This window comes from Taurulus bubalis, assembly GCF_910589615.1.
Source record: "Taurulus bubalis genome assembly, chromosome: 17".
Lineage (NCBI taxonomy): Eukaryota > Metazoa > Chordata > Actinopteri > Perciformes > Cottidae > Taurulus > Taurulus bubalis.
This window is the reverse complement of record NC_136605.1, coordinates 16,423,781-16,643,780: the sequence shown is the minus strand read 5'-3', so window position 1 is coordinate 16,643,780 and position 220,000 is coordinate 16,423,781. Positions and strand designations below refer to the sequence as shown.

The following is a 220,000-nucleotide window of genomic DNA, read 5'->3' as shown; positions in this document are numbered from 1 at the left end:
GGCAGTGGCACGAGACGCGGAACCCCGAGTTTCCCTTAATGCTCACCGGCTGGTTTGATGGGCGGGGGGTTATGAAATGTACCTTGTTCTTTTATCTTGTTCTTTTTCTTTATAATTCTACTTGACGTTTTGTCAATATTGTCATTGTTACATTCATGCCAATACAACACATTGAATTGACTGAGATACACAGCAACAACAATGATACAAGCTTTAATAATTTACTCTGATTCCATCTTTTCAGTCTAATAAGACAGAGACTGAGTGATTATCCAGGCACATAAAGTGACTTACAGAAAAATGATTAGGCAACTTACATTTAGCATCTTTCCACTTGCCTTGGTTGCCGTCTAATAAACTGTCCCTGTGAGATTTTAGATCAGATTCTTGGGAAATATATCTACATAAATATACTTTTATTGCTCAAATATGCTGAGGCTGCCGAGGCTGCATTCGAGGATGTACTCCTTAATACGTGCAACACAGTCCTTTGCTTGCTGTATTAATAGTTTATGATGACAAGTCTTGACAGCAGTTTGGTAGATACCTGTCGCTCACGGTTCAGAGAGCTGGACGAGTAGAAGTGAACAAAAGCTCCCTTACAGTATGAGTCACAAACGCATGTATTCCTCCATCTGTACCTCTCCAGTGCGGTGGAGCAGGGCACACAGATGCTGGAGATGGACTGTCACCTAACCCGTGATGGACATGTGGTGGTGTCACATGATGAGAATCTGCTGAGGCAGACCGGCCACGACCTCACCATCTCCTCTCTCAGCCTCCAGGTGAGAGGCTGGATCCCACGGAGCTGTTGTTAGGACAAAGGTCACAAGGTCAAGCTGAGGCCGAAGCTCCTGCTGAGGCCAAACACAGCAAGTGGCAGGGGGACTAGGTTCTCATACTGAAATTATTAGCATTTACATGTCAAATAAATTAAAGTTAGCACTGTGCAAAACAGCTGCATGCAAAGCCAAAGATTCACTTTAAACTCCCCTACGATGCCTTGGAGCCACGTCTCAAACAGCATGCATGATTTCTAAAAAGTAACTGCACTGGAACTGCATCTTTAACTACCTTCGTTAATGCTTCTGTGAGCCGCAGGCCCCTGAACTGATGTCATAAACACAACTCTGCCGCGTGTTTCACCAGAATAAAACACACAAAAACCTGCTCCAGACCGCCTTTAAACCAAGTCGACAACAATGAGGAGCGCAAAAGTTTGTGTGTTCTGAAGAGACATTCAGGCCCTGTCTCCACGTATACAGATATTAGCTAGTTAGATATAGAAAGGTCAAAACAAAATATCTGTAAATGTGTAGATATATTAACATGTAAGTCCCTCTGGAACTCAGAGTAAATGTACCTTCAGGTGAATCTTTGACTTTGCATACATCTATATATTGCATGCTGCAACTCCTCTACATTACACCAAGAACAGCTCAAGACGGATGAACCTTTTGTTCATGGTAATCACAATCAATGTCACAACAGCGTAACTTTATAATACAACTTTCTCTTTCCATCTGCTTCTCAACTCTTTTAGGATTTGCCTCTGTACAAAGAGAGACTAGGGGTGACCTTTTATGAAGGTGAGTTCCTCCTCACATTCTCTTCTTATTCTCAATAATTAACGGAAATACATTTAGTGAAGAATTAGGGCAGTAGTGTGTGTGTGTGTGTGTAAGTGTTGACCTTAGCTGTCACACGTCCCTCCTCCAGGTCGCTATAGCAGCGGCGCCGACAGAAAGTTTGCTCTGCTGGAGGACGTGTTCAGGAAGTTCCCTGAGATGCCTGTCAGCGTTGAGATCAAAGAGAACAACAGCGAGCTGATAGAAAAGGTGCAGTAAACCGGAAAAAAAGGAGCCGTTTCAGCACTTTCCCAACGATGTAAAAGAATCTCCATAATATGAAACCATGCTTTTGTGACACTCAGCAACTTGTCAGTCTAATATCAAGATACTCCCCGATGGTGAGATTTGAATAGCAGCCAATGTTTGTCTTTTAACGACCAAAGTTTCTGCATTTTAGACTCACACACGTAAAAGTGGTCTCTTAAAGTCAACACATCCTGCTTGTGAGCACATCAACATGTAAGCTGACACACCTTCATATCTCACTATTCCCTAATTCTCTTGTCTGTGCGTAGGTGTCTGACTTGGTTCGACGCTACAACAGAGAGGATATCACCGTCTGGGCCTCTGTGAAAACCAGGATCATGAAGGAATGCCGCAGTATGGTACATAGACCACCAGGGGGAGACAAAGTTACTTGTGCAGCATCAATTCACAGTCAACATCTGTTTTTTTAGAATATTGTGATTGCTCATGTTAAAGAGAGAACTGTGTTTGCATCAGTGTCAGCACCCCGCCTGTCTCTCTGCTTCTCGGTAGAACGGCTCCATGCCGTACAGCTTCTCAGATAGCCGAGGTGTGCTGCTCCTGCTTCTCTTCTACAGCGGCCTGCTGCCCTTCATGCCGCTGGGAGAGAGTTTACTGCAGTTCTACCTGCCGCGCATCATCAACAGGTGTGGCTCCATGCGTGGGTTATCATACAGCAAACTTCTCCCTTTGTTAGTTACTACTTTATTTATCCTTCTTCTCCAATAAGATGTTTGATGAGAGATTAATGTGTCCCGGTATGAATGCGTCTGTTGTTTCTCTCTCTGTCTGTGTGTGTGTGTGTGTGTGTGTGCTGAAGGACGTTCATTCCTGAGAAGCACATCCTGAGGAACAAGCTGGTCATCTCTTTGTTAGAAAAGTAAGTTTCCTGAGACTTTGTTTGTTTGTAGAACTCTATGATGGTCGTCACCAACCACGTCAGAGAAAAAAAAACTTAAAGCCCCACTGAGAAAATCCTCCACAGAAGGGGTGATGCTTTTATGCAGAATCACATGTTGGAGTAAAATAATGTTTATATCACAGCCAGTTCTGGAGAATGTTTTACTGCTATTGTTGTAAATATATATATATATATATATGTATTTATCTCATATATTGCTGTCATTCCAGAGTAACAATGAGGAAGAGTCTGTTTAACCACCTCGCAGCTCGGGGAATTCAGGTATGAAACTACATACGTATAAGCGGAGTTGAGTATGTTTAGGTGCATCAGGACTGAAGAGAAGACAAGAACCAAAAACAAGTTTAGATATTATATTTTATTTAGCTGATGCTTTTATCCAAAGCGACTTACAATGAGTGCATTCAACCATGAGTACAAACTCAGAACAACAAGAATCAAGAAAGTACAATTTCTGTAGTTAAACTACAAAGTGCTATAAGTAAATGACATTTAAGTGCTACTAGCTGCTACTTTCTTTATTCAAGGTGTAGTCGAAAAAGATGCTACAAGCCGATTGGCAGAAGCTGAGGAGATAATAATGGGAAACACAATAGGTAACTGAGGTTACCTGAGTCTTCCATGAAGTGTTGTTTAATGAACATCACAGGTCAGTAGTTCAGGACTAACAGCCCCTCTGGGTGCATCATCTCTGTCCTGATGTGACTCATCTCTGCTGGGATGAGGTCACGCCCATCGTCCGGTCATGAGAGGTCACTGACTAGTTTGAGCATGAAAACAATTGAAGTCACATGTCACAGTCTTGTCAGCCGCTGGAGAGCCTCAACGCATTTGAACGCTCCCGAGTGATTTTGAGGTGGCGACTAAGAAAAGTGTGTCACCACGACAACCGCTTACAAATAGCAGAGAACCACACCAGGAGAACGTGGGCTTGTGTGAATGTTATAAATGAGAAACAAAGGGAGCTGGAGATACTGTGTTCTGTAAAACCCTGTGAGCCAATCATCTGTGATAGTGATAGTAACAAAGGACCCTAAAAGATGTGTTAGTATAAGTACTTTGTATACTTCTAACACTAAAGAAGATCACAATGCTGCTGCCACCTCGGCATTTATGTCAGTTATTTGTCTGCAGCGTGAACCAGTGATGCTCCGAGGTCTCACTTTAAGCTGATGTCTGCTTTATTTTGTCTGTCACAGCTGAGACAACTGCTACCCGTCAGATTCAGGGCAGTAGGGTCTTTGTTTTATTGATTTTCAAGTCACGTACTGTGGCTCAAAACTGCAGGACGGATGACAGAGAACTGAACTCCATCTGATTTTAACTTTCACCCTTGTTGTTTTGTTGAAAACAGCTTTACTCCTTATGTATTTGAGAAGCTGGTAAAAACATTTTTTATTCGTTTAGCTGTTAGGCCTGCATGCCCCTGAACAGATCATTATGATTGACGCATTTATCTTTACCTGCAGGTGCATTTGTTTGTGTGCAACAAAGACGACGACATAAAGGCTGCATTTGACGTCGGGGCCACAGGGGTGATGAGCGACTACCCGACTCTTCTGTCCCGCTACCTCTGCAGAGACCGAAGTCAGGATTGAACCCAAACACGCCCTCACATCGCAACAACAAACAATTACTCAGCAGCTTTCTGATGAGGATTGTGTAAAGAAAAGACTGTGACAGAGAAGTAAATACAAGAAGTGCGAGAATCATTTCCTCCACCGTGACAACACCATTCAGCTCTTCAGCAGATACAATGATCTGCTATCGGGTTGCTTCTCTACGGCCTCACACCCTCAGTGTGTCAAACACGGCCCAGAGTCCACTGTGACTTTTATTACTGCACATGGGAGACAAACTAGACAGACAATTAGACAATCTTTAGGTTTATGATAGTTTATGTTTTGTATGTGTGTCTGTGCATGTGTGAAAGTGTGTTGTGTATTCATGTATGTGTAAGAGTGACTAGACGAATGTGCATGTGGAGGGGAGATTGAGGAATAAATAGATAAACATTTGTAAAAATAGATTTTTTTTATTTTTAAAGGAAAAGGGGGGACAAACATATACTGTATGTATATGTGCACATGCACACATATGATATGAGAAGAAGAAGAAATTCATAATGTAAACTTGGGTTAGGGGAGGGCCCCCTCTTCCACATCCAAATTTCTCTAATGTAGCAAATAGATATTTAAAATGTAACTTATCAAAAGCTTTTTCTGCATCAAGGAACACCATGGTGGTTTCTTTAATACATTTAGCAGTTAGCTATTTTGGAAAGAATCCCCTTTTCTAGTCTGTGACTGAGAGGTTTATGATTTGTATCTCTGTGTTCCTGAATGAAATGATACAGTAGCTGGCTGCTAGAGTCGGGTTTTTGTAGGGTTTTAAAAGGAGTGGGATTGTGGTGGCATTCATTTTGTTTGTTGGGAGTCCAGAGTTTTGTTTTATTTAAGTCAATCAGTGTGTTGCTGAAGTGAATATTTAACCAGCTGCACTATGTTATTTGACATCCCATCTGAAGTGAAAACGTGAAAACGTGACTTTGTTTAGATTGTGTTGGATGTTATTTTCTGGCATTTTTTGATTGGTTTGAGTAAGTGGTGGACTTTAGAAAGACAATAGTTTTCACTTGAATTCATGCTTTTACATCCTTTTTGTGGTATTAAGATGAAAAGAACACAAACATGCTGGAAATGAAAGCAAAGAAAATGTATACTTATTGGTTCTACAAATATATCCATATAGTTGAGTAGAGTGTCATCAATGTAGTGTTTAATACAGCCACTCCTCTACTGTACAGGCACACATAAACACAGGATTTATACGTGCAGTTAGCTTCACCTGTGTCCTTGTTTTCCCAGGCTATGGTCAAAGTCCAGCCACACCGCTGTGAGAATAAACAACCAGTCTAGTGGGGAAACAAAGGCTGCATTTTTCTGACCTGCTTGGCTGTGCTTTGCAGTGTGACAAGTGAGTTAATGGATTATTAGTGGATCAGTGCGGACTAAAGTCTTTAATACAGTAGATGCAAAGAGCAACAGTTTAAATAAGCGACCTAGAAGAGAAATAATGCTCTCGTGAACACAAAACCAGGTCTGCAGCTACGGTTTAAGATACATGTTGGAACTAAGTACCTTTAAAAAAAATTGTGTTTTAGGCAAATAAATCAAACCTTGCAGGGAAGGCTTTTCAACAGAGCTGACTTTGATTTATTTTATTAACTTTGATCAATTAATTAATCAGTCAATTGTGAGAAAAATTAATCTGCAACAATTGTGATAATCAATAAATCATTAAAAGTATTCCTACAAATAAAATTGCACACTATAAATATGAATATGCATTATTTGTCTTCATTTTTTTTGTCCTAAGATTGATGGTGCTGTGCTGAGGGAACGTGTACCTTCTTGCAGCTGGCCTGCATACAACATATAGGCTCCACATTTACACGTGGCCTCGAGACATGAAATAAATCCAGAGACCCCAACAAACAGATCCTCTCCTGTCGATAGCAATCTAAAGATTTCCTGAATCCTATCACACAACCGCAAACAATGGTTCCGCGCGTTGTGTAAGTTTGACCCACTCTGAAGGACTTTTATCCCAAACCCACCAGCAGGATGCGATAACCCACTAATAGCATAACAACAATCACACTGATAGCCATAAAGGGCTCATGTGAAGTCCCATCTGATTGGTTGACCCACATTATAGACGTCACCGGCCGCCTCCCATTGGTCGACGGGGATTTGTTTTGCACTCTTCAGACTTCCTCCTCCTCTGCGCGTTTTCATGAACAAACCACATTTTCTTTGCTTCCTCCCGCCGCACTGTCCTCCTGTCAGCTTTGTCGGACTCCGGCTCCTGTTTTTAACCCGCGGAGGAACTCTAAAAAGCGGCTACACATTCAAAGGAGAGACACGCGGGGAAAAAACGGGGCTCCGCTGAAACAACCACCGGGGCTGCCCGTGTTGTCTTTGTCCCGAGCCGTCAAGCGCGTGGCCGAGCCGTTGGACCGAGCCGACCAGCACACGACCTGCTTTTAAATAGATGATTGTCAGCTGTCGGTCATATCGGTCCGCCGTGTAGAGCGCGAGGAGCTTTCTTCAGGTGAGTCGACGGACACCCCGAGGATTTCCTGCATTGCGCATCTGAGCTGCTGTAATGCGCGAGCGAGCCAGCCAGCTAGCTCGCGCGCAAGCTAGGTGGCCCGATTTGTATTGTTATGTGTGTGTGTTGTGTTGTGTGTTGTGTGTGTTGTGTGTGTTGTGTGTGTGTGTTGTGTGTGTGTGTGTTGTGTGTTGTGTGTTGTGTGTGTGTGTGTTGTGTGTGTGTTGTGTGTGTGTGTGTGTGTGTGTGTGTGTGTGTGTGTGTGTGTGTCAGATGGCCGAGCAGCAGCAGTGCATACATGGCGCACAGCACGCGCTGCAGGGGCTTACGTTTAGGCTTAAGCTGCCTGGTTGCATCTCATGAAGCGAGGATTGTCTGCAGACTTTTGTCAACCAGGAAGCAGGCTGCCTCACCTGTGTCTTCCTCAGGTATCTCCTCTCGGTTGGTTCTGTTAGAAGCTGCATGCTTTGTCCAGTGCTGGTCAGTCTCAACATAAGAAGACGTGCAGCATTATTTATTAGCGCGATTGAGGTATTTTCATACAACGTTACACCTACTATTGTTTTTTTTGCACCTTCTTGCATAACTGGTATATTTTTACTAACTGGCTTCAGCTTTGTTGTCCTTATTTTGAGCTGCGTTTCTACTGCATAATTACACTCAATCATACAGCTGATTCTGATTCAAATAGATTGATATGTCTGCTGCTGTTATTATTATTATTATTATTATTATTATTATTGTTATTATAATAATAGATAAAATGTGCAGATGATTAATAGAAATAATCAGGGACTCATAATGTTATGTAACATTATGAGATAAGAGTAAAGTTATGAGGGCTTGTCAAAATAATACTTTTGACGGTCCTTGCGTCCTAAATTGTCATCCTTTTTTGTTTCCTTTTGGGGGTTTTAGTCAATTAACTTGGCCAAAGTGTTAAAGTCAGTAGGTGCCTGAGCCCAGAGTTTTTTCTTATAATGTCTTTTATTAATTCACATGATCGTATGACAAATACAAAAAGCCGGCAAAGTATTTGTAAAGCTGCAACCAGCAAATCAAATTGATTGTCAAACTGAATGTAGTCTGATCAGTTCCAGCATCACAATTTATTTACAGGTCAGGTTATGTTGGGTGAAAGTCTTGCAGCGTTGTATTGCCATTATCATGTGTTTAAAATCTGAGGTAAAACCTGTCTGTGTCGAACATATTTCACTTCCTCACTGAAAGCTGTAAATGTAATCAGAGTGAGGATCTTTAATTTGCATGTACAGTCAAACCAGTTGTTCTTGGAGACGCTAACTCCCATCTTGCTTCCTTCTTCCTCAGACATGGTGAAGCTGACGAAGGCCAAGACGTTCCAGGCCTACCTGGACTCGTGCCACCGTCGCTACAGCTGTGTGCACTGTCGCGCCCATCTGGCAAACCATGACGATCTCATCTCCAAGGTCGGTATGCCGCCTCTCTTTTGTTGTAAATAATCATGTCAGGTGGCACGTAACGCCGCCCTGTGACTCTCACATAGTTTAGAAAGCGGGAAAACTGGAAAAACTGGACTGACTTAATGCAAAGAGAAATCTCTCAAACTTAGTAAACATTTGGGAAATTAATAAAAAACATCTTATATTGTGTTGTGTTTGATCCACAGTGGATACATGAAGCGTTTTTCTCCTCTTATTGTGTTGTCATCCATGTCTCTTAGTCTTTCCAAGGCAGTCAAGGCCGGGCCTACCTCTTCAACTCTGTGTGAGTACTTTGTTTTTAATAGTACTACATGTTGGCACAATGAATGTTAAGAAGTAGCTACGGCTGTTCATATTTTAGGTTTCCAATTGGATTTTTATTTCCATAATCAATGTGTAGCGGAGTAAAAAGTGACTTCAGTTTTAAAATGTACTTTCTTTTATATTATTCCTTTCTATTTACGACTTGATCAAATCTTTTTCAGTTCAGTGTTGGTATTAGATCAAGTCCTTTTGTGAGTCATAGAAACAAATCAGTTAGTGAAAGTGTGATCTTCTTTGTTTTCCCAGTGTATCTTTTCAATAGTCAAGTTGTCCATGAATACAAAGTCCCATTATCAGACATGTTTCCACACACTACATTGCCAACAGATAATTTGATTTTTCTCTCGAGTGAACCTTGAAGTTCACTTTAGTTGCGCTACTTCTGGGCTAGTGGGTCAGAAGTACACAGGCTCTTAAAGGTTTGAATCAAACAGATGCTGATCATCTGTTTTAGTGAAGCTCTGTTTAAAATGGTTTCATGGAAAGGCATCTGCCCGGTGACTGTTTTATGAACCAGTCTTTTTTTTTTTTTTTTTTACCCTTCAAAAAAGCAATTTAGGTCAGGTTAGTAAATGTTAACGAGAGTAGTTTAATTACTGGGAAGCCTTCTGTGACTCAGAGAGGAGCTGTTGTTTGACAACCCTGCGTTTGGTTTCAGAGTGAACGTTGGCTGTGGTCCTGCGGAGGAGAGGCTGCTGCTCACAGGACTTCACGCGGTCGCCGACATCTACTGTGAAAACTGTCACACCACGCTGGGCTGGAAATATGTAAGTGCATCCATGTGGATAAAGTGCAGGCTTCATGCCACCGATGCCCAATGTAGGTTTTGATTTACAGTTAAGCGTCAGATTCAACCTGCTGACGGCTCCCCAGTAACATTAGCAGATCCGTATCCTGCTTTACTTGTATTCCCTCGGGGGGGGATTTGCCACGTGTTTGTGGTGTTTACTTTTATGAGTCAAAACAAACAAAAGGTTTGCAGTGGTTCTACTATATGTGTGTTCCTCATGGTATCTGTGTAGCCGCTGTAACCTGGATGTGTAAACACATCAGTGGTGACATGTGTAGAGCCAGACGCTACTATGTATCCTTTTAAAACACTTTTTTGTATTTGTATTACTTCCATGAGGAAATAGGTTATTAATACGTGAAGCACACATGTACACACATTAATGTCACTCTTTTTTTCATTTTGTAATATGTTACAATGTTTTGTAAGAAAAATATCTTGATTTAGTTGGCCGTAGCTATAGATTCAAGTGATCACTTAGCCTAAAATAAATCAACATATTAATCAATTCAAATGCTTCTCTGGAGGAAAAAACTAAAGTATTATAGTTAAAAGACGTAAAAGACACATTTAGAGTGTCTGCATGTCCTTCAATGAGGCTAGTACTGGATGGTACATGCGCATGGTAAAAGTCTGGTTTGAGCTACTTTAATCTTCTTTTTGATAACACTTATGCACCTCCCTTCTGCAGGAACAAGCCTTTGAGCTGAGTCAGAAGTACAAGGAGGGGAAGTTTATCATCGAGCTTTCCCACATGATAAAGGACAACGGCTGGGATTGAGAGGGACATGTTCATCTTTCTTCATGACTTTTTTTCAAAGGTTGCCTCCCCCTCGACTTAAAAGGGTTCCAGTGTAGCTTCCTCATCCCGCGTACGAGCCATCGCTGTGTCACACTTTCACTTCGTGCGGCTTCGCAAAGAATAGCATGTGATGCCTTATCTTTTTCTGCTCTTCATGTTTTTCCAGCGACCACAACAACAGATTCGCTGATCTTGCTATCCAGATTGCTAGTTGTGCTGGGACATGGACTGAATGAGTGCAGGGTTTGTGTGTGAAAGACTGGGAGACATAGTCACACAGGCAGGAGTGCGTGTTGGATTTTAAAGCGTGTGTTTGAGTGATGAGCGCTAAACAGTCTCGCTGTGTGGGGACGAGGCCACCGCAAGTCAAATAATCGGACCTTCTTGCATATCAGATGCCGGTATTTGGGGTTTCCTTTTGAGTTTACGGTGAACATTTAGATATATCTGGCCCAAACGGAGTAAAGTCTATAGGCCTGTTTAACCCGGAGATCACTTTTGAGTGATGATGGGGTGTGGAAATGCTTAAAGCAGTGGGAGGTTTTTTTTATTTTTTATCCGTGACATTCATGTTTTTTATGGTAAGATCTGAAACGCTTGTTCATATTTTGCTAAAGGCAATCAGAATGTTGAATTAGTGATGTTAAAGCCCACAAAGGTCTCCTGCAGGAATTCTTAAATCTGGTATGAGTGTCTTCTGCTTGTAGGTATACATTTTAGTGTGGGTGTGTGTGTCTGAGTTTGTGTATCTGTGTGCGCGTGTTGAGATGTCTCTAGCTGGATGGTGTTGAGAAGCATAACCCTGGGGTTCACATCTAGAGTTTCCTACATGTGTAGCCTAACACGGCGCTGCCCCTACGGATCCATTTACTCAATCGTGTTAGAGCAAAGTGTGATTAGGATTATGTAGCATATTTATGGTGTTTTTTCTTTTTTATTATGTCTGCTTCTATCATTAAAAGTGTATTATTTTAACCTAATCTTTCATTAAAATACAGTGTGTCTGTAACCTGCTGTCGGTTTTCTTTTACTTGGGATATTTTATTATACATTATATAATCTTGCCTCTGATTCCAACCCATGCATACTTTAATTACTAGGATAATAAAAGTAATAGACACTAAAACAACATGCACGCCCGATCTCCAACACTTGAGAACCCTTCATCTTTCTGTCTGCATCATTTTAATGTGCTTTTTTTTTTTTTAGCATTGGCGGATGCATGTGTCTTAATGGTCTTGGAACAAACTGTCTGGAAGGTCACAATTTCAGTTTGTAATTTATTATGAAAACATGTTAAACATGTATGGAGCTCACATTTACAGGGAGGAGGAAATCCAACAGGATGCCAGCAAGTAAATCAGCCAACAGATGGCGATGTGGATACTGTTAGAATAATGGTATGTGGTTGTAAATTATACCTCCATGTGCAAATACTATACATCACTGTTAGATACCCTGATGGTTCCATTCGGCTACTTTACAACACTAAGGGTATGTTTCCAAAAGGCGTTTCTCTTTTCAAAAGCTCCAAAAAGTAAAAGTGAAGTATAGTTATGTTTCACAACATCTAGCATTGAGTGTGCTTAAAACACATATTGCAACACACAGTTGTTTGTAACGTTAAAATAATTCAACTTGTTTCAGGTTTTTAAAACGGGCAGCAAAGCAAACAAAAGTAATTCTGTACACGATGCCAACAAAGTCAATGCATATTTTCCTCTTCCTGTACGAAAGTGATTGTTGAACTTGGAGCAGGACCAGGTCACATGATTGATCGCTGACCACAGCTAAGAATGTCTCTTTATGGCATGCAGTGGAGAGGCTACTGACAGTCATGTGTGTGTGCAGCACATTTTGTCTGCTCTGCTTTCACTTTGTATTCCTGTAAGTACATAATCAAGACACAGTTGAACTAGAGGCAACAAATGTTATACAGGTAGCACTGAGGGATGTTTATATTTTGTTTTTCTCTAATCCTCAATAGTATGTAACAGTGCGGCAGACACTGCATGGTACATGTCAACCAAGTAGTGACGGTGTTTTTGACCCCAGTATACAGAATGTAAATGTCAGAGTACTGTTCTGTTTTGGGGCTTTGGATTTACAGCACTACAGCAACCAGATTACACATAATTTATAAAATCCCTTTGAAGGAGTTGGAGCTGAAGTTTCATTAAAACCCAGCATATACTATATACAAATACTGCAATATATTAGATTTTTGCCAGAACTGCCAAAAGAAATATTTTCTTATTGGTCCTCAAAGTCAATTTAAATGCCCACATAGCATGTATTAATTCATCATAACTCTTATATGAGGGATATGAACTACAGTGTATGAATTAGTTTTTAAATTAGTCCTACATTCATGTATTATGTTTGGTTGAGCAGGTGAGGATGTAGTGCCTTGCTCCACATGTCAACAGGAGGCTGTGGTGACGATCAGACATCAGGTGCCGGACAGCACGCTAATTAAATTATTTATTTATGCAGAGCCAATTTCAAAAGGAAAACACATTTCCGTATTCTGGAGGATAAGTGATGTCACATTATGTAATGTTTGATCTCTTGATTATCCCCCTGGTGTTTTAAAATCCCTGTGTTGTTTCTATTTGTTTAGATTTGATCTGCTGTTTTTTAGTCTGGGTTGTTTTTTTTCTGTTCTGTTTGTATCCACTGTTTTATTTCTGTGGAAAGCACTTTGTAACCGTGGTACGAAAAGTGCTCTATAAATAAAGTTAATTATATTCTTATTATTATTATGGAAAGCCAACTGTACATGCTTACTTTCAAAGCGATGGATTATGTGAAGCCAAGACAATGATCATGGCATGTTTGTCTTGTACAAAAAACATCCTTCAAACCAAAACTAGTCTTCGGATATAAAACTATATAGATAACAAACTTTAATAGCCATCAAGACTCTGAGGGATGCTCTGAGAGCAAAGCACATTTTAGGAAAACTAAACCGTGTAAAAATAGTAAAATAGGATGTTATTACAATTTTTATCTTTACAGAAAATCTGCCCAAAAGAACAATGTCCTGATGTGAATTATGCGGCGACATGTTCTTATCGCTGACTTTATAATTTACAGTGTCACCTTGACAAAGGCAGGTCCAGGATGTGTCTCCAGGTCACTCAATGACAGTCTTTTGTTGTTTGTTTCTTAGAGAAAGTCTAATGTTGATTTTAAATGACCTCTCCTTGTCAGGTTATGCCATGGGGAAAAAAATAGGCCTATACAACATACTGCTGTATAGGAGGGTGGCTATACTGGATATTATGTACACTGTATACTGTGTCTCTATATTAGTATTATTTATTTGTTGTTACATTTATAAATTATAGAGCAAACACAGTGTTTATGGTTGAATTTACTATCTACGCGAAACCTACAATTAATACGCCAGCATGTAGTAAACTAGCGTTGCAACTGCAGTCAGTACACTTGCAGCAGAACATACCATATTATAGCCTACACACTGTACAAACTACTCATATCATATACTATAGTATTATACACTGGTGTGCTTGTAAGAAAAATGCTAAAAATTACAATCACATGAGAATTACTTGTACAATATACTTTACGGTGTGTTAAACAACACGGGTTAGTAATCTCGACCCTGTTTATTGTCAAGCACCCCCGCGTCCACGCAAATGGATCGTTCCGAGTCGGTTGATCATGTGACTTTTTCCGGATCGCCATTTTCCTCTTCTACACCGGTGCTCTTGCTGACAGCTACGTTGTCGCTCCCCTCTCATCATTTTAACCTATCCAGAGCTGACGGTGGGACAAACTAGGGGAAACCTAAAAAGAAGAAGAAGATAGTCTGCCTTGTAGCTGTGTCGCCCCAAGAATAGTGCGAGAATGTCTTCTGAGGAGAGCCCCGAGTACGCGCCTTTCTTCGCTGTGATGGGAGCCTCTGCGGCCATGGTCTTCAGCGGTAACTACACCAGCTCCTTCATCCGACATCTCGATATAACGGCGAACTAGCTCAGCCAGATGTTCAATTGTCGGTCCATCTGTCTGTCTGTCTGCGGGGACACGGTGTTGGGGTGTTAGCTGAGTTGGTCACGGCTCACACACACACACACACACACGCACACACACACACACACACACACACACACACACACACACACACACACACACACACCTGCTAGGGATGCGAGGCGGGGGAAGGTTTCCACCTCACGCCGTCGCTAGCTGCCTCCTCTACCAGCCTGGTTATATCATATCAGGCTGTGATGCTGCCTTTCTTGGTGACGCAGACTCTCTCTGAGGTGGCAGCTGCACCGACCAGGCCGTCTTTAATCTGTTATAATTGACTTCTTTTACAGCACGGGGAAGTCTAGATCCTCGTGAATTATATGATGAATACGATTCTCGTTGGGGATTAGTACCAAGCATGTCACTCGCTGGTTTAATGTTGAGTGTTACAGGAGGGCCAGCATCTGGGCCTAAACATCACTGAGGGGAAATCCATCCATCCATTCACTAGAGGCGGGGTGCACCAAGGTTGTCCACGAGGAAATAACGTAATATACAGAAGTATTTTGGTGGGGATTTACAGTCAATCGCGGGATGTCAATTCCTGCAGACAGCTGTCTTTATGAGGTGGAAATCATTCAATTATTTTATTATGACATCAGGTGACACTTTGAGGAGTTTGACCATTGAATGGCAGTTGTCTCATATTTTGTATTTTTATAGTATTGTAACTCTAGAGATGCACATATACAGCTTTTATAAATATCAATATCATTAAAATACATAAACCCACTGTATGTACCAATCCAATACCATAGCTCTCTTCCATAAATTAAATCTGTAAATCACATTGCATGAAACTTAATTATTAAGTTAATTAATTTTGATTAAGGTAACATTAGGCCAGCGATTGGCCACTGAGATGGTAGTCTGTCATGCCTGAATGAATCTAAAACGCTACATTTTATAATGACATTGACCAAGAAACTGTGTTTAATGTGGATTGCTCACATGTGTTTGTAGTTCAATCCAAATTATTATATATTTTTTAAGTAGGTGTTGACTGAGGTGAAAATGGAAAACAGTTATATTTGTATAGCACATTCCTGCCTGAGGGCTCTGCTTTAAATAATACCCGTAACACATCGCGGCACACAGACACCTTGACAGCAGCGTTATTTGCACTTTAGAGCTTTGAATCAAAACTATATTATATCCTTCAGTGTGCTGCTAAAGTTTCACAACATTTTGATGGTTCACAAATAGGGTAAGTCCAGGATTTCTCAAGGTGACACTCGAGGCCGCTCAATCATGCACAGAATAGGCGACATCTGTGTAATGCTGAAGACCTTCTGGACATGTGATGTCCATCCTTATCAATGATCTATTGGATGCACCATGAGGCAGTACACAAGTGGCCCATGATGCATTTCAAATGAGAGGGATCAGAAGTTATGCTGTACTTTTATGCAAATAAAAACAGCAGAAAATATAAGTGGATAAGAAAACCACTATCAAATCTTCTCTGGATAATATAAAGAAAAGAGTCGTTTGGTACAGAGATATTAAAACTGATTGGTTGGTTATTCACACAATAGTGAGTCGATATGCACATAGCGCTCGAAAGTGTCAACACACCCACAGCAAGTGAGAAGTAGAGGGATTTATTTATTTATTTGCTCCTGCTGGTCTTTATGATAAGCAGGTAACGTCATTTCTTTTTTACGAGTTTTTTCTGCTTATCATCAAACCCATGTATGATTATGATGATAACAGTAATTGGCCTCCACAGAGTGAAGTTCTCCAGGTGACAAAGAATAGCACTGAAACTGGGCCTTTCCTTTTCAATTTTTCTTTGTGCTGCCTGTCGTGCTGGTCAACTATCCGTAGAGAAGGATTGCTGTGTCGAGTAATTGTAGTAGATGAACCTCTACGTGGGACAAAACTCCACACGGGATGTGGGTTCAATTGCAAGAAAAGTGGTTAACTGGCTGACAAACAGCTGGCTGCGTGAGTTCAATCAAAAACTGAACAAAGTCTATTTGTTTGCACAATTAAAATAAAAGCTCATGGGAGGCAGTGAGCCAAGGGACTTCTACAAAGTTCTTTTAATACAAAATTATTAAATTGCGTATAATTGTAAACATCATAGAGCAAGATGACAAAAATAAAAGCAGATAACAGAAACATAAAAAAGAGAACTTGGAATCAAAAACAAAAGACAATATAAAGAAAAGATGAAAAGGCTTGGCTACTGTATTGTTTTAGACTGAACAGGTATTCTGAACAAACTCACAACGGGTGACCAGTAATGTGCAGTGTGACTACAAGTATGTGAGAAGCGGATATCAGGGAGACGTGAGGTGACAGCAGAGCAGAAGGGGAAACTTTATAAAGTAGTCAAGTATTGAAGTGGGTGAGGTTTATGGGTAAGCAAGAGTACAGACTAAAACCATTGATCACTTTGCAGAGATGGTTTGTGAGGAAACTTAAAAAAATAGTTGCACTAGTATGATTTGCAAGTGCTCCTCTTTTTTAATATTAATTGCATATATCACTTTAGTTTTTCAGTTATAGATAACTGGGTGGGAGAAAACTGGCAGTCGAGTATCTTCTGCTGTTTAATTTGGTCTGTTTCCTGCATGTCGGACCTGAAATCGATTCATTATTCTCCCGCAGCCCCATTGTTTTTGACAGAAGTCGTTTGTAAGTGAAGAATCAACACTGAGTGAACAGTTGAGTTAACAGGAAGTCTCTCCTCTCTCGCGCAGCATTAGGAGCAGCGTATGGCACGGCGAAGAGCGGCACAGGCATCGCCGCCATGTCCGTGATGCGGCCGGAGCTCATCATGAAGTCCATCATCCCCGTGGTCATGGCTGGTATCATCGCCATCTACGGGCTGGTGGTGGCTGTGCTGATAGCAAACAACATCTCCGAGAGAGTCACCCTTTACAAGTAAGATGAACCTCTGATGCAGTCGTCGATTAGAACTGTTTGTCTTTACATTAATAGTGTGTGTTGTTGCTGCTCGTTGCACATAGTTTGTTTGTTTTTGAGTTGAAGCACATACACATACATGCAAATCTCCTTAACTTACAAACACGATAGAACAAATAATAATTGAAGTCAAGTAACCCAAATAGATTCATGAGTCAAGTAGTCCTAAAGATATTTTGAACCACTACTAATTTCAACCACCTGACAAAGACTGTTTTATCTGTTTTGTTAAATGTTTGATTTCTTTCTTCACGGTACATTTGTTATTTCAATTCATTTTGTGTAGCCTAAAATCAGAAATGTCTAATCACAAGCCTCAGTCCCGGGACATTTACCTGCTGGGCAGGTAGTGAACAGCGAACTGGTCAGAACTTGTTTTACTGAATCTGTTTTATGTACAAAAGTGTAGACGTGACGCAAAAACACTCTGTGATCATGAAGCCCAATGTTTCTCTACATTTCTATGGTTTTATCATTTAAGTTTATGAACTACATTGCAGACTGAAGTCTGTCGGTGACAAACAGAGTAACGTCTGACTCACGCATGGTGACTGAAACGTCTGTAACTGTGCTGCATTTTCATATACTATGATAATCTGGTCATGGGTCACATTTTAGAGGATTATGGTGTTTATTGCAACTTCAGCTGCTGCCTTAAGGCGCAAAGAAGAAAAGCTTTTGTTAATGCTGAATATCGAGCCGATTCCTTAATCTAAACTATTTATTTATTTTCTTGCATTATTATGTTTCAGATGGTATTAACTTGTGCAATTTGTTTCTTTCCAACAGGAGTTTCCTGCATCTCGGTGCTGGTCTGAGCGTGGGCCTGAGCGGTCTGGCGGCCGGGTTCGCCATCGGCATCGTGGGCGACGCCGGCGTGCGAGGCACCGCCCAGCAGCCTCGGCTTTTCGTGGGCATGATCCTGATCCTGATCTTCGCCGAGGTGCTGGGGCTTTACGGCCTCATCGTGGCTCTCATCCTATCTACAAAATAAATGTCCGCATCAAACACCATCTCATTCATTCCACAACGAAGCAGCAAGAACAACTAGGAGATTTCCACCTACTTCCATTACACCCCGTGGGTCTGACAGGATGGGATGGCAACAGAAACACGCCAGCGGCCCACTTGACCGCTGTGTCCTCAGTAGATGTGATCGATCCATATTGTTTAAAGCCATCCAGTTGTCAGGTCTTGTGAGTACTGAACGGGCATGAAGATGTATTGGTTGTTGTGGGATGATGTGTGGACAGTCTGCTTGATTTGTTGTCTGATCTTAACCTGTACAGTGAACCAGAGTCCCTCCACCTCCTGTAAATGTAGTAACCAGTCTGTGCTGTGAGTGTGAGTATTAACGTTTAACCCGCTGTTGATTTTTGTTTTCTGTTGGTGATTTTGATTGTCATTCTCCGCTTGGAGACGGCTGAAGAATCATGCGCACCAGTAATTTATTTTTCCATGTTCTTTTTGGGGACCGTTTTTGAATCTCAGTGGTGAGGAGCTGTCAATACATATTATTTTTTTCACTATTTATGGAAAGTTATGAAGACTTTGACTTAATGAAACTGTCTAAATGGAATACTGTTTATTGAAAACCCTATATACATAAAATATATAAATTATCTGTGTATAGTTAGATTCATTGCACTGTGGGTAATTGTTCTAAGTGCTTGGAATTCCTCTGGATGTAGTGATTTATTAATGGAGGATGTCCACATGTTGACGTGTGTGTGTGTGTGTGTGTGTGTGTGTGTGTGTGTGTGTGCGTGCGTGCGCGTGTGAATGACCTGAGTGCATAATGTGTGTGCAAGTCTTTATGTTTAAAATGACATTCTCCAACACTAGTATCGTTTACCTGTAGTGCTGCCGTCTTGATTTTTTTGTTTGTTTCGTTTAAGGTGACAGCTCACTGTTCAGCCATGCCTGTCAGATTTCCAAATAAAACTCAACCTCCTCCAGAACATCGTTGTCGAGCCCTTTCTTCTGGTGTTCATTGAATGACTAAACTTGCAGCGTCAATGTCTTTTAGGCTTTTCAGTCTCAAGCATCTGTCAGCATTTCATCAAAAAAAAGGAAATCGGGTAATTCATTAAATTGATAGATGGCTAAATGAAAAGTGAGAGGCAATGAAGCTTATTTCAATTCATCCTGAACTGGACTTGAATGTCTCATTAATATTTAGAATGAAAGCAGCTGTTGATATGCTACGGACATCTTTATCTTCAGTTTATTCTCTCATGCTGCAGTGTTCAAAATCTGAAATAAAAAAAGGCATAATTAATTGTGGTGTTTGTACTTTTTTTCGTTCCAAGCTGCGTACAACAAAAGAGGTGTGTATGTATATAATGTGACAAACTAATTTCCCCTTGGGGATGAATACAGTATACATCTATCTATATATGTGGATACACATAGAACAAATATATATATGTATATGTGTATTATATAATAATATATAATTACATATTTATATTATACATAGTACATATACCACAAACAATAATGATGCAGGCTTTAACTCATGGTTAAAACCTCATATTAGCTTAACAAACTTTTTAATACATTTTTGCACAAAACAAGGAATGTGGATTTTGTCCATCACTCGCATATAAGGCGCTTCGGGATCTTTTAACGACGAGTCTGAACAGGAGGAATTATTACAGCAAGCAACTGATGGTTGTTTTTAAGCAGAATTGGAAAAAATGTTACCCTATTTTTTCAGACTTTTTTTGTATGGTTTGTGGTATTGCTACTTACTGAAATGTATAATTCTGAATACTTCTTCCTCTACTTAATACATATAAAACTCAGCAGTCTTCACAATACTTCTACTACTGGTACATTGTTTTCCTGATGATAAAAACTAAATAATAATACAGAACTTCGACTGATATTGGAGTATTTTTTATCATGTTGTGCTTTTACTTTTTAGTTAAATAACATGTAAATGTCTCCTCCTCCGCTGAATAACTAAACACCCCCTAGTTCCTCTAACAACGCTGAAAACTTCCTGTGGAGGAGGCAGCGGGCTCCTGCAGAGAGCCTGTTATTGTTTATGGTCGGACTGATGTAAAGTAGGTCATGGAAGAAGGAAGCTCCGCGAGCCGCCGTCGCGTGTTAACAATCAAAGAATAAGAGGCTTCGAGGAGCATCGTCTCCGTGGTGTTTTTCCGGGGTTTCCCGTGGACGCCGGTTGGTGTACAAGGCAGGTAACCTAACGTTAACGGGTTTCTCTCGCGCGCATAGCAGCGCGCAGCTAACGAAAGTTAACTAGCTGGTTTAAGCTAGGTGTGAATCTGCATCACCAGCCGAGTTATTGCGCCCTTTTTGCAATACGTGGCTAATAAACCACGTAGTAACCCGACATCTACCGGTGTACTCAGCTCTCTCTCTGCATATATATATATATATATAGCTATAGTTATACACAACCAGCTGTCTGGGTTGAGACGCCTCTGACCTTGTTACATCCTGCTAACATTTTGACGCATCCGCGGTTCAAGGGGCGGAATTTTGTGTAACTAGCTACCGTTAGCTGCTACCGTTAGCCGGGCTAGATGGCCAACGAGAGCTAGTGAGGAAAACAACGTCGATACTTGTTTAGCTGATGATCAATACTCTGGTCAAGTCACAAGACTAGTAGCTACCAACTAACGCTAGTTGGCGTTAAATCAAGTAGTTATGATGATATGTGTGTAGGTTAACCGTTAACCTGTCACACTAACTAACTAATTGGGTTAGCAACGCTCACTGGTTTTCATTTGATACCATATAAACAAGGTTTGTATTTTAACGTTAGCACGTGTTAGTGTCAGCAAAGATGAAGATAAACGACTATGAGTCTTGACATGCAATGCACAAAGCTACAAGCAGCAATTAAAAAAGATATCCAAGTTAATTGCCCGAGAGACTTCCGTGTCTATGCCTCTCAAGATTATAATGTGTTGTCCAATTTATTTTTTCAGCATCTGGACGGATGCTCTTCCTCCAGCATCTGGACTGAACCCTCTTCTCCTTCTCACTGTTGCTGCCATGTCCAGGCGCAGCAGGAACAGTTGTGCATGGAGATATGTTTGGGGGGGGATACGAAGGGATGCCGATGCCCGGGCACTTGAAGAATGGAGCCATGACCGCCTAGAGGTAAGCGTACAAGGGCTGCTGTTTCCCCCATTGGCCCTAATATTCTGAACAGATATGAAGCATCAGTAGACACTGGAGTTTTTGTTTGTGTCACATGATGACACTTGTTTCCCCCCAGGCAGGAGATAGGATGTGTCATCACCATGAGCGGACAACCCAAATGCACGTCAGCTGTCAGACTTAAAGCCTCAAATTTGGCCATTGTAAACATTGGAGATGAGGTTTCAATTATGCAAATCACTATTACATTTTAGAGATATAGATAAAAGGTACATTTTCCAATGCAGTGCCCGATGTTGACTTTGTAGCAGCCCAACATCAAAACCAGTTCTGTGTTGTTACATTAGCAATGCTGCTGGCATTTTAATTTATCCTCTCTCTACATTGTTTCTCCCCAGTACAGTGATTCGGACTCTGAGGCAGACTTATCTGCAGTGATGGTCCCTCCGGTCCCCAGTGCCGTGCCTGTCACCGGAGAGTCCTACTGTGGCTGCGACTCCCAGGCTGAGACCAACTATAACCCTCGTCTGCGAGGTTTTCACCAAGTTAAAGACTGCCACTGTGGCGAGGATGACCAAGGTACAGGACAGCTCCTGCATATCAATGGCCCGCTTTATAATTTAAAGGTTCATGAGCTGATGTCACTTGAGTTACACCATTTAAGCCAATCGTGCTATTTTTTATCAAGCTCTAAGTTCCGCTCACATATGTTTTTCTACAAATAAAATGTGACGTGTATTGATTGACACAGAGTCAAAAGCCAATTTAAGTTAAATTTCTTGTTGCTTTGGCCATGAATGACTGAAGGAGTTCTGATGTTTCAGAGTTTGACTGGGTTTGGGACGGCAACAGCCGATCGGCAGCTACATTACTGAGCTGCGACAATCAAAAAGTGAATTTCCACTCTGAATACAGCTGTGGCACAGCAGCAATCCGTGGCTCCAAAGAGATGGCTGAAGGGCAGCATTTCTGGGAGATCAAGATGACGTCTCCAGTGTATGGAACAGACATGGTAAACCTCTACGCCTCATCTCCTAACGCTGACCTGCTGGTCGTATGTCACGCTTCCGAAAGAGATCCAAGCGTAGAGCAACTATTTGTCTCTGAATTGTTCTTTATATCCGTGCAGATGGTCGGCATCGGTACTTTTGATGTCAATCTAGACAAATACAGACACACGTTTTGCAGCCTGTTGGGAAAAGATTCAGACAGCTGGGGTCTTTCTTACACGGGTAAGGTTGACATGCTATGATGTCGCAGTAACTTTTCACAATGGTAAGTGTATAGGTTTAACCTCACTGGTTGTCTTCCTTTTGTCAGGCTTGTTGCATAATAAAGGAGACAAGATGAACTTCTCCTCCCGGTTTGGACAGGGATCCATCATCGGGATCCATCTGGACACGTGGCACGGCACACTCACTTTCTTCAAAAATCGCAAGTGTATAGGTTAGTATCAACATAAACACATACATATATTCTGTGTGTGTGTGCGTATATACACAGCCAGTTCTGGAGAATGTTTTACTGCTATTGTTGTGTGTATATATATATATATATATATATATATATATATATATATATATATATATATATATATATATATATGTGTGTATATATATATATATATATATATATATATATATATATATATATATATTGTAGATATATTCTTTTTATTTGTAGGCGATAAATACTGATTCATACTTGCAGTTGAAAACTTGTCACTGCTCTGTTGTGGCCAAAATTTACTTTTCGAATTACCTCAAACCTGGTTTAGCATTTCTGGACTTCAATTTCTTCTTACATATTGGCTGACATAAACCAATACTGATAAATCTGCAACAAGCAAATGACCTTCATACGTAAACATGACCATCAACAAGCTTTTTATCGGTGACACCGGGTCCAATTCTGGCAAAATCAGACGAAATCATGCAGGTTCACCAGAAACTTCTTCGCCTCGCTGCTCCTCTGTCCCCACCGGGAGCGAAAACCAACACCATGCGGCTTAGAGCCCAGGCCGTATTTTTATCCCATATGAAAGAAACGCACCTGTGTACACATCTGTTTCGTGGATATTCTCGGCTAACATTAATACATGTGGCCCACAGTGGTATTCTAACAAGATATTACACATTTTTGTCACCGTTCTTGATGTAGGTGTTGCTGCCACAGAGCTACAAAACAAGAAGTTTTATCCGATGGCGTGCTCCACAGCAGCGAAAAGCAGCATGAAGGTGATCCGGTCCTGCTCGGCGCCCACCTCCCTGCTGTACCTTTGCTGTGCTCGCCTCCGCCAGCTGCTGCCGGACTGTATGGACACCCTGGACGTGTTGCCGCTGCCGCCAGGCCTCCGCCAGTTGCTCCACAACAAACTGGGCTGGGTGCTCAGTCTCAATAGTGGCACCACAGAGGAAACCCCAGATGGGCCTGAGCGTCCCTCTTGCTCGCCTACCCCTCCACTGGCTGGACCGTCCTCCTCTAAGAGCGACTCAGAGGGTTGCACTTCTGACCCTGAAGCCTGTCAGAGGAAGAGATGCCGCTGGACGTGACTGCCCAGCTCGACTCCTACCTCCCCTCAAACACTGGCAGATGTTAATGTCCTACAGCATCTGACCTAGTGGTTCTTACCTGCCTCAAGCTTTCCTCCACATCAATATTATCCAGTGGCGAAGAAATAACCAGGATTGGAGTGGTACGTAAGTGGAAAACTGTGACGCAGTGTTTCTGCCTACATGCTTTACTGTGATCTTCTCTCATGCCGTTCAGATATCTTCGTGCTCATCAAACATTCAGTATCCGAACCAGCTTCAGTAATAAGTAGAATCGGTGGGGTGTTCTGTTGGCTACCATAATTTGTTGCCATTCATGTAGATGGCGATAGTGAACTGATGCAAGAACGGACTGTGCACTGAAGTCAAGTATGGCCAAATTATAATGGTCATTGTGGTATATTTGCAAAAAGGGGGTTTAAAAAATGAGACTGTATATTTTAGGGATGCACTGATGCTGATATTGGATCGATATTGACTCAAATAGTTGATATAGTGACGAAGGGGACAATCTATTCAATTATTTTCTATGTTTCTATTATTATTATTATTATAATTATTATTATTATTATTCTATGACTATACGTTATGGAATTGTAATTCCTGTTCAAGTTTTGACCAAGTTGTTGCTGCATTTAAAAGGTTTTACTCATGAATTGTAATTCCTGATAACTTTGAAGATTTTCTTTGTACGAGTGTACGAGTTATTTCAATTTTGTACACCAATTCAGTGTGTGTATATATAATTTATTTGTTACTTTTGTTTTAAAAAGTTGGTAAAGCAATTTTTCCTCACATAAAATAAAGATCCCAGTCACTTCCACACACTAAGGCATACACCTTATTAGTTAATTGAACACACATCTGTACTCTGCATCTACTGTTGTCCTGGTACCGGTATCTGTATTGGGACTGAAACATTGGTGCATCCCTTTTATATATTTGGTGTTTTCAACCTGTATGCAAATAATGTTTATTGTTCTCAACCTCAATGCTAACGATGCATTATCAAAGTAATACGTTTCATGTTTTACTAGCGTCTACAATTTTCTGTTGGGTTGCCAAAGTGAGACACCGCATCTCGTGAGTGAAACGGACAGGAAGTGACCCCAGAGGTCTGAGAATATTCTGTATTTCTCACCCAGAGGTTACAGCTCTAAGGCAAAAGCTTTTTAAACAAAGATGTTTCAACAGATGAAAAACTTGTTCCATCTTGCTTGTTCAACCTGAATGTACTTTCCATCTTTTACTTCTCCAAAAAAAGAAAATATTCCGGCCATCATCTCCAAACAACTAAATACACCTATGGTTCTTGTTTCTGGAGAAACATGAGGGTGAAACATTCGTGACACTTCTGGCAACATCCATCCGTCAGTAACGTTTGAAAGTCTGTTGAAATCGTTTGCCACTTGTTTGTAGAAACGATGGGTTTTCTAAAAGATGTGAGCAGTATATCCTTGTTAATCACTGTCGCTCTTTTAAACCGAATCATGAGACTAGTATGCCACTCAGAAGAGACTGCCGCACACGTAAAGCAACTTTTCATCACTGTTATACCTTATTGTTTTTTAGAAGTTAAAAAAAAAGTTGAGACTGAGTGGTTTGTGTGTTGTTTTTTTTAATTTTTTTTTTTTTTTTACTGATCTGTTACAGCAAGTGTGTTTTGGTTTTCCCAAGGCCTTGTCCCACCACTTCCTGTACCGACTCCTCTTTACTAATTATTCATACTATATTCTAAATACTTTTAATGAAACACTCAGCCTTTGTTGGTCTGAAAGCTGTCTCTAAAAAGTTCCTTGATTTATACAAATTAGATTCCAAACAGTAGAAAATTAGTTTCAATACGGTTATAGAAACTTCTCAGACTGCTCCCGGAGAAGAATAACGATTCCTATTTATTAATAATAAATGACAGGAGGGGAGCTTTCGGGTCAGGTATGTAAATAACTCTTATTTTGGTTCCTTTTTGAATTTTCAAACTATAAAAATAGAAGTATAAAGATAGTGTTTGGCCTCGGTGTTGAAGCTATACAGTCTGCCAACTGCTGCCTCAGTCACCTGTCTTCGGTCATGTTCGCTCCTCAAGGGTCCTGGTTCAAGTAGACGTGCGCAAAGATTTACGCTCCTATGCAATACAAGCATCTTATGTGATAAGGGTTTTCAGAAGGAATGTGTGTTATAAGCTGTTCAAATGGAACCGCTGACGCAACAACAGTGGTGAAGGTAGCAGAGGACCATGATCGTTAGTCCTGAGTCGTGTGACATGACGCACTTAATTCTGTCCAGTTGTGTAACGATTGATCAGAATATTCTCTGTAGATTTAGTATTGTAAGAGATTAGTTGTAGTCCATCAGATGTATTTGTGTCTTATTTCACAGCATTTGTCTTCATGTTGATGCATCCAAGCACTTTTTCTTACTGTTGCATTGTAAATAGAAAAATTCTAAGTGTTTCTTCTATACCGTGTCATATTAATAATACTGTATGTACTCGCCTTTTTCTGTATAACTTATCAGCATGATTTTCAGCTGAAAATAAATGAATGCTAAATATGCACAAATGACTGGATGTGTTTATTAATTAGTAAGAAAACTGGAACTGAGGAAATTTCAAGATGTCACTTTTTTTTAACATCAACTCAAATACTTTTTTTTAATCTTTTCATTTTACATAAAGTATCAAGTAACCCTTGCCTGATATATCACTGGAGTGTGTGGATTAAAAGGTCTGAACTGGGGCAAAAGTAACAACTGTTATGGAATTTGACCATTTTGCTTTATTAATAAAACATTTCCTGAGGGAAATAAATAACAGAATTTCAGATAACTTCTATCGTGGTCAAAATAAAACAAAATGAGGAATTGGTTCAGTTTCAGATTGACATGGACATGAAACCCACGGCAGTTAAAAACAGCTTGGACACCACAAAAATCCCACCTGTAGTCCATACATATTTAACACAATATTGTAATGGCTATTTAGAATTTGTGCAGAAACTCTTTATTAATATCCTTTCTTGTCTTTTAAATGTGCACTTGTTATTATTCCATCATTCCTGAATTAATTATGAATGTGCTAAATGAGGTATTCTGCTTGATTTGACGAATGCGGAACCAAAATGATCAGCGACAGTTTTCAGGGAACCTTTCGCTGGCGGACCAAACAAACGGAAGTTGTGTCTCGCTTGCGGAGGTCAAGTTGAGCTGGTCCTTCTCGTCGGGGGCGTTCAGGTACTTCTAATTTCTGATATCTGAGTTTAATTCTTATCGATAGTTCGGCAATCGTTAAGTTACAATTCCCAGTCGCTGTGAGTGGAGGAAACCATTTAATGTGTTTTTATTTTACCATCTCTTCCGCTCGCTAACGGACCCAGGTTAACCTGGTAAACGTTACATCAGGGCTGTAATGTGTTCATTCTCTCCACATTGACCGCTTGACATGAATTAGTTTCTCTGAAATAACTTGAATATCTTGCAGGATAAACGTTGGCCGGCGTTTCTCCGTGAGCATTGTGGAGTAACGTAGAGCTGCTACACATCAGCCTTCAGTCATGGTGAAGAAAAGGCGACTTCGTCTCATAGCAGACATGGCTCGGAAAATCCGGGCGTACCGGGAGCTGAAGTCCCGGCCGCGGGAGTCCCAGAAATACGCCCTGGACTACGAGACGATGAGGCGGCCTCTCACGGGGAAGATGCTGCCTGTGCTGGCCTGGCCGGACGTCCGCAGGGAGAGCCGCCTCTTCTCCCTGCTGGCGGGCATGAGGATGTTCGGAGTGGGCCGCCTCTTCACCCGCAAGTCCTGGCTGGAGGAACACGCAGAGCCCTGCTACTGGCAGATCACCAAGGTCAAGGTGGACTACACGTCTGAGGTGAGAGCGGCTCACATCCGTGCACTGCCACTGAGTTTCAGGTCTGAACGTTGTCATCCCGAGTGTAGAATTGAGTGAAAATGCACTTTTGTAACCAAATTACACCTGATTCCTGTGTTTTCCAGAACATGGATCATGGCAAAGCATGGGGCATCCTCACCCTCAAAGGTAAGATTGTACCCTGTTTATTTGATTTTAATTAAACCGTAACTACCTTTGAGGACACTGATGTGATGTCCTTTTTAAAGGGTTTCAGCAGCCTTTTGGGGAGTTACACCCAAACAAACGGTGTGCATTATTTTGTTGCATTTTGTGCTTGTCAGGAAAACCGGAGGATGAGGTCAAGGAGCTGGACAAGGTAATGTACCACGACTGGCGTCTGGTTCCCAAACACATGGAGCAGCAGATGAAGGACTTTGAGCCGCTCCCTGAGCCGCCTGTGCGCTACGTGCCCTTCCCTCCCCTGCTCCGCGCCATGATGCTGGCCCGGCACAAGAAGGCCTTCGGCAGCATAATGGCCGAGGAACCGGTCTTGCCTTTAAGGAGGGATGTGCTGCTCAACAAAGACTATTTCCGCAAGCAGGAGCAAGAGACGCAGAGGACGGAGGGGACACCGGTGTGATACTTGTCGTTCTGAAGATGAGAATCTTGGACGTTTGGACCAAATCAGTGTTGATGGAAGTTGTATTTCTTCTGTCCAAGCACGCTGGAATCCGTCACCTCCATGTCCCGATAAATCCTGGACTCAAATGACTTCTCTGCTATTTTCATCTGAAACTGGCCTCTCCGAGTGTGATATGTATCTGTGCAATGTGGTAAATATTAAATTTAAGATAAAATACCGCTGCTATCAGTGTTTTTATTATTTTTATCATAGAGTACTTCACTAAGGTGATTACAGCCTTATAGCTCTGAGTATGCATATTACACATGATGACTGGGGTTATGATAATTTTGACACCTTGAAATCACTTTTTTTGTACCATCAGAGCAGTAGCAGAAGACTCAAGTTTCTGATTTAATAGCGTTGTCTTCCAAGTCGTAATTCCAACTGGGAAACTCGGGGAGCTCTGATACATCGGCAAGGGCCCTAAATATGGAGGTGCCAAATACTTTCGCTTAATGTTTTTAAAGCTACATTTAAAGGATATGGTGACTGTACAGCTTCTTTTTTTTTTTTTTTAATCCTCACAACCATCTTGATGACATCTTCTCACTCCTACTAGATTTGTGGGACATGTTTTGAAAGGAAAAAATACTAAAAGTTAAAGGATTTATTATGGTTGTCACATCATTTCCATTACAACTCCACCCACATCCAACCTGAGCAGAAAACTAATCTAGAATAACTGAATACACCTGTGTGATTAGGCGTGTCTTTTTAATCTGATGAGATTTGCTTATAAAGTAGTTTTATGGCTTTTCTCCCATAAAGTGGAAACTCACAAACAATCTGCAAAATAACTGTTTTACCTAAATTACATTAAATCAACATTTTAACTTGTCTCTCTGTCTAGTAAGAAAGTAAACAATGTGACATTACTTAATTCTGCCTCATTTCTAACTTTTTGTTCAACCGGCGGAAATGGACTTCCACAGATTTTCTCTCGCGAGCCTCGGGATGCCACGTGCCCGCGCATTGGAAACATTCCGAAGCGTGCGTGCGTACGTCTTCATCCCTCCTTCCTTTTTTCCCTGAGTGACGTTCCTCCGTCAACCCGCGACAACAATGATCTGCCTGTTCTTGTCCCTGTTTTCTCACTTCTTTCAGTCAGGTTGGTGCTGAATCTCCGTTTATTCTCCGCGTATCTTTCATTATACATTTTTGAGTTTGACCTTCACACCGACTTCATGCTCCCGGTTTCCTCTGATCGGTTCAACAGACAGAAGGAGGACTCGTTAACCGGTGAACCGACGCTGTCGTTAACAGACGCAGTGTAACGTGAGAGTCGCTCGGCTTTGAAGTGTTATTACTAACTGAGTGGGTAGAACTACATTGGCTCGTGTACTAATATACAAAGTACTCATAGCGGAGTAATCCACGTGTACGTTGATTCATCGTCCTATTAATAGCTTCCGTAATGCGCTGCTACGGGTGCCGGTGGGGTTCACGTGGAGCTGTTGTCAACGTTCTTGTGTCTGAAGTTAAACAAGCGAGGAAGGCGAGGGTACTACTAGTAAAGACCTGAAAGTCATATTTGTGAATCTAATAATCACTCCTAAAAACTAACAAATAACATTTCTGGAGATGCATGTATCTTTTGTTAAGTTATATGTATCCACAGGGCGGAGATTCTGTCTGCAAGCAAAATAATTGTTTGTATAGCACAGACTGATTAGATACTAATAAACGGCCTTGGCAAAAGTAAACACAGCTAATGTCTGAGTTGGCATCGATCATTCAGGATTGACAGTGTTTTTCTTCCCCGCCATCTCCTGAATGGATGATGCTGCTTCTCTCCAGTCTGTACCAAGACGCATGCAAGCTGCCCGAGGTCGTTAAACACTTGTTGATTTGACCTTCGTCTTTGTCCTCTGTTATTTCTGATCCCAGGCTGGACCGGTGTGAATGAGCGCACCTTTGTTGCCGTGAAACCAGATGGCGTGCAGCGGAGGCTGGTGGGAGAAATCATGCGTCGCTTTGAGAAGAGAAGGTTCAAACTCGTGGGCCTCAAACTTGTGCAGGTATTTGGGATGTCTGCCTTTTTTCTCTTCTCTTCATCTTCATCCATGGTCCATACACATGGACCATGGATCATGGTAAATATAATAAATTAATGTTTGTATTTTAAGTTAATGTGTGTCTGTCTTGTGTGTCATCAGGCATCTGAGGATCTCCTGAGGGAACACTACTGGGACCTGAGGAGCAAACCTTTCTTCAGGGTACTGATGAGCTACATGAGCTCTGGACCAATCGTAGTGATGGTGAGATTCTCCCTCATACTGTACATGTGTCCACAGGGTACTGAAGGCTTTCAAAAATTCAGAATGCATTTGATTTAACTAATAACACACATAATAAGCTCATTTCGGATGAGAAGTAGTTTTCAATGCTCGTCTCTTTACATTAATGTGATATTTGTGATTTTGTTTCCTGCATGCTGTAGTCCTGTGGGTTTCTGTGTTTGTTCAGGTGTGGGAGGGTTTGGACGTAGTCAAGACAGCACGTAAGATGTTGGGAGAGACCAACCCTGCTGACTCGCTGCCTGGAACCATCCGAGGGGATTTCTGTGTGGAAGTGGGCAGGTGAGATCACCTGTTGGTTCAGTCCTCCTCCTCTGAGGGGAAATGTGATGCCTTATGTACGAGAGGCAGCAGTTGTGGGGAAAAAACAATATATAGTCGGTATAGTATGTCGGAAAAAATCATAGTATTATGTCAAACAAAGTTATAGTATTTTATAAAATATTAAAAAAAAAATAGTCATGAGAAAATTCAAAGTGTAGCATGTCATTAAAATATTTTAGCATAGTAGCTCATAGAAAATATACTACTAGTAGTTATTACAGAATTCAAATCCCTAATTTAAAATAAATAATAATAATCTGAATTTGGTCCGGATGTTCTCAACATGTTGGTGTTCTGGTTCCGTGTTGCAGGAACGTGATCCACGGCAGCGACTCCGTGGAGAGCGCCCAGAAGGAGATCTCTCTGTGGTTTGGGCAGAACGAGCTTCACTGCTGGGAGGATACCAGCAGCTGCTGGATCTACAACTGACGCTCTGCATGAGCTGCGGCTCCTCCGTCCTGTGTTTGTCTATACTGGTGTCATTACAAGATGGAGCACATCATACCTAAGATGCATTTTTTTTTGGCTTTAGTATCATGTAGCCACACGTGAGAAGAGACGTAATTGCAATTGTATTTTTTTTTATCTGAACTACATTTCCGAGGTGAAATGTCTCTCCAAAGCAAACATGCACTAAGTGAGCTATAACTTCAACAGTGTGCTTCTGTTACAGTTTTCATTGTAGTCTTTGTTTTAGTACAGAACCTCGTGTTTACAGCTTTTTTTTTTAGCAATAAGTTTGGAATGTAGAGCAATAAAAGCTTGTAATTCATGGAGCGATAACACATCAGGGAATGGCTAGTAAATGGCTGCATTTAAATCAACCATGAAGGTTCATTTCTACAGGAAGCTTTATCTATAAATATTCAGGTCATGTGCTGTGCAAAGTATTTTAAGTTACATAACAGTCAAACTGTTTACCAGCGTTTTGCACATAAATGTTTTTTGTCTCGCACTACTTTAGTGAAAAAGTACTCCAAAATATACATGTTTGCTCCTGTAGTAGTACTGAGAACCCAACAACATGGTAGCGATGATCAGCAATCGACTAACACCATTATTGCCTTTCTACACGCGTTTCAGTTCCCTGTACTTTGAATTAAGATTCTGTAAGTACGGATCATGTCACATAATACTTGAATGTAGACGTTTTAAAATAAGATGCTCAAATTAAAGAGAAACTGCGCTAAATTAAGGAAAGAAAATGTATTTTGTTCTATAAAAATGTCTCCAGTCGCTGCTTTTGTCACATTTGTGCTTTTCTAAAATCCCATGATGCAGTTTGAATTGTCAAAAACAAGAAATCTGGTTAAGAAATCCTTTTTTATTAATATATCGAGTCAGTGTGTTTGTTTTGTAAAGTAAGACACAAACACATCAGCTGTACGTTTTTTCAGCACACAAATATGTTTAATATTTAATCCACACAGAGATCAATGCATGAATTTCCATACTGAACAAAGAGGATGGGCTTCAGTGTGTCTGGACTTTTACAATAATCCCTGTACACAGAACGACAACACATCACTGTTCACCTGCTTTACAACGAACCGTCTGATCAACAGCCAGTCAGATGAGAGAAATGAGTCTGCGACTGAACCCGTGACGCGTTAAGCTTCCAATGGTTTTCAATTGTTCACATGACTCGAGCGTGACTCTTTGATCCACATCAGCCACCAGATATTTTCTGTCATTACATCCTCATGAGGATTTTTGTTTTCATCAGGGTAGAAAATCATTAATCGAGCCTCGTAAAGCCCACACTTCTGTTTTGACCTAAATTTAGACGTTCCATTTATTCCACGTTGGGAAAATGTGATCCAAAGTCGTTCGCTATACACTACAATCCTAAATCCCATAACAAGACTTCTGTGAATCGTCTCCTCGGATTTGTTTTCCCTCTCACACACTGTCAAAGACTGTCGATCCGTCAACACCTCTTCCGTTAAATCCATTTAAACAAACAACGGCATGTAATCATGGAGTTGCTGATTAGCGTTATAGAAAAATCTGATTTCTGGTGGAAATGCAAGTCAGTGTTTTCATTCACATTTATGTACCCGTGTTCTTGATTTTTTTTCTTCTTATTGGTACAATTGATGCATTTTGGGGCTCTGGGCTTTGCGATAAGATGAGGAGGAGGCTTCACAGGTGACAAACTAAGTGGAGGAAGTAGAGGAGTAACTCTGGGGCAGATGCAGGACAGTTGAGGTAAATATAGGAAGAGATACAGTGTGCTTACAGGGTGAATATAAGATCGATACAGAGGAGGGAGGTAGTTATGAGGCTGGGTTACAAGGCTCATGAAGATAGTTACAATGCCCTGGGTGGGACAGAAACGGGATGGCAGGCAGGTTACTAGATCAGAGGAGGTACTTACAAGGCCTTAAAGTTACACGGTGACGGGGCGGGAGGGGATATCATAGTTACAAGGGACCATACGTGGCTTGGAGGGTCGTTTTACAGCCAAGAAGGAACTTTTACATGACCAGGGATAATTACAAGGGTCGGGTGGCTGGAAGCTTTTGGGGGCAGGAGGAGATGAGTGGGTGTTAAAGCAGATCCGGGTGTCACTCAGGTATGTAAGACACCTGCCAGACGATTATGTGGCTTCGCTCCGCTTTACACAAAGCAGGTTTGATCTGCGAAGAAGTTCCACTACTGTCTGCTTCCTCCGTCTCATCGTCCTCTCCATCTCCTGAGGAAGACGGTAAACAGAACATGTAACACTGAACTTTATTTTGCTGATATGTTAACATATATGTTGCCTTTTTAGTTCCTTATTTCTGTATTTCCAGAACCAACATTACAACATACAGGTTTGCATCTGTTTAAAACATCAGGGAATAATCAAAGCTCAATACAAATTCAAAGAATTATTTGAAATCATTTTCAAGTTCTTAAAATAGTTAAAGCCATGGAGACTTACATTACAAACAGTTGAAAGGAAAACTCAATAATAACAGCGATAATAATATTGATAATACAGTGGAGAAACATCATTTGAGTGCTTTTCTTCTCATCATTCAGCTGCACTACACGGCTATAAATAATGTATACATGTGTGTATATGGCATCGGGGTTTGCTCACCTATACGGAAGTCGATGTATCCCTCTCCTCCACTCAGCACCAACACGTTGTGAACACTCTGGGCCTCCGCCTCTGGGGGCGCTGCTGAGCCCTGCCCCTCCGATGGACTATCCAGCACGCTGCCGTTTAGTGTGGCCAGAACGTTGCCTGTCACACGGAAGAAAAATGTCAAGTTGTGGTTTACATCCATTTTGTCGTCATTTAAACCTAATAGACATTTGTGTGAAAATCTCATAGACATTTTTTTTTGTCATAAAAATGTCATTGTATAGTGCATCATACAAACATAATTAAATGACATAGTATAGGATGTCAAAAAAGTAATTAAAAAAATCATAAAATATCACAGTATAACATGTCCGTAAAAGTATGTCGATAAAGTCATCGTATAGTATGTAAAAAAACAATACAAAATAGTCTCTGCATAGTATTTTGAAAAGATTATTAAAAAAAAAACAGCATAACAGTTGTCAAAACAGATCATAGTACCTAGTTTCAAAAGTCATAAAAAGGAAACGTATAATATTAGTTTAAATAGTAATAAAGATATATAAATGACCATATAAATATAAAATATATAAATGTCACAAAAATGTCATAGTATACTGTGTTACACAATAATTCATGTGAAAAAAAGTTATAAAATGTAAAGAAAAAAATGTAATACAGTGGTTCTCAAATGGGGGTACATGAGATAAAAAAAAACTGTATCCATTCAAAAACCCATTAATAATTTGTATTTAATAAATATTCAATAAAATATGAGAGTAAGTTCATAAACTGTGTATTACATCTTTTCTTTAACCAAACATGCTTTGCGCTGGTTAGGATTTTTAGGTTACCTCACTGAAAAAAGGGTGAGAACCACAAAAAACAATTCATGGTCAAATGTTAAAAAATCCTTAAAAAGTCAAATAGTATTTGTGCTTACCGGGGACAGAGACAAAGAACTTGACAGCATCTCGGTGTCCATGGAAACACAGCTGTGCTTGAGCCATGGAGCAGTACGGGATGAAGCTGCCGGTGCTCTTCTCAGAGCCGTCGTCACCGTACACATGGATCACTCCCCCGGACGACGTGGGAGACACTTTGTTGGCTGAGGGGTGAAGGACACCGGAGTTAAAAAAACAACCAACCAGGAGGTTTTAATAGCAAATCATATGTGGTAGCATGGCAAAGATTAAAAAAAAATAATAAAACACCCACAAAATCCAAATATTTCCACAGAACTGAAAATGAGAAATGATTTTAGAATACATAAAAAAAGAGAAAGGATTTTAGACACTTAAAGCACATCTTTTGCATGCAATGGATCTGGTCCACACAAACATCTTTTAGGCATTGATGCAGTAAAGCACAATGAATAATAACATGCAAAGCCACCAATGAGTAAAAGCCCTGCTCTTATAGACTTTTCTAGTGCAAAGACAAAGAATTGCACAAATTATATTTTTGGTGACTTTTAGCTCAACGCTCACAGCTCAAAAAGGACTAATTGAGGGCCTGATATTCAATGGCGTTCACATTTAAGTACGCTTTACGAAACAGGAAGCTTCACTCTGCAGACTCTGTTGCAGGGGACATGACGGTTCGACCGGGAAAGAAAAAGGTAGATCACAACAGCAGGAGGAAGCGAGCGCTCCCACTTACCCCTCAAACCAAGGAGCTGTCCTCGGTGAAGGACCACCGCTACAGGAGGCGGAGGAAAGGGGGAGGAGGAGAAAGAGGACAGTAACATTTATGACCAAGGCTGTCTGTGAAATAGGGGAAACTACTGAGCGGCGGCAGGAAAACAGAAGGTGGAAAGAAAGACGAGGCAGTTCAGGGGGCGATGAGGGAGCACGCTAAAGAAGAACACAGATAAACACAGTTTGTGGGGGAAATTACCCCGTTTAACTCCCAATTACACAATATGACAACATGTGAGCTGCTGTTAGTTTCTGCAGTGTCTGAAGGTCATGACATTAGATGAATTTCAGATCTGAAAATAAAAAATTAAAAGTAAAGTCATGTCCTATTTGTATGGAATTCAGGAATGTTCTCTACATGTCATGGTTTAGAGGTTTTAATCAAAAATGTTAAGTGACCACATGATGGGGCTGCTGGATTCAGATCAACACCAAAAACTCCAAATTATCTTGAGATAAGCAACATCCAGACAGACAAATCTGACCACAAAATATCCTCCAAACAAATATTGTCTCAAGGAGATTTTAAGACCACTGAAAACTGAAGGTTTTTGAGACTTGGACTGCTCATCACTCCCCAGGAAACTTTTTCAAATGTGGATTAAAATGCTGTGGTTGTAGCAGTCAGAAAAAAAGAGGCTTCCCTTCTTCTACCACTAGACCGGCTCTTTGTATTTAAAACAAAGCTCACGACACACGTTTGGTTGCGAGTCACTTGGTGTGAGACGTTTAAATGTAACTCACTCTCTGTCAGTGGGATGGAGATGATCACGCCATTTCCAGTTCCTACCCAGAGACGATTTCCACCAATCAGAAGTGCTGTAATTCGCACAAAAGAGAAGCCCAGCTTGCCAGTGCCTGTGAATTACAACCAGAGTGAATGGAGAACACCAGCATCCTCCACATTAAACAGTAAACTCAGTCAAAGTTGTCCACGGATTCTCCCCAAAGAGTTCGTAGTCTCACCCAGCATCTTGCTGACGTACGGCTCAATGTCCACATCCTGGAGATGCTGGTGTGTGTGAGCATGGTAGAGACGCAGGGTCGAGTCCAGCCTGATGGACACCCAAACACCGTCACCGATCCACGCTAGCTGCCGCACCTGACTCTCCCTGCGAGGGTGGGCGTCGAAGGACTTCTACGGAGCCGTGAAAGAATGATGTGTCGAGTAGATTATGTTATTGTTGGCCTCGTTTTTCAGCAGGAGGACGTGACCGTGGATCCTCAACTCACCTCGATCTGCATGCTCTTGGGCTGGATCACGTGGATCTTGTTCTTGTAGCCGCACCAAACCTTATCATGCACGACAGCCATGCAGCGGATTGAGTGGTGAGGCCGACCGAGGTCCATGAGGTGGTAGTTGGACAAATCCCACTGGCCATCTGTTGACAAGACCACACAAATGAAGATATAATTATCTATTATTAACTAGCAGTTACTAGTTGCATTCATGTCAACACAAAACTATTTCACATCAGTGCTGATCAATGAAGCAGCTATAAAAGATTTTCAGCCTAAATTGTGCTTTTTTTTAGTTCCAGGAACCAACTAGAAGTTTAGTGTTCATTCTGCTTAAACAAATATTTAAAAACCAAATACCCTCCGATCTATGGAATATGGCGAGGGTCCCGTCAGCGAGGGCGACCAGCACACGACCTTTCACGTGTCTGCAATTAGAGAGGAGTCTGCTGCAGTTACAGAAGTTCACACGGACCAAAGTACACAACATTTAGCTGTAATTACTGAGTTTAACTGTCACCACCACTTACACCAGACTGAGCACAGAGTCTTTGAGTTTGATGGAGTGGAGGCACTTCTTCCAGTTTCCAACTGCTGAGTGGACATAGAGCCTTGAGGGAGAACAGAGGCAAGATACTCCAGAGCAAAACCAAACTGCATATAGAGTTCAAAAGAAGCATGTCATGATATTTATGTGCTACTCGGATGGAAAATACAAGAATAATCTTCCTATCCAGAGTGTGACTACTTTCTTCTTGCAAAAGTAAACGTAAAATATAAAGTTACAGGAAAGGAAATGGCTGTAAGATGTGATTTTTGTGTGTCTTCAGCAGAAGTTGCGAGTAGATTTGAATGAGTGACTTACCAGCCGTTCTGGGCCCCGAGCCACATAGTGGGGGCCACACTGGTGTAGTTCTTGGTCTCCTCACTTCCGTCCTCCGACTCTTGAGGCAGAGAAGTTTCCTCTTTGGACTGACCTGCGCTCCTGTGTGGACAGACGACACACACAAAGAAGCGCATATAACGTGTCCGTACGTTTAATGATGCCATTCCTGATGGTTTTTAAACAGACGGACTCTGGCCTCCTACCTGTCGGAGGCGTCCGATAGCCGGGGCTGGGGGTCGGTGAAGACGTGCTCGGTACATGGCCCTGGAGGTCCAGATCTCAGCTCCGCGTGGTTGGCCGTGGACTCGGGGACCTCGGTGGCCTCCATGGCCTCCTCAGCCGACTGGGCAGGGTGGATCTTTCCATTCATGGGCGGAGCAGTGGGAGCTGAAGCACACACACCAGCATTAAGATAAATAGACAATCTGGTTTACTTGACATCTTTCTATACTGGTAATAATTGAGGATGAGCTCACCTTGTCCTTTGTCCATTATGGGCGTGTCGGTGCGTGAGGAGCAGTTGCTCCGGGCAACGCTGCAGTTGGTGGCACAGCCCACGAGAGTGATGCCGGCCAACATGCCCTCCACGCTGCCGGCGTCGTCGCCTCCCACTCCCACTCCTCCGTCACCGGGATCCAACACGATCTCTCCTGCTGGATAGTCGCTCTCGCTGGCAGCTGGATACAAACACACACACACACACACATTTTTCTGAATTAATTTGAAAAATCTATACAACTGGATGCAACTGTTGATTTACAACAACAAAAATGTGTCGACTGATACAAAGTAACTTGTGGCCCTCTTGAAGTGTGTGGCAGTGTGTGTGTGTATGTGTGTATCTGACAGACCCTGTCCTCCGCCTGTATTAGTTTAGTTTCTTCTCATTGTCCTGTGTTCAGGACCTTTCTGGTGTCAACCTTTGTGCAGTGGGTGTGTAGCCTCCAACATGCTTAAGCACACATCCAAGGGCAAGCTTAGGACGGACACAGCCAACTTTGAACAGTAAGCGACACTTCTACATAATATGCCTTAAAGCATTGGCAAATAGGAGATGGACATTTGCTTTTTTTAAAAACATTTCCCACCCTTCGACATACCAGGTGTATACAAACGTCAGTATGAGGGGTTAACTACAACTTCTCCTCTCACCTGGAACACTGGAGATGCAGAGCACGTGGGCGTTGCAGACGTTGAACTGGTCGACCAGTGAGCCCGGCTGGTTGGCATCGATGATGACCACCTTGCTGGCAGAGTGTGTGCTGGTGAGGATCCACACCCGACTGTTCATGGTGTCCGTCTCCTGGAGCTCCTTCGACTGGGCGGACAGAGGAGGACGAGAGGAGACGACAGGGTTTTGACACAATGACTGACGACTAACTGAAAAAGGACAGACGTGGTTCACGACTGTGTCCTAAACTTTGTTTTTCATACGATTGATGATGATAGTAATAAATGTCCTAAAATGGGTTTCAACCTTCCTCTTCTCTGGGGAGCTGTGGTTGCTCTTCTTGCCAACTCCGTTCTCGTCAGCATGCAGCGGGTCGCAGCCGCCCGACGGGGCTTTGGCTGGTACCAACTCCTGGCTGCTGGCCCTCCATCCTGTCAGGTCCACCCCAGCTGCACACCACAACTACAAGCACACACACATGCATGAATGCATGCATAATGCAAATATTTAGTTGAAGTGCCACCTGAACACTTGAGTGACTTAAATGCTACAGTACCCTTTTTTAAATGATGTTGTTGTCATATTGGTTCAGGAACAAGGACCATGCTTTGTTCCTCCAGGTGGGACATTAAGCCCCCACCACAGTATCATTACCTGAGTTTCTTGCCACAGTTGCACATTGGACCACGATTGGCTTACAGACTCGTTGTGATATCACAAATCATGCTTGCAGTTACACGTGTTAAACTGAGATTTAACATGAGCAAACTTTCCCTGATGGATATTAAAACCTTCTAGCATCAAACTGCACATAAGTCATTCTGCATAACTGAACTAACAATTAAAAAAACTCATTTTTGAGCAGAGTTACGGTGGTTCACAACCCCTGAACGCCTCACCTTCCTGTTCGGGTCCTTCTCTACCAGAGGACGGCAGTACACCGGCACCGGGACATTCTTCATGCGGTTGTCCTCTTTCTCGACAGTGATCTAAAAGCAGCAGGTGATAATCATAGGAGTGAATTATCTTCTTCCAAAAAGAAACAACCTCTTGAAATGTTACAGGCCACAAGAACATTCAGAGTTTGTGTATGCACTTTATACATGCAGTTTTTTACTGGAAATAACTGATGGGATGTCATGTTGTCGCCAGAAATAAGAAAAATACACAAAAAATGTTTCAAGAAATACAGGTAGCCAGTTAATTTGAGAGATAAGAGAAGGGAAGCCATGCTGGTCTAACTTGCCTGTGGTCTCTTCAGCGGGCTGTCCTGAGCGCTGTCCGTCGGACCCACCGTCGGTGGGAGACTAGGGTTAGCGCCACCGGCCTGCCAACACATGTGTAGCCCATTAGCCTTACAGCTGCCCATATGCACCTCCATGCCATTAAATCATGTTTAGGCTTGAAAGTGGAGAAGACTGATGTTTTCTATTATTCATACAGGTGTTGATTTAATTTAAAATAATATCTATAAATCCCATGAAAAGACCAAAACCAACATGAATAGATCATATTTCCTTTATGGACTCAAACAAGGGTCAACGAGTTTGAGCTTTGGATGTAAATCACACTTTATCAGTTATATATTTTTATTGAAATGTTTTTGTGTGACCTAACTGTTTCAAACAAACAAAGAAATATATAAAACAGCCAAATGTTCGTGTGTGTTTTTGTTGTGTATTAGGAGTTTCAGAGAAGTCGCTGACCATGTAGGACGAGGCTCTGTATGTGTGTGTGTGTGTGTGTGTGTGTGTGTGTAGGTGTGTGTGTACCTGTTTGAAGCGAGACGGCACACTCCAGCCACAGGCCTGCATGATGCCGTCGTCGCGGCGCATGTGCTCACGGACCTGCCGGTACTGTTCACGTCGCTGCTCACGACGAGCCAACAGTGCCGAGTCACTGAGGAGAGACGCAACACTGTTACTGGCCAGTCTGGAAGCAATGGGAGGACGGGGAAGAGAAGAGAGAGAAGAAAAAAGCGAAGCGTTAGCAGCCTGGCCAGCCAGCAGCGATGAAAAGATGAAGAGGAGAGAAAGAAAATAAAGCAACAGCAGTTGTTATCCGCACACATTCAACTAAGCTTTATTCTAGCTGAAGCAAATAAATTAGTTTTATCACACAAAAGTGAAAGTGACTCTTAGATTTTTTTTTTTTAAAGTTTAGAATTTGTGTCTGTATGCAAGTGTTATATTTGTGTGTCAATGTTCTGGCTTTACACTTAAAACAATTAAGTATAAAACAATTTCAATCTCTAATCATCTCTAATAACATTTGTGCTATAGCCATAAAAGGCTTTTACCCAAGATTCGCATAAGAGAATATTGAGAATATTCCCTTAAATAATGCATGAAGAGATTTGTCTGAATGGGATGCAAAGGCATTCACAACCAATCCAAGATGAGAACAATGTGTGCATTTAAAACACACGTCTCATCTCTGTGTAATCCTGGCGAACGAGCTGGAGGCCCTCTACTCTCCAAGCTGCTACAAAGCGAGCAAGCGACCAGGCGTTCAGACCAAAGCAGAGGGAGAGGGAGATAAGGACGGAGGTTTAGTGCGGCGTGACGGTGGGTTTAGAGACGGCATGTAGCCGGCTGCTGCTCACTCTTCGGGGAAGAACTCCAGCGTGCGGTTGGAGGTGGAGATCTGGCACATGGTGTGGCTGCGTCGCTGAGAGAAACCAGCGGGTGAGGGCGACTTGTAGTGGATGTTGACGCTGTAGTACGGCCGCTTGGTGGGCGGCGGGCTGGACGATGTGCTGAAGAGACGCGCAAAGCTGGTGGATGGAGGGAGAAAAAGAGCTTTTATATTTGATGTTTCACCGGTTCATTCATTCAGGGCATCAGTAAACTTGTACTTTAGTAAAAACATTTATTAAAAAGCAGAATCTCACAATTGCCAGATGGTTGACTTCTTTTTCTCTGAGATTTGAGGACTCTCCCTGGATGCCCTGAGAGGAGAGAGAGGTATGAGTCAAAAAGGAAAATAAATGGAAGTGAAACCAGAACAGGCACAAATGTTGAGTCTAAAACCAGCAAACGCTCCCGACCCGTCCCGCGGTCGTCCAAGTTTTCTTTCGTCTACCTGATCATCTCCGTCCACCGTACGGCCTCCTGCAGCTCCATCAGCCTCTCTTTGTACTGGTTCCTCTCCATCAGCACACGGGCCATCTCCACTCGGGTGAACCGCCGCCGCTGCGTCATTGTCATGTCGCCGTCCTGCATGGGTGATGAAAACTGGCCACACAAAAGCCATTTAATAATTCATACGCAAGGTCTGAAAACACAGATTCACTGGCAGAGGCGAGCAGTATTCTGACAGAAGTTATGTCATGTGTTAATGTATTAAAATACTTTATACACATCAACCAAACAAGAAAAAATATGTAGTTACAAATTTTTCCACAGTGTGAAGTTATCATTATAATAGTTGTGATGAAGTAAATTACACTGATATCTCCATGAACACCGATTCAATGTGTAGGATGAGTAATGCAGAAAAGGACGTTATTTTTACTCACATCATCACCGGCTTCATCCTTGGAGTCCCGGGACGCACCGAGAGCTTCTGCTCTTAACCTGCAGCCCAAACGCAAAAACAGTGTTACACAAACTATATTTCCCTTTTCTGGCTTTTGAACTTGTGATCATGCAGGAATGAGTTGATGCCACAAGTCCACTGAGAGTCCCTGAGGGACCCAAGTCTAAAGTATGTGGGTAGAAGAGATTTCTGTGGAAAGAAATAGCTCAACGACAAAAAAATATATCAGGAAACAAGCAAAGCAGAGTATTTGAACTCCGTGGGAAGTCTCACACAGTTTGATCCTCTTTACTTTCCATCCATCCAAAATTTACTACCAAGCATTTCCTCTCCGACTTAAACTGTCGAGCTTCGTCTGCGTATCTAATAAGATTTATTGGGTGTAAAAATGTAGTTCAGCCTCTGGAACTGAGTCCAGGAGAGTTTTAACAACTTCCAACTTGGCACTTTATGGCAGTAGTAGTTGGTTCCACATCAGTTATCTATCTGCTGGTAAAAAGGCCTCCTATTCCAATGTGAGCAGCTTCATCCATAAACACAAATAAACTGCCACACTGACATATTTATTTACCATGAAACCTTTTGCTCAGATGTCGTAGACAGACTGGTTTTAGAAGAGTTTAAGAAGCACATTTGAACTGCAGGCAAACATGTCCGATAAAAGTTACACAGCTAAAGGACTCTGGTTCTTGTTCTTCACCAGTGACAGTCTATGATGTTACGTTTCCTCAGTATCTGTTGTTTAAACTGTTATGTTGAGGGATACAACTTGTTGTCCTCTAACTGCTGCACTAATTGCTTAACCTGTTCATTGTTGTCTTTAGAATCTCCAAATGTTTGGTTCTCATTACATAAATTAAAAAAGGAGCATTTTGTTTTCTGCCTGAACTCATCAAGTTATTAAAAAAGTCATTCTCACCTCTTGAGTTCTTCCTCCAGCTCCTTGATTCTGGCGTCCACCTTGTTCTTGGACTGCCTCAGAGCCTCCAGCTCCTCCCTCAGCACCTCCTGATCCCCCGACAGCTCGTCCACTTTGGCAATAAGGTCATTTTTCACAATGTTGAGAGCATTTCTGTCGAGCAAAGTGCCGAGAGAGCCGGAGGTAAGACATCGAAACCAGCTTGAGGAAACTATAAGTTGGGCTTTCGTGTTTACGAGCAAACTGTCTGAATCCAGAAGAGATTATTAAACATCATGATCCAACCAGAGGAATTTCACTCATTGTAGTATATTTTTAGAGCACAAACAAATCTTTCAGTATGTATGAAACACATTTGAAAAGATAAAAGGCAGAAGTTGTACACGGATAAACACAGACTTGCATCATCTTACTTGGTCTCTAGGAGCTGTTTGTTCTCCGTCAGCAGGTTCTCCACCTCCTTGCCCATCCCTGAAACAGTCACATTCACATCTCTGTTAATCTTTACACACAATAGAAAACATGCATGAGTTAATAAATCCATTCATCGATAAGCAAAATGCATTTCCCAAAGTTTTTTCATGGCAACACTGCCTTTCAGACCAGCCAAGGTAAGCGTCTGCTGAGGAGCAAATAAAACCTCCACAAAAACCAAAGGTTTAATAAATCAATGATATTAAAATGAATGGACAGATTATTGATTAAGCACTCATGTTAACAGGGAAGCCAAATCAGGTTGAAAAAGTAAGGGTTGCTTTAAAATATTGCTCATGATACTTAAGTTATTTTTTGAAATGTTAGTTGACTCTCAGACAGAGACGGTCCTGGAGCATCTTTGGCTAAGATTTAACTTTTAGTAGTTTACCTCCTCGTAACAACACTTAGTACATACAGTACAAGCACAACACGTCTGCCCCTCAAAATAAATCATGTCATTTGATCAAAGCTTTACCCAGTTCCATGAGTGCACACATATTCAGGGTTGATCCCGTAACCATGAGGGGTCTTAATGTCATGCTCAACCAGACTTTGATATTAAATCTCTATTATTTTTTATCATTGCCAGACAATAATTGAAAAGTGTACGTGCAAGCAGCAAGCACTGTGCAACAGAAGCCAAGCACACAAACGTTAAGCAGAGATTTCCACTCAGAACAATTTGGACATGAAGACAAACAAAAGAAAGCCAGAGTGTCGTCTCTAGTTGAAGACGTATTCACCACACAACCTACTTATTTTCTTCTGACTTTCACTATTGTTTGCATCTTCTCTATAAGATCTTTCTCCAGCAGTGTTCCTTGACAAATATCTAAACATTAGGTATGTGTGATGCACAGGGATACAACATGTAAATATAAAGCCACACAAAAAAAATGGACACAAAGAAGGAACCAGAAGGACGTGTAAGCTGGAGGCCAGGGAATGACATAACAAGCAAATGTGACCATGAGCCTTACCGAAGAAATCATCACGGACTGGAGGCAAAAGAAGGAGAAGAAGAAGACGAAGAAGAAGAAGAAGAAGAAGAAGGGAGGGGAGAAAGGTCAGAGAGGTGAAGAGGAGAGGCCACAGATCAGAGCGGGAAAGAGAAGGACAGGAATGGAAGGGAGAAGATGCTGATAAGCATTTATTATCTGGACTTAAGAGCAGCATGGCTAAAGAACACAAAAGCTGCTATTTGGTCCTCAAATTAAGAAAAAGAGAAGACTTCTGTGATCCAACAGTTGAGTTTATAAAATATCATCAGATTTGTTTTAAAGTCCCAGTGAAACAGCCTTCTTAAGAGCACGTTGCCTCTGAAGTGATGCATTTCCTATTTGAACATGAAGCTGGGTGGATGGCTTTAAACCAATGGGATGGACTGGAGGTCTGGCATTGTAAAAAATACTATTGACTGAAAGCTTAAGGAATGCAGACTGATGTAGCTAATGGCAATCACTAAAGTACTAAAATACTTTCACTGTGACTTTAAAGGAACAAGAAAAAAGACTTTACTGCATGTGTATGGATATTAGGCATCTACTACATCATCAACATCTCCAATTAAGAGACCAAGCAATGACTAAATAACATATGTATATAGCAGCATAATAACAATAACAATGAGCCTAGTTTAATTTTGTATACACTGGTTAATACCTGCTCTTGATGTGGAATTTAGAAAGTAGACAGGAGCCAACAGAGTGAAAGAAAAATATACCAACCAATGCATGTTCAGATACACACCTGAGAACTCCCCTATGGGTGTCACCAGCAGAAGCACATAAAAAGGGAAAAAAGAAACGGGTGAGAAGTTATCAGATTGACAAGAAGACGGATCAAAGCTCCCGTTCTATTTCTGCTGGATAAAAATCATCAGGGACAATAAAGCAAGACCTAAAACAACCCAGAGATTAAGAGGAAACAAAATGCACCAAATGTGATCTAAAACAGACTTACTACGATAAATAATAAGCAAAAACATTAAGAGCAATGAAATCTGGAAAAATATAAAAAAAAATTAAACTTAAAAAATAGGAATTGTTTAATCAGCATTTAAAATGCCTTTACCCCAAAAATAGAGTAAAACAAGAAAGAAACAAAGTAGAAGGACAGAAATAATAAGAGTAACACTGCATGAATGGGCAGCTAGGGTTTGGCGTGCAGCCAAAGAGGAACTGTATGTTTTTTCATGACGTGACGCAGGGATGAGCTGCTGGCACGGCGCCATGCAAGGTAAAAGGTCGAGTCATTCACATTCACACAGCGTCACATGGAGCTCCTGCCCTGACGCAACGCAAAGCCAGAGCCAATGCTGTCCGGTGTAACGCGCACATGCATCCGCCTTTACATCCCGGCCTTTGGATCTACACTGACTCTTACATCGCTCAGTAATATCACATGTTGGCATGATAGCAGACAGGAGAAGTCTCAAGCTTCACTTTCACCAGTTCAAGGTGAACAACTACCAGGAGGAGGTGAAGGAGGCCTTTGAGGAGAAACTCTTACCACTGACCGAGAGGGAAGGATATCACAAAGCTGCAACCGCCACGCTTTAAGATAATAATTTAAACGGATAAAACTAACAAACGTTACAGCCGTCAAAGTCCTGTTCATACCTAGCAGCTCGGCGCCTGCGTCTACATCCCCAATGATGTCCGACTTGGCGTCTTTGATCTCGTGGTAGAGAGAGTCAGTGTTGATGCCGAAGGCCTCGTTCACAATGCCCTGGGAGGGGCTGGAACACACAATAGATTTCATTAGACCAACGCTGTGACGGGACCAACACATCTCACTTGTCCTCCCTTAAGTCCTCAGACAAGTAAACAGCACTCAAAGCATAAATGTACAAACACAGCTGGGTAAAAAACAAACAAAAAAAAACACCAATGAGGAACCAGCAGTATGAATTATAATGTAAACCCATTTCTATTAATTTTAATCAAAATATGATGTTCACTGTGTTGAATTCAACCAAGCAGGTCTTTGCACACCGAGGGTCAATGAGAGGAGTTGTACCTGTTCCCTCCTCCGTACACACGGGGGTCCACACACATGTCCAGCTCAGGCGTGGAGTCGATGATCTCCTGAAACTCTGACCACTCATCGCTGCTTCCCATACCTGGAAAAACATGCAGGAAACACAACATAACTTTAAAACTTCAACACGTCAGAGGACCGTAAACATTTCGATGATATTTTTTGCAGCACGCTGATATTGGGGAGGGAACAATAGTTTTAGTCTGAAGACATATTTGGGGACACGCTCTTACCGATGCTGACGTTCCTGGTTTCCTGGGAAACCTGCACCTCCATGTTCCGGCTGAGCCGCTTGGCACTTTTCCTGCGGTTCCCAGTCCGCATCGCGTCAAACTCGGATTGCGGCAGGAAGCCCTCGTTGATGGGGGTGACGGTGGCGGAGGGGACGGAGGAGGTGGGTGTGTTGGACTTGCTTCCAGTGCTGCTGGGTGTGGCCGCCACCGAGTCGGACTCTGATCCGTCCTCCTGGGTGGTTTGAGGAACAGCATCAATGAGAATTATATAGTGATGGCAGCCACATTCTACCTCCATTTTGCTGATACCACTTAGTCAATTATGACTTTCATGTCAGCAGCTCTATGGTTTATGGTACAATTCCATTCAGGGTTCATGTCATCATGAATGACACAATGGATTTAAAGGACATACTATTCACCCGTATGTTCTCATAGCTTAACACTAGAAACACTCTGCTATTTTTTTCCTCTACCTCGGCTGTTTCTCTCACAAATAAAGCAAGTTTAAAAAAAAAAAAAAAAAAGGGACATTTGCACATAATTAACTCAATGCGCGGGAGTAAACTAAAACATGATTACACAAACTAATATGGACCCTGCTAGCTAGCGTCAACATAAAAGCCGAACAAATCAGACTTTTTATCCAAGTGATGTGAATTAATTGTTTCCTCAAAAGTGACATGAGCAGGCGTGGGAAGGGAGGTGGTCCGTGTGGGCGTGGCTAGCGGGACGGGCAGCAGTAAGGCCGGCCCATCCCCTTTCCACTCCCGAGTGGGTGTAGTGGTCGTGGAGGAGGACAGGGCCGCTGTCTGTCCCACCTGATAGGCAGAGCAGAAGGTAGACCGGCCGAGATCGCTGACCTGCCAGTTGTCTTTCCCGGGCATCTTCCTAGCCCCCCCGACACCCCCACGTACCATGCCCTCGCCGCTGGGGTACAGGCTCAATGAAGGCGGGCGCTCCGCTTTGCTGCTGGCACAGGAGACACAGAAAGGAGTGGTTTTCTTTCATTATCATAAAATGGTCAACATGAAAAATTACAAGAACTGCAGAAGATAATACCTATTTCTCTTTTGCTTAATATCAATGCATTTCTATTGAATTGCTGAAGACTGAGATAAAACAAGCAGAGCAGGCAGACAGGCAGACAGACAGGCAACTCATGAGGGAGGAAGAGGAGAAAACTGTTGATTGTTGCTTTACATGACCTCTGAACCTTTTCATTATTTGTTATCACGCATAACTAATTAAGCAAAAGGAATATTCCTTGAGGCGAGGCAAAGATATGAGGAGGGATCAACAAATCTTAAGTCACATTTCAAGTGTAAAGCAGGCCGGTTTATACGGCGGAGCTGAGGGAAGAGATGTGAGGGCACTTGTGGGACCTTGTTGGATTTACCTTTTCCTCCATGTGTGGCGTTGACTGTGCACACAGCAGCAACAGAGAGCAAGACAGCAAGACAGACAGACAGACAGACAGACCGTGATTAGAGAAAGACAGGTGACCGGAACATGCCATGGCACATGAACACACACGCACGCACACACACACACACTTTCACCTTTATAAGTTTACTTTTTACAATTACATTTTTAAAGATCAGTCTTATTCTAATTAAAATTCCAGATAATCATCAATTTGTCTTTTAAGTCTAATCAGTGTTAATGCGCCCATCATGCGTTATAAACAATGCGTTTCTGCAACAGAAGCTGCACCAGATGTCCAACCTCTCGTCTTACTTTGTGCTTAATTAATATTTCGGACTCATCGGTCGGCCAATTGTTGAAAATAGAATGCAGGCAATAAAACTCCAAACTATATTTCTTTCTAATTATTTCCCCACAAGGCTCATAATTTCCTCTCTTCTCTATCAAAAGGTGAAAAGTAGCAGCCGTTCATCACGGCTCCTGACAAACAAATGCCAGCATCAACACGCAATGAGGGTGTTGAAACAAAACATGAAACATCAGCAACAAGACGATGGGTGAAAGTTATAATTCAACTCCACACAAAGATGTACGAACAACCTTTTTACTCCAACACACACACGCGCACACACACACACACACACACACACACACACACACACACACACACACACACACACATTAAATCCACTCACGTTCGTCCACAGCCAGGGGTTTCTGATTGGCTGTTACTCCCTGCCTGCTGCATTTTGGACCGCTCTATGTGTTCGACGTACGTCTGGATCATCTGTGAAGCAAGAAACAGAAATATGTGAGAAAAATGTTTATGATGAGGATGCATGAGAAATACCCTTGGACTAGTGAGTAAAGGAGGTGCATGTAAAAGGAGTATAATTATTAAATTACAAGATATAATGAACTAAATGTTAAATAACTTATATTAAATATATTGTGATCTAAAAGGACAATCAGATTAGTTTAAAGTTTATTAGCATTTCTTTGAGCATTATCACAGTTTAATATTCATAAAGACAATACTCATTTAAAATAGTTAATTATTTAGCTGCTACAATATGATGTTAATACTCAGGAGACCACACAATCTAAAATAGACTAGAGTTACGAATAGAATCAGATAGTTTGACTTTTACATAATGCTATTAATTTATCACAAATCCCTTCAGTCTTATTTTATTGCGCATACTTTGTTTTCATTAATAAATGTCTGCACTTACAAGTGATTTCTTAGCTGAAACCAAATGGCTGAATCTATGATAAAACATTTAAAATCTAAAACAATAAGGTTCTGAAGAAAAATAGTTGGTTTGCTCCTGAACAACAATAAGTTGCCTTCTAAATAGCAGGATCATTTGAGGATGATAATACTAACAGTATTCAGGATACTATTAGTTGACAGATGCAGATGCTCTTACCTCAGTGTGGCGCTGGTGCAGAGCGTTGTACTCTTTCTTCATGTCCGATTCTCGCTCCTCCAACCGAGTGACTAGGAGACACAGAACAGTTTAATAGCAGGAAAACACCAGGAGGGACTCTGCACAAGCCTAAAGTCTTTCTTAGCCATTTTGGTCTGAACTCCAGACAGAAAAAAACCACAAGAACAAAAAGTTACATATAGTTTAAGAAAAAAAAAGAGCCAATCAAATATGTACGCCAGTATTCATTAGGTATTCTAAATGAACAAAAGCCTCATAATCTAAAAATAAAAAGTCCTCCAAAAGTGTTTCTACTTCCCTATTTTAGCTTTTGTGTTAAGTTTTCTTTCATTTGAGTATCTGAAGAAAACAGCTTGAAGAGCTGCAGAGCTACGAAGTGAAATTCATCAAATAATGTTTAAGAATTAAGTCAATGTCCAGGTAACGGGACAAGACCTGAAGCACCAGTCTCAACACCAATCCTTCGTGTTTGAGCCTTTTCTTGATCATAGTCACGGCCGGACGTCAATATCATGGAGGATTCTGTCCACTCACTCTGGTCAGAATAGTTCTTCGTCTTGAGCTCCTGCTGTTTCCCCTGCAGCTCCAGAAACTCCACCTGCACCTGGAGGTCCTTCTTCTCAGCTTCCAACGCATCCTCAAATTCAATGAATTTCTGATGGCAGACATAGGAACAAAATGTAGGCATAATATTACACAAACTGCACTTACAGAGAGTTGTAATTATTGTACACTGATCGGATTAGATTACTATGCTTGTGGTTGATACACAGCGTCGTCCTGTAATTGTGAATTTGCTTCACAGCAGCAATCACCTTTCAAAGAGATTCAGAGAAACTAACAGCGCAGTCTGCACGAGTCAAAGACTAAGTGTGAGAAACACGATATATTTAACTCCTTTGTCTCTTACAGAAAGGTTGGAGTTTGTCAACAGCTTCATAAAATACCTCAGTAGGTCATATAGTGTACACATTAACTCAGTAACTATGGAACAGGCAAACACAAAGGCTTCTACTTCCCTTTCACGTTGCCTGTTTTTTTATTTTTTATATAAAGCTCTTCACAATGACGTCCTTTTTTCAGTGCAGCAAGTCCACAAAGTCTTAATACTGTAATCCTCTGACTGCAGTGAGGCTATGGGACCAAGACTATGCTGCAGACATCCGGCGCACAAAACGGCTTCAATGCGATGACCTTCAGTTTGATACAACTGAGAATGCAATCGAGGACAGTGGAGAACACACTGTGCATAATATGATCTCTCCGTGATCATCGTGTGCAGAGTGGGTTGAGCAGGAAAATGAACCAAACCGACTGTCTGCAGCTGAACGCAAGATGTTGCAGATGTGCTACTCTTCCTGTTGTCTCGTTTAAAGAGACACGTTTCTTTAGCACATCAACTCACTGACAAAAAAAATAACTCAACAAAAAGTGAATTTGCATATCATTATTGTCAACTACAAACCTAATTAAACAGCCTTCATACTGTTTTGTTTTTGGAGCTTTTCTACCAATATAATAACTAAAAACCAAGTGTATACATCAAATAAAGATGCTGACTATACAAACTATTGTATTTTCCATCATAATATGTCATATTTATATCTGGAGGGCCAGCATTGTGTTTTCTAGAACTTCAATTGTAGTGCTTCACACACAAAGAGCATCTCTTCTTTAAGGCGATAAAAGCCGGGATGTTTTCTGCTCATATTGGGTGTGTTTGTGTCATGGCCGAACTGAAACGGCCTCAGACTAGTGAACATTATGCTGTAAAGTCATTCTACCTTCAGAGCCGCAGACCACAGCTTCTCAACACAACATCCACTTGGACTGGGAACACGTCCTACAGTGAGGAGTTATTATTTGCTATTAAAAAGCAGCGTTATGGAGGTACAGCAGACAGTATGTAGTGGTTTGGTGACTAGACTTTTGCAAAATGACATTTGATATATGCAAACAGTAATTACACAGGTAGAACATTGTGTAATTCTGTCCAGTATGAATAACTCATAGCTGACTGAGTGAAGCTGAAGTCCTTCCCTGATCAACCGTAGCTAAGTGCGCTCGACTGCAATGTGGTCACACGTCCAACGAGCTACACTGTGAATGTCTGTTTGTTTGTTATCACATACAATCTTGAAGAAAAGTTCTCAGGTTAAGAGGGTGGTTTTAGAAAAATGCATCTGTGACCCTGTCGGATCTGCAGGACAAGAAGCCAGCTGTCCTGTTTGGATTGAAGCCGACAAGTCACACAAAATCAGTTTTACGTTCACAACCAACTAAAGCAAATCCCATCAGGAGAGAAGGTGATAAGGGTCAGAGACGATCAATCTGTTACTTTCACCGCACTTTGAGAAGTGTTTGTGACTCACAAAGGGATGGGTCCCTGTGGCAGGCGGACGCAGAACAACACAGGAAACAACTAAGATGCTACAAAATGGCTGAGTCTGTGAACCTCGCTTTAGTAAGTGTAGCGCTGGATCTGCTGGTGGAGGCTGCATGAGCAGACAGAGCTGTGGCTTTGTTTACCATTAGCTTGAGCCTAATAACCCTGTAATCTGAGCCGCTTTTTGATCGTTGCTCCCGGTGTCTTGCGAGAGTATGTGTTATTATTTATCCTCAGGCTCTGAGATTCTCTCTCAAACGGCCTTTTCTTTGTATTAGCCGTTTCCTACACTACAGCTTTCTAAACCTCAGTCTATTTCTCCATCGCCGCTTTTGCTGTTCGGTTTCTGCTCCTCATAAACACAAATCCGGTTACAGTGCCAGGCTCCCTCAGCGCACTATTGATTTCCTCTGATTCCCCACCCTTCGCTGGTCGTCCCATCCCCCATTTTACCCCTCTGATAGTCAGACAAAACTGTCTCTGTTTATTTGTCCCATTCAAATGTGTCACTTTTTTTTTTAGATGAAAATGTCAATCGATTTCTCTCACTGGATGCGAACACAACCGTAGAGTCCTAAATGCCCATAAAAGAAGACTATATTATATTAACGTCTGAATTGGTACCCAGGCAGCGTCAACCTGTGCGTCAATGTGCCACTAAACTCACGACAGCCATCCCTGGACACAGAAAATCAACATTATATATCTAATTGATACTGGAAGGCTGGTCAATGAGATAAATGGGGAACATTACTCAAATTGTGGATGTGTGAGCCGCATATGAAGTTTTAAATCTATCTCTTCTGAAAAGAAGCAGGATCCAACAATTGAAAGACAAAGTCTGCTTTTAAAGCTGTGTATTGAGCGACATGAAGTCTCGTCTTATTTATAAAAAAAATAACGGACCTTCTGGCTGCTTAATGCACTTTTGATTTATATATCTGAGGGTTATACAGTCGTCATATATTTACTTTCAGTTTTGGTATCATTGTTATGAAAAATACTAAAGCAATGCTCTTACCTGCAGTACCTTTTGGTTTTAAAGTACTACTTACAAGGCAACCACTATTTTACTATAAACATACTGGATTATTCTTTTCCGTCATGACATTGAAATAAGCTTAACAATGCTAACACTGAAAATGTAATTAGAACCAGCAAGTCCTCCCTCAATTAACAGCTTAAAGTGAAAACAAGCCAGATAAGCGACTCTGGGAGGAAACGCAGAGGGAGAGCAGATGATGAAACAGACTAAACGCTGAGCTAAGCGGATACGAGCCGGGCTGACAGTGATATGCTGAGGCCTCTTTGGATGGGAGAAGGATTAAAGTTGCTTTACGATGCCTGCTGGTCCCACGGCTGCTGTTACACTGGTCGGGGAAGAAGAAGAAAAAAAGATTTGCTGGAGGTGGAGCTTGGTCGGTAATGTAATAGCTGCATATTGATGTCCACTTTTCTTGTTTGTGTTCCTGTTCTGCTTTCACATGTGAAACGCCCACTAAGACTCAGGCTCACACACTTCATCCGCCAAAGCTGTGTGCTGTCCCTTTATCTCCGTATGAACACTATCATGTCCTTACTTTCTGCTGGCTTCAGTATTTGCATTTCAGACTTCAACTGTGCTGTGTGGAAGCTCCGGTATCATAAAGAGCCCTAAAAATGTTACTAATTTATCAAATGTATCGTAAAAACAGACGTTAGTATAGTACATGTCGATCTTGTTAGCAGCTTTGATGTTTGCAGTGGTGGAAACACTGCTAGTAGTTGTTGTTGTAATAATGATGGTGAGAAGTTGTGACAGTAAAACCTGTAATTGTAAAAACTGAAGTAGGTCCAAAACATATTTAGTGGTGTCAGCAGACCTGGTATTATTATGAGCAGTGAGTAAATATGCCGTTGGAGGAGTGAGTAAACATGCTGTTATATAAATGTGTTTCTATGACAGTTTAGACTCCACACTAACTATTACAAGTATAATTTATAATATGTAACCTTTGAGTACTGTTGACTTGCATTTACTACACGTTTACTCTACTCTTACTCTTTACTCTTATGTTAACTGGTATCCCTGCAATATTCCTGGAAAACATTCAGATTAAAAGGGTATTTTCTGAATAATTTCCATTTTGCAGGACTTTATTTTCTTTACTGCGTTTCATTCAGTTCACCTATGTCTTTTAATAGGCCTACGTTTTTCTGACACCTCATTTGTTATTCTGATTTGGTAGAAGACAGCGGTGCATCGAGACTAAAAATAAGCTCATGTCACAGGCCTCAACATGAGTCACGTGTCTGGTGAACCCTCTCGGTTCGGACTGGACACCGTGACTGTGGAACCAGCAGCGTGAAGATGAATCCGATGATGCGGGTGTGGAGGCCCATCAGAGCCGGGTGGTGGTGACTCACCTCCTCCGCCTGCTTGCGGAGCGCCTTCTCCCGCTCGTACTGGGTGATGAGCTGCTCGTTGTCCTCCTTCAGCAGCTCCAGCTCCACCTCGTGCTCCTGGTTCTCCGTCAGCACCGCGTCCAGGTTCTCCAGGACGTTCACCACGAGCGGCATCAGCTCCTTCACCACCTCCTCGTCGTAGCTGCGGATCAGCCGCTCGAACTCCCGGTAGATGCTGTTGGCCAGGCCCGACACCCGCTCCGACATCACGGACCCGGAGCCGTAGTCGTCCTGGTAGACCACCTCGTCTATCTGCAGCTCCATCATCTTGGCGGCTTGGACCCGGCTCCTGTTTTTCCAGATGAGGAGGCTGCGCTCACACTGTTTTTTTCAGGCCTGTAAGGCGAGACTGTCACTATAGTCTGGATCCGCTCAGCGCATAAAAAAGAGGCACATTCAATCACAGTCTTTGACCAAATAAATAAAACAATTAGCCTACGCCATGACGCCGCAGCAACAGATTGACTGAACGACAACTGGCTGTTGCTGTGCGTAACGGCGCATAACCTTGAAAGTGCTGGCTGTAATATTGTGATGTAAAGAGGGCCCCCCCCCCCCCTCCTCCTCCACCAGCCCGGGTGTATCGCCTCCAGACGCGGCCCAGCTACTGCTCTCCCCCCGCAGAGAGCATGTGATCCGGGGAGCGGTGGGCGCGGAGCGGGGCAGCCGGTGGTTCGGCCCTCGTTGAGCGCATGCCGAGGAGCGAAATGCCTTCGTCAATGATACTGCACCTGCTTCTCAGCAGCCGCAGCCATGGATCCCGGCCATTGCTGGCAGGGGAAATAAATAAATAAATAGTTAAATAAATAATCTAACGCTCCCGATCCCCGCAGACGCCCGATGCGCCACTATAGCGTTTCCTCCATGTTGGATCCCCTTCCAGCGGGCGGCCGACGCTGCTGGCCAGGCTCGGGCGTTGATGGTGATGTCTCCCTATGGGAGAGGCTCTCGCTGCTGTTCGGATGGAGGAGCCAGCTGACCGACTCTGGCTGACGTCACACCGTCTGCATTGAAGCAGCGGCCTCACTGCGTCAAGTCGGGCAGACTACACCGGAAGTCCGCTTCACGATTTCAAAATAAAGCTACACAAGAAAACGATTTAAATTATGATCCTGTTGGATTGTTTTATTCAAGAAAAATAAATAACCCAAATGTTTACATTGTGTTCATCTCAGATTCGATTTGTATTCTACACAATTAAAAGACATGGGCATTTGCCAGGAGGTTCAAACAAAACAGGACTATTTGTTGCATTATTGAAAATGTAGGATTCAGTGTGTCTGGTGGTTTCTAAAAAAAAAAAGAGGGATATTTCAGCCATTGCTGCTTCAATTTTGACCGTCTCTTTTGTGTTCGAACTGAATTGAAATGCAATGCTTAACTGCTATAGTACTCCTTTAATACAAACAGGTCATAGTTATATATATATATATATATATATATATATATATATATATATATATATATATATAAACATTGTTGTCTTAGTGAGGTCATTCATGAAATCTCTTTTTCTCTATATTAAATTTGGTTCACATGTTACATCTTTGCCAATGGTTTTATTTTGGAAGTTGAAACCGGAAGTTATAACTATCTTTTTAGCCCACTTGACTGAAGTTTGCAGTAGTACAGTACCTGGTGCTATACTTTAATAATAGTGACAATGCACTCTCCAATAAATTAAATTAAATTGTTCTCAGTCCAGACCGACAAAAGCAATTATTCACAATTAGACCATATAAACTGATAGATTTTAAAGTAAAAAAATATTTGTAAGTTTGTGGACCATTTTAATAGATATTATCCTATACTATAGTCAGTTGAGATACTAATTCACACCTGACAGAATAAAAGAACCTCAAGTTAAATAATTTTGTTTAACTGACCATTGTCTGAACACTCGCAACAAAAATGCATTTAAATGATAGCTTCCTCATTGAAAATGAATGCATGAAGAGATACACTTAGTTAGGCTCAATAGACAATATGTGGAAGGATTCGGCTTTCCTCGTTGAGACTTTTATCAGCATCTTGCTGCAAATGCACAACAGAGTTACAAAATAGTTATACAAAACTTTGCACTTATTAAATTATTGCAAATATAGAGTGTTTTTCCCTGTGACGAATTAATAATATCATCAATAAGTAAGAATGTATGCTCAACACGACTGCCTGAATATAAGAGGGACGGTCAGGAGTTGAGAGCAAACATCTGTCTTGAACTTTCTTTGAGGCAGACAAGTGAAGCTTGGACTATTGTTTGCTGTGAAGAAGATTAACAATGGAGACAAAAAACGGTCAATGAAGCGTAAAAAACTGTAGCTGAAGGACCCACAGCTCCGAAGCCAAAGCTTATCTTAACTACCTCCATATTGAACAACTATTTCAACCAGAACAAAATATGAAACCAGTAAATACTGAGCAATACTTACATTAACTTTTTTAGGGGAGAAGGCAATATTAATGTACGATATGCAATAGTCAGACAAACAGAGGCTCCAGTTGTTCATATTTCATTCAGTAGGTGGCAGTGAAATACTGACTATTTTCACACTCTGTTTTCTTCAGAAGATGGGGGGGTCCTCTGAAACCAACATGTGGTTTGAGGTTTAGGCCAACTATTGCACCAAAAGTGGACAAAGCAGAACCTGGTTTAACTCATGAAACAAATAAGCTTCCAGTTTCCTTAGCATGTACAATATCAAAAACTATAAGCCTGGTTACTTTTAAGCTCTTTCTTATTTGCTTCTTGACTAAACAACCTTTTTAAATAGTTTTCTTCCAATCCATTATTAACAAGGTGAAACGTTACAATAAGCACAACGAATATAGTATCGAGAAGATAGTTTTAACCAAGATAAGTACAAGTGGCTTCATACTGATCTTCGACAGAATCTGCAGAAGGTTGACTGATGCTCGACGTGATTTGGCGCAAAAGAATAAGTATTTAGATTATTTCACAGCAGCTCCCCTGCCTTCAACCTGTATGCAGGTCTGTCTAATCACAGATTTAACCAACAACACCTACGTTAGCGCAGTGTGGATCACTTGTCCCATGTTGTTGTTGCCCGACATGCGTCGCATGCCATTCTGTGCCATCATTAAGTCAACAGAGACGTAGGTTGTTTATCCGTCTTGCTCTCATTTCAAAGTAATCCTGGATGAGGAAGTTATGCAAATTTCTGGTTTTAAATCGTACTTTCTTCATTATTGCCCATGTATTGTCAGTTGAACACGCTTACAGAGAAGCTGCACGTGAAAGAGGCTTTGGGTATTCAAGATGATGTCAGTGGTCCAAACAATCAGCCAGAACTGATTCATAACCAATGCCTTCACTCTTCCACACAACTGTAAGCACAATAGGATCCAAGCATGAAATTTCAATTTCAGGCACGACATCATGAACACGTATACAGCCCTTTGTTCTGCCTGCTGTGTCTGGCCTTCATTGTTAGGAAATGGATCCTTAAGTATATACACATTTTCTTTTAAGCTATAAAACATGCATCTATTCTTAAATGAAAAATAAAGGAGACCTGGTATTGTGGCCTGCCAGGTATCATACAAATAGGACTCCTGTCCATCTTAGTATCAGTCTTGCATGCATTAGTTTGGCTGCTCTTTTAGACGGTCGCTACAAAGAAGAAAATTAAAAAGACAAAAGCAGATTCCAATGTGTAGTTGGAAAGCTAAAACTATGTTCCTCCTGGGCATAAAGAGACCATTTTGTTTGAGAACAAGTGGCTTGCACAGAGTGCTGCCAAAGGGCAAATCTGGACAAAAGCATCAGGGAGTCAAGAATTCACTATAAATGAGCAGAAGACAAGACTTATTTTGGACCCAGACAAACATTTAACAAGGTTATTTAAATTCATTTTTAAATGAAAGTCAACCTAAATATATTTAACCCCTCATAATTAGGTATTATTAATCAAAAATAGGGAAAAGTGTTCGAATTTGCCATGTTTTCAGAAAGTAAACAAAATAAACAACCTTTAAATGCAAAACAGTTTTATTGCAATACACAGGATTTTCTTCTGCTGCGCTCATTGCCTGCCAGGCACATCAACACACGGGTGAGAGGAGGGGGGGCAGGCCGGCACCAGAATACCATTAATGTGCGTCATGAATTGGGTGAAAAGGTTTTTAAATCAATGAGCCCACCTGGACTCAGGTAGACCACGCGATTGTCCAGAGTTCACTTGTCTTCAGCCGTTTTAATTTAAAACATAAACAGAGGCCTACCCCAAGCATAAAAGGCATGTTCTCAGATAAAGCAAGCAACGAAGGGAAGGCAGAAAAGTACCTGCGTAATACATCCGCATACAATCAAAATGGAATTTTCTTTAAGCAAGCAGAAACATTTAGGAGTAAACAATTGCATTCATCTTTGTTTCATTAAATTTTTGGCATTTATTCTTGAACAGAGATTGTGCTTCAGCAGCAGATTATTAAGGTAGACAAAAGTTGAAATGAAGGGATGATTAATGAGAAGTCAAGATGAAAAGATGCTGAGCTGATATAAGGCTTAATTTATAGGGTCATTAGTTGTAGTCCAACACATACATTATTTTGCTAAACTGCAGAAATAAAAGGTTTTATGTAGCAATCCAATAAAGATCCAGCAACGCATGATAAAAAAAAAAAAAGTGGCACTAGTGGAACTCCCTGAAACCAATTTACATAGGCGATGTATTCACCCCCTGCGGATTGAATGGCTACATATTAAGGCTTCAAAGAAGAGCCTTCAAAGTTGAGCAAATGCCTGTCTTGAATTTGTAAGCTCTGATTTTCTTACATCAAATAATTTAAATCTAACACCATTTAAAGCTGATCATTGTACAAGCACGCCAACATTCCCAAGAAGCAAAAATGTTTCCAAAAATGACAAACGGTGTCACAGAAACAGCGAAAAAACTGATTGTACAGTGTCACAGCAAAAGTGATTAGGTAATAGCTAGCCTGTTGATTGATGGGTGATTGCAGGTTTCATTGAAGAAGAATATGAAGAATTACACAAAGAGCTGGAAGCAAGAAATAGGCCGGAAAGTGCGAGAAGTTGAGGACAACATATGCGAGTAGGAATCTGGTGAGAAGAACAAAACTACCTGCTCTGTGTTTAAATGTACAGGTGAAATAACCGTGGTGGAATGAGAGAAGATTGACAGGGGAGCAGACAAAGAGAGCGTGAACACAAACAGGGAGGAGATGTGCGTTTAGCGGATCAGTAGAATACCACACTAGACTTTCCTCCAGGGGGGTTGAGGACCCTGTTGTGAGAGCGAGGCTTGGGTCCCAGATGAGGCTCGTGGTTCTTCCCCTCAGTCAGATCCGTCCCCTCAGGAGGTGAGGACGAGGAAGAGGAAGAAGGGGGCTCAGGCACAACAGGGGCTGGGACAGCAGCAGGCTCTTCCTTGGCTGACATGGGCGCTGGGGAGGCCACCTCCTTCACCTCAGGTTGGCTGACCTTGGCTTCTGGTGCTGGGAAGAGAAAACAAAAACATAACCGAAAAGTATTCACACCCATTTCCAACTGGAATGTGTGTGCAAATTATAAACTGTCTTTTTTAAATGTATTTAAAAAGGAAGGGGTGAGATAGATAGGATAGCTAGATAGATATTTAAAAAAAAGACAGTTTATAATTTGCACACACATGCTTATTCAAGACAGCTTTGTTGTTATATTTGTAAGGATAACGAATGGGTGCAAAATAAAGAGACCTAAATTAATTCTAACCCCTGTGATCTCCATAACAATACCCTTTAACCCTTTCAAAAGTGCAGTGAGTAGGATGACTAAACATTAAAACTAATCTCCCAAAAAGAGAAGACATTTTCCATGATGTAATTTACCAGGTGATGATTTGGATTCAGGTCCCACATTTAGATTGTCCTGAAAAAGAAAAATAGATAGAGATCAGTATTCTCACTGTAATCACCTCATGGACTAAAAACAGGATAAAACCGTAGAATAAAACTAATGTAGCTTTGGAAAACAGTGCAACTTCAAATTAAAGTAGTTGTTGTGTCTTTCTTGAAAAGAAGATTATAAATCTCAACATTACTTTTAGCTGGTTAAATAAACAGCTTCAACATGTTACAGAAAACTGCTTGGAATGCATTTGGGTCACTGCTGAGATTGTTGCAATAGACTCAGCAGTCTAACAATACTCTGGTTGCACAAACACTATTGATCCATAGGGAGGACTGATGGTTACACCAGTGTACGTGACAGTCTACGTTCAAGTCTTACAGGATAAAATGAGTATCAAATATTTGATAAGAGGTAACAAGCAGACTTTTGGACCTCAACTGCACAAGGGGTTGGACCATTTCAAATGAAAAGTAATAAAATACATAAAGCAATACAAAAAAAAAATATATATATAAATGTATAAAATGTAGGGGCATGGCCTACCTTTGGCTTATTTGGGTGGCTTCGGCTTTCGCTTTGTTCAGGCGCAGCACCGAATATGTTGCTGCTTGGTCCACCAGGAGGGTTGCGTCTCTGTTGCAGAGCTGGAGGTTCAGGATCCCCAAATATGCCACTACTCTTCCCACCTACATAAAGTATCACCAATATGTGTGATATGTTTTGCAGCAGTGACGGCATCATAATTGCACACTCCTCTTTATAACATTACATTTTGATTGGTTAGTAACTGCCCAGCATATTTGGTGATCTTGCAGCTGTAGGACAGTGTGGCAGAATGTACTATAGTTATACTTAGATTAGGAAATATGTTGACATCTGAATTGAGCTTATTCAAGACCAGTCACCCTTCACCATCATAGCACATGTGCATAAGAAAATGGTGTGATATACTTTACACATACTCCAGTGGGATGTTAACGCCACAGGGAAAAATAAATAGATAAGCCAGTCAGGGTGACTCCCCTGACAGCCTTATCTGCTTATTTTTCCCGGTAGCAGTCCTTGTCTGAAAACTCAGACCATTTTTTGAAAGCAGTCTGACCTGATAACATTCTTGACTGTAACAGCTACTCCACAGAATATGGAGGGGGATTTGTTTCAGGCACAGAGAACAATTAAAGTGTGTATAGTGGAATTATCTTATCATAGTAACACGTTTCACACTCTGGACATTGGGTACGACTGGCCAACTGCTGCACATCCATTAACCCTGGTATGTTGGTCTGACCTGGAGGATTGGAGCGCTTGGGTACACACTGAGACTCCTCTGGTGGAGCAAATAGTTTAGAGGCAATCTTATTGGGTCTTCTCGATGCTGCAGAGTCGTCTTCATAGCCACCAAACAAGTTACTGGAGCCACCTCCAGGAGGCTGCAACACCCTGCAGGGGATAAAGTACAGTACCACTTTAATAGATCCCATCCAATGTATTACATCCCAGTCTCATTTAATCAATTAGCCTGCGCAAGTGTGACCTGACAAAGACAGACTTCAATTAGAAATGGAGGATTTACCATTATACTGGTTTACTTAACATGTAAAGAGGATGTGGATCACTGCCAAATGTAAAGAGTCATGGAGGTTCATGTTTATTGAGAGAACCATGAAGTTACTTTTGTGCTCTGACACATAAAGACGACAAGTAGAAACATGGTTATACGATAACGTAACGTTGTATTCAGGGGAATGGCGCCTTACGTCAGAAAACTCCGGCTTATTAAAAGCACACAACTTACGTGAACACGACTCTACTTATCAGCACTAGAAGGAAACTTGAACGCCGTTGTTGGCGAGTACAAAGAAGAGCAGTCTTTCAGAGGTGGCTTTCACACTTCCGCAGGCGCAGTAGACAACGCCTGGTCGGCTAGCTTAAAAGCTAAATCTTGACTGTTGAAGTTTGCTAATGCGAGACAACTCAAACCCATAGGCTCATCTCACGTATCACGTCGCTCATTGCTAAAGCTTAGGAGGTAGCATGGAGATAGCAGACCAACTACAATAAGACATTTGAAATAAGACATTTTTGGCCATTTCTTACGGAGATAACCAAGCTACAAGACCATATTATTTACCTGGAGCTTGGTTTTGACCCGTTATTCAACCCTTGAAACATGTTCGTTGAAGTCATAATGGCTTTTGTTTTTGAGCCCACAAGTTTCCGAAGACAACTTCGTCAGTTTGCCAACTGGACGACAAGCAAGTACCGCCGTCTGCGCGTGCTCAAACCTCCTGGTGAAGAATGTCAGTCCTCCCAACGGTGACACGGGGGAATTTAACTGGTTACCGCCCCAATCTGCCGAGTGGTGCGGTGCGCTCGTTTCGGGTCACCCGGTGCCACGCTGGGAAAGATTGATCACGGAATACATTGGGTAGAAGTCGTTCGAGACAAATAAGCTATTTGATTACACTATTAATAAAGCCGTTGCATTTGTATTGTTGCATCTGTTATACATATTGTATATAAAAACAAAGGAAACTCCACGCCGCTGGTCTTTCACAGAGACCATGCACTTGTATTGATATATGACGCTTGTTTTGGGACACCGGTGCGCCTGGTCAGTACAATGGCATTTGAAACTGAGTGTGATATATTTACCAACATGACGTGAGATGCAACTGAACTAAAAGCCATTTGTAGCATATTTAGTTTGCTTAGTAGACGGTCCTGCTGTATATCAGTGTTCGTTGAAAGCCCTAAATATCAGATTCTGATTCCGTTTAGCCGGGTCGTTTTAGGCGTACGCAAGGATAGAAATCAAGTGCATCCTCTGTGTTTCGCCTGTTGATTTGATCGTCAAAATGCCACTCACTTTCTGGGCGGAACTTATTTTTAAAGCGCCAAAAATCTCCATTGCGGTTATCAAATGTTGTTAAAACAATGCTTTATTACGAGCAAACATGTAAGATGATTGAGGGGTCAAACAGGCGTTTAATTAAAAATAAACGTATTGGGGAATTTACACGGCATGACAGGAAGAGAATGGCAATTGGTCCATCGGCATGGTTTCTCTCACTAACAATTGGCGAAGCTGTCTGTCAATCAAATTATAACCGTCGTCCTCGTGTTTTTCTGACCAATCATAGGATTTGTTTTCGAGTCGTAATGGGCGTGTCTAAACGCGTGCTCATTCGAACCGCAGGAACTGTCATCGGTAACAAGCAACAAGCTGGACGGATGCCGTCAGCTAACAATGCTAGTCCGTGTCTCGATTATTAATACCACCAACAGGCTTCCACCTCAGGTAATTCCTAAACTTTGATTCGTGTTATCCATCTAACAAACCGTTTGAGCCTCTGTGTATAATAACCGGGACGTTACAAGCCGTTTTCGCCACGTTATGGCTTATTTGACTGCATCAGCGTTAGCTACCCAACAGTAGCAGCGATGCTAGGCGCCACGTTCTGTATGGAGACGACAATTACATGTATTTAATACCCCTTATTACAGCAAAGTTAACGACAGCTGTTGGTGTAAATAACGTATATAGTGTTAGCTATCACCAAGTTACACTCATAGAGTATTGTCAACCTTCTCGTGTAAAGCATAGACAGTGGTTGGACTATGAAATTGTAAAGGCAACATTATACTCTGTGAAATAAGTGTGATGCTATGAGATGAGGCCCTAAACTGAAGCTACATCAAAACTATATTTTGTGATGGCGTGTTTTTAAAATGTTTGTATTGGATATGTATTCATGTATCAACATTACAATAACTTCCAGTTGAAAGATTCCCGACGAGTGAAAGTAAACATGAACAAACTTTACTAGTAGTTCAGTGTTCTCACTGCTGTCAGATGAGTTGTACATTGAGGCTGATGGAATCTGAGATTTTGCATTCAGATGACTAAAAACAAGAATTTTAAAACTGTGTGGGAATGTAGAAAGGGGGACGTCCCTTGTCATTTTCATACTCCAACTACTCATGTTCAATTGGTATTTCTTTGTGTAGCTCTATCTTGCTGTCATCCTTCTATGCTGTCACACACTCTCGGTTATTCAGAAATATATGGATTAGTAGATGATAATCGAGAAACACACAATTCTGTCATGTTTACCCATTATAGACACATTATAAACATAATACAGCAGGTCTCGATGTGCACAGGGCACATACAGTCTAGTCAGACACATGATTAGTATTTGTATGAGGCGATAGTAATGCCAGCAAATAGAGCATGCTCACAAAGCCTTGTAATTGCAGGATGTATATGAAATACATTGTTTTGCAGACATCATTTCTGCATGCGATGGTGACGTAGTGGCAAACAAAGTCCACTTGCGCACAGGTTATTACAACTATCTATGCTTCTCAATTCAGATGAGCTCCACTGAGATATGCCGCAGTAAAGTCTTCCTCAATGCATGCAGTAAATATGTCTGATTTGTGAGTGTTTTATAGTTTTATTTCTTGTTGCAAATAAGCATTGAGTAATGTTGCTGATAGAAAACAGTTGAACTGCGCAGAGAGTTCAGCTCAGTCGAAGCAGAAGCAAGGAGAGGGCAGAAAGCGGAGAGATCGGTCTCGGTTTTATTATGCTCAATTTGAACAGTATTTGCCAATCTAACCGGTCGGACTCATGGTGAAAAGAAAGAAGACGTCGCCTACTAGCGAAGAGCACGAAAATGGGTAAAGATGTGTTTAAAATAAACACTTTATTTAGAGGTCGAATGCACCGACGGGGTTCGTTGTCGTTTCTGCAGGGCGCTAAACTGAAAAGCGCTCGCATTTGAATTTAGTTGAAATTCAACCGACAATATTGTCCTTTTGAGTCGAAAGACACTCGGTAAAACACCGCCGCCAATTCCTAAACTATTTTGGTTGTTGAATATAATTCATCTGAAGACGTTTAATGCATATATTTGGTGTTGTTTTGTCGGGACTGGAGAGGGGATTTGAAACAAACAGCGGCGGCCATGTTGAGAGACAGTGAACGTCGTCTTTAGAAGTTAATTTCACACACCGCTTTGCTCCCAATGTGACATTTTTTCCCCTTAATGTGTGTTGGCAGCATGACACTGGGCTCCAGGGAGGGGATCGGTATCGATGGGAGGAGGAATCCGTCCAGAAAGCCCGAAGGTTGCGACGAGGAGGAGAGCGGAGAGCAGGCGAGCGAGGAGCGCAGTACAAAGGGAGACGACGGAGTGGAAATTCTTAATCCATCAACTACGGATCTCAGCCCCGGTTCAGCTCCGGTTCTGCCCGCCTCTCCGCCGAACCGGACCGGACTTGGCTCGACCCAGCATTCCCAGACCTCCGCGGAGCCCGCCCCTCCGTGTCACGACCAGCATCATTTTCTCCGATCAAGCGTCCGACCTCCGAGCAAACGCATCCGGAAGGATTCGATCGGCTCGACCATCAATGGACACGCAGGGGCGAAATCGAAAGGTACTGGATGTTACCAAGCTCAGGGAGAAGTGGTGTTAGCAGCTCGGGGAGAAGTGTGCATAGGTGGGGTGTCTTCCCTCAGTTGTCACGGTGTTTACACTTTGTTTATCAGTGATGGCTAAACTGATGCTGGCTTTGTTGTGTACTCCCTCTGGGCCACTGGCTGGGTAGTTATTCTGGGTATAATTTTTTTTTTGGCCGCTCCAAACCAAGTTGCAAAACCACCCTGTGAACACTTTCTGTGTAAAATAAAAGTCTCACAGATCAGAAGTTAAATTTGCAATTAAGTTTCAGTTACTGTTTCTTGGAAACTTGTCTTCACAGATTTAAAACACTGTTTTGACTGTCGTGAGTGTGGAAAAAAATTAATCAGGGTAAATGCTTCAGTGTTTCTGCATGGGAATGAGAGCAGGTCATGAGAGCAGCATTGTTATAAACAGTTGCTTGCACTTTTATTTTATTTTTTAAATATTTTCAGCAAATAAAAAAATAGAGCAGACTGAGCTTATTGCCGTCAACAATTTAACTGATTCACTGATCCGACCAGTAGGTAATTTAGCAAATAATTCCTTACCGGAGGATTTTGTTTTTCACGTACGGAGTGTGTGAGGAATTATTACTGACTTGTTTCAGTTTGTATAATTATTGTGCTCTGTTATGAAAGTATATCAGTTTTTCCTCTCTCCTGAAAATTGTCATTCTAAATGAGTTGGACTCTGATCAGACTGAACATTTACTGTGTATTGATGAGTTGGTCTGCTCTGACAAGTATGACTAGTGGATTTCTGTTATTGTTGTTAGAAAGAGACTGTGATTGTTTCATCAAATATATATTTAGATTGCCCCGGTGCCAACCAGTTGACCAAGGGAGCCCTACTTATTTTTGATATGATGCTATATCTATTTTCAGAGAGACGCATCTAGGTTAGTGCCTATGACCCACAGAGATTTGTATTTGTAAATGAACACCCATTTTGGCTGAAAATCTACAGCAACTGCCTCTGTTTTTGTGTTAATGTCTCTGGCATTGTGCTCGGTTCTGTGGTAAACACAGCCATCGGGGCCCATCAGGAGTTGGTTTTGGACCTGTGTACTGTGGACCTGACCGTAGGGACTGATTGTTTTTCCTGCCTCCTTGCCAGAGCTGAACCACAGAAGAATAAGCTCTGCAGGTTGTGCAGTGTAGTTGCAGTGGGTGGCTTTGTGCACATGCATTTGAACATTTCCCAAAAAAACGGACACAAACTACTATTTATTCTTTCCATGCTATACAAAACAACCCATACGGTGAAAACATTTGTTTCAATTCTTAAATTTTTTTACTCTGATATTGAAGTTGTATTTTCTCTCTGAATGTTTCATGACTGATGGCTTTCTGTGTCACTCAGGGGCAGAGAATGGCTCTTCCTCCCAGGGGACAGTGGGACAGTCAGGGCCGGTGGCCGGCTCCACAGGTGGAGTGTCAAAGGCCTCCAAGGGCCAGGGGTCTGCTGAGAAGGAGGAGCAAGCTGGAAACCAGAAGAGGGCCCGTCGGCAGTGGGAGTCTTGGAGCACAGAGGACAAAAACAGCTTTTTTGAGGGCCTCTACGAGGTAAAGGGAAGACAATTGATTGTCTTAAGTCAAAAGGTGGCACTTTCTTATGTGGCATAACTTTAACTTTAAGTGTTTTGATTTATTTTTGACACTTCACTCTCCAGCATGGGAAGGACTTTGAGGCTATCCAGAACAACATTGCAATGAAGTACAAGAAAAGGGGCAAGCCAGCCAACATGGTGAAGAACAAGGAGCAGGTTCGCCACTTCTACTATCGGACCTGGCACAAGATCTCCAAACACATTGACTTTGCCAACGGTGAGCTGCCCTTTTATCTTTGTCACCCAAAAACAGGTGGGACCTGACTGAGACTCAGTGAAAGTTCGAGGGTCAAATTATTTATTTCTAAGAGTTGGAACTCCACGTAACTGTTGTTTTACAATAATAACGTACAGCTTGTACCATCTCATCTTGTCTCACTTTTCCTGTTATGTCTATTACAAAAAAAGTACTAGTTAAATATATTCATTCCTGGACCATGTTTTTTTTTCAACAATTCCTACACTGATATTGAAATAGCATTTCATTAGGTAGGGAGACTTTGTCCCAAAACATGTGTTAAAAAACCTCCAGATCAGCTTGAGCCCCTCTCCTCTTCAAAAAGCCCTCACTGTCATTGCAGTGTTATCTCTATGTCGCATGCACATCCTCCTGAATCCCTGTTTACAGCACCGTTGTGACTTGTGCCACTTTTTTCTTCTTAGTGTACTCCAGAGTGCTGAAGAAATCCTCCCAAGAACTGTACGGCCTCATCTGCTATGCCGAGCTCCGCAAAAAAGTTGGCGGCTGTAAGTGAAGGCTGTACATGTGTTTGAATGCATGACTTTTTGAAATAGGTTTGTGTGTGTGAGTGTTGTTCTGCTGTTGGTTTGGGACACAAGGGATGTGATGAAACACTGCCCCCTCCCAGTCATGGGGGACAGCTGCTCCTGAGGGGCGATGTCGTAAACAGCTCTGTGTTTTGTCTTTGACAGTAATGGATGACAAGAACGTGTCAAAGCTGAATGAACTAATCCAACAAGGGTAAGTCTGTAGTGAAATGGAGAGAGAAAAATGCATTGCCTACTCACACGGTTTCAGTTTTAATGTTAAATAACACAGGCTGTGTGAACATGTGACAACAGTACTTGTACAGTTGTTACGCTTCTTCTGGGATGTGTATGTGATCCCAAAAAGTTGTGCGTAACATTAACGCTTTGCTGCTGTTCTGTCTGTTTGACCAGGGCCACCACTGTGCGCTCCAAAGGGAGGAACCTGCGAATCAAAGCACCCATGTGCCGAGCACTGAAGAAACTTTGTGACCCAGATGGTGAGCATGTGATTCAGACACAAAGTACATACATACAAAGTAAACAAACATCATGGCTGAAAATACTAACCATGCGATGGTGAGGCACAGGGTTTGTGGGGGCGAGGTTTTGGCAATAACAATGGCAGCGTGTGGGCTATTGGTGTTTCCATGGAAACACTGTGGGAGCAAAGTGAGGAGGATGAGGAGGAGGAGGGAGATGATGGAGACGACCGGTCTGACTGACTGGCATCTATCTGCCCCTCTGTTCAAAAACAGCCACTCACTTAAGTTGAAGAACACATTTGCTTTAACAAAGGATGGAAAATTATCTTTCTTGTAATTGATGACACATCTTGTGTTGTATTTTTAGTGCTTTAACAGCGACGGTGCTCGTCCTGGTTTGTCTTCTGGTTTTTGGTTGTCTGCTAATGTTGCGCTGTCGGCTGTATTGTACTGTTCATGTCGTACTTTAGTGGCTCTTTAGGTTCAGTAATTAGTTGTAATTTCTGCTCCGTGTTATAACATCATACTATCACACGCCGGCTCTTGCTCTTTAAAAACACTTAAACTTTTTCTCCTGTGAGATCGTTGTCAGTGTTACTCGTTCCATCTCATTGTGTCTTTGTGTCCTTTCAGGAGTGAGTGACGAGGAGGACCAGAAGCCAGTGCGTCTCCCCCTGAAGGTGGCAGTGGAGCTTCAACCTCGCAGTAACCACTCCTGGACCCGCGTTCAGAGTCTGGCCCACAACCCTCGCCTCAGGTCAGGACAACCATGTTAACTAACGTCTGAGAGCAGTCTATTACCAACAAACACAATCACAACGATTTCTTAATAATTGGCTTTGAGGCAGAACTTTGAATTAATCTTTAGCCCCGGATTGGGAATCTGTTTTCAGCAATATCATGACCGTAAAAACACTTTCTTGTTTGCTTTTGTTCCGTCATTGTTTTCCGGATACAGCTCAATACGCCTTTTGACAAATCAATGCCAGTTTTTAGATGTTGCCGTCAGCATGACTGCATCATCAAGCAGTTTTAAAAATTATGCATGTTTGCAACCGAAGCACCAGAAAACTATGACATAAGAATGATTACAAATAAATGTTGGGTTTGCTTTGGAAAATGGTCAACGTAAATCAGAAGTATTTATTTTGTAAATTTCCCAGATGAATGGCTAAAGTGAATCTATATTCTCTTATGTGTATTCATTCAGTGTGGTGCTTTATGTGTTTGGAGCTTAAAAACTAAATCGCCCAGCCCAGTGCTGTTCGGCACCATGTTACCACAGCAGCCTGTAAATCATCAACACTGATCTCTTTCTGTGTCTTTTCCAACCCAGGATGGTAGTGGAGCTCCACAGGAAAGTCTCCAGCCTGATTGATTATCTGAAACAGAAGTGGGCATACCAGGACCAGCGGATTGTATCCTTTAAAACGTCATATGATTTTTAGAGCAGTATTGATTGCATTGCAGTTTAGAAAAAGGGTTGCCGAGTGCGCAGGTCTGTGATGAAAGGTTGTCATGTGACAGTAGAGCCGAGAGCTTGAGATCATTTTCTTCTCCCACCCTTAACTGGTCAAATGGATTGTGTTTAAGACGATGAAACAAAATAAAATTAGGTTTCTCTCTATTTTATACACGAGTTTCTACGTTACAGTATATGTTTTTTAAAATTTTCTTTGGTATGTGATTTGGAGCAGTGGTATTCCACGTCAGCAGTAAACATTTATGAACTGTAAACATGTCTATTTCTGTCATTTCTGTCTGAGTCCTTGACACTTGATGCTTCAGCTTAAGAGTCTCATGGAGAGGGAGGCTCTGGAGGTCGGCCCATCCAGCACAGCCTCTCCCAGCCTCTCCCAGCAGGACGATCTGTTCCTTTACCCCGCTGAGAGCAGCACTTTGACCACACTGCCTGGTGTGGCGCGTGTCGTTCACTCCAAGGCCTCCTGCACTGTACACTGGCTAGAAAGTGGCAAGAACCGGCCTAATGCCAAGGAGTTGCCCGCTGCTCAGATCCTGGGTATTCACACGGCTCCACCACTTCGGACTGGCCCTAAATTTGGACGGGGAGGCGCCGCTGCTGCTGGTGCTCCAGTGACTGCATTGTGCGATAGTCGACGAACTGAGCCCCTTAACCCTGAGCCTTCACAAGACTGCTCTACAAAGGTAGAGGAGAAGAGACCTCAGTCTGTTTCTGTCCCCGCTTCCTCTCAGCAGACTGTGGCTCTGCGGGAAGAGGGACCTGGGATAGGACCCTTTGAAGGGGGGAAGATCTGTACTGGTGTGAAGGCCAGTAGTGGTTTAGCAGTGAGCAAAAGCCTCGAGAAGTTGTGTAGTGTTACTGAAAGCTCCTCGGAGCTGTGCAACGAGGAGCAGAGCCCCAGCACCTCTTCCCCAGAGGCCAACCAGACTCCCCCGGCCAAACCTCCAGTCTCAGAGGAGGGAATGTCGCAGGGCTCTGCACCGGCAGCTAAAGAACGGGCTGTCGAGCAGATCAGAGGGGAGGGCTGGAGCGCGCGTGACGCCGAGAACGTCACCTTGGCTGAGCTCTACCTGATGTTTGGGAAGCCTGGCAAGCTGCAGCTGGAGTACGAGTGGCAGCCCATTGCGGTTCCTTTCAGCAACCAAGAAAACGGACAAGCCCAGCTCAAGCCCATCAGGACACAACACGTTTTGCGCTGCCTGCTCAAGCTGGTTGCTACTGAAGTCAATCCTAAACCTTTGGTAGGGATTCACTGTTACTTTTTACTTTATTATTGCTGGTTGCCAGATATCAATTTTATCCTGTATGAAAAAAAAAATTGGAATGTCATGATTATTTGTGAATACTTTAAACGCTAGTGAAAACATCACTTAGAAATGTACACGGAGATCATGATGCGTCTATAATGCATCTTCTCCTCCAGGCTCCAGAGCTGTGCTCCACTGCTCCATCCCCACACAAGACCCATCAAGAGGAGCAGAGCCAGGCCCTTACGCCTCCAGGGAAGGGTCCCGTAGCAGGTGTTCGCAGCCCCAGCTGTGGCCGGCAGCAGGTCTCTGTCCGAGGGGCCCGGTTACACCTGCCAACTGCTGGAGTCTCAGGTATTCAAAGCATTAAAAGCGCCTTCAACTTTGTTGAGGAATCCTGAATCATATATCCCACATATCCGCTTTTGGTTCTTGACCCATGTAAGACTGCTGCTGTTATGGGTAATGTGTGTTTGTGCTGATGTTGCTGTAGTTGTTTTTAGTTTGACGATGAGAAGTAATTACATAGTGCAACTCATTCCTGCTTCATAGGTGATTTGATTGAACAATAATTGTATGTACTGTATTTTCCATTTTTTGTATTGTTAGGAAACCACAGTAAATATAAACTCCAGTTTCTCTTGTGTGTGTGTGTGTGTGTTTGGAAATTAACGCACCACTGGATGCCATTCAATGGTTTTATGAATTGTCTTAAATAATTGGCATGCCAGGTGACATCTCTTCCTTGTTCCTCCTCTCTTAAGGTGGACGCAATCTCCCCCGCTCTCTGCTCGGGTCGTCGGCGAGCAGCGACGCAGAAAGCGGTGTGTTTGCGGTGCCGACCACACTGCCCCCCAACAGCTCGCGGCACAACAGAATGTTTTCCCCCAACAAGGAAGCAGAGCTCGCCCTCAAACAGCAGCTCGACTCCATCAGTGTAAGACTGGGCAGTGCATTATTTTTACACCAATTGTACAACTAAAATTGTATATTGTCCACTCGCGCAAATGTTAACATGCACTGTATTTTTGGTTTTCTTTTACAGATGCAGTCGGATCTTTTCCTTTCGAGACAGAGAAAACCTCGAAGCAGACAACTCCGGAAACCACTTGTCGTTCAGGTGAGAGAAGAACAGAACGGTGTTTCACTCGATCTATTCTGTTGTATAGCAAAGATCACCGACACGTCTCTAACTTGTAGTGTTGGGGAATCGGTTGAATATTTGTGTTTCTTTGTGCATTTAATTCAGTGGCTTCTGTCTCATCCACAGCGAACACTTCTACCACGAACGACAGGAGACACTCCTCAGCATGTCTGCTCCTTCTCCATCCTCTCCAACTCCTCTGCCACAGGTACTCTTCAGGCATCCTGATCCTGCAGTACAATTTGTTTAAATGATTGTGCTTTCCCCTGTAGTGTAGCATAACACTGTCATACCTGTGCTCTTGACAGTAGGTCCTTAAAAAGGCCTCGTCCAACATGCTCTTGTACATAACTAAATGCCATTTCTCGTTTTCAACAGCCATTCCGCTAATCTCCCGCTCTCTCACTTCCTGTTTCTTCCCTCAGGAACTGGATCTTTCCGGCCAATCCACACTCGCCTGGCTCCTTCCTCCCGCCCCCTCCTGTCCAAAGCTTCCCCTGCAGCGTCCAGCTCTGCAGCAGCCAGCCAGCTCTCCAGTATGTTCTGTTTTCATTGTTTCATCTATTTTTGTTTTTTTCTGTTTCAAACTAAGGTCTAGATGTAGAACAATTTATATTGCACTGTAGAAGTACGAGTATTAGTTCAAACTCTTCTTGTACTCTTATGTCATCACCTCTTCACTTATTCAATGTGCTCAACAACAGGAAGACTACTAAAAAATGAATCCACACAGGGAGTTGCACATTGTTTGAAAATTCAAAGTAACCCTTCACATTGAGAGTCAGTTGGATTATTTGCAGTTTGTATTGTTCTGCCATCTCATACAGTCCTACTTAAGGGCTTCATACACACACCCAACAATATTCTCAAGATATAGTTTTTCCTTTTAGATTAAAGATTAAGTTATTTTTGTGTGCGACACTGTGAATTCACTGGATTTTTATACAAAATTGAGTTCCAGTTTCAAATGATACGAAAATGATTTAGTTCTTAACTCCCACATGATCTCTGACTGTCAATATGGTTTGAACAAATACTCTTTTGTGCTGGAGTAAAAAAAGACAAAAGGAACATTCTTCCAGCTCCTCACCATTCTCTCATGCTTTCCCTTTTCATATTCTCATTGTTGCTGCGTTTAATTGCTGAGGTTACTTTTTTTTTGGTCCATCCCCACATGCTCACTTACTATTGATACTAATCAGGTATAGTGCCGATGTGACAAATCCCTTGTGTTTCTAAACTGTTAATACTCTTTCAGGTGCCATTGACCTGGCTGCTAAGTCTGCAGGTATCATCCCTGGCAGTCCCTGTCGGGAGCTGAACTCTCCCGCTGTTGATAGCGGCACCCTGCTCCACACCACACCCATTGTTGATGCAGAACCAGACGCTCAACTCCTCCAGCACAATGTCCCAGAGGTCAGCAGCACACACTCGCATACACAAACTGAGACAAACTGGGAGCTCTGTCTCACTTAACTACTTCATAACTACTTGTCTGTGAGGGGGAAGTAGGACTCCATTGACAAAGGCCAGAGAAAAGGAAAGAGAAAAAGAGAATAGTAGCCCTATTTACAAGTAGAGGTACAAGAATATGATGATGGCTGACTGCAGCAGTTATTAGTGTAAGAAACGATAAGATACTGATGTTGAGTCGGGACCCACAATAGGTAAAAGTCATGTTTTTGTTGTCATTCTATCAAAGCCTGGCCAGCTGTGTAGAAAACACATGCATGTTGCTCTGAAAACTCATCTCTTGAGGAAATCTAATTGTTGAAAATCTAACAAAGCAGCCCCTAAATAAGTGTTGTTATTTTCTTCCTCTTTTTACAGAATGGTCACCATCCACCGTCTTCTGGAGTGACCGGTGGTAGAGACTCAATCCTCTCTCCACCCAGCGTGGCCTCGCTCCTGGACATCTCTCTCCCCGGCCCTCCTGAAGAGGCTCTAAACCCCGGAGAACCTCAGACACACATCAGTGACTCCATCATCGAGCTCGCCATTAACTCTGCCCACTATGGTGCGTCCATGATTTTATCCTGTATGCTAATAATAACATGGGGAAACTAATGTGTGGAATGTTTATTCCTTCAAAAAACTGACAAATTGCAGTTGGATATAAGCATTAAATTAAGAATATACTGGAGCACCACCGTCTCTTTATTGAGATGGAAAGTGACAACCGGTAAGAAAGGTTTGCAATCCACACCAACAGGGTGTTTTTTCTCCTGAGAGGATGTGTTGCATGTAAGACAGTTTGAATTATGTTGACATGCAACCAACTATCCCAGTTCTGAGACGTCGGGCATATTGAACTGTGTGTGTGTGATCTCATGGCTGTTTGCCTGTTCTGCTGCAGGCGAGGAAGCCGCTCTCTCTCCAGCCAAGCTGAGCAACAACGACGGCTCCAAACTGTTGGCCTCGTCTCCCTCAGTCAGCCCGTCCCGAGGCTGGATCCCGTCGCCCAGCCACGACCCCCAGTGGTACCCCAGCGACTCGTCTGACTCCACACTGGGATGCCTCCTCTGTGAGTCTTTTTCTCTCCTAAATAATTAACCACAAGCACATGCTATTACAGATCTTCTTTGTAGCTCGACTGAAAACTACTATGTGTTTCCTAAACAAATATTAGATCCTATAAATCAAAGACAAAGCCTGAGACAGACAAACAGACTGCAGGTCAATGAAAACTCTTAACATCAACTTATTAATATGTGACTAGTCTTTGTTCATCATTAAAAATTGAAATGCTGAACACACAGCGGGTCTACTTCTGCCTGAGTTACCGTTTAAAAATCACAGCTTTGCTAAATTGACTGTAAAACAATACATACTAGCTGTAATGTCACAAAGGAACTAATAAAGTAACACATTTTAATCTTAGTAAACCTTCACAAAGAACACTTTGCCTTCAAACTTTCATTCTCTTGTTAAAGCACAATAACACGGACACACCTGTGGACTTCCTCTTGCAGCGATGTCCCGTAAAGAGGACTTTGTTTCCACTCTTTGTGTTTTCTGTCCCTTTTATTCACGGTCTGTCTCTTTCCCTTCCAGCCAGCATGGTCTCTCCTGATAAGGGCAAGCGGACCACCCTAACCTCCTCTGGCCCCTCCAGCGGCACAGCTTTGCTTGGTCCCAGTCTCCTGGACTGCAACTCCCATGATTCCTTTCAGTCCCGTGGCCTTCCTGATGTGGCAGAGGTGCATTCTTGTTATCGATTTATTTTTATTTTTATTTTTCAGTCTAATAATTAGCTTCCTTGTAAATAGTTCAACCTTTTTGGGAAATGGACGAATTCACTTTCTTGTTGAGCGCTAGATGAGAAGATTGACATCACTGTCATATATTAAGCTACAGCCAGCTTAGGAAAGCCTGGCTCAACTATGAATTTATTCCCCATTGTTTTAATCTATTTTCTTTTGTCTTTGCTGCTGCTCAGGCTGTTGTCAGTACTGTTATACATTGAACGCTCTCTGCTTGTGCCCGCAGATGGACTCTCAGCTTGCTTGTATGATGAGTGAGAGCAGCGTGGACTACATTGCTCGCTTCAATGACCTGGCTCAGGAGCTGGCTGTGACCGAGGCACCACCCTGAGGTCGAGAGGACCTGGCTGCAGCGACCCACAGCCATCTGGAGGACATGAGTTTGCTCTGTCGAGGCTTTCTCCACGCTGTCCCTTCTACTTTGGAGAAAAGACGCCCCTACCCCTACCCCTACCCTGTTTGTAAAAGTGCAATAATAACCGTGAACCGTCAAAGCGAGTTCAAAACTTGTTGGTTTCACTGGACTGTTCTTTAAGTTGAAACGCCCTTTAAAAAAACGAACACTTTACAAAATCAAACGCGTTTACAAAACACAACCTCATGTACAGGAAAAAACTATGCCATATTTGAACAAAAATATTTTGACTGATCTTTTATGTCTCTTCCTGCTCTTTGTGTTTGTCTGTCTTCTCTCAGATTAACCCCACAAAATGTGTAAATCTGCCACAATGTGCAGTTCAGATCCCAACTGGTGGTGCTGACGGGTGAATGTGGTGACATACTAGTTTATATTCCGTTGTTGTGGCCTCAGTTGGAAAAGTAGAGTACAACACAGCAGGGCAGGTAAAGTAAAAACTACTGCCCTCCTTTCCACAGGCTTTTGATCAATTTTAGGTTTTATTGGTTGCATTTTATGAACACAGCATACCATGCGTGTTCGGAATCAGGTTTCTCATTTCTTACAAATGTAACATGCAAAATGGCAGCTTTTGTTGGTTTGATTTTACTACTTCTCTTGAAGTTTCTGCTGAAATCACATTGGAGTTAAATCTCCGGTCGCTTCATGCGGATTATCACTTCTAAAGTATGTTGAGATGACAATAGCGATGCAATGCTCTTCAGGTTGGTTTGTTGTTGCGTAAACAGGTCAACATTCAATTTTGGCATTTTAAATAATTGTATTTCACTCAACTACTTTGACAAATGGCATTGATCCTTTACTTTATCTCTCTTGCTGGTATCAAGAAGCAAGTCGAGCTGATTTCAGTCGACTGAACAGAGACGCCCGTAACCCAGAATGTTACCAACTACATATTATTTTTTTATTGACGGACTAAAATAAAAAATGTCAGTAGTCTTACACTCCCTTTCAAATACACAAGAGTGAGCAGTCACAAGTATGAAATTATATGAAACACTAAAGCCATAGTTTAAGCTTTTTTTAAGTAGTTTTTGTAACCTGATTGGTTGTGTTCAAAACATTAATAAAAAAACATTAAGACTTGTAGTTAGCTTACGCTAATAAAACACTCCATGCAGGGAGCTTGGAGGTCAATGGATGCTTTAAAGTGCTTTCCCCGTGTAGATTTGATGCAATGTGCTGTTGTTCACAGCAAACACACCTACCATGTAAAGTACATACTTATGGCATCCAGATTATTTCTGAATTTCAATTAACCAGCATCATCAATATGCAGTATTGTGAACGTTTTGTCTCGACAACATGTTTAACTTCATCTCTGAGTGTAAATTGTAGGAGAGCTCTTGTTATCATTCCACAGATGGGATTTAAAACGTTTGTCTCCAAGCACCTTGAGGGCTTTGACTCTACAATGGAAAAGCTCTTGTGATGTTTATTCATTTGTGAAAAGGCTTCATCTTCACACACTAGATACAATGAAGATGACTCTTAATAAGGAATAAACAGCAGGTTCGTATTTGAATCTGGTATGTTTTTAATTTTTGTTGAAGGATTTATTTGTACAAATGTCAATTAACTTCACTGCGCTTTTTGTAACATAACGTAAATTGTTATTTGGATTATTTATTGTTAACATTTCAGAATTATTTTTTGTCTAACTTAATATTAAGAAAGAATGAAAAACCTGTTTAAAGTTTTCAGTTTGTAAAATGTGTTTTTATTCTGTGTATAAAGATAGTTATAAAAAAACCTGATTGTTTGTTTTATTCAGTGTGTACTCGGTGTGTACTTTGTGGTCAAACCAGTTAAAATGCAAACCTTTAAATAGTTTTTTACCAACAGTTTGTTTGTCAGCTTTTCCAGAAAGAGTGGTTTCTCTGCTGAAAACATTCTCACTCATCAAAACAAATCAGTTCATTTAATTAACAAGAATAACTGAACAGAAATATATATATACGACCATTTCACAGTTGTAAATGTAAACCTTTCAATTGTGTCCCAGTTTATTTCCTGCTGCAGAGTATGACAATAACATCAGCTGACGGGACGTAAATACAGACCCAAGCTGTTGCCTAGCGACACAATCCCTCTTAAACTGTATAGGTCTGTTGTGATGTTCCTCATCTGGGCTGAAATAAAGTAATAAAACATTGGTTGAAAACCCCTCGGCCCAAACAGGAAATCAAACGGACACGAACAAACACTTCTTCCTGCAGGATTTCCTTCCTCCACGTGTATTAAAAGCACTTTATTTTGAGAATCATTGACAGTGGATGCTCTGTATGTCGTACAGTACATGTGACCCAGAAACAACATGCCAGCTGCTGGACCACAAATCCAAGAAAGACATGAGATCGTCTTTTGTTTTCCATCTGCAACTACTGTGGAAAAGTCCTCTGCCAAAACAGAAAACAATACTTTGATCAAGTCCCGCACTTTGGTGGATTAAGTTGTTCTCGTATACTTGTTTCTGCTGTTCAGTGTGATGGTAACGAATTACATCTCATCTGTTCTCGCTTTCCGTCTTCAAAATGTGATACTGGAGGCAGAAAACAGCTGAAGACCTGGAGTATATACCCCAGACCTGAGAGAAGTACAAACTAAACATCAATATTGCTGCAAAAAGGTAACACATTGAGCATTTTATTTGTTCACTGTGTTAGGAGTCAATTTAAAAATCAGCATCACATGCTGACATCTTTACAGTTTTGTCAATAAGAGACATTCCACTTTTAAACTGACTGAGAACAAAGCAACGATCTGTCTGGTTAACAGGTGTTAAAACAGTAAAAGACACTCGCCAAAGCTCCTGTCACAACATACAGGTTTATGGTCTGTAAGCTTCCATCTAGTCACACCTCTCGCTCATTCGGCCTCCGTGCGAAGACGTCTCTTTCATGTTTTGGTACGTGTGCCTCTAATGTGCGCCGTGAGCCTCGAGGTCCTCGCCGGCTGCAGCTTCACTCGTCTTTCGGCTTCCGCTCCTTGCGAGCGCGAGAGGACATGAGTTTGAAGAAGAGTGCGGGCCACATCGTCCGGAGGTAGATGGCCAGATTGGGCTGAGGTCCGGCCAAAACAACGTCTTTGCTCTTCTGACGGACGGCCTTCAGAACAGCCTGAGCCACGTCTCTGGGGTCCCGACCCGCTGCTGTGGTTTTATCCAAAACTGAAAACAGTGTTGCACAAAGAAGAAAGATGGATCAATGATACAGAGGAGTCAGTAGGTCAACGATTACACATACTGATTCTATGGCTGGGAATGCGTCCCTTCTCGTTTGTTCTAATTCAATTATTTTTAGCCTATTTATGTCTCTTGCTGGTGTAAACACAGTCACACACTCCACAGCCTCACCTCCATACTTGGAGCCGTCTCCTGTGACAGCATTGACCGACAGGCTGGTTCGGATGTACCCAGGGCTGATCACGGTCACTGGAATCCCGTAGTGCTCGATCTCGGCCCGTAAGCAGTCAAAGTAGGCCTGGGTGGCGTGCTTTGAGGCGGCATCTGACCAAAAGGTGTGAAACAAAAAGACCAGAGTCCTGCTTCATTTCCAATCAACCACACAGATTGAAACAAACTTTCTCGGTAGTCGTTTGCTTTAAATAAACGAGTGAAGACGACTTACAGGCGGATCTGTAAGGAATGGCTATTTTGCCCTGGACACTGCTAATGACAACGATGTGACCACTGCGTTGATGAACCATGGAGGGCAGGAGAGCTGTGAGGGGAGGGAAGAGAAAACGACTGACTAATGTAAAATATTGTGCTTGTGAAATCTGAAACTTTCCATGAAAATATAGCTCTGTAATGTTCACACTGCAACTACTTTGCTTCCTTATTTTAATTCAGGATCCTTTAAAGAACATATCCATGGTTTGGCTTTCTCCCCAGAAGCACCGCCCACTAACCTTGAGTAAGAGCAATGGTCCCAAAGTAATTTGTTTCCATCACATCCCGCTGAACTGAAAGGTGGGTATCCAGTATGTTGCCGCGGTAACTGATTCCAGCATTATTGATGAGGACGTCCACTCGTCCGTAACATTTCAGGATCTCCTCTGCAGCTCCGTCCACTGTGCCGCTGTCCGACAAGTCGAAGGTGACGGTGCTGGGAGTGTAAGTCTGGTGGTTATAAAAACATGTTATTCTTGTATTTAAAAGAGGTCTCGCTGTAAAAAAAACAATTGCCCTTCAGCGGCAAAAATAAAGTTCAATGTTGACCGTAAGTTTATGTCAGGGCTACTTTTCTTTGTGTGAACACACCTGTGGTCCCGAGCCTGTTGAACTTGCTGTGAGCTCCTGGACCACCTGCTGCAGGCGGGCTGCATCTCGTCCACACAGCACCAGCCGGGCGCCTGCAGCGTGAAAGACCCGAGCACACTCTGCAAAACATAAAAACACACCTCTTGTTCATAGTGAATATCAAACCAGACCAGCAAGTTAGCACGTGTGACATTGTGTGTACATTGTGTCACTACTACCGAAGGGAAATCAACTGCTGTATACCGATGCTACTCAGTTTGGAGAAAGCATCTACATGTAATCAGAATCAGAATCAGCTTTATTGGCCATGTGTGTTTATACACACATGGAATTTGACTCCGGTTTCACGTAGTTCTTCGTACTTATATACATACACAATATAAATATAAAAAAGACATTTAAGACAACAGAGACAAAAAAGACAACAGTAGTCAGAGTAGTGCAAGTAGTGCAGAAGGAGGTGTCTGAGGAGCTGAAGAAATGAAGAAATGGAGGCCGACCTTTCCCGAGTCCAGAGCTGGCCCCTGTGATGACCACCACCGCGTCCTGCAGAGCAGCTCCTGGTCTGAGGCGGAGAAGCATTCGATAAAGCAACAAGATCCCCGCACTTACTAACACCAGCTGAAGCACTCCACCTCCTCCCATGACGCGCTCCATGCCTGACAGTCACCCAGCCTGCCAAGATCAAAAAGATTTAACGAGGAAGAGTTTTTTATCAACTGAAACTGTTATTTGCAATAGTAAAACATTTCAATCACTTGCTCTTTCACGGAGAAGTCGTTAAAACAGCACATTTTCACCCAATACGTCTCTCAGATGACAAACAGCTATTGGCTATTAAAATGTCAAGTTTTGGAAGAGATTTTATGAGCTGAACTTCAGACTAAGTAAGACATTTGAAGACATGACTCCGGGAACTTGTCAGAATTGTTTATAGGCTGAAGGATTTATTGTTTAAAAGATAATGTATAACATATTTGATAGGTCTTTACTTCATAAACAAATACCATATCTGGTAATAAAAAGAATAAAAACACAAAAAATGACTATAAACCAGACACATTGTGACCTTGATGTGTGTGTTCTGTAAGCTCTCCATGCAGAGTGTGAAGGTTTTAATGTGAAGTGCTTTTAGCTAAACCACTTCCACAAACAACCAGCATGGCAACAGACCAACTACCACCAAAATAATGAGAGCGCACGCGCACACACACACACACACACACACACACACACACACACACACACACACACACACACACACACACACACATTAAAAGGTACATTAAGTAAGCAATTATAATACTCTGCCTATCCTCAATACATAACACTAGCAATAATTCTCACTCAGAAAGATACATTTGTCGTAACACACTAACTTAAAAAACACTAACAACAGGGAGCAACACATACATCAAGAAGTTCTAATGACTTTTCACATAAATCAGTATTTCATTACAGAAGTACTAAAATATATGTAACGAGAATTAATCAGAAATGCAGTCATTTGAAACAATGCCCTTTTCTTGATATCCTTGCATTTAGTAAATTGTGCAAAAATAAAGATTTTAAACTAAAAACTAAAATTCAACAAGGTCAATATGGCCCTCATCTCATCAGAGACAACTGCTCATGGTCCTCCTTTCCTCTCCTCTCCTCTTGAATATGTACTTTATTAATCCCCAAGGGGAAATGTGGTGCCACTTTACTTCCCTCACCTCATTCCCTTGCAATCAGCTGCTTTTATTTTATTGTAAATATTCCTCTAAGATCTTTTTATATAGTTCAATACAGTTACTGCAGAAATCGTTGTTCTGAACGAATTTATAAGTTTTAAAAACGGTGTTGCAAAAACAGTGTCTTGCAGGTTGTGGAGGATGAAGCCGAAAATAGTTCATGGTAAATGAATGCATTTTGTGTGAAAGCATAAACTTCTGTTTCACTGACTGTGTGAAGAGTTTTCAATAATGCATGTTAGCAAATCCAAAGAAACTGTAAACCACAGTATCCCCTGATTATAACGTCTGATCTTAATCTGCATATCTATTATTACTAACAATGGCGATAATGTTAATTAGCAGGTTAACTTAGATGCTGGTGTAGAAGTGAAAACAGTCCGTGCACAAGGAGGATTAGCATTAAGTGCACAAGTCGAGAGCCAAGTCGTGTGGAACTCATAAACAAATACCCGGGCCTGCTAATGCTAACGTTAGCTCGCTCCTACACTGTAATACAACACTCACTTAAACACCAGAGTTCATGAATATGTAGAGCTCACCGTGTTATTGTTCTGCTGTACAACACAGCGGCGTGCTCGTGCTCGTCGGGGTACGAGCACTTCCGGGCTCGTCTGACAGGGACCCCACGTGACGATCCGACGAGAGGAGTTTCTTGAAAGGCTACCGGCTGTGTACCCCGCAATGGATTGTGGGAGCTGAAGTTCGGTAAGGCAGTAAGCTGACCAACGACCCATACGCGGACTGAGCCAGAACATGGCAATATCTATTTATCAGTCAAATATTCTTTGCTTAGTTGGACGTTTCAGGAGAAATTAAGGAGCCAAATAAACCTAGAGATTTTGATTTTTTTTTAAAAACTATTTGAGAATATCTGCGCTGTTTTAAGATTTACCGAGATCATAGGGCCCTGAATTACTTGTTTGCAATCCATCACCGCAAACAATCTAATTTGGATTTCTGAGTTTGATAAACTCTCAGATCATTCATGTGTGCAGTTGATCAGGATAAACTCCAAACTATTCTTGGGCATCCTAAAAGGTAATAGAGAATCAAAGTCTGGGTAACTGGTAAGTGGCTAGGCATTATGCCAGCAGACCCAGTGCTACAATAAAAGGTATGACAAAACACCAGTCCAGCACTGTCAGCTGACCGATAATGAGCCTGCTCTGGACACAAATCAGCCGACTAATGAGTTTCTCCTGCCACCCTCTGAGCTCTACTCATCCCATAAAAGTGTATGCATGGTTAGAGAAAACACAATTGTAAAAAGGGGCATACTCTGTGCAACTAAACATTTTTTTTCAGTTGTAAATTGTGCAAAAAGTAGCAATGATTATCAATGTGAAAAGAAAAGCTGGGAAAGTTTGCAAAGTGAATCTTCTCTGTTGTCCAAAGTGTTGCTTTCATGCATTCTGACAATGTATTAAGAAACTAAGTTTCACCTATGTGAGCACCATTTACTGAGATGACTAGCATCTTGTTTTCAGCCACTGTCCATCTAAACAAGTGGAATGTGTTTTGACAGTGATAGACTGCTACTGACCATTGGCATAATGTGTGATTACAGTACTTACGGAAACACCAGAAGCAAGTTTACAATTTATTTGATACATTGTTTGATAGACCTTTAAGGGATTTACACAAAATTCTTAGGAAACTTTCCATGAACACGTTTAAATTTGCTAAAATCCTGCTGGCAAAGTAGAACAATCCTCATTCAGCTTATAGTGAACATTTATTTATAGGAGATGTATTTTTAAATCAGTGACCCCGACAAGGTCACCGTTACTCTTGATATTCAACTATTTCACATCTGAATTCCACTTTATTAAATCGTTACACGTCTCCTTTATATCACAAGTCATCCTCCACGTCTATACTTTCACCTCCTCCCGTGACTCCAAATTTTAAAACTGCTGATCTAGACAGCAACGCATAACAAGCACCATTGAATAAACATATACAAGAAAGTATGAATTTATAATTTGATGTGGGTTGATATCTGTAATGTCAAATAGTGTTTATATTTTAATTTTAACTATGAGGGTTTGGCTTGATGTCAATGTAATATACATTATTAGAAGCATGTGTAAAACGTGACTTTTCAAAAGTAAGTATTTTTGTAGTGTTTCAAAAAAACATTGCGCCACAGCATAGTCACATACGATCTTTCTTACACTCTTTTAAACAAGAATATCTACATGAACAACAAGACACAATCTCAAATAAGTCGCAACTATTTGCTCGTTTCTGAACATAATGTAGAATTTAATGGAAAAAGTAAAATAAAATACAGAAAAGTTAGTTTGAAATATCCTAATGTTTAATGAAAGGGTGATTTACTGATCAGCAAGAAAGGGGGTACAGTAAAATTACGAGGGGAAGGGGACAGAGCTCGATACTCAACACGATGTCGGTCCGTTTCAACTGCAGTACAATTCAATCCAGAGGAACTGCGGTCGTACCCTTGTGCACTTGCTTGCGTGTCAAGGATGCAGGGGAGGAGGCGCAAGGGTACTACGGATATAAGTGTGCTGTTGTCACATAGACGTAAAGAAAATGTAAAGGAAAAACAATTCCGTCTAGTTTTAACTATATCCCTCTGACCAAAGTTCAAAATGGAAGCACCCAACGCATGTGTAGAGCTAAGTGCTGGGCATGATCGTTGACTTCCACTTTTCTTACATCTGGGGGTGGATAGGTTCTGTTTTTTTGTTTGTTTTTTCCTTTTTTCTGTTGGTTCTTAAACCCTCTTCAGAGTGCACTCATACAGCATAGAGTTCGTAGATCTTCTTGGCGCAATATGCCAGGGCGGCCAGTGCTATCGTATTATGCAGTCTCTTTCTGTGGACATCATCTCTGCGTACCAACACAACGGGCGTCGAGGAGGTAAGTGTATGCAGGGGCAGCCGCGAGAGTTTTTGGCTGTCGTACTCCACTTGGTACTTGCAGCAGGGGTCAAATTGCCATGAAATCCCGTAGAGGGCAGCACAGGCCACACTGAAGGCGCCAGCGGGCAACGCCACATAACGCGAGTACTCAACGGGCAGAGAGAGGGGCGTCAGGAGGCAAGCGGTACCTGACAACACGGCCGTCTTGTGCAGGCAGTTGCCCACGGCAATCCAGCGGGCCGTTTCATCTCCGATGCGTGTTGGCTCAATGACAATGTATTTATACTGGGCCTCCAGTGCCTGCTCCAACTCATACTCAAACTGGTCCTGCACATTCTCCCCATTGTAGATCTCGTGCACAATATAGCAGTCTGTCGCGGCCATCACTCCCCTGTTCAGAAACAGACACACAGCAAGGAACAGTGAGAGAAAGCACAATATGTAAAATAACAAGACTTGATACGTCAAAGACTGGTTTGCCCTCATTTTTACACCAACCTGCCCCTTTTTTCAAGGACCTGTGAATATCTTTTGCCTACAATAGCTTAGACAAAGATTGCCAGATGGCCATTTTACCCTATATTTTTCTCAATTGAAAGTCTATACAGTTGACCATATCAGAACCTGTATGTGCATACAATTACCATAATAACTAGCATGCAATCTGTAAATTGCATATATAAATGACACATTTGGTTCAAGTAAAATAAGATGATCTATCTTCTATTATCTTCTGGTATCTTCTATTTGAAAAGTATGATTTAAGACTAGGATTAAATGTTAATTTGTTGCCATCAATTAGGACTAAAATGGTGCATACACTAACTACATAATTATAAAATTACAAACAATCTCAATAACATTTAGTTAAATGGGTAGATTCTAGATGACGTTGATGGTCTATGAACTCAAGTATAGCAAGTGTGCAGTTTTACATTAGCTCATTTGTATGCATGAACAATTCCTACATTATATTTAACTCAACATTTGGATATTAATTATTGCAAATGTGTACACTTAGGTTGCAGAAATATTTTTGGCTCCATATCGTTTCCCATCAATTCATAAAATGTCCAAATCACAAAATGGGCATTACAAGTTTTCCGATTACTGTCAATAACTTGTCTGATCAACAACAGCTAAAAGCCTCCAAAGTGTGAAATATTAAATTGCAATTAAAACGCAGGAATAGCGAATCTGTAACCAACAACCTTTTTCATATGGACAAATTAAGTAGCTACGTGCGTTGATTAGCTTCCATCTTGTTGATTCATCGAATAACATTGTCTGCAAGCTAATATTTTCCGGGTTATTTAAAAATGAAAAAACACACGTATATATATATATATATATATATATATATATATATATATATATATATATATATATATATATATATCAGTGTCAACCCTCCAAGGCCTTCCAGTACAAGTTGACAAGATGGCAAACAGCCCTCACGACTAACCTCACGTGAGATAAGGTTAGACACAGAGCTTAAAAGGAGCATTGGACACAAGTGGAAACCATCCTGGGGTCACAGTGAAAGGGACATAAGTCAGTTAGATAACATTCATAACCAACGCGCTGGCTGGTAAAAAGTTGGAGGACTGGCCAGCTAAGTTAAGAACCGTTTTACTTTCAAAACAGGTCGAGCAGCACAGCGGACAACACTTGGTTCAGACAGAAACGTGTCGCACGTGAGCCATGGCGTATTACAACAGCGCTCGCGCACACGGGAGGTTAAACACAACTTTCCCCACGGTTCGTCTGCGAGTGTGAAATAACCCAAACATCCAATGAGCTGCTAGTTTGTTTCCTCGCTAACGTCAGCTAGCTGTAAAACGGTAGCCCGCTAATGTTAGCTAACCCTGGGATAAAAATCCGACCTCTCGCGTTGCCATTTTACTTTAAGTCCCAACCGACATGTATGTTCTGGATCTGGTAAATGTTGACATCGACTAAACGGTGCATCACATAAAACATTTTCGTTTAATATCTAAGATGTGGAGTAACTGACCTCTCCCTGCTTACTGGGACACCGCGCCTCCTTCCCAGCGACGCCATGTTGGAGATACAACCGTGATTGCAATTGACGTATGAGAGCGCGCAGCCTTATGGGTAATGTAGTGTGTCGACGCGGTCGACGCGTCACTTCCACTCGAACGGGGACTACTATTCCCGAGAAGCTTAAAACAAGAGTACCTTTACGTATTTTATAATAGCACATAGAAGTTTGAGAGGTCAGACCATATTCTAAATTAATCTATTGCAAATTAACGGAGGTATGTTTGTTTGAAATATAATTTAGCAAGTAAATATAATAACATTGAACACCAAATACATACAGGATTGTATTTAGATATTTAAACTGTTGTGCAAATAGATTACATGCATGGGTATGACATAAGGTATACAGCATGCAATATAGTGTCCCAACCATTAAGTTTTGTGTTTGTAGATTTCTGAGCTCACCCATATTGTGCCCACCTGTGCTTGTCTGTGCGTCACCGTGGCGAGTGGCGAGTGTGGGCTCCCTGTCCATGTGCTGTAACCTGAAACGTTTTTGATGTTACAACTAATGTGTACGTTCAGGAATGCGGGATCAGCTGAACACAAGTGCTTACTTACCCTGTGAAAACCGCTATAAGACCATGGGCACGCATGACAAATCGATACAAATCCAATCAAGCACATTGGCGATGCCATCTAAAACTGTGATTGTTTTTTTAATATAATGTAAACTTTAAACCATACATCCTCGGCCTGCCATGGTCCCCCAGACTGTGTTACTATCAATAATCATTTCAGCTGATGTGACGTAAGGTTAATTGGAGACCAAGAACATGCTTATTTGTTGGTAAATTATTCATCAGTTAATGTGTTAATTAGGCTATACATTCTTTGTTTATATTGCGCCTTCATACGTTATATTAAAGTATTGAAAACTGACAAATGTTGAAGGTGTGTGTGGCAACTTGGTCAGATTCTTAGGTTTGTTTACTTATTCTTGGATGAGACAGGTCCAGATTTAGATTATTGAACGTGTATTAGAGTACATTTAATTCAGGCAAAGCTTTTTAATTCAACCTGGTAAATTAATTTGATCAAATAAAAAGAAAAGGATCAAGTTATGTTTATATTCCTCAAATTTAGATATCAGTAGGCACTGATATCAACATACAGCCCTAGTTAATTAGGTGTTTGTTAGCCCAAAACAGTCAAATATTCAATCAAAACACACTGGAATCTGCTCTAAACTACCACCGGGCAGGTTTTTCATTATCGAACATAACCCCCTCTGTGGTTCCAAATTTACAGAAAAACTCCAGAGGACATGACCTCAGGGTCCTCATGGCTACGGCCCTGGTTGCAGACCAACATTGCTTCAAGGTCTCATCGTCCTTCAAGTGGACTTTGTACATACATTGTAGTTTAAAGGCTACCCATGTTAGGGGGGCTCCACCCTGCACCATTAACATAACACAATGTGGCAAAGAGTTTAAGTAACTCTTAATACCGTCACTAGGTGGCGGCAAAATCAAGTTTACAAAACTCTTTTCTTTAGCTTGGGGTTATTTGTTGCAGGATGTTAACAAAAATACATTTAAGTTACCACACTATACATACATAGTTTAATGTACATACAAAGGTTTATGTACTTACATATCTCTCTAAATTACCGCACTACTTATACTACTATACTACACTACAATACTATATATTGTACAGTGCCTAATCTTCTCTTTGAAGCTGACTATGTGCATCTGTCCCTGTTTTGTTAATACAAACTTTGACATTGATAATGTGATGAGTATTGTTTTATTTATTCATAGACAACAAAATGAAAAAAAAGTCAAAAGCACAAAACATGACAAGAATTGGTACACAAATATAAACATAAACACACAAATGAAATAATGAATTGGATATCTGGGTCTATCAATAGGTTGTGTCACCTAAAGGAATGTTTTACATAAGGGAACGTGGTTTCCTGCAATTAACTCTAGGTGATTAAAGGAGATCAAGAGAGTCGGCAATGCATGTTGTGTGTCCGGCCAGTGTTGAGCAACCTGAGGTTTATTTCGCCTCAACACTGAAGATTGTCAACAGCAAAAGCTCTTGAAGAGCCAAGAAAGGGAAACCGCTGGGTTTTGCTTTATAAGTAAAACATTTCTTCCATGAGGACCTTCATCATTTTCACATCAGCTGGTGAAAGTAGCCATGTGGGTACAAGAACCAAACAACAAAAAACAGATCAAATGACAAGAAAAAAACAAGCGTATAATATCCGACCATCTAGTGTCATTTTACTGAGAAACGGCACGAAGGGCAACGGACACCATACAATGTAAATGCCCTGAATATAACTGCTGTTTTTTAAAAGCTGTTTTTGAGCAGAGATATGAATCCATATCCACACTGAAGCGCTGTACCACACAGTGACGAGCTTCAGACCCAATTTACAAGTCTGTAATATTTAACATGCACAATGGACGAAAATGATGAGCTTTGTCTTCAAAGTTGGACATCCTCAGTTGTTGTGTTCTTTGGTTTACAAATCCCTGCATCTTTTAACTGATCAATGTACGACTCCAATAAAGAACAGTACAGTTCTGTTACCTGCAAGAGTGGGAGTGGAAAGAGTAACAGTGGAACCAAATTGAGATTTTGGGAAAATAAATTCTAAATAAAGATTATATTTTATTTATTTATTTAACTCCAGTACCAATCAAATGAATGCCTATACCTCTCTGCGATCTCTTAGGAAAAAACTATTTTTTTGAGTAAGATGATGCTTCAAAGATTTGTTTAGCATTCACAACTCATCAACTTAGCATTTCCACCTGAAGAAAACTATTTCTAAGAAAAGAGGCAAAAGCAAATAGAACATAATAAAAACCAAAGAATATCAGAAGAGGGTCAGAATATAAAATGAATCACCGTTTGAGCATCAGAAAGGCCGCCATCCCCATCATGGACAAAGACACCTAGGTCAGTCATCTAGTACTGCTGCTCACATCCAATGAATCCAAAGGAGGACAGGATATAATATCATAAGATTGGACTCACATCGGTCCCCATTACAGGCCTGACCTTTGCTCCCGATCAGTGATGAGTACGCATCCTGAACGTTTCCATCTGAGGTTAGTTTATTTGCTTATGTTGTTACGAGTGGTGACCAGCTGATTCACTTCCTGTTTCTGGCGTAATCCTGTGTTGCCGACCCGTAGACCCAACATTCAGCACACGGACGTCTGTACCGTGAGATCAGTCGTCTCTGGAGTCACTCAATGTCATGTTGAACAAAGCCCGCAGGGTCCTTTGTTGTATGTCAGCCTGTAACTCCAAAGCATGATGTCACACAGTATATATCCCCCGGGAGTCTCTTTCTCCTTCTCCTCTCTGCCGGTGCCATGTATGGTCATTGATAAATATGTTCAAAGTACTGAGGCTGAGGATTCTCTTTGACGTATTTCTGAATGTACCAGCAGGTCAAGTGAGCTTTCAGATCCTCTTCCACGACAAAATCCATGGCTGCCTGTCATCATAGAAGCACAAAGTCACATCTTAACAGTTCTGACAGACATTTTTACATGGAGACTGTGGTCATTGATTTTAATATTAGAATATTTGTTGTTCAATTAAACTACATGAGTTGTGCTTGAGTAAGCTTCCCAGATATAATTGGTAAAATTACTAGCAACGTCGTTATATTAAAATAATCTTTTGCTTTTCATTATTAAGTAAATTGGCACAAAAGCCATTTGATAATTTGTAATTATGGTTAGCATATTACAAATTGGGCCTTTAAGAAAATACCAGACGTAAAAACTCCCTCTTGTCGCTTAAAATAATAGTAAATGAAAATAACACCGTTGATGAGTTTTACCTTGGCCAGGTGCTTTGCTATTCCTCTACCTCTGTAAGCATCTGGAACTTCAGTGTGTTGCAAATCCACTGTCTTCTTCCCAACGTATTCATACAGAAGAACTGCACGATCATGAGATCCTGAGGGCAGACAGAGGTCATAGTTCTCGGTTGTGTTTGTCTCCACCCAACCCCAAGAAACAACCCCACATCTGGATACTGATAATACATAAAAATGCAATTGTCAATGTTTAAGGGCACAACTGTTATAGCAGATTTATAAATATCGCTCACAGTGACAATCACTGATGACCCCCCACAACACACACACAAACTCCTACCTCATGCATGCAACACAATCTTATGCCAGATAAACTTTAACATGTCGGCATTTAAATCAGAGTGTAAGATCACCGACTGATCAAGTTTTTCAGTTTATCATCAACTTAAAAAACCCAAAGCTAAGAACAGAGGGAACTTAGTTATATGTAATAACATATTCTTAAATAAATGATTGCAGCGGTTGAAATGTTACCTCATTTACTATTAAATGTGAATACTTTCTTATTGCCATTTTCCCGAAACATACAATAACATTTTATATTGATTTCCACCTCTAAAAGCAGCCATTGGCTTCTGTACTTTGCTAATATAGGTAACAAATCAAATTTCCTTTTTGTGTTTTCACGTACAATGTTTTCTTGCTGCTTGACTGCTGAAACTCAATTTCTTACTCTATTTTTGCACGGAATGATCACTGTAATTCACACTAAATGATGTCTGCTGAAATGTTAAACAAATTTTGAGTTTGCACTATTCTAACTAACTATTCCATTAAGAAGTGTAGCACTTCATCCAGCATAGAAGTGTGCAATGGCAGTAGGACGAGAAACAATTAGCCCTGTTGTCTGTAGTTACTTGGGTTTGAAATACAAGTTTGAAAATAAGGCCCACTACCCATATATGGATCTGATTAATAGCATAAACTATGTTTTATAAAAGGAATGCATAAGGTGTTTTAGGCATCACTGATTCAGGTTGGGGAGAGGAACTAAATTATTATTCGAGAACTCCTTAAGGAAGGATTGATATTCAGGGATGTCTGCTGTGAGTGGATGCTGTTCAAGGTTTCATATTTGCTTTCAGCAATGGAAGGAAAAACATATATTGCCGAAAAACAAGCTGAAGGTTCAAGTGAAGAAAGTCAGCAGCTTTGACCGAGAAGCACTGTCGTCCTCTCGGCCCTGACACGAACTAACATCTGAATAAAGACGTGACATCCCGACTGTGCGAGAAGAATGACGCCTCTGTGTCTGAAATGGCAGCTGGAGTTGTCAAAAAGGACACGACGACGATGTTGGCAGCAAGAAAAGCACAACCTCTGAGCTAGCATTAGCCAGCTAGCACGCCAATGTGTACATGTTGAACTTACCGTTTAGTCTTATAACAAACTGCCGACGCTTTTTATCGTGTTCCACTTGTATCTGAGAGTTGTTTGCGTCGAAGATAGTCGCCTGCGCCGCCTGTGCCATAGTATTTAGTAGTACAACAAACGATGGCTGCTATGCTACTCTGCAGCTTTGCTAACCAGAAATGGCTTCATGAAATGATGAACGGTCGAAGCAAAACACCTCGTCCAACGGAATCAGCTGTGGGGTCACGTGACCGAGAGCCAATCACACGCCGGCGATGTCAGAGAGGAGACAACGGCGCAGACGGATGCAAAATTACGTCTGTCATACATCATTTTAAGCAACGGACGTTTTTCTGCACGCTATACAGAAATGTTAGAGTTGAAACCATTTGACAGCAAATGTTTCACATGCAGGATTCAAGTCACCTCGGAAAATTAATTAATTCGTCCGAAGGTGAGTTTACGGGTTGAGATTTGGCAAAGAAACTTATTAATTATTTCATATTAACACATGGTCAGGATATAATTAAATCAGAGCTCTTGAAAATACCCACTTTACTGTTGCTGAAATCTGGCATTGCCTTTAAGATTACTAGAGCTGGAAGCAGCGTTCCACCTTTTCCTATGGTCCTACTCAAATAACATATTAAATGTAGTGGAGACCAGCCATGAACACATTTCTTTAAACACTTTCTACAAGTTGCTTTCATGCTAGTCAAGCTTGTAAAGATAAACAAAAGATGTATATACTGTGCCCTCCAGAATTATTGCCACCCTTAGCAAATATGAGCAAAACAGGCTGTGAAAAAAATTCTTTGCTGTTTATCCTCTTGGTCTTTCAGTCAAAAATATTGACACAAATCGTACCTTTTCATTGAAGTATACATTTTGAAAGAAACATTTGTTTTTGACAATAAATCAACATTTTTCTCCAAAACATGTGTACCACAATTATTGGCACCCCGAGAAAATATCATGATTAAAATCTAACTTAATCTGGAAATTTATATTTCCAGTCATATTTTAAATTTTTTAAGTTCACCTGTTTGATTAGGAACTCTTAAGTGGTCAACCATGACTTCCTGTTTCACTGGGGTATAAATATGAGGTGACACGGGCCAAATTCCCTTTGTCATTCATCACTATGGGAAAGACCTGAGAACACAGTGATGATCTGCAAAGAAAAGTTGTTGAGCTGCACAAATCAGAAAATGGATATAAGAAAATCTCTTAACAGTTGAAAATACCCATTTCCACTGTCAAGGCAATAATTAAGAAGTTTAAAGCGACAAGAGACGTTAAGAATCAGCCTGGAAGAGGACGTGTGTGTACAATGACCCCACGCACCAGGAGGAGGATGGTTCGACTGGCAAAAGAATCTCTACGGATCACAGCTTAGTTGAGTCTTGGGGTCAGAAAGTCTCCAAAACTACAATCAGACGCCACCTACATCACTACAAGTTGTTTGGGAGGGTTGCCAGAAAGAAGCCTCTGCTGTCAATCAACAACAAACTAAAGCGCCTACAGTTTGCCAAATGTTACTGGGACTTTCAATGGGACCGGATTATATGGTCAGATGAGACCAAAATAGAGCTTTTTGGCAACAAACATCAAAGGTGGGTTTGGCGTAGACAGAAAGAGCCATACAGAAAAGTACCTCATACCCACTGTGAAGTATGGGGGCGGGTCTTTGATGTTGTGGGGCTGTTTTTCTTCCAAAGGCCCTGGACATCTTGTTAGGATACATGGTATGATGGACTCCATCAAATACCAGCAGATATTAAATGAAAACCTAACCGCATGTGCCTTCAAAATGTTTTGCTTCAGAGACTCTTTTGTTCCCACATGTGAGTGAAGCCTTGCACCAGCGCTATAGCCTACATTTGATCATCTCATTTCTAGCTTGCTCCCGATTGGAGTAATTCACTTTACATGTTGTAAATGTTACATTTTTTTCTATATTTGTTTCTATAGTGTATTTAAATTGTACTGCTCTACACTTTTTGTTGCCTTGACCAGTGACACATAATTAAATTAGTTCAGTCACATTTGCTGATAATTGATTTCTTTGAGTATAAAAAGTGCTTTTGCTTAGACTAGAGTGTATTTCATAGTTTTTGATAGTTCAGGTCAGGTCGCAGCTCACAGATCCACAGTGACAGCTGTTTCGCTGTCTGTCATCAGCAGAGCAAATGCACAATAAGCAGCCAAATCCTTCTCAGGTGGATTTACGAGAGTTCATGTGTTTCGTTACTGTTATAGATTGTACTCGTATAAGTAAATGACTGTGTCGTGATATAAACTTGATAGACATTCGCAGTACTTCTCGGTGTTGTGGGCAGGTATGTCAAGATCACTAACATCACAGTGACGTAATCCTGTTAATCTGTTGGTTTAATCCTCCAAAACTCTAATGGAGTTTGTCAACTCTGTATGGGATTATGTCTGTCTCCTGTTTCTTTGGGACACTCGAGACCTGTTTGTGAGTTGTTCTCTCTGGGTTTGGCCAGAGTGAGAGGGAGCGCACTTCTTTTGCAGATGGATAACAGTGTCAGACAAAATTTCTCACGTTTATTTGAATAGTCTCATTTATTGTTTTTTCATTCTATTGCTGAAAATGATGTCCAAGGCGCCCAGGTAAGTCAGCATTATCTACAGAATGTCCTATATTACTGTTTGGGTATCATTGCTTTAATGCTATTTTTGGTTTGAGCTGACCATAAACTCTTAATAGAAAAAAATGCAGATTTTGAATGAGATATTGAATACATGAGAAACGTCATAATGAGAAGGAACAGTGAGCATGTTCAATTAATTCTTTGTGGATATACATTTGTACTATTTACCTGGCGCACAGAAATGATCAATAATTTGAATTTAGCACTTCATCTGAATTAGGATGAAACTCATCTATAAGATTTTCATTGACTTACAAGTAAACATAATACATAAAGTAAAATGATCAGCACAGCAAAGATACCATTGAATATAGCCAAATCAAATGTAATAATAACACACTAAAAGATTGCTTTCTGAAAGTGGATGGCGACAGAATAATTTACGCTTAACTGTCCTAATTTTATAACAGGTGGCCTGAGAGCCTGATAAACTCTAAGACCAACACACCTGCACAGAAGACGAGGGGGAAGGTAAGTGCCACACTGTAATAGATGCTTATTGCCTGACCCAAGTGTTTGATTGTCTCACATTTATCAATTCAGCATTTATTCCTCCATAGATATAAAGTGTCATGAGGATGAGGAAACATCTGACCTTTAAAATATGACTTACATTCATTCTTCATTCATTCTTCTAGAAAAAAAAAGTATGTCCCCTGCATACCATGACTGTTGCTCAGCTATGTTGAAAACATATAGAGCCTATTCTATCAATAAACAAGATTTAAGACACTCAAGGGGGGACAATACAGATCACAATCCTATCTGACCCAAATTATGATGTTCAAAATAGTTTTAAATCGTGAAATCTTGTTTTCATTTACTGGATCATTGGGTCCTTTAAAAATGCCTTTAAGGGTCTGAATTATGCTCATGAACTAATCAAACACAGTACCACAACAAATACATTAAGAAACAGAGACGATTATTTGAGATGTGTTTAATTTTGTGGGAACCAGAGTCTGCTGGATTTGTTTTGCTGTTTCTTTTAGTGATTACTTAAAAATAACTCCCTTTTATAATTAGTTTTGAAGCTCACTTGCAAATATCTTTGCTTATGAAGCACAGCATCTCACTATAACAACGACCCCATTCTCCAGAAGTATCTAATACCAACTGTGTATATAAAGGTGTGCTAAAATGATTGAACTATATTAACCATGTTCATTTAACATGGACATACTCTCCTCAGAGTGTGTGTGTGGTTTTGCTAGATGTGCAGGGATTAGGTTTTATTTATGAAGCTATATATTGCCGAAGATCAAGTCATTGCTTTTACAAGCCGCTAAGTCAGGACTCTTGGAGCCTCCTCTCATTGATTTCTCTGTCTTGAGGTTCGGCCACAGATTGATGGCCTCCCTCTGCAGTTGGGGAGGCTGCATCTCTAAAGACTGGAAGAAACCGCCTGTCTGAATGCTCAAGTGTGATTAAGTTCAAGTGTGTGTTTGGGTGTGTGTGTCCATGATCACAGTGTCGGTCAGATGGCACTTAAGCAAATTAAGAGCTCTTTCGGAGATTAAAAGGTTCTCAGTGTGGTGATTGGATTGTCTGTGTCAAAGAGTCCATGTTGGGATGGGGCTGAGCAGGAGGTGCAATGTTTGACATTTCAATATTATCGTCCTCAAACCTGAAAACCATACAGAATTTAAAACCTAAAATCCTGTCTTCATGTGACTTATTTTCTCAGACAACCGCTGTTCTTTCTCTCTCTTTTTTTTCACTCCAAAAGGAACCGGCAGCATTACAGGTCCCTGCACCTAGTAGAGGTAAGCACGCTGGCAGCCAGACCGTTAAACCCAGCGTTAGTTGTGGAAGGAGCAACAGCCTCAGCAGCAGAGGCAGTGATTCGACTGCTAGCGGCAGTAAGGCCGGTGGCAGTTGGAAAAGAGGCAGCCTCGGGCACCAAGGCCACCAGGGGACCAGAACAGCATCTCGGGCAGCCAGACCAGCTCTGCGCCTCTGCAGCAGCCGCAGCTTTTCGTCCCTCCACACCTCGTCTCTCACTGCCGCTTCGTTCATGAGAAGCAGCCGCTCTCTCAACAGACTCGACCAAAGACCCACTGCAGACGGTAATTTCATGTTTCCATGTTTAGTTTATGTTTGTTTATTTACAGTTCTTATGGATATTTACAGACTATGTATCCCAATTAAATATATTACAGTCAATACTCTTAATGTGGTCATTTTTATAACTATTTATGTATGTATTTTCTTAAGTTGCTCCAAATAAGTTCAATTAAAAAAAGAAGCTCTACAAACAGAAAATAATGCTAAATGTTAGAAAATAAGTTTGATTTTTTTTTTCATATCCAGCTTTTGTGTCTTTACTGCTGTCTCTGAAACAGATTCAGAACATACACATCCAAGTTCAGAAGTAAAAAAACAAACCGCAGAAAAGAAAGAACTGAATTCTGGTCAGCTGTCTTCCTCTCAGGAGCAAATCAGGTTTGTTGTTTATCTTTCTTTTTGTTTAGAGGCTGCATTTTTTTTCTTTTATAGTTGCTTTGTAAAATGCAGTTATTGTGCTTTAATTCAAAAATAAATATCATAATTTTTTCCATTTATGCTCTGATCATTAAAGGGACAACAAAGACCAGTGTCATGATGATGAAGCGGAGAAGATGAAAACAAGCAGTCCCTGTGAGCCACCAGAGTCTTCCTCCTCTTTGGTTTCCACCACTTCAAGACATCATCATTGCAACAAAGTAAAGAAACAGGTACTTTTACTTAATGTGTATTTAAAATTTTAAAGTATTTAAAAAATACACAATAAAAGCTGTTGTCTATACCAGCACATTACATTAACATATAAATTGTTCTATATCTTCTTGTTTAGTCTATCAAAGCAGATTCACGTGGCAAGGATGACGCTGCAGTAATCTTAATAATTACATTTGTGTAAAACACTCTCTCAGCTGTTGCCATAGTTTCAATAAGAAACATGACATGACAGGACAGAGTGTGACCAGCATGAGTATGATCTCTATATGATTGTCCAGTCTTGTGTCTTGCTGGTTACAGAAGTCATGTTACATCTTGGGCCTTGTGCCGATCACTGTTCATTAAATATATAGTAGATAGTATAGATAGATAGTATTACATATGATAGTCTTTCTTCTGTGCATGCAAATGTGTTTCTGCATGCATTTCAGCCATCGCAGTTGAGAATGAGGCTACGTTGTTTGTGTATTGGCAATGTTTCTTACTCTTTTCATACTGTGTCTATTTGCATATTTTGTCATGCCACCAATAATTACAAATTCATAAAATGATATACGATTTTCGTCCAAACATATGAATCAGAGAAAGTATGTTTGGTATTGTATTGCAGGAACAAGATAATAATTTAAAAAAAGCCAGACATTTTAGTAGTCATGTTAAGTCATGTGACATTAACTCACTTTAGGCAGAGAAATGTATTTGTAATCCATGACTTTAAAAAAAGAGTCCGCTGCTGGTATGCCCTCTTGTGCCAGGAGTTGAAATGTTCTGCTCCTGAAGTCTCCGCCCGTCACTCCCCCGTTACCGCCGGCTCAAATCCTTTGAGTTCAGGGATGTTGAGGCCTCTGCTGTTGTGAGTCTGGTCATGATGTGCTCTCACAGAAGTTTGAGATTTGTTTACGTTCTATCAAAAAGGAAGTTTCTTGGTAGTAAAAGTGTAAAACCACACATTTAAATAAAAAATGATGACGCTCATCAATAAAGTGATACATTTAATTTGTTTATTAAACTCAACATCGACCGTGGTCATGATATGCAATATTTATAATAGTGCATTGGATGCTTTTCTTTTTCTTTCAAAGCCTGACGTACTCAACTTTAAGAAAGAATGGATGATGCGACAGGGCGCATCTAGACAGGTGCATTTGTCAATTCAATGTCGCTTCAAATTCGAGTAACAGTGACATGAAAACTGGTCTGACAGACTAACGTTCTTGTGCACTGTTTTGTTCTAGTGGCAGCAACACTGGTTTGTGCTGACCGACCAAAACCTGAGGTTCTACAAAGATTCAGTAGCTGAGGAGGTGCGACGCTATTTTGCTTTGTTAGATAAAAAAAATATAAAGATGTACCTTTGCTGTTGAAGAAGAAGAAAATCCTGACCCAGACATTGACTGTGAGTCTGAACAGAGGTTTACGTTACAGATATTTGCCCTGTAAGCTCTCTTGTTCCCTGATTGTTCATTTCAGGCAGCTGATGTGGTCGGTGAGATAAACTTGTCCACATGTTTTGACATCAAAGACTACCCAGCTCAGAAGAACTGTGGTTTTCAAATGAGTTCAATAGCTGCTCTAACTTACAGTCAAATAAATGAGTAATGCATATAGCTCAATGAGTCTGATGACATATATATATCATCACAATTGCCCTAATTTCCAAATAGGCATGAAGGCAGAAGATGTCGTATTTAAAAACAGTTCTATAGATTTCTTTCACTTATGATTTCACTGAAATCATTTCAGTGTACCCAAATAGTGATGGCTCAAAACATATTTACAGTAATAAAATTATTCATCTGCTACACAGGCAGATAAGCCGAGTAGCACGAGGTAGTGTCCAACCAATCAGAATCTTCAAACATGCTTTTGGTTGAAGCTGCTAGTTGGTGCTGAAACAGAATGGACCAGCAGCTCATTTGTGACTTATTTTAGCTTTGGTCTCAGTCTGCAGAGAGGCGGTTTGGTGAGACATTTTCTTTTGATGCAAATGTGGCCCGAGTATAGGACCTTAGTGGATGCAAATTATACACGCTCTGCTGCTTTGCACTTGTACCAACATGTTTATGTTGTTAAACTTATGGCCATATTAAATATCTGGAATAGGAATCCACATACACAAATCCCCATTGTCGTCTCCATCGTAACCTCTCTAAGTCATGTGGCTCTTTCGTGGGCTATTCTGTGTGTGAGGGGCGGTGTCCTCTTTTGTGTAGTCCCAGTTCACCCCCTTTATCTTGTGAAGTCTTTATTTATCTTCATTTATGCAATCATAGCTGGATTGTACTTGATTCTGTTTCTGCCTCTTATTGGTTCTTTTCTGGTGTTACTGGAGATGTAATATGTTCATCTGCAATTCTCTACATGCCAGTTACTTCAGTGAATAACTATATTGTTGATGTTTTGTTGGGAAAAGTTTAAGAAATACCTGGCGCAGCACAAAAAATAAGTGCAACCAATGCAATTCTCAAGACAGAAATTCTTGACAACTGTAGTTTTACAGGATGTGATATACAAGTGTTGATTGTCATTGTAATTACCTGATACAAGCTGCAAATATTCCAGCTTTCTTGATTTACTGGGTTGTATTGTGCTGTTTTCTTTTATACCAGTAACAGTCCATCTACACATCTACTACTGACTAGTCTATACATATCTAATTATATGTATAGACACATTTTCATCACTAACCATGAAACATATTAAATTAAGAAAATTCCTGTGAGGGTAAATCAAGGTAATTCAAACATTTGAGATAAACTGACATGATATGAGCAATTTACACATTAATACATTAATATTTCCACAGACCAGAGATGGAGTCAACACACTCTGTGCGATGACCTCTGGAATGAGACGCAACTGGGTCCAGACAGTGTTGAAGAACGTGAGGCCCAGTCTTACACCTGACTTCACAAGGTAAACCAAGTTTTTACAAGTGCTGCATAGTTGGTGTCAGATTTGTAAATAACATTGTATTGTAATCTGCCCTCAAGACTGATTCAATTGAGAGTTTACATCGTAAAGAACCTTTACTTGTTCCAGGCCATATTGTGGCTATTATTTAGCGGATTTAACATTCATAGTCCTACATTTGTTTCTTTGTCATTCCTTTACAGCTCCATTTCACAGGATCTAGACTCGCAGTCAGATGAGGATCTGGAGAAAGCTGAACACCCAAACAGCTTTTTGCAAGAGCACAAAACCAGTGACTGTGCAGAGGAAACACATCAGCAGCAGAAAGAAGATGAACTGCAGTCAGAGACCGAGCAGCGTTCTGCTGATGGAAGCTCCACATCGTCCACAATCGCCTCTCCTGCCCCGTTTCCCATCAGTCTTCCTCGGCAGGTGGAGGATGAGGGTGCTTCCTGTCTTCACTGTTCACTTATTGATGGAACCACACTGACTGGTGAGTCATTGAACAAACTGAAACAAACTGCCATCTCAGTGGTTTTTTAGTAATTCATTTTTTCATATAAAGAAACATTATAAAATTGGATGTAGATACTCAGTGCATGAGACCTTTAGTTCTGATATACTGCTTCCTAAAATAGTAAAATAATTGTATTTGTGAATTTAAACTGCAGCTCATTTCAAGAATCCAAATGAATGGTGCTTCTATGTCAGTGGTTTGCAATCATGGAACAAAAATATGCTCCACAGGGGAACAGACATATGATACATGTCTACATATTGTTACATTTCATATCACATTGGACTTAATTGATTCTGTGTGTAACCTTATGTGCTCCAGGTGTGACGGATGCATCATCGTGTCTTGATGGAGCTGGTGACAGCTCTACTTCCACTGCAATGCTGACAGATGTTGAGTGTTTTGATGAACATTCAGATACGCTGAGTAAAACTGAGCAGAGTTGGCAGCAAGTTAAAACCACACCCCGCAGCGACGAGCCACAGGTATCAATACACTTCTCCCGGGAGGGCACAAAAGATAACGCTCAACTTCCCTTTGAGCAGCAAACTGGGCAACTTGTCAAAGAGGTGAGATTATGTTTGAGAGTGTGTGTATGTAATTAAAACAATGAATTAAAACATGTTCATCTGAATGCATTAACAAATGAATACCTGTTTGTTTCATAACAATTTCTCTACAGCTGGAACAAACACAGAAGGAATTGTCTCGATTGCAGCAGTTAAACAGGAATCTGCAGGATAAGCTACAACAAGAGAGAGCGACGCAATCAAGAGAAAGGGTTCCTCCACAGGTATAGCGCAGAAGACACTCAAACATATACAATATGAGCATGCAAAGCACAGTTCGTCCCAATTAAAGTTTACTTTTGTCCTGTAGAATGATCTTCCTTCAAACTCTAACTCGGAACAAGCATGGGCTTTACAACAACTGCAGAAGATAAACCATGACCTTTGCTTTGAGCTGGAGGCTAAAACTAAGAGCCAGGAGAAAGCCAGGGAAGTCGAACTACGGCAAAGGGTAGATCTCTTAGCTCAACAAGCACAATTACTTGTCACGGGTGATGCCACAACACTTGCACAAGCCCATCTGGAGCAAGATCGCCTGCATTTTCATGAGAAGCAGAAGGAGTTGGAGCATTGCGTGGCCTCCCTGAAGTCCCAGCTGAGTTCCAGCGAGGAAAAGAGGAAGGAGGCTGAGGCGTGCTTCACACAGCTGCAGCAGGAGTTGCAGCATTACCACAGTCTCCAGCAGGAGGCTGATCACTTGCACAAACATCTTCAAGAGGTGACAACTGAACTTCATGCCAATCAGGAAGCGCAGGCTCAAAAAGAGGTTCGCCTGCAGAAGCACCTCACGCTCCTTCAAGAAAGTCAGGACAGAGAACGGAGGAGCTTGGCCTCTAGCCTGGCACAGTCAGAGCAACAGTCACATGACCTCCAGGAGAGGCTGAACAGAGCTGAACAGCAGGTGGAGGGCCTGAACAAGACGCCGACATGGACCAGGGACATCGAGGAGGCTCAACAACAGCTTCAAGAGGAGCTAGCCTGTACAATATCTGCTGTGCAGAAACTTCAAGAAGAAAGAGAGCAGCTCGATCATCGCTGTCAAGAGCTGCAGAACCAGTTATGTGAGGCAGATGGGGAGATGAGCAGGCTGCAAAGCCGCTTGCAAACAGAAGAGACGCACTACTACAATCTTGAGCACTCATACGAGAGAGTTAGCGAGGACCTGCAGCTGGCCTTGGGGAAGGTGCAGCAAAAGGAGTCTGAAACACAGGACATACGAGAAGGCTACGAGAGGCTGCTGGATAGGAAGGAGCAAGAGCTGAGTGAAGTTTTGCTGAAGATGGAAGTCTTAGGTAATAGCCTGGAGGAGACAGAAGTGAAGCTGAATGACGTATTGAAAGGTTGCACCTGTCAGCAGAAGGATGAATCCTCAGAGCCTTCTCAGCTAAATGAGAGACAGACAACTGATCTTGTCACTGAAAGTGACAGCAGGCCAACGGAAATAAACAATGTCCAGTTGTATAACAGCTCAAATGCAGGTCACCTTGCAGGAGATGACCCAGAAAGGTTTATGTCTGTGATCCAGATTCTTGAAAGCAAGCTTTATGTAACAGAAGAGAAGCTAAGGGATATCATGCAAAGACTGCAGGAGCAACACGGTGACATCAGATGCCAGGACCCTCACCTTTGCTCCCAGCTCACTCGCAGCCGAGCCAGCGCTCAGCACCTCAGTCTGCTTCTTCACAGTCAGGCCAAGCAGAGCCAGCGCTTTGCCCAGGAGACAGAAAACCACTGCAGGATGCTGGTTGGTAGGTTTCACTTCGCACTGAACATCATACAAGCCTGCAGAGAGAGGCTCCAGGCCACTCCGATTCATATTACAGACTTTGAGAAGCAATTAGCCACGGTAGCCGCCTGCCTTCAGCAAGGAGAGAAAGAGGCAGAGAAACAGCAGCATGAATCATACAACGCCAGCAAAGGAGAGGACAAGATCCTCAATGGTGAGCCAGCTGGAGCTGAGAGCAACATTAGTGCGTTGCCGTCGGAGGACGACGTGGAAAGTATTGGGAAGTGTTTAATGAGGGAACTATTTGTAGTAGAAAAAATGGTGTCTGTCCTTCAGAGTCAACGTGGCATTGGGCAACAATCCTTCACACCAAGAGAGGATGAGGGGGATTTGGCACACAAGTACAAAAGCATAATCTCACAAAGAATGGCTTTAAAAACAGTAAAAATTACCCATTCTGGGAGAGCAGAGTGTGACAACAGTGGATCTTTAGAGAGGGCCATCGGTGGAGTCTGTACTGAAGCGGAGCTCATTTACGCTGCCTTAAAATGTCAGCTGCAACATGAGAGCGTGACTCAAGTAAATAATCAAGAAGTGGAGCTTCAAAAGAAGAGTCTGGCAGATATCAATCCCCCAGAGTTGGGGTCTTATGAGGAGGAGCAAGTGCAGGGAGAGGATAAAGATTCAGAAGGAGCTGCTAAAGTTGAAAAGGAGGAATCTGATGTCCAAAAGGTAGCGGCAGAGACAAAACAAGAGTTGTTGGAAAGACTTATAGCCCGGCTGCAGAGAAGAGCTAAATTCTTACACCAACTCTGCCAGGAGGTTTCTGATGACAATGCAGGAGAGTGCAGTGTGGATGATAATTGGGAAAATGCTTCAGCAGCTGACCTAAATTGGATGCAGGAGCAGGCAAAGTTGATTTATCTGTCAGACAGGCTGCACTTGGATTTAGAGCGGCAGCAAAGTGTGGTGTTACACGACAAACTGCAAGCTTTGTGCGAAGAGCAGGATATCACGTTAAAGGATAAGCAGGATGTTTTTAATCACACCGTGTGTCAGCTTCAGGAGAACAACAGTGTATTAAGAGGGGAACTAGAGTGTGCAGAGCAAAAGATAATATCTGTTGAGACCGGGAACCAGAGACTCCTGGAAGATATACGGAAGGTCAACGATTATCATGAGGAACGGATGACAACAATGGAAAGTAAGTTTCATGAAAAGATAAGGGAACTGCAACAGATCCATGAAGAGGAGATGAAACACTTGCATGGTTTTTATACCAAGTCTTACAAAGAGAAACAGACCAAAATATGCACAGAAAGTACCTCCTCCCTACTAGACCAGACTGTGATGGAGAGAAACCTGATGCTGGCAGATGGTGCAGGAGCCATGAGAGAGGCTTATCACAAAGATCTTGGAAAACTGGAGGTAACAAAGACCTTATTTATTTATTAAATACTCTGCCTCTTTAGTAAATGTAAGCAGTACATAATGACTGATTTTCAATAGGCATCCTGTGATCAAGATGTTGCTGCGATGGAGGAAAGGCACCGGCAGCTGATAAGTGATCTGCAGCAGCAGCATCGGACGGAGGTGGCGACACTTCTGAAGGAGAGAGACAAGCTGCTGCAGGAAGAGACGGCTGCCACGATGGCAGGTAAACGTCTTCCAGCAAGAAGTCAGACACAAAATACAGCACGATAGGCCTTTAAGCCAATACAAACTGAATTTCACTCTTTTTATTTATTTGAATGTGATGGGGATTTTTTTAAATGTGTTAACATTGACTGATGATTGCTAAATAACCTTGAATAAAGGAAATCCCTGTAATAGTGTGGTAACAGGCTGTTTGAACTGCATTAATTAAATGAATGTGAAAAAATACCTTGTACAATTTTATCTCAAATGTTTGAGTTACTTTACAAGACGCCTTTGTCTATTAAAATTTAGTTGATGTTTACCAGAAATTAATTTTAAAATGATAACAATCATGCAAGTTTTCATATCTTTCTCCAGCCATTGTAGCGATGAGGAGAGCTCATAAACAGGAGCTGGAGAAAAGCCGACAGTCTCAGCACATGAAGGAGAGCGCTGACATCACTCAGCTGCACATTGCATACGAGTGAGTGACGACTGATTCCTTCATTTTTGTCTGTTTTTATCTACCACTTAAGTGTACGGAATATTAATAATGAATGAATAAATAAAAACACTTTAATAGCTAGCAGTTAAAATACCTTTACCCCAGGTGGAGTTTCACAAAAACATATTAACAAATGCGAAAATATGCACTCATACTCATACTTTTTATGTTTAAATTGCCATTAATTTTACTTAGACTGGTAGGAGTTATATTGAATCCACGTACAAGTTATTAGGACATGTACCTGGTACATAACGCTTTATTGGCAAGAGATTCACAAGATCCAACAATTTGGGAAATAAACGTACAGTTTTTCCATCATCTCCATGTTCCCTTTTTTCCCAGTTGTGCTTCTTGTCGTCTCACCATTTCTGTTTGGGAGCTTTTTTCCCCACTTTCTTTTAAATGTGATATTAATAGTGTCTTGACCAATTGTTTCCTACTCGTACAGTGTTTGTCACATCTTTTGTGCTTTGCCACTGCAGGAAGGAGATCCGGTTGATGCATAAGGAGCTCGAGGTTTTGTCGGTCCAGCACACTCAGAAATGCCTGGAGAACTCTCAGCTGAGCCAGGAGCTGCAAGATGAGAGACAGTCAATGGTGCAGTACCAAAGGGGAAACCAGGAGCACAAAAATATGCAGGTAAAAAACACTTTCTTTTCCCAAAGTTAGCTGAGTATTCTTCATTCGCATTCAATGAACATACCCACATGTCGATGAACAGTATTATGTCTTTATAACACCATCTATAAATGCATCATCTCCTCCGTCTGTCCTTGTCATCCCTTCAAGGGAGAGACAGATGAAATGTCTCAGCTACATTTCTCGCGAAATGGGAAACAGTCACATGTTGCCCCTCAAATACATGACTTTTATGAGATGGAGGTGAGTGTTTGTGATGGTCAAAGTGGTTTGTATATATTTGTGTTTAAGCGACATTGATGCGTAATTTCTGTTTCTGTTCTGCCTTTATCTTTATTTCATCTAATTTGAGGTTATATGGGTTATATACATATGTATGCTGGAAAAGATTCAGTTTAATGATACATTTCCACAGGTATAGAGTATGTTTGCATGTATAATCCTGTGAGCACACAGCATGTATTGATGTACAAATGTTACAGGTAATTCTGCGGGCGAGGGAGGCAGAAATGCAGTTTCTCAGGCAGGAAGCTCGTTCTCTCCAGGAAGATTTGAAGATTGCTCGAATGGTACGAAAATCTCTATTTATGTGCCCTGACAGTCTGATACAAATATTTATTATTTGTATGAAAAGTCAACTAAAAACAAAACAATGATGTGTGCTTGTGTAACAGGACAAAATATATGCAGAGAACAAGCTGAAGGCTCTCTATCACAGCCAGGATGAATCCCATCCTGATGTCAACAAACTATTAGAAGATGTCAAGTTTGCCACTTGGTCTTCAAGCGTAGACGCTCCAGGCCAGACCCACGGTAAGACACATTTTACTTTGTGTACATTATAAAATGTTGGGATTACTTATGAGATTTCTACTCACATCTTCAAACCTGAGAAATAAGCTTTCTCACGTTCCTGCCAAGAGTCAGATGAGAAGATTGATTCCACTCTCACATTTGTGCAGTAAATATTAAGCCAGCAGCCGATTAGCTTAGCATAAAAACTGGAAACAAGGGAAAACAGTTCACCTGTCTAAAGACAACAACATTCACAAACTGCATTTCTATCGATCTCCTAATCTAACTCTTGTCAAGAAAGGGAACAAGTGCATTCTCCAAAATGTAGAACTGATCCTTAATTGCCCTCCCTTTTATGTCCCTCTCACCTTTTGTTTTCTCAGAGAACACTGTGGCAAAAACAAGTAATGCTGCTTTTCTGAAGAAAACAGTCAAATCCACACTCACACGTCAGATCAGAGGAGTGAGATCAAAGGTAAAAAGTGTTCATTGATAAATGCTAAATGTTGCTTTCATACAAACCATTTTAAACCTCCACCTCACAGTAAATTGATTCAATCAAATATTAAGAACTTTCACTTTGACAAAACCCTTTTTATTTTTGTGTGTTTGGCTTGCAGAGTTTAAAAGATGGCCTTTCTGTCCAAGAAAGAATGAAGTTGTTTGAGTCTTTCTGATCAAAACAAGATGAGCAGGTGGAATCTGTGTTTCAGAGTAAAACTGCTGTTTGGTCAGTGCAGTTTGAACACAGAGGATGTATCTCTGTTTATTATGTGTAACTGTTGTTGTTACACAATATGTGTATGTGTTACATTATATGTTACTTTTTTTTACTGTGTAAAATGTTGATTTGTTGTTGACGTGCTATGTGGAAAATATGTATTTGTGTTTGTGAGGAGAAAGAGAAAGAAGCATCAGAATACCACCAGAGGGAGCAGCAAACACTGACTTTTCTAGATGAACATTTCTAATAATGTACTATAAAATATAAGACAATAATATTGTTATTATTAAATTATATTTATATTTTGGACATCAGTGTACCTTATAAACAATCTGTGTTTTTATTAGAATTACTCAGTGTGTAGCATTCGTTATTTATCACTGTTATGAACATGTTGTACCACTAGAGGTAGCATAATACAACATGTACAGAGACACTTGATGTCAGTACCTGTTTTAAAATCTCTTCTGCTGACATGCAGCTGTTTTAATACTAGAAATATCTGAGCTACAAAGGGCAATACTTTTTGGAAGGTTACAATCTTTGATATCAGCACATTAAGCTTGATGTGTGCATATTTTGTATTCTGGCAACATTCAGTTATATACATTCAAACAATAAAGTATTTTCCTGATAACCAAAACAAATTGTTTATGTTTCCCCATTTCTCTCTGACAATATCTGATTGTGAGAGTAAATAACTGTGTTTTAAGTAGCAATGTTTCAAAGATAGTTTGTATTGTCCCAATACACACAATACATGAACTAAACACATGGTTACATATATAAATTCATGACCATAAAAACATATCTTAAGTTAAGTGGGATAAAAATATGAGTCTCCTGATACGTTTGGCTGTTAAATTATAGACTACTAAAAATAAAAACACTGTAAAGATTTGCCTACAGTTGGTGGGATCATACTAGCTCTTGGCAACAACAACAACACACTGAACCAAGAGCTCTCTCACTGTGCAGCTCTGCTTTTGTCAACACGCAGCAGCAGCGGGACACGGAATGAACCGGGAGGAGGCTGCTGCAGGAAAACCCTGATGTCCGCTCTGCCTCCAGGGACGACACATACAGTATACAGTACCTCAGTAAATGGAGCATCACGCTGGCACAGAGCCTGCTAGTGATGAGAACACACTTCACAGGGTCTCCAACATCAGACCAGTCGAGTCAGAGGGGTCCCCGGTTTTAATAGACAACATTTTCGACTGAATGCTGTTGCTATTTAAGTGCCACGTGTTACTCGGAGATACAGGTTGCCTCAGTAAACCTCTAAAACCTAATATGAGTAAACCAAAAGGGAGAGCTGTGTTTTTTCATACTTTACTCAAATTTAGCCTGACTGACTTTTTTTTTCATCGAAACACAGAAGTGTAGTAATAAATGTCTTCATCTCCAGAAGTCTGATTTCTGTGTAAAAATATCAATCCTATCTCCAAGTGTGCTTGCAGAACACTTAATTTGTTCCTTGGAGTCATATTCCTAAAGAGGAACATCGCACCTCATTAAAACTCAACACTCGTCTTTCCTTCCTTGTGACTGCTGCCTGTGAAACTGCCGTCATGTGAGCCAACACTTTGAAAGAGCAAAACTGTTTCTTAACGTTATCCATCATGGAAACTGAGTTGGCTTCCTGTGACATGTTTTATATTTTTACATCAGGCACGTAAGATTTTTTATCTTAAAACACCCAAAGACTGTAAACCTGTTTCATAGTAGAGTTCATAATAGATTCAAAGTTTGTCACTGACACAAAAAGATAATTATGTGCATGAATGGAAATTAATGGTAACTCTTGTCTTCGAAAATAGTAGTTTGACAAAAATAATCTTAATTTCAGGTTTGCTCGTGATGCTACTGATGAATTCTGTAAAATGTGGTTGAATGCTGTGGAAAAAGATGCATTAGAGTTGAAAACATTAGTTGATTAATTGATTATTCAACTAGCAGAATATTTATCAGAAACTATTTTGATTAATCCTGAAGTCAGTCTTTGGGGTTTGAACTGTTTGGATATCACCGTGGCCTCTAAAAATCTGTAATGGGCCTGCTTCATTATTTTCTGACTTTGTAGCCACTAATCAATCAAATAAAATCAGAAGATTGATTGGTAATGACAATACAAATTATTTGCAGCCCTAAAGTGAACCATTAACTGTAATTATTTTGTGTGAGATTTTGCAAACTAGATTTATTTGTGTGTTCACTCCCATTTTTAAGCGTCAACGCATACAGAAACATTTGCCCATGATTGAACTTAATGATAATCCAGTAACATTGGGCAGTCTGGTTGTTTCTGTTCTGTTGCTCCTGGTGTTGCATGAATTATGTCCCTACAACCAGATAATGAATGCCTCATAAACAGATATGGTCTTATTGTGAAAAAACCTTTGTGTGTGTGTGTGCACCTGCAGGGTTTCTTCTGAGTCGAGCTGGCCCACAAACGCTCCCAGTCCTCATGACTGATCAGCGGCTGATGTAGAAACACCAGTACACAGGTGCACCTGCTTAGACTGTAAAAATAAGTGGCCCATTTATTCCTGAAAAGATCAATTACTGCAACCAGCACAGACGGTCTGAACAGCGAGCGCAGCCCGCTTCTCCAATGATACACTTCTGTGGCATTTACACTGCAGCTGACGAGACCACGACTCGGCTTGTTCTTCCTCTCGCATATGACACGGGCCTGCGTTTTGAAAATTGTCGTGAAGAACAAAGCGCTGCATGGACTTGTTTTTCCCCAATTTTATTTGGTGTTACGAAATCAGGTCCAGAGGCGTGCGACCTACATGCAACTCAATTTTATCAGTGTTTCCATGACAATGGATAGATCCTACGTTGTTCACCTGAGACAAATATAAATTTGGCGCCAACATCAGTTTGGCAACGCCGGCCTCGGTATGGAGGACGATGAGGCTGATTGGTATTTGGGGAAGCACTTTATTGCAGTCGACTCTTGTATGTGCTGAAAGTAAAATGTGTTTAGAAACAAACAAGCAACGTTGTGTTGGTGGATTTATCCAATGTGAAATGAGTTAATAGGCACCAAGTTTAGATTTCTTCAACAGGAGTAGACCTTGAAGTTAAACTTTTCCAATAACCTTTATGTTATGTGAGGAGTAAGACACTTCCTCATCCACTTGTATGAGGTAGAATAAGGTTTAATTAAAGTGTTTTGATTGAATGCAGAAGTCGTGTTCCAGTGAGAGGGACCTGCAATTCAACCTCCTGTCCTTTTTGCCTCCATGGTGTCCCTGTGTTTATCACTTTAATTTGATGAGGCAGGATGTTGATTAGTCTGGTCTGGAGAATACACCCTAAGTGGAACCGGGAGCTTAGTGAACAGCTCCTGAAACAAAGTCCTGTGTCTTGTGCATGTGCAGCGTTTCTTTCTGTTGGGTGCGAGCACAACGCCTCTCTTCCCCACTCAGGTTGTTTTTGTCAATGTTGGCTGCCAACAGAGACATAAATATCATTCAGACTCTCAGTATATCTCCATCTTTCGTGTTTTATCACTCTTATCCTTGCAATCACTGCCATGTTACACAGGCCTGCCACCATTTTGTTGGATGTTATCGCAATAGAGATATCTCTATTCCACGGGTGAACAGAAATGAGGGTTTTTTCTTTTATCCATTGACGTTGAAAAAAGAAACTCACAGGGCAACTGTCACCTAATGTGGAAACCCCGACAAAGAGGTAAACACAAGTTACAAGTTATAAACTCTGGCTCAAAGATTTTACAAATAGATGTACTATTAAGACGAAACACGCAAGTTAACAGCAAATGAATGGTTAACGTTGTGATTAATTTTATTCATAACAGCGTTTACATGCCACATCTCACAGCTATAATGTATATAGCTATAGATAATAGAACAAGGAGCAGGAGCTGCAGAAAGTGAGCATGAGCAGCAGGAGTGCTGCTGAGACTGAACTAACAGACGGTTACACAGTTGTATAATTGGAGTACCTGCCTACTCCTGATTCTGAGTGTCCTGCCAGAACCAGTTACGCTCATGTCTGACTGAGCTTTGAGTAAACATCCTGTGTCTTTTGTACCACACAGGGGTAACCTCAGCGTGACATAACACTCGGTATGAATCAGGAGAGTTTGTGCTGATTCTCTGAAAGGTTATCAAACTGCGGCTTGTGTCCTGAGTGGTCGAGCCTGGCCCACTTTGTGGTGCCGCAGTGAGGCGGCCTTTAAATAACTCACTGGGTACGAGGTCTGTCCCCATAGCACACTTCACATCCCCATCTGGTCTGCCATCTCATATCTGAACCCATTTACAGGCCTGATATCATAGTAACAGTGCAGTAATATAGTGTGGATGTAAAGATGCAACTCCACCACACACAGGAGCACACGCTCAAAGCAACCTGCATTTTAAGGTTATTTGATTATAGATATAACCTGCCAAATCTTAAATTCAATACATGTTCTGCATACATATGAATGTCTGCTAAATTGTCTGTTACTGCTGTTATAAAAAAGTAAATATGACCATAAACTGGAACTCTCTACCCCAACCCCTCAGACGTTCTCCTATTTTTTTAAACTGCACTCTAAACTCACCGATTCAATCTGTGATGCATAGTCATAGAATGCTATTGTCGTTATAACTATTTGCTTTAAAAAAAATTGTGATCGCTTTTACTGTTTTTCCCATGTCTTTGATTACTTTTTAAAGCGTTTATTATTTTTGATTTATTATTGTTATTATTATTGCTGTTGTTGTTATTATTATAAAGATAAGAGTGTGACAATTCTGTTGTGACCTCTCTTTGTAAATGTGAATGCTTGTCCTTCTGGAAAGATATACGGATATACACTGGTTTTAAAAAGTGAACACAGTCCAACAGCACTGTTCCTTACAAAGGTCAAATATTATTTCCCATTCGAATTAGAAAACTGATACTCAGACCACCATGGCTTCCTTGGAGGCCTTCATGTCACAGTGTCACACACACCTTCCACCCTCTCTGCCCTGCGGTGGCCTCTCGTGAATCTGGGCCAGCACTGGAACTACTGGTGCTGTTTCTGTCCCATGAAATAATTACAAACTCCTGGGCATAGCAGTGCGGCGGTGGGTTGTTAAAAAATAAAAACAGCATGAAATGAAGTGCACATAGCAGACATCTATTAATCCGTGGTGTTTGGAAATTAATTGTGGTTTCACAGAAGTATTGAGTGACGATGTAAGTGTGTCCGTACAATGCCTTGTCCCAGAGTGAGATAACTCTCACCGTAATATTGACATGTTTTTAAATATAATATCCTAACGCCACTACCATGGCTCTGTGGCATTGTTGCCTATCAGTCCACCCCTTCATAGTAAAACATCTGAATATATTCACATGCCCATGAAATTCATACATTCATGGTCCCCAGAGGATGAATCCTACTGATCTTGTGACTTGTCTTCAGGCCTTCAGACTTCATGGTTTCCAGACCATTCGATGTATTTGAATGCCTTTTGGAGATCCTGACTTTTCAACTTGACAACTTAACGACGTTGAATAGAAAAAATCAGGTTGTCCAATACATTTGATTCATGACCAAATACCTGCCAAACCTTTTGAAATTCCTGAGTCTCAGCTGTACTTTGAGTTTAATGCTGTGTAACAAATAGTAGATACCATGCTTGCATTAGGTGTTAGCAAGTATCTGCTATTTGTAAATACAGTCTCACACAACTGCCAGTGTGGTTGACTCATAGTCTTGTTTTAAAACTATAATTAAGGAAATTTGGCCTTGTGATACACACGTTATTCACTGATTTCCTGATGAATGATAAAAATGAGGGATGTTCAGCAAAGGAACTGCCTACATGGGCTTTTTTCAAGTCCAGTGTGTTCAACAGGGGCTGCTTTTCTTTCTGAATGAGTCAAAATGGAGACCACACCACCCACTATGTGATCTGTTTGTTTGAATTTGAAAACAAAGACAACATTACAGAGTATGCTATGAATTAGCAGTGTAAAATACTTTTTTATTTACATACCTGCGAAAGTGTAGATTTGACCTCTGGACCAATGATACATCCAAAGTGTCAGATGTGTGTGTTTTAAGAAAGTGAGGCTCTAAAGAAACACCACTCTTTGCATCCATTAAAAGCAATGCTGTCACAAAGTAAGAAGGACAACTTAACCTAATCAAACCCAGATAAATTAGTTTAACATCTATATATGTACTGTACATATTCTAGTCCTTTCCTGTCTCTCTTGTAAACATCAGTCCTGAATAAACCAGTTGGTTCTTTCAACTCTGAACAGCGCTGACCAGCGCTGGTGCAACACTTGGTAGGGGAAGAGCATGTAGTCTCCAAATGCCAAGTATCTACAGTGACACCGTGGAAGGGAGGGGGAGGACGAGAGCTGAGCAGTGAGCAATAGTTCACTGGATGTGGGATACAGAGTGGGATCTGCAGCAGAACAAGATCACATAGCAGATATACAGTGTGAGACTGTCGACTGCCCATGACTCTAAAATAAGATATGAGGGATGGATTTTTTTATTGGACTGGACCCTACAGGTCATGTGAGTCCTAGAGAAATTCAGTGTGGGATAGCGGCCATCAAGTCGTTGTGCTATTTTAAGGGTCAAAATTATGACTTCAGTGGTTCAACTGATTGATTTTGTCATTTCTTGTCTGTTTCTGATCAACTGGATATCAATCGAGCGGTAACTTTGGAGGACTTGAATGGAGGAGGGATTGTAATGCTCTGCTTGCTGAGTGGAGAAAGAGACGCGTTAAAACCAGGAGGCACAGACATGATGGTACTCTGTGGCTATTTACTTTTCTGCCTCCCGAGGATAGAGTGGTTCTACCCGTAACAGAAGAGAAGGGTTGAAAAAAAAGGAAAGCCTGAGGAGAAACATGCAGCAGTTTGGCTAAAAGACTGGGAGATCTAGAAGAAAAGGAAAGTCGTAAATCAACAATTATTCGAAAACCTTGAACACAAGGTAAGCTGCATGTGATTTTTGATTTTTAATATAATACTTTATTATAATATTCTTTAAAAGAGAGACCTGTGGACTGTCTTATTGTTTAAATGATCTTCAGCCCAGCAGGCAGAGTGTGGCTCCTCTGAGAGCTGACGAGCAGTCGCACAGCATATTAGATATTAATAACCTTTGCTTCTTAGCAACCAGAGCATTGAAAAACAGAAACGACTGCGTAAAACACATACGTAAACATACTTGAATCCGCACAAAATGTGAGTTTGTTTTTATCAAATCGTCATGCTGGAGTATGTACTTAACAATTACTAACCAATTGTGGAGTGTTTGAATCATAGCTTGACTCCTCCATACCTGTTCTGTTGTATGTAGGGTATTACAGTCTGCCGCATCCATATCCGTGTTGGGGACACCTGCACAGCAGACCTTGTGACCCCATTTGGAAGTTGTATTAAAGATAAAATCCCAGTTGCTTTATAACTGCGCGTTCCTAAAGCGTTGAGGTACCATATTTGATATTTGACTGCATTTTGTCTCCTGGAGGAACAAAACATTAGTGTTGTCTTGTTCTGGGTCCCTGGAGTCTGCAGTGTGGTGGTGTGTGACAGTGTCTTATTTTATGCCTTGAAATGAGTGTGAATTAAATCTCTAATAATAATGATTCATATAAAGAATCAGGGCAGCTGAACATCAACAAAGCAAGTGACAGAAATTGCAATAACTAATTGAACTGAAGCAGGTCTTGTTTCTAATGCATGCATATGATAAATATAGAGATGGCATTTGTCTGTTGGTCCAAATTGTGGTGAAATGTGTGTTCAAGGTGGCGCCGCATTATGTTTTTGGTGCGTTATGTGTACACAAAGGATGAGAGAGCAGGCAAAAGCAGTTAATTGCACAAGTGACAATATACTTGAACTACAATTTGAGTGGTTACAATGCATTCTGTGGGATATGAATGTGGTACACTTCACTTTTCCGCATCAGCTGTACTGCAGTTACGACTGACCGGGATAAAGTTCCCCTTTAAAAAAATATTTTCCCATTGATGTGTCTGAAGTGATTCCATATTGATTCAGCAGCATTTGTATCTGAGGCTTTCTCTTCTAGGATACACCATTTTCTGCCCCGTCTCTTTCAGCCCATATTATTTTCCAGTTCAGCCTCACAGGGGAATGACACAGTCTCATCACAGTGCCTCTATTAGTTGTGCCAGCTGGAGGAAACAGAATATACGTCAGATAAAATGGCAGGGCATTGGATTAGCTGGCTATTTCTGTACCTTGTTGATCAAAAAAACATGTATTGTATACACCAGAGTATTTCTAATAGAGCAGATGGCAAAGAGAGGTAGGACAAAAACATCTAATGTCTGGAAGGATACACTACAAATAAAGTGTGATTGTGTTGGAAAATCTATGTATAACTAAACATTTGCATGTTTGTCCAAAACTGTGCAGCATAATCAAACGTTGAAACGGCTTCAAAACATGGATAATTGTAAATTACATTCATCATCAATGAAATTTGAACAATCAAAAGAGTTTAATAGTAAACAGTGGAAAAATGATTAAGGGAAAATACAACAAGCTTTGGCTGGGAAAGCTTTGGAAACCAAACAGCTATTATTAGAAACCAGATCCTGAAATGTTTGAGTTGACAGTGAGGGACTACTCAGAGAAGTCTGGATATTTTTTAAATAAACCATATGTAGCAAAAGTCTGTACAAAACAAGTAGTAGTAGTAGGACGTAGTCATAAAGTGCGGGGACAAAGAAATCGAGAATATGTGATATTGTCGAGCGTATTTAATGTGTGATGTTTCCGCTGAAGCCAGAAGCAGCCACACATTGTTAATGTACTATTGCAAACTTTACTGTATGATTATCTTAACTTTCTGTTTAAACAGAGGCGAATGCATTATTTTTCCACTTTTTAGATGATATCCCTACATTGTACAAAATTATAATGGTATAATGTTGTATACTAATGTTCCACCTGTTCTTCCTTTACAGGAAACTATACTTTTGTGCCTCACCTGTCATTTCCAGTTGACACACTGACCCTGTTTTGGGGCGGAGCTGAGCCTGGTCAGTTTTGTATGAGCCGGGCTGATTGTGTGAAGCCCCGCTGGCTGTGCCCCACTGAGGCATGAGTGTGGGAAGGGCCCACCACCACAGCTTTGTGTCCTGTAAAGAAGAAGGCCTGAGACTAAGTACCATGCCTGCTGTGGGCAGCTTTGGCAATGGCAAAATTCACACGAGACGCAAATACCACAGCCGGTTCGTCAGCAAGGCTGGCCAATGCAACATCCATTTCTCAAACATGGATGAGAAGTCACAGCGGTACATATCTGACATTTTTACAACATGTGTGGACGTCCGCTGGCGATACATGTTCCTGCTATTCAGCCTGGTGTTTGTGGTGTCCTGGCTAACATTCGGCTTGGGGTTCTGGGTCATCGGCTTCCTACACGGTGACATGGACCATCCCAAAGAGGACGAAAGTTTTGTTCCCTGTGTCACACAGGTCAACACCTTTGTGGCAGCTTTCCTGTTCTCTGTTGAGACCCAGACAACCATTGGGTATGGTGCCCGTTATGTGACAGAGCAATGTCCGGCTGCTGTCTTCATGGTGGTCTTCCAGTCCATCATGGGCTGCATCATCGACGCCTTCATGATTGGTGCCATCATGGCCAAGATGGCAAGGCCCAAAAAGCGTGCCGAGACTCTACTGTTCAGCCACAATGCAGTCATTGCTTTGCGTGATGGGAAGATGTGCCTCATATTTAGGGTTGCTAATCTAAGGAAGAGCCACATCGTGGAAGCTCATGTGCGAGCCCAGCTCGTCAAGCCCCGTTACACAGAGGAAGGCGAATACATCCCCCTGGATCAGCTTGACATGAACGTAGGCTATGACAAAGGCACAGACCGCCTGTTTCTGGTTGCACCCCTCACTGTCATACATGAGATAGATGAAGAAAGTCCACTGTTTGGCATCAGTAAACAAGATCTCACAACATCTGACTTTGAGATAGTAATTATACTTGAAGGTTTGGTGGAGGCCACAGCCATGACGACACAGGCACGCTGCTCTTACGTGCCCTCAGAGATCCTGTGGGGTCACCGGTTTGAGCCCGTCATCTTCGAGGAGAAGAGCCAGTACAGGATAGACTACGCCTACTTTCACAAAACATTCGAAGTACCATCCACCCCCAGATGTAGTGCCAAGGACATGGAGGAGATAAAATTCCCAACACCTGGCGCTAACTCTTTTTGCTATGAAAACGAGCTGGCCTTCATCAGCAGGGATGAGGAGGAGGAGGAGGATGAGGAGGAGGGAGATTTGAAGAAAGAGGAAAACAGGAAGTATTCATCGGAGCTAGGGAATGAGCAGGGAAGTGATCAAAGGTCCTCCCGTAGAGAATCGGACATTTAACCTTTTATTTACTTTTAGTTGCAGAACAATGCAGGCGTGTGAAGAACCCTATGACTGTCATGCCACTGACATGAGGATACCTGTAAAAGTGGAGAAACAGCAGTACTGATCGCCAACAGACAAGCAAGGATGAAACTCGTCACATTTCTCATTGGAATAACTTTTGCTTCCCTGGGATGGTTATTGAGTGTTATCAAATACAAAAAAACTGTCATGTTTCAACTTGCAGATGATCCTACTAGAAAAGTGCATGACAATAGCATTGTTTTGTATCAATATTTTGAGAAACCTTTCATAGTTTTGGTGAGACCATCTGTAGGTGCTGTTCACAGCACTCAAATATACAATTTGCAACTGAGAGGGACATTGACACTTTGCAGATTGTGTTTAGAAAACTAAACCTTGGGGAAATGAATCCAGATTAATTTGGTAAAGACAGAGGTATGGAGCTCAACAGCAGATTTTCTTCTTAATGATATTATTATTGATATTGATATGAACTGACTATTCTACGTCATACAATGTCAATGGATGACTTGGTTAGTTGGCATGTATACAACTGATATACATGTATGAACTGCATGTAACTATAACACATGACAAGGTATAGTTTTACATATTTCCATCACAGAAAAGGAAACACACTTGATGGTAATCATACATCATGTATTAAAAGGAAAACTATTCATCTCTGTCTTTGAATTTAAACCAGAGGGAAACATTTGACCTGAGTAGATTTCTGTCTCAACAGTTTGGCAGAAACATTGCCACGGCATTCGATGAGTGTTTGCTAAACCCTGCTCCCCTTTGTTACGGTTGCTACGCCACTCAAACTCTTAGGCAGATTTTACAGAGGAAAGTTTGTATTTTGCAAAACAATGGGTCCTTGATTTCAGTAGACAAAAGCAGACCATTCATTTTATTTCACGGTCATTCGCTAAAGCTTACTAGCTTATTAAGCTAAAATTAGATTAGCTCCATAAATTGGTTGCAAAAGCCATCTCCAGCTAACTCTTTATTTTTTTTATCTGACTTTTATAAATGAAGAAAGGGTCTTAATACAATCGTGGCTACATTAAGATATCATGAAGAGGCGAAAGCTGACAGGACCCAGGCAACAATGTTAGCGTCCTAACCGGTTGATGATCCATGGAGAATATTTGGAAATATAGAAACAGCCTCGTTTTTGTATTGCAGACGGTCAGTCCTTGTATTATAACTATGACAAAGAAGTAAGAAATGTACGACCAGATTGTTATTTCACTCTAACGTGACCCTATTTAGCTTCCATACTACAGGCAAGACAGATTAGATTTGCTTCTTTTTTTCTTATTTCCAAATACTAGGCTACTGTTTGTTTCTGGTTTAGCAAGAAAAAAAGAGGATTTTATAATCAGGACTAACACGAATACTCTCTCAGGTAAACTAATGTTGGCTGGGATTGCTTGAGAGTAAACTAATCCAATAAACAGCAAGACAGAGTGCATCCATGCTCCCAGGATCCTATGTTGCTCAGCTCAATATCATTTTGAGATGACACATTAAGGAGACATTTCACAGGCTCTTATGTTCTCAGCCTTGGTTTTCCCAAGGTCAGCTCCTCAATGTATAAATCCCATTCCATTCAATATGTTAAAATCTCCCACCTACAGCGTATTGCCTACTGATGTTATACTCACTGAAATCTACACTCTCACATTTGCAGTGGCTGGAATTTGGGTGCTGAACTGATTTTTTCATTCAAAGTGCATTTAACAAGTTGTTGTACTTTGCTATGTTAGTTCTTACAATGTTAGTTCAAACTCTTTACCAACCCTGAGCCGCTTCTCTGCGCCCAGAGACACAGTTTGTTCACTTTTTTCGTTTGGCTAACAGTTTACAGCTAACGGAACTACCAGCACGCACACTGCTGAGGGAGGGGTCATTTTGTTTTTTAGCAAGATCGTATGACGTGTTTATACGACAACTTCGAGCCGATTACCTGCATACATTGCATACATGTTGTTTTTTACTTTGAATGAAGTATGTTTTGCGATGCCTCACGACGCCGTTGGTGTCTGGTAACTGGGGGTTAGCCAGTTGTGGGTTGTGTTCATTCAAGCGCACAATACAGCAGCAGACACACCTGGCGGAGATATGCACTCTACTGAGTGCACCTTTCTAGTTGAATTTGGTTCTAGTATTGAATCCACTGATGGCCTATAATGGTTTCTGTTGTTTTTCTGTGCTCTTTTGGCCAGGGGCATTAGTCTCTTTCTTTTTATATATAATATATATAGGACAACAAGTAATAAAGATGTTAGGTCAGACTGTGTACGTGAATTAGTTATCACTCCGCAATTCATCAAACAGAAAACTCTAAGTGGGTTAATTTATACTCCTGACTGCCATTTCAGAGAATTTCAACACATTTGTATTTATATCCTGATTTGAGCTGAAAATATCAGAATGGGCTCGCTCTAGAAAACAAATGGTGGTTTTACTTCCGTTTCAACCAAGAGCAGGTTTAGTAAGGAAGAACTCTAATTTGTACATTTGTCAGACCGCTATTGTAAATAAATTATTATTATTTTGGGTTTCATGATGTTTCTGGCTGAATAGACAATAAGTAATGACACATTATTTAAAAAAAACATTGTTAATATCATACATTTGTCAATCAAAGCAAGAAACTGGAAATACTCTCTTTGCTCGATGGACTGAAATAACTTCCACTGAATCGAACGACATCTCGTCTTCCACTAAATGCATATAAAGCAATCTTGACTCTGAGTTGCACTTTATTTTCTCATCAAAGGGTTTTAATTTGTTGTATGTGACAACAATAAATAAATTAACAAACAAAACAAAAAACTCCTGTTGATTACCACAATAAAAACATCTCACAAAGCCAACCGTTTTCTTTTTACTTCATGGTAGATGGACACAAAGTGCAAGGATCCGTTTACAATAAGTATCTTCTGACTGCATTTGTTGTCAAGTCACAACAAACCAGTGCAGCAGGGAGGGGAAGTGGGAGCTGTTTGATAAACACAGAGGAATGATTTGGTGGCACGGTATCTGGTTTGGGTCAGAGGTTTCTTATTTCATTCTCTTTTGTAACCAATCAGCCATGTCTTTGCATATGTACAGACAAGACTTAGCAGTCCTGCTACACACACACACACACACACACACACACACACACACACACACACACACACACACACACACAGGTAAACTTTTGGTTGTTCAAAATCTGTGCAGCATGACTGATGGGAAATGCTTAGAAATCCTGTAAAAAGGCACATTTAAGTATATCACTGTGCCTGTGTGTTGGTGGTACATCTATCCAAGCATAATGTCACCCAGATCTGGTTTCAATTCATTACCATTTAATAGGACCTATCAGCTAAAAGGCTTAAGAGTGGGTGTGATGAGATATTAAACTGTTATCCTGGCATCAAGTCCGATCACAGTGGCATTTAACAGGATAAACTGTTCACCCCTTTCATGCATTTGACTTTCAGGAAGATATCTTCACCGCCAAATGAAAGTCTCATTTTTTTTCTTCAAGACTGTATATCCTTTGAGATGTGCTGCGTTATGGAAGGAGCACTGAGAATAGACTGGGACGCTTCCCACCCACTCTGCAGTGTTGGAGGATGAAGAAGCCGTGGAGGGGTCAGTCTTCCAACATGCAGAGTGGGCTGTTGAAAGGCAAATTTGGCCTTAATTGCAGCAGTTCTATTCTTTGCTGGTTTCCCCTCAGCTGCCAGAGGGAGGCGGAGGGTGGGAAAAAGTAACACGATGCAACAGCTGCACTTCCTCTCCTTAAGCCATAACTCCGGACATTTTACACTTGAATAATATTGCTCCTGCATTTTCTGTTAACTAACCATTTCAACTATTGATGGATGAAGATCCTGCATATCTGAAGTTTTGACTTTTTAGGAACTGACAAAAAAGACAAGAAAGTTTTGTTTCTGATTTGATTGGATTGTTTGATTGATGAAAGCATGAAATCGCTAATTATTTATCTGCAGTCAGGTCCAATGTACCAAAACCCCCAAAAGCTCCTAAAGCAAGGTCTTTAGTGATAAAATATGGAGATCAAAAGCTGTACATTTCTTGCTGGTCAAGTTTAAATATAACTTGGCTATTGTTTTAATACAGTCATACTCTGCTGTGGATAATTATTGTCATGGACAAGTATTTGGCTTATTAATGTGTTTCTTTCAGGAACTCAGATGTAGGGAGCTTTTGGTCAGTCAGCCAGTGTGTTGGGAAATTGGCGTACAGGTTGAATACCGACTGGAAATAAGTCTTAAATCCTGTCATCCTTGGCGCGGTGACGTGACATCTAATCGGGACAGAACAAGTCAAGGAAACCAGTCTTAGTATCTTTGTAATATTATATTGCAGCTTCCCGTTCCAATCACAGCTACATTGGATAGCTCAGGCAGTGTTATGTTATTCTTTTGAGGGGTGTGGACAGCTCAAAGGTTGGAGAAGTCAACTTGTGAAAGGAATATCGCTGGTTATAAAAACTTGCCTTGACTTGGAAAATGTGAAGAGGAAACAGAGGAAACGTCCCAAGTGAAGCGACACAAAGGAGGCCGTGTGAATTTTCGGGAACTTTCAATGTACAAAAACATGCAGACAATGTTGTCTGTTTGTACACAAAATAATATGATACAATATGAAAAACACATTATAGTGTGTAAATACACTATAATATAGTTATTAGCAGATGCAAGGACATTTTAACTGTAATTAATAATGTATTCCTCAATCATTTTAAAAGTGTAAAAATAGCTGGAATCATATACTTGAGCATTTTCATTTTCTGCAACTTGATTCTTCTCTCCGCCTAATATCATGACCACAATATATATTTCATGACCCTGATTGGAGTATTAAACTAGTTTTAACTGAATCAGCGACAACAGAGTGAAGCAGAACAATGATGCATCAGTATCAGTAATCTAATAATGAGATTTATAATAACAAATGGCTCACAAGGGCTCTATCATTCAAGCAATTATACTAATAACGTTGTTGATGTTTCTAAAGCCTTTGATTCGTCTACATTGTGAGGTTGTTGTGAGCAACATGAAGAGCACGTGAACAATAACGTGACAGTCATCAGTCACAGATGAACCCTGGCTTGAATCACGTTTAGTGAATCAGAATTCTTTGAGAGATACAACCAGTACTGTATGTATCACTGGCACCAGTATTTTCTACTGGCTGATCATATAACTTATTTTGCTCATGGAGACATTCATTGTCCAGCTGAGCACATCACTCAGTAGTACTAGCAGCTCCAACCTCGACTTCTGCAGACGTCCAGTATTTGATTACAGCAACAGGCTGATTGGATTACAGGAGGAACGACTCAAATACCGACAGCAGACAGAGCAACCGGAGAACCAGCGAGCAGAGAGGACACCAAATATTCAGCGCACACAAACACCAACATGGTCAGCCTGGATTATCACAGAAATTATCTGCTAAAGGACGCTATACCTTCAACATCTATTAGGATTTATTAAGATGTTTAATGTCAGCCATGCACTTCTGTCTCAGGCTGACGCTGCTCGTCTCCATCTAACAGATACGTGTGCTTGTTCTAATTGTGCTTTGGTGAGATTAGTGGATTGAATTGTGTAACTGAATATTTATTTCATAATTTTATCATTGCATTTCACAACTTATTATAGTAATAGTTATAATATAGACATATTGTCAAATGTTGGATTAATTGTGCAATACTTGGTGCACTGTTTAGGTAAATCTTAATAATGTTTGTAAAATAATTCTTGACAGAGTTTCCACTTTTAATCCATTGCATCTCAGGACACCATGCTGAGAAAGAGATCAGCAGGGTGATTTAATATTTCTAAACATCTACACCGAGAGAACAAATGGAGTTGATCAATCACAAACTGTAGAATGAAAATGTCTTTTAAGTTATTTGTGAATTTAATTGAATATTAAAAAGGATCGATGAGAGACATACTCCAACTGACTCCTTAACTATTGATAATGGATAATCATTTAGCAAAGAATGAAGCATCTCTTTGCTGCCCTCATGTGGCAAAGTAATCCTTTAACATGTAGTAACGTGCACATCTTACAGGCCTTCAGAAGACATTTTGACTGGCCAGAGTAGGAAAATAACAGGTGTAACTAATAAAATCAATAGTGGCTGATTTAGCTGCTCTGACCCATCGTTGGTCTTATTAGAAACACCTGTGCTTTTTGTTTTGCCTACTGTGACTAGTCAACATGTTTGTTAGTATTGAGCTACAGACTTATTCATTAAGATTCTGTACAAATGTGACCAAAATATATTTCCGATTTATAATATTTTGTTCTTTTTTGTGTGAAATAGATTTAGCTAGCTAGCAAAAGTCAAAACCACACAGACAAAAGGAAGCATTCAATTATTAAATACATTTTATTACATGAATGACATAATTCTGACAGTCTGGTATTTTGACATAACGAGAGAGCTAAACATGTCGGGTGTTTTGGTTGGGTGAACCTGCACAACAGAGCCACAAATTCCTTTTAGTCCTTTCTTGTTTGAGGTTTGTGCATTGGTTTATGTACTTTATTTGTATATTTCTGATTTGATTTGACCAGACACAGACTACCACACACCCTTCCTCCCTGACCCCCCCCACCCCCAGTCCCCTGCAGTTCTCCCTTCAGCCCCAGTTGCACTGGTCTTCATCTTTAGCCGCCAGGATGTCTGTGACCAGGCCGGTGCCGATGGTCCTGTTTCCGTCTCTCAGGGTGAACCTCTGGCCTTTTTCCAGAACCATTGGTTGGCGCAGTGTGAGCGTCAAGGAGGTGTCCTCGCCGGGCATTACCATTTCCTGAATAAGACAAGCGCAACAGACAGGAGAGTGGTTATTGTCCTTAATTTTTCAAGCCTCTATGTCAACAAATAAAATTACTCAACAGTATGCTGTCAAACTTTTACAGATTAATTGTTGTGGATGGGATTCAATCTTAAAAACTACAGTATTTGGCAAAAATCCTTTGAAAGGTTGAAACGCACAAACCTTGTCATCGGGCAGAGTGACTCTGCAGGCCATGTCCCAGGTTAGAGAGAACATGACAGGCATGAAGTTGGTGACAAACGGTTTGTGTCTGCCTCCCTCCTCCTTACTCAGAACATACACCTGTAATACAGGAAGCACAAACACGTCCACACATACATCAGAGTTTAGGTTACTGGATACAGTGAGTTGTGTTTATATTTTTTTAAAGAGCAAAAAATAAACTAAAATAAATAAATCACTGAAAAAAACATTTTTTTCTTTGTAGATAGTGTCAGAAACTCAGTGAATGATCTCAGTAATTTCTGTGACATCTGGCTAGTCTCCCAGTTTGCCTTTAAAACTGTTCTTTGGCCATTACAATTATTGGATTATTTACAGCCATGTTAGTACTTTTGTCCTCTCTCCGTTTAGATTAATTGTACAGAAGTATTGAGAATGAGTGAATAATGACTGCGCTTTGTGCTCTCAGACCTGGGCCTTGATTTTCTGGTATGGCAAGATGGATCCTGGTTTGCACATCACCATCCCTCTCCTTATGTCTTCTCGCTTCAGTCCTCGGACCAGAGCGCCCAGGTTATCTCCAGCCTCTGCCCGATCCAGAGACTTGTGGAACATCTCAATACCTGAGCAAAACAGGAAAAACAGCAAGTTAAGATGATTGTGAAACCACCAATAGTCATACAGTATTACATAACCATTAACTCATCAGACTTATGCTCACAAATAAAACCACCAGGTCATACGTTTTTAAGATGTGTGTGTGGACCCCTGAGGCAGTGTGAAGATAAACACTCCCATACAGAAGGTTGTCAACTGTGCATATATCTTGAGAAGGCTATGACTTATTATTCACATCATTTGCATACTTATCAAACCATTCAGTGAGTTTTCATGCCCTGTATGAACGCATCAGCGTTTGGTTCAGGCTTTCCCTTTAATATGTCACCTGGTGGTTCATGTGCTTTGTAAACAGCACAGGAGCTCCTTCTTTGAGTTTATGTTGCTTTTTCCTTTCACTCACCTGTAACCACTGACTTGACGCTGCGATTGTGGCCCACAAACTCACAGTCGTCTCCTTTCTTGATGATACCCCTCTCCATAGTGCCGGTCACCACAGTACCTCTGCCTGAACAACACAAATGATAACACTCAAACTTAAAGCAAGTAACTTTTAAGCGTCACCATCACCTGACTTGTTTTAAGATGCTGCATTTGGGGCAAATCAGTCAAATTTACTACACAATAAACACAGGGGACTACATACAAGTTATAATGCATTACAAGTAAATAATTCTGCCGACAATCCTCCTTAATTGAGAAAATGAAAAATGTGCCGGCTGCATTCCTTGTAATTTCTTCATACCTGGGATTGAATAAACCCCTTCAATGGGCAGAAGAAAAGGTTTTTCAAGCTCTCTTTTGGGGAGAGGGATGTAAGAATCTGCTATGTCCAGCAGCTTCATCACTGCATTTACACCAAGTTCAGGCTGTCTGTTCTGAGAGAGAGCAAAACAAAAATTCAGTCAGTTCACATACAGATGTTTCACATCAGAGGCTCAGAATGTACCGACAGGGCCGTAAACTGCAGGTGATTTCAACAGTAGTTCAGATCAGCACAGTATTAACTAAACTGTGAGACAAATGACTGCCAGCATTCCCTTTACCTCCAGGGCGCAGAGGGCTGAGCCTATCACAACAGGCGTGTTCTCGCCATCATAGCCAAACTCTGTGAGCAGCTCGCGGATCTCGATCTCCACCAGCTCCACCATCTCTTTGTCCTCCACAACGTCGGCCTTGTTGATGAAAACCACCACATGCTCGACTCCTATCTGCCTTGCCAACAGGAGATGCTCTCGTGTCTGAGGCATCTGACCGTCAGTGGCCGCCACCACCAGGATGCAGCCGTCCATCTGAGCTGTGCCAGTAATCATGTTCTGAAAAAATAAAGAGTTCAGGGTATTTAAAAGAGATTAATTACTTTTTTTAAGTAATTTATAATGTAAATAATTCAGCTTGAAATGCTTAAGGAGAAACATGGATTCTAAACAGCTAAAAATAGCAACAAAGTTGCATCATCAGGTTGGTTGCAGCTGCTTTGTAGAAGTAAAGGAGATTACCTTGACGTAGTCGGCATGCCCAGGACAGTCTGTGTGAGCATAATGTCTGTTGGATGTGGTGTATTCTACATGAGAGGCGTTGATGGTGATTCCTCTTGCCTTCTCCTCAGGGGCATTGTCAATGTCTTCATACTTTTTATAGTTCGCACCACCAGCCTCAGCAAGCACTGAGGACCCCAAAACACATCAAGGTTACTATTCTGATTTCTTGTTTCACAACACTGGAGAAATGAGGCCTTGACTTTTTGCCATAGGTCAGTGGAGCCATTTAAGTGTCGAGATCAAATCAAATATTTCAGTGTGTAAGAGTTAAAAGCAAGGACGTCAGTGTTTCTACCTTTTGTGATGGCAGCAGTCAGGGTTGTCTTGCCGTGATCAACGTGGCCAATTGTTCCAATGTTGACGTGGGGTTTGTCTCTGCTGTATGTCTTCTTAGCCTCTGCAGCAAAGGTCCGCCGACTCAGAGGCACAGCTCCCTACATAACAAACACAAAGCCAGGAATTATACAGCAGCAAAATGCATGTTAATCAGTCTGTGCATTGCAGTTTGTGGGCACACTCACCAATTTGAAGGAGCTGTGCAGGAGGCATGGCGAAGACAGCTGAATGGCTGAGATGAGAGAATCAAAAGATGCGAATAATGTAAATTAAGATGATTGCTAATTATTTGACAGGATAATTTAGTAAAAGTAAATACAATTATATCTGCTTATTTACTCAGACCTGCATTGTCCTTAGCTAAAAGCAACTATGCAGCACTTGACAGCTAACAATCCCTTAACACCAGGAGATTTAGCAGTGTCATTCTCCTCCGATTAAGCGACTGTTCGTAATTTAAACAGTGAGCTTCGGTAGCTACATATCTTTCTATAATATAAGCAAGTTGGAATACACATCAGTCAGCTCTCATCCTCGACAAGCTGTATCGTTAGCTAAAACTCATTGGGAACGTGACCTTGCTGTGCTAACGAAGAAACCGTAGCTTCTCTTTTTTAATGATAAATTATGTTACTACAAAAATAAACAGCACCTTATGTTATGGGCAGAACAAAGCGGGTGCTACGATAGTATAACAATGCTGAAATGCAATGAGAGTCGGTAACTGCAAGAGAATTAAAAGATTTTACCTGAGAAACATGCACGCAGTCCCACAAGCGACGCCATCTTGGATGGTTAGGCAAACCAAAGACGAACGAACAAGGAAGAGAGTACCCGACCAGTTCCACAGCTGTCGTACCGAGCAGCTCCACACAGCAGAAATTGCGTTTTCATTATTTTAAAATAGTCCAATAAGAGAAACTATTAGTTTTAGGATGCCTACAACAAATCATACAGAAATAGTTAGGCTTTGATGTTCTCCAACTTGCTTAATGTATCTATTTGGTGCAGAAATCATAAAATCACATATATTGTAACATTATATAGTATATACAATATATTTTAATACTGCCCTGAGATAGTCTGGCGACCAGTCCAGGTTGTACCCTTCAGCTGGGATCGGCTTCAGCCCCCCACGATCCTGAACAGGATAAGTGGTGAAAGATGGTGGATGAATGGATATTTTAATACTGCTATTTCATATTATATACTGTTACTTCGTTTGAGGAAGAGGGGAGTCACAAGAGGTAGTCCTCTCTCTGTTACTGAAACGCTCTGAACCTCGCGCATGCGCGTCCAAACGTCAGGGATTTACCGTAAACACGCTAATATGGTGGCGTTTGCTGTTGTGTCTTTTAAATGCTTTAGTTGTATTACTGTTTTTTTTGTTGCTATATTATAATCTTTGTCCTACTAAATTAGCATAGAAAGTGTGAAGACTGAAAAGACTCAGAGGCGAGGAAAGAGTCTGGCAAAAACATTTTTGCTTGCCAATTTGGTTCAAGGTTTACGGTATCCTACATCATGGCAGCCTCCTTGCCACTCGTGAGTTCAGCTAAGCTAACGTTAGCTAGAATGTTCTAGCTCATTCGTGTTACTCTGTGGAAAGGGGGGCTAACATACTTTAAAAGACACAGTGTCCATTTATTCAACACTATTCACAGGACTCGTGTCAAGGTAAGTTGTGTTAAGATTAAGGTTTGTGTACGGATACTGTGTTTCGGTTTTTAATTATTAATATTATGTCTAGGTAATGCTAGCATCTTTAGACTAAAGTTTAAAACTGTCTGCTGGGTTTGCTTCTTGTGTTTGGGCTTCATATTCACAGGCCCTGGCGACGTAAACTCTTCAGTTGTGGCTGTCCCGCTGATTCTTTTGATGTCTTGTTTCCACCTCAGCGGTGCACATCATGGCAGAAGACAAACAGACCAGGAGATATCCCCAAAACCTCCAGGGCGTCCTGCAGCTGGCAGTGGATGCTGGATCAGCTCCAGAGGGACCTGACTCTGTTCAACCCATGTCGGAGGAGGTAGGGGTCTGTTAAATGTACATTTCCAACCTGAGAGGGCTTTGGGCAACAATATCTCGTTGGGTCCAGACTGTCTATCTCAGTTAACCTAGTCCTCACAGGACCAAAGGACTAATAAGGAGCATGTGTTCATACATTATTATGGTACCATATGTGTTTAGGACACAATCACAACTGAAAGCATTTGATTCATGAGTTAGTCCATAGACATAATTAGTTAAATATTTTAACTATTGATTGTGATTTACACAAAATGGCCCAAATTCACTGGTTTCATCACTTACAATTTTAAGATTTGTTTGTCTTAAATCTCCTACTGTGTTGAGATCTTTGACTTTTGGACTGATGATGATTTAAATGTTTTTAAAAGGACAGTTCACTTTAGAGATTTCACATTTTTATTTGTATCTATGAAGACTTCTTCCATCAAAGGTAATTAAGAAACATTATTCTACTAATACTCTTTCTCTGTTACAGAGGAAAATATGGCTAAGAGATGCTCTAGCAGAGGTCTGCAAAGGGCAGATGGATGAAGTGGAGCAGATAAAGCGGTGCTTGGTCGTCTTACGCCAGGAGGGACTGAGCGAGAGGGAAGGAGAGGATGAAGAGGATGAAGATGGGCGAGAAACAGCCTTTGAGGTTCTGTCAGACTTGTGTGAGAACCTGGACAATGCAAGAGGTTTGTAATAAATCATATTATACTTTTCACAAGCAGTCTATAGGTCAGATGTTAGTATGAGCCAATAGCTACATAGAGGTTATGCATAATACATATTTGAGTGTGTACCCTGCTCTTCTACTTCACAGACCTAATGACTCTTGGTGGACTAGAACTGTGTATCTCCAAGTATCTGTGTCATGCCAAAAGTGGCCTGAGGTGGCGTGCCGCCCACCTCATCGCTTCCTGTGCTCAGAACATGCCGCAGGTGCAGGTCTACTTGTTTGGCACCGGGGTTCTGGCAAAGCTGCTGCAGCTGACCGACTCGGACCCCGACGTCACCGTCAGAGTAAAAGCCCTTTACGCTGTGTCGTGTGAGTATCTAACACATTATTGCTCAATACTGTCTAGTTGAAACTAGCTAATGGTACTGACTAGTAGTTTAATCAGAGGTATTAATGGGTTTTCTGACAACACTGAAGGAGAGCGTGTAAAGCATTTAAACCAGATTGTAATGCTGCCTGCATTCATGTCGCTTTGTGTTCGGGATACAGTACACCTCGGAACTGTAACTGATCTGGTTGTGACTTTAGGTCTGATTCGAGAGCAGGATGCAGGACTCCAGGCGTTCTTGTCCCATGATGGCATCTCTGTGCTGATGCGAGTCATGCAATCAGACATCGAGAAGCTCAGGACCAAGTCTGCTTTCCTTCTGCTCAACCTGCTGACGTCACATCCCGAGCAGAAAGGTACGAAGGAGAGAGGCATCGAAACAGTACAGTGACCTTCAACAAAGCTGCGGATTTTTTTTTTTTTTTCTTTTTTTTTTGTCAAAAAGCTGGCATTCTTCTTCAGTCCCGATACTGATAGCAATACTTGGGTACTACCAAGTATCCAATACCAGTTTTTAGTTAAGTGTTCTTGTGTAAGGCAACATCAGGCTTGACTTAAACATTGGTTTCCTAACTTTGTAAAACAAAAAGTAAGGATTACCGATCTGGCCCATTGTCACTGATACCCGATCCACCTATTTGAGTCAATAATGGTCTGATAACCGATATCTAGTTCCAGTAGGCACAAACGTGGCTATCACTAGTTATGTACTGCCCCTCTCTTTGGGCAAGTGCAGCTTAATCAGAATGAGCTCTGATCATTTCATAATCTAACTAAAATTGCACATGTTTTTATTGCTCTGGTCTTATGCATTCCTCAGTAAAGTTGCTTCCAAAGCTAGATTTTTAAAAGAGTCTGCGTACTTCTTTAATACTGGTAAGGGACACTTGTTCACGGTAATCTTTGAGTGAGTGATCATCTTCTCAGGCAACCTTTTCTCTACGAAGCATGTTAGCACTAACTATAAAGGTGCTTCTTTCATTTTGAGTCTTTAATATCTTTATCCGTTTCCTCCATCCTGCAGACACAGCCGTCTCCATGGGTATGGTACAGCAGCTGGTATCTGTTCTCCGCACGCCACACTTACATTTCCATGAACACGTGCTTGGCGCCCTTTGCTGGTAAGAAACACTCTGTACCTTTCTGTCTCTAATAATCACAAGGGATGTGAATTCATGGTTAACTTCAGTAATCACACTTTTTTTGTGTGTCCAATATCTGTCTAGTCTGGTGGAGGACTGTCCACAGGGTCTCAAAGACTGCAGGAATCCTGCTCTGGGTCTGAAGGAGTTACTCAGACAGCGATCCAGAGAGCTCCAAGGAAAAGAAGAGAATCAGGTATTTCCTAAGTCTTTGAACCTGATGGTGATATTGTGAGAATTCCGAAATAAAATTTAGCAGACGAGTTGTCTTTTCTCATATACAAAACTACGATTGCATTATTGCAAAATCTAGTGTTTTTAAAATATTCTGCACAATATTCTGCACACAAAAGCAACTAACTGTTGACCATATACCTTTTCAAGTGCTAACTAGATGCCAACATGTCTATACTTTTAATTGTAGTCCGATGAAGGTATTAGTTTTAAAAAGGTTTAGACTTGTCCAGGAAAGCTTCTCAAGCCACATTTCTGTTTCCAACAGGAAGAACTGGACTTCTGTGAGCAGTTGAGGGTTATTTGTTTCGGCGGGCCACAGTCGGATGACAATGGGATGGATCGCTGAAGTTCTGTTAACCTCACCTGTGTTGGTTTTAGTATGCAAAGATGTAAAGGAACATTCTTGATCCGGGTCATGGATGTTAAGCAATGTTTTTGTCTGTTTAAAACGGACGCTGTCCATATTTTGCATGTCTTTCAGGAGCTGCATTTTATTGTGTAAATAACTATAATGTATAAAATACTTTTCAAGTCAGCTGTCATTTTAGTCCAGTGTTTTCAGTTTCTCATAATATCGAACCACATACCAATACCCATCACTCACAGGTAGTATGTAAAGTACTTCCTATTTGTATTGTTAATAGATACACCCCAATGTTACATGTGCCACTTATCTTTATTTGTTGTAAGTTAGGTTTGTCTGAAGTCTCAGTATTTTCTTTTAATTTTAGTTGATTGTCTCTTAGATCAGAACAGAATTTGATACATCTTTGTTTATTTTATAACATTTATTTATTATCAACAAAACAAATTGGTGTATTTATATACATATCATTCTCTCATGTGGAAAACATTGCCACCACATGCACAACCTATACATAAACATTGATGTCATGCAACAATAAAATATTTTGGCACAAATCACAGAATATAGATATTATTCTAATGAGTTTCTTTTAGTTTGCTTTGTAGACCGGTATTTTAATGTTATGGGTATTAAAACACACGCTGATAACACATAGTTAAATAACTTGACTTTGCAAGCGGCTCTTTTACTCATCATTGGCACTACCCAGTAGCTTTCAAGTGCTGACAGGTAGTGTCCCTCTTCTATTCCCCTCGTATTTCATGGGTTGATATTAGAAACTCGAAGACCTAAAGGATTCATAGTTTGTATGATTTTAACAGGTTGATGGGGATGCTCCAGACTCTTGAGACGCTGTTTAGGACCTTTTCCATTTTGCAAAGTCGTCATTGTTCTCCACTGCCTTTACATCGCCCACAGCTATTAGTAGCTGTGCCAAATAATATGTAGCCATGACAACGGTGTGACCATGCTCCATTGGTGCTGTCGCCTTGAAAACTTGCAGAGCAAGTGACAGGTCAGACACCATGAAGGACAAACTCCCCAACAGTGTTGCCACGTTGCGGGTTCTGATCGCTAATGCCCCCATTAGAACAATTAGGACGATGTAGACCCCCACAGCTGGAAGCAGTATTTCGGAGTTTGGCGCCTTCTGCAGGAATGGATACATGTAGATGTAGAAACCTCCTCCCACCGTGACCAGGATCAGATACAGAGAACGAATCCAGAAGGAAGAGGAAGAGGAATATGCTGAGTAACGACTGGAGAGGAAGGCGATCGAGTACAGCAGATGAGCCACAGCAAATGCACCCATTCCTGAAACAGGTGTGTGAGATGTTAAGGACAAACATAGCAGTTAGATCAATTATTTGCAACAAATATTTGCAGCTTGAATTTAGAGGATTTCACTGATCACATGTAAATACAAAAAAATAGATGTTAATGTTTCTTTTTTAAATTACATGTATTACCATATAAGCCAGGCACATTTATTCTCTAATTATACAGAAAGCCAGCTTGATTTACAATTTGAAAATGGCTTAATTTGTGCTTCACTCATACTAATCTCTATAAACAGAATCTGCATTCACATGTAGAATCAGTAGGCAACGGGACAAGAGCTGCGTTCCAAATTGCATGCTTTTTAGTTTTAGTACATGCTGCAGCTGTACAAAGTACATACTGATGCATGCAGTATGCATTCAATTACGACATACTGCTTCCTCATAATATGGCACCTTGAACTTTGCTCATATGTCTGCAGAGCCAAGGATTACAGGTCATTCTGGCATGCATACTGCAAAATGAGACAGGATGTAGTAGGCCAGGGCATCCTGGTATTTTTTCACATACTACATTTGACACAGTATGTAATGAGACTAATCATACTAAGTATTAGTATGACATAGAATAATACAAGTAGTATTGTAGTATGGGTGTTTGAACGCACAGGCTGAAATGCCATCGCCTGATCATTTAGCTTTGTATCAATTTAAAATCATCTTGTAAACTGGAAACAATCCAGGCGAACACGTCGTCTCACCACTAAAAACTCTAGACCCCAGAATTATACCGCCTCGCCCCGAGAGGCTTATCCGTCGTCAGACCGATTGCCTGAGACGGGTTCTGAGATACAAACTCTTGTGCAAACTCTTACCATGCAGAAAGAGCTCAGGCCACACCAGGCAGCAGTCACCCACAGCAGAGAAAACCAATCCTCCCACCACTCCCAGCACACTCTGACCTCCATTCCAGCTCAGCACCACAGCAGCCAATAGGAGTATTGGTGCTGATTTGACACCTGCAGACATGATGGATGTGGGTGAGTCGGGGGTCCACAGGTAGAAGAACACAGCTGCAGACAAAAAGAAAGGCAGAAGAGAGAAAAGGAGAGCACAGGACTAGTAGAGAGGGAGGAACAGAAATAAATGGGGAGATGAAGCACAACATGAATTAGGCTGAAATTAGGATTTTAGACAATTTTATCCTTTCCACAGGGAGAATGTTGTTTGTTAAACAACTATTGACCAGTGAATGTAAATAAATGATTTTTAGGTACCGTGTTTCTCCTCTGCCGCCTGTCATAGGCATGTGTCTCAAGGATGTCCATCGTCTCAGAATCAGCACTGTCGTGGACTCAGCAGATCTCTCAGTTGGATGAACCAGTCTCGTCTTCTTGACACCTACTTTCTTCTTTCTTTGCAGCCCTGTCGTCACATATAATCCTCAGATGCTCGTCTTGTTCCCTCCTGTCTCGAATCTCTGCCACGTCTCTCAGTCTGTTGGTCTTTCATAGCAGTGAACTTTGGACCGATCTTTGCTGCCTGATTGCTCTCTGATAATCAATGTACTCCGTGTTTTGAGTTCTCATGGACAAACGTCTGACCTTTGACATTTTTCAGCTTCTAATTTATTGCTGACATTAATTCAGGAGGAGCAAAGTTGAACTAGTAGAAAACTCGTATGCTAAAGGTTGATTTCTTACTTGTGAATTTACAATTATTGTTGGTAATGACAAATTAATAGTGAGGAAATGGCCAGAAAGGGACTTCCTTTGGGGAAATCGTTGGTTCAAATCTTTAAACCCTGTAGGTGATGCAAAATGAGCAATTCATCTCTGCCACTATGAAAAGACAGACCAATAGTTCACTAATGTATGTCAAGGCTGGCAACTTAAAGTCCAACACCATCCAATTTTCAAATCTATTTAATGTGAAAGCAAAAATAAACCTGCTGCTGTGATTTTAAATTGTGTGGGTGATAATCTTGTTGCATTGTTTGAGGGTCACTAGATGATCACACTGCTTCAGATTTAATAAAATGAATGAATTGTTGCACTTTACAAGAAATTCTAAATGCATCTGGATTTGAAGTTGTTTACATGAATGGAGGAGGAGCTCAGCATGCGACAGTTCCACACATTGAAGAACGAACAATGATTAACTTTGGCCTCTCAGAGTCAAACTTTGTACTGTGCTTGCTCTCAATTCCAGGAGTCGTGGTCCGGTTGTTGTGCTTCACGTTGGGAGTTCTGCTGGAGTTTGGGATTATCTGGTGAGGAGAGCAATAAAAACCAAGTGTTTTACTGGTAAAGATAGTAAGTAGGGTCAAAAGTATACATGAGTGTATGTGTGTTGGTTTGTGTGTTCTAGTTGAATGTTCTTTTCCCAGCATGTTTCCTTTGTCAGCACAGGACATGGCAACCAGCTCTTCCTCCCAAAGGATTGGAGTTGTAGGCTACGGACATCTAGGTCTGAACTCTCCCTCTCATGCTTCAGACACACTTTCTGACATACATCCTTTTGAGTCTTTTAGCTGTAGTGTTAAGCTTGTGTGTGTGTGTGTGTGTGTGTGTGTGTGTGTGTGTGTGTGTGTGTGTGTGTGTGTGTGTGTGTGTGTGTGTGTGTGTGTGTGTGTGTGTGTGTGTGTGTGTGTGTGTGTGTGCTTCAGGGCAGTACCTGGTGGAGAGGATCCTTAAAGATGGAGCTGCTCTCGGTCTAACGCTGGCCTTCGTTTGGAACAGAAATTCAAACAAGCTCAGAGGTTTAGTTCCTGATGAACTCATACTTGGTGAACTATCATCCTTTGCAGACAGGTGAAAGAACCTGTTTGCATAACACCAGTATTGCTTCTAATATGATCTCTGTGCTGCCATAGACAACATTCTTGACATCGTTTGAGTAAAACTGTTTTTTTGACAGGCGATGCGATGTGATTATAGAGGTGTGTCATCCACAGATAGTGAAAGAATTTGGCTTTCACTTCCTGTCTCAGTCTCATTTCATGGTAAGTTTTTTTTCTGTTTGTGTGGGAAATATGGTTGCAACAAACCCTCCTTTCCTTAATAAACTGTCCTTAATAAATACTTTGCTTCTTATGTTCCTGCTCCTTAACTGTAAGAAGACTAAAACAGATTTATATTTTTTTATTTTTCTGGTCTTGGTCTTTTCTAAATAGGATATTTACTTATTACAGTATTTTGGGGTTCTGTATTTTAGGAATTGTCAGTATGTTAGGCCAACTGATACATTTCAACATGGTTGCTTTCTTTTGTGGTCTCCAACAGATGATAATGTAATTCTGTATCCACTACAGAAAAACAGAACACATGAGCTGACTCAAAGTTTTAGCAGTTTTGACTGTTCATCACAGAACTATCAAATCCTTTTTTGTGCCTTTTTTTCTGCTCCTCTCAGGTGGGCTCTCCTTCTGCCCTCTCTGATCCTGATCTGAACCAGAAGCTGCATCAGGCGGCTCAACAGTATGGTAGGACACTCTACGTCCCCAGTGGTGCATTGTGGGGAGGCCAGGACATCCAGAGGCTGAATGACAGTGGAGCCTTGAAGGTACAATAACACTGGGGCGGTGCAGGTGTGGTGATAGCAAAAGGCATGGAGTGGCCACCCTTCACATGGTTTAGACTTTGAGACTGATAGTGCAGCTTGCAAATTAACTATTATATTTGTGTTAAACCCACTGTGTTCAGATGAAACTCTGTTTCTTCTCTTGACTTGTTTTCAGGCTTTGTTTATAAGAATGTCCAAGCATCCATCCTGCTTCCGGCTGACTGGAGACGTCCTCTCTGATTGGACGGAGGGAGAGGGCAGGCGTGTTTTATTCAGAGGCTCGGTGGCAGAGTTGTGCCCACTTGCTCCAAACAACGTTAACACCATGGCAGCAGCAGCGGTGGCAGCAGGAACACTTGGCTTTACTGGCGTTCAGGGAGAGATCGTGTCTGACACAGCGTGAGTCTTTCTAAAAATCCAATTGAGTGAATGCAGCCTTTTATAGCTGTTTAAATCACACTATTCATTCATGCTCCAGGTTAAGTGACTACCATGTGGTTGAGGTGGAGGTGACTGGGCCCAGTGGCTTTTCAGTGCACACAGTGAGGAGGAATCCAGCCAGACTCGGCGCTGTCACCGGCAGTGCAACATACAACTCCTTCTGGAATAGTTTACTAGGTGAGTCCTGCATGGTCAGATCCTTTACTTAAGTGAAATAACCCAGTCTAAAAATACTTAATAAGTGCAAGCCCTGCATTCAAATTCATACTAAAGTACAGAAGTATTATCAGCAAAGTGTACTGATATATATACGGTGTCAAAAAGCTCCCGTGACTGATGCATATTGCAGGATCAGATATTGTTAATATTAATGCATCAATTCATCAGGAGCATTTTATTGGTAACCTGGATGGGGAGGAACTGGTTTCTATCCAGTAGGTAGTTTAGTCCAGTGGTTACCCACATGGACAACTTGTGACAAAAGGGTCACACGAAACATCTGAGTTGTGAGATGGAAAATGAAAAAGAAAATGTCTGAACTTCCCTTTGATCTTCACTAATTAGAGAAAAGATCTTAAATGTGTTGATGTGCAAATAAATACATTGTTGGCAGTTCTGCTTTTAACCTTTACATTTGTTTTTTTCTTTTAGTTTGCAAAGGTCACGGGGGCCGAGTTTACTTGTGCTGAAGCAGACGAGAACTCCGCAGGATTCACTACGACACAGCAAGAAGATCTATAAATCAGCGTGGATGGTGTCACTGGATCCTTATGTTACTGAGAACTTGAAAATCCACAGAACCTTGAATATGTGTGTTCCAATAAACTGCATGCGAACAAAGATAACTGTATCATTGTAAAACACAAATAGGTATATACATACATAAACTTTATTAGTTAATCTGGTGCAAGATCGTAACAAATGATAAAACTCTTTCAGGGAGGGGAGTATACGCTTTGTAAAATAATGTGTACTCCTTTATGTTCTTTACCCAAAAACATTGTTAATATCTCAGTCCCTTTTTCCCCACCCTGTCTGTCTCACCTTTATTCTCTTTACAATGTAATACTTGTCAAAAGAAGAAAACCCAGGAATAATCCACACAAGCGGCAACAGATAAAGAGTGTGAGATTGTTTGTGATTGCCACTGAAAGGCAGTGATATAATAAAGGAGAAGAACACAAGTTAAAACACACACTTTTCTCTTCCCCCCAAAAAAACCTGACATTTTCTTTTGTTTCTGATGCAATTTGTTCTATTATATTTCCACTCTGAGAAGTTGTGTAGTAAACAAGGAAAGAAAAAAAGATGCTACAAGGTGGACAGTTGTGTTCAAGTCTCTGTATCAACATCATCACACTTCTACGCCAAACAAGTAAAAAGAATAGGTGCTCTCTGTGTGTACTCGAAGCAAATGACACCGTCTTCACATGAGTCTTTTGTTAACCAGGAAAATAGCTTTGATTGTGTCCAGATGACACTCTGGTATAAAGGAGGGTTGTGTTCTTTCCCTGCTCTGACCCACATTTGAATCAAGTATAAAAAACCCTCCAGCTACTCAAAATAATTCTCTATTATTGTTACAATGTTTTTGACCTACAGTATGTTATCCAGTGTTAGTACACTAAAAAAAAAAAAAAAAAATCCAGCAATCCTGATTTGTTTTCAATGTTGAGCTGTCGTTTAGCCCTTTCTAGCTGCTGCATTTACTCCTCAAAACCTCTGGTTGCACTGCTGGTGGAACTGAAACAATACCAAAACATACCAAACGGACAGATCTTTTGTAAAAGTTCTGAGGTACGAACAGGTTGGGAAGACACTGACAGTGATGCAATTTTTAACAACAAGCCACTATTCAATTTATCACTCGTATTCACACAACTATAAAGTACATGGATGACTTAACGATTGCCACAGATAAAGTTTCACTAGTGAGGTTCAGCATGTACATATAGATGCGTTTGTGCAGGTTTCAGTTTTTCTCGCTTGTGACACCATCGCCGTTTCCATTGGCCCCCAGGACAGCAGAATACTTATTTTTTAAAGGCAGAGCGTAGGGCTGGCGGATGTTCACTCGGTCCTTTTCCGCCTCGACATCTTCGTCATAGCGTTCGTCTTCGTCCTCAGCCTCGCTGTGGTGGGGGGAAGAGTGGCGGGACAGAGCTGGAGACGGAGGCACAGAGGCTGGTCGAGGGTAACGGAAACCTGTGGTCTGATGGGCGAGAAACAAAAGATATCAAAATCTCAATCAGTGTGTAAGGATTTGTGAAATAACAATAAATAGTGAAAACGTGGCATATCTCTCATTCAAACACACGGGTTAACTTACTGAGGTGGGCTCATGAAATTCATACATGTAAGTGTCAGGGAAGGCTTTAGCCAGGGCCATATGACGGGCAGATATATAATACTAGTGCAGAAGACAAGAACAAACAACATTAATCCATCTTGAAGTTGAGCAATGATCACATGAACAACATATTACAGATTTTGAATCTAACCCGGCCGAGGTATCTCCAGTCCAAGAGTTCGCTCAGGCGCTCAGTCCGGTTCCTCTGGATGATCCGCTGGCGCCGGCTCTGCTTGCAAAACTGGAACAGGTAGGACGTGAGCTGGTTACACGACTCTTCGACCGCCCGATACCGGCGGTCCAGGATGTAAATACCTGCAAAAGGAAACATAATGATGTGAAAGAAAGCATCAGTTATCCCTGCCTATCTTTTAAAAGAGAAACTTAGTTAAACAGATAAAGTATGAAAAACGCACCGTATGCCGAGGGGTCTGCTATGTGCTCCTCCATGAAACAGCCAAAGCCTGACAGGTTGGTTGAGATTGATGGAATTCCCATGACTGTGCACTCAGCTGACGGTGACAGAAACAGTGAGGTACGATTAATAATTTTGATATTATACAATAAACCCACATGCATACTGTAAATGCATCCTGTCGGCATGCACGCGTCATACCTGGTGTGTAGCCCCAAGGCTCGTAGTAAGAGGGGAAGACGCCGAGGTGGCAGCCTCTTACAAACTCCTCATAATCCATTGGAAGTAGAGGAGAGGTGGACGAAAGGAATTCAGGATGGAAGATAATCTAAAGGAGGGAGAAGCCATTCAGAATCAGTATGAGCAGCAAACTATAATTCTCGGGCCACAACTAAAACGTCACTATGTGGAATGATAGTCACTGCATCTACACATCTAGCCAGCTACACGTTTGACATATTATAGTTAAGATTAGGTGAAAAAAGCACTACCACAAATGTAATTTAGTGTACTGTATATATGCAAACGTACAAAAGGTGAGGGGAAAATATTTTTTGAGGGCATTTATGGACCACTGACAGTTGACCTTACCTTGACACGGTCGGCAGAACTGTTGAAAAGGCCGATACGGCGGACACAGTTCAGGATGGGGTCGGCGCTGTCCTCCAGCATGTTGTGGGTGCAGATGGGAGGCTGGCATTGCCTCTGAGTCGCGAAGATGGCACGCTTCATTATGGTGAAATCCTCTTTGTCCAGCATCTTTGAAATATCTGGCAGTTGTCCACTGATGAAAACAGCTCGTTTTAGACAGTAAAATTACTCCAGTAAAATATTTATTAGCATGAACAAACTCATCCAGCTCGTTTCAACAATGGCTACACAAAGTCAAAATGTTATAGAGAATCTAAATCGAGGTATATTTAGGTCTGATGGAATAAATTCTGATTACGTTTATCTCACTTTTTATTTAAAATCGTGTTATAAGACAGATTTCACGAAATAGACTGAAAGTGGCCAACTTACACTAGAAGCGAGTCATAAAGCTTCTTTCCGAAACGTTCCTTCACAGTCTGAGCAGTATCCCTGTCAGCAAAAACAAATAAGTGTTATTATATAACTGCAACACACTTTGCCAAGTGGATGAGTGAAGCACTTTGGCGGTCTGGTTCCATCTTGTTCAACATGAGAAGAAACTTCACCAGAGCTGTTTCCTGACTGCTTGGCCCTTCAAGGTCTCCACATTGAAGTTGTTTGTCCGAGCTGGCATGATGAAGAACGCAATGACGGTCACGTCACTGTGATTGACCTGCAAAGACAATACAGGAATATGGGGTTACATTTTTACACCCAAGATTCACCGTTTTCTTTCACACGCACGCACATTTGTTGAGACAACTACACACTTACCCTAAGTAGATAGTTGAGTCTGGCTAAAGCTTCCAAGAAGATGTCGGCTCCTTTGTTGGAGAACTCGTATCTTCCAGCGATAAAGAGGAACAAACTCTTGTCCAGGTTGAAGTCGAGATGCCTGGTGGTCGAACACAAACCAAAATCTGTCACAGGAGCTGGATGTGTGTAGCCTTACAATCAGCACATTCTGGTCGTTTCGTTTTTCACTATAATAAAACAGGTTTGACTGTGCCGTATATGTTGAGTGATGCGTGTCTGACCCGTAGAAGTGTCCCCTGACGAACTCCTGAATCCGGTTCTTGCTCTGAGCGTGGAGGTTTTGAAACTCGTGCACGGCTGAGAACTTCTTCACGTTGAGCCCATTGGGAGTGATAATGTCTGTGTGTGATGGGAGAGAATATGGGCATTACATGCAAAACACAGAGAAACAGTTAGTTAAGTATATATCTAGCTATATACTGTATCTAACTTGGTGAATTAAAAGTGTCATGCATTGAAGCATTCAGTAAGACAGCAGTGAGGAATACATCATATCCTCGCACAGTCAAGGCCTGCGGTCCCTGGCCAGTGACAAATGACGAGAGCAAGTTTCTGTATTTCACACATCAAAATCGCCTCCACACACCTGGCACCCTCTTGAGCAGGTGCTCTGCCTCAACGGCTGTGATCTGTGACACAGTGGTGAAGACATGAGCACAGTGAGCAGCCGACCGCTCCAAACAGTAGCGGTGGTAAATCTGCCTATCGCCTGCTTCCTTATCCACGTTGAACTGAATGGGACACAAACAGGAGAGGGAGAGTGCAATTAAGTGTACATTTCTTGTTAAATATCTGTCGGATTATGCATTTACCTGACAGTTAAATGGCCTCTTTCTATTATTTTGTTTTATTACATTGCTTAGTAATAGAATGTACACAGGTACAAAGTACAGACACGCACATCTGCAAGTTTGTTATAGAAGTCCACATTTCCAGCACACAGGTATCGTCCCAGCAGTGTGGCGTGAGTGGTGAAGATGGTTGCGATGGGCAGCTTTCTATGTCTACACAACACTAAGCCCAGGCCGGCCAACCACTCATGGAAATGGGCCACGATGTGCGCAGGCTGCTCACTCTGGGCTGCAAACTGCAAAATAGGAGAAAATAGGGTTAATATGGACATATACACCAATATGCATTCAAATACAATTTATGTTCATGCATCTTCCAGGGTTTGGACATTCCAAGCATTCAAAATGTTCAAGGATCAACAGCTCAATCCGTCTTCTTTCTGCATAGTATTACATTTCTCCTTTTGACACGGCTAAAACAAATGTAACATTACATTTGTATAGACATTTTTTGTCACTTAAAGTTCTCTTGCTGCTGACCTCTCCCAGAAGCCAGGCAGTCAGGAAGCCAAACAGCACGGCATCGTTGGCCTCACGGTCAAACCATGGCACGCCAATGTCACAAAGGTCCCACAATTCCCTCTTCCAGCTGTCAAGAGACCAGGCGGTAAACGCAACATCAATCAGAACAACATAGGGACTGCCCTCAATAAGCCAGCGCCCAAAGTAGACCTGCAGGGAAATAGAGAAAAGGGTGACTTTAATTCTTCATGCCACACAACCTGCTAAAACAACCAAAATCTTAGAAAACACATTCATTTTATTATTAAAGTTTGCTTCTGCAACAGCAACTCTTATTTATTTGCATTAAATCAGCTAATTATGTTTTTTTTTTTTTTTTCCATATGTAGATAAATGGTTTTGTCTTTCCGTTTCTAAATCGATACTTTTATTTTTGTATTTATTTGCAGGATACTCAACCCAGTAAAACTGTTTTTTTAAGCATCGACAAACCACACAATCCAAGAACACCATAAGTAATTTACAAGTGAAATATATGGCTCGGTACATGAAAAAGATCAAATGTCACAGATACGCACAAATGCAAATCTTTGAGTCCTCGCCTGAATTTTCTCTGTACTAAACCCTCTCCAACTTTGTTCTGCTTCACTTTATCAAAGTCAACCTTTGTAGAGAGAATGTTCACATACTGTGTTATGATTTGGGTTAGAGTTGGACATTACAGCTGCATTATTTCAAAGAAATAATCATCCTGAAAGTGCTTTTTTTCTAGGCGGACCTGAAACCTTTGAATTTTTTTCTGTGTCATCTTCATTTACTCTTAACCAGTAACATATAGACAGATCTTTACACATCTGAACAACATCTCACATGTGTACCTTTTATTATAACAACCAAATTATTCAAATAGCCCTAGTGGTTGCAGAGATACACTCTTTTTAGTTTGGGTATGCAATTTCCGAGGAAAGGGCCTAAAAATAGGTTGGTTTTCGATTGGTTAAAAAGAAAGCACCACTCCTAGCCTTGACCCATAACTCCACTGCACTCCCAGTGTGTGACAGACACACACAGACACACACACACACACACACACACACACACACACACACACACACACACTTATTTCTGGAGTGTGTTTTTGAGACAGAGAGTCACTGATACAACCTCTAACCTTTGAGAGGAAATGTCACTGGATTTGATTTAGAGACGTGGTTAAGGCCGAGTATGAAAGACGGGATGATCTCCAACTGGGTTTGTAAGTGTAGTTCACATCCACCACACATATTCTCAGATCTCACTCTATAAACCCTCCAACTATTTAGAGTAAAAATGAATGTCCTTGAGTGGAACATACAAATTTAACTCCAAGGCGTATATGTGTTTACTGTGTACGTGTGGTAGTACCTTACACCCACTGGAGTTCATCTTGTCAATGGTTCTCTTCAGCGCGGGGTTGGTGGGCTCGATCAGCTCCACCTGAGTGCGCACGTTGCTCTCCACGTAAGGGCCCACCAGGAAATAGTTCTCCCCCCATTCCTCTGCGGTCAGACGAGCTTTGGTCTGGATGACGGTGTAGATGCCTCCAACTTCACACATGCAGCAAACATGCCACACGTACGCACACAAAGTGGAGACAAAGAGACAATGTGAGTCAACCTGAAATATACGAGGCATTATGGTGACAGGCCTCTCTTACAACTAGAAAGTATCTGATGGTTATAACCTGTGTGAATGATCAACGTTACACATCCATGGAAACTATGAACGTTTTCGATATATTACATTCATTAAGCTGACGCTTTTATCCAAAGCAACTTACAAAGTGCATTCAACATGTATCTTCATGAAGTGTTTACATATGGAAAGCATTTCATTTCACAAACTTTAAAAAGTAAGTGCAGACACAAATGCCCTCAAGCAAGGACCAAATGTACACACACACACAACACACTTGCCTTTGTTGGCGACCTCCCACGCAATTTCAAAAAGAACAGCGTCCTCCAAATCAAACTCCTCGTCCCACTCCTCCAGTCCTGACAGGGACGTGACAGAGAGGCTGCGAGCCAGCGGCATACTGGGTAAACATAGAACACACTCAGCTGAGATGGGAGCACCTTCCAACTGTGTTAAAAGGTACATGACACACTTTACCCAACGTGATGTGTGAGCAATTCACACTTAGAACAAGGCTTTTACGTCAAAATCTGTTCTTTGTTTTTATTTATTTCCAAAGAAAGTTAGAGCCATATAACATTAACTTTGGGATACAAAAACATTCTGGATAATAGTATCAGGTGAACCGTAAGTGTAAATGACACATTTTATAAACAGCGTAACATTTTGGAAGTATGTCATCAACAAACCACATATCCTATTTCACAAACTATTACATTATACCTCCATGGTGTAATCACTGCCTTTCTAGATTATTCTACCATTAAAAATCCTTTCTGGTAGAATTATAGAATTTGTACCAAAACATTTTATTAAAGATTTGATTTCTTCAGAATTCTGACTTTGTAGTATAGTGTACGTTTTAAACATACAGTATATTACAAGTAATTTTCTGGTGACTTAATAAGCCTAACCTTTGGCTGTTATTATGGGAACCCCTGCAGCAAACACACAGCACTGAAGTGGTACATCGATTAGGTATTCTACGTGTGTATGCGTGTGAGTGATTGTGTGTCAACAGTATTTGCTCTGTCTATTATCTGAGATGGTCAAAGGGCTTCTTCTGCCTACTACTGCTTTCAACAACACACACACCCACTCTCTCTCACAGTGAAATTTGTATCTCAGCTGAATAAATACACCAGATATGCACTATAAAAGGTCGTAACTGCTGTCAATGCATCCTACTGCAGCAGAAGAAGTTTTATTATCTATCTTCCCATTAGTGCTGGAGACATGTCGAGGAGTGCATTCCTGCTGACTGCACTGATAATACAACTAACTGTTACGTTCCTGCTTACAGAAATGGTGCAACTTCCAGAACAATTGGGGGAGTGTCATCATGGGAAAAGAAGCAGGAAGGCTCAAATAAGGGCACAGATCAGGTAGAAACTTGATCATACTGTGACACGTGTTGGTATGCTACTATGAAATGTTGAAATTGTGTTAAAACGTGTGGCAAACTACAGAAACTAACCCGTGGCATGCACAAACACTGGGTTATACACAGACAGAGACTTCCACCTGTACAACAATCCTGTTTTTTTTTTACACTGCTGACCAGAAATTCAAACTAAGTATAGGCCCGAATACTGACGAGCTGATCTCAACTTCTGAAGTGATTGTGCTGATTCGCTGACAGCAGTGGACCAAAGGGAGTTTGTCACTATCCAAGCCTGATAGAGCCCCAGATAAACCAGAACACTAATATGCTGTTCAAACTGATTGCAGGCATCTTGTCAAATATACTTTCCTTCATTTGCATGTTCCTCAGATATGCACACCAGACCTGACATGACATAAGGCATGTTTGAGAAAAAAATGAGTAAAATACTCTGCTTGGAATAATTTTGTGTGTCCGATTTCCCCCAACACAATATCAATTCAAAAATCCCCTAAATTACATGTACTACTTCTTCCTTGTTGAAATACATTATCTAGAATCTATGAAAAAGCCAAACTAATTTTTGAGAGGAGCGATACCTTAGAAGAGAGAGAGGCGTGTTATAACTTGGTGTGATATGGGAAGAGAAACAAGCACATGAACAAACCACCATCCTGTTAAAGACAGTAAATACCACAGGGATGAAGTGAAAGAGCAGCTCATTTCTTTGGGCCTCTCTGGGATTCTCTGGAGCTCTCCATGGAGGGACACCCTCACCTGCTTGGGACACCACTTTATTGATGCTCTATAATGAACTACTGACACTCACGTGGACATGCAGTAACAATGACCCCCTTCATGCCCTTTGCAATGTCAAACCCTTTAACTCATATTTTGGTTTGAGCGGCCCACTGGGCCCACTGGGAAAGGACAAGACCCACATCAGTCAGTAGAGGACACACTTGCACGTCAGCTGCGGCCAGCGACTGCTCGTCAATAGACTGCAGGCGACAACAGAACCATAAAACCAACAGAATATGCATGCGGCTGTATGTATCGTCTACGTTTCCTCATGAGTTAAAGAGCGAACGTGACATCAAGCACGTACGGCAGCTGCTGACACGCGCAAAGGACAAAACGTCCTGATGCGCGTGCCCGTATGTCGAGGAAGTATTCAGCTATTATCATGTTGGAAAATAAAACAAGACAGATTTCTGCTCACCCTTCGGTTTTGTCCCAACTTCACGAAGAAGAACAACACATTGGCAGCTGTCGCAGTCAATCCCAAAAAAATGTAACCAGCTGAGAGTGAGAAAAAAGGGGGCGGGTTCACATTGCTCTTGTACGTTTGCTGTCAGATGGCCTGGGCTCGGATTCAGGGGTTGGCGAGTGCGAGGTCTCTGCTATCGCATTATTCATGAGCTCCATGCCTACTGGCCTCAGTCTCCGCTTTTATCTCCGCCCCTGAACACAACGTGACAGAAATTGGGCGTTTTCCTCCGCCGAGGGACGCAATTGGCTGAGCGGAGGTTAAAGCGTGTTGCAGTGGTTGGTCAATTATCTTTTCATCCATACAATATAGAGGGGCCATGGGAAACCCGGGCAACTTTATCTTTTTTTTTTTTTTAATGAGGTGGGAGAGAGTTATTTATAATGTCTTCAAAGGGCGAGAGCCTAGTTTTGAGAATACAACGTGACCAGTGACATTAAGACACCCACTCCCTCTACATATCTCTTTCATGTACTGTCCCTTTCCACTGGTTGCCATCTGTCTAACCCCCCACCACCTTCCATCCCTAAATAGCGTGAACACATGGTATGTATTTGTAAATTAACCTGTGGTTAAAAAGAGTAATTATCTGAGACTCCTAATTTCATAAAAGATCTTCACAGCTGAGGTGTCACTGAGCAATGCACTCAGGAGGGCTGCCAGTTTCAGAGATGTTGATTCATGACCTTTGACTGTGTGCTTATCTATGTCTGGAGGGTGTGAAAGAAAGCCCCAGCATCTTTCAGTGGTATGCACAGACACACAGGGGTCCTGTGTTATTATTTTTAAAGAATTGTTCAATATTTTGAGGGGGATTAACCGTTTCTAGTTGAGTTTAAAGTTAAAAACCATGACACTAAACCATAGAATATGTTAGGTTGAAAGGTTCCTCCAACTAAAGACTGATTTTCTTGAACTGTGATAAAACACCAGAAAATATAGTTGAAAAAAAAAGTACAAAGTCATGGCATCTTCATTTATCTGATCAAAAGACAAATATATTACATGAACTATCATGTATTATGTAAACTAGAGCAAATTAAGTCAGAATAATTAACTAAGAAGCAAATTCTAACATTGAAGTACTTAGAACCATAAAATATTGAATTGCTATTTGTTTTCCCTCGCTCACGGCTGCATACATGATTGCGTCACTTCCCGGGAAAACACGGTCTTCCTCAGCCACAGGGTAACGTCCAGTCGCGTTCAACTTCCTGATCGTTACCGTTGAGTCTCCGCCTTTTCCGTGACGTCATTGTCCAGTCCTTCGCTGTCAGGCCTAGCAACAAACGGAAATTTTCCGCGCTTTCGTGGGTGAAAGTTCACAAATTGAAGACGAGTGGCGGGATTTGTTGTCCACCGGGGGGGTTTGTCATCGAGGAGTAACTTCGGCAGCTATTTACAGCTTCGTTAGAAACGCACCAGCCGCTGGTCTTCATCAGTTGATCCGCAGTTGTCTGGACAACTTTCACGTTTTGGTAAGATCAGCTTTGGCGCGCGACTTTGCTGTGTTTACGTTGCGTTTGCTAGCTTGCTGTTGTAGTTTGTCCCAAGAGAAAACACTGTCCCTGAAAACAACTCCACATGAAGGTTACCACGTTACACACTGAGGTTATTATGTCTGGCAGCTAACGTTAGACGTTGAATGTGAAAGTACCACATTAACACGCGGATACCTTATCAACAATGAATGTACTTAACTTAAATAGCACTAAGGCAATGTGGCTTAACGTTAGCTAACGCAGACCGTATGTATGTTACCTAGTGCCAGTACCAAGTGCCTAGTTGTGTTGCCAACTGTGAGACTGTTGTGTTGTCTGCGACATTACTGTGTCCAGGTAACTTTATTATTTTCTTATTCTGTTCCTGGTGCAATTTATCTCGTTAATGGATGTATTGCACGTTATGCCATGCATTCTGTACTGCAACATGTTTTATTTTTTTTTGTATTACTGACAGCACTTTAGCTTACTTCTTTCAGCTATTATTCACAATTTATCCAAACCCACGATGGCCTACACACGTTTCAAAGTGTATTCACTACATGTCAAATATGCATTGGCACAGTACAAGGGATATACGCATAGTCAAATTATTGCTTCTTTTCTGTTCTGTCTAACCTTTCATATGATTAGTAATGTATTGGTTGTCTATCAAAATGTTTGCTTTCTTTGCAGGTGTTATGCTCTTAAAAGTAATATGGCAGGAATTTGTTTTTATTCTGTTTACTATGTCTTTACTAATATCTTTAAAGGGTTTATTGCTATGCATCAGTGACTGCTTAACTGAGTTAAGATTATTATTATTTTCTTCTTCTTTGTAATCATCTTCCCTAACCTACTTCCTGCCCCCAATGTTTGTTAAAGGCATGGACCATAAAAGACGCAATGGTGGCCCTTATAAGGCTGGTGCGTCCCAGGCCAAACGGGGTAAAACAACTGGTGAATGGGAAGACAGTCCGTCACAGTTTGAAGAGCAATTGTCCATGTTTGATGAAGCTGAGATGGAGACAGAGGAGATGGAGGGGCAGGCAGGCCATGACGTTACTCCTGTTGGTGAGTATTGCACAGAAAAGCACACAACAATAGATTATTGAGTAATGTTAATGACTTGCAGACCTGTCTCAAAACTGTTGACGAGTGTAATTTCTGTACGTCACCTACTGATTGCATATGGTTTTCTTAAACAAGCACAGCTATAGAGAGTATTTCTTGTACAGAACCTAGCTACCTATAGAATAATAATCATATTTATTTTACAGCGTGATATTTCTCATTTTAGGTAAGTCATTTGTGTGGCTGGTAGCTCTAACAAATTGGTCTGAATGGATAAATTGGTAATCCATTCGTGCCTTGGAGAGTTCAGCATGGTTTTCTTGTCTGCTTTGCATTGACACTCAAGGTTATACAATTATAGCTAAAGGCTAGATGGATAGCTATGCATCGTGAATAATGCAAGTGTGCTTAAAGTAAGTGGCAACTGTGGAACTAGTTAACCGTCGATCCTGGAAATGACCCTTACTGTGTTGGTTCAATTTCTGACAATACTTTAACAGTTCTTGGTTAAAGCTTTTGAAATAACAAAATAATACTTTGTTTTTATGTCTGTCTTACTACCTTGTTTCCTCAGGTGAACTCTTCTCAGCGGACCTTAACCCTCGTTGGCGGCGGCCTAATGCAGCTTCACTAGACCCATCATCGGATACGCTGGTGTTTCAGCAAATTGATCTTGATTATTATTTAGGTAATTATCAAAGATAAATTAGAATTATCTTTGCTCCTTTTGTTGTTTTGAACTAGATGAGTGTAAAACATATCAACCTGCTCAAATGCCGTTGCTGTAGGTGAGAGGAAACGGTGTTAAAGTTGGTTTCCCTTTTGTGTTATGCAGGGGCAACGGTGGCTGGCATGCCAGGACAGTTACAGGAAAATGTCCCAATCATTCGGATGTTTGGGGTGACGGACAGTGGCAACAGTGTGTGCTGCCACATCCACGGCTTTGCCCCTTACTTCTATGTTCCAGCACCAAGTGGTGAGTACTATCATTATTTTTTTAATACATAAAGTATGTGAATATGAACACTGTGTTGTTATATTACATGTTTCCTCAATACAATACAATGGCTTTTGAGCCAGTTAATATTAAAAAGTCTCTCCGTAGAACTCATTCATGTCATTCGGGCATGTCACCTTTCAGAATAAGTTCAGCTTTTGGGGCTTGAAATGATTAATTCTTTATAATCTTACAATCTTTCCCTCTTTCTGCTTCCTTTTGAAAAGGTTTCACATCTGACAATCTGAGTGAATTCAAAAGAGAGTTGAACTCTGTTGTCTTGAAGGACATGCGATCCAATAAGGACAACATCTCTGTCACAGTGTTGGCTGTGGACATCACCCGCAAAGAGAGTGAGTACAAGTGCTCTTCAAATGTTAATGTGCATTTGTTATAATAACATTAACATAGTTGTGTAAATTCATTCTTGAACACTCACAAAGATGTTCATTGTTCACATTATTATGAACCAAGAAGGCTAATCCTAGTTCCAAAACATTTGAGAATAAATGTACTTGCAATGTGATAAAGTTAATTTACAACACTTTCATCATTGTTCTTGGATTTAATGCTCTTATTTTCTTTTTTCTGCAGACATGTATGGTTACCATGGGAAACGCAGTCTGGATTTTTTGCGGATAACTGTGGCGATGCCTCGTCTCATCGCCCCAGCAAAAAGACTGCTGGAGGTGGGCTTCAAGTTCGGACAGTTCCCCATTCAGGGTTACCAAACCTATGAGGCCAACATAGATTTTGAGATAAGGTGTGTGTGTTTGTGCTGTATACAAATGGTGATTTGATAACTTGACAGTGATAAGGAGGCATGGATCTTGATTTTTACAAAAGTAAATTGTGAATGGATAATTTTCATGCAATGCAGAAGGTTTTTGCATTGCCTTGAATTTGAAGATGTATCTAAATGGATTTGAACATTGCTTCTGTGCTCATAACTCGCACAATGAGTACAGAAGACGGAAAAAGCAACAGTTAAGAGACGATCATCACAAACAAACCCATTTTAGACTTAAATGTTACGTCAGGAGAACTTATTGCAGCTAAAGATGTTATTTTTTGGAACTGGTTTTCTCTCACAGAACAACTGATAAGTAAAAGCAACACCAACGCTGTATTTTTCAGCCTAATGAGCCTCTCTTTGTTGTCAGGTTCATGGTGGACAGTAATGTGGTGGGATGCTGCTGGATTGAACTTCCTAAAAGCAAATACAGCATGCGTAAAGAGAAGAGCATGGGTGTCACGGATTCTCGGTACCCAGGCAAGGTAGGTCTGACCACTCGTCAGTAGAACAAATTGATGTGACTCGACATGGGTCAACAGTTCACTTCCCTCTGAGTGCCTTCATTTAAAAATAGTTCAGTCAGGTTTTTACTGACTGTGCTCATGAACTGTCTCCTTACTGTTTTTGTCCTTCAGGTGTCCTTGTGTCAATATGAGGTGGATGTGGGATGGACTGATTTCATAAGTCACCCTACAGAGGGAGACTGGCAGAGGATTGCTCCTCTCAGGGTGCTCAGCTTTGACATTGAGTGTGCAGGAAGAAAAGGTGGGTTTCTTTCTTTCTCTTTGTCATGCTCATAAAAAAAAATAAAAAAAACAGACATTTTATTACCCCATACTTTTTTCTTCTTCCTATGAGGCCCAATCGCACTCGGGGGGGCGGGGGCGGAAGCAAATGCAGAGTTTGATTCTGGTGCCAACTCCTTTCTTTTCAGGAATCTTCCCAGAAGCAGACAAAGACCCTGTGATTCAGATAGCGTCAATGGTGCAGCGGCAGGGGGAGATGGAGCCCTTCATTCGCACCGTGTTCACTCTGCAGTCCTGTGCCAGCATTGTGGGCTCACAGATAGTGTGCTTCACACAGGAGAAACAGCTACTGCAGGTATACACACAGGCTTCATTCAGTAAGGCACTGAAATACATGAGTATTCTGACATGTTGATCATCTATTACGTCATTGAGTTTCTGTTTCTGTGAGCAGAGCTGGGCGGAGTTTTTGAGGACTGTGGACCCAGACATCATCACTGGATACAACATCCAAAACTTTGACTTTCCCTACTTGCTCAACAGGGCAGCTGCTTTAAAGGTGAGATGAAGCCCAATTTCTCTACCTCTTCCATGCAATGCCAAGGCCTAAAAACACCAGATTAAGATTAATGCTTGTTAATAGTTGAAATACTTCAGATTTCCCATTTCTGTTTGGAATAAGATGTTTCTGTTTCCCCCTCTCTTTTTTTCTTCTTCAATAAAACATGTTATTTTGTGTTCAGGTAAATCTCTTTCCCTACCTTGGCCGAGTGCGAGGCATTAAGTCAGTCTTGCGAGACCTAAACTTCCAGAGCAAGCAGATGGGCCGCAGAGAGAACAAGATCATTAACATGGAGGGCCGGGTTCAGTTTGATCTACTGCAGGTCAGCTTCAACTGCAGCAACAGCATTTTTACCAATATATAACGTTAATACACAGTTAGTTTGTTGTGCATTGCTTGGGTAAGAACATTTTCTAAAAGAGACTCTGCACACGGTCTGATTGTATTTTTTGTATTCCTCAGGTTCTCCTCAGGGACTATAAACTGCGCTCGTACACACTGAACGCTGTCAGCTTTCACTTCCTGCAAGAACAGAAAGAGGATGTGCAGCACACCATCATCACTGATCTGCAGGTAAAGCCCTGGCTAAAAGCAGGTTCAAATGCCATAATTTATCAATATTTAAATGTGTTTTCTCTTAGGACATCACACATTGAATAAAATGATGTAAGCTTAAAAAAATGTCCTCCTCCATCACAGAATGGAAATGAACAGACACGTCGACGGTTGGCTGTCTACTGCCTCAAAGACGCCTACCTCCCGCTCCGCTTGCTGCAGAAGCTGATGTGTGTGATTAACTACATGGAGATGGCCAGAGTGACCGGTGTGCCTCTCACCTACCTGCTCTCAAGAGGACAGCAGATCAAAGTGGTCTCTCAGCTTCTGCGACAGGTAACAAAGGCGAACACATGGGACAGATACTTGTGCATACTTACTGCTTTAAGGGTGGAAACTGTAAGTGTCTCTCTGTACATGTTAAGGCCATGAAACAGGACCTGGTCATGCCGGTTGTAAAGATAGAAGCAGGAGAAGACTACACTGGAGCGACTGTCATTGAGCCAGAGAAAGGGTATGTTGTTTGTGTGAGTGTATGACTCTGCTCTGCTCTTGGTGTTGATGGTTTGGTACGTGCAATATTCTCATATACCTTTCCATCACCACATTCTACTCTGTTTAGGTATTACAGTGTACCTATTGCCACGCTGGATTTCTCCTCCTTGTATCCGTCCATCATGATGGCTCACAATCTGTGCTACACCACCCTATTGCAGAAGGGCTCACCAGAGAGACAGAGGTGAGCAGATTATTGATTCTTCATTGATCCGTTCTTTCTTAATGACCTATAAAGCATTTCTATTTAGTATCAACCCAATGAGCTAATATCTGAAGCGGTTGTTGTTGTATTCAGCCTCTCACCAGAGGACTTCATCAAAACTCCGACTGGCGATCAGTTTGTGAAGAGCTCTGTAAGGAAAGGACTTCTACCTGAGATCCTGGAGAACCTGCTGTCTGCCAGGAAGAGGTTTGAATGATTTTAAATGCATCACAAAATCAAACTGACCTTAACGAGAGGGAAACTGTATCAACTACGTAGACGCTTCAGTCCCACTGTACCTTTTTTTAAAATGTATATTTACTGCTATGCCCGGTAACTTTTGATCCCCTGATTCACAACAAGCGTTTAATGTTTGTCTTCTTTCTATGATAATGTTCAGTTTACTGGAAATATATAAAATGTGTGTACCCATCAGAAGTGGCTTCCTTCTCATCTTAACCCAATGTCTGTCCACAGGGCCAAAACCGAGCTAAAGAATGAGACCGACCCTTTTAAGAGGCAGGTGCTGGACGGCCGACAGCTGGCCCTCAAAATCAGTGCAAACTCTGTCTACGGCTTCACTGGTGCTCAGGTGGGCAAGCTGCCCTGCTTGGAGATCTCACAGGTGAGCACTTCACTCTGCGTCTCACACTAAAGTTTAGTCCAACTGAATTCACATTGCATTTTTTGTCTGGAACCACATGCATGTCTACTTTGTGTTATTATTATTATTTTGAGAAAAGAAATCTGAAACCAAAATGGAAATATATATTTTATATAACTTTGGTTTCATTAAGGTAGCCTGTTGTTTTACATTAATTCTACGTGATACCATGAAGGATAGGTTTACGTATATGGATACCATATTTCGATACCGGGGGTCAACATCAGTGATATATTTTAGGCAAAGCAGACAGTCACGCTGAGCCAAACGGCATCCTGCTACATAATACAGGAGCCACAGACTCTCAACAACAAGCCAGATGAGCTCTCCTGCTGGTCTCCTTATCTGAGTAACAATCATAAACACATCCTTCATATTAGCTTGTTAAATGATGCAGCATGTAAACAAACCTACAAATGTCACTTTGGTCTGGTCAGATGCTGGCAGGTCATTACTCTTAAATACAATACCACTACAACATGCTGTCTCTTCACATCGCTAATGTTTACAAGTCCAGCCCAAAACAACTGTTTTTCATTCATGCTAAACAATGTTGTCCCCACTTGACTTGCCGTCAGTCTTTCCACTGTTTTACACAGATGTGAAGTCGGAACAGACGGTAGACAACAGAGATGTAGAGCAAAGATTAGTGTTTAGATAGAAACCACAGAGCTACTGTGAGTGTAAAGACGAGCTGTTTTGGTTGACTTACTTGGTTGCACCCTTACAAGCTGAGAAGAAAACTGCTGCATTCTACATGAGTCGTTTTGTGATTAAAAAAAATTCTAACGCATTGAAAGTTATGGCCTGTAATGTGTCAGTCTTTTAAAACTTTTTTTTTTTTTTTTTTTTTTTCTTCTCGTCTAGAGCGTAACAGGTTTTGGAAGACAGATGATTGAGCAAACCAAACAACTGGTGGAGTCCAAGTACACCATTTCCAATGGTTACCAAGCTGATGCCAAGGTGAGGAATACATGTAGCGTCGCCGATTCTGACACAAACTCTTCTTTTTTTTATGTTTAACTATTTATGAGTTGACATATCAGCTTTTTGTATATCAAGAAAATACTGTTATGGATTTTTGAGTGAACTACAGGTATGGGACCTACCATCTGATGTTTTCAATGGACACACTTTGTGTCTTTGTGACTTTCTCTTTTAAAGGTTATCTATGGGGACACAGATTCCGTCATGGTTAAGCTTGGAGTTGCCACAGTGAGGGAGGCGATGGATATTGGCACTAAGGCAGCAGAGTGGATTTCATCCCATTTCACACCGCCAATCAAACTGGAGTTTGAGAAGGTCCCGTTTTCGTCGACCAATTTATCAAAGCACTTGTCCTTGTGATTTCAAGATCTGTGGAAGTCGTCAAATGAGCAAATCTGGCCCGAGTGCATCTTTGAGAATCAGAAACTGTTTCAAAATGTACGAGCTAGGATTTGGGACCACAGGAGAGTTGGAGCATCCGCTCAGCTAATGAAAGCCTATATCTGTCACTTTCCACAGGTGTACTACCCGTACCTGCTGATCAACAAGAAGCGTTACGCAGGCCTCTATTTCTCTGCCAGTGCAGACACTCATGAGAAGATGGACTGTAAAGGCATTGAAACTGTCCGAAGAGACAATTGCCCTCTGGTTGCTAACCTTATCAACACCTGTCTGCAGAGAATCCTCATAGACAGGTACACACACTGTACATAATGCATTATCAGTTAATTTTGTTACAAGTTAAATGGGGATTTCATCTATTTATTTATTTTAAATGTTAAATTTCTTGCTACAGTTTTGTTACAATGCCTGTTTTAGGTCATAGCCCACTGGATTAAGCTCAATATGGCACCCTATGATCACTATATAGGCCTACCTATTTTAAACTACCTAAATAAAATAAAATCATGGAAATTAGGTAAAACAAAAAAAAAGCTTTGAAAATTCATGGGTTAAAATGTGTGGAAACCCTGGTTTTTACATCCACACTGACTTTATCGCTCTTTATAGTATGTCACATGTCCTGGCTCAATATTATGTGAAATGCATACTGTCATACTGAATTTATTGCATGGGATGCATACGAGTTATAGTGCGTTACTTTTCGTAGATATTGCAAAGAACATTGTGTGAGAACGTCCTGCGCAATGAGCTGTTAATTGGTGATGAAAATAATCACAGCTGATGGTCTGTTTGGTCAGGGATCCCCAGGGTGCTGTGGCTCATGCTAAAGAAGTGATCTCAGACCTGCTGTGCAACCGCATCGACATCAGTCAGCTTGTCATCACCAAGGAGCTGACGCGCACTGCCCAGGAGTACGCTGGCAAACAGGCGCACGTGGAGCTGGCTGAGAGGTCTGCTCATTTAAAATAATACTTAAATGTGTGTGTGGGTGAACTGACCCATTAATACAGATGTTTTACAGGATGAGAAAAAGAGATGCTGGTAGCGCCCCAAACCTGGGAGATCGCGTTCCATACGTCATCATTAAGGCCGCAAAGGGAGTCGCGGCATACATGAAGTCAGAGGTCTGTAGTGTCATCCTTCATTGTCTAAATCCCCCTGTTTGCATGTTTGCATGTTTGATCTTTGTGATAATCGTGATTCTTCCGCACGTCATTTAAGGACCCGATCTTTGTGCTGGAGAACAACATTCCCATCGACACACAATACTACCTGGAGCAGCAGCTGTCCAAGCCCCTGCTGAGAATATTTGAGCCCATCCTGGGAGAGACCAAGGCAGAAAACATCCTGCTCAGTAGGTCTTCAATAAGAAATAATGTTGATATGCTAGTTAAATAAATGACACTAAGCATGAGTTATCTTTTCAAGTTTTAAAACGTAATGTTGCTGGCAATTCTCTGGTGTCTTTCAGAGGGCGACCACACGCGCTGCAAGACTGTGTTGACCTCAAAGATCGGGGGCCTCATGGCCTTTGCTCAGAAGAGGAGCACCTGTATTGGCTGCAAAGCCGTGCTCAAGACGGATGGTGTGTGATCAGATTTTAAAGATATTTATTTCTACTTTTGTTATCCTTCTTTTATCCTTATGTGAGAGGTGATAAATAACTTTATATGTGTGATATCTAACATGTGTGTCATTGCAGCGGCAGTGTGCCATTTCTGTAAGAAGAAGGAGTCCGAACTCTACCAAAAAGAGGTAAGCAAGAAACAAGATGACTTCATACTTTATTATGTTTATTTATATAAAGTCCCATATCTGACTATATTTAAAGATTGAATGTCCTGTTTTTGTCTGGTGTTAATAATCATAATGCTCTCTGGTGGCTCCTCAGAGCTCAGGGAATTAATTAAAGAGAATTTGATATAAAATATATATAAATACATTAAGCAGAACGCCTATTTGAATAACAAATTACATTTAAGTCTAGTTTCTCTACTTTTTACTTCTTGATTTTTGGGCTGCTGTACACTAGTGTGCTGTTTGAGAAAAGCACAATTAATTTAAGAATTAAGAGAATCTGAAAACATACATAACTCCCCCCGCCCACGTCATGACCAATGAGTTTCTAACATTTAGCTTTTTAAATCACAGATCTTTCACCTGAACACACTGGAGGAGCGTTTCTCTCGCTTGTGGACTCAGTGTCAGCGCTGTCAGGGCTCTCTCCACGAGGATGTGCTCTGTACCAGGTACATGTACAACACGTGTGCATATATTTATTGTCACTGTGTTTTAACTGCAGCATTATGTCCGAGTACATCTTAACACTGTCCCTCCTGACTCCTCTACAGTCGGGATTGTCCAATCTTCTACATGAGGAAGAAGGTTCAGAAGGATTTGGATGACCAGAGCAATCTGGTGAATCGTTTTGGATGGTGAGAGGCGCGCACACATCTTTATGTGCCTCATTTCAGATGAACATATTGTTACACTGTATTTTTTTTCCATGTCTTTTGGTGCTTGTAAAAATGCATTTATATCCCAATGTTTCTATGTTTTCTACTATGAATGGACTGACATTATGTAGGTATCTTTTGTAAAATAAAATCAAAAAGCAATCTATCCCTTTTCAGTTGTCATGTATGATACTTACAATCACTGCAAACAAAATAGAAGTGACTAAATTGAGAGGATAACAAACCACACTGGTAATGTAGAGTTTCTATCTACCTTAAACCTCTTTGCATACAGGACACGTCACATGCAATCTTAATTTGACATCAAGGTTCAAGTATAAACTTTCAGAAATGAAAAGAATAACTCAATTGCTGTCCATTGTTGTCTTATAACATTCCTTTCAGTCTCCACTTTGGGTCTTTATTATTAGTGGTTTATATCAGATCTGGCGTAAATGCACCACTTTCTCTGCTTGGTGTGTTTGGAGAAGATCTCTTTTTGAAAACGTGTGTGTGATGTTGTATAAGAGATGCGCTGGTATTTTAGTTTGCTGCGTGCAGGGTCTGAGCTTGTTCTTGCTCTCCTTGTTGCTGTGGTATCAGCTGTGGCTCTTTGTATCTCCAGATCTCCCTTTCTAAGAAATAGAACGCTTCCTCCCCACCCTGCAAGACAGATACATCAATTATTCATATATCAGCATTAAAATAAATCGTAGTACACTGTCGTAATAGTTCATAAAGTCAGCATAATAGGCCAAAATCACAAGTCCTAGTATGTCATAAAAGTAATCGTATACTATCCCAGAGAAAAAGCTAGAGAATAGTATGTGATGCCATTAGTTTGCCATTAAGTCATACATGTAATAGTCTACAATGCCAAGAATAAAGCAATGTTTTCTTTTTTAGGACTTCATTCTTCATGACAGACTTAAAAATAAATACTATAACATTTTACTTTTGACATACTAGACTGACATGTATATGACCTTTTAGGATCGCTTCATGACATACTACACTATATCTATGATTTATTAAAATGTCATGAAGAAATCTCAGTCATGTCCAATGACTTTGTGACGGTGGGTTTCTCTCCTGGAGGACGTGCTCTCTACCAGATACATACAGTACATGTGAACATATTTACGACACGAGACATTCTTCTCGTCCCCTGCATCTCATTTTGAAAATTCCTTTCACATCTTGAAAACTCTCTTCCTTGTAACGATGGATAAACAAAACAGACGGGACATAAAAGCTGAAGACATTTAATTGTTCATTACAGCAGAGTGCATTAAAGATTTTACATAGCTGTCAGTGAGAGACATGTTGAAAGTGTTCAACATTTAACAATGGAACTACATTAAGTCCAGATAATGAACACCGCTGGTTTAACACCACAAAGTAGGAACCCTTCATGGATTCACCTGTTCGCAGGAATCATTTGAAGTGAACTCATTGAACTTTATCATTTTAGTAAATAAGTGGACAACAGTTTCTTAATACAGAGGTTTTTAAAATTGGGTGAAGTCTTTAATACAAAAATATAAATCGAATCCACAACATTGAGGGTGACAGTAATTATGAAAGAGGACCAACACTGTTATAAAAAACGATGCCCTTTTGAATATCCTTAGCAATCATAATCAGTTAACATGAGTCTGAGCTCTAGAGATTTCCTGCAGAGTCAAATACTGGTTTCAGCATCAGTGGTGTTTAAATATTGAATGTAGTACCAAACAACCAACAACAACACTGACAGACACAACTGCATTAAAAGTGGCCTTTAAAATATGGTGCAAGTGAGTGGAACCAACAGCAGGGCTGACACTTACAATAGGAGGTCAAAGATGGTCAAAGGCATCAGATCTCAATCAATCATTTGACAGAGCACTCAGGAATATGGTGTTTTATCAGGACCGGAGGAATAACAGACTGAGTAAACTCTTTAAATGACACCAACTCCAACTAATCCTTAAAATCTGACCATTAAACACATCACAGGAAAGGATAAAGTGCACCTCGGAGTCTCAAGCACAATTTTGAGGCTTTTTTTACTGCGGTGATCTTATCCTGTTACAGCATTTTCATTTGCATATGGTGGGAGAAAAAAAAAACATTGCCATTGTGTGTCAAGCCACAGAGGACACACTCACCTATGAAAAACATGAGGGGAAAACAGAGGTTTTCAAACTTCCAAAAAGTTTTAACCCATCATCTGAAAGCAAAAAAGTTTGTGCATCAAACAGTATCCAAGTACATTTGACACTGTTTCCATGTTATATCACAAATATCACCCCTCTAAATAATGCTAGAACACTTTAGAAGATCTGAACTGAACGTGTCACCCGATGCAACGGTGCAAAGTGCAGCGACGCACCACCATGGACCCCCTGACCGGTCAACAGCAATGGTTTTATAACACTGGCTGGACATGATTCTAATTAGTAGAGGACTGACTTTACAGACACATTCAAGCTTTCTACCACAGACTCCCATTAAGTTTGCACAATTGCTCATCTGAACAAGAAAAAAAAAAAAAAAAACTAATCTAAAAACTGCAGTTTCTGGTCATTTGGATGACAAAAAAAAAAGTGACTCCACAGTGATCAACAGACACTGCATGTGACGACATACTGTAGCTGGAAACTGTGACAGCAGTATAAAATGGATTTTGCCACTTCTGCTTCCCCGTCCGGCGGACGTCTCCATTGTGCAGTGTGTGTGTGTGTGTGTGTGTGTGTGTGTGTGTGTGTGTGTGTGTGTGTGTGTGAAACAAGTGCTGCAAAGGATGAGCTGGTGTGTGTGTGTGTGTGTGTGTGTTTGGCTATAGTATTGCGCAACGTCTCTGAGTGTTCTTCTTGCTCTTCTTGTTGCTGCGGTTGGTCTCCTTGTATCTTCTAATCTCCCGTACTAGCGAATAAAAAGCTTCCTCCACACCCTGCAAGACAGAGAGTTATTGTCACACAAAGAAAAAAACAAGAATAATGTCTAATGATGTGTGACTTAAAGTTTTATTTCAGACATTTATTTGCAGATGTCAAACTAGGGTCATGCATGCATCTTTGCCAAATGAATACAAGAGTGACTGTTTTTCCCAAGTACCTGTCTGGTTTTGGCAGAGGTCTCGACAAACGGTACTCCGTAGCTTCTCGCCAGCTCCTGCGCCTGCCGTGCCTCCACCGTGCGGGTGCTCAGGTCGCTCTTATTGCCCACCAGCACCATGGGAACACTGTCACTGTCCTTCACCCGGTTGATCTGCTCTCTGAGGAGGAGACAAATGCAGAAGCACCTAAGAGACTGAGGACACCCTACTTTTATCTTTGCAACACCCAGCATATTTCTTTAGCATTGTTTCATGCATTTGGATCAGTTCAAATATGTTAGCCAGATTCTAGTGTACAAATCACACTCCAGAACTTTTAAGCACATCTAAAGATGTGCGTTACAGATGACTACAAGAACAGTTCCTGCTGAGCAGCAAGCAGCGTTTGTTGTGCTAGACCATCTGAACCAGCACAGGACACTATGGTAGGTTATAATAAAATATCATGAAAAAGAAATGTCATCGTGTATCATACTTTTTTTATTATTATAAAAAAAAGGCAGTATAGTATGTCATGCAAATCTAACAAAATGTAAAATGTCAGAGTATTCCATAAAGAAAATCAAAAGAAAGTCATAAAAAAGGTATGTTATAAATATGTCAAAACAGTCAGTACAGTATGTCAATAAAGTCCCCAAAAAAGTTATAAAAGTGCTCAAATAGTATGGCATTAAAAGCCATACTATAGTAGGACATAAAAAAACACAGCTGACTTGCAGACTGTGCCAAGTTCAGCGCACACACACTATTAAGTATTAGTCCTTTTACGACAGTTTGTTTCAACTTCCAGCTGTTTTTTATTACTCGTCGTTATTACTCGTCCATGGTGATGTGTACCCGTGAGTCACGGAGCATCTTGTACCTGTACAGGTGTACGTCCTCAAAGGACTTGGTGTTGTTAATGGCAAACACACAGAGGAAGCCCTCTCCGGTTCTCATGTACTGGTCCCTCATGGCGCTGTACTCCTCCTGACCGGCTGTGTCCAAGATGTCCAACAGACAAGTCTCTCCATCAATCACCACCTGTTTTCTGTACGAGTCCTGGAAGACAACATCGACATGACCATACAGGCAGAGCAAACACGTCTGCCAGGAAATCTGGCAATGGATTGCATCATGACAATTCCCATGTTTTTTTTGTTTTGTTAAAGCCACACTGCTGCGTCATGTAGTAACACGACTTTGTTGTTAGGTTTTAATGCAGGACTTTTACTTGTAATACAGTATTGCATATCTACATTTATTTAAGGTTATTTATTCATTGTGTCATGCAAATACAAACGTCCAGCCCAGTTGGACCCATGAGAGAGGAGACACCCAAACCACGTTGCACTGTCAGAAGAACACAACTTATTACATCTAACTTTAAAATGTCCCAATCTTCACACACATAAAAAAGGAAGGATCTAAGTACTTCTTTCATAAGAGACAATAACATCATATCCTGTGTACTGCGTTTGTCCCCTAACAGGTCATTTAGGACTTGTAGTGTCATTTTAAAACTATCCAATCCTTAATTAAAAGCCACATAACTCGCATTAATGAACACATACATTTGACGATGTAGCTTTGCGGTAAACTCATGAAGCATTTTTATTTGATTTCTCTCCCACTGAGCCTCCTGGTTCGTCTCTCACCTCGATGGTGGGATCGTATTCATCCACGAAGTGGTTCTGGATGAGCTGGATGGTGAGGGCGCTCTTCCCCACACCTCCCGCCCCGACCACCACCAGCTTGTACTCGGTCATGCCCGGACAGGATCACACCAACAGGTAGCAGCGGCTCGAGTGAAGGAGAACAAATCGGACCGCAGGAGATCGCTGCCCTCTTCCTCCTCCCTGCACAGACATGGAGAACAGAGAGACGGACCCAGATTTAAGGATAACCCGCGGACGTTAAGTCGTGTTTCTGGAAAGTCTTCCTTTTAGTTAATACATCCACGTGAAAAGAATGGGACGAGCTTACCTTGACGTCGGGGTTATGGCCGTTTGTGAACAGCTGAGTGGATAAACGAGATTAGCTCGCTACATGACGTTAGCCGGAGACGATTTCCTTATTCAAAACACTTGCAGACAAACTTCACGATCTGTCCGCAACTTAGTTTTTCTAACTCGTATTACGTGTCAAACACATTAACCGTAGATTAAAAAAGCTACGAGGACAAATCTTACTTCATTTAATGAATAAATTAAAAGCCTGAATCCCGATCGAGTTCCTATTTAGTCTCCATTGTAGCTCATTGAAAGCAGCGTTTTCAGGTTAAGCCCCGTCGTCAAACAGCCAATGAACCGACGGCATGTTGATTGACGTCGTAACAACCCAATCACAGTGGAGCTTTAGTTTTTAACCCCGCCTACAGTTAACAAACTGTCCAATAAGAAACAGAGTTTTTACACAATTGGGCGTGGCCTCTCAGGCAAACTTTTCTCTCTCACAGAAGATGTTCTTCTTAAACCTACAGATATCTATACTGGTACATTTGTATTTATATATTGTATTATCGTGTTGCAATGTGATGCAGCTCTGCGCACATATTCTGTATACTGGTAGATCTGTACTTATTGTACGTACGTTTTTGTATTTCACATTTGCTTATGTAATCATGCCAATACATTCCTTTTGTATTTGATTTAAATGTAATATTACTGAGGGCATTCATACCCATGCAAATACTAAGTGAATCTGTCTCATAAAAACCGTGACAAACTTTATGAAACAATAATTTAAATCATTGTGAATGTTTTACCCACCTTAATTTACTCATCGGGCTTTTATTTTGAAATGTTACCGGAAGTGTCAGTATGACAACAGTATGACAACTTCTTGTCGCTTGGTGGACTTTACTACAAAACTACATTTACATTCCTGTCAATACACAGTTAAAACCAGTATAGTCTTTATTGAATACTACTACTACTACTAAAAAAATAGTTTTTTTTCCTCACAACCTTTTCTGGTGTTGAGAGCAGACCACCATTCGAGAGATGTTCACACTGGAGTTGACCTGAGTTTAGTGAAAACCAGGAGTTGGTGTTTGCTGCCCTCTAGTGGTTGAGGTCAGAAACGATATCACTAAATTTACATGCGTGGCTATTCCACAGCCTTAATGTAATGACAGTACAATCGTTAATAATATCACTGTGGTGAAGTCAGCTTTAAATCAGTATAGGTCAGAGCTTTTTCCGCTACCCCCAAATGCCAAAAAATAGTAAAGAGCAGGTGTGTTTACCTCTAGAGATACAAGAGTCAAGAAGATAGTTTACGTCTAACTTGAGTATATAGATACGTGTGTTTATCGCCGTCTAGTGGTCAAGGTGACGAACTGCAACACTATATTAAATTCGTCATAATAACGTCAAAACAGGCGTTATACTGCTAATACTTCCGGTGAATCTTTTCAAAATAAAGATCAACTAAAGTACTTAGAAACGAACTAATAGAAAATATTCTGAAACTACAACAGTGAGATGATTATGGAAGTTGCTAAGCTCGTAGCTCCTGGTAAACTAAAGAAAAGAAAGAGAGAGAGAGAGAGAGAGAGATAGAGAGAGAGAGAGAGAGAGAGAGAGAGAGAGAGAGAGAGAGAGAGAGAGAGAGAGAGAGAGAGAGAGAGAGAGAGTCATCATGCCCCACCCTCTGGTCCCTCATCCTCACTTCCCTTGTCTGTGACGTCCATGTTTCTCCCTCACTCTCCCACTGAGTGCATCTGCTCTCCTATCTAATCTTTGCCTAAAATCACAGAGATAATCCTGCATCCATCTGTCCTAAAAGAGAGAGAGAGAGAGAGAGAGAGAGAGAGAAAGTGAGAGAGAGAGAGAGAGCGACAGAACTGACATTGCGCCCATGATGTAAAAAAAACACAAATGTAATGCGTCAATATACTGTAGAGGTGATAAATCCCGCTGATGACATGATTGTGTTGAAATAGTGACCTCATCTTAAATTGCGTACCTTTTATTGCACACAAGGATATCTCACATATACATCTTTTATACATTGAATATTTTCCAAATTTTTGCATGTTTAAGTATGGTCGTTTCCTTTGTTATTTTTACACTGTTATTCACCACACATTTCATCAAGAAGGAGGACAAAACTGGAACAGCCATGAACTTAGACTAAGATAAACTTGATTAAAAATACACAGATACAACATAGAAATTAAAATGTTCATAGGAATAATCATTCATGACTTTTAGATATTTCACTCAAAACAAAATTTGCATTAATATCTTTTTTTTTAAATAATTTATTGACACACCAACACATTTTACCATTAAACCCTGATTTGAATCAATTATTAGTTTTAACATTCCAGTGGTGTATTACTCACAAGGTGAGCTCAAATCACAAGCTCTCTATAAATTGACAGGAACTAGATTCTTGATCTGAAAAGGAGCTGTCTGCCAGTTTATTTAAAAAAAGAGAGTTGTGTGTTGGCATGACCTGAGTACACGCAGAGGGCAGAGGTTGTGTGTGCATGTGTATGTGCATGCACGTGTTGTTTCATGTATGTTGGGTCAATGTGCAGGCGCAGAGGGTTGTACTGCGCAGCTTGTACAACACGACAGTTCCTTTCCTGTATGAGCATGTTAGTTAGTGTCCTCTCAGGAGAAGCACCTCTGGACTCTCCACTACATTACCCAGCTGTCAGTGCGTCAAGATGGAGAGGGTGTGGCTTTTAAAGGGCATGAGAGGAGCTGATGTGATTGGCCACGATTGTTACCAAACCTTAACACACCCTTTGATAATGTGTGATAATACTTCCTAATCTCACTCTGTTTCCATGGGTGTGTCTGAGCCATGTGCCACCACTCCCGTGCACACTGCATGGTGCTCTTTACTGCATGAAATGCATGGTATTCGTTTACTGTGTGTGTGTGTGTGTGTGTGTGTGTGTGTGTGTGTGTGTGTGTGTGTGTGTGTGTGTGTGTGTGTGTGTAAAGGAGGAGAGACGGCAGGGGAGCTACTGCCCTGCTGTGCTCATTAAAACATGCTCACCGCACAATGTTTCAGCACCTGCACCCAACACAACGTGAGTCGTGATTCTCTCACACACACACACACACACACACACACACACACACACACACACACACACACACGCAGGCACGCACGCACGCACGCATGCACACACGCACGCACACACACACACACACACACACACAGTGAGAAGCGCTGACCTACCAACTCAAACATGACTGAAATGTAGGTACTACAGACATGGAAACAGAACCAACAGGGAGAGGAAGACAGGAAGCGTCCTGTTAAATACAGGGAGGAAGACGGAGGGAGAGGCAGCCACACAGACACAGAAAAAGGCAGAAACAGAATATTGGTATATATTCTCACCAAATGAAAAGTCACAAATATCAGATGATTACTCATGTGACCCATAAGCCTGGCTGGACGTGACCTACTTAGGTCAGACCCAGGTGAGATTCAGCAAGGTGAGATTCAGCAAGACACCACATGCAAGCTCAACCACATGCCTCTGTACATTCAAATGCACACACACACACACACACACACACACACACACACACACACACACACACACACACACACACACACACACACACATACACACACACACACACACACACACACACACACACACATATAAAGGGGAGGCTGTTGGAACAAAGGTTGTACAACTCTACCAATACAAACACAGAATGACACAACACCCAAGCACCATTTTCCTCCTTGATAATAATTTGAAAGTAGTCGCCACATGAATGCATACTTAAATTGTGCATTGCTTTGGAAACATAACATTGCAGAGGCAAAGGGAAATTAACGATATGCATCACCAGTGTCAGGGCAAGTTTGTCCACAAGGGGCCTCGCTCATAAACAAAACATTAGCTTTTCTTTTGTGTATTGATTTTTTTTTAAATTACATGCTCAATGTGACTTCTATTAAGGCTGAGAGCCTTGAGAGTAATATAGACCATAAAGTGTGAGCTAACTAGTAGTGGCATCACATTTTGCATTAAGTAAAACTAAACTGAGGCCCCAAAGGTGCTGTCCCAGCAAAAAAAGAAAATTTGTGGCTTACACATACAACTTTAAATATGCCAGTGGCTTGAGAGAGTTGCTGTACAGGCAACAAACCAACGAACCAACCACATGCACGCACGCACGCACACAATCGCACAGACATACAGACACACACACACACACACACACACACACTGGATCTCCTCAGTAATGTCGTGGAAACGGAACTCCTGACCAAACAGAACGAGCTCAGGAGCAGGAAGGATAATCTGGGATATATCAGTTCAGTTTTTTGCTAATGAATACCGTTTGTGTTTGCGTGTTTGTGTACATTGACAACTCTAACCCCCTGCATGCACGTGCCTACACACACACACACACACACACACACACACACACACACACACACACACACACACACACACACACACACACACACACACACACAATATGTGCAATTGTAAATATTGTACAAAAGCACACAGCAGGTCCATTCAGTATAGCAGTGACTCTCTTACAATCCCTTTCCAAACAATCTTCCTTTTTTTTTTCTCCATCTTGTTTTCTTTTCTGTCGATCTTCTATGTCAGCTCCCTCTCCTCTTCTCCTCCATACATGTAAGAGTTGTATCCAGGTGGCTGCACATACTCCTCAGACTTATCCCAGTCCGACACCCATCCAGGCCCGCCTCCTCCGCCTCCTCCTGCTCCTCCCCCGCCTCCTCCGGTCCGTCCTCCGTTGGAACCAACAGCTGGTTGGCTCATGGCCCCGTACTGCCCGCCTCCACGGTAGAGTTCCTCTGTTTCATTGGCCAGTTCATCTTCATCAATAATACCACACTTCTCCTCACTGGTGTCTTCTATGTCTGCCCATGGCTGCTTTTCCCCTGATGCAAAGATTCCTAGTGAGAAGAAAATATGATCAGCATTTAGAATGAGGCCTTCTGCAGATGCCTCACAAAACACTATAGTCAAAGTCAAGTCCTACCATAGAAAATCACTCCTCCATAATGTACGAGGGAAGCTATAAGGAAGACGTACTGCCACTCATCACGTGTCTGAAATGATGTAAAAAGGTATGGAACATGTGAGTTTGACATTTTTTAAATGACATTGTAAAGTCGATACAAATGAAGGGTTTTTACCTTGTGTTTGGTCATGGCTCCCACTATGAGAGGACACACCATTCCAGATAACGTTCCCACCCCGTTTGAGATGCCCATCAGTATGCTGGCATATCGAGGTGCAATGTCCAAGTGGTTGACATTAAACCCTGAGTGAAATAACAAAGGCAGTGCACAACATAATTTACCCCGTTTTCCTTTTTTCGTGATGCAGATTTTCACAGTTAGGGTTAGAAAGAAAGACACCATGTAGTGAAATTTCTCTCAAAAGCAGACTATGGAGAGGGATTTACTGTTTAAATAACTGTAAAGCCAAGTCAGCCGTCATCATTCCTAAATAAATAGTTTATATTAATGGAAACAGTGGGAAACAGCGTGGACTACTGCTTGGCTCGTAGACAGCATACTTGTTTATAGCACCTCTTACCTGAGATAGCAAATCCACTGAAGCCAACAGCGAGGACCAAAAAGGAAATGGCAACACCTTTAGAGTGAGAGAATCCCACCACCAGCAGAAAGGTGGCCTCCATCCCAAAACCTGAAACACATAAACGCATCAACATCTAATGCAAGAAGGGAGGAAAAGGAAAACTATCCACATTTTGCTACTCTGCCTCCACAAGTAGGCAGAGTAGCTATATAGTATATAGTAGTTATATAGTAGCGCAATATATTAATGTTAGAAATGACACAGTATATTTATGTTAGAAATGACACATGCAGAAGAAACAACACGGTAAAACTCTGTCTTTTTTTCTTTTTTCCAATTAAATTAAATTAAATGGGGCTGTATTGGCAGGCAAGTTTGAGCAAAAAGCAGTATTGCCAAAGTATCAAAATAAAAGAGTGCACAATTCTTTGTTGCTTTCACTACAACAAAGGCAAAATACCATTTTAATTTCTACCTTTTGAGTTGCTCGCATGCAAACCCTTTCTGCTCTTGCCTTGTCTTGAGCCTTCTTTTCCACCCTTGTTTTCATTTCTCTTCTCCATCCACCAACGATCACCCTTTCCTGTTTGACACTCACCTCCACAGTTCATGAGCTTCCTGACGTTGGTGGTGGACATCAGGTTGTGTGTTCTCAGGTAGTCTGCCAACTGGCCTCCAATAGGCACGATGATTGTCATCACCAGATGGGGCAACGCTGACACCATTCCCACCTGGAAGAGGAATGGGGGGAGAAGAGAGAGAGAGAGTGTGTGTGTGTGTGTGTGTGTGTGTGTGTGTGTGTGTGTGTGTGTGTGTGTGTGTGTGTGTGTGTGTGTGTGTGTGTGTGTGTGTGTGTGAGAAAGAGACATGAATATAAGGTTTGAATTCATTCGAGAATCAGAATCAATTGACCAATTCACAATCATCCAGGCTAGATTTTTTCTTGGCATGAAATTAAAAAAAAGAGAGCTGTGGTACACTGGAGGTTTAAGACGCTGACCATATCCAATCTGACAGTCTCTCCTGTCTCTCCCGGTATTTCCTGTCACCTCTATTACTCTTCTATTGTATGCTGTCAAATAAAAGTTGAACACACATACATATAACAATAGTGTAATCATGCCACTCCCAGACCTACATTATCAGTCTTGCTATTGAAATATACATGGACAAATCAATATATAAATAGTACTACACTATTGTAAGTGTACATAACCTGCAATCTCTTAGATGCTTTGTAGTAGATGAATCTGGGACTCTACTGATAATTCCTAGACACCTTTCATAACATTTGTTTAAGGAACCAAACCACACTGTAAAAAAGAATTCTGGTATTTTTTTACCTTTAATTTTCTCAATTATGGCTTTTCTGACTATATGTATTAATAAAGTTGCACTAGTCAACTCTATTATAGGTATTTGGAAACACAAGTGCTCCTAAGTTTTCCAAATGAAGTTACATTTTACATAAATCATTTAAAATGCTAGGTTATTATGACACAGCCAAAGTGATTTTTCATTTAACAGTTGAAGTGTTTTAGTTTAGTTAGAAAGTCTTTAAAGATAATATAGTCTCACCTTGCTGATCTCAAAGCCAAAGACTTCTTCAAAATAGGCCGGCTGGCTGATGAGCAGCAGGTAGAACGTCCAGCTCCTGCAGAAGTTGGCCACAATGATGGCGTAGACTGGCATGGAGGTGAAGAAGTGTCTCCACGGGGTTTTAAATTTCTGCCATTCAAAGGAATAATATATTACTGGGATCCACTGAATTCACTAAGATGGATCAAGAAGTAGAGTCAGCTGAGTGTGTATAAATACATGTGTATATCCAGTGTTGTGTGCAGGTCTAAAGGATTGTCAGTGTTCCATCATATAGAGCCGTACATGCAGAGGATTAAGAAACGAGGAAGACTCTCCGATTGCATCTTCAATGTACTTTCTCTCCTCTGGTGTGATGGTGGGATGGGCTGCGGGGCTCTCATACGACACCAGAATCCAAAACAAATACCAGAATATCCCAACGATGCCTTGAAGAAGGAGAGAGAGAAAGCAGAAGACACAGACATGGGTACAGTAGAAAAAGAGCAAGAGAGTTAAAGGGCACAGAAGTGAAGGGCAGAAAATGAGAAGTATAGCTGCTCAGGTTGATGCTAATGTTGTGAAGTTAAGTTTACCAAGATCAGCAGTGGGCTGGGGAGAAATCTGGATTTTGAACACCTGATGCAGACAAATATAAATCCTTGAGATTTAACAAAAGCTCTGCCATTCAGTCTTGGTTGTAAGCAACAGAAACACAATAGTTAATGGATTTGGAAACGTTTGAATTTGAACTGACGAGTGCTAGTGTGTGGATGAATGCATTGCCTGGCTGATGGTACTACTGTAAGGATACTGACCATAGACATAGAATACTGAAGGCCACCCAGTGTATTGCACCAGATACCCAGCTAAAGGCATTGCCACCACTGCCCCGGCATAGGATCCTAAAAGCATCAAATAGAAAAAGCAACACATTATTACTCATCCTCATAATCATATAATCATTTCAGTGCTCAAACTGCATAATATATATTATTCAGTGGTCATAGAGATTCACATGTCCAATACTTTTAAAGGCCACATGTCATATTCATTTGTATGTTAGGTTTTTACTAAAACATGTTTGCATGCTTTAGAGTTTAAAAACTCACTTTGTTTTTCTCATACTGTCTATCTGAATAAACCTGCATTCAACCTCTGTTTGAGCGTGTTTCATTAGAATGGTGTTGTTAGGCAATAGCTTGGGTCTATGTTTAATTACTGTCAGCTGATGTGATTCACATGCACTGCAGCCGGAAACAAACTGCGACACATATAGAACTTTAAAACTGAGAAATGATCTATATATTGTATAGTTGTGACGTCACAATATATGGTAATACTGTCAGCTCGTTTAAAGTCACAGTTTCTGAATATGTGTATTTCTTCCTGGACAGAGCTTTTTGATTACTTTCATCAAAGTATTTATGCAGCACTTAGACCTGTTGTATAACAAAATAGACATGATTATCTCACTTTTTACAATATAAAAAGTAATAATTTTAACATTTTGACTTTGCAATAACCTCTGGCGGCTCCATCTTCTCAACCTCATGTTAAAACTCACGGAACTTTAACTCTTGTAGACACCCAAAAGTTTCTCCATCTCAAAAAGAGATATTGAAATTTGGGGAAATGAGGTGAGGTGAGAAACTTTACCACAAAAGGCTGTTGTGGCTAATCGACTTCTCTCAAGAGGAGGAGCCCACTTGGCCCAGATCCCGTGGCAGGCTGGGTATGATACACCCTGAAGGACACAACACGGTTAGCAAAACACTCCTGCATCTAGGAATATACTCTTACACACACACGTGCACACAGGCACATACTGTACCTCAACAAGGCCCTGGCATATCCTAACCAGTATGACGCAGCTGTAATGGCAGCGAGCAGCAGACGGAATCAGCATGTTGAGGGTGGATGTGGCCACTATGGCAAAGCCAAACACTCTTAAACACACAGAAGAAAGAACACGCTGCCTCAGATCTAATATTCAACAGTAACAGATGAAAACCAACGCTCCGCTGAAAGGATGAAGCCTCATGGTCGTGGTTATTTACTAGTGCGTGTTCTATCACTGCTGCTACACCTTCTTGGCATCTGCTTACGAGGACGATGTTGAAATTACTTTATTTATGAATTTGTGTGTGTTTTGACACTGCTCCGTAGGTGTTGATTATTATTTTGACATGCCTTGCACAAAAGTTACTCTATTTACTGCAGATAAGATTACTGTATGCCAGATCATATTGTAATGTGAAGACGTTCACCTGTTGGCTGCAAATTTTTGACAGATAAAGCCACCCGGGATCTGTGTGACGATGTAGCCCCAGAAGAAGGAGCCGTGGATCATTCCCACTGTCTCAGGGTCCCAGGTGAACTGTGCCCTCTGGAGAGAAGAACATATGTGACTTTAACTTCATAAATTAAAAATGTAGTCACTTCAAAGCAGAAGAGATAACTGTCAATGGATCACATGGTTGATATACTCTCTCAGCTTGTAATACACATGCACAGAGTAAATATCTTGGTATAATAATTCATAAATAAAACAATTGTAAGTACCGTGGTGATTAGGATAAGGAACAAAGGAAACATCCTTGTCAAAGACAAACTGATGGAATAAATTAAAAAATTTTGAATTCTGTTTTGCCACTTACCACGAGTATCTCTTTGTTGCCCTTGTAGACCGTGCGGTCGTTCACCATGCTTACAATGGCCACACCCAGGTTGCACCGGATGCCAAAAGAGATGCAGAATCCCAGGCCGGACAGGATTGCGATGATGTACCGCCTCGGTAGGCCAAAGCAGGTACAGTCCACCACTGGCAGCTCCTTCTCCTCCACCAGCTCAGGACGGCCCTCTGCTGATAATTCAATGGTTTCTCCATTGGGCTGCCGCTTCTCAATCAGCCTGAGGGGAGACATAGACACATCACTTTAGACAATAATGAACTTCCAAAGATATCTTTGGCTTAAGGGAACTGTTTATATAATCATACACAAGATATTTCCATTTGATTTAGAAATGCTGCAATGAAAAATCTTGCATTTTTTGTATATTCTGTTGGTTGAAACACTTCACAGTGATGGACACACTTGAGAGTTGAGCACAGTGCAACACAAAGTTACGCATCTTTCTGATTCTTCACAGAGCCTGACTAGTATAATCAGTTCCTTAAAGTCCAACTGCAAGAATATATTACTTTATTCTTTCTGTTGACATTTCTATTTTCCTGATTCATGCAAACGGTCCAGCTGTTCATTGAAGTACTGGCAAATAAAAAACAACAGAAATTTCACACGGAAAAAAAAGGGGGAGAGGTGACAGTGAGGTGAAACGCTAATGTGCATCTCCTCTGGGGACAAACACTTGCCTAACGTGGAAACATTGGCTCAAATGTGGAGTAAAGGGAACATTTGTGGTTCAGGCGATACTCTAAAAATAAATCGAGAGAAATGCGAGAAACCTGGTGGCCTGGTGTCAGATCACTGAGGAAGACAATGCTTCTTTTCATCTTTCATGTACATATTCCGAACACCACTCTCTGCATTTCTCAGAAAGGAGATTTCAAATATTTCAACAAATGTGTGGGAGATGTTTTATTTTCTGTGTATCTTTTCTTTCACTGCTGGGATTTTGTAGAATTTGCCTTCTTTTCATAGTCTCTCTCTCTTTCTCTCTCACACACAAGTCAACGCAGACAACATGCACCATGTTGGGGTCGTGCCGGACTCAGTATTTCCCAGTGTGTGGAAGCAGCTGTCACCAGCCGAGGAGCAGAGTTACGACAGCACATTCCCCCAGTGTCCGCTCCTTCAGGACGCCTGGGACCGGCTGCCATACTGGTGCTGTTCAAGATGTCCAGTCTCTCAGACGCAGGAGCCCTCTAGAGGCCCACCGCTGTGTGTTTACACTATGAGGGTCTTCAGACTATGAGGGTCTTCAGAGATAATAAAAAGGAATGAAAGAGGCTGGCGTCTTTCAGATTTCCAATTCACTCCACTGCTAAATTGTGTAGACCGAGTAATACCTATTTTATGTGTTATTTCCAAAAATACATCCATTCTGTTATGCACACTATAATTGTAATATATCTATCTATTTTGTCATCCATATAACTATTTATCACTAAATTGCTTTTGATCAGTTTGCCCTTGAAGAGACCCATTTGTCATTATTTTAAACTGACCATCTTTGTCAAATGGTTGGTGACACTTTTCCACAGGAGTCAAACAGAGAAGGCAGGAGAGCGGCCATCTGTGTATCATAACCTCCATACTCTCAACCCCCCTCATTTAACACACACACAGTTCTGTTTTCATGATTTTTGGGGACATTATATTGACTTACATTAATTTTCCGGGGACCTACAATTACCCAAACCATAACCACTCCCATCATTATCCAAACCCCTTAACCTTGAACAAAGTCTTCACCCCATAATGTAATTATTTACGTTACGTTAATGTGCATTTTGTCCCCGAAAGGAAGGCAAATCCCCACAATGTGACTTTGTAATAAGATTTACACACACACACACACACACACACACACACACACACACACACACACACACACACACACACACACACACACACACACACACATGCAGGTGGACACTTTCCACAGATACATTTTTCTCCGATTAAATCAGACACAGTGCCACACGTTAATGCTGTATGTGTGTCAGTGTGTGTGTGGTGTTTTTGAGTTTATGTGAAGCAAATCGTCCACTTCCCAATGGGCTGATCCAGTTAGTCAGTGAGCTGAAGAATTTTGCACAGTAACTTGCATAATAACTACAAGGATTTACTCCATGTGACAAGGATGGTTGCATCAATAAAAACCTGTTTCAAATTGAGCTTTAATAAAATTCACTGCATTGAAGGCGGCTCTGTGTTTCAAGCAAATGTTCAAGATAATTCGTCTCTCTGAGCCTCTCAGCACAAAGAAACTCCAGGATAACTTATTCACGCACACTAACACAAGACAAGTCCGACTCCGGCATGACTGCTAAATTATTGATGTGTTTTTGGCTGAGATAAATAATTCACTCTAGCTTTTACACCATGATCTGTCACTATCTATCTATCTGTTAGCCTGTCTGCACATACACCCCTGCACATATTTCTCAGTTATGCTTGTGGATTTCAGTCCATCCCCCTCTGCATAATCTCTTCATACAGCTATGCAATCCATCAATAAACAGACAACAAAATTAAAGATATGCCAGTATAAATTAATATTGGGTCATCATGAGATATTCTGAATGTAACGTAAAACACAAAGTAAAACAAAAAAGTAATACTTTGTAAAGCAACATTTTGGAATGTGTAAGAGATTAGAGAGAGCAATGCATCCTCTCTCTCTGTCTCTGTCGCTTTCTCTCTGTCGCGTTCTCTCTCTCTCCCTGTCTCTCTCTCTCTCTCTCTCTTAATCCGTCACTACATTCAGATTAGGATTACGAAAATGATTTACTTCCGGAAATGAATATGGAAGGACAGAATATCGCTGGCCGTAGATCGGCATGCGTCTCCCTCCGTTAAAACACACGGGTTATACGGGTGAGTTCATTTTGGCCTTTGATTCAGTTTTTTGCCATTTTGTAAATCAGATTGCTTTCACTTACATGCCGTTATTTTATAATTCAAATAAAAAAATTATATGATTTCTCAAATGTCCATTATTTAGGCCCATCTGTTACTAACACATGTTACTTCCAGTGAAGGTAAAGAGCTCAGTGAAATATTAAATATTTCTCTGAGAATTACCAGTTTCACTTAGTGGTGTGAACAAACTGACATAAACCATGTTTATTATTGTTTTAGCAATAACACATGCAGACACGTGCCATTTATTTGATAGAAGGTGCTCATGCCTCCACAGTGTACGAAACACAAGAAACAGAGAGATGAAGTTGTTACAAATTCTATATATCAAAGCAAAAGGTTGATCAAAAAGCTGATGTAACAAAAAGGAAGGTGTGCACTTTCTGTTGAATCAGTTGGCTGCACACTGCTGTCCTCTCTGTACTAAACACACATGCTGACTCACCCCCTGAGTTAAACTCCTGCTTCAGAGTTTGTAAAAGCTGCAGGAGGATCCTCATTAAACCTCACGACAGATTGCAGCCTGACACCTACACATACGCTACCAGCTAACGAGGCTAGCCCACAGCCAAAATTACCGTTGATTACAGATGCTTCCCACTAAAGGGCAATCTCGCTCTTGTGCGAGTGTGCAAGTGCGTGTGTGCCGGTGTGGGTCGGTGTGTGTATGTGTGCAAGTGTGTGTGTAGTTCTGTGTGTGTAAGGGCCTCAAAATAGCTGACTAGCTGTGGGTCTCCCCCTTTGTGTTGTTCCAATGTTCCAGTGTGTTTCTGGTACTTCACAAACAAATATAGTAACTTTAACATAGATCAGCTGAGCAAGTCTCTGAGCAAGACGAGGAATGAAACACAGAGTAAAGACATGTGCCTTCATGTGAGGCTCACCATACTGTGAGCTTGCACTCAGCTGATGTAGCTTCTCTTGTTAGCATGGCAAGGACCTGATTGGTCTCAGCTGGCAACAATTAATGAGCGAGAGAGCATGAGCAGGCAGGAGTCCTGTGACCTCAGGCTCTCTGGAATATCATAATTACAATAGTAACAGGCTGAGTGGAGACTCAGTAACACCTCAAACTGAGCTTGTGTGCGTGCTTTTCACCTGAGAACAAGAAGCAAGTTCAACCTACAACGTAAAAATGTACAAAGTCAATCTGAAAGAATCAATCAAAGCGATTTAGTCTCAGAAATACATTGAGTTTGAACGTTTTGAGTCTATCAACACAAGTACTAATAGATTAATAGTTTTGTTCATAAAAACATCAGAACATTTGTGAAAAATGCATGTTTTACATTTCCACAACCAAATGTAACATGCATGTATCTTATTTCATTCAATTAACAGTCCAAGATGTTTGGCGTGATGATCTGTCTGGAGGTGACTTCTTTTAAATGTATCTTTGCGCATTTCCTCTTAAATTGTGAGAAGATAATTGTAATTTTGCCCAATTTATGATTTTTCAATAATATATCAGCATTGACAAAATAGCACCGTGAGTCTCACGTGCTGGCTGGTGACCTGAGACTTTTGTTACCCTGTATATTAAATTCAGCAATTCACAGAGAGTTCTGTGTAATCCTCTGATAAGAGGATGATCGGGAGGGGGAGAGAGACAGCGAGGGAGGTTGACAGTAAAAATATTATATAACGCCTGGTCAGTATTTTCCACATCCATGTGCTAAATTGATTCTCCGTTGTGCTGCATGTTAACCATGCTTTTCTTTTCTCATGTCAGCACACCCACTGTAGTGCTTTTGTCTAAAAGCAATTTCCCCCTTATTCACCCTTTAATTCAGGTGTTTAAAGTATGGACGGTATACTTGAGGATTTTTGTTGTGATAAAATTGCAGCAATTTTGTTATTTCAATAGTGGTGTCTCCCACTTCCATACTTCCTCCACGAGCCTCTCGCTCTCCCTGAAGTGAACAGATTGGGTCTCGGTGGGACTGTGTCACCCAGGGAGACACCCTCCTCCCCATCCTGTCACACCACTGTTTTTTCACTCTCTCCTGTGGACGGACACACACACACACACACACACACACACACACACACACACACACACACACACACACACACAAAAACCCACGCGTGTGACCTTCATAGATGTATTATCTAATTTGTCACATAGTATAACTCAATCACGGTGCGAGTGCATCTGCACACACACACACACACACACACACACACACACACACACACACACACACACACACACACACACACACACACACACACACACACACAGTCTCACTACCTTTACCTAACGATGATCTAAACTAAGACAGAAGATTAATAAAAACCTTTCCACTTATATTGCCTTCGAGGTCTTTTTTTCTTCACTCAAACCCATTAAGGCACGGAAAATAAACAAATATAATTGTAAAATAAATTATATTAATTTAAAATGAATTCATTATATGTACATATTATTAGATGTAAATATAATGAAGCATTACTGACATCATGGATGAACACAGCATCGCTGCAAATAACCGGAGAAATAACACTGGCAGATCAAGAAAGAGAACACAAGCTGAAGCATTTCAAAAGTATAATTTTGGTGTCTTTTCAAATTCCTCAAGTCTCCAGAAGCATCCCAGCATTCAGTGAGTGATGTCTTTCTGCCTCAACCACAAAAACAACCAGTCCACAAGGTTTCACATTATCACTGCCATTGTCATAATGACAATGATTAGACTGCAATCATTAAAATCCCTGAACTGATGAGAGGTAGTCATAGGTTAAAATGGATTTTACTTTACATTAGACTTGGCTTTTTTTTCTTTTCATAATAAAACGATTTACGTTATAAAGTATTAATTCATGATAACAACATACTGTCATGGGATATTATTAAAAACTTAAAAAAACATGGTGATGAGGAGACAGTTGTGATTCTATTTTATGTAGTGCTGTGGAGTAGTTCCTTGGTATGAGGAGATGAATAGATGAAATTATAGGTAATAAATTAACATTATGGAGAGAGGGAATAGTACGAGTAGAAATGTAAAGTGCAGTTGACCTTACAGTGATGAGGTTTATGCTTACCTAGTGGAGTTTAATATAGAAACAGGAGATGCATTCTGATGGAGAAAATGTTTAAATAATAGATGAACCCCTGGCTGCTTTCATCAGGAGGGATTTTGTCTGGGAGGTAGTGAGATTGTGCGCACGCACGCACGCACCCACACACACACAGTAGGGAATTCCTGCAACATATTCACACATGCACACATTTATAAACATACACACAGACGGCTGCCTTAAATCATTAAATCATGCATCTTCCACATACATTTGAACAACATATTTACTTGTTCTTTTTCTTTTAAAATCATAACCTGTACCTAACACCGTGGACATAAATCCATAATTAACTGGCTCAACCACGAAAAAAACGCCCACTAACACCAATCTGGATCCAATCTTATATCACATCTCCCAGCATCAGCTGTGGCCGTGCAAACGCATGGCTCAACAGTAAATCAGAAAAAGCCTGAGATGTGCATGTCCGTTAATCTGGGAGACCCGATAGGCTGAAAGTGATCTGTGTTGGTGTCTCAATGGCTCAATGGACGGATGGAGGATGGAAGATGGAGGAGGGAGAGGCTGGAGGAAGTGACATGGGCTTGGATGGAGTGGGTGGGAGGGGAGAGTTTAGGGATTTGCGTGGCTCGACAGCTGGACTGAAAAACAGGCTATTTCAGGACGGGATTTATACGTTTGGTTGCTACCTCAAATCCTGAGAGTGAAAGCTTAAAGCAATGGTTATTGCACAAGGTTCCATCAGTATCTTTAATCTCTCTTTTTTTACTGAAATATTGTCGGAACACAAATTTGTGTTGCAACTTTTGTATTGATAGGCAACACATACACATCACTCGTAACGCGTTGCTAAACAAGAGTTTGTTATATGTGTTGAACTTTTCTCTTTCTTTCTCAAAGATGCATACAGATGGCACAGCTGATTTCATTTTTGTATTGGTTATTTTGTTCAACCAACAGTTCACAACCCAAAAATATTCAAAAACTGTCTCAAGTAGAAGTGAGAAGCTAGAAATAGGTTTGGCATATTTGCTCAAAACAAAACTCAAAAAATTAACCGATTAACTAAATAGTTGCCAATTAAATGGCTGTTGACGACTAATCAATTAGACAGCTGGTCGTTTCAGCTTTGCATTACTATAATAATTAATGTGTTTTTCTCTCTTGTTTGATCAGACAACTTTATACAGCATTGGCTTTGTAATACAAAATGAAGTTTCATAAAATGTGTGATGGATGGATGAATAGATGGATAGATGACTTTGGTTCCCTCTGATCAACCATCTCATTCAGAAAACACATGGAAACATTATGTAACACACTTACACACTCGCCTCAAATATACTTAATCCACTTTGAGTTGGGCCAAATCTAACTATCAAACAATCAAACACGAGGCTGCAGGAAAGCAAGAGTTCCAGAGAGAACAGCAGCATTCAGGATTTCAGAGGAAATGTGCAACAAAGCATATCAGCCACAACGAGAAAACATCTTGTCCCAAACACACACGCACGCACGCACACGCACACAGGCACCGGGTGCATTGCACTTTCACTGCACACTTTTATCCCGATGACATCCCCATAATTTACTTTTTTAAATGTATATGGTGGATATTAATCTAGTTTTTTTCCCTCAAATAAAACAAAATAAATCAATGCAAAGACAGCCAAACATGTTTTACCATTGATATATTTCACCCGCTTCTGTCAATCAAATCCCTGTGCGCTGAGCACAGCAGGGCTTTTGCCGCTATGCCGACATGTTTGCTGCTTAAACACCAGAGTCGCCTCTGTTTCCATTGGAATTCATTTCTAACAAACTTTTTCTCGACCAGAGTTACTGTTTGGAAGAGAGAGGATGGGAACCCGCAGCATGATGAACTGCTGTGTCCCGCAGGACAAAATAACCAAAAACGCGTGAAAATGGGGAGAAGTCAGAGGTGTCAGGAATATTTGAAATAGGTGTGTACCTGTTAATTTTCCCCAGAGTTTTCCCCGCGGCCGCCTTAAACCTGTCTGGTCGGATCTCCATCCTTGCAGCTTCTTGACCCGGCTGGTTTGCTGATGTCCCGTGCGCCTCCCGTCCTGACTGAGCGCGCAAAGTCTCCCCTCCCTCTCTTCCTCCCTCCCTCGCCCCCCGTTACACGCACAAGCCTCCAATTCACTTTCAGACGGGACACAGAAAGGTGTACCAGAAAGTGAAATAAACTATTAGGGCATTCCTTTACGTGCGTGATTATGAGTTAAACCAACCCATACAATCTTTTATTTATTTGTATATATATATATACGTATGTATATGTATGTATGTGTATATGTGTGTATATATATATATATATATATATATATATATATATATATATATATATATATATATATATATATATATATATATATATACACATATACACACATATATACATACATATATATATATATATATACATATATATATATATATATATATATATATATATACACACATATACACATACATACATACATGCACATATACACACACACACACACACACACACACACACACACACACACACACACACACACAAGACTATAATCTAGTTCATTTTAATAACACCATTTACAAAATATTGAACACACAATAGCCTTAATTTATTATAATCTGAGATTTGTGTAGCACATTACATGGATGGAATCTATCTGCTTAACATTGGTTTAGAAATAACAGATGTATGATGTTCAATCCCACACATACTGTAAAAGGCACATGCATTTGATTTCAAGACAAATATGATCTGCATTGTTCAGGAACAATCTCATAAAATGCGAAGAGTTAAATTGCTAACTTTACTATTATTCAGTGTACTGAGCCCGCAATGCCAGTCAAATATTTTTAACTTAAATTAGGGCCTCCGGCTCCACGAAATAAAAAACACAAACACAATATTTCTTACTTTCCTTACCCAACATTAAAACAAAAATCACATGCCCTAATACTCAACATCCTAATCCAAATTATCTTTGACCTTCAGAAGCTGTAAACAACTTCAGGATTCACTGCTGATGTATGAATCATGAAATCATCATCATAAATCAGCATCCAGTCAGGTTGCTGCCACCTAGAGGTATATTTAAAGTCATCATCTAGTACAGTACAATTATGTTACACTCAGCACGTTGTGGCATTTAAAAACATTGCTGTGGTCTCATGAGGTAAAATGATACAAATATAATGTAAAATATATTTATTTTACTGACATATTAACATCTGTCATTTCACGTACACACTGATTTACATCATAAATGAACATAAATGTTCACACACACACACACACACACACACACACACACACGCACACACACGCACACACACACACACACACACCTTCAATCATTCTCACGCACGCACAACACAGTTACTCAAGGTAGAATGTTTTCATGCAAATTCATACTTGGCATTTAGCTAAAAATACTCATAAAGCCTATTTTTGTCCATTGCTGTCTTCCTCAGTTCACCGGCAGACGTTTGAACCAAGGCTGTCAGAAACCAAAGACAACAGCTTGTCACCTTCCATAAAAGATTTGTTTAATCAAATATAGCAGCTTCTTCCTTTTTGATCTATCTGCGAGTGTTTTTATTGTCTGAACATTGGGAGTGGTTCAGAAAATGAATGAAGGGAGGAGTTGTATTTTCATAACTACAGAATCTAAAAAGCTTTTGATTTGACTGATAATGTATCTTCAATAATATGAATAGTGACAATCCCTCTGGCTTGTCAACAATGTAGACCTGGCTGATTATGATAAATGGGTGAAAACTCACGACTCTTGCTCAGATTAAGAATATGAAGATGTTTATAACTGACCTCCCTTCACTTTGCAATCTCTCTTGCAGGGCCTCACTCATGCACTCTGAAGTTCAACATGTAAACATTTCATCCTCCCACAGCCATGCTCAAACTCCTGTATCTTGTTCATCATCTTCCTCCTCCTCCTGCTGGGACAGGAGCCGGTAATGTTCGTTGCCCAACGGCAGGAAAGCAGTCCTTGGATGAGCCTCGTCTTCCTCAGTGGGGACTCTGTGGTGGGGATCCAGCTGCTCAGTGGAGCTGCACTTGCTGTACAACTCACGGTGCAGCTCTTGGCTGTCTTGCTCCTCGGAGCGAGTGTTAGAGGCCTTGTTATTTTTCACTGTGTAATAGATGTAGCCAATGGGCACGGGCAAGCTGGCAAAGATTATCAGCATGATAATCATAGCAAGAGCCCAACTAGGGTACTCAAGAGTCATCTCTGAGGCCTAAAGAGAGGAAGAGGCGGAGCACGTCAGAGAGAGAAACATGGGGAGGCAAGAGTTAACCGTCAAAAAGACAATACAAATTGTTATGACCATGAAATAGTTGCAAAGAAAGATTACATTATTCCTCACGGTAACAGTGTCTTTTAGTAGTTATTAGAATATCAATACATATGAATATGAAAAGGTTTAAGCAAAGATATAAATCAAAATTAATAAATAATCACAACATTAAAACATATTGTAAATACAATTAATACATAATAAGTTGCATCAACAGCTTGAGAAAAAAATCTGCATTTGTTTTTGCAGTTATTGAGTGCAGTTGGGAGAACACATATCCAAATCTTGGTTACTATATCACATATATTGTACTATAAAAGAGGATTTTGTATATTATATTATTATATTGTGTAAGACAAAAAGCTGTAGTTCAGTATCTTACTGTGTTTTGGTTCCAGGCAGTGTATGTGGGCCTTTTGAAGACCATACGCAACAAACTTGCAGCCAGAAGCCCAACCATCGACAGCAAACACACATATTTCCAGAGATATTTGTACACCACTGGAGGGCGCCATTTGAGCATGACTTCAATGTCACCCATGAAGCTGCAAGGAAACAACACATTTACAAGGGATGCATATTTTCAAAATAAGGACTAAAAGACAAGTACACAGAACAAAAAATACTTTAACAGTTAAAACATTTGAATTAGTGGTATCTTACCGATCTGTTCCATAAACCCACGACACACTAAAGGTTTCAAAGATTACGACAATGACTAATGGTAGAGTTGCAGAGTAGTCGTCAAACATCGTCACAAAATAGTTTCCTGAGCGCTGAGTGAACAAAAGTCCTATTATGAACCCCAAAGCACAGCTGGACACTAAAAAACAAAAAAGAAGGCAGACTGTTATTTGAACCGTATAACGGCATACAAACAATTGTAGTCTTTAGAGGCAATGTCTGAATTCTTAAAAAAATAAAAAAACACAAAGGAAAACAATTCTGGCAGGTCGATACATAGGCGAGTCATGTTGATGTCTGACTAAGGTGGAATACTTACATTTTAACTGTCTAAATCTTCAATTTAACCAAATACGCCGAGACAGGAGTCCTTTCAAGTGAAAATGATAAGTGCCTAAAATACAGAGCATCGTGAGAACTCGTGTTGATTTGTGTGCATTACCAGTGAGGAGGGTCCGGTGGCGGCCCAAGAAGCTAAAATTGTCCATGAGAGGTGTGAGGATTCCCTGCATGGTCCCAAACATGGTGCTGAGGCCCAGGTTGAGCAGCATCAGGAAGAACAGTGTGGACCAGAAGGGGCTGGCAGGGAAAAGGGCCATCACCTCAGTGAACGCTATGAATGCCAGGCCTGTCCCTTCAACACCCTGCACACATACAAAGGGAAGATAGAAAATCATTTTATAAATGTTGACTGAAGAGTACAAACACGTATTCTGATTCCATGCACATCTAAGAGAAAACTAAATATGTGAGTTAGGATCAGCAAGTACATTACCCAGTCTTATAGATTGATATTTCGACCCCTATTTGTAGTTATAATCTGAAAGCACCATACCAGAAGTCCTGCTGTACTGTAGTAGTCTGTAGTAGGGGGTGAGTGATTTTTTTGTAGTAAAATAAACACTATTAGATAACTCTTAGTACCCCAGCTGTGTTTCTTTAGTTTCTCCTTTCACTCCATCACAGCTTGCTTCCATGTCACCAAGAGACCAACTAGATACTGTGTCCCATGTTTTCTTCCTCTTGCCAGCTGGATATTCTACAGCAACTCAAAGAGTCCTCAATGGTCTTGGGAACCTCGGTACCACACCTTCTTACTATTATTATTTAAATGTTCACCTCAGTTTGAATGAAGGGAGTCAGGCTGCATCCTGTGGTGCCTTCTCTCCCTCTCTAAAAATGTGTTCTTGAAAAGGTAGTCTTATCAAAACTTTTTCATGGTCCTCATGGATCAACCGCTTTTTGAAATTCTGATTTTCACTGCACCTCCAGTGTGTAAAGGCCTCGAAGGCGAACATGCTTCAGCTTTCAAAGACTCGTATCACAGCCACCAGATCAGATCTGGTTCACATAAAAAGTCCTTAAATTTGTATTTCAAAACAAATGACTAACTTTTTCTTTGAAATGTTAATATGATTGTTGTCTTTGTCAGCAAGTTTAACTTCATGCTTTGATTCCTGCTTGTTTCATTGTTTTCTGAGAGAGTTTTATCCCTGTTAAAAATGACCTGAAGGTATTTTCTGGTTTGTCTAGATTTGTGAAGCATGACACGTGTTGATAGCCCAGTTATAAAGAAAGATAATTCAAATGATATCTCAGGTATACCTTATTCATCTCCTCTTCCAGGCTGCAGTCAGTAATGTTAGGACCCACCGTTGAGCCGTGGAGACTGTACCACTCTCTGTACTCAGCTAAAGGTATAGAGCTTGGGACTGTCATGTTGATCCAAGGCCAATCAAGGCCCAAGGGCTGGCTAGATTCATAGGACGACCACAGGCTTAGAAGGCCCAGATTTCTGGAAGAGGTTAGAGTAAAAGGGTAAAATATAAGTTTGGCAATATCAGTGATAGGATATGTTAAATTACCAGGAAATACTGCTTAACATTCCACCTTTGGGACCGAAACTGTAGTAATTTATGAAAGTGTTTGCCTTCAATACTTTTTTTCAACCAGCTGAGTAATTAATTTCCTACATTTAATAATCCACTGCAAAGATGCCTACATTGGATACCTATTTAAAGCCAGAGGCAAAACAATTAACTTCACTTTATTATATGGTACGGTCTTTGAGTGAACGTTTGGGCTTATTTCTTATATTAGCAGCATTAGAAATATTGTGTTAGACGGTAATGAGTGCAAACTGAGGGAAGTAAACATTCATGCCACAAACACAAACTGATATCCATACTTAGCCACGCAGCGTAGTGCAATGTTCTTGGCACGGAAACCCAGCACAACGAAAACCACCAGCGAGGCAAGCACAGACGTCATGAAATTGATGCCGGAGACCATCAGCGCGTCCCTGTGGCAGTTGTTGTGGACTGGATTGTAGGAGGAATATGCGATAACGGAGCCATAGCCAAGTCCGAGGGCAAAAAACACTTGTGTAGCAGCCTGGCGCCACACCTGCACACTACCCCAGATTTCCAGCTAAAGATTATCCCAAAACAAAGTCTTATTAGGTCAAAATTAAGGCCAAAACTTGAAGAAAATCTTCTTAAGTTTTTCTCTCAAAAGATTTGTTTTGCTATATATTAGAAAATGTTTAAATCAACACATTATAATACACGCATGGTGAAATGTGTGCTTACTTTAGGATAAAACATGTAGGTGATTCCTTCCATCGCTCCGTCCAACATCAACCCTCTGATGAGGAAAATAAAGAGCACCAGATAGGGGAATACTGAGGAAAAGTACATCACCTAAGAGTTGGAAACATAAATGCAAGATGATTTCTGTGCCAGAGCATTTTTAAGGAATGGTTTGACATTTACGGAAAGATCCTTAATGGCTTTTGACAGAGTTAGATGAGAAGACTGATACTACGAGCTAGCATAGCTGAGTATTAAGGCTGGAAACGGGTTCAGGGCTAGCCTGGCCCCGTCTGGAGGAAATACAATCTGCCTCCCAGCAATAAAGCTCACAGACTATTTCACTAATCCTGTCTTTGTGCTGAGATAAGATAATGGGCTGCTAGCAATCGCCAGAACCCCCCAAATATCGCCTTACTCCTTTAACTATGACACAAGCATGATGTGCAATTAGGGATCACTTGGATGTGTGATAAAGAGAAGAATGTTTAACTTACCTTTGCAGAAGACTTAATGCCCTTGATCATAGCCAAGGAGACAATTGCCCAAGCCGCCAATAAACAGCCTGTCATGATGGGGTTAAACTCTCCCGATTCTTTGATGGAATTTGTAATGTTGAGAGCTTTCCGAAACCAGAAATATGACGTTGGGGAAGAACCTGCACATTCTTTCACTGTTGATTGAGAACAGACAACATTCTTCTTACTGGCATCGACAGTACGCGACACCTCATTTTGATTAACATTCCCGTCATGTCAGTACCTGTGTCATTGGTGGTTACATCGATTGGACAGTGCTCCCATGGCAGAGGATACTGAAAAGAATTACCCAAGTAGAACAGGCTCCATGCGATAATAACATTGTAGTAAAGAGCCACGTAAAAACAGACCTGGAGGAGAAGAAAGGGTTCATGAATGATTTACCTAATGAATTATTAATATTTACATAGGAAGGCCATTGCGATATTGGATACAGTATGTGCTGACCTGTATAGTGTGCAGTCTGTGAAAAGTTAGTTCAAGGTCAACAATTTGTTATCCAAGAGGAGAACAGCCAACCATAAATAACCTAAAATAGAATTTCTAATTGAATGCACGTGTCACTCAAAAGTGATAATTAAACAGTTGACACTTGTGTTTAAAGCTGAGCTGTAATGAATTATGACACTGACATTGACTGGGACTAAAAGAGAAATGAAGCTTTTTGGAAAATAAACTAGTTTAAAAAAAAAAAAACACGTAGCACACAGAAGTACACTTGTATGTGTGCACAGAATATTCTTGCCCACTCTGTTTTCGCCATGTTTCGTCTGTAGGGAAAAATGTTATGCAACAAACTGCCAGCAATACAGCGCAGTGCTTCTCTCATATTACAGCATGATGTCATCAGCGTCCTTTCTTAAGTAAACATACACTGTGGCTAAGTTGTTTACAGAGAGGTCATATATGAGTTAGTACTGCTCTGGCTTTTTCATGAGACCAGTGGAGGAAGACATTCGTGCTTATGAAACTTCTCATTATGGGGCTCTAAATATAAAATATTGATGATGGCCCAACCTTTGAAACCCAAAACATGAAAGTTAGCCAGTTACCGAACCGTGATACTGTGAGCTATGAGTAATAATGTTGCAAATGTGTTTTTTTTGTTAATGTTAAAATAAATATCATATTTACAGACGTTATTTTCATAGATAAAACATATGGCAAATAGCTTTTTTTCTTGATTGCTTGTCAGGATAGAGAATGGATATTATTGACTGCCCATTTGGGCTTTTATTTGCCCCCACTAATAAATAAACCAAGGAATAACTTTTCATCCATATAGTACAATCACAAACCCAGAACAAAAAAAATGTAAAGAAGAAAAGAAAAAAAATCATATCTCACAATGCAGCTGGAGTAACCGATCCCTGCCAGCTTTGGGGAGATGTGCTTCCATACACCGATGCTGCCTTGGCGAATGCTTTGGCCAGCTGCCAACTCCATGAAAAACAGTGGAACTCCCACAATTATTAAAAGAAAAACATACAGCAGCATGAAGGCCCCTAGGAGGAGGGAAGGAAGATTTAAAAACATGAAGGCATTTCTTAAACAATGTGTCATGCAGTCTTTTGTTTGTCTAATGCATCTAAATACCCTCAAGTGTAAAATAAAGTTGTCAGCTACTAATTTTAAGAGAGCTACTGTGATGACTCATTCAAAACTACAGAGCTGACATTTACACATTTTTTTCTTTAAAAGGACACTCACCTCCTCCATTTTGGTGGCAAAGGTATGGGAACCTCCACACATTCCCGAGGCCCACACTGAACCCCACCTGCGCCAACACATACTGGACCTTGGAGTCCCATGCTGGTCGGTCGGCATCGCATGTCTCAGCTCCATCTGGACCGTGTCCAGTTGTAAGCTGAGTTTCAGACTGACCCTCACTCAGCCAGGCTGGATTCTCATTACTGTCCAGTGGAGGTTTTTCCGTCTTGAAATGAACAAAGAAGAATGAAAATCTTCACTGACGTTATTAGCTTATTGACATGAGACAATCCAAACAAAAGTAAAAATGATATTTTATGCCAAGAAAAAAGGAAAAAAGGATATGAATGAGACCCACACTTGCAAACAAAAATAATGTAAGGTGAGAATCTACGTTCAGCACCCCATGCTATGTCTGCAGATACCCACTGGTCCCAGTTCATTCATCCGTCATAAAACAACAAATAATGAAAGAATTTGAAAGGTGTACAGTGTTTGGCGGTAATGACTAATACAGAATTAATATGGTATCCTGTCTGTACACTGTGCAGTTTATAAAACAAAACCTAAACCTCAACATTGTAAAAAAATCTGTAATTCAGTAATATATGTAGTAGTTTTTATATTTATTTTGTATTCCCGCATTGGAATCACACTGCGTTCCCGTACACGAGGGATTCACAGGAATTGATGCAACACATACAGCATTACAGTTTTTAAATCAATTTAAGCCTCACTGATTACGGCTAGCTTTGCCACAGCCGCATCAGAGATGTGTTAAGTTACTGCAAGCAGAACATTTCCTATTGCTCCAGATTAAAACCATTAAACGGGCTAAACTCAGGGTCGCGTTTATTGTGAAACGTGACTGAAATTGTGAAATTGCCACTGAGGTTACTGCTAAACATGATTTGTCAACAATGGGTGTTCCCAATTCAGAATATCACTAAAATCTTAAGGAAAACAATAAAATACAATGTGTTGTTTGGTAGGTCGTAGACTATAGCATGCTTATAGTGTCCAATAGTGCATCTTTAGGCAATGTTTCCAATGAATAGATTGTTTACTACGTTTTCTTTTTTTGTGTGAAAATTATTCAAATAAAAAGGTGATTGGATCAAAAAGGCACAGACTACCCCAAAGCCTGGTGTCACTGTTCAAAAAGAATAAGGAAACTATGAAACAGAACATCAGATCGTCAGGCTGCACTTGAACTACACACTCTCACCAACTGACTTGGCTCATGTGATTGAAAATGGCCTGACATGTGCCAAACTGGCTTTAGAACATGACCTAGCTGTACCAGGGCTATCAGCTGGTGAGAATGGAAAATTACAGCGGGTGTATGACCCAGAAAAGTATGTGGCTGGTCAGGACACAGGGACAGGCAGATACGTCAGGTGATTTTAGAGACATGCATACACACATACATAGAAACTGGCACACACAAATAGAGAGGTGGGAAGAGCAGCAGCCACCAGGCATATCTCTGGGTGAAGGAGGGAGAGTCTTTGGTGTCGTGTGGTAGGAGTGGGTGGGAAAATCTAGGGGGAGGTGTTAGGCTTACATTGGTTCACACTGTGGGTGGTGCTGATGTGCATGGGTGCACCATGTGGTGGATATAGTTGGTAACAAGGCAGGAGGCTTGCTATTAGAAGGCTATGAGACTTTTTTTGTCAACATTTTGAGGACCATTTTCTTATCAAAGAACAAAACAGGCTTTAGTTGTCATGGTAGTGACACGTCTGTCAAACAGCATCCAGCGATACCCTGATAGCTGAAACGATTAGTCGAATGAAAGATAAATCAGTAATTGTGAAAATGTATCTGCTACAATTTTGATAATCAATTAATCATACACGGTATTTATTGAGCCCATAAACCAACATTTGACTTGATTCCAACTTCTTCTGGTTTTGGACTTTTAATCCGGCATAGCAAGACTTTTAAGATGTAATTATTTCATATTTAAAGACCAATCTATTATACATTAATCGAGAAAAACAATTGCTAGTTGCAGCCTTTGTTATGTCCAGATTTAGCTAACCTTGAATAGTCATTGAACAAGGTTAGCTGAATCCGATTCAGTACAGTATGTTATGAACTGATAAAGTCTGGCTATCAGATGTGTGAGTAACCTTAGTGGTGTTGCTCTTTCCTTTCAAATAAAAACTAAATGCCCTTCAAAAAGAGACTGAAAAAGAGAGAACTGACCTAATCATGAAATCTAAAAAGTTGTCATCGAAACAGACACAAGTTTGCATAAAAGCAGATTCAGTTCAACTCTTACTCAGATTTACAAGTTTGAATATTTCAGTGCACCCTCAAACTAAAAACACAGCAAGCATGTATCAGGTTGTCTTGTACGCACAATTGTAATTAGTTTAAAAATATAATATTTTTACACTTTTTCGGAAACTAAAGAGTATTCTTTTGAGGCGTTTCACAGGCGCAGAGATGTAAACGGTTGTGCTTCTTCTTCAATTCTGTGACTTGTACAGTCTTTTGGGAAAGATATTTTTCTCTTTTTCTATACTTGGCTGAACTTAAATGATCATATTGCCCCATAGCTCCCTCAGCACACACAGAGAGTGGTTGTTCATTTTTACCTACTAGACAGCTAGGATCTATCTCTGGGTACAGTTGGAAACCACACTTTTGTCCTCATTGAACAGCGATAGGGAACGCACAAAGACACGCCTATAGCTTATCTTTAAAACACCCTTGTGCTTTTTTTGCTCATATTTATAGAAATGGGTAGGGATTTTTTAAAAGCACTTGTGTAAATATAGTTAAATTAATATAGTCTAGGTATTTTACACCATAACTTGTAAAACGGTATAAGGAGGAAGGTTTTTCCGGTGTGTATTATTAAAAAATATATATATTACATTGATTTCATCAACTGCCTTTGGAAAAGCTTAGTTAAAATCACTTTCAGTACATGTCTTGAAATTCATAATGAACGCAAACTGTATTGGTCAGTAATTACCAGAATGTACTCCATGATATTAAAATGGGTCACTGTTTTTTTTAACCGCAGTATACATCATTTTGAAATCCCCAGAATGTTAACCCCTCCCATGTCATACAAAATCCCTGTATTTACACAGTAACCAAACGCTAGCATGCTGCTGTTTTTTTGAGTACACATTCATTTCATCAGATAAACTCTAAATAACTAAAGTCAGGCAAGTCAAGAGTTTACTAAAAATCTGTAAGACGTAATGCAGTGTAATAGCCTGCAATGGTTCTGAATTTGTTGAAACTGTGCTACTTTGCTAAGTATGTATAGGGCTGCATAACACCCACACATCCACAAGTAGAGGATCAATGTAATGCAGTTGTTTATATAATACCACTACCTACAACCTTAAAAACGCAAAATTAAAACACCTCTGCTCAGTGGTTCACATTTAAACATGATTGTATTGGACTGCATTACAGCGTACAGATATTTATGTGTTTCTGTTAGCTCACTGGAGTCTATAGCCTTCATCTAGTATGGCACTTTGTGTTATCTGAATTGCATAAGAAGAATTATACTGGACATGTTTCATGATTCAGAAATGGAAGAGGATAGTTAAGACCATAAAGTGGCAAAAGTCTACTGTCACACATGGTCAGTATGTGAAACACATTTGTTTTATGTGTTCACACATTATATGGAGAAATTCTTTAAACAGCATGACACACACGTGGGTTTCTGACTGCAGACACCCCAACCTTCTGCAAACAGCCAGAATAAAGGTCCTTTCACACATTTGATTTAACATGTCAGCATCATGTTTGAAGAGGAGCCAGAGTCTTTTTTTTCTTTCTGTAAAAGTATTTATGGTAATCTACCCTGAAGCGAGACTATACTCAGAAAGTAGTACGATTTACGAGTAAATTAAACAAGCACACTTATCATGCCAACAGGTTACTAGTCATACATCTTCAATTTTCTTTCAATATCAGATATCTGATAGTAAAACAGTAATGAAACGAGAGCCAAACATGTAATGTCTTGTGAACATTTAGAATGTTGTCTCAGTATTTAAAATGAGTAGGTCACAAAATGTGTTGCCGTGCAGATGTTCGGCTTGTGCAAAGCGTCACAGTGTGTGATCACATTAGGAAAACAATCTTTTGAATTGCATACAAAAGGATTTAAAGAAGCAGAACACTAACAAGGCATTCTATCAAATAAATCACAGCTGTGGCACAACTGCACCAAGGAGCTGCAAAATGGGAACTATATTATCAGCTATAATCCACCAGTACTGAGATGTTCGTCAAAAACTACGTTTATTTAGTCACTTTCTCTACCTGCCCCAACATGGTTTACATCTGGAATCTATCTCAGTATGCATTAATCTAAAGGAAAAGTGCCAACACCCTCCACAGGTATACATTAGCAAATACACATATGATACGCTTGCCCCAGCACGCGCGCACACACACAAGTATTGCACAATCTGAGTAGCTGTCATTCATGAAACCACTCACCAATTTCCCTCTCTTCAGTAGTTTACTGCTAATGGATACCATGGTAATCTGTATATGCAAGTCATTAAATTATATGTTGAAGGGAAGTACTATATTAGATTGTTAATTGTTAAAGGGAAGTGAAGGGACTCAAATAGATTTAAATCTACATAGACTTGAAATTAAAAATATATTTAAAAACAATGTATAGCTTTGACAGCTGTTGGAGTTTTTTAAACATATGTGGCTGATCACAGTAGCATGAGTACATTAGTGAACAAACATATACAGAAGATCAGCTGCATAGCAGAGATTATCCAAAGTGAGGCAGCTTGCAGCCTTAAAGCCTATTCATGACTGCTTAAGTAACAAAAGGAGTCTATAACGGTAAGTCATACAACGTATAAGACCAACAATTTACAACGACACAAACAAGGGAAAGTCAGTCAAGCGAAAGACAGTTAGCAAACAATAAGAGCACGCGGACTTTAAGTACTAGAGCTCGTTCAGTGTAAAAGCAGAACATCGCTGTGCTGTGGACATACCATGCTGTCTGCACGGTCCAGGAGAGGAGTGACGTCCAGAAGTTGTTTCTCTGCTCGTCACTTTTTCACAACGCTACTTTTAAACTTTTCCTTTCTTCGCCTGTGCTGATAGTCAGACTAAAAAAAAAAGATAACTCATTTGCGAAGAGAGGGACGTCTTTCTGCAGAGAGTTTGTTTTGTGGCCACGTTTCTTGTGCTGGAACACTTTTGTCGTCGCCGACCCGAGAGGACATAAAGGAGACGTTACCGCAGATGGAGCCAATGGGAGGTCCGAGGGGGCTGACCTGCCCTTCCCAAAACCTTTAACGGAGCAGGACAACTCACGACGGGATGTTCCGCTGTGCAGCCAGTAGGTTGGACAACAAACACAGCTGAAGAGCATTGTGTGCGCTGACATGTGATCACACTCACTTGCACTGCTTGAGGATGTATTTTAACTATGAAGATGCAAAAGTCGTCGATTATAGATGCGCGTATATTCGTGCAATTAGGGTACAGGCGGGGACTGCATCTTTGGTAAAAGTCAAAGCGAGGTTTCTGCAAGAGAGCGCAGAACAAAAAGTGCACAAATAATGTGCGCCCAATTAGCGGCGAATTAGGTCCCAAATAACTCCCACTAGGTCATGCAATCAGTACTTTGACTGGACGGACTGTTGTAGCAAGAGCAAAGGGAGAACAACTCAATAGACTGAGTTAAATGGGATTTTTGTGAGATCATCAAACAGCAGTAATACCGATACCATGTCGAACATAACATAGGCTATAGTTTGAGAGTAAAAAAACAAAAACTACATTTTGGCCACTCAAGTAGCCATAAAGACAGCACATGTCCAGAGTGCTCCCATACAGAAGTTTGATCTTTTAGTTTGAGGGAGGGAGGTCTATTTGATTATATTTTATTAATGTATGTATGCAAATTCTCATATGCAAAGTTTAGTGGAGTAAAAGAGATCCACTGTGTGTGAAATCATCAACATGTTGAGAACCCCAAATAGTAATCCTGACGAATTTAAGTGGTTTTCCTTGGCTTGTATTGAAAAATGTGTAATTCTAGAAGTTGTTTTGGCACAGAAAAATTATCCTTGCATCAAATAATGATGTACGAAACATTGGCAAAAAAAACCCAGTCTCTGTGATCACGTTGCCGAGCTAAGTTATTACATAACATGTTAGCCAGCTGTTGGCTATATGCCATATATATTTCTACACTCCCTGGTGGACAATATGTGCCAAGATGACCTTCGGCTACTTGCTTGCACAAATTAATGAATTTAGGAATCCATAATTGGCATCAATTTAAGTTTATATTGCCTGTAATATGGGTTGGAGAACAGATGTTTTCACAGTCACCATTCAAGTGACAGGAAACCCTTGGGTTAACATGAATCATATTCAGAAAGTCATAAGGGCACATTGTTGGAGGGAGATAAAAATAATACATCTTTTGTGTATTTTTTTCTTAGATGTTTGCAATGCATATAGGATACAGGGAAGTTATGACAATTAATATGTTTTAATTGCCAATTACAAAGTGCACACTTCCACCAAATGAAAAAACAGCATACATGGGGATATTTCCTTGTGTTTACACTAATTGTGGGGCTGAGATGAGACCAGTTGTTGCTAAAAGTTATGTGTATCATATCAAAAGTAATAAATGCAAATTACTCTTTATTCGATTAAAACATTTTTTTTTTTTTAAAGAGTAATTTCTGCAGACTACTTGACTTAATTGGCCAAGAACTTGGCCAGTAGTACGGCTTTGATTCAGGCCAGGTGAAGGCAGCTGCTTTTATTAGTTCAGTGTCATCAGTGGTACCAGTATATTCTTTTGTAAATGGAACTGAAGTGAATGTTTTTAGTATGCAATGCCAAACTAAAAGCTTTTTGGAAGAACATGCAGAAAACATGAAGCATGGAGCTGAATCCATTGCTTGCAGTTGTGTGGCAGCTCCATTCTCCTCTAACCTTTTGATTTTCAGTTTGACCACCTGTTTATAACACAGGAGAGCTGCAGGGACTGATGATGTCTGACCTCTAACAACCAGTTGGGGTCACTGTTCACCAACTGCTCAGATTTCCTTGACCCTATCTCCTTTTCTTGTATCTTATATCGTCTTTTCTTATCTTAGTGACTTTCATTGTTCAAAGTATGACTCCATCCTACCTTAAATGTTTAGCAGAAAGCAACTTCTTCTTGGTAAAGTACCAAGTATTCTAGGTGTGTATTATTTAACAGAAAGAAAACTGAAAACTTTTCTGAAACACACACACACACACACACACACACACGCGCACGCACACACACACACACACACACACACACACACACACACACACACACACACACACACACACACACACAATACATAAAAAAACAGATAATTTAAAGATAATTTGGAAACATACTTTACCACCTTCTCAGATATCATTTAATGCACTTGTCTTCCTGTCTGTTGTTGCAAACAAACACTTTTTTAAAATTTTATAATCTTGAGATATCCCAGTGATTACATGTTATGCAATTAAACTACCACATTTACTTTATCAGATTCTAACACCTTCATTTGATTTCACTCACCAATGAGAACACTTAAAGAACAGACAATTCAAAGATTATAGAAAATGTATTATGAAAATGATTATAATATTTTCTTTTGAATGCAATTGGGAAGTATAGTTGTGTGGCCTTAAAGGGAATTTATTTTTCTTCAAATCAAATTAGTTACGCTGACTTAACTCATACACGCCACAGGCTGTTGTTGCATACATGCTTGTCATTAGAAAAGTGAAGCTTACAAAGATGCAGAGAGAAGAATGGGAGGGCGGGAACATGTGTGTGCGTGTGTTTCTGTGTCAGAGAATCAACAGGAGTGTGAAAGCAACACTGCAAAAGGAAAGCCAGACTTGTTTTTCTCGTTTCTGTGTATCTCAAGAAGGTGGGACGTCCTTGTGTATCTGAACTCAGTGCTCATGCAACTCAGCACGAGAGCTGGTCTCTGGATTTAAACACATAAACCGCAGTAAAAGGTACAGTGATGCATCGAGATTCTATGTGTTAACTTTAGGCAAACAGAGTGTGTGTGTGTGTATGTGTATGTGTGTGTGTGTGTGTGTGTGTGTGTGTGTGTGTGTGTGTGTGTGTGTGTGTGTGTGTGTGTGTGTGACTGTCTGTGTGTGTTGGAGAGACCAGTACACCTGTGGACAGTTTGTCAGTAATATGGTGTTTAGGGGAGACTTTTGACGCAGCTTCACTTTATGTTGATACGTTAGAATATTTCATAATTTGTAATTGTGTGAAGGGCTTTTTCCGTGCAATGTGCATTTTATGAGAAATTGTTAATGATTTAAATAGTTCATGCCATATTCACTGCTTCAATAGTATGTTGGAAGACGAGGGATGACAGATGAAAGGCAGAAAGATGAGTGAAAGAGATATCAAAGCTACAATGTATTTCCAAAGTAAACACTTGTATTTAGCTCGTACAGGTTTTTAGCAGGTTTTGGTGGTTGTGTCATCTGCATACCATGCATCTGATGACAGTGGTTTATCCTGTTGCGTGCATGTGTCAATCACATGCACGCCAAGGTACGAGTGTGAATACGCAGCATTCTTACAATCACCTTGTGGAATGTGGCAATAATTAACTCTCATTCATATTTTTTTTGACAATATTCAAACATATATAGAGACTAGTCCAATTAGAAAAGTCAAAACATTTTAAAAAGCAAGGTATGTTTCCCATTAAGTAATGAGATAACGTAAAGTGGAATAATACATTTCCCAGGAAACCGTCATATAAAAGGTAAAATACTGGTAAAAATGTACGTAAAGTTTATTATAGTATGAGCATTATCCCCTATTGTATGTATATGCATGATTTTACTCTATCTGCATCATCCACACACAACAGATGTCTGCAACACCGCCTCCGGTGGCCCCGAGAAAGCATTCAGGTGTCCGAGTTATGTTAATTCCAGGGCAGCAGATGCCCATCTACACACATATTTACAAAGGTAAAGTATATTAATCTTCCTAATGTGCATGTATATGTGTGAGCATGTGCTGTTGGCACAAAGACACATTTTCATTCTCTGCGAACAATATCCTGCTTCTTGCTAATGACATAATACAGCAGGCTTCCTGTGTCACATTTTGCTTTAATTGCTTTGTTCTTCTTCTGTTCAGAAAAAAGTGCCATTGTGGAGTCAAATCATACATCTCTACTGAATGCAGAGAGAGAATTGGTCTGTACTTGCATAGATCATTTTTGATATGTCTCTGCATGTATACTGACTTATTGGTTTATGTATAAAGCTTACAAATAATCAATAATAGCTTAATTTATCTTAAAGAAAGTATGTGGTCCCATATTTATAAACTACATAATGTATTTATGTACAATCAAGCAACTTGTCTATAAACTAGAAGAAACATAACAGCAGTTTGGTGCAGGAGGTGCAGAGCAAAAATACAAATTAATGTTGTTTAATGTCTTCATGAAAATATGTTAATATAAATTATTTAATGCAATCTCAGAATATAAAAATAATTCTCTGAATATAAAAAAATATGAACTAATTTAAACAAAGTGCACATATTATTTTAGACTTAGTTGACTTTTCTGTGTTTACAGATATTACAATGAACCACTAACTTCTAGCAGTCCTATGGCCGTGTTAAAACTAATTGGAAAAAGTTAGAAAAAGTTTTTCAAACTTTAACAAGAGCCTGTAACAGATATGAAAGAGGGGATTTGATTTCTTCCTGTGTATGAGGCAGGGGCCAAAACTGGAAGTTTGAGTTGGCCGAACCCACATCATTAGTTCAGCTCCAATGTGACCTATATTAACAATCTAATATAGTACATGACCTCAGCGCCGGAGCACTATTTTAAGCTTTAGCTTGTGGTGATGCTGTTGTATTGGATTTAATTTGTTAAGACATTCATATGGCTGTGATGCTCAACTAGGTGGACAACATAAGAGGACTACTTTAGAAAGATTGCATGCATCAATGCCTCTTTCATACACTCACATACAACCATTACAAATTAACTTATCAAAGGGCTTTGGTTTGTAAATACAATGCATGGAAATATGACCACTTTTTAGATTCACCTCCTTGTATGTTGTTAACCCCACTAATAGCGTATTCATTTATCAGTAATAACTGTTAACTTATCCAAACACTTTCCGTAAGTCCCTCTAGTAAATGCCTAACAAACAGTATTTTTCTTCAGGAGTTTATGAACCACTGCTTTGACGACGTGGAGCGATTCATGGCACGCTTGCAGCAGACGGCTGAGGCCCAGAGTGTTCTCAACCAAAGGGGGAAAAAGGGAAGCAGAAAGAGTAAGAAGAAGCAGGACCAAGAGGGTGAGAGAGACATGGTTTAATTAGGGTGGTATAAATAACATAAATACTTTTACTTACTGATACTTGATGGTGGTAGAGGAGGAAAGTTGGTGGTGCTTGGCAGGAGATTGATAAATGTGTGGCTTCTGGTAGAGGCAGGAAACGGGAGACAAAGGGTAAATAATGGCACTCTATTTTAAGCACTGGAGGATGGTAAACAGGCAGGGTGCCAAAAGATTCTTCAAATAATTTTGAAATTCTTGCCTACAGCAAGTATATACAAAACACATGACAAAGAAGTTATTGGAGCTGGGCCCAAGTCAATCCCGAAAAATAAATTTTCACGAATGTGAATTAGCTTAATTTAGTCGTTTATTCTGTTGGGTTGACATTGCACATGACATGACGTGGCCATCCAGTGGTATGGTCATTGTAAAATATTCCTACCACACATTTTCAATGTCCTGTCTGCATCCGGTTTGAAGGTAAAACAAATACGTTACTTGAAGGGGCATTTTTCACTGTGACATGAAGATAATTAAGAATAATATCGACAAAGTTTAGTCTCATCATTGAACACTATAAATTGCTAACAAGTGTGAATGGGAGTTTTGAATGTTTGTGTCAATCTGTTTTCCCCATCTGTGTTGTCCTGGAAACATGACCAGGGTGTTTCCCAGTGTATGCTGGGATAGGTGTGATCCTAGATAAGGCTAAAGGCAATGCACGTATGCATTTATTCATAATGAAAGAGAAGATTATTATTAGTCACCACTACAGGATTTGTTTTGTGGGAGTACTTACTGGAACAAGCACACCACACTTTTCCTTTTTTCTCTTCTTGAAAGTGTTAAGAAATGTTAAGAAACTTGCACTTGGCAGCTTGCAACATGTTCTAGATAATTAAAAAAACTCAACAAATAACACTGACACCAGCTAATATCAAGTTCAAATCAATGCATGCAAAATAACAACAGCGATTGGAGTGGAGTTATGCGTTTACTGTTAATAATTAATTAGTTAGGTGTATCCTGTAAAGTTGGAGCTGTGATTGTGCTCCTCTGTGTGCAGATGATCTGCTGGCGCTGAAAGCTTGCCCTCCATCGGAGGAAGAATTTGCGGACCTTTTTCAGAAAATCAAGTACTCCCTCAGTCTGCTGGTGAGATTCAACTAGTTATAATAGAGCTTTGATAAACTCTGGAAATGTACAAGCACATTTTGAACAAATCGCTGAAAATTAAAACGGTAAATTACCCAATTTGCTGGTTTATTTAGGACCGTCTCAAGTCATCCATTGCACAGCCTGATGCACCAGAGCTGCTGCATCACATCTTTGTGCCTCTTAGACTGGTGAGTCTCTCGTGTTTCTTTTAGTAGATTATCTCTCTCTCTCTCTCTGTGATACTGACTGAAGCGACCCTCTCTTTTACAGATGGTGAATACCACTGGAGGGCCAGCTTTAGGAGCATCGGTGGTCAGTCCTGCTATGACCAGTGGTGCTGTTTCACTGCTCCAGGAGCATCTGATTGCAGAGGAAAAGAAGCTGTGGACTTCATTAGGGCCCAACTGGACTTCCTCCTGGTATGTTTGTTTACGTATACATGTGTGCACATCTTGGTTTGAGAGTGTTGCTCTAACAATATGCTCTTGACCTCTTTTCAGTGTTCACCTTAATGTGTCTGTACCTCCATACTCACCTGTCTTCCTGGATGGGTGGAAGCCTCCGGCCTACGATTCAACGGGCCAGCTTTTCGAAGATCCCATCGAGTCACAGCACAAACAAGATGCTTTGACGGAAAGTAGGGAGGCACGGACTTTACAGGACCAAGTTCAACAGACAGTGGAGTATCCTGGTGAAGGCAATGATGAAGTGTAAGTCTGTAGGCCTCAGAAAAAGCATTACAGAACCAGGTATAATTATATGACAATGCCAACCAAATCAATTCACAAGTATCTGTAACTGACAGTATATTGGCTCATTTTAAATCTGTCTGGAGGTTATAAAGTCTGAGATCTTTCATGTAAATTTCTAAAATTAGAGATTAGTATTACTTTTTTACGTTGCATATCTTTTAAATACCATGTCTATTTCAGAGAAGGAAATGGGCTCCCTCCAGAGGGTGAGAGACTTTACTGCTGCAGTTATGACTTCGTGGCTCGAAACAGCAGTGAACTCTCTGTGCTACAAGGAGAAACACTAGAGGTACACATATATAATTATAAATAGGGACCCACCTGTGAAAGTAGATGTATTCTTCTAATGTTTCACAACACTTGACTGACCTTTTTTAGGTCATTCAATCGTCAAAGAAATGGTGGAAGTGTCAAAATCGCTTTGACCAGATAGGCTTTGTCCCCTCTAATATCCTGGAGCCTCTGTCTGCTCTGAATAACACGGGGAGGGACAGCCCAGTGGTACGCAGAGAGTCAAAGGTACAAGTACAGACACAACACACACATACAGAGCGCTGTTGTTTGTGTCAGTGCTTTACATATTGCACACACTGTGGCTTTTTGCTTCATGTAATCTCCCAGTTTTTATTCATTCTCATTTTTCCACAACAGAAGACGCCCATTTCCCCTCGGACAAAGTACTTCTCATATGCTCCATCAAGCCCAGTTGGGACCAGTCCTACAAGCCCAATGCGACCACAGAGCATGGTTTTACCATCAATACAGGGAGAAGACAATGAGAGAGGTAACATGCACACATGTTGAAATCAGCAATGGTAAATCATGTGGACAAACATAAGAAGGACGTGATAGAATATCAAATTCACATATTGAATCCCAGGAGCTTCTTAAGTTTGTTCCGCATATAACAGCAGTGCAGTTAGCACCGTCTCTCATCCGTCTCTTGAGTGCTACTAAAGTCCCGTCTCCAGCAGACACATAGCTTTTTAATAAGCTCCTTTTTAGCATTTGGTTGCATTCATTTTTAAGAGGAAGACGCTGAGTGCCATGCTTCCTCTGCTGGTTCCCTCTATGTCAGATGGACACTGATCTCTTTGACACAATAGTATTTGTTAGTAAATTGCGTTAGTTCTTAACCGATCAAAAAAATGTTGACATTTTGTTAACACCTTCCATGCACATTTATCATATTAAACGCAAGTCAACTCTCGAGGTTGAGCACTGATCTAAGAAATGTAACACTTTGATAGCAAATAAAGTTGTGCCTGTATTATATGTGCAGTCCTGATGGTGAATGATGAGCTTCTTCAGCGGTTAGCTGAGAAAAGAGGCTCAGTCCGTCCGCCGGTGGTCCCCCGCGCAGCCGACACGGTTCCCCTGAACTACCGATCACCGTCTGCTGAGGTGGAGGCCTGGCTAACCACGAAGGGCTTCAGTCAACAGTGAGTGTCTGTTAGAGGAAACTCCAGCTCAGACAAAAACCTCAGTCAGAAGAAGCCTAGTTCATTTATAGCCACATCTTGTTCTCAAGATCCACCAGGAATATCAAGTGATTAGCACATTTAAAATGTCAAAGACCAATTGTGTGCCTAAATTAATCAATACATGCATTTCTATCACAAATTATATTATTACCCATATAACACTGAAATAGTTCAAGGAGCATCATTAACTCTACAATGCCAGGAAATAAGAGGTTGCACTTTATTGGTCCAGTGGACAAGCACTGCCTTGGCTTTACTAAGTTTATGAGGGGTGCTGATTGGACACGTGAGTGCTGTGGACTTTAAGAACAATGAGGGAAATGAAATCAAAGAAATCTAAACAGTATGTTGCATTATACATGCAGCACAAGCAGCTGATTTCATTTAGTGCACAATAGCGCCATCAAATGTCCTTGCCATGTTTATGTATTGCAACTTAAAGTTACTATGAGGAACTTATAACTGGTTATAGAGGAGACTCACCAACGGCACGCTGCTGGAGACCCAGGCCAAATAGCTGGGCCCGCTGAAGGGAGGCAGGCCGAAGCAGGACTGCACAGAGCAGACTGTCAGACCTGCTGCAGTGTAATGAGAGGTTTTCTAAAGATGCTCAGAAACACTACTGATACTGGACATTGAGGACACTGAGGGGCACCAAGAAAAGTGAAGTGACTATAAGAGAAGATACGTTTACATGTCCTTGAGACTATGCCAATGTATACAACTGGATTCTTCTATTTGACAAAAGCACTCATATCCAGGTTAAAATGTGAATGTGTGACAGTGAAAGCTCTTTTAAGCTGAACAGACACGTATATTGATTTGGATGCTTCTTCCTCCTCTTTCAGGACAGTTCAGGGTCTGGGCATTTTAAACGGAGCGCAGCTTTTTTCCCTAAAAAAGGAGGAGCTCCGCGAGGTGTCACCAGAGGAGGGTGCAAGAGTCTACAGCCAAATTATGGTGCAGAAGGCCCTACTCGAGGTTTGGCCAGTGTTTTGTTTTGTGTGTGTGTTTATGTGAGGTTATGCGTGAGTTGTTTGCTCAGCCTTGACTTATGCACAGACTTGTGTTATTTTAACCCACTGTCACCTACATTGACTAAAGATGATTTACCTGATATCAACTGACAAAACCACAAAATACACATTAATTCCTAAATAACTCATAGTTGCAAACGGTAGATTTTACAGTTGTTAATTACTAGATAGTCTTCATGTTCTTGGTTTGGTACTAAAGAAGTTTCATCAATGAATATCAACATTAATATCTTTGTTAAAATACATTTGATCTTGTATCCTTCTCAGGATGTGCACAAAGCTACTGAACTAGAGACGGCGATGGAGAAGCAGAAGCTGAAGATTGGTCTGCAATCAGAGGATGATTCAATGTGACGGAGCTCTCTAACATTTACTGATACAAATCAATGCATATAACTGTAATATTGTATATACAGCTGCATGCTGGACCAGTGATGTTGCAGATGGATTTTAATATTTAATCATACATGCTGTTATATCTATGTGCTACAGATTCGTCAGCATAAGCAAGCTGTGTTAAAAGTAAAGCTCACTCACTAATACTCCTATTTGGGATTTTTACATGTTTTTAAGACAGAACTTCTTGCCAGAGTTTTACTATTCTTACCATTTGGTAACATTATACTTTTTACAATTTCAATATTTCTATCAAACGCAATTCAATAAACCTTATAACATTCTGAGGATTAGATTTCTATGTTAACAACAATGGACTGAAACTGCTTTTTTGAGCTACAAGAAAAGTGAATTTGATTAAAAATGTGTATGACTCCGTTTAGTCAGAATTTATATTGTTTCTGTGTTTTTCTTGCTTGCATATCAATCTGAGTTAAGATAGTGTCCCTTGTTGCAAATAGATGTTGTTTTAGACCAAATACACATTCAACGCTTACATGAAGAATACATCATTTCAGTTTGACTCTTTGTATGAAGACTAAAATGTTTCTGATTCTGTATTTTTCACTGTGACTTCAGCTGTGGAGAACATTATGACATAATGTACACAACAGCAACAATACAAAAATTGTGTATTTTTGTACCATATCTATGAATTGACTGCTACCTTTCTTTCCATACTTCATTTTATGATCAAAATATACAATTTAAAATCTATACATATATTTGAAGAATTCTAGATGAGTACTTTTATAAGTGACATTGGCTGCAGCCGACTGAAGTCGTTTTTTTTTCCAACTGTATTAAACATGTAAAAAGTGACACTAAAGAGGTCAACATAGATGAAATCTGAATTGTTCATTGTTCATTAATAGCAGGCGGAGGTAAATCATCATCATGTTACTTCAGAACATTTATTAACTGACATCAACAGCACATTTAACAAATAACATTGGCCAGAGGTTGAATGTTCTAGTGTAAACATTGATTATTTGATTGTGGCTCGACTATGAACTATTTGCATGTCAACTAGTTTTGTACTTGCAACTGTTGCCTCTCTTATTTAATTATTTTTTCTTTCTTTTAAACAGAGGTAGGAGGACTACTTTACAATTTCAATCACACAAATTTCATTTGTATGTAAACTTGATATACATACAATTCACACAATTTCATTCAAGTAGAATAATTACACACATAGTTCAACCCTTTGGTAAAATGTTTTTAGTATCCTTATTATTTCCACAAACAACTCTACGACATACCATTTGTTAATTGTCACTTCACAGCAAGGCTGTTTAAATATGTTGTATATATATTTTTTCTCTGTCATGAAAAATGTTTTGCAATATTCTGTGAATCTATTAACCTTCTCTAGCTGTGCACGGTCATCATACAGAGCAGCTGGTGGGTGAAAGTCATGAATCAGTGAAAACTTGTCAAATCAAATTTTATCTTACTTTTGCTTGACAGTACTAAAATAATATTGATCATTAATGCTAGACCTGCTTTTAGCCAAGTGCATATATGTCAGCTGTAAATTAGGTCACAATTCCTGCATCTGTCAGTCATTCACATTTAATCAAATTAATCCACTGGATCCACACTGCACCTCAATGTTTTGCATATATTATTAAAATACATCTATCCGATTACTACACTCCTGACACCAAAGGCCAAACTCCTCCTGCTGTCACTGTTAAAAAAAAGGACGTCACAGCTATGCATTTATATGTGTAGTTGATAGTATAGCTTGATTTATGAAAAAAAATACTTGGCCACATTAGTTTAAACATACATATTTGTGACTCTCCGTGGACTTACTGAGGTAAATTATGTGATAGGAACACTACAAAAATTACTTCTTTTTTGAATAACTGTCAAAAGAGACAGACCTTTGAGCAGCAGAAGAGGTAGTATTACTGATTCCGCTGCGTCCAGGTTTTAGCCACAGACTGTGGGTCTTGGCGTCTTCACACCTCACAGGTGAAGGTCTGGTCACAGGAGTCCCAGCTCAGGATCTCCTTTTTCTGAAACCACAGCTGGATCTCCCTCTGTGCCCCCTCCAATGAATCACTGGCATGAACCACATTCCTTTAAATGACCAACACACATTCTTATTTTACCTCCAGCACAGAAAAAACACATTCAATATCCAGAAGGTGGTGGTGTCAAGAGGTTGTTGTTTAACCCTGAAACTTTACACAAAGTCAGATCAAATAACATCACGTTACCTGCTGACATGAAAGCTGAAATCTCCTCTGACTGTGCCTGCCTGGGCCTCCGCTGGGTTAGTATGTCCCACCATTGTACGTGACGCCTGGACTACCTTGTGCCCTTCCCACACCTACATGAAAATAAAAGAAGTCACATAAGCAAACACAAAAACAGGATATTCAAGACTGGCAGAAATTGGAAGCAGGTTTACACCTGAAATACTGTGCATTTTGATATATATGATATTCAAGCATTCATTTATCTACCTAACGCAAAAAAAAGAAGATTTTTTAAAAATGAATTTTAAATACACGAGTATCCCAGGAGTATAGGGACGCCCTCACCATGACAACAACAGGCCCTGAGGTCATGTAATGCAGCAGCCTGGGGTAGAAGGGCTTCGTCCTCAGTTCACAGTAGTGCTGAGCCAGGAGATCATCAGACACCTTCCCAACAGAGACAGCGACAATTAGAAATTAAACAGACAATAACATAACCAAACACATTTATTTCAGACTTCTTTACCTGCAACATTTTCAGCCCAACCAGCTTGAAACCCCGCTGCTCAAACCGCTGCATTATTTGGCCTACAAGACGACGTTGAACTCCATCTGGCTTTACAGCAATAAGAGTCCGCTCCCTTATGTCTGGAATAGCTGGTGGGACATACACCAGACAAAGTAGTAACACCTTAGTGTAAAAACACTACATATACATGTTGGCAATACAATATACTTAAAGCACTCATTATGCACCAAGGCCAAATCTATTTTAAATATTGATGCATTAATGTGTAAGCATTGCTAATAACAGCTGATTATTTCAGCTACTTTATATGCTGTTGGGTCGCTTAATTTAAACAATTAAATCAGTGTTTAGTTGCTTTTTATTTTGTATTAACAATCTGGATCTGCAAAGTAACTCAACGCAAACAAATACACAGTGGAGTAAAAAGTACAAGCCTACAAGGAAGAGGACAAATATTTACTCAAAGTCTCCAACATGCAGGGGGACATCATCCCCCCCCCCACACACACACACAGGTTTGCAACATGTAGTTACTCTCTGAGAGCAGAATAACTCATTCATTAGATGGCACATTAGGTGCATTCTTCCGCAGAGAACAGCAGCTGCAACAGGAGCCAATGAATGACTGCATGCTATCAATTATATACACGCGTGACCCGCCACCAGAGGAACCCAATTTACAGGCATCCAACTTAAAACATGCCTGTGCCAGTAAAGCAGGAAGAATCGTTGAGTAGCTGTATGGCCGTTTTCTTCCGAGTCTACTCTTTCAGTATTACGCACAGGTTCCAGATTACGCACACCGCAGGTCGTGTCCCTCTAACCCAGCTCAGGTTCATGACCCCAGGAGTTTGGCAAATTTGTTGTCGCACATTCCCCCGTTTGGCGCAAATAAACTATAGACTTTTCGACTCAGTGTTAATGTTTAACATAACATATTTAAACGTGTATGCATGTCGTCATTACATGTTCAAATTGAGAAAGTTCTTTGATTAATCGGTACATTTGAGTTACATGTCAAAGTGTCATTTAGTCCTTTGAGAAAAAGAAGGAAAAAAAGTCGCACAATGCGAGTGTGTAAGAGAGGAGACGAAATGTACACAAGTACTTACTGAGTTGATATCAATTCAGTCACTTACTTGCTTGGCTCCTGCGTCCAGCAGCTCCGGCTCCAGCCGGCAGCGCAGTGAACCCAGCTGACAGCAGACTTTTGGGGTGTCTTTGGTTCCCTGAATAAAACTGTTGGAGAACTCTCTTAAAAACGCAGCGCTGCAACAGGACCATGGTTTGACGTGCGTCTTTCAGCCTCTCGAGATGACAGTCAACCCTTCTCAATCAAAGCTCACGAGTCATCCCCCTGTCTGCCAACCCCTCCGGGTGTCGATCAAACATGTTTACCTCCCGTGATACCAGATGTTTGCCTGCTAGTTCCGCACAAATAAATACAACAATATTCCAGCACTGACCCAATAATTCAAACCTTGTGTACTAATGTATGACATTTAAGAAAGGTACACTGATGATGCACGTTTTTTCAACTACATCTTTGAGGACATTATTAAAGTTATACAGCAAATGCAAACTTTTAAGGTTAATATTAACTTAAGTTAGGGGACCTGCAAGAATCAAAAAATAGGTATACATGTGATGTGCGCGAGGCATTTAGAACCTCTTGTTTTTAGCTCCAAAACTAATGGATCCTACATTTCCCACAATGCAACTCAAACGTTGTTTTGTTTTGTTCTTTAAACACGTAAAGCTCCACACAGTTAGTAAAGCCGGTTAGGGTTACAGTCTCAGAACTGACATACAGAAGCCATACCATTAAAGAAAAGGCTGTCAAGCCCTAATTAATAAGATAGTCCTAGAGGTGTAACAGTGGTAGCATTAAACTAAACCACATGAAATTCGTAGGGATTTCAAGACAGAGATGTTGAGCTAAAAACAAGCTCTAATCACATTGGGCAAATCCAGCTATCAAATGCATTAGTTCTGTTCATCTGTAGGCTGTGCTGTCACACGAGCCTGCAGCCGGTTTCTTAAATGTATTAGCTTCACTATGAATGTTTGGTTAACATCTTAACTGAAACAGCATTTGCCTTCAGTATTAAGACAGCAAAAAAACGCTGTGGATCCCTTAACATCTATATCATGGATAGACAGCAACCAACAGCAACATTAAAGCTCCAATCCTCACTGAGTTCAACCTACAGAAAAGATGATGCAACTAATAATGTGGAGTTTGTAGAGTTGTTTCACCCACTGTGAAGATGTTAAATTGTTCTTCCTTTGTTGATGCTTCGTATCTTCAGCAGACTACGTCCTCACAGCATCCGTCACATGCCTTCTGTTGATGCTTCATGTCTGTCAAAGGCTTTAGCAATTCTCAAAATTAAAATCGGCTCTGTATTATCCATTAGTTCTGTCAAGACTCAAACCAACTATTTGATTATCGATGCATGTGTTCTACAAAAGATATGGTAGTGTATGTATGTATGTATGTATGTATGTATGTATGTATGTATGTATATAAATAAATAAATAAGTTGAAAGGGATTTTAAAAAGATTGTAAAAGTGAAACAGTGTAAACATACAGAAAAGTCTGAAATCTCTTTATACAACCATTATTCTTTCAAGCAATACTGTGACAACACTGTCAAAGTGGGGCACATATAACAATATAAACATGAATTAATCAATACCTGAATTTTTACTAAAAAAGCACTTTATTAAATCAAGCAAGTTTTCTCTTTATCAGAATGGAATGATATGAAAGATCTTAAGTTGAGAATCCGTCTCCTTTGGAGATGAAAAAATTGAAGGCAAAATGAATAAAAGCAGACATTTTAAAAACTCAAAATGAGTTGAAAGTGCTCAGTCCCAGCCCAGCTTTGTTGCCGACGCGTGGGAAAGAAGGCCTGGCTCAGACGGCTCCAGGTCTGGGCAAAAGCAGACCAGGTTTGATTTGTTGTCAAAAATATCATTGGCAACAGATTAGGAGGACGCTGCTTTAAAAAAAATTAAAAAAAAAAAAAAAAGCGCCAACCTACAGTAGAGATCAAAGAAATACATCAGCAGCATCCTCAACCTCCAATTTCTCAACAATACGATGCTTGTTCCTTCCTGTTACTTTGAATAGGTGGAGCAACGCTGGATTGGAGAAAGAGTGTTGGGCAAAGTGGTCAGCACAGGCAGTCCTTGAAGATCATCGTTGAAGTTTGGAGTGGTTCAAGCAGTCATTGTGCTATAGCTTGATGGTGCCGGTCGGCAGGCTACTATTACACAGTCTGTAGAAGCGAAGGTCATTCACCAGTCGCTGCACGCTTTGAGTGAACGAAGGCAAGTCCTTGAGAAAGAAGAGAACAGTTGAACAGGAATATTAATTTATAGACGATGATGTTTAAGAGTGAAAAGAATATAAAATGAACATTCAACACAACGGGCAAAAGGAAGTGTACTGGAGCTGATGTAAGGGTGAGACGTCACCCATTGGTTTGTGCACTACAGTTTTGAAGCCAAGAGATATGCTGCGTTCACACCAAACGCGTTGCAAATTTGACGCGCGAGCAGATTACATGCAAAGTCAATGCATAGACACGATAGGTTGCGAAAAAGCAAATTTTCCGCCGGGCGAACACTCGCTACCGAACCGAGTTGAAAAGTTGAAATTTCCCTAACTCTGGTGAAAACTTCCTGTGACCCTTTAGGCGCGAGTAACATTTGCAACGCGTTTGGTGTGAACACAGCTTTTTTCTCGAGAGAGTAAACTGACGCGGTTGGTGTGAACGCAGCATTAGGCCTTTTGTGCGTCGCCATCTTGTTTTTTTGCAACCAGAAGTGACGAGAGGGTTGAGCCAAGCTTCCTCTAAATGTGACCATAATTTACGAAATTAACATCATGCTGTATTGAAGACTTGAAACTAGCGATTGAGAACATAAACTCATGTTTACTGAGGGAATACATCAAGTGATAAGTGGAGTAATTTTCTCATTGACTTCTATTCAATCAGACTTCTTTCTGCAACAAGAAGCACCTCCCGATGTTGGCTACTAAAAATAATGCAAGTTTGAAGCATTTCCACATTGGCTTCACTTTTCAGACCCAGATGGTGCTGCCTGGTTTCTCACTAATGGTGACGCAGACTTATCCAACAATCTGGAGGTTAAAAAATTCGCACACACACGCAAATGTTTGTTTGACCCCAGTTTAGATTAGAAATCTAGATTTAAACATTTTAAAATAATAACAAAACCAACAGCTCACTGCATATGCATTAAAGCTGTGATTTATACATTTCAAGTGGAAAGAAAAACAATGTTAATGAAAGAAAGAAATAATAATTCTTACCCGTTCAAGCTTGAAGTTGCGTGCTAGAACCGATCGTTGACCGGAGTCCACACCCTGGCAGCCATTGAGGAACTCTGGCATGAAGGCCGAGTAGAAGGCATCAAAGTCGACAGAGGCCATGTTGTAAATAGCGAGGGTGATTTCCTCCTGAAGAAGGTCGTGACTTTTGTGAAGAAGGACCTGCAGCAGCACGTTGATGAAGTGGAAGAGCATCGACGTCCGGAAAAGCTTCTAAAGTACAATAAAATAATGACAATAAAGTATATACATTGGTAATAAGTACTCACTGTTCTCAATAAATAACAGTGTGTGGATACAGGTCTTTATTAAAATAGTTGAATCCTTTCATCAGACACACATTCACTGTTGCTTAGGTGGGACAGATTATATCTGAAACAGCTTTAGATTAAATCTCATCGTAAAATACGTCTTATAGTAATGATTGTAAAGAAACCAAAAGGTCACACTGATTTGAGTTCTGCCACTATGTGTTCTTGGTCCTCCTGATTAATGACTAGATTTAACTTGTCAGTAAGGAAAACTGAAAAATATAAACAACTTAATAACTTTTATAATGTAACATGTTTTTTATTGTAACACATAATAACAACATTTCTGCAGCTATGACTCTTTTTGCCTGTAAGAGGTGACATCAATATTTTACATCGGCATGTCCCTTCTTGTAAATGCTGTAGATGGGCAAGAGTAGAGGAGATCTGATAATGATTGAAAAGTCTCCCTATGGGAACAATCTGTAGACTGGTAAAGGAGAACGAGTTAAATTCAGAATTTGAACGTGTGTGAACAATACTCCGTTCCATGACATGCTTCACCTCTAAAAACAAAGATACTGACATAAAAGCTAAACTTACTCTGTGATACAACTTGTGCTTGCTGTTGAGTGACTCCAAATAACAGAGATTCTGCTTGAAGATGTGAATGTCAGGCTGCAGGAAAGACTGTCCAAAAGCCTGTTAAAAGACATTTAAAAAAAGAGTCAGGAAATTAAGTGGATCGATTTACAAATAACTGTATTCATTAGCTGTGGTACAATTAGCTAATTTTATCATTTGAAATAATCTACTGCCAAACAACGATCAAAGCCTAGATTTTCTTGTTCTATTAAAAAAGGTATGATGATGATTACAACACATGCATGCATGCATAAACACACCTGCATGGCAGCTGTGAACTGGGCCTCATTTTCCATGGTATCTTCAGCAGCTCCTCTTTGGACACTTGTTAAGACTGACGTTTTAAAGAAGTACCTCCAGTTTTGGTGAAGTATTTGGTATAGCAACTCAAACAGCTCTGCCTTGACGTCTGGGGAAGACCGCTATCAACAAGAGAATAAATGACCAACTGTTATCCAGGATATTTGATGAATGCTAAAAAAAAACGAATGAATTGAGAAAAGATATTCTAAAATACATTTCTTCTACTGACCAATTATTAATTTGTTACACTAGATAGGATATCCAAACGACAGTAATAAGTGACACCACATACTACTAATCAAGCCAACAAAACTCCAGAATTAATGTTTATGCAACTGACCTCTGCCACAACCGGGTAAACCTGCTCCATGCACAAGGAGAGGATGCTGGGAAGGAAGGGCTTGAACGCTTGACCAGGCTCTTGCACCACCACCTGTAGGATCTTCAGGAACTTCTGTACCACTCGACACCCTGCACTGCCCTCTTGCAAAATACTGGCTGTCAGCTGTTCCCTGGAGCACAGACAATGGACATTACATGAATTAGTGTTAATAGTGATACAAGCATTTTCAGTATTTGCCCCATGCAGTTTAAACATGTATTAATCTAGACAAGGTGTAAGACTACCTGGTGAACATGCTGAGGAAAGTGTGAATGATCTGTCCTGTGAAGGCAACACCCATCTGGACTCGTAACGCCTGAAATAGCGTCAAGAAGAAGGCCAACATCTCATCCGTCACATCTGGGAAAGAGACAATTAAAAAGATGGCCAGTTAACCTCTTGTGACCAAGTTTGTTGAGGTCTTATTGAAGTATTATTAATTTGATTTAGTCAAAACAGCTATCAAGTATGTATATGCAAACAGAGTATGGCTTTGTAATGAACATGGGACATCCTAAGTGATATAGAAATATGTTCGCTACGTAATCAATAGGATTCATTTTTAAGTCAACTTTGACATTCATGTTTATTGCTTTTGGCTGTACTGATAAAAAAACTGCGTCTATAGTCAGGGAATAAAAAGACAAACATTAAAATAATCTAATTAATCTAAAGTTTGCACACCACCATTTCATTAGATTTAGGTTCCTATACTATAAATCTACAGTTGGTAACTTTAATACAAATACCATTGTCATATTTGCTCAAACTGTCATTATATCCTGACAGATAATCTGTGAACATATCAGGCTCCTGTCTCTTTCATGCCCTAAAAGGCATTTGCAAAATTCCAAGTGCCTGAAGTAAAACGACCAACCAGAGCCGAGTCGCCTCTAATGCACTTTAAGTCACTGCTCGTGAAGATGGTACATTATGGCACTGTCACTTCAATCGAGACATGTTTAGAATATAAAATGATGTGGATCTGTTCTTTGTTCCATGGAATGTTCCATTAGGATGCTAAATAATATCTCTACACATGTTTGCTCAGGTAAAGTGCACAAATGGATAGGCATGTGACAAGACAAGTAACTTCAAAAAAGTGAGGGAATGGGTTGAATCATCTTCATACTGTGATTAGACACTTAATACACACTGTAGATGGATAGCCACACTGGGGATGAAAGACACTGACCTGGCTGCTGAATAAACACTGGGAAGAGGCTGAGGGACACTTGGACAGACTCCTGAAGACTCTGGTAACAGATCTGACGTGATTTGGTGGATTCCCCAGAGATGCTGTCCACTATGTCTCTAAGCACAGGCAGGGTCTGATGCATCAAAGCTTTCACTGGAGTAGAAACAAGATGGTCATAAAACACTCTAAAATGTAAATGTACAATTAAAAAAAAAAAGAGAAAAAATACTGACTGTTATCTAGATCGGGTTGCCGAGGAGTAATGTTCACTGTCCCTCTTATTCCCTTATAGTCTCGAGTGAGTGCTGCCAACAGGCTGGCATGGTTGCTGGAGCGCGTTTGCCACTGCTGCTCACTCTCCGGTAAGTTCGGCCACGGGAGTAGCAGCATGTTGGACAAAGCCCGACACACCAACATGTGAGCCTGTATACACACAAACATACAAAGAGTAATTACTTCAATTATACTTGTAATGAGGACATTAAGAACTTCAAACTTTTAGGAAAAAAAATATTAATTAAAAGTTGCAATACTGAATAAATCCATTAAATGATCGCAACTTATCATATGCAAATCAAAAGCAACAAACATTTACCTCCTGGGGAAGTCTGCGGGACTGATTTTCTGTAGTAATGAGGTTGAAGATGTTCCGAACAGCTGGCAAAGTGACCAAAAACACAGGCCGCACTGTAGAGGTTACGGAAACCATCAGATGGCATGCTGAGAGCAGCAACTTTTCAGGTACCTAGAAATAAAGATAAACCTTTTGGTTACAATCTCCATGCCGTTTCTCTTTTCACCATCTCAGCCACAACTTCCTTCCCCAGTTTTCAAAACTATTTGCATGCATTATTAACGTCACACAGTAGGTGGAACAAAAAATGCAAATCTATCACACTAATTAATCCGCTATGTACAAGATGTGAATGAATGAAATTCCACCATTTTACAATAACACTCAAGCAAAAATAATATTAAGCTAAAGTACCAGACAAATAATATTATATATAAACACAATAAGAAGCTCCTGTGAACGTGGAATAAAGGTTTTAAGTGTTGGTTAATATTTCACATATCATACTTCCTCCTTGATGAACCACTCAACATGAAACCAACCATTTTGTTTTACATCAAGTATCCATGAACTGCACTTAGTTTTATTTGAATAATAATATATTGGAATGTCTTTATCCAAATAAGAGATTCTACATAAATGATATTGAAGCATTAGTATGAGGCAAGCTACCTTTGTTGTGATGAGTGGGCTACTGGCATCTATTGTAGATGTGATGAGGTTCATGAACTGGCTCTGGTTTTGACTGTGCACCTCACTGTAGAACTGTGCAAGCCAATGAGAGTAGGCTTGCAAAGCAGCAAGGGCCTGTGCATGTCTGTAATAAATAAAACACGCACGCGCACGCACACGCACACACGCACACACACACACACACACACACACACACTTAGAACATGATAAACTCAATAAAACATATTTACTTCTTTCTTTATTCAGCTTAATGCAAATTTGCATTTACAAAAATAATTTCCGATGTGTTCAGTATATGGTTGTATTAATTATGTTTGTAATGAATTTCTAATAAGCACTGAAGCATAACATTACAATTACATAAAGATTGGTCTGGAGTCAGAAATACAATTGTTTTGTATTTTGTAAAACTCCATTCACCTATCATTTTGTCAGTTACGCCGCAAAGAGCATTTGATAACAGTAGTCTTGTTATTTGCAATTAAAACTTAAAACAACCGTTCTCGTATACAAATAGTGTGACACCTATGTTGGGTTTTGGGCTTAAAACATGTGATACTCACACGTCAATGAGGTCTGGCTTGAGCACAGAAGGCACAGCGGTCTCCAGGTCATACAGGCTGGTCCGAGAGCCGTAGCAAGTCACTTCGACCAACCTTGAAAAATAAACACATGGTGATAAGTTCCTCTATAATGGAGTAACAGTCAACCGAAAATCAACCACCACCATAACTTATCATCTGTAATTGTATACCACTTAGAATAGTATGAAAAACAATGAATACATTTTAACAGTAAACAACTTAAACAAAACGCCAAACCAGAAACCAACCAAGTTGAAGTTAGTCAAGATTCATTATTGACTGTAGAATGTGTTAAACGATTAATCGCTATCAAGTTAACTGTTGACCATTTTGATAATCGATTTATTGGTTTCAGAAAAATAAGTCAACATTCTCTGAATCCAGCTTCTTAAATGTGAATATTTTCTATGATAGTAAATTGAATATCTTTGACTAAAACTAGACATTTGAAGATGTCATTTTGGGCATTGGGATACATTTTTCACAATTTTTGGACATTTTATAGACCAAACACAATCAATGAATTGTCAAAATAGTCAACAGATTAATCAACAATGAAAATAATTGTTAGTTGCAGCCGTAGATCGTGTACTATTAGAAACATATTCAAATATAAACTCATTATGTGTTCACAAGAATCACTTATTACTGTTTTGGAAGAGTTTTGAAGCACAGACCTCTCCACCACTGCCATGGCGTCATTGAAACGTGCAGCAAAAACCTCCCCGATGAAATGCTCAGCCAAGCGCCCGACAGCTTGAAGTAGAGAGCTCAGGTCCCTGAGAGAACAATGAAGTCGACGGCAATCATTCTCTGCTGAGATATTAAGCCTCCGATCTGAAAGAAGAACAAAGTGACAGATCAATTAAAACATTCTAGCATATTTATTTAGCATCACCCAATGCGTATGCATCTCAAAAAACAGATACGTACTTGTGCCAGTGGTTACAATAAACTGCTGCAAACCCAGGTATACGTCCAGATTATCTTGGAGGACTGGAAACTAGAGAGAAAAGAGGAATAAGGATGAGGCTGCTTCTGATAAATCCAAATACATTTCTTGAAATCTAATAATAAAATCAAGAGCCTTTTGTTTTTAGTTGTTACTGTATACTATATACATACATACAAACCCCCAACATGCACAATATGGAATTGAAAGATAAAGAAACAAAAATTAAAAACAGTTTTAACCTCAGCACCCAAGACAGAAACTGGTTCCAGACAATATCTCATGGAATAATATTTAACAGAAATTCAAGATGTATAAATACTATTACGCATTCACTGTTATAGGAGCAGCGATTCATAGGATCAGCAATTTGAAACGCTGAATGCAAGCAAATATGAATTGAAGCAGGATATTTCTTTAGATTAAAACATGTTTTGAGATCTTTTCAATACATTTTGAGTTTTGAACTGAAGGATGAAACACCGACACAAAAAGCGACAGGGGAAGTGCTTGCTGTGTGTGTGTGATTTTTTAATAACTAATATGCAGAACAAGTTTATAGATTATGCTTTTCTAAGGACATGGAGACAAATGATTATCAGAGATACGCTACCGATAGGGCAGGTCACCTATCACCTGTCAACACACACGAAGCGGATGAATGCATTTGAAATGTTATTTAACTGTTGTTCATGACCCCGTCCACAGCAGTGCATTGCTTTGTTCCCGTGCTGATACTCCTGCTGACCCTCCAAACTGCGGGTGCTGACCGCAATCTACCATAGGTAAAAATACTGGCTAGGGATAAGTACTTCCTTAAAAAATGTGAACTATCCCTTTAATGATTTGGGAAGTTACAGTGCACACAAATGTGGTGTTTTAAGGTTGTAGGCATTCATGCAGACACCAAACATATCTAGGTCACATCTAGGTCAGATAAGTAGAACCACTTCTGCAGTTTATGTGCACCAGCTGGAATTCAAAGATGATAATACTCTAATGAAGTCCACTTAAAGATGCCTAGACACCTTACAAAATGTTAAAGGTGACACAAAAACTGATCTCTTACCAAAGTAGAGAATGCATGGGATGGGAGCAGCTCCATCACTTTGGCAACCACCTCCAGACTCTGACGTAGGTACCTTTGCCACTCGGTCTGTTGCTATAGTTACAAAAGAAAACACAGACTTGGAGATAAAGGTCTTTGTAATGTGTGTCCATTTTAAAGAGGTTAATATGTTCATCCTTTATTATTGAGTTCTTGTAGAGATACACAGGACATGCATAATCAGAACAAAATGTGCAACTGACAGTGAAATATATGAAAATGTTACTTACGTCATCATCTAGAGTCTCATCGTCCAACTCTTCTAACTGGGCCTGATTGTATCTGAACTGAATGCGATTCAGAACTTC

The 220,000-nt window shown here is 40.8% G+C and overlaps 25 protein-coding genes across 26 annotated transcripts in view; 12 read left to right on the top strand and 13 right to left on the bottom strand.

The window, feature by feature from the left end:
- Window positions 1–4,397, top strand: part of gdpd3a (glycerophosphodiester phosphodiesterase domain containing 3a) — a gene marked incomplete at both ends in the record, with an annotated part of 5,117 nt that extends 720 nt beyond the window's left edge. The window contains 8 exons of the mRNA XM_079233157.1: window positions 650–785; window positions 1,544–1,589; window positions 1,720–1,838; window positions 2,147–2,236; window positions 2,391–2,524; window positions 2,698–2,757; window positions 3,009–3,060; window positions 4,269–4,397. Of these exons, the coding sequence (XP_079089283.1) occupies window positions 650–785; window positions 1,544–1,589; window positions 1,720–1,838; window positions 2,147–2,236; window positions 2,391–2,524; window positions 2,698–2,757; window positions 3,009–3,060; window positions 4,269–4,397 (766 nt within the window). The remainder of the gene's footprint in view (window positions 1–649; window positions 786–1,543; window positions 1,590–1,719; window positions 1,839–2,146; window positions 2,237–2,390; window positions 2,525–2,697; window positions 2,758–3,008; window positions 3,061–4,268) is intronic.
- Window positions 4,398–6,750: 2,353 nt separating this feature from the next.
- On the top strand, window positions 6,751–11,303 carry ypel3 (yippee-like 3). The gene is made up of 5 exons (XM_079233472.1): window positions 6,751–6,915; window positions 8,245–8,363; window positions 8,618–8,661; window positions 9,361–9,469; window positions 10,184–11,303. Exons 2-5 carry the CDS (start codon window positions 8,247–8,249, stop codon window positions 10,271–10,273), a joined length of 360 nt encoding a protein of 119 aa, XP_079089598.1. The 5' UTR covers window positions 6,751–6,915; window positions 8,245–8,246; the 3' UTR covers window positions 10,274–11,303.
- A 2,798-nt stretch (window positions 11,304–14,101) lies between these two features.
- Window positions 14,102–19,443, top strand: atp6v0ca (ATPase H+ transporting V0 subunit ca). Its single transcript, XM_079232800.1, has 3 exons — window positions 14,102–14,246; window positions 17,065–17,248; window positions 18,080–19,443. Exons 1-3 carry the CDS (start codon window positions 14,171–14,173, stop codon window positions 18,282–18,284), a joined length of 465 nt encoding a protein of 154 aa, XP_079088926.1. The 5' UTR covers window positions 14,102–14,170; the 3' UTR covers window positions 18,285–19,443.
- Window positions 19,444–21,322: 1,879 nt separating this feature from the next.
- Window positions 21,323–23,982, top strand: spsb3a (splA/ryanodine receptor domain and SOCS box containing 3a; the record flags this gene model as incomplete). The annotated part of the gene is made up of 6 exons (XM_079233149.1): window positions 21,323–21,430; window positions 21,829–22,009; window positions 22,255–22,442; window positions 22,560–22,662; window positions 22,751–22,876; window positions 23,591–23,982. 6 exons carry the CDS (start codon window positions 21,323–21,325, stop codon window positions 23,980–23,982), a joined length of 1,098 nt encoding a protein of 365 aa, XP_079089275.1.
- Window positions 23,983–27,155: 3,173 nt separating this feature from the next.
- On the top strand, window positions 27,156–28,678 carry mrps34 (mitochondrial ribosomal protein S34). The gene is made up of 4 exons (XM_079233028.1): window positions 27,156–27,213; window positions 27,461–27,851; window positions 27,977–28,019; window positions 28,175–28,678. Exons 2-4 carry the CDS (start codon window positions 27,534–27,536, stop codon window positions 28,471–28,473), a joined length of 660 nt encoding a protein of 219 aa, XP_079089154.1. The 5' UTR covers window positions 27,156–27,213; window positions 27,461–27,533; the 3' UTR covers window positions 28,474–28,678.
- Window positions 28,679–29,580: 902 nt separating this feature from the next.
- nme3 (NME/NM23 nucleoside diphosphate kinase 3) lies at window positions 29,581–32,374 on the top strand (the record flags this gene model as incomplete). The annotated part of the gene is made up of 5 exons (XM_079232537.1): window positions 29,581–29,626; window positions 30,406–30,536; window positions 30,675–30,776; window positions 30,985–31,097; window positions 31,451–32,374. The coding sequence occupies 5 exons, from the start codon at window positions 29,581–29,583 to the stop codon at window positions 31,566–31,568; spliced, it is 510 nt and encodes a 169-aa protein (XP_079088663.1). The 3' UTR covers window positions 31,569–32,374.
- A 1,260-nt stretch (window positions 32,375–33,634) lies between these two features.
- mapk8ip3 (mitogen-activated protein kinase 8 interacting protein 3) lies at window positions 33,635–55,405 on the bottom strand (the record flags this gene model as incomplete). Its single annotated transcript, XM_079233422.1, has 33 exons — window positions 33,635–33,837; window positions 34,231–34,377; window positions 35,162–35,326; window positions 35,881–35,919; window positions 36,663–36,776; window positions 36,885–37,056; window positions 37,152–37,300; window positions 37,518–37,585; window positions 37,688–37,768; window positions 38,023–38,142; window positions 38,247–38,430; window positions 38,520–38,720; window positions 39,196–39,361; window positions 39,521–39,676; window positions 40,114–40,203; window positions 40,987–41,146; window positions 41,820–41,990; window positions 42,108–42,164; window positions 42,299–42,450; window positions 42,735–42,792; window positions 43,674–43,826; window positions 44,087–44,144; window positions 45,131–45,148; window positions 45,900–45,911; window positions 46,772–46,890; window positions 47,172–47,274; window positions 47,426–47,657; window positions 48,343–48,394; window positions 48,825–48,848; window positions 49,549–49,640; window positions 50,287–50,357; window positions 50,842–50,962; window positions 55,100–55,405. 33 exons carry the CDS (start codon window positions 55,403–55,405, stop codon window positions 33,710–33,712), a joined length of 3,939 nt encoding a protein of 1,312 aa, XP_079089548.1. The 3' UTR covers window positions 33,635–33,709.
- A 3,737-nt stretch (window positions 55,406–59,142) lies between these two features.
- jpt2 (Jupiter microtubule associated homolog 2) lies at window positions 59,143–63,255 on the bottom strand. Its single transcript, XM_079233276.1, has 5 exons — window positions 63,145–63,255; window positions 62,302–62,453; window positions 61,557–61,699; window positions 60,992–61,031; window positions 59,143–60,619 (listed from the first exon to the last, which is right to left on the bottom strand). Exons 1-5 carry the CDS (start codon window positions 63,198–63,200, stop codon window positions 60,363–60,365), a joined length of 648 nt encoding a protein of 215 aa, XP_079089402.1. The 5' UTR covers window positions 63,201–63,255; the 3' UTR covers window positions 59,143–60,362.
- A 2,397-nt stretch (window positions 63,256–65,652) lies between these two features.
- On the top strand, window positions 65,653–77,199 carry cramp1 (cramped chromatin regulator homolog 1; the record flags this gene model as incomplete). Its single annotated transcript, XM_079233707.1, has 20 exons — window positions 65,653–65,702; window positions 66,085–66,461; window positions 67,850–68,052; window positions 68,160–68,313; window positions 68,760–68,843; window positions 69,030–69,078; window positions 69,279–69,364; window positions 69,983–70,106; window positions 70,686–70,767; window positions 71,138–72,073; window positions 72,256–72,433; window positions 72,844–73,016; window positions 73,125–73,199; window positions 73,350–73,431; window positions 73,649–73,759; window positions 74,482–74,639; window positions 75,054–75,240; window positions 75,580–75,747; window positions 76,278–76,423; window positions 76,713–77,199. The coding sequence occupies 20 exons, from the start codon at window positions 65,653–65,655 to the stop codon at window positions 76,815–76,817; spliced, it is 3,528 nt and encodes a 1,175-aa protein (XP_079089833.1). The 3' UTR covers window positions 76,818–77,199.
- Window positions 77,200–79,149: 1,950 nt separating this feature from the next.
- dhrs7b (dehydrogenase/reductase (SDR family) member 7B) lies at window positions 79,150–81,833 on the bottom strand. Its single transcript, XM_079233490.1, has 6 exons — window positions 81,669–81,833; window positions 81,169–81,287; window positions 80,817–81,027; window positions 80,534–80,626; window positions 80,260–80,412; window positions 79,150–80,073 (listed from the first exon to the last, which is right to left on the bottom strand). Exons 1-6 carry the CDS (start codon window positions 81,823–81,825, stop codon window positions 79,868–79,870), a joined length of 939 nt encoding a protein of 312 aa, XP_079089616.1. The 5' UTR covers window positions 81,826–81,833; the 3' UTR covers window positions 79,150–79,867.
- Window positions 81,834–84,500: 2,667 nt separating this feature from the next.
- On the bottom strand, window positions 84,501–87,872 carry tmem11 (transmembrane protein 11). Its single transcript, XM_079232827.1, has 2 exons — window positions 87,816–87,872; window positions 84,501–86,189 (listed from the first exon to the last, which is right to left on the bottom strand). Exons 1-2 carry the CDS (start codon window positions 87,860–87,862, stop codon window positions 85,673–85,675), a joined length of 564 nt encoding a protein of 187 aa, XP_079088953.1. The 5' UTR covers window positions 87,863–87,872; the 3' UTR covers window positions 84,501–85,672.
- Window positions 87,873–91,220: 3,348 nt separating this feature from the next.
- natd1 (protein NATD1) lies at window positions 91,221–93,198 on the bottom strand (the record flags this gene model as incomplete). The annotated part of the gene is made up of 3 exons (XM_079233174.1): window positions 91,221–91,337; window positions 91,689–91,807; window positions 93,099–93,198. The coding sequence occupies 3 exons, from the start codon at window positions 93,196–93,198 to the stop codon at window positions 91,221–91,223; spliced, it is 336 nt and encodes a 111-aa protein (XP_079089300.1).
- Window positions 93,199–117,625: 24,427 nt separating this feature from the next.
- Window positions 117,626–121,810, top strand: kcnj12b (potassium inwardly rectifying channel subfamily J member 12b). The gene has a single exon (XM_079233802.1). It carries the CDS (start codon window positions 117,638–117,640, stop codon window positions 118,922–118,924), a length of 1,287 nt encoding a protein of 428 aa, XP_079089928.1. The 5' UTR covers window positions 117,626–117,637; the 3' UTR covers window positions 118,925–121,810.
- A 3,554-nt stretch (window positions 121,811–125,364) lies between these two features.
- On the bottom strand, window positions 125,365–129,307 carry tufm (Tu translation elongation factor, mitochondrial). Its single transcript, XM_079233477.1, has 10 exons — window positions 129,227–129,307; window positions 128,663–128,709; window positions 128,437–128,575; window positions 128,100–128,266; window positions 127,647–127,916; window positions 127,346–127,478; window positions 127,004–127,108; window positions 126,454–126,605; window positions 125,983–126,102; window positions 125,365–125,793 (listed from the first exon to the last, which is right to left on the bottom strand). The coding sequence occupies exons 1-10, from the start codon at window positions 129,261–129,263 to the stop codon at window positions 125,623–125,625; spliced, it is 1,341 nt and encodes a 446-aa protein (XP_079089603.1). The 5' UTR covers window positions 129,264–129,307; the 3' UTR covers window positions 125,365–125,622.
- A 1,072-nt stretch (window positions 129,308–130,379) lies between these two features.
- On the top strand, window positions 130,380–133,471 carry hspbp1 (HSPA (heat shock 70kDa) binding protein, cytoplasmic cochaperone 1). Of its 2 annotated transcripts, none has more exons than XM_079233492.1 (7): window positions 130,380–130,506; window positions 130,984–131,185; window positions 131,314–131,538; window positions 131,758–131,913; window positions 132,582–132,678; window positions 132,784–132,895; window positions 133,206–133,471. In XM_079233492.1, exons 1-7 carry the CDS (start codon window positions 130,387–130,389, stop codon window positions 133,227–133,229), a joined length of 936 nt encoding a protein of 311 aa, XP_079089618.1. In that variant the 5' UTR covers window positions 130,380–130,386; the 3' UTR covers window positions 133,230–133,471. The 2 variants fall into 2 exon arrangements, with proteins under 2 accessions (XP_079089618.1, XP_079089617.1); XM_079233491.1 differs by having other exon boundaries at window positions 133,202–133,471.
- Window positions 133,472–134,159: 688 nt separating this feature from the next.
- tmem86b (transmembrane protein 86B) lies at window positions 134,160–135,911 on the bottom strand (the record flags this gene model as incomplete). The annotated part of the gene is made up of 3 exons (XM_079232649.1): window positions 134,160–134,617; window positions 135,459–135,702; window positions 135,861–135,911. 3 exons carry the CDS (start codon window positions 135,909–135,911, stop codon window positions 134,160–134,162), a joined length of 753 nt encoding a protein of 250 aa, XP_079088775.1.
- Window positions 135,912–136,997: 1,086 nt separating this feature from the next.
- Window positions 136,998–139,277, top strand: aspdh (aspartate dehydrogenase domain containing; the record flags this gene model as incomplete). Its single annotated transcript, XM_079232648.1, has 7 exons — window positions 136,998–137,052; window positions 137,252–137,396; window positions 137,503–137,587; window positions 137,998–138,147; window positions 138,323–138,546; window positions 138,626–138,765; window positions 139,240–139,277. The coding sequence occupies 7 exons, from the start codon at window positions 136,998–137,000 to the stop codon at window positions 139,275–139,277; spliced, it is 837 nt and encodes a 278-aa protein (XP_079088774.1).
- A 182-nt stretch (window positions 139,278–139,459) lies between these two features.
- On the bottom strand, window positions 139,460–146,188 carry gys1 (glycogen synthase 1 (muscle); the record flags this gene model as incomplete). Its single annotated transcript, XM_079232875.1, has 15 exons — window positions 139,460–140,800; window positions 140,918–140,998; window positions 141,090–141,253; window positions 141,355–141,450; window positions 141,555–141,681; window positions 141,945–142,137; window positions 142,377–142,436; window positions 142,553–142,659; window positions 142,761–142,881; window positions 143,024–143,141; window positions 143,389–143,533; window positions 143,704–143,889; window positions 144,134–144,325; window positions 145,520–145,701; window positions 146,071–146,188. The coding sequence occupies 15 exons, from the start codon at window positions 146,186–146,188 to the stop codon at window positions 140,561–140,563; spliced, it is 2,130 nt and encodes a 709-aa protein (XP_079089001.1). The 3' UTR covers window positions 139,460–140,560.
- Window positions 146,189–150,811: 4,623 nt separating this feature from the next.
- pold1 (polymerase (DNA directed), delta 1, catalytic subunit) lies at window positions 150,812–160,086 on the top strand (the record flags this gene model as incomplete). The annotated part of the gene is made up of 26 exons (XM_079233702.1): window positions 150,812–150,998; window positions 151,573–151,686; window positions 151,834–151,974; window positions 152,223–152,348; window positions 152,590–152,758; window positions 153,159–153,273; window positions 153,427–153,556; window positions 153,726–153,892; window positions 153,992–154,096; window positions 154,281–154,421; window positions 154,562–154,672; window positions 154,799–154,990; window positions 155,080–155,168; window positions 155,277–155,393; window positions 155,508–155,621; window positions 155,892–156,039; window positions 156,946–157,041; window positions 157,243–157,380; window positions 157,585–157,760; window positions 158,268–158,420; window positions 158,492–158,594; window positions 158,692–158,824; window positions 158,942–159,055; window positions 159,173–159,225; window positions 159,622–159,719; window positions 159,822–160,086. 26 exons carry the CDS (start codon window positions 150,812–150,814, stop codon window positions 159,907–159,909), a joined length of 3,318 nt encoding a protein of 1,105 aa, XP_079089828.1. The 3' UTR covers window positions 159,910–160,086.
- A 1,340-nt stretch (window positions 160,087–161,426) lies between these two features.
- LOC306749780 (GTPase KRas) lies at window positions 161,427–165,236 on the bottom strand. Its single transcript, XM_079233108.1, has 5 exons — window positions 164,995–165,236; window positions 164,667–164,867; window positions 163,892–164,070; window positions 163,029–163,188; window positions 161,427–162,864 (listed from the first exon to the last, which is right to left on the bottom strand). The coding sequence occupies exons 2-5, from the start codon at window positions 164,775–164,777 to the stop codon at window positions 162,751–162,753; spliced, it is 564 nt and encodes a 187-aa protein (XP_079089234.1). The 5' UTR covers window positions 164,778–164,867; window positions 164,995–165,236; the 3' UTR covers window positions 161,427–162,750.
- A 4,379-nt stretch (window positions 165,237–169,615) lies between these two features.
- Window positions 169,616–182,856, bottom strand: slc17a7a (solute carrier family 17 member 7a; the record flags this gene model as incomplete). Its single annotated transcript, XM_079233426.1, has 13 exons — window positions 169,616–169,935; window positions 170,022–170,091; window positions 170,179–170,306; window positions 170,585–170,695; window positions 171,186–171,318; window positions 172,166–172,315; window positions 172,472–172,614; window positions 172,984–173,070; window positions 173,825–173,912; window positions 174,000–174,114; window positions 174,436–174,554; window positions 174,826–175,078; window positions 182,795–182,856. 13 exons carry the CDS (start codon window positions 182,854–182,856, stop codon window positions 169,616–169,618), a joined length of 1,779 nt encoding a protein of 592 aa, XP_079089552.1.
- Window positions 182,857–183,439: 583 nt separating this feature from the next.
- slc6a16a (solute carrier family 6 member 16a) lies at window positions 183,440–191,131 on the bottom strand (the record flags this gene model as incomplete). Its single annotated transcript, XM_079232874.1, has 12 exons — window positions 183,440–185,100; window positions 185,543–185,705; window positions 185,824–185,983; window positions 186,287–186,488; window positions 187,450–187,639; window positions 188,033–188,274; window positions 188,436–188,546; window positions 188,933–189,108; window positions 189,198–189,324; window positions 190,322–190,479; window positions 190,685–190,910; window positions 191,114–191,131. 12 exons carry the CDS (start codon window positions 191,129–191,131, stop codon window positions 184,759–184,761), a joined length of 2,115 nt encoding a protein of 704 aa, XP_079089000.1. The 3' UTR covers window positions 183,440–184,758.
- Window positions 191,132–199,614: 8,483 nt separating this feature from the next.
- On the top strand, window positions 199,615–206,376 carry eps8l1a (EPS8 signaling adaptor L1a; the record flags this gene model as incomplete). The annotated part of the gene is made up of 13 exons (XM_079233410.1): window positions 199,615–199,717; window positions 199,890–199,948; window positions 200,944–201,079; window positions 202,130–202,218; window positions 202,335–202,409; window positions 202,492–202,640; window positions 202,722–202,931; window positions 203,154–203,262; window positions 203,352–203,492; window positions 203,625–203,757; window positions 204,256–204,415; window positions 205,306–205,438; window positions 205,762–206,376. 13 exons carry the CDS (start codon window positions 199,615–199,617, stop codon window positions 205,846–205,848), a joined length of 1,584 nt encoding a protein of 527 aa, XP_079089536.1. The 3' UTR covers window positions 205,849–206,376.
- Window positions 206,377–207,863: 1,487 nt separating this feature from the next.
- Window positions 207,864–209,919, bottom strand: nme4 (NME/NM23 nucleoside diphosphate kinase 4; the record flags this gene model as incomplete). Its single annotated transcript, XM_079232873.1, has 5 exons — window positions 207,864–207,984; window positions 208,125–208,237; window positions 208,452–208,553; window positions 208,633–208,763; window positions 209,775–209,919. 5 exons carry the CDS (start codon window positions 209,917–209,919, stop codon window positions 207,864–207,866), a joined length of 612 nt encoding a protein of 203 aa, XP_079088999.1.
- Window positions 209,920–211,356: 1,437 nt separating this feature from the next.
- xpo6 (exportin 6) overlaps window positions 211,357–220,000 on the bottom strand; it is a 12,737-nt gene continuing 4,093 nt past the window's right edge. Inside the window, exons 9-23 of the mRNA XM_079233699.1 lie at window positions 219,923–220,000; window positions 219,654–219,746; window positions 218,566–218,635; window positions 218,310–218,469; window positions 217,612–217,704; window positions 217,028–217,172; window positions 216,377–216,526; window positions 216,015–216,204; window positions 215,779–215,934; window positions 214,829–214,943; window positions 214,542–214,713; window positions 214,159–214,320; window positions 213,857–213,955; window positions 212,985–213,215; window positions 211,357–211,982 (exon numbers count right to left, since the gene is read on the bottom strand). The exon at window positions 219,923–220,000 is cut by the window's right edge and continues 31 nt beyond it. Coding sequence (XP_079089825.1) covers window positions 211,881–211,982; window positions 212,985–213,215; window positions 213,857–213,955; window positions 214,159–214,320; window positions 214,542–214,713; window positions 214,829–214,943; window positions 215,779–215,934; window positions 216,015–216,204; window positions 216,377–216,526; window positions 217,028–217,172; window positions 217,612–217,704; window positions 218,310–218,469; window positions 218,566–218,635; window positions 219,654–219,746; window positions 219,923–220,000 — 2,016 coding nt within the window. The 3' untranslated portion in view covers window positions 211,357–211,880. The remainder of the gene's footprint in view (window positions 211,983–212,984; window positions 213,216–213,856; window positions 213,956–214,158; window positions 214,321–214,541; window positions 214,714–214,828; window positions 214,944–215,778; window positions 215,935–216,014; window positions 216,205–216,376; window positions 216,527–217,027; window positions 217,173–217,611; window positions 217,705–218,309; window positions 218,470–218,565; window positions 218,636–219,653; window positions 219,747–219,922) is intronic.

Excerpts from the sequence above, each read along its gene's own strand:
- jpt2 (XM_079233276.1), bottom strand. The coding sequence starts at position 63,200 with ATGACTTCAACGAACATGTTTCAAGGGTTGAATAACGGGTCAAAACCA. Across the intron at positions 61,032-61,556 it reads GCCACCCAAATAAGCCAAAG|GACAATCTAAATGTGGGACC; the intron begins GTAGGCCATGCC and ends TTTCTTTTTCAG. Across the intron at positions 60,620-60,991 it reads TGAATCCAAATCATCACCTG|CACCAGAAGCCAAGGTCAGC; the intron begins GTAAATTACATC and ends TTCTCTTCCCAG.
- mrps34 (XM_079233028.1), top strand. The coding sequence starts at position 27,534 with ATGGTGAAGAAAAGGCGACTTCGTCTCATAGCAGACATGGCTCGGAAA. Across the intron at positions 27,852-27,976 it reads AGGTGGACTACACGTCTGAG|AACATGGATCATGGCAAAGC; the intron begins GTGAGAGCGGCT and ends TGTGTTTTCCAG. Across the intron at positions 28,020-28,174 it reads GGGCATCCTCACCCTCAAAG|GAAAACCGGAGGATGAGGTC; the intron begins GTAAGATTGTAC and ends TGTGCTTGTCAG.
- kcnj12b (XM_079233802.1), top strand. The coding sequence starts at position 117,638 with ATGAGTGTGGGAAGGGCCCACCACCACAGCTTTGTGTCCTGTAAAGAA.
- tmem11 (XM_079232827.1), bottom strand. The coding sequence starts at position 87,862 with ATGGCGTCGCTGGGAAGGAGGCGCGGTGTCCCAGTAAGCAGGGAGAG. Across the intron at positions 86,190-87,815 it reads GTCCCAGTAAGCAGGGAGAG|GGGAGTGATGGCCGCGACAG; the intron begins GTCAGTTACTCC and ends GTTTCTGAACAG.
- atp6v0ca (XM_079232800.1), top strand. The coding sequence starts at position 14,171 with ATGTCTTCTGAGGAGAGCCCCGAGTACGCGCCTTTCTTCGCTGTGATG. Across the intron at positions 14,247-17,064 it reads TGCGGCCATGGTCTTCAGCG|CATTAGGAGCAGCGTATGGC; the intron begins GTAACTACACCA and ends TCTCTCGCGCAG. Across the intron at positions 17,249-18,079 it reads GAGAGAGTCACCCTTTACAA|GAGTTTCCTGCATCTCGGTG; the intron begins GTAAGATGAACC and ends TCTTTCCAACAG.
- LOC306749780 (XM_079233108.1), bottom strand. The coding sequence starts at position 164,777 with ATGACCGAGTACAAGCTGGTGGTGGTCGGGGCGGGAGGTGTGGGGAAG. Across the intron at positions 164,071-164,666 it reads AATACGATCCCACCATCGAG|GACTCGTACAGAAAACAGGT; the intron begins GTGAGAGACGAA and ends GTTGTCTTCCAG. Across the intron at positions 162,865-163,028 it reads CCTCTGCCAAAACCAGACAG|GGTGTGGAGGAAGCTTTTTA; the intron begins GTACTTGGGAAA and ends TCTGTCTTGCAG.
- tufm (XM_079233477.1), bottom strand. The coding sequence starts at position 129,263 with ATGGCGTCGCTTGTGGGACTGCGTGCATGTTTCTCAG. Across the intron at positions 127,917-128,099 it reads GGCATGCCGACTACGTCAAG|AACATGATTACTGGCACAGC; the intron begins GTAATCTCCTTT and ends TTATTTTTTCAG. Across the intron at positions 126,103-126,453 it reads ACCAGAAAATCAAGGCCCAG|GTGTATGTTCTGAGTAAGGA; the intron begins GTCTGAGAGCAC and ends CCTGTATTACAG.
- dhrs7b (XM_079233490.1), bottom strand. The coding sequence starts at position 81,825 with ATGGAGCGCGTCATGGGAGGAGGTGGAGTGCTTCAGCTGGTGTTAGTA. Across the intron at positions 80,413-80,533 it reads CATTCCTTACAGATCCGCCT|ATGCCGCCTCAAAGCACGCC; the intron begins GTAAGTCGTCTT and ends CCTTTTGGTCAG. Across the intron at positions 80,074-80,259 it reads AGACGGCTCCAAGTATGGAG|TTTTGGATAAAACCACAGCA; the intron begins GTGAGGCTGTGG and ends CACTGTTTTCAG.
- hspbp1 (XM_079233491.1), top strand. The coding sequence starts at position 130,387 with ATGGCAGAAGACAAACAGACCAGGAGATATCCCCAAAACCTCCAGGGC. Across the intron at positions 130,507-130,983 it reads TTCAACCCATGTCGGAGGAG|AGGAAAATATGGCTAAGAGA; the intron begins GTAGGGGTCTGT and ends TCTCTGTTACAG. Across the intron at positions 132,896-133,201 it reads AAGGAAAAGAAGAGAATCAG|GAAGAACTGGACTTCTGTGA; the intron begins GTATTTCCTAAG and ends TGTTTCCAACAG.
- ypel3 (XM_079233472.1), top strand. The coding sequence starts at position 8,247 with ATGGTGAAGCTGACGAAGGCCAAGACGTTCCAGGCCTACCTGGACTCG. Across the intron at positions 8,662-9,360 it reads GCCTACCTCTTCAACTCTGT|AGTGAACGTTGGCTGTGGTC; the intron begins GTGAGTACTTTG and ends GTTTGGTTTCAG. Across the intron at positions 9,470-10,183 it reads CCACGCTGGGCTGGAAATAT|GAACAAGCCTTTGAGCTGAG; the intron begins GTAAGTGCATCC and ends TCCCTTCTGCAG.